Genomic DNA, 288,358 nt, shown 5'->3' on the forward strand with positions numbered 1-288,358 from the left:
TATATTGACTGATATTCATTATTTAAAAACAGAAAATGCCAAATGATGCCAAGGCATTAAACAACTTTCCTATGGAACATTTCATTATTGTAAATAACTAGACTATAAATTAGAAACATAGAACAACTTGCATAAAGAAAAAGGATCAAACATGCAAAAAATGCTGCCTATAAAGCTAAAAATTAAAAAGAGGAAATTGCATTATTTTCTGAAAAAGGGACTGATACATCTAATTAGCTCTAATAAATGTAAACACAGCTGCTTTCATCATAAACCATAATCTGCTCCTTCCAGGGACAGAACAAATAGCATATTTAAGCTCTTTGTAGTGCATGTAAGATAACAGGCAAGTGCCCCATTAAGAAATATTACTGAACATTTATTCATGTATAAACAAACGAAAAGATTCCTAGTGAGACACTATGCATTTTCATTGTAAATCAGTGTATCACTGGAGGCCACTATACGCCCTATTACAGGACAGATTTGGCCCACGGGCCGCAAGTTGAGTATCACTGACACAGATGTTCAATAAGTAACATTACCTTTTATGCTAGTGGTAAAAAGTTGCTGATGTTTTTATATGGTCCAGCTCAGTTCAGCTCGGCTACTTAGCCCCCTGTACTGAAAGAAGGGTTGTTCTATAGGGAGAGGGAGTTGCAAGGATGATGGATTTTCTCTCAATTAATCCTTATATCGTTACGTACACCGTTAATCTTCGTGGTTTGTGGCGGCCTCGGTGCCACTGACCATCAACTGGCGGGTGGCTAGTCCCTCACAAGTCACAGAAAGAGCTAGCGTTAAGGCTAACGTTAGCTAAGTTAGCTAACGGTAGCTAAGTAAGAGCTAACCTACCTGATACCTAGTTAGTTAGCTAAACGCAAGCAAATTCCTAACAAATAAAAACAGACCTGCGTACCGTTTGACAATATATTAAACGTAAATAAGTTTGAGGTTGAGAAATGAGCACCAGGCAGCTGTACTTACAACAGGGGTTGTTAAAAGTATCAGAAATATCCTTAATTGAGCATCGTCTTTGATCCAGCAGGCACCTGATGGCCCCGCAGTTACATAGATTGAGGGTGTGTTAGATTTTAGTCACAAGTGAGTTTGCCGGGCGGTGCTTTAAATCAGTCTAGTAATAGTTAAGAGCAGGAGTATAGCAATGCAAAATCTTACCATAACTCATCATTTACTCATCCTTACCTTTACTTCTTGCTCTTTTCGCTTATTGCTAATTGCTAATTATTGCCCACCCAATTGGTTCTATGGCCCCTCACATTTAACAGATGTTGTCAGGTTTATGTTATATTGTAAATAACTGCTGAATTTTTGTTTAGAAAAATCAGGGGCCCTTATGAGTGGGTGCTTGGAATAAATACGTGCCAAATGTCATATGGAAGTTACAAGTCATTATTTATGAGTCATTAGTTATTATTTATTTGGCTGTGAATCTATTTCAGTAATTCACTCAGTTGCTGTACAACAAAGACCAATTATTTGAGTGCATCTGTATAATATTTCTCTTAGATCATGGGAATAATTCCAAGCAATTCACTTTACTTTGCACAGTAGACTACAAAGACTTGCTCGAGACTCAATAATCTGTTTGCATTTATTTGCATTTAATTTATAAGCATTAAATAATAGTACATATGACAGATGGAATTTGAAGCAGAAGGTGGGAAGGAGAACGTGGGTGGACAGCAAAGTTTTATGTGGGGGAATGTGTTGAGCTGACAGTTGGTCTGGGTCAGGATCAACTCTAATCATCATTCAGAGGACAGTTTTTGCAGCAGATGGTTTTATGCATGTGTGAATTTGGTAGCAACCCTTTTCAGCTTTTCCTTCGCCCTGGCATCATGCAGTGCCTGATTGAGATTTGCAGACTTTGGTCTTTTTCTCGCGTTTCGCACTATATGATGAGAGGACTGGCAGCAATCTCATATTTTAGATATAGTTTTGGCATGCTAATGGATTAACATACATCATTTTAAGTAACTGTGGTTAATTTTGACATTAGTGAGCCTCGCAGCATGGAAAACATGCAATTTTTAGCTGAAAGAAGAGGAAGCAGAGACAAAGTAGATGACACTTTAATGGACTTTTGAACTTCAGTACTCTTTTTGGGTATCAAAACAGGCAAGAACCAAAAGTGGACAGAGATTTGGAGCCTTGTTTACTTAGTTATTGATCATATAATTTTACATTAGGACATTAAGAATAAAGGAATCATATGCATACACACACACACACACACAAACACACACACACACACACACATATGTATATATGTATACATATATATAGTAAATGGATGAAATTGAAGTTTGGGTTAAGTATTTATTGTGGCTGTTAAGCATTGTGGCAGTTAAGGATTTTTTGAATTAATGAGCTTGTCACTTTATGACTGATATGTCCTGGGAAAGGTTCTTGTCACTGAAAGGTCGGCACTTTTTAATAAATCAATGCAGAGGTGTGCGAGAACTGACGTTTTTTCTCTGAAATGAATTTTGTGGTTGCTTTGATTCCCTGCACCACACAAAGAGACCAAGCAAGTCGTGTGCAGTGGCCTTCTACTCATCTTCTATTTGTGTTATGACAAACCCCTTCTGGAGTAGTATAGTATAGTATAGTATACTATACTATAGTATAGTAGAGTTTAATATAGTAGAGTATGGTATGGTATGGTTTAGAAAAGTATAGAGTATAAGACTACAAGTATAGTACAGTATTTGACTTATTAAATAGACACTGTAAGCGTAGTGAAGTTTTAACAATGTGAAACAGAACTTTGAAAATAAGGCAAAAATGTAGTTTTTAGAAGAAAGGGGGAAATCATAGTATGATATACGTAACAATGATAATGACAGTTTCATGACTGAAACACAGTTCCTTGTGTTTCTTGATATTAATTAATACTGAAAGGTCAAATGAAATCATCGGTTTAGTCAGAAGGTCTTGTGGAAAGGAGTCCACTCCTTGGGGCCGGTGTGAATTATCATGGCCAGTAAAAGTGGCCATGCAAGGCTCATAATGCAACTATGACTTGGCAACATCTTTGTTACTAACTAAGATTATTAAAAAGATGTCCCTCGGCAACTCATTATACCATCAGCCCAGGCCATTTTCTCCTTAAGCCTTTAATTAAATTTGAATGATTACAAAAGTGCAGAACAGTCAACAGCTACATGACTGCCAGCTAGAACTGCATTATGCCAGCAGGCAGATGACTTATTATTATTACTTTTTAAAAATTTATTTATTTATTTCTAGATGCTCACAGCTCCCTGGCATGCTTTTTGGTCTTCACAATGTTGACATTTATTACTGTATTCCTCTTATTGTCCCATTCTTCTGTATCCTTTGGATAGGTTTATAAGTCAGATCACCAAAAACACTTTCTTTCATGACATTTATGAGGGTAAATGTCTTTTGAAAAATATAATGGTTTGGCAAACAGTGTAGATTAATAGTTGAACCAAGCTTGCTTTCATCTTAACATGTTCACTGTATACAATTATGTTGATTTATTAACATGTAAAACTGAACTACGACTCTAATTAGAAGAGAAATCAGTGCAAACTTCACAGCCCTGATAGGGAGAGGAATGTCACAAAGAACAGAGTTGGAAATTGTTCTTCTCTGTTCTTCCCTTTGATTTGCTCTTAGTGGATCTTTATACTGAAACATTCATGGTATTAGTTAGGTGGACAGACATGTTAAAGCAAGTAATGTCAAGGTAACATCTGAATGGTTGTTTTCATCCTTTGTGCATGTGAGAGCTGTAAATTAAAGGAACATAATACAAACAACACAGCAGAACAGAAGTTGCCAATGTTGAGCAAGTTACTCGGGAAGTTACTTTTTGCTTATTACTTCTTTAAAATGTAATAAAATTGCTTTACTGATTACTTGGTATCAAAAGTAATAAGTTACATTACTCATTATATTTCTATATCACTCACGTACCTTTTTGGTAGTCTTGTTGGACTTCAACCAAAGTTGAACTGCATGTACCTCTCTGGGTGTGGCCTTCAAATTAAGATTCCATCACCACATATTCTCTCTGGAGCAGTAAAACTCAGGATAATGACGATACTTTCACATGCGGAAAGTATACCTCTCTCTCTCACCACCCATTTTTTGACTAGCAGTTGACGTTTTTATATAGTAATAGTATAGTATATAGTATAGTAACTGTAATATGTAAATATTACTGTTTTTGAAATTGTAATCCCTCACACTACTTGTTACTGAAAGAAGTAATAATTACACTGAGTAATATATTACTGCCCAACACTGTCTATCCACAGTAACATTTCAAATAGATACACACACAAGCCTCATATTTCGGATGAGGTCAACCAAATAAATTGGGTTTAATTCAGTGTTTTTGGGAATTGAAGTCTTTTGAAAATCATATTGATTTGGCAGGCCTAGTCTAAATTAATGGATGATGATTTGGAAACAATAGAAACAAGCCATCTTTCATACTGCATTGACCATAATAAATAATGATTATTATGTATTAACATATAAAAGTTATCTCTGAATCTCAGTCTGAGTCAGTATGTCGACTCCGCTGCCCCGGCGAGGAGTGGAATGCCGTAAAGCACAGAGGTAGCTTTGTTCCCACCAACAACTTGTCTTAATGGGTCTTTACACTGAGGGATGTGGTTATTGTGGTGTTAGTTATGTGGATAGGCATAGAAAGAAAGCAATGTCAAGGTAACTTATCTGAATGGTTGATGTTTAATCCTCATGGTTTTGTGAGCTAGAAATTAAAGCATCGGGACATAAACATTACAGAAGTGCAGTGAGCAATGTGTGGCACAATCACAGGAAACGTAACAGAATTCAAATAGGGACACACAACTTTAATGGGGATAAAACCCAGTAAGAGCGGGCAACCCTATACTTTGATATGGAAAATCAAAGTAGCTGAAAGGATGTATGCACAAAGACAATTGCCTTGTAAAAGTGTGGAAAGACCTCAAAGACACAACTTGCTACAGGAACCTTCTCCCTGCACTGTGGAGGGGGCAGGTGGGGAACTAACAAACTGGCTATTGATCATCCTGCACCTAGAATCTGTTAGATGACATGCCGGATCTTTTAGAGACTAGAGACCAAGAAATTACCACACCAAGTTGCATCTCATTGTCCTGACTACAATCCTGTGGTGACCAAATGGTTCCTGTCACACACAGATCTGAAACAGAGCCAAGGAAGCAGCAGGTGAGGCTGGGAAAATTCCCATTCACACCCATACTGTCATACTGAAGCTCTTGCCCTGGATGTGTGCCACCCCTTGTCTCCCTCCACAACAACAACTGCCCCTCCAAGGACAGAGACGCTCAACTTGCTTTGCCCAGGGGCCACTTTTGCAAAATAACAGGAGGCCGGGGTCATTTAATAAACAAACACTAATTATAACATTTTTAAAGATAAAATGAATAAATATTAAAAAATCCATAACTCATCTTTCTTTGAAATTCTTTATTTACAAATTAACTGGCCTGTTAACTTATTGACTAAATGAACTTGGCACAAAGGTTGACAGATAATTCTGATATTTTATTGCTTTTAATAGCTGCAACTGCATTTTAGTTGGTAACATCTGAAAGCGTTTATACAACATTAAACATAGCTGGAACCTCTTCCATCATACAGACATTGAAATGGTGGAATGACTCATAAACATAACCATTAACGCAAACTGCTCCTGCCAGGGACAGAATAAATAGAAGCTCTTTTGGTACGAAATACACATTTATGGGACCAGAATTATCCTGCCTAACTTTTACTCCTCTTCATCTGATAGTTGTTTTCCCCCGCAGAGCTCACCATCTGATCTTACTGCACTTTACACAGCCTGGAAGACCATAACACAAAGCCTTCTCTGCTACTGACAGCCTTATTTATCCCATCTTACAAAGCTGGCATAACTGACCCTCCTTCCTGGGAAAAACTGTGTGAATCAATTTATTTTCATTGTGAATTAAAAAATGGTCAGAGGGCCACGCGGCACCCTATCGGGAGACGGGTTTGGCCCACGGTTTGCAAGTTGGGTATCACTGTCCTTGGACCTGCCTGTCCTTGGATTAGAAATATAAATGATGCTCACAAACAAGAAACATTTCCAACATGGACTTTTTAAAATTTCTGTTCACATGTGGTGAGTGTGTGTTCCTCATGCATACTTGAGATCATTAGCGCACACAGCTTGACATATAACAGATTTTACATGTTAACATACATGACCCCTGTGGTTTGCGAATGACACAATGGTCATCAACTTAATGTGAGACACAGAAAAATGTGCACGCTGACATGAGACTAAACAATAACAATAGTAATAACAAACACACTCAAAGCAGATGGTGTAATGCTGTTCAGCCCTGAAACATTAACCTCCCTTTTATTTTATTCAGCATTGTTGGTCATGGAAATTTCCTGTAATCTCAATCAGCTGAGACAGTAAATGTGACAACAATACAGACTTCACTATAAAAATGCCAAGCTGCAAATATCTTCCCATGGCAGCTGTGGAACGTTATCCCACCACAGAGGTATACAGTAGCAATTACAATCTGGCCAGGTTACAAGGGTGTGTGTTGCAAAGTGGTGGGGACATGAAGCTCGGATCGGAAACATTTTTCAAACAGTCTTCAGCATGTGATTTTTGGCTATTTAATGGAGGGATTGGTAGACAAAGAACCAAATATCAAATCAAAGAAGACAGTCCAGAAAAAAAATCATAACTGTGCATCGAAAGGGCATAGCCCAGGCTACTACAGAACTGACAATACAAGAACATTCAGCATAAAATGCAAAAAAACATCTATAGCACAAGTAACAGTCATCCATCACACCCACCATGTCAATTCATTGAACACTGCCAATATCACAGCAAAGCACCAGTGCATGCCAGTCAGTCAGCGATAACAATATCCAATATTAATCCCCTAAAATAGGACTAACTAGAAACAAAAGAAGGAATAACATTAACAATGTCAGACAAAGATAATAAACAAACCTTACCTTTAGATGCTAAGTAAAACTGCCTTGTTGATTTGATGTAACAACATTAGAGAAATGTACTAAGACTCATTGTATGTTTTCTTATTCTGCAAATAAAAAATTCTCAAAGCTTGTTTTTTGTTTACCATTAATTGGTGCAAAAACAATATAAAAAAGAAAAAGTAGCTGGGACAAAATCATCCATTTCAAAAAATGGTCCTCAGTGTCACCAGTGTAAATGGCATCTACAGGTTACATCAGCAAATTAGGACTGCCCATGTAACCTATAGGCCTTACACACATTTTGAATTACGAAATGGGCAGAGAAAATCATCGCAGGCACCCCATATCCGGGCCACAAATTGACTGACCTTCTCCCTCTGGCAGATGCTGCAGACCACTGTACAACAAAGCAAACGGTTTCTTCTCGCAGGCATTCAAAATTACGAGCAGCTGCCTCTGCAGTATAAAGTCTCAGCTTAGATACTGTTTTGAGAAACCCTGCTATTACTGTGCAAATACCACTGTCTTGTGTTTGTGCTATACTTATGGTAACTTGTACATAAACTGCATCTACCATTCAATTGTAAAATCACTTTAGCATACACTACAGGCTGTGAATCTCACTGTACACTTGTTCTGACACTGTGTGTGGTGCTAGAGTTAAGTTGTATGTATATGTAATAACTTGGCCATTAAACTTAATTCAGATTCAGATTTTTGTATTTATTAATCAATAATGCAGTGGGGGGTAAAACATCAAGGATTTGTATCATTGTTGATGGTGATGAGAAGATTTTTTTTTTATCTCTACCTGGTCGACAACAAATGAGATGGAAGGATAAGGCAGGTGACTTTGCGAGTCACGCTTGATTACAAGATGTGTGAAACCTAAGCTCTCGTTTTGTATCTAATTTGTTCACACAACTCATCACAGCCACAGTGTGTAAGTGCCCTCTGTTGGTGCCCTCTGCTGAAACACTGTTTTTCCACCACTTGCTTTGTTTACATGGTGATTTATTGGTTTGAAGATTGGTTCAAACATCTCTCTTCAGTCCACAATACTTTTAAAATACAGTTGTCTCCCATCCACCTGCCCGGTGTTAGGGGAGGTGGATAGTGTCAAGTGAAAAAAGCACACACAAATATATGGGTACCAGCATTTGTGTAGTTCTGGTTTAGTTTGTGCTTGCCACAGTGCAATTTTGAATAAGTGTATAGTAGCAATACAAGGCCTGAACTGTTGCCTGTCATATACCACACAATCATTTTGGCCATTCATTGTAGGCACAGAAAAAGGAAAGGGCGAAGGTTTAAATTTTTGTTTTGAAGAAACAACATCTGCTCTGCGCATAACTGTTGAGGCTGTGTGCTTGTTTGTATGTTATAGCAGGAGTGAATGTGGTTGTAACATTTCAGCATTAAAGGGGCAGTTTACCTCAAAATTTAAAATAGATATATTTCTTCTGGCCTGTATTTTTTGTTTAATTATCTGTTTATGCTATTTATCTGTTTTGGTGTGAGTTGCCTAGTTTTGGAGATATTGGCCATAGATATTTCTGCCTTTTCTCCAATATATTGGAACTAATTGGAACAAATCCTGTGGTGCACAAAGCATGAACAAAATACATTTGAAAAATTAAACAGCAATGTCTCTTTCCAGGAATCATGACCGGAATACTCGGGATACAGACCTTGCTGTGAGCAGTTTCATGTAGGAACTACTTTCTTTCTGCAGCACAATCTACTTTATAATCTAATCTTCCATTAGAAAGAAAATAATTCCTACATGAAATTGCTCACTATGAGTTCTGTGAATTATCTTGAGTAAATGGGTCAAGATTTCTGGAAAGAGACTTTTTTTTTCTGTGCTTTGAGCACCACATGACTTTTACCATTTTGTCACATTATATTGGAGAGAAGCAGACACCTCTACAGCTGATATCACCAAAACTTTGCAGCTCAAACCAAAACTATATGGATGGAAAATTATGTATTTTTGATCTTGGGGTGAACTGTCCCTTTAATATTTTAGTACGAGAAAATATGGATTCAAACATTGGTGACATCATCTATAGGTTTCTCAAGGCAGTTGTGGTGTTCAGATTGTCTATCTTGTCTGTTACCTTAAATGTAAAATTAGTCAGATTTTGGAAAAGGTGAAGCCTGAATCGAGGTAAGCAGTGGTGAAAGAAGTACTCAGATCTTTTACAAAAGTACAAGCATTAAAATATACTTAAAACTTATACTTTTTTAAATGGCTATGAAACAGTCTATATTAATTACTGATGCCTCTATATGATCTGCAATATTGTGATCTATTAATGTGACTTTCATGTTGCAAAGGTGGAGCAAATATCAGCATCAGCGTTTCTTTTCTTTTTCTTTCTTTCTTTCTTTCTTTCTTTCTTTCTTTCTTTCTTTCTTTCTTTCTTTCTTCATGGGTAAAAAAAATACTGATTGTCTTAGTAATAAAGAGAGAAGAGGTTTCAGAGAAAGCATCTAGCTGTCATCAGAGGAACTGCATCTTACTTACGCACTCAGCTGTGGTAGTTGCTGTTTGGGCTGTACATACAGCTGTAACAAGCTGGCTGCTCATAAGAAAGCAGCAGCTGTGGTGTCAGCTGTTACAAGTGTGAATGTGGCTGCAACTGTCATAGTCATAGTGGGTCTGAGTGTTTATGATTGTGCATTTTGTCGACAGTTTGATTTGAGAGAAAGCTGGTTTAGAAATGCATAATTTAATGCATAAATAAATTGATATTGTGCGGTCAGCAGTTCACTTTTTTAAATATAAAAATAATCTAATTTGTGAGCACCATTTCTTCTCTAACTGGTTAAACCTGGTCTCTACTTCCTAAATTTCCTCACTGGATATTCACAGTATTTCAGTTATTTGATACTAGTGATGCTAAATGAAGGCAAAGTCAGATGAGGATAAGGTAAAACTTTCTACTGACTTGTTTGGACTATCATCTCCATCTGTTTGGAGCAAGTTTGAGTTTACAGATTGTAGGACTGTGTGTATGTGTGTGAAAGAAAGGTGGATTATCAATCTGCTTTATATTTGAAAGTAATTAGAATTCTTCATTTCTCTTTGAAGCCCTGCAGAAAGACGCAGGGTGGTGGTGGCGGTGGTGGGGGTGACAGGTTAATTGAGGAATAATACCCTTCAGAATGATGGATTTTGGTGACTTGAGATGTCAGAATCCATTATAGGAAATTTAAATTTGCAATTAAAGCGGGAGGTTGGGTGCAGAATTCTTTCATTTTAATTCCCCCTTGCTTCCTCCCCTGTTATTATTAATGTTCTGCATTAAATGGCCAGGCCCTCTGTTCTCTGATTTGGCACTCACCCACCATCCAACACAGTTTGCCAAAATGAGGCTTAATTAATGAACTCATACATACAGTAAATCAAACAGTCTTTTTTTTTTCTTCTTTTTTCTTTTTTCAGAATAGAGATGCTGGACTGGAGGGACGTTTTGTGAGGTAATTGAAAATACACCTCATCATGTTGTGAACCGAAAAAAACAGTCAAACTTCACATTTCTGGCCCCGGGTTTGTGATTACTGCTTAATTTATTCTTTTTATTTCCTGTGCTGAGAACTTTCTGAAATGTGATATTTGATCTCTGTCAAGTCAAACCTTGTAATCTTTGGCTTGTGGGCCGCGTGAACTCACTTCCACAAGACAGATTTCCCTGCTAAAGGACAGAGACTGTAATGTGATGCCGATAAGCAGTTGACTACTGGTGATGATATTTCTGCAACACTTCACCTGCTTACAATATAGCTCCAAGGAATTCTGAGTGTTAGGTGGTGTATGTCAACACTTGTGTCAATAAATTTCTAATGTCAACCCTTTACCACCTGCCACACACTAAATAGTGTATACATGTCCTGTTGCGCATCTGATTCTTCTCCACAAATTACATTTCCAATTCAAATTGTTCAATGTACACTTCAAGGTGTTATTCCTTATGCGCGGCTTTATTTTTAGAGGCTGCTGAGAAATCATAGCGAGGTATGGTAATTTAAAAAAGTTAACTTAAGAAAACAAATGTTTTTTCAGTACTCCAGATGAAGGTTGTCTCTTTGTCTCAGTTTCCATGCACTCATTTAATTTATGAACATATATTTTCATAAAAGCAAAACATTATCATTTATTGATTTTCTTCTATAATCAGTGTTCTTGATGCTAAACCAACATCAGCATGCTGCTAACTGAGATCTGAATCCAGAGGCATAAAGTGATGTGTATAGTTGTCATGACTGTTTGATGTGTTTTGTACATTTGTGGAAAGTGTCTTGAATGGAATTCTCATTGCATCACATCACATCGCATCGCAATGCATCACATCTTGTCACAGTCAGGCAGGAGGAACATAAACAAGATGATGGACCCAAAATTGCAGAGGCTGGACTAAAAAATGATTTAATAAGCTCGACTTACAAAACAAAGTCAATGGAGGCTCAGGCAGACATGGGTAGAAACAGTCTAAATGGCAAGCTAAGACCAATAAATTCCAATAATAAATCCAGAAGGCAGAGAGGAAACACAGGGGCAAACACTTGGGCAGGGGGGAAAAAAATCAAGTAAGGTGAAAACAAACAGAAATCAAAAGAGCGGTAAAACCAACAATGAGAACAAAGACACTCAAGGGAAGATGCTATCAAAATAAAACAGGAAATTAATTAAAAAAACCCAAATCATGAATGTAACATGTCCTTTCGTACTTTATCGTACAATACCGTACCACACGCATCGCATCGTTCTTAACATTTTGTGACCCACTTCTTGAGGTATCACTTTCCCAAATACCTGGAAAGAAAACTAAAGATGAAGGCTTTCATGCTCAAGGTACCTTTATTCCTTTGGTTAACCAACACAACATGGGTGCTCTGTGTTCAAGTGTCTCTGGAACGCCTCATTCGACAGGATTTCCCCACTTTCAACACACTGTGCCTTTGGCTCAACATTGCTGCCATTATGAATCCAGATTTAGTTTATATGTACTTTTCCTGCCACAGGGTTGTCTCCCACATCACTTTTTAGTTTCCATTTTGTGTCACTGCATCATATCATATCGTATAGTATTGTTTTGTATTAGATTTTTAACAAAGTGAAACTACAACACCAAGTGGGAGAATACAAATGGGGATTATATAAGCATTAAGACGTATGTTGGACAAACAATGAGACATTGAATCTGTATTTTAAAATAACCATGATTATGCTATAAAGCGTATAGAAAATAATAAATAAATTTAGTGTTTTTTCCATGTTAACAACAAGGCACTAACTGGTGCAGAAGTGCTGCTTTTGTGCTTTAATAACCCTGAAAGAAAAAGGGCAGATGTACAATATTTGGTAACCATTGTCAAAATTGAGGCGGTGGGTGAATTAATTCAGCATCTCTTTTTCCCTGTGAGGACTATCTGCCGCAGCAGCACATTAATGCCACTATCAGCTACTATATCACCAGTCAAAGTGACAAATGGCAGACAAGCGCCTCTCAAATATTCAGGGAGGGTGGAGTAGTGCAGGGGTGGTAATGGGTGATAGTGTTTTTCTCTATTTGGCAGAAGGACTTGGTGTAAAATTTTAGAGAGAGATGGTGGGAGTAAAAGTGAAAAAAAGGCGCGTTTGGAGTCTGTATGTTTGCATGTCTACATGACACGCATCTACATGTTTTAAAACGGAGAACGAATTACTGTCTTATTGTCCTTTCTCTGCACTCCCCTCTGCCTCTCCCCCAGCACCCCCTCATCTCCCCCATCATTCGGACAGCTGGAAACAGAATTCATCCGATTCGTTCTGCTGCTTTTCTCTCTCCCAACTGCCCCATTCCCCCCACCGTTCCCCAGTCCCCCTCACTGTCGTAATAGGATCTGCAGGAATCATTCAAAGGCTAGATATAATTTACTGCTTGCCGTGCACAATACCCCCTCCCACTCTCACCCCCTTTCTCAATCGCACAAGGTGCCCTGCGGATGAACTAATCATACTTGAAATATTATTTCTGCTTCTTATTCCTCCATTTTATGAACAGCTCCTTTTTATGGTGCAATGGATTTAACCCCTGCCTGGTCACACTCACACCAGTCTGTGCAGGAAGAAAAAGGGTGGGTGGGTGGTGTGGGCGGGTGGAGAGAGAAAGACAGAAAAACCCTTTTGTTTTTATGCTTCTTTGTTTATGTTTCAGCCTTCTTGTTTGTTTTGATAAATTCATATTTTACCCAAACCTTGATTTCCCCAGGTGATGACTCCATCTTACAGAAAAAGCATTACTTAGGGAGCATGCAAGCCAGCCAGCAGCTTCACCAACAAAACCATAAAAAACTATTCCACAGGGCTCTTTTACCCATAATCCCCTTGCTCTCTTTATGCAATCCACATATTTGGACAAGTAACTCCTCTTCATTCATAATATATACACCACAGTAAATGCTCTCATGCATAACAGCTGGTATTAGCATATGGACTGTGCTGCTCTTAAAACAAGAAATGAAAAAAGAAAACAGTAACATAAATTTAAAACTATTAAAAAATATTCTTTTTCACATAAATTATAATGTACCTATTAGCTTTACTTTGAAAATGCCACAGGCTCAGTATGCAAATGTTGAGTTTAGCAGTTTTTATTTGAGTCATTTAGCAATATGATATGGTTGGATGCCAGACAACGAGAGACAAGAGTTTGGTGAACAGTGGAAAACTGATTGGGACTTTTATGAAGTTCTATTGATTTGGCAGTTTGTCCATTGATCTCTTGTGGGACAAGAGGTCTGGATTAAGATTAATGTCCTATCGTGAAAGAATTGACTAAGATAATTTTTCTTTCTTCAAACTTGGTTAATAGACTTGGAAAGAATCGATTGATGACAAGAACATAATTGTGCTAAACTAAACATCAACATGCAAATTTATTTTCTAGTGAGTTCAGAGAGTCAGGAGAGCATAATCTATGTCACAAGAGCTTTCAATATTAAAGGGTTATATAGTAAACAACAGTGAAAATAATTACTTGAACTACCCAAAACATATTTCCTGACAAAATTTTAGGATGTTATTCAGATAACATGCAGAGTCTGTAATTTGAAATTTTATGGATTTAAACGGACAGTTGAGATTTTTTTGAAGTGGGGTTATGGAGGTTATTTGTCCACTGTCAATGTTTCACATACTTTAGAAAATCAGTATCAGTTCAAATAAACGCTATTTTCAATACTGCTCTACCTCACCATCAGACAGTCTTTTCTGACAGGAGGTTTAATTTCTCTTTAAATTGCTCTCTTCCCACCTTCAAGAAACTCCTTTGGCAAAAACATAATTCCTCACCACCACAAACCAATCTGTCAAAAGCAAGCAGACTCCTTTGGAAAAAACAATAAGATGAGTGATGAGTTGCTGGTTCATCACTGCCTCCACTGGTTAATTTGTATGTGTTGTTGTGTGACTTCAGTGAATCCAAAGCAACCCTTTTAAACACAGAAGTCATACAATAGTAAACTTATTGTTTTCGCCAAGGAATCTGGTTGTTTTGGATTTAGTGGAGTTTGGCAGCAAGGTGAAAATAATGTACACGTTTTTAGTCAGCCTTTTTTAGGTGGCTAAAATATATTTTGCTGCTTACCCAGTCCACAGCATATATTGCTTAGCTACTAGTGCAAACTGGCGGGGCGCCGAGGTAATACACCATAGATGGACATACAGTCTCATGTTGGCAACATGACAAAATCAACAAAACAAAAACAAACAAAATTTACAAATATATTTTATGATTACCACCCTACAGCTACTGGAGCCTGACCAATTAAATTGATCAATATTAACTTATCACAGATATACTACCAGTATCAGTTTATTTGCCAGTTGATAATTAACAAGAAATTGCTGCACAGAAATACTGAAAACAAGTCTGAGGTAATTTAGACACAGTTTTGCCGCTATATTTCTTGTCCATCGGACAGCAATGACTAGTTTATTCGTAAATTGTAAATTGTAAGTAAAGAATATCAACCCACATATACAGTAACTGGAATATTGTAGTATCAGTATCTGGTACACTGAATTCTTGAACTGCTGACACCTATCTAGCTTACATACAGGGATATATAAGGCCTTTGTGTCTGTTGAATAACTGCTGAAAGTATTCAGTGTCTTTTGAATATAATGGCACCAGGTTTTTCATTGTAGCTTCAGTGATTCAGAAGTAACCAGTGTTGATTAAAGATATAAAATGGCAGCTGGACACCCAGAAGGAGTGATCAATTAGTGACTTTAAAGTGATAGTTCACCCCAAAATGAAAACTACTCACCCCTGTGCTGACGTGAGGATGGGTGAAGATCCCCAGTTCACAAAACACTCCTGGAGCCTCAGCGGAAAACAGCTTTGCAGTCAAATCCAGTACAATTGAAGTAAATGGTGACAAAGTTTTAAAATGTAAAAAAAAGAACACAAAAAAACCCCACAAAATGTCTCCATACTGCTCATGTGGTGTAATCCAAGTGTTCGTAAGCCGCAACATTAAAATTTGACCCAAAAAGACACCATTTACACCATGTTTTTAGCCTAAATGTCAACTGTAGCCTCTCAGACCTGATCCATGTGCACACACCTAAAGTGGATACAGAGGTGTGTCCGCGTGTTACTGACAATATCTCAGGCAAATCTAATAAACTTTTGACTTAACTGTGGCAAATGATTAATTACACCATTGTTTTTCCGAATTTCCCGTCATGTGTTCCAGCTGTCCAAACAAAAAATATGCAATTACAGGTCAAAATAATAATTGGAGGTGAGCATCAGTTGTTTTAATAGTGATCTGTTCTTAACAAATTAACTCGCTTGATTGTTAGTAATTAGCCTAACTGCACGTTTTCAGAGGGTGGCTTACACAACCTTTTCAGGGGGTTGTCATGAGGAAGAAAAGAGCAACAACCCTTTGAAATGTTCACTTGCGACTTTATCCGTATTTTTTAAACTAATGTGACGTTACCTCTAAGAACAGACAAAAGTAATACATTAGGATTGCAGGATAGTGTTCATGTATTCTTTGTTGAGTACATATTTGGCTCAGCAGATGTAGAAATGTAGACAATGTGATAGTGAAAGAAGAGACAGAAGGTGGAAAGGAAGAGAAAAAAGGAGCGATAGAAAGGCAAAGGGAGGGAGGTAGACAGAAGGCAGCTATCAGCTGTTCACTTGTACTTAGGGAGCACATTTACTTTCCATTGATTTCCAATGCTTTAGTCAATTTCCTGTCACTTTTCATTGCAAGTACATGTGATCTCAGTTTAGCTGCTTGCAGGAAAAAGGAGAAAGTCCAAAATGGATATTTTAGAGAGTCTGTAACACAACTGCTACAGGCTCTGTGTCTGTTGTCTGTAAAATCTAATATTACTCTTGGCAGGTGTATATTAAGAAAAACAGATCTTTACCAAGATGTAAACAACTAGTAAACATTGTTTAGTAGACAACAGCTTCTGTAACCAGAAAAATGTTGGATGCAGTAAAAATAAAACGTACTAAAAACGTCTTATAGAGGATCATACCAGATGAAACTCATATATCTCTGTACAAGACTGACCAGTCGACAGACAGCTCACTAACAGATGTGGTGTCCAGCAGTCCCCGTGAATCACTAAACCTACTGTAGCTTTAACACACAGAAAAACCTTTACTACTTTTTTCTTGGTTATTGCATCTGTTTTTTTGTTTTCAGAGCAGCAGTTTCTTTTGTGACTATTTTCTGTGCACACAGCATACAGGTTTGATCTGTATTCCATTAGTTTTTTTTTTTCAATCTCCCACATCTTTCACTGTTCCTCTTTAATGCAAATACTCATTCACCTAGTTTTTATTTTGGTCTTTTTTTTTTCTGCCGTCTGCCCTCAGAGAGCATTGCCAACTTAATATTCAGTTTGAAATAGCACAACTCCAAACAAAGGGCATTTTTTCCCCCAGCACATCTGCTTGCGAAGGAGACAGGCCTTAACACCTGGAAGTAATAAAAGACCAACACTGAGAGAGAAAATAAGGTAGGATTATTGTTCTGTGTGAGGAAGAGATTATGTTCAGAGAAAAGACAGTGAGGCATGCGGCTACACTTTCACCTCAAACAACGGGACTAGAAAGCAGCCGCTGATTAAAACTGAAATGAGGGGAGAAAGAACATCTGAAAATGAAGCGCACTTTCATGCCGAGACAACAAGCAGAAAGCTTTATCTTAAATGGAAATAAAATAGACTGGAATATTCCAAAGCTCCTGCAGTACTATTACTCAGTTACAATGTCATTATCTTACCACGGCTTAAAATGATACACGAGCTGAGAGAAAACTGCATAGCATTTTCCCAGTTTTGATGAGACTCATTTGTTGCATTTTCTTTTCTTTTTTGTGAATTTATCAAACCCAGTCAGGCTGTAATTTCATCAGATTTGTATGAGAGGCATATGATTTTATATTAAAACTATTATGATTAACTTCCTTTTAGACAAATATTTGCTATTAAAATAGGCTTCTTATGCATCCTGGAAAACTTGGAAAATTAAAGAAAATGTAAAATGATTTGGGCAGTCTTGCGTTGTCTTGGTAATTACTTTAACATTCTCCTTTTTAGCTGAGAATAATACATTATTTATCAGAGCTTCCAAAAATGATAACATTGTCATCTGAAAGGGAATTGGAATTAAGTTATATTCAAGATCATATTAATGTTAAAACAGCAGTTTATATATGAGAATAGGCTGATGTTATGTTATGGAAATGCTGTGAACCTCCCCAAGTCACATCACATGGTAGCACATGCAGGTTAGATAACATTATAACTTAAAGGTCCAGTGTGTTAAATTTAACCAGTATTTACTGGCTTAATGACAGAAATGGAATATAATATTCATAAGTATGTTCTTATTATTGTGTAATCATCTGAAAATAAGATGAGTTTTGATGTGTTTTTGTTACCTTAGAGTAAGCTGTTTCTATCTCACAACAGAAAAACTAAGCACTGGCTCTAGAGTCAGCCTTTGGCATTTTTGTGGAAGGGGAGGGTGAGGCATTGTCTTGCAATTGGCAAGCTCACCACTAGATGCCGCCAAATCCATATTAAGACCTTAACAAAAGACATGTTTGATGGCGAAGTGTGGGATCATGGATCTTCACAGTTAAACCATCACCATTTCTGATTAAAATCTATCTGACATGATTCAGGTACCAGTCATGTTCATGTTCATTAGGTAGGCCTGATATATTCACCCCAAAATCAAAAATACATATTTTTTCCCTGTCCCTGTTGTGCTATTTATCCATCTAGTTTTTTTGGTGTGAGTCGCAGGGATCTAATTTCTTTCTGATAGAAATTAAGTAGTTCCAGTAGATTCTAAAGTAGTTCTGGTAGATTTACTGCAGACAGACATTTTAATGCAGAAATGTTGCATATCATAACTTTAAAACAGCATTAAAACCTGGCAAGACATAAAACAAAATCAGACTTCCACAGAGAGGAATATATTAGTGTACGGTGTGATCCTTTCTGTCATACCAGTTGGATCATCAGTGAAAATGTCCAAGAAAAGTCTTGGAATTGCATCTCTAGAAAAGAATGGGAACCCTGTTAAACCTCACTAAAATGAACAACATTTCTCGTTTTGCATTCTAAAACACAGTCAAACTATAGAAAATGAATTTCTAATTATGTGAGAGCAAAGACATGGGACAGGACGAAACAAGTAGGAGGCATGCCTCAGACAGGTAATTATTCTGTGACATCCAGACACCTATTTCCATTTGCAGGCCAACATCAAAGCGCTGGGATGCGAGAAACACACAAAGACAACAGTAAATGTGCCTCTCCACAGGTATATGACCTAACAATGCCCATGCACAGAGCATGCTGGCCCATAACATCCAGTACAATCCAAATAATCCACACAAAAACCAATTCAAACTGTGGAAAGGGAGTCAGGGATCCAACACAGTCTCTCCCTTTCTCATCGCTCTCCCTCATGTTGACTGGAATGACATTAGATGCCAGTGCTTGTTTGTGCTCTAATGACAAGTAAGAGGGGACTGCTGTCTCCATGGCAACAGCCAAGGCTCAATACATCATACCTCGTTACAGTAGTCAAGCGGGGACGTTTGGTCAAAAATTAATATATCAAGGGAGGGGGGAGAGGGAGAGAGTGTGTTGTGGGAAGATTGCCCAGCATTTGTTATATGAGTTTGATAACTGTAGCATTTAAATGGTGGCCTTATTAATTTCAAGCTGCAGCAGTAGGCAACAATTTGAAATAGATGTTCAGTGACCTTGGCTTGATACGTTGAGAGTGTCATGCCTATATGAGGAAGACGGTGAGAAGGATAAAGAGGCACACCAAAGGATAGGGTGCGTGTGTGTGCGTATTAGTGCGAGTGAGTGTGTGTTGGGGGTAAGGCCGGGCCCGAGGCTGTGTGTTGCAGATTAATTGCGTATGATTCACAATTGTAGGAATTGTAGCACAACAGATACCAAGTCAAACTGCTCCAGTGTTGGTCTGACTCATATCACTGTGTAGGTTGTATTCTATGAACTTAACTGGATATTTTGGAGAATGAAGAGGAGAGAAAAGGAAGAGTGAATTTGATTCTCATTAGGCTACTTTTTTATTTGTCAGAATAAAGGTGGTAGGAAAGATAGACCCAGCTGAGACATATACCGGCTGTAATAGAGGGCAAAGATACACAAGGACACAGTTCAGGTGAGATACATGACCGCAGCCTTCCCTGCATCAACAATGTTTCATTTTTTAAACCTGATCAAATCATGGCTCAACTTTAAACTATGTAGCACCAAACTTTTTGCTTAAAATTAAAAAAGATTCAATTTAAACTTCTCTTTAAACCTCAGATTAGTCTGTACTCCAATTTAAAATGTGATACAGTAACTTTAAACTTACTCTTAAGAAGCTTTAGCTTTTAAAATAGCTGCCTTTTTGAGATGGACTGAAAAAAATAACCAAGTTCCTTCAGCAAAAGGGAAAGACTCAACCCGATTATGGCATGTCTCCTCTTTCTCTCACTGCAGTTAATAATTCAGCCTATAAGTCTTTCTTGAAGAGGGAGAAATTAGAGCTTTTCTCTGTCGGTGTAGGATAACTAGGCAAAATATCTTTTGGCTAGCTAGCAAACAATATAAAAATTTTATTGTTTGTTTAAGTAGCTAATGAACAATATAAAAAACTTGTTAGATAGCTAGCAAACTATGCAATGTGTTGTTAACTTTTTAAGCTAGCTGGTAAACAATATAAAGCGTAAAAAAACCCAAACTTTTTAGCTAACTAGCAAATAATTCAACATTTTGTTAACTTTTTAGCTTACAGTGCTGCAAAACCTTAGGTCCAGACAGCTCTCAAATATACTTTATTTATTTTAGTTAGTTAGTTTGTTTATTTATTTATTTAAATTTGGCAAGCATCTTCAAATAAATTAAACTCTGGTTGACATCACTAAACTTTAATAAACTGAGATTAGTTTTTAAATGTGCAACAAATATCTGCTTAATTTTAAATCTTTACTAAGTTATTAATCTTACACCTGGTTTAGAGCCTATTAGAACAAACTATATTCTGTCCAAACAGGTCAGGTGCAGTGACGGCTTGGTAGGAATAAACTCAAATGAAATATCAGTGGTTTAAGTGGCAAAGAGAACAGCTGAATTTTCATCTGAAAACAACATATTCACAAAGTAAAAGGTGTCAGTCTCTGAGATCCCAATTGACTGTGTTCAATGTGCCAGAAGAACTTGCATCTGCCAAAAAATGTTTTTGTTGTCTTTCACACACACTTCCATTGCCTTTTTATTTTGCATTTGAAGTTTTCAATCACTTTGAGCAGGCCTTTGTGCTTCCCCTAAAATTATCTGGTAAACATAATGACTGTTTGATTTACACAATATGAAAAGCTGCAATCCAAAATGTGCAACCACATTTTTGGCTCACGAGATAAGCCATCCTGAGTGACAGCCCTTTTAATAGCCAGACAGCGTAAATCAAATAGGAATCTGCCTTCCTGCAATATTCTCATATTCTTGTGGATTGACTACCTTGGCATGCTTGTTCGTATGGCAGGCGCTGTGATTGCCCCTTATTCATGTGGGAATAATTAGTAATTCACTCACTTGACAAAAAGGCCTGAGTAGGACCTTGTTAGATTTAATTATGCGATAATCTCAGGAAGACAATGGCCGATGATGATAAGAGAGTCATTCCTATTTGTATGTAATCAATGTTTAATATTTATCATTCAACAAGCTCTTATGGAGAAGGCTTTAATGAGGACTTATCTTCACTTGAGTCCCTCTTCACCGTTTTCAGCTCTCTCTCCAATTGACATTTCCTGACCTCCTGCAGAAGACAGAAGTGGGGCACTACTGTTTCTCCCACAGGATCTGGCAGAATCTTTGAAATATGTTCTTAGAGGGTTCTCGTAAAGGGTTAAATTGTTGATGTTAAATGGAATGTTGGATTCTGCTAGCTGCCTGCTAATTAGATTGTAATTACAGCAGTGCTTTGCAAGCCTGTCTGCTCCAATTAGAAACACTTTGGCGGCCAGTCTGCCTGACCTTTCTTTTAAAAACTTCTCTACTTTAAATTAACGACAGATACAAGGGATAAATGCTCTGAAAAAAATTGCTCTGAATGGTCAAATTATCATGTTTATGAATACCACGGTGAGACACAAGTGCACGTTATTCAAGTAAAATATTGATTTTCAGCCTACATTCGCACTTTTTTGAAAACAGGCTACAATGAGGTTTTTATGAGGGAAAAAAAGCACAAGTTTAAATACAGGTGCACCACTGGTAAGGTGTCCAGCTCCGCCAACATAAGCATATATACTGAAGTAATTACTATATTTTTCTATATATTATGCAGTATATACATATGTGTGCGTGATATCGAGTGAGGAATTGGACTGAGGCCCAGTCAGTTTTCAGCAGTGGTAGTGTGCCCTCCCTCTCACTGAGAGGAGCTCTCAGACTGACTGAAGAGTGTCTCAGGCATCCACAGCACACCTGGTCTCCATTATCTCTCCATTTCACAGGCTTGCACCCCCTAACAGGGCAGCCTGGGAATGGGCCTGGCTCTTTCATCTTCCCATCATTATAGCAGCCAGCCCAGGGTCAGGGCCCAGTCTGACAGGCATTCCAGCAGCAATATTCTACAACTGATTTTGGTTAAGGTTTAAAAAATACAAAAGCAAAGTCAGTGAAATATTAATAAGAACAAGTCTCAAAGCAATTATTGTATTAAGAATTCTTCTCAGAGCTGACATTCTCCCTAAAGCTATGTGAAATATGACGCTGCACCTCAAAGCTGCGCCTCCCGCTTCCTCAACAGCATCACCTTCCTGCACCCGTGTCTTAAACCCAAACCTCCTTTGTATACTCTGTTTCACAGGAACATACTTAGATAGACTACTGTTTCCTGACAAAAACACAGGAAATACTACAAGAAAACGTTATATTTTTTTAAGTACCTTCCAATATGAAAGTAGTGTTTACAAGTGTGTGGTGATATCATGCTGAGTGTTAGGTTTATTCTGTTGGTTTATCACTCTTAAATCTTGTCCGCAGAGGGACATTTGAAGACAGATCAAGGGGAAGCCAAATTCTTTCCCTTCAGCTTTTTAACTGTTAAAGGGATTTAACAGACCCCTTCAGACAATCTGCGAAACACATTTATGGAGGAAAGGATACACCACCTGATGGTTCAGGTCTGACATGGTCCACCCATTATCATTTTGCATATGAGAACAAAATGAGGTGTGATAATTGATCTCTCATGTACCTCAGCTCGCGGTCTCACGACACTATCAGCGCAGCTTTGTTTAAAGGCGAAAACACTCGCAGGCAGAGCTCACCCGAAGCCTTTTTAATGCATCATCACTTTGAGGTTACAGAAATGACACCATGAGAAGCACTTTGAAGTGAAGTAAAATTATCCCTTATTTCTGCCCCCACAAATGATTTATTAAGGGGTAAAAAGGGGAGAAAAGACGAAAGGAAAAGGGCAGACGAAGGATAGAGAAGGACAAACACATTCCCAGCACATATTCTCTTCATTACGAGTGAGGGGGGGAGCCGATCATTCAATTACTGACTGCCGTCACAGGCTAATATTCCTGCCTGTCAGGGCCCATTCTGACTCAGTTTTGGTCAGAGTCCTTCTGATGGACCTCATTTCCTGTTAAACAGAACCAGAAGGTGCTGTGAAAATGGCGACACCTGATCCTGTGTTCAGGAGACGGGAAATGCTTCGGCAAAGGCCTGGAGCCTGCCAAGACACCCTCCACACCTTCTCCAGCATAAATCCCATGTGGGTGGGAAGCCAGCAGAGGTGTGGACTCGAATCATGTGACTTAGATTTGAGTCAGACTTGTGTCACAAAGTTGATGACTTTAGACTTGACTTCACAAAATCAAAAAAGACCTGGAACTCAACTTGGACTTCAACATTAATGACTCGTGACTTCAATACTTGATATATTATGTTGCAGGAGAGACTGTTACGTTACAGAGTGCTGCATGACTGAAGTATTTTTAAAGACAAACCCGGAAGTTAACATTTCCCTGGTTCGCTTGACAAAAAGCCAGCGGGATTTTTCTTTCTTTCTACTTTGGAGTAGTGCAGAAAAACTGGCGAACAAAAGTTTGTGAGCAAGATAAGATGATCTTCACAAACAAACACCACTTTTATGATTTTTGAAGAATAAATGCAATTGCCAATTGTCTCTGACAACCTCTGTACTCTGATATAGCCATTTTTAGCAGCTGTCTTGCTAAAAAAAACCCAAAACATCACTATTGACGTATTTTATATTGCGTGTTAAGCACAAACCTTATTTCCTGCATCTAATCAAAAAACTCATTCAAAAGTCAATTATCTTCAAGACAAGGGAACCAAAAGTGATAATATGCTAACTCTTTTCTGGGTTCTAGGACTCAGTCCTGCAGCATTTTAGTGAGTGCCAGTTGGAAAAAATGACACCAATGATTACACTGGACAAAAACTATGTAGTGGTCAATAAAAAATTAATTGCAGTATGCAAAGCATGCAGATCAACATAAAGAACATCACAGATGGAGAATCAACTTCCAACTTCATTTGACATTTGAAGTTGCACAAAGAATGGTAAGTTGAGGCTACAATTAGCATAGTTAGTGCGCTAATGTTTAGCTAACAATTTTGTAAATTAATGAGGCTGGAAATTCACAGTTAAATGAAGGAGTTGCGCATTTTGACTTCAGAAATGCTTGTTACATCAAGTTACAAGAGTTATGTCACTGAGTACCAGCTTGACAAAATGATATCAGTGATAATTTGTACAATAACCACATGGTGGTCAATGAAAAACAAATTTCTACTTGCAAATCATGCGGGTGTAAAATTACAGACAAGTTGTACAAAGAATGTAAGTTGAGGCTGATATTAACATAGTTGATGATAGTTAGCGAGTTGATGCTAAGCTAATGTTAGCTCAACAGCTTTGTAAATAAATGAGGCTGGAAAAGCAGAGTGAAGTCGAGGCAGCAGGGTTTTATAGGTGGCTCACTTAACCAGCACAGGCGGGGGATAACCCTGATATATATAATGTGGAGGGGTTTTTTTCTGGGCATACAGCTTGAGAATGTGAAGATAGGTCAACCCATTTTAAATCGGGAAACTTTAGGCTATGATTCAAAAGAAACTGAGTTCTCCCTTTTAATTTGTTCATCCCATTCAATTTCTCTTTGATCCTCACTCACCCATCATTTTATCTGACAGATTAGATTGAATTAGTTTGACCTGTCCTCAAGGCTGTAGCGTAATTTGCCTTTGACATTGTGAAGACAATGTGTCGAGGCAAAGAGGTATATGTGGGGGTGGAAAACAGGGAGGAGTAGTAGGTATGTGATGTGAAAAGCAGAACTATGTTGCTTTCAGGCTTGGCATTAAAATTCCTGTTCTTCACAGTCATCTTCAGTATGTTGTTTCACTAGACTGTCTGTCAGGGGTTAACCCTTGACAGTGGCTGTGCAAGCTGTTCATGTGCAAAGCAGCCCAGCTTAGATAGGTCTTTCATTGGCTTAGCTGCAAATTTATCCAGTATGTCCACAGTATCTCGTGGTGACACACTCCAATTTGTTACTTCAATGCAATTCAGACCAGGTTGCACACATCTCTACATTCAACATTTTCCTATATCACTCAACAGGTTTGGTATTATAGTCACTGCTTGGCTTAAAGTCTACGTAATTTTGCGATTTCTTGTCAAATTCATCCTAACACTGTGCATTGCTCATAGAGAAATTCAAGGGATGGTTTAAAATTATTTGAAGTGGGGCTGTATGAGGTAATTATCCAGAATCAGTGTTTTATCTACATTAGATGGTGGTCCGCATGTTCCCAGTTTGGAGAAACAGCAGGTGCACTGGTATAAGAAACTAACCAATGTGCTGTAGTGGACAAGGTCAGCAGCAAGCCTTATTTTAGCCACCTTAAAAAAGGCCTGTCATAATATCACTTTAACTCTATACTATATTTAGAATATTTTCACTACTTCGTCTTGCTGTCAGAAAGACTTTTTCAGACAGAAAACTGGCTTCATGTAAACTCTCTCCAAAGCAATCAGCCTCCTTTGGAAAAATCAATAATTTTTACCTCACAGAACATTAGCAAATTGCTGGGCTAACACCACCTTGACCGGTTAGTCAGTAAGAGTTATTGTGCGACTTTTGTCTTTTAAAGGATACATTGACACAATAACACAAAGAAACTAAACAACCAAGGCAGTGGTATACCAGCAACTCCCGTGTTCTCCGAGGTAAAATAATGGAGTTTGGTTTTGAGAGAGCAATATTTGTATTATTCTATATGGTTAGAAAAGGCCGTCTAACACCAAGGTAAAGCAGTAAAAATATTGTAAATGGGGTATACACTTAAACAGGTATTGACTTTTTAGGTAGGTCTTTTCTTAGGTGGCTTAACATGTTTTTTCTGCTGACCCTGTCCACAGCAGTACGTTGCTTAGCTTCCTACACCAGTATTACATTTGCTTCAACAAACTGGAGACATGACCACCATCAGATACACTGACTATAAATAAATGCCTACAACTCCACTTCAAAAAATCTAAACTATCCCTTTAAGGTGGTTTCATTGCAAAACATTTGTAAGTTTTGTGAACACCATTGAACAGGACACACTGACGGGGGTGCCTCCCCTCTCTTGGCTAAGATGGAGGCTCTGACCATAGCGATGTGGAATTGGATGCTCGTATGTGTGGTGGCGTTCTTTCCCTTACAGCTTCTGGTCCTCATTTTATGCGTTTGTGGTGTCAAGTGGTAATACCAACCTTAAGCCAAGCAGCCATTAGAGAGCTATGTTTTTTATTTAAGACAAGGACCAGGATGACATAGCACAACCACGGCTTTTGTAGTCATTTTGACGAGAATCATCCAACATTTGTACCATTTATTCCCCTGCAAAGGTTGAAAGCTGATACTGAAGAACTTTGGAAACCCCAACAAGCCATTATTCCAACAAAGCAAGAGCTTAGACCTCAGCATGGTAACACCACCCAGCTCGGGTCAGAGTGTACAAACAGAGCCTGTGATATTCTATCCAACAGAGCTGAGCTTGTCTTCTGTGCTACATTCTGTGGTATGTTAGGGGCTATTTGGGATATGTAAAAGGTTGACTGGTGTAAAGAGACAAATGACTGGAGGAAGCTGTCAGCTCCACCTCTGACTGAAATGACTGAGTTAGTGAGGTGCATTGAGAATGATAATTAAATATGGGGCCAAAGATTGGCAAGGTGGGCCCTGTACCTTTAGGCCAGGGGAGAATGGGTTTGGGAGCGCTCATCGCCCAGGGCCTATGTTAGACTCAGGCACTAACCCAATTTCACACTGTGTGACTGGGCCTGGCCTGTTTCAATGCAGTATCTGAGTGTGAGTGCCATCTGGTCCAGGCCTGTGAAGGAAATGGCCTTGCTTTTCACACTGATCGGATTAGGGTGTTTTTAATTCATTCGGGATGTGCCCTTGCGTGTTAATTGGCTCAACATGGCCAATGAATCTCGCCTGTTGCTTGACACAGGATGGCCTCTTCCTTAAACTCTCTTCAGGGGTTTGATGCTCCTCAGATTTTTAGCTGTTTTCATATTTTCCTCACAAAGCAGCATCATTTTTACAAAGTTTATAAGAACGTGTGTAAAAAATATGAAGTAATTCAGCCACATCCTACAGCAGTTCAAGGATCACACTGGAATAGTGTCAGTTCACAAAATGGAAAAAAATGGATGTTCAGATAAGTGTATCTAAACAAAACATGTTCAGTTTTACAAAAAATTATATTTAAAAAAATATAGTCAATGTTTTGAATTTGTGTCAAAGCAAAACTAATGGTACACTGGTATAAAAGATGCTTGCCTTAAATTAACATTGACCATATCAATTTAATTTATTTGTTTCCCTGCCCTTTGACAAAAAAATGATATGGAAATTAACAATGTTTTTTTTTTTTTAACATTTTAATTTTAATGTCTCATTGTTGTAGCACAAAGTGATTCTTATATTCTCCAGCTGTAGAAATGAGTAGCCTGTACACCAAATTAAATCAATTAAAGTTTGTGTCAGAGCAGTACACCTCAGTGCCTTTTCCTCTAAATTTTGCTGGTGGCTAGTCCTGAGTCTCCCTTTTTAAGGATGATAAATCTAAAAAAAGAAAAGTCTCTCAGGAAAATAGAGAATTGCAGCCCCATACTGATTTTTTCCCTTTTTCTTTGGCTAAAAATGGTTCTTTTGATTGTAAAAGTTGTTGACTCTAAAATGCGCGTAAGAACTTGTAGGTGATAGCAATGTAGTTTTTCATTTTGCCAAAATGCTAAATCCAACGCATTCCAACACCCACAAGAATATAGCAAATTGCCATTATAGTCTTTCTGATACTTGGATGAAGTAAAGCACCAACAAGTGTGGTTATTTTAAGATCAAAGTTTTGATGAACTTTTAACAGAAATTATTTAAATATAATTTCTTCTCTTATTAAATTCTTACACCTAATAATGCCTCTAATTTTACATTTTTCCAAGCTTCATTGTCAGTGTCTCTGATTATAGAAGCTGCACAAAGCCACCTCTAATTAAGAAGTTTACAATTGTGTCTTAATATGTATAAATTACACTAAGGCACTTATAGTCCCTATCAGTGGTCTAAATATAACACACGGGCAGATAAAACTTCAGAGGCCGAAGGGATCTGACAAGACATGACTCTACATTTTAATTAAAACTGGGTTAAGCTATTATAATTTCAACAACACAGAAGATTTAAAGGTACAATTAGTTAATCTCACTGGCTCTTGATACTAATTAACAATAACTTATCAGTGGGGGCTCACAGGTGTTGCTGATCAGTGCCAGTACTTCTGTTACTGCAACTCAGTATCTGCTGAAAATTCAATTTTGCTTAACAGGCAGAACTGGACCGGCCCTGTTTTCATTGGGAATGGTCCAAACTCCCAGGCCCCCTGAACTACCCACTGCTTACTGTGCACTTTGTATTGTTTTTCCACAGTGAAGGTGGAGCCAGTTTCAGATGCTGTAAAACAGATTTGGAACAATTAAGAAAACAATTAAACAAATAAAAAGTCCTTATAATAGTCCTTATAAAAGTCCTTAAAATAATTTTAGAGGACTTTGTCTTAAGCCATGTTTTACATGCCAATATTTTACAACATGCAGCTGTGCTATATTTGGGCCTTGTCCTGCAAGCTGTTTGCTAGTTTATACTAAATAAACTTTGAATGTGAGACATGCTATTTTTTATCTTTTACTTTACTTTTACTTTTTCTATGCAGCCCGGGTCTTATTTCTGAAGTATTGTACCAGTTAACAAACAGGTTGCAAGCTTGAAAATTGTACATGAATTTTCTATAACACTGAAGATTAAGGAAGTGACACAATTCCTTCTTTCGTAGTTTCCTAAACCTACCACTAATTATTACTAGAGTGGATTTGTTTGTTTTGTTTAACTGCATTTTAAAGAGCAGCAGCAGATTGTGTTGATAGAAATTATTTTCCCAGTTCTGCTACTTATGTCACTAAAAATGTAGAATTACACAGTAATGTACTGTTCAACTGTTTTTTGTTGTATTTTATCTGTTCCCTGGTGTTTTCCTCACGAGGGCACAGTATTTTTTTAAAAACAGTTTTAAATAAACAAGCCATTATGGAATAAACAATAAAAAAAAAAAACTTTGCTTACTGTTGTAATTAAGTATAAAAACAAACTCATTATTTTAAATTGGACTGAGTGTTAACATATCTGTAAAATACAGTATATAAAAAATTATATTTAAAAAATTCTGGTTGTGCCTTTAAAATACCAGTGTGTTGGATGTAGAGCAAGTGTTTGGCTTGTTTATTCTGGGCTGCTGCTGAACCCACACCCTCTGTACTTTTTTACTCTGTACATACATATGAATATTATATTACATTATTGAAAATACCCCCTGAATCTCTCACACTGGACCTTTAAATGAGTAGTGGCAGATTGTGTTGATAGTTATAAACTGAACAATACCAATGGTGTCACTGAATCTAGAATTGCACCATAATGTCCACTGTTTATCAAAAAGAAAATGTGGTTTCTGTTGCTTTCCAAATAAAGACACAATCAGTGATCTTGGTGTAAACAAAATTATAATCACAGGGTTAGAATTTGTTCTTTTGTCATGCCATTCCAGTAAAAAAACACATAAAAGAAGCATTTATGGAATTATGTAAATAGAAGAATTACTTGTTTACTGTTGTAATTAAGTATAAAAATTAACTAATTTAAAAAATGTAAAATTTTCTTTATGATGTGTGTGAAATGTGGAAGAAAGATGGCGGGTCAACAGTCCATAGAAGAAGATCCACTCCCTATGTACATTACAAAGGCTCATTGTAAGGTACCAAAAACACAACTATTCTTATTTTTGGGTGATTACACACTAATAAAATCATACTTATGAATAATATGCTCAATTTCTGCCATATTCTGCCAATAAATCTCTGTAAATCCCATAAAGTGGGCCTTTAAGTACCAAATAAAACTTTTTCAGTAGCAGGAGAAAATAAATTGTGTTTCTTCACTTTGCTGATTTCTGCCAAGTAGTAGAGGTATGTTGACTGCAAGTGATAAAACCCCACAACATTCAAAAGAGGAGTCCCAACCAGTGCAATTTATGCTCATACTTTTTTAATGTATCACAATGAGCAAGAAACATACTTGATGAAATATTTTCAAAGGAGTATATTCAATTACCATCTACAATCAACTTAACTAGGACAACAAGGTTTTGTGACAAAAGTTTCTTTAAAAGTCTGAAGTTCCATGTGGTTGTATGTATGTTAGTTTCCATGTAATTTGGTACAGTTTGGAAATCTTCATCATATAATTACAGTAACAAAAAAGCTAACAAGACTACAGTATAGAAAAGACATCAAGAACAACATTTTTGGTTTAACTTGCTCTTTTTTGTACATTGCAAGGCTGTTTTTTTCTACCCTCGGATGGGCTGCCTGGAGCCACAGAGCCATGCTTATGAGGCTCGAAGGAGGAGTAATTCAAGGAAAACAAAAAGAAAAAACTAAAAGCATAAAAAAACATTGTGGCACCAGAAGTCACAAAAGGAACAGAGAGCTCCAAGTAACAGTTCATCTTTGAAGTTTGGAGCAAATGGTTGTTTGGTTGTTAGTTTGGTTGTTAATTTTGGTTAATACGCTTTTTTAGTGTAACTGCCTCTTTAAAAATGACAGCTTTGAGAACCCGTCCCCTCTCTCTGTTATTAATTTCTCTTTTTAGATTATGTAATCAACAGAGAGAGGGGTGAGCCGCCATTTGACTGGAGAGAGCTTTTACTTGTCAATCAGAGACAAGCACAAGGAAATGAAACGGGTAGCAACATGAACTGGGAGAAATGAAGCAAGCATCTCTGTCCATCCTGTCCTGAAATTTGGAAAATGTCCATCAAAGAGCAGAAGCAGAGGCAGAGCTGGAGAAAGAAAGAGACAGACAGAAAGGAGAAAGAGGCAGCTGGAGCCACTTAAGTTCAGTTTCATCTAAGGACTTTTCCTCTCTGTCTCACACATGTCCATTGGTTCCAGAGTCCATTCCCATTACAGAGTTGTCAGTAATCAAATAAGGAGGTGGTTTTAAAGCTGTTTCGAGCCTGCCTTTGGCTCCCATGCCCAGTTTTGGTGTGCCCACAGCCTCTCATGTCCTCCTAATGAGATCTCCAAAGCTTCCCAGAGTCCTTTTTTTTCTTTTCATTCCTTCTTCATCTCAAAAAAAAAAAAAAAGAAAAAAAAAGAGAAAAAGTTGATGTCTTGTTTTAAATATATCTATATCTGTATACAGGTACACGTTCGTTTTCACAGTGGGCAAAAAGATGACCTCTACAGCAAAACCTTATCTTTATCGCTCTCTTTGTAAATGTCCATTAAAATCAAGTATCCCAATGTAAGTCAGTGGACACAATTATCCACAATAGCGTTTTGTGCCACAATAAAATATACACTTATCTGGGGCACAACTTGTAATTTTTCTTCTTTTTTTTGTTTCAACTGCATAAAGCTTTGGCCACATTCATATATTCAATCAAAGTAAAAACTGCTCAGTGCTTCGGTTTCATCTCATTTCAGATCATTATTTTCAAAATTTGATTTTCTAAATTTCAGTTATATAATCCAGCTTTGTGGTTCAGTTTGTTTTGGTGTGTAACATATAAAAAAAAAAGGCAAACAAGAAAAAAAATTGAATTGATGCTGGCTCTTATGAAACACACATACACACACACACACACACACACACACGCACACATGCACGCACGCACACACGCACACACACACACACACACACACGCACACATGCACGCACGCACAAACAAACCCACTCTGACACATAGTCCATGCTGGCTGAATCTAATGTGGAGACCTCAACTTTGTCTTCCACAAAAGAGCCCAAAAGATTACACTTTGGAAATAAGAGCGCTAACAGTATCATTGAGACAATGAATATAAAGAACATCATCACACCATAAAGTGGCCAGGTCATATTTTTTGTTTTCGTTTCTCAATTTCAGCAATTCAAATTAAAGCTAGTGTTAATTTATGATAAAAAGTAATATACAGAAACTAAAATAAAATACAAATACTTATAAGAAAATAACAATACATGTCTGACATTGTCTGAAAATTAAAATAAAGCTGTACAACTTAAGAATTTTCCAAAATAAGAAAGTACATAACAGTATTTTAGGGAACTGGACTTTATAGAGAAATAGCAAGCTTGCAGACCAAATCTCACGACTTTCAACAGCATGCTGTGGTATTAACACCAGATCACATTGCTCTGCAAGATGAAGCACTTTAAACACACTTCTGGGATTGTGCCGTGTATTCATTGGGACGAATATATTGGCTATACAACAGTGGCCAAAAAGTAGTTCTTCACAAATTTAAATATGTCTTGGTTTTGGTTTTAAAAAATAAAAATTTTAGTTCATTGGATCATCAGTGAGAGGGTGGGGGTACCTATGCACAACCATTTCCATTGCAATAAAATGACGTGGGTGACTTCTTTGGGCATGAAAGCATCCTAGCTATCTGAAATCAAGGGACATCTTCAAAAAACCTCCTACTTTTTCCAGAAATAATGCTTTGGAATGAAGATGTCCCTCAAAAACCTGTAATCTACTCGTGGAAGTGGCACCCTGCAGACTCGAGGGACAAGTCACTGTGGATTTCCCAGGAACGGGGCAACGACACCTCAGCAAAACAGCCATCATTTCCCTCTGAGACTAGTTGTAAGTTGACTGGCATAAATGTTACTAAACCTATGAGACGCATCAGTACCAGATGTATTATATACATTTTTTGGTAACCACTATTACTTGCTTAACAAGTGAGCAACAACCTTGACTGGATGGAGGGATTTTCAGCAATGTTCCATGCCAGCACAAAATGACATATGGAGGTCACTTTGTTCAGCAACCAATGATGCAAAAATTTACACAACAGTTTACAGTCACTTTAAAAATGAGAGAAAAAAAATAGATTGTGACAATTAAAAGCAATTAAATGAAATATGATCAGTCCTTGCTTAAGAAAAATCCATTGTGATATTTGGAATGCACTGTTCTTTACAAACGTTATAGATCATTGGCTTTAAACATTGGTCTGTTCAAAAAGAAAATCGGCAAAATGTCCTTTGGAACATATATTCACAGTCTTCAAAGTTCCGTTTTTGCAACAAGAAAAAAAAAAGGTGTTGCAGAGGCAAGAAATTGGTTTATTGTTTGTTTTAGTTAAAGCTTAGCCAAAAGCAAAATGAGCATGCATCTAGGTACTCTTTTTTTTTCTTTCAAAATTCTACATTAGCAGCAAAACGTATGTCCTTGAAGACCAGACCTTATACATTTTCTTAAAAAAATGGACATTTGAATGTGACAAAAAAGTCAAACAAAGATTAATAACCTCTATCTTACAAACTGCAATGGCTCTGTAACGGTGCTACTCCACAATGCAAGGACAAGGGCCCTTTTTGGTTTTTGGTATTTACGTAAAAAAGCCACCTGTTTGCTTGCAAAGAAGCAAAAACGGCAACTCTGATGCGTACTCCTTTATCTTTTAAAACTTTGTTTTCTTTCCTCTAAAAACAGCAACAAATTCTCAAGTATAAAGAAGCCTCTTTTCTCATATTTATGCACCAATGGTGAAAGTGTTTAGTCTTTGGATTTTCTTTTTGTCTTAAAGCGTGAGAATTATTATTAGTATTCTTTTTTCATTTTCATTTATGACAACAAAAATGTCAAAATGAAATAAAGACTGTAGCCACACTACATGAAGAACAAAAGACCTGCTTTGTAGTGTACATATCTACAAACACAGGAGAGCAGAGAAAAATAAGTGCGAAGAGAGGAACAAGTAGAGTGAGAAAGAGGAGTCAGACAGTGATAAGTGCACAAAGGTAACACAAAAAATTAAATAAAATAAAACTTTCAATATTTCACCCAGGATCTTTTCTGCTTTGGTTAGCACAACACCAACCAAACCATAAAATTTAAATAATTCTAAAAGAGGATCCTGCCTTTTCAGGAGGGGCATTTGGGTGAATGTTTCCCAAGAAGTTAAGAATAAGACAGAAATAAAGTTGAGATAAATTACCTGTCCATAATCTAGTCTATCGGAATGACCAAGACAACATCAAATGAAGCGTCTTAAAGTTGGACAATACAAAAGCTAAATGTACACAAAGTTTTTTTTCAACCTACCATACTGTTTAAATTCATTTCCAATGCAACAATCTACTTAACACCAAAAATGTTCATATCTATCATAAATACAGAAGGTTGTTTTTTTTTTTTTTTAATCAAAACTCTTTTAATCGCCCGTTATTATGTCTGCAATGCTCTCCTTGTCTGGGTGTAATGGGACTGTGACCCCCCCCCTCCCCCCGCCCCCTTTAAAAAGGATTTCTAATGTTAAAATCAGCAAATCATTTACCCTTTTTGAATGCCCAGAAACAATGCCTTATTAAAATTTCAACTTAAATCTTTCTGTTATTAAATCAAAAGAGAAAAAATGTTCATCTCCTGTTGGAAACAAAAGGTGTAAAACATGGATTTCTGTAACAGAAAAACATCTGTGAGCTGTTGACCTGAGAATAAAATAGACATTACATTATTCTTTTACTTTTGCAAGCCATTGGTATCTGAATGCTTAAATAGCAAGAAAACTGATAGACTATTCTCCCATACAGTACATACTGGCTTTTTGTGACTGTGCTATTAAGTAGAAATTATTACAAAACAAAGGGACAGCTTGTTGACGTGTATTTCTTTAAAAGGGTTCTTGGGCCGTTTGTCAACTTTGAGGCAGTCCATTGCCATACAGTACAGCATTCCTCTACCATTACCCAAAACATAACTGCAGCGATCTTTTCTATTCTCATATATTAGTATGCATGTATTTCAGTTGAGTAAAAACAAAACAAAAAACAAAACAAAACAAAACAAAACAAACAAACAAACAAAAAAAAGAAAACCAGCATGTTGATATGGGAAAACAATCCACTAACATTTAAATTTTTGGTTACAAGCTTTGGAATTGCAGTTAGTCTTTACACATCTTTTTCTGAAATTGGTTTGTATACTTTTAATGTATTTTTAACATTGCTGCTTTTTATGTTTTTTCCATTTGTGATTTTTTTTTGTCTTTTTTTTAGTGTTTTTTAAATATTGTCCATCACTGAAAGCTCTTTTACAATCTGATGGAGTCTGTTCCTACACTAGCAAGATTACTACTACAACTACTACTGTCTTTGACAAAGCCAGGCTGCTGCGGCTCCTCTGCCGTCCTGCCCAGCCTGTCCGCTGACTTCTGACTGCTGTCAGAGTCAGACTCGTCGGTAAAGACGTCTGTTGGTATCGAGGTCTGAACTCCTGAGGTGCTCAATGAACTTGAGGTAACCGTTGAAGGTGAGGACATTGGAGGAAAAGAGGAGGAAGAAGAGGAGGGACTGGCATTGGGCTTCCCAGCTAAAGCTCTGGAGAAAGGGGCCTGGGGCCATGGTTTGCCGGCAGCTGTGGTGTTGAGTGGGGTGGTCGAGGAGGAGCACAGGGAGGAGGAGACAGCAGAGGATGGCATGGTGGCTGATGTTGTTGGCGGGGGAGGGGGGCTGCTGATGGGATGAGTGGCAGACTGCGAGGTAGATGCGGTGTTAGGATTGGGGAAGCAGGCTGAAGAGTGAGGTAATAAACTAGTAGCGTGCTCTTTGGCATTTCTGGCTGATCGCTTGATTGTTCTGTGTTTGTGCAATGCCGATTCCAGGTGTTGACTGAGTGCTTTCTCCCCATCCAACGTAGTGTCACAAGCCAGGCAGTCATAGAGACTTCCAGCCCCTGCACCTACGCCACTGGGGACACGCAGCAACATCTCTTGCAGATTTGCCACAGACTGACCGAAAAAACAGTTAGATTTAAGGTGGGTAATAGCCGCTTCTTCCTTGGTGAACACTGCTTGACACTTGCGGCATGCCAGTTTATACTGCACCTTGGGGACGATGTACTGGTCTAGATGGGGGTCCACAGCTTTGCCATCCATCTCGTTCTGCTCGGAGGGTACTTTATTATGAGAAGAGGAGGAGGAAGAGGAGGAAGTGGGGGGTTCACTATGGGGGTTGCCCTTTTGCTCCTCTGTTTTCACTGGATCTTTGGCAGATTCTTTGCGATCCCCCAAGGTTTGTGGGGGAACTGGAGTTTGGCTCGCCTTGGGTTGCTGGATCTGTTGAAGCTGCCGCTGCTGCTGCTGTAGTGCCTCCTGCAAGCTCTGCTGATATTGCTGGTAATGCTGCAGCAGGGACCCTGGAGACAGGCCCATCAGTGCTTGTGACAATGCTGGGTTGTAAGGGAAGAGACTTTCCATACCATACATTGGCTGCAGGTAGCCCCCTTGGAGAGCCCCAGGGATTTGCGGGGTGTAATATGGGGAAAAGCCAGGCATGAAGTAGGGCAGGAACTGGTTTGTGAGGAGAGCTGTGGGGTCTGATGCCAAAGCAGCCTGCAGAGCCTGAAGCTGGGCAGGGTCTACCACATACTCCATGCCAGGTGTGGGCATAGAGGTGGCAGGTACAGCTGTGTCGGGCTTCTCCTTCTTAGCACTGGCAGCAGAGGTGGAAGGGGCGGGGGTGCTTCCAGTTGACGAAGGGGTTGGGGGCTTCTCTGTCTTTTCCTTGGGCTTCTCCTTCTCTCTTACACTCTCAGTGTCACGTTCTTTTGTGAGTTCAGGCCGGGAGCTGGACTGGGTAGTTGAGGAGGTGGAGTTGGATGTGGAGGTGGGGCTTGAGTGGGAAGCAGACGTGTTGGTCTGGGCTGGGCTGGATGCGGCAAGAGACGATGAGGAGGGAGGCTTGTTGGGCAATCCAGATGTGGGGAGGCTAGGTGAGGGAACACTGGCACCAGGCATGTTCAGGAGGTTTGAAGGTTTTGGAGGAGTTAAAGCTGGAAATTTTTCAAACACAGACAGATAATGAAGAATTAATAGGTATATTTCTTTGATGGATTTGTTTGAAGTTTATTAAACTTAGAAAATAGAATATAACTTGCTTCATCATGTTAAATACACAGAAAAACTACATGAAAATTACTATGTGAATGATAAGCTCATTTTATCTTCAGAAAATAAAGTAAGTCAGAGTGAGCAATTTGTTCTCTCTATTGTGGAATTTGTGGCTCTAATAAATAACCCTTCCTAAATCCTGCCCCTTTTTGCTCTGTGGTCCAATAATAGTTGGGCAAGCTTGCAATGATGTTCCAAAAAGGGTAGGACTTAGGAAGGATCAATTAAGTGTTAGCAGACAAGGTTCTATATTTATTGGCACATGTCAATAATGGCAAAAAAAGACATATTACACATCCAATAGTATATATGTTGCGGTTTAAGTAAATACACATGACAGAATGACTGAGGGGAAGAGAAAGTATTTCAAGAAGAGTAGAAATATTGTGTTCTGGGTTTTACACTTAAGTACATTATGTGATTACTGAAGTTAGTAGCTGTTCAGTTGAAACCCCATTAGCAACTCTGCACCTCAAATTATAGCTGTATATCAGTGAGTGAATGCTGAATGTTGACGTACCTGAATTAGATGAGTTAAAGCTGGAGAGAGAGGGGCTGCCAACCCCTGGCAAAAGGACAGGTGGGATGCCTTGTAGATTTGGATAGGCTGACTGGAGATTCAGAGCCTGCATTGCAGGGTTATCGAACATTCCCTGCTGCTGCATGGCCTGCTGCTGTGCCAGTCCTAAAACTTCATTGGCCTTCTTAATGCGGTCCATCTCTTGCTGGGCCATAAGTTGGCGGACAGTGGCTGGGTCAAAGTATTCTTTTTCCTTATCGATCTGGCTGCCAATAGTATCCTTCACCTTAGAGATGTGTTGCTGGGAGAAAATGTGATCACGGACAGAGAGGCGAGCACTGTACTTGACACCACACAAAGTGCATTCAGTCTTCGGCCCCTCGTAGGATGTCTGATTTATTCCGAAGTGCTTGGCCATGTTGAGCTTTGCCTTTTTCTCCTTGGCACGGGCATTTTGAAACCATACCTGAACCACTCTCTTTGGAAGTCCAATGTCATTGCCAAGTACCTCACATTCCAGCATAGTGGGCGTCCTGTAGTCGTTAAAACAGGATTTCAGCACTTTCAACTGAAGGTTAGTCATCTGGGTTCGGAAGCGCTTTTGGCCAGGTCGATCGCCGCTGTCAATGCTCCTGCTACCTGAGGCTCCAGGACTTGGTGAGCAGGGGTCAGCGAGGCTGGATGTCTCACTGTGGTCAATCATGTGTTCATTTTCATAGTCCTTAGCATAATAGCTTGTTGCAGGGCTTACCAGCCCTGAGGACATGTGGTCATCATTTTCAAGCATGGGGACTGAGCCCCCAGACTTAGACATGTAATCACCACTGTTTTGGCTGTGCTTTGCATCAGCACTGTCATTATCAGCATTGGCCTCATCACCTGTGGTGGTGTCTGTGATGGCAGTATTCACAGAAGAACAGTCGTCATTATCCAGTTTGTTCTGATCGAAGCTGAGGTTCACAGAGGACATGCTTGCCATGGCACTCTCAAAATCTTCCATTCCCTCAACTTTAATTGATGAAGGGCTCAGCAGAGCCCTAGGAGACAAATCCATGCTTTTGTTCACTGGTGACATGGAGGAGCTTTGTCCATCACTGTTTGACGGGGCCAGTTGGGAGTAGCTTGCTGTCTCTAGAGCATCTATTTTTATTTGCATGCCCTCCTGTTCAGGTAACACACCAGTGAGAGCCAAATTATATCCAGCACGTTTGGCTTCGTGCCAGTGACGAGACCGAATGTGTGCCTCAAGAGCAGTTTTTGCTTTGAAAAGAGCCCGACAAAAAGGGCACCTACGATGAGCCTGAGCTGGCCCAACTGCTCTAAATTGGCCTTTTCTCTCTCTAGCTCTGGTATTTTGAAACCAGACCTGCACTACTCTCTTTTTTAATCCCACCTCATGAGCAATGTGGTCAAGCATTTTGCGTGTAGGATTTGAATCTAATAAATACTTCTGATAGAGGATCTCTAGCTGCTCAGGGGTGATGGTGGTTCTGAGCCGCTTGTCTCTCTGTGGCTCCTCTCCACTATTTGTGCTATCGTTCTCTCCTGGGCTGGTGCCAGCTTTCTCCTCTAACTTCCTCTTCAGGGAGTTCATGGTGGAGGTGGGGGTGGACGGAGAGGTGGCAGAGCTGCTGGGAATCTGTGGCATTGCCCCAGAGAGTAGCTGGCTCGCCAGCAGAGGATTGCTGGGATCAAATAGCATGAAAGGCATGTCAATTGGACGGTCGAGGAATTGAGGGTGGATGAATTGATTTTGCACAGAAAGGAAGTGTAATTGCTGGTGTTCCTGCCAGTGCTCAAAAGAGGGGAAGCCAATCTTACACTGCTCACACTGGTAAGGGATCATCTGCTGTGCCAGTTGTTGTGTGGCAGAGGTCAGGTGGGCATTGAGGCTCATGTGGGAGCTTTGCGATGAGGCCTGGCTTGTCTGAGAGGCTGAGGGACCACACTGCTGTTGTTGCTGAGAGAATGAAGGAGATGAATGTTTTATGGGCTTGGAAATAGTCTGAATCTTCTCTTCTCTTTGAGGTCTATGGTGTTGCGCCTCAGACTGGGGTTGATGAACAATTTCCTGCTTGATAGAGGTTTGGTTTTCTCGTGGATCAGCAGAAATTTCTGGCAACTGCTTAGGCTTCTCATCGTAGAGGTTTGAGCTGGTTGCTGGTGATGCCTCCTCTTTCTCAGTGGATGGGAGGTGTGAGAATGCTGAAGTGGAGGGTGGAAGCGGGCAGAGACTTGATGAGGAGGGCATTGGGGTGTGACAGGAAGACCCAGAGGGAGTATAACATTCATTTGAAAGATCCAGTGAATCCTCATTTTGGCTGTCATACTGTCCATCCTCATCTTCATCTTTGTAACACAGCTTCTTTTGGTGTTTTATTAGATCAAATATACGCTGGAAAACCAGACTGCATTTCTTGCACTGGTAGTTCAGATTTGAGGTGCGAATATAGCGGTCATTTGACAGTTCTCGTCTTTCACCGTCTTTTCCTCCATCACCCTGGTTTTCATAATTCTTCCTTGCCTTCTGCCGAGCATTTTGGAACCACACAACAATAACACGTGTGGGGAGGCTCAGAAGGTTGGAGAGCTGTTCAAATTCATCATCTTTAGGATAAGCGTTTGCATCAAAGAAGTCTTGAAGTACTCTTAGCTGGTAGTCAGTAAACCTCGTCCTGGATGATCTCTTACTTCCATATAAATCGTGTTTGGGAGGTTCAGGGGAAGGAGGTTTAGAGTCAACTTTTGTTTCTTCTAAGGTTGTTGTTGGTGGATTATTGAAGTTGTATGGTGAGTCTTTGTTGCGCTGCCGCTCTTTGAACAGGGTGTTTCTGAACCAGTGCTTTATGACTTTCTGTGGCAGCCCTGACTTGTCGGCCATCTCTTTGATCTGCTCCTCATTTGGTGAGTTGTTGATATCAAAGTACTGTCGCAGGACCCTCAGCTGGTCATCTGTGATGCGTGTCCGTGGCCTCTTGTTCTGCTGCTGCTGTAGCATGGCTGGTGTGAGCTGTTGTTGATAGAGCTGGGCCAGGTCTGAGGCCAGGCTTGGCTCCACAGATGGTAACTGGGGAGGCAACTGAGAGGGCAAGGACTGGAGAGACATGGGCTGCATCATGAGCGGAGAGAAGAGGGGCAAATCCATTGGCATGGGGATTTGTGCCATTGGAACTTGAGGCTGGGGGGTAGGTACAGTTGGAGGCGTGAGCGAGGCAGCAGAGACAGGAATATTTGGTGTGGGAGCTCTTTGGGGCGGAGGAGGAGGTGGAGGTGGAGGAGGAGGTGGTGGAGGAGCTGGAGCAGCCTCTGGTGTAGGGGGCCTCAGTGGATAGAGTTTATCATAATGCTCTCTGTATTCCTTGGCAAATCTCTCAAGGGATCGAAATGGAAAGAAAGCCTGGTGGATATGCTCCTGGTGACTCTTTAGAATCAGTATGTTTGAAAACAGCTTGCCACAGGCTTCACATTCCAGTTTCTCTAATCCCTCAATGGGGTCCACCACTCTTGTTATCCCACCTGGACCACTTGATCCTGTAGGTCCAGCTGTCTTTTTCTGAGCTTTCTGTTTATTTTCATTGTACTGAATTACTAACTCAAACCCAAAATTTTCCAGCAGGGCTTTAGTTGCATTTCCTCGAGCATCTGAAGCAATCCTTGGTGGAGGCAGGCCAGTATCGTGGTTTATGTTTATTGAAATATGCTGAATGTCCTTCTTTTCTTTCGACTTGCTGTCTGTAGAATCCTTGTTAACATATTCTTCATTTTTTTCAGCCGTGTCCTTCTCTCTTTGTATTTCTCTGTCTTTCTCATTCTGAGAGGAGGAATGTCTTTGCTTTTTTTCAGCATGTTGGAGAAGAGACGCATTCTGTTGCAGCAATGCCATCTGCCCCTGAGGCTGTGAGTGAGACTGCTGCTGTTGTTGTTGCTGCTGTTGCTGTTGTTGTTGCTGCTGCTGTTGCTGCTGTTGTTGTTGATGTTGCTGCTGAAGGTGGTGGTGCATCAACTGCTGCTGCAAGCAACTCTGCTGGGCCTGCTGGGCTGAGTTTTTCAGATCCTCCAGCAGCGAGGAGGTGGAGGATCCTGCTAGACCAAGTGAATTACTGATGCTGATCTCTGGGTTCAACTGAAACTCAGCTCCAGGGATGTAGAAGGGGAAGAGCAACTGCTGCTGTTGCAGGGGGAGAAGTGCATCAGTTGTCATTGGGAAGTGCTGCAGAAGTGCTGGGTTGAATAGCTGTGATTGTAACAGAGCAGCCTGCTGCTGGAGCTCTTGCTGAAGCTGGGCTTGAGCTTGGGCTTGAGCCTGGGCCAACTGCTGCTGTTGCTGAAGCTGCTGCTGTTGTTGTTGTTGTTGTTGTTGTTGCCCCCTAGCAGACAGCATGTCTGTAAATTTAGACTTTTTTACTTCGTGGTTCTCAGATGGTGAGGAATGGCAGCTCACCGAAGAATTTCCAAGGCTTTCAATGCTATGAGACTGGCTCATGTGGTTTCCTCCAAGAATATTTTGTTGAGCTGTCTGAGACCCAGAAGAACTGTGGTTGGTAGAGCTAGTAGCCGAGTTGCTGGCTGGGCTTGGACTAGATGTTGATGTGCTGATGCTGGACCCCCCGCCACTTAAGCCAGTAGCACTTGCAGAACTAGTGATCCCTCCTGCTGCTTCCAGTTTGGCTGCCCTGGCTTTGGTCTGGTGTAGAACAGAGCGCATGTGGATCTCCAGGGTAGAGCTCTGGCTATAAGCCACGTTACAAGTGCTGCACTTGAATGGCTTGTTGTCAGGGCTGCTGGTAGGCTCAGGCTGGCCAGTCGTGGACTCCTGAAGAGCCCTCTTCACCTTGTGCAGGTGGGACACAGAGTTATAGTGAACCAGAAGGATGTTCTTTTGTGTAAAAGACTCTTTGCACACAGTGCACTTGAAAGGACGAGATGGATCCAAGAACTTCTCCATAGTGAAGTTGGGGCCTTTTCTGAACGGTAAAGCACGTTTAGGTTCAGATCCAGAATCTTCCTGCAGGGAGCCAGAGTCGCTGCCTGTTGGGCTTTGCTTTTCCTCCGGGTCACTTTCATCTCCCTCTTTGTCATCTTCTCCCAAACTTGCAGGCTCCTCTCCGAGGGATGGGTCAGACATTACCATAATGTCACCATTCATCAATAAGCCCCCATAAAGCTGCTGGATATCAGCTTCACTCAGCTCCAGATGGCTGGTTTCTAGATGTTTCTTCAAGGCCTGTAGTGTTCTGAAGCTCCGTTGGCAGAGGCAGCACATGGTGGCTGCCCTGATCACATGGTACTGTGAATGAAGCTGCAGTTTCTCTACAGTCTTGAAGGCCAGGCTGCACTGGTTACAGCGGTACTTGTAGACATGCCGATCTGAAACAGGCAGCTGGGGCCTTTTGTTGTGAACTTCATTGAAGTGCATCTGGAGGGAGTTGGAGGACTTGAACACTTGATTACAGCCTTTCTTCCAGCACAGGAATCCTGTGGCATCATCCCTCTCTGACTGTTGGTCCTCCAGAGGTGACTTGCGAGCTTCAACTATTTCTGTAGGAAGTGACACTCCCCTCTCTGGATCAGCATCTGATGCATCTGTGAATAAATAAGCCACAAGAAGACAGCAATTAGTTAATCTGTTACTTATCTATTAATTAATTAGGTTAATTTTTCCACAGTAATGTCAATAAAGACATTAAAGCACTCAACGTGTTAGTACGCCTGGGAAGGTGGAAAAAGTGGTGACTAATTATAAAGCCTGTGAATACCAACCATCACTCATAGTGTCTTGTTGTGAATGAAGGTCTTAGCATGAAAAAGTGCATTGTCTTTCCTTACACTGTCTGTGAAAAATGTAATGAAACCATTACCGACACAGTTCTTTTGTAAGACACTAGTTTCTGAATAATTGTTCTTTATTTCCACTCCATGTAATAACAGCTACTGATTTAATATTGTACTTGTGAAGGTGATACATCTATGTTTAATCTCATTTATTGTATATTTGGCTGTGATTATACAGTGTGATTACATACACATTGCATAACATGTAGGTAATATTACTGTAACTGCTGTTTTTAGAAAAAAAATGCATGATTTTATATGTAAGAAAAGTGATATACTCTAAATTAAGCTCCAAATTTTCTTAATGGAGTCAGACACTAACCAGCTTGCTTCTTTGTATCTTCAGAGTTTGAGTTGGCTGTGGCATGAGGGGTGCTCTGGGACTCTCTGTCTGGACTTGGTACAGGTATGAACATGCTGGCTGGCAGTACTTCACTTGCTGTTACCTGGAAAACAAAGCACAAAGGAATTCTAGGGTGAATAACGCTGCTGAGTGATAATGTAATTTTAGATTTCAGTTTAAACAATTACAGGAAAAGACACACAAAAGAACACACAAAGCAGTAACCAAAAACAGGGTTAGACAGATTACATAATGTATACTATAACTATTTTACATAGCACTTATGATCACTGATGATAATCATAAAAATCATGTGAGTCAATGCTGAGATCTTCACACATTTCTGTTACTTTTCATATAAATCACTCAACAAGCACATATGTAAACATGCATTAACACAATCATAACTATACAGTTTACTTTGTCTGACATGCACAGAATGTGACATTTCACAGTCCTGTGTTGGTATGTGCTGATTTAAGTTCTGCTGCAGCCATTTAGGATGATGGACCTTGTGTCATACACTGCATACATTTAAATAGGCCTGCTGAAAAAAAGTAGGAAAACTACATCCAGAAATCTAAAACTTTTAAGGCTAACTTCAGAAATCTCAGCAGTACAGTTGTAAGTGCCAATTAAATAAAAAATTATACCATTGAGCTAAATTAGATTGTATGCTCCTTGATAAAACAGGGAAATCAAAAGAAAAACAATTTCATTGCTGACAAAAGGGAATGCATTTTAAATAAATAAAAAAAACATCTACTACTATTACTTTTCTAATTGGAACATTTCAAGGACGAATAAGTATTGATTTCAAATACAGATAGGAATTCAGGTTCTCCCTGCTCAAAAGGTTGGAGTCAATCATGTGTGAATGACAGAAAGCAACCTCTGTTTATTCTGCTGCTCTCCCCCAACTTTCTTCCTATTTCACAGCCTCTTTTCAGCCCCAAAACCTGATAATTCATCACAACCACTCATTAACAGTTCCCTATTTAACAAAAATCATCGGCTGAAACAGGCTGAGGCTGGAAGATGAGGCCCTGTCTTTTTCACCTTTCTTCAATTAATTTCACAAACAAAGCAATCAGCTTCGCTCTACGTGCTGCATTTCAATTCACACCACCTAGTCTTTTCTGTTTTGCTGCTGAATCTCAATTTTAAGACATTTTTCACCCATCACTCCAAGCCTAAAGACTTACTGGTTGTCCATTCAAGTGATATTAAATATCTAAATCACTTCCACTGTAACCACAATGACACTGATTCAGTTCTAGATGGAGACACTTTTTTTTAATTCTGCCTCTCCCTCGGCTGTCTCTTCATGTGTCAGTCTATACTGTAAATCAAAATCAGAGCTGCCCAATTTTGGGCCCACAGGCCATTGGCCTGTGCTTTATGCAAAGCCTGTGCTTTATGCAAAACAAAGCATGTCAAGGTTTTTGACAATCAACTCTGCAAATACATCCTTATTTTAATTTTTTTTTAAATTCTATTTTAGATTTAGAGTATACATTTTCTATACAATAAAATATATTTAAATTTAATGCAATTTTAAGTAACATCAACACTTATGGGAAAGAATTTGGGCATACAAATTCAAATCAAAGCTGGCCAGAACATTATAGTTATTATACATATAATATGTAAACATTATGCATTCATAAGGATTAATATCTCAGTTACTGAAATAGAGATCTGATGGAACTTGTGTTGAAGAGCAGCAGAGTGCAGTGTCACATCTGTGTGGTTCATGCTCTGGTTAATTTACCATATGTGCCATATGCTTTCTAATCACTCCTCTAATAGGCACAGTGAGAACACAGCATACTGCAGCATGTCATATAGCCTACAGGCCAGATTCAAATAGAGCAGAATCATCCTCAAGCAACAGGAGTTTCAAGGTTAAGAAGAACAGAAAACAATTTCCATCACAGAATACAGCACTATGGTTGGTGTGGTCACAAATTTAGCAAAAAAACATTCAGCCAGTTCCTTCTTTGTTTTTGTTACCTCTCTATCTCTTCAAATTGAAAAGTGAGAAATTAATGCAACCAGCATGGAAAGTCACCAAACAAAACAAAAAAAGCAATCATTTACATTACAAAGTGGACTGTTTCTAGACAACTGCTTCATTAGGCGATTAGTGGAAAGAGCAGAGTATCCCAAGGTCACTTTTAATTTGGACCGCCTAATTGGCAAACATAGTTCAAAATGGCTATCATCCAGCCAGACTCAGAATTAATGAAGCACAATTATTTTCATTACCCCTATCTTACACAGACAGAAAATTAGACATAGAAAAAGAGAGGGAGGATGGCAGGAGTGTGTGTATATTATAAATATATACTGTACTATATATATGTACTGTATATGAGACAGAGAGGCATGAGAGACATGGGCTGGAAAGAAGAAGAGGGAGGAGGGAGTGCAAAGAAGCTAGGTGGATGAAGGGACGAAGGGTGGGAGAGTGAACGCATCATTATGCATGCTTGGCAAGAAATAAAAGTCACCTATTTCAGAATTAATTAGGCTCCTCTCCTCAGACATGTGAAAAGGATAAAGTACCTTTCCATCTGCATTCACCAGTTATAAAAAGGTGCTAGCTTTAATGTGTGTTATATTACCTCTGTTCTATCACAGCCCTCTTGTAGTGCTTCAGTACATTACTACCTCTATAAAAGAAATAAATATTGCCGTCTACCATACTAATGTGCTTGCCATTTACTTTCTAGATGGGGGATGAAGATGGCGAGGCAGCAGACAGAGCAATGTTTTACTCGGTGATTGTCCGGCCAGCTATTTAGCTTCACAGGATAGAGCAGAACAAAGATTTGCTCAGTGATTTATAAGAAAACAGGGCAAATAAAATTTTATTTCCCCTTGATGAGCATTAAAGGAAGCAGAGGAAGTATTCTCTCGAGGTAGAGAAGGGTGCACCAGTGCATTGCAGCTGATATAAATCTAACTTCAGGAACTGAGAGTCAGAGATTGCATGACTGAAGTTACAAACACTGCAATTTTTGCATCTTATTTCCTGTAGGAGTGGACCTGAACATTGACACAAAACAGGGCTTTACAATGAGGATTGCCTGTAAGTAAAATGTCATGTTGGGCTCATAAATCTGGCAACTCATTTGCCCGACTGCAACAAACTGAGACATTTGTAGACATCACCTTGGACTTTGAATATGGATGGACATTTTTCACTGTTATACATTTTATAGGCATTGCACCTTTTACTTAAGCATGATGATTGATTTTAGTCTTTGTTGTTATTTTATACTTACTAATAAATAAAACAGTTTGAACAGGGGCAAGTAAAAATTGACTTTGGGCTAACAGACTTCTGATACAATTAAAGGATGTATAGACTCATAAAACCTATAATCCATCTCAGTCATTACTTGTGACCCATTAGAAGTGTGTGGTGGCGACTTTATCTGCAGAGAGACTGCCTGTATTTACTTATTTTCGCATTGTTTTGCTGTGCTTGGGATGCTTTAACAACCAAAAACAGTACCAGTATTTGACGTCCTGGTAATGAGACTCAACAGTCAACTATCTTTCTGATGCATTTACGAACAGCTCAGTCAAATCATACTGATTCTACCTTTAAAAAAAACATTAATGTTGATCCCAGCAAAATTTTAAAACGGTGTATTGTTTTTTTCACATTCCATACATATTTGCATTTTCTGTATGAGACTTGATTTTGGTCTGATTTGTAGTGAGTAATAACATTTCCTTTGCTTTTACTTGAATTTCATGAAGCGGGGAAACTGTTCATTAAATTCTGATTAATCTGTGTCACAATTATTTTAACATATTCATAATGAAAGGCTTTGTTTTGACTCGCTCACAGGTGATCATAGACATGGCGAGAATGTCAGTGTAGTAATAAATGAACTGGGGGAGCTAAGAGACCTGCTCATCTTGAAATCATTAAAAAAATACAAAAACAGATTATGGAGTTCCCCTCCCCAAATGACTGTGATTAGAAGAGAGCTGTAAAAAGGGGCTCTCTGATGATGGGCACATTAAGACAATGAAAAAGAGGAGAAAAAATATGCATCTTACAAAGCCCAATCATTCCAAATGAGCCAATGGGATTGCCTGCAGCCATTTCACAATTAACAGCATTCTTTGTGTTTGATAAAGGACTGAATGTTGGCAATTTGGTAGAAGGAAGACTGGAATGACAATTGTTCTCACAGCGAGACAGCCATTCCAGGGTGAAGGATTGATTAAAGAGCGAGTGACTCATCTCCTTAGCATTGCTGAATCCTTTCACTGGTCCTTGACCTGACCCATAGACTGGACATAATGTGTATAAGTAGCAAAACACTGGGCCTATACAACAGCACAGCTTCCACCTAGCTGTTGTTTCCTTGCCTCTAACACAAAGTATAAATGACTGTGGGGATAATGACAGACAAAATATGTGAAAGAGTGGATAGTGAAATTGGAATCAAAACTTAGATTGCTGCTATGTATACAATACAGCTTACACAGGCAGCAAGGCCACACAATTCATCCTTTGTGCTTTTCCTCCCCTGCAATTCCCTGGTTTATACAAACTTTGGATAATGCATTACCTAAAGTACTTACACATTCTAATTGCTATGGTGCTGGATGATCAGAATAAAGACTGTCAAGCTAATACATACCAATCTAACAAAAACAGGTCAGCTTCACCTTGAAATATGCAGTTTGGTGAAGAAAAGGATTCAAAAGCATTCCTGGAAATATAAAAATGTAAACCAACACACACACACACACAGGACTTACTGTGGCAATAAGCTTATCAACACAGTCAGGAGCCACACTGTGGAGGTGTGTGAGGTGGAACTGCAGGTGGATCTTGTTGTTGAGCATGTCCTGGCATAGCGGGCAGCGTAACATGGGCTGGACAGAGTGCTGCGTCATCACGTGCATTCTGAGTCGATTCAGGTCCGTGTTGGTGAACTTGCAGTAGGGGCACTGGTACATCTGGGCGAAGGTAGAGACAGGAACAGAGAAAAAACAGATCCACTGATGGTTAATGGGGTGAAATGGGTGTGGTGAGCGAGGTGGGCCTGCCTCAAGAGGAGCTGCAGATCAGGCGGAAGATTGGGGCCCCCTTCCCTCCAGCAGGCAGATCCCTCTGATCACAGACAACTGTGTAATACTGAGCATGACTGAGTCTTGGCATCCACTTCAAAGTGCTCTCATCTGTCAAATACTATATTGATTTTCCACCTTATACACAATTAGCAGTGCAACTGCAGCAGAAAGGTTAAAATAATTTTGAGTAGATTTGAAAAAGAAGCCTGCATGATATAAAAAGGGTCAGCGAGATAACTAACTGACTAAATAACTAAGAATTATCAGAAGTATATTTTACATTTCTTCTTTTAATTGATGTGCAAGTTTCAGGCTTATAATGAGGGCTTGGTAATTGAGGAAGAGATAACCTTTAGCATGAATCCACTAATTCAAAGAGTTTTATGAACATCTGAAGACATCAGTGGTTTGTAACTCTCACCTGCTCCGAAGCACTCTTCTCCGCTGTCCTGGGACGCTTCGAGGAGAGTGGGCTCTCGGAGGTCTCTGACCGCGATGAGGGCCTTTTGGAGGGGATCGGGGAATCTGACTGGTGCCGTTCCGAATGGCCGGACACTGCTGAACACATTCACACAGATGCACACACACAAACACGGAGGATAGAGAGGAGAGCACATGTGTCAAGACGAGGTGAGGACTTGGCAGCCTGGGAGCGGGTCAATCAATAACGCTGTGGATAAAGGGCTTTGGAATGTCTTTCTTAAATGTGATATAACTGCATTTAATGGGAATTGGGCAGAGAAAAGTGTTGTTATCCAACTCATGTCTCTCACATAAAAAATAACACACAGTTTTCACTTCACATGCTGCAGGAGGAAAACTTACAAAGTGCTCTAACAGACCGCCTGTTTCGATGTCTGCTTATCAGGATGTCATATGACACCACAAAGAGCTAATGAAAATATTGTGCAACAGGGTACAACTTTAGGTTTAACACCACCCATATATAAATATGAGACAAGATAAACAAACATACAGGAAGAAGGTTACAGAGATCCACATCAGTCTATGACTGAACTTCAAACAAAACTTGTTTCTGTGATGACCTTTCTCAGATACTTCATGCCTGTATAACAGTTTATGGCTATTCATGTTTTGGACATGTGATGCTCAAATGTCAGCTTATGTCCAGTATTTTCAAGCTACAGTCTTGCATACATTCTATAGTGACCCAATATCATAATATAAGCATATTTAAAGGGACTGTCCTCCACAAAATCAAAAATTGACATTTTCCTTTTATTTGTACTGCTTTCTATCCATCTAGATCATTTTTTGTATGAGTTGCTGATTTCTGGAGATATCAGCAATAGAGATGGCAGTCTTTTCTCGAAATATGATGGGACTAGATGGCACTGATGCTCAAAGCAACAAAAAATACATTTGAAAAATTCAACAGCAGTGTCTCTTTCCAGAAATAATGACCTGGTTACTCAAGATAATCCACAGGCCTTGCTGTGAGCAGTTTCTTATAGGACCTATTTTCTTTCTACTAGAAAGAAAGTAGATGCAGCAGATTCTACTACAGAAAGAAAGTAGTTCTGGTAGATTTGACCATAGAAAGAAAATAGTTTCTACATGACACAGCTCACAATAAAGTCTGCAAGTTATGTTTATTAACCTGGTCACTATTTCTGGAGTGCTATCTAGTACCGTTATATTGGAGAGAAAGCTGACATCACTGTGGCAGATATCCAAAACTCAGCAACTCACACCAAAACAAACTTGAAGGATGAACTGCACTACAAGCAAAAGAAAAAAAATTTACTTTTGGATTTTGGTGTGAACTGTCCCTTTAAAAACAAAGCTTAACAGATGTAGGAAAGGTCTTCAATCATGTATATTTAACTACATTTTGTCTTTGTTATCACAGAAAGGATCCACAAGGAAGGGCAGAGGAAGACGGTAAAATTCAGATGTCTTAACCAAAAGTCACAGTTGCCAAAATTTACATTCACTTTAAAAAAGCGCTGAGGCCATTTTAAGGGATCGAGAAAGAAATGTTTTACAGTGCCTACAGTTTGACTGTTCAGCTCTTTGTTTCCATAAGCAGGGAGATGCCAGTGAAATTCTCTGTTTCTCTGGCATTTCTGTACCCAGCTAAGCCTTCTACAGTGTGTTGTAGTTCTGTGCAAGTGGACTGTGACAAAGAGAAAAAAAGAGGACAGCCAGATTAAAAACCTCTTTTCAAACCCCTGAGCAAATCTCGATATTTTCTCAAAGCTAGGTTGAACACGACAACAAGCTTTCATTTAACTCCAAGATTTTCGAGACATAAATACATGCCACTGGGCTCAAAGATGGCATCAAACTGATGATTAGTCATACCCGAGCATATTTACAGGATGCAGCCATGCTTTAGTGCTCACTGTGAAAATGTTAAAAAAAAGGGCGACAGTCATCGTCAGGTGGCTGCCAATCTTTGAAAAGGTTTCTATTATAATCACCTATATTATTACCTCAAGTATTTCCCTAGCTCACAAACAGCTAATACATCCAATGCAAACAGCAGCAATATCAACAAATGATCAGATCTTTTTACTTCCAAGTCTGGAGAGCAAGGTCTCATACAGCAAACCACAGAAAAAAACACTTCATAAAGAGAAAGAGAAACTGTAGGTGGCACACTGAACGGCATCACACTTGAGCACTCAGTTAAGCCTGGGCTCGCCGAGTAGCTAAATCCACATGGAGCCAGCATGGGGAAGCTGCAGGAGCACCACGCTTTGTCACCAGCGGAAAGAGTTTACTGCGAAATTTAAGAAGGTATCTTACCAACCCCTAACAAACCCATAAAGAGTTAAATTTGGCCTGATTTGTACAGTCCTGGAAGGGCAAATTGAGAACAGAGGGCACTGGGAGGGGGTGGTTTGGCGGGGGGTCAGGTTAAGCGGGGCTGACCACGCTCCTGTTCCAGACATTAAAATGTCAGCTCCAATCAGGACGAGGGCAGTTGAGCTGATTACCCAGTGGGGGACCTGGCTTTGGACAGAGTAGCCTGCGAGATCTCCCAGAGACACCGGGATCAGCCAGGGAGGCCCTATTAGGGTCCAGTCACAGTCAATCCTATTAAACACATCCGCCAATAAACAAAGGGAATGTTAAACAAAAGGAACCTCCCATTCCCTGACATTAACCTCTCAGTCATGGTACTGTCCTCACCAATTCCTCCTCCTTCCTCCTCAACTCCACTTCAGTCTGCTTCTACTCCCCCTGAACTCATCTCTCAAGGAAAACAAGGACGGTTGTCTGTGGTCACCTTCACTTTTCAACAACCTGCTTGCTCACATTCAATAAGACAAACCTGCTAGTATATATAAAGTATAATCTAAGTTTGAGGGTCTTGATTCCGTTCAATAATAATACATTTCCCTTCAAACCTTATTTCTCTTCCTGTTTACCTTTTGAATTAATCAAGAAACAAATCTCTGGCTTTTTGTCTCTCCATCAGCAGCTCAGTAATACTGTAAGTAACTTTTGACTTTTCACCAAAAGTAGTCTCAAAGTAGAGAAGGAAGAAAGCAAAGGAGCCAAACAGTAGCCTAAACCCAGCAGTATCTGTTAAACACTATTAATAGAGATGGGTGTATTGATTTTGCAGGATCGATACATAGATTCTCACAAGCTACTCATTTGTTATTGATTCTTTTCAAAAACTATCAATAATAAAATTACATAAATACAAAAGGTGGGTAGCTAGATCACTTACAAAGGCTTTCAGTATTGCTGTATACTTTTTGTCCCATAAACAGCCCTGACACACTGTATTTTGCTGGCCTGTGTCACATGAGTGTGGAAACCTATGAGATGCATTTGCATCAAATGTTACATGGTGTTGTGCAACTTTTCAGGTGTAGATAAAAATACAGCAACAATGCACTATATGTGACAAGAAAGTATCTCACAGCAGCAACACATGGACCTATAACCTTGTCAAACAGTAGTAATAATTAGACTTTTATTACTGTTACTCTAGTTTAGTAACACATCAGTGGTAACGCGAAACATTTTCATTAAATTCATTAAGTGCTCATATTTGCTTTTGTATTGAATTTTGTTGTTAATGACCGGCGTATGACATATGATTTTCTCTTCTTCTTTCTTTTTTTTTTTTTTTTTTTAAATTCAAATTATTTTAAGATATGACATACTCATTTAAACACTAAGAAAAAGGATTGGTATCATACTGAATTAAAAAGCACTTCAACACTTGGTTTTTACTGTAAAAGACAAAAACCTCAGCTACATTTCAGTTGTGTATGTGACTGAAAGAGACAAGTATGGCAGCTAATACGGCTGAAATATGCGCTGCATTCACTGAGAGTGGCTTAAAGTGTAAAAAGAAATTCTAAGACTCCATTGTTTCATGTGAGTATAAGAGCAGGTAGCGCAGGGCTACAAAGTGCACATACAGTGCAGAAAGTACATGTGGATTAAGTAGACACAAGTATCCTCTCAGCCTCGTGATTAAGAGGATAAACATAATTGATTATAAGTATAGTCCACTTTCACAATTACTCAGTAAGCATCAGAGAGGTGAAACAAGTGGCTGTTTATGCTAAGGTGCTGGAGAGCTGCCGTAGAAGGGCCCAAACCGGCTTTCTAGCTCAGGGTGTTTAATGTTTATGTGTGTTTGAGAGAGAGAGGGGGACAGATGGAGGGCTGAGGAGGCTTACTCAGATGCAGTCTCTCTCGTCACGGCCAATTAGGACTCCATAAATCTGATCAATCGCCTTCTCTTAAGAATCTTACACCCTGACACCACCACCGGCACCATGACTAACATCCAACTACTGTATCCTGTTTTTCCTCGTCAAGAGTGATGACATAAATGACCGAAACATTGGAAAGCTTGGAATGAAATAGAGTTAACAGTTTTGGGGTTTTTTTTTGTCATTACGTACAGTCGAACATGACAGACTGGACACTGGTGTCTGAGCATAGATGGGTACTTGTGAGTCACACAGATCTACAATACAAGCAAGCGATTGAAACCAAAGACCAAAACTGATCCGGTCCTGATGGAGCAGGGTGGAGGACAACTACAGGAACATATCAAGAAAAAACAGGAGGATGCCACTGTATTGCTGCCACACCAGAAAAAGAAAACCAGATCGGTACCACATGAAAAGATGTCATGTTATATACTTAGTTATAGAACATATTATTCATGTTGTTATAACATGATGATATTAGTATACTGCAAGAACATGAAAATGTCTTGTTATAATGTGAAAAACATCGTTATAACCATAAACTTTTCACCTAATAACATAATACTGATTAATTTGTTTCTGTATCTCCTGGTGAGATATGCTAAGGACATCAAGAATAGCTGCCAAAAATAGAGCTGAGGTCTAGTTTGTTTGTTTTTTTTAACCTTTATTTATTCAGGTTAGGTTCACTGAGTCTGAGGCGCTCTTTTGCAGTAATGCCCTGATCACATTCACGCAGTTCGAGAACAGTAGAGCCCAGTAAGACCACAGTCTTATCTGCTGGCCAAAGAGCAGCTCCACTGGTCCACAGGTCTAGTTTTACTTAGACAGAAACACAGAGAAAATATTAAAAACTCATGAAAATAGGTTTAAAAAGAAGAATAATGCCTGCAAGACTGCAGTACCAGGCTGAATTACTCCTGAAGTTACAGTTCCAACATGATGCCCTGTGTGACTGTACTAGAACTTTTAAGAGGTCCTGAGTGATAACGCCTTAAAAAGAACTAAAACTACAATTTATTTCTGTATTTAAACCTCAGTGGCTGGTTTGATTAACAATGCTTGTCCCACTAACAAGTAGTGGTCCACAGAGACCACTGTCAGTGACCTTAATGTCTGTCAGGAGTCTGTCTGTTCCCCTGACCTCTTCTGACTGGTCATTAGACACAGAGCCCCCATCCACACCAAACCTCCTCTGACAGATACACAGGGTGGGCTTTTGTCTGAAAGCACAAAAGCCAGAGTAAGAGTGGAGAAAAAACCTAAGAGTCAATTAGGTGATTATTAATTCATGCCCCTTTTCCGTAAACCAGAGGCTTTTGTGCTGTCGAGTCCCGTAAGTGAATTGGACTTTGGCACCTTGTCTCACCTCCCATAGCTGGACTGTATTATTCAAGCAGCAAAGGGGCTGTCAGCACACTGCGCCGGTCTCTGGAGCAATCACAGCCTTGTTGTGCTTTTAAAGGGGAAAAAAAGATGGCTGTTGGACAGAGTGACTGACACAGCACAGACTGAATTAACCAGCACAGGTCATCTGCCATTGAAATGTTCCAGGAGTGCAATCACAGCTGCCATTAATCTGCTCCGTCCTTGGGAGAGGTTATCCATATTCTAAAAGTTACAGTAAACAATATGTAAGGATGGGAAAAAGATTCCTGGTGTTCTGGAAGGGGAATTCCCCTCCTACTGACTGACATGGGGTCCTCATCATCTCCGGAGCCTCTGCCCCCTCATTACCACAGTTCCTGTCTCGCCGTGGCAGCTTCAGGCCTCCGGTTGTAAAAAACATAACCTATCATCCAGTCCGTCCACGCCGCCGAGGCTGCATAACTTCACTGTCGCTTCGCCCAGACCGGCCACAGACTGCCAATCACTTTAAACTTAAGTTCAGCCCGCAATTCCTTTGCAACTTAAGGATCCTCAATAGCACACTTTCTGAAAAGTGTGTCCTCTGGTCCCCAACTCCCTGAAAACCCCTCACCTTCACACTGTAGAAGACCTCAGACTCCCTTCCTCTCCTTTCTATGTATAAAAATCATAACCTCTATTCCCTTTGCAAGCCGGCCATTAATATGGAGATGATTCAACTCCCCCAGTGCTACAATTCATTCTCTTTTAATGCTATGCTAACAATACCTGAATATTGTCTCTTCTTTTCTTCCCGTTTCTATACAGGTTTTTAATCTACAGCCTGTGTCACAGCCCAGAGCAATAAAGGGCACTGTTCCTTTTCATCCAATATTTCTCAGGTAATTATTCTGCATTAATTTATAAAAGAAAAAGAAATACAAGAAACCTGAACCTTGATCTGAAAACCTAATACTGGAGCTCCATATGAAATCATTTCATATTATTTCTGAAGGCCAGAAGTGCTGTATTATGACAGAGAGTTACGCAGACATGGTTGCAAGAAAGGTAAATCCAAGATGAAGAAACTGAGAGGAGATATTAATTGGCTGGAGCGTTATTAATCTTCAGGCCGCCGAACAACAGGATGACATGGCGTTCACCTTTACAGGACGCTCAGACACACAGCGCTGGTGCTCGGCCATTAGACACCCTGTGGTAAAACTCATAAACACTGAGCTTTCAGGGAGTTGGCTCACAAACAAGGACAATTTATGGCCTATTATCTTCAAAGACAAAAGGAATTACAATTTGAGGGATGACAAGCACTCACAGGACGTGATATGAATATGTAAACATTTTCGCAGCTCTGTCTACTGATTCCTCACACTACTTAGGGTTTAAAAGCAATAACAAATCACCACTGCACTGAATGTCGCCCAGTTTAGAGTAACAATAACATAAACTTGAATAATTTGATTGTAACTAACCATAAGCGTGCAATTTCAACTTCAACCACAGCTTATATTAAATCTACATATCTGCACTGTTAGGTGGAGGACAATCCATAATGTTTTCTGTGTCTGTTCCTGCATGAGCAACAGCACAAGACTAACAGCACAATGTAGAGCACAATAAAAAATGAGCAGGCTGCAATGCCACGCTGCTGGGTCTAGGGGATGCTAATCATCATGTTCATTATACAGACTGAATGCAGCATCTACAGAGTGCAACACGACATCTGCTTCTCCTGCACTCAACACACCTGAATGTGCACATGTGCATGCTGGAGCACATTTGTGCAAACACACAGGTGTCAAAAAACACACAGGCACACACACACATAGGATTGTGTAAGTGCAGCCAGCTGTTCAATCTTCATCTAAACAGTTTTTCAGGTATAATGTCAACAACTGATGACAATTTGGAGCTTTTTTTTAAGCTGGTGTGTGTAAAAAACCTGCTGCAGGAGCCTCATGAGAAAAAGAAACACAGCACAGGCATTGATGCAAACTAATCTGACAGATCATATTAAGACATCCTTTAGGAAATGTAGAGTTTTAACATATCATAATCTGTTACTACCTCATTATAAACAATTTACAATTTTTCGTATAAACCTACAGGACCTGCTTTAAACCTCATCACACGAATCAAAACAACACTTCTGCTGTAGGTGTTCAGTCTCGGTTTAATTATGTATAAATATAGATTTCACCCATTTTGATTTTATTCATCAAACCCATCGTGTGAGAGTTAAAAGCAAATGTTCAGGCATAATAATGAACTAGGAAAATATTATAATATGCACTATTTGTACACAGGCAGTGTGAAAACAGTGTGCAGCAGCTAATCGAATGCTAAATTGGAACCTGCATATCACCTTTAATTGGTGCTCCACAAAACTATTGTCAAAATACTCCTACACACTTGTACCTGAACAACACTAACATTCAAGCCCAAGCTACTGCACACAGACACACACACACACACACACACACACAAGTCCAGCATAAAAAGTGATGCTACAAAAGGATTTGCTCCATACAAACGTGCTGTGTGCACTAGATATATTATCCCATAAGTGAATAAGAAAGACTGTGATAATGATGTCAAAAAACAAAATAATTTACATTATAATTACAGAAATGGTTATTTGGATTTATCAAAATCTTAAACTTAAACTTGTTCTCTGTTATTCTGACTCACTTTACATATCTTGCATTGCTTGATAACTTTGGATTTTGCATATGGCAGATAAATAACACCAAAAATACACTACTTTAAGGACACTGTACATTAACATTTTTGAGTGAAATATAAAGAACATGAAATATTAAAAAGTGTTAGTATTTAGTAGTAGTTTCCAATTCTGCTACACTACATCTTAGAGGAAAACATTGTACTTTTTAACTTCACTACAAGTGTTTGACAGCTTTAGTTAGTAGTTGCTTTAGAAATTAAGATTTCAGCACACAAAACATATGAAGAGCTTTTAAAAAACAGATTATGTTTTGCAATAAATTAAGCTAACTACAATATATACAAGTGCAGCTGAAATTATTAAGTGATCACCAAATTCAATTGACAGAAAGTTAATGAGAAACTATTCTGATAATCATTTGTCACTTTTTTTCTATAAACATAAAATGGTTTCATGGTTCCAGCTTCAGAAATGTGCGGATTTGCTGCATTTCTTTTTTTTCTTTCTTTTTTTTGTTTTTTTTCCTTTTTTTATAATCTTAATTTATTTATTTTTTTAATTTTGAAGTTTGGACTGTTGTGAAAGTGTGCCTTAGCATTCTGTGATGGTATTAATATAGTAAATAATCAACATGAATCCATTATGAAAACAATGATTAGTCACAGTCCTGTATGATGAGCTCCAACTCAACTAACAACAGGAAAATCCTGCTTTTACATGAATGCATGAGTTATAATAATATAATAAATAATAATCAGGGGACATTTTTCTACATTAACTTTTATATGTTAATATCTACATTGAGTATTTTTTTTGTGTTAGTACATTTCCTGACTGTACTTATTCACTTCTAATTAAGTCACATTTCCGATGCAGATTTTTTACATGAAGCAGAGTATTTTCACAATGTAGTATTAGTACTTTTACTTAAGTAAAGGATCTAAGTAGCTGAGATTCAAATGGTTGGTTACAGAAACACTGAAGTTCAGAATATATATCATTGTATGTTACATATTCCCTGTGTTTTCAGTGAGTAGTGTAATTTGTTTTCGTCTACCTGTAAGTCTGTCTGATCTCCACAGGTTTTACTGGTCTCAAAATGTGGACAACCCAGACTGGAAAATTATTTTTCACCCCCCTTTTGCTCCAGCTCCCTCCCATAAATTGAATGTAAGGAAAGAGGTATGAAAAGAATTATTTATCAAGCTCAATTTCAGAGGACTACCATCCTCCCAGCCCCAGAATGAAGAGACTATTCCTCCCACCCTCCTCCCCATCTCCCACTCAAACATTCAATGCAACCTTCCCCATACATTTATGTTAAATATGTCAAATCGCATTGTGTCCGAGTCTGCAGGTGTATTAACAATTCCCCTCCTTCCTTCCTTTTTCTGCTCTCTTCACCTTCCTATCTTCCCTACACTCGCCACCCTGCCTTTCTCCTCGCTGCATCCCCATACATTCAGCTGCTGCATAAATACACCACCTGCTTTAATGAAGGTAAGGAGCTCGCTTCTATATGTAGAACGCTCTTCCTTTTCGCCAGTGCTGCCTCAGCTTGGTGAAGAAGGTGTAAGGAGAGGAAAAAGAGGCTCATGGCCATCCATTTTATACATATTTCATACCTAGCATTAAAAATGACCCTTAGAATTACTAATCATGCAGGATGATTAAAGTGCAGCTACTGCCAACATGAACATCATTGTCCAAATACATTAAGACATTAGTATTCCGCTTATAATTACTTTTAATTTGTAATTCATCTCTCAGGATATATACTTATGGTAATAACAAAAAGTTGCAGCACATATTACCTGCAGTGTTGGGAGTATATGACATTTACATAATGTCTGAATGCCTGTACATGTACATATATGTATTATCTTTGAGATAAATAAAAAACAACAGAATAATGAAGGCATCTTTCAAGAGATGACATGCTGAATACATATGCATTTTACAAAGGCTTCTGATGTACCTCTAAATGATTTTAATGAATACTGAGGAGCTGCGGAACAAGAAAGAGAAAATAAGATTGACAGTGGCTTTAAAAAGGAGGAAGCCTTTTTTCTGTGTTCGCTAATGCCGTCTGTCTGACAGTGACTGTCATTTGTAAAGGAACAATGTTGTGCTCTGTTCCAACAGCTACATGACAACGATGAGAAGACATACTTCAGTAGTTCTAATGATGGACCTTGGAAACAGCTCAGCCTCAGACGCTGGGAGACTGAGCACCTTTCAGATAAATAACAGGTTGGCCAAGATGCTCACACACCATATTCTCATCATACACACTATCTGTGTGCCCACATCTTCAGACGATCACCAGCCAAACAAGTGCTCCTATGTTTACCAAATGCATTGTGAGGTCTTCCTTGCTTTTTTTTACCCCCTACAAGGTAGGGTTTCTGCACTTGCTTTGAATGGGTATTGTATTCATCAATCACAAAAAGTTTGAAGTACAAAAAGGGACCCTTCCATTAAACTACAGCTGTCTACAGTTTGCTGACAACACAGCCTTGAACCCACCACCCCAACCTACCCACCCACCTTTTCACTGACATCAAACAGAACCTCAGACCTGGTTCCCTAATGCACATGCTATTTTTAACTAAGCGTTTCTAATAAGCTGCTGGGAAGCTGTAAATTTTTCATATGCAAGCACATATTTCCTTTGTGAAAACACAGAAACACACTTATTTGGTGATTAGCGACTGACAGAGGGGAGGAAAGGAACTGAATATGCTTGTATCAAATTGCATGCCTTTCAAAAAGGAGGAATCCTAATGCGAGGAGTCGTCTTCCTGTGCACCACAGGTATGAGTGAATTATTAATCGGCCAGCTCATTTTAATGCTTTTTAAAGTGCTTTATTTTGATGTGCTAAAACATACTTTTAGCCATATTCAGTCAGGCATGCATATCATTATTTCTTCCATCAAAGAAGAGTGTCGCCCTTTCAAAGAGCACAAACAACTCAGCCTCATTTAAAATAGAAGTTCGAATATCAAAGACATTTTACAAAGGCTGGGCTTCAAACACTGTGATGAAGTTTTTTTTTTTTGCTACACTTTATAAAAAACTTAGGTATGCAAAAGGTCTGAATTGTTTTCCAGCTTTTAACCTGACTAGTGTAAATCAAAACATCCTGCAGTAACACAAGAAGTTAGACAAGTGAGAAGCATCTATCCAGGCCTGTTACTGCTCAGTGTCATCATTATCAGAAATCTCTTCTATTGAATAAGACATGTCTTAACTGCCAACATTGTTTTTCTAACACAGGCGCACAAAGTAAATTGTGCATAAAAGGGAAAAATGAGACTATATTTCATTTACACTGACGTCTCAGAAATCTGAATACAATCAGTAAACAAAGGCTTTGTATATAATTAGACGCAGTGGAGCACATACACTGTGCAATATGGGGGACAAAAGTTTTAGACTCCTGCTTCAAAGTTGTGTTTGAGACCAAGTTTCATTCATGTTCAGAAGATGGATGGGCAAAGGTGATCATACAGTGTCTTTGACTTAAGAGCACTGCAAGTGTCAGCGTCTTTCACGTCTTACAATCTATAGAAAAACTGTCTCCACACAGAGTATCAGTGCTATTAAATTACAGCTGCACAGTTAATTGAAATATTATCAAAACTGCAATATTTCCAAGTGCAATATCCAAATCTGATATTTTTGATACAGGAAAAATGTGACAAAACAGTATTATAATGAAGTACTGTAGAATTGTGCAGCCCAAGTTAAAAGTACTGCAAGTGTCTACATCTTTGACACATCTGACAATCTATCGAAAAACTTTTAACTACTGGCTCCACAGATGATCAGCATTATTAAATTAGTGTTTATACTGACCCTACTTGTAATAATAGTACAAAACTGCCCTTGCTTAAGTACTTCTCCTGGCTACAGTTGCCATAAGAACTCAGCTGGTTGTGTACTTCTGCAACCCAGACTAAGTTGGGATTCTTTGTAACATGTAAATAAAAACAGAATGCAATAATTTGCAAATGATCTTCTACTGTCATTTAAATTAATTAAGTATAAAGACATTTTATTTAACAGCTTTTTTTTTTGTAAATATCACTCATTCTGAACTTGAAGCATTCTGTTTTTATTTATGTTTTACACACCATCCCAACTATTTTTTATCATCAGTGCTGTCATTTTTCATTTAAATCAGGGTGTCAAACTCACTTTAGAACCAATCTCTTTTCAAGCTGGATGAGTAAAACCATTGCATTATAACCTATAAACAGCAGCGCCTCCAAATGATCCCATTTTTAGTGCAAAGAAGTATGAGTTAATTCTGAAAACATTCACAAATAATTAACCAAACATTTACAAAACAGATGATGAACAGCCTCAAACATCTTAAGAAAAAATTCAGCATCTAAGTTTTTCACATTTAGTCAGTTTACTGTTATTGCATGTGCATTGCAATACAGATCACTGCGGATCTACAAATGCACGGATCAATTATATATTTTGGAAGTGAACATCAATATAGTATTTTGCTTCTTTATGATTTAAACAACTTGTCAAGATCTATAAATTCTTTCCAGGTATTTGCACTCCTGTGCAGTAATGCTGTGTCACCACACGGCACCAACTGAAGTGGAAGCTAATGAGGAAGAAGGTTATCCTCTGTCTTACAAAAAGCATTTACATCCAACAATATTTCTTTGAAATAGAAGCCTGATACAGATTCTTTTGTACTAAACCTGCTGATTGACAATATTTTGCACAGTATTCAATATCTTTAAATATATCACAGAAAGTATTCATTATTTTTCTCTGTAATTTGCAAAGTTGTCCAGTGGGCCAGACTGGAACCTTTGGCGGGCCAGATCTGGCCTGCAGCCTGTGTTTGACACCACTGATTTAATAGCCCCTCTGTTAGAACAATAACAAGTTTTTCAGACAAATTCCAATCATACCAAAACTCAAACATATGCTGTTTAGAACTGTTCATTTCTCACCATGTTTTTAAATCATAATTTGCCTAACAAGCATATAAAGAATATACACACATGCACATCCATTCATGTATCAATGCCAAACCATTCAAAGTGAAAACCCTGAATTAAAAACATTTAGAAGATTAGAACCTATAAAGCTTCCAAAAATTTCTCAAAACGCTTTTTTCTGAAATGCAGCCTTGTCTTGACCAGAGATTGTTGAGGCCTGAAGCTCCTCCCCTCACGCTAAACCCGACCCCTTTCTTAGGATTAACCACCTACACCTGTCAATCCAGAGACCCGCAGATAAAACCACCCTGATCTGATAACATTAAACACAGGTAAGTGCTGTCTGTGCTCCTGTGTGTGTGCGCAGCAAAGTTGAGGAGGGGGCAGCAGTGCTATCACATGTGTGTACACACACACATGGCTCTGCTGGATTTAGGCATACAGGCCCCTCTCTTCACATCACCCACTGAGCAAAGACAAAAACATGGGTCACATGTCCCCTGAACATATTACCTAAATTGACAGTTTATCCTAACTGTATTTGATGGGGTTTAATGCCTGGAAACCCGCAGCATTAAAGTGCAGCCTTTCAATACTAGGAGTGGATTTAGGGAGTTTTGAGAAGAGAGTGTTTAATAAAGGATTTTGATATTTTGTCAAAATGTTTAATTTAATTAGACAAAAGGCCTGTTGTTCAGCACCATTCAGGTGCAGGGCCACGTGTTTCCCTGTGAATAGTATCCCCTAAATGTGTGTGGTGTAAATATTGGCCTTACCTGTCCCTTTGGTGAGCTCCTTCTCCCCCCCACTTTCTCTGTCTTTGGTTTGGTCCTCCTGGTCTGTGGTGGTCTCACTAGCAGCCTCCACATCCTCACTCAGCTCTCCTGAAGGGGGAGGGAGGACGGGATATGTAAATTACCACGCCATCAGAATTGGTGGAAGCACTTAAAGGGACGGCAGCGTTTTTTTCTATAGGAGCTTGCAACAATTACATATGCTGACACACAGTTGCAAGGCTAGCAGACAAAGAGGGCAGAATCTGCTTTCTGCTTTCTGTCCTGTGCTGTCTGATCATCACTGGGATATTTATTTTGAAAATAATTTTTATTATTATTATTATTATTATTATTATTATTATTATTATTATTATTAGTATTATTAGTATTATTAGTATTATTATTATTATATCAAGAGCTAATTTATTATATTTTTCTCCATGTATTCTGGACAATGACAAAAATATGGTTTCCTGTGTTTAATGTGGACATAAACTGCAGAAAAAAAGGCATACATGTGGTCTGAACCTGGCAGATGGAAAAATAATTGTGCAAGCAGTATCCTTCAAAAGAAAGACTTCATACTAGACAAGCACTCATTCTCTTTCTCACACACACACGCACACACACACACACACACACACACACACACACACACCAACACAAAACAGACATACATTATTGTCCCCTGCTGCAATCTGCTAGGTTACTTACTATCACTATGCTACTATTGTAAAAAAAAAAAAAAAAAAAAATCATAAATATTTAAAACTTTCTGAGCCACAATTCATTTTATTTTTATGCCAAGTCAAAGGCAGAAATCCCCTGTAACCACCTTAAAAGCCTCAGCTCGATATATCAGGCCATTTAGGAGCATCGAAGTCCAAACAATGGATATCCGATAACGCCATTTGTAAGTAACACACAGAGGAAAAGATAGCGAAAACAGATAATAAAAAGGGCATCAATCTTGTTTATTTCCCTCCAGTGCCCCCTGAACATCCCCTCTGCCTGTTAAGTTTGTTTAAAAGTAGTGCGACTTGCATGCAATCGCATTGATTTGACAACAGTAAACTAGGCCACAGTCAATAGGCCCTATCAGTTATTACACAAGTCAGCTAATTCTCAGCAAATGTACTTAAATGCTCTTTTGAAAATGCTTTCATGCTCGGGTCTCTACTCTATGAGCTATTGATATATTGACAATGCTACAACAGCTACTGAAATATCCTGTTCAAGTATTCAGCCCTGCAGTCATCACACATCCAATCTTAGCTCACCACATGACTACCCACAGCCAAAACCACTTTTATGATGCTACATTATCCCCGACACTCACTGTTTATCCTGTCAGTTATTATGAAACATTGCATACACCGTACACAGAGTTGACATCGTGTTCTCAAACTCTGGTATGTGTCATTATCACAGATACACTCTGAACACATCTCTGAACCACGTGGCTATTTTCACAGTACTGATGACACGTCTTACTCATAGGTAGAATATTCAGAAACATCTCATTTTTTCTCCTGAAAGGGTAAATAGAGATGCAAAATAAGTCATGGTTATAAGTGAAAAATGCATTACGGAAAATTATTGTTATTTTGATTTGACATTTCATTCTCTGCTGTGTATGAGAAAGAAAATTCTTTTCCTCTGTAGGCTAAAAAAAAACCCCTGGGCATTTAAACACAGAATCAGTGGAATTTGTCTGAGCTTCTCAAAAATGCACCAGAAAGATGCTTAAATGTTGAGTCTCATTCCCAGGATGTCAAATACTGATGTTTTGTGTTGTTAAAATGTCCTGAGCACAGCGAAATAATGAAAAAATAAGGAAATACAGCCAACAACACATACTTTTAGTGAGTCATAAGTGGAAAGGGTTGTGTCTCTGAGGCTATGCATTGTTTTTAAGGAAAATATTGCATATTATGCCCTTAAGAGTATCTACAATATATTTAGTTATTTTTCAAAAAATATTTTATCTAGATTTCGCAGAATGTACAATATACACTTTCCACATCAACAAAACAAAGACTCACAATCATACAAAACAAGACATACAACAACACATATTTAGTCCACATAAACGCACAAGCTCGACATCTGTATTTTGTTAATCATAAGTAAACATGTATCATACATAACTCGAATATCATTCTTCTGCAGTGATGAATTGATAATTAATTGCTTATTTAAAAAAATGCCAACTATTTTTCTGAAGAAAAATATAATTGAATAATTTGTTTGAGGAATTTTTTAAGAAGAAAAAGTCCAAAGTCTCTGATTTCAGCCTCTAAAAAGTGAATATTTTCTGGTTTCTTTACTCCTATAAGAAAATATGCTGAGTATCTTTGGATTGTGGCCAAAATAAGACATTTGAGAACATATTCTTGGGCTTTGGGACACACTGATTGACATTTTTGACAATTTTCTGACATTTTATGGGCCAAAAATGAATTGATTAATCTAGAAAATAATCGTCAGATTTGTTGACAATGAAAACAATTGTTAGTTACAGCCCTTTTCCTCTGAGTAGTCCCATCTTTTATCGTACATCAACTCAAAACTTCTCCATAGATGCAATCCTTTAAATTGAGACCACTCAAGAATGAAACTCTTGTCCACCTCTCCTACATTATAACAACAAAAACAATAACATTTTTGCTATTTTTACAGCACATATAAAACTGTCTTGCTCACTAAAGGTTAACTAAATACACACTATAGTTAGAAAATCATAACAATAACCGTATTATTCTAGACACAGCTGCATGCTGATACATATGAGGTTATTCATTTAAAAAAAATCAGTCTGTGGAAAAACACCTTTGTATTCCTGGCAGGACAGAAGCAATATCTTCCATTTCCTGCTTGCTGATACAAAGGCTGTAGGAAAGGGCTTTCTGAGCAGAGTGATTGGTGTATGGATTGTGTTGTTACACATTATTGCTAAAAGCTGATCCAATGATCCTGTGTTCAAATAAATATATTTAAAAAAACGACGACTGGCTCCTAGTAGAAAAGCATATTTAAGTGTTCCCTGGTTCCCACACACATGAATACATTTTATTCTCTTATTTTTAACCATGTTTCTATTATGTTTCCAAGGCAACCCATGAATTCCATCCAGTGTGCGGCCCATCCTGCGCTGGTGAGGCGGATCTTAAACATTCCCAGAAAACCAAAGAACTCCTGCCGAGTCCCAAAATCCCATCTAACTCCTGCCTGCATAAATCTCCACAACTGCGCGAGAATTAGGATACCGTGCAGCTGCACAGGTGCTCAGATTACAAAATAATCCCCAGGTAAATTTTTTCACCTTTAAAAACGGGGCAAGGTGTCATTTCTTAGCTTTGTGACACTTGTAGTGAGACTAATTCCCCACCTACACATTAATACACACGTTGTGCTTGAATATTACTGTGATAGGCAGCAGCCAATGTTATAATGCTATTCAGCTTCCCTGAACCACCCCCAACTTCCTGTACATGCTCACATGTGCACTGATATTTCTTTCCTCCTTGTGTTTTCTTTATTTAGATGTTTAATCAACGTATATATGACACTTTTAGCACACGTAACACACAGCCCCGTCCATAATTTATGCAGAAATGCAGACATTTAATTCCAGGAGCAGCATCACATCTTTAAGTGGCAAATGGCTTTGCCTATTCCTCGTCTCATCTCCAACGGTATTACAGAATGATTAAAGCCAGGCCGAGCATAATTAATGAAAGGTCATGAGTGGCCTAAGAGTAGGATGCAAATGGAAAAGAGACACTAAAACTGTAGCCATAGATTAACTCTGGAAAATAGATGAGGAGAAACACTCAAAGCTATGGCAGCAGGCCATTTCTAACCCAAATCTGAGAGATGTAAAGGACAATAGCCTGAAGGTTGTCTTCTAATTAATTGTCTTCATTAACCATCCTAATACAATGATATGAAACAGTTCCATTAATCTAATCATGCAAGCTGAATAAGCCCATTGCCGACACAGAGATTACACTCATTTGTTCTGAGCATATAAATATCAGCTTTGCTCTGCCAGTCACTCAGTGGGGACAGTCCATGGGCTCTCTGCTCCAGCATCTCGCAGACAGACACACACACTCACACACGTAGACATACACACATACACCATATCAGCGCTCAGCAGCCTTCCCCTCTTGTGTTTTGCCAGTGAGTGCAGAGGCTTAATCAGGCCCATAGGTGTCACTCTATACAAGCTGGGAGAGAGCAACTTGCTCACACACATTAATGAGGTGCTTGGGGGAAGGGGGCCGAGCAAGCAACAGACAGAAACACACGAGGAAGGGGGGAAAAGGGAAAGAAATATGTGGAGATGACAAAAGCAGATGCTATGCAAGAGGCGTCCGGTGAAGATGAGACACTGAAAATGGCGAGATTACCTTCGGATGAGAGAGAGCAGCCTTCCTTTCCCCTGAAGAGCAGTGATTACACTAATGCTAATCAGACTGACAAGCACAAACGGCCTAATAAATAATTGATGGTAACCACTGCACTTTCCAGTATTCCTTCCCAGACTGTGGAGAAGAGCAGCAGCAAGTAATAATAGTCACTCTAGATATCTTTCACTAGGTCAGGCTCCTCCTCCATCCTCGGCCTCAGCAGAATACACTGCTATGATGATAACTGCCTGTCTTTAAGTACAGAATCCTAGTCCTACCTGAGAATGGCTCCAGTGTTCCTCAAACAGCAGTGACAGTCTGCTCTTTTTTGTTGCATATATCTCAACAACACTGTCTCTCTTGGCTTTTGTATAAGTCCTGGAGAACCGGCGCGGGGGCTGAGCTGAGCTTCTCCCTCTCCCCGGCTCTCGAGTGCTGGCTTGAGCTCTGCTTCTCTCCGGGCTCTTGTGTTGGAGCTGTGTGTCTAAGCTCTCATTACTCTCATTATGATTATTGAGGCTGTTGTTATCATTTTAACCAGGTGTCAGAGGATCTCTCACACTGTAAATCAGAGAGAGGTGTGCTCCCCCCTCCACACCCTCCTGCTTTATCCAGGGCCGGACAGCTTCCTTTTCTTTAACGCTGCACTGTCGGATAAAAAGCAATCTTATTTCACACTTCACAGACTCTATCTTTCTCCCCTACTTTTTCTTTTTAAAAATACCCCTCTTGCCCCCCCCCAACATCATCCCTTGCACCCCTTTCCTTATATCAAAGTTGGCCTGACTCTGGACTAGAGGGTGCAAAATGAAAGTGACAGGAGGGTACCATGGGACAATGAGACACAGGACCCATGCTGAGGGCTTTCATGCATTGTCCGCTCCTCATATCAGCACCTCTGCGCCCCGTACGCAAGACCCCCCCTTTTTAAAACACAACACACAGGAAAACACTCCCACCCCGGCTCGTAACCCCCCTCTGATACACTCACTCACAGAAGCTCCCTCCTCGCAAGCTACCTCTCATAAAACCACAACAGAGCAAAACATGCCCACAAACTAGCCAGAGACAAGAGGGGCTTTTGCTTATGAACGACCAATAAACCACAACATGGTGTTATCAGCAACCATTGACCACTGCACAATAAGGCTGAGTTAAAATGCAGACGCTTGTTAATGCTTTTAAAAGACTTGCAAAACATTCATAGTGATATGCATGTTATCAACTGTATTCCAGTCCATTTATATGGACTTAAACCTTAAATATGAGATACATTCAAAAATGCAAACTGTAATATTTCAAATGAATAAAAGTATAGAAAAATAAACAAATTTACACATCAGAATTCATTAAGGCTGCACAATTAATCAAAATATGATTAAAAAAAAAAGCAATATGGCCAAGTGCATTTTTTTTTTTGATTAAGGTGAAACATGTGACAAAACATAATTACACTGAAGTACTGTAGCACTGGAGAGATTCCCTGGCCTGCAAATCCTGTTATCCAAATGTACGAATGTTTCAGACCCCAACAAATGTCCAATCATGATGACTTTATCTTTTTTTCAGTAAAAATGAAAATTGTGATGCAAAAATCATCATTCTGACTAATCATGAATCATATTGCAATCTAATATCTGTCAAAAAACTCGCAATTTGATTTTTTTTACCATATCGTGCAGCCCTAGAATCAACATAGTAATATGTCAGAAAACACACTAGAATCACTAGACCTGCCACACGCACATACACACAAAATGAAAGTGTATCTGTCTCTGTGCTCTCCTTCTACTCACTCCCCCTCTCCCACACAAGTTCACATTCTGAAAGGAAAGAAGAAGAGCGAGCTACCTCAGCGCTGCTGCTGGTCGGAGTTACGTGTTAGATTCCTGACCTGTCTACGGGGGGATTCGCTGGCCTCTCCCTGCTGGCCCTGCTGTGACCTCAGGATCTAAATGTGAATGAATACTTTGTGTCTCCATGGGGCTGAGGGCAGGAGGGGAGTGGATATGAAGGGTGGTGGGGGGTATAGCAGAGGAGGAGGAGGAGGTGCAGGAGATGGAGGAGGGGTACCGGGGGTTAGGGCAGCTAATAACTAAAAAACTTTAAACGGCAAGTTAATCACAAACAGCAGTGATAGCTCACACTGCCTTAGAACAATATCGCAGCAACCCCCCTCCTCCTCCACCACTGCTCCGCTATTTTCCCTGTGGTGCCTGCTCATCAGACCAGCCCCATAGGTCTTCTACACAACACTTAATTTGATCCCCCTTTGCCTTTCAGTCATTGGCCATTTTAAAGAATACTCAGTGCATTCAGGTCAGAGTCACACACAGAGGTCATGCTTTTCTTTAAAGCCATAATATGTGAGATTTCTGCATTAAAATATTTAAAACTGCTAGACCTGTGTTATGGATTTTTTTGAGCTGTGTCTTTACATTATCCCAAATGTTTCCAACAATGGTCAAAGTCAGAGAAATCCGTCATTTATTCAAGGTAATGGTGTGTTTCCTGCTATAATTTCCAGAAAAACACAGAATACACTGGACACATCAGAGAGTGAGGAGCGAAGTCGACAAATATTACGAAACATAGTGTAAGATAGATTTTCATCTACAACGGTGGTTGCTTAACAATGAAAAAAAACCTCCCATGATCCCGCGCTACTTCAGATGTCATTAAACTACATGTTTTGTTGTTTTGTTTGAACTTACATGTGTGTTAAACAAAAACAAATACTTGATTTAAACTACAGCTTCAATGTTTAATCATTTAATCGACTACAAATCAATAATTAAATTAAATGCCAATGCCTATTTTGATAATCGATTGATTGGTTTCAGTAATTTTTTTAGAGGAAAAATAAATTACTTGATTCCAGTTTCTTAAATGTGAATATTTTCTAGTTTCTTTACTCTTTTATGACAGTAAACTGAGAATCTTTGGGTAATATAAGGCATTTGGGGACATCATCTTCACCCTTTTCTGACATTTTATAGAGCAAACAACTAATCGATTAATTGAAAAAATGACTGACAGATTAATTGACAATGAAAATATTCGCTAATTGCAGCCCTAATTTAAACCCACTAAATGTGGCTAATTTGACTGCTTTTTTCTGCTCTTGTTACTTAGGAACTGTTATTGAGCACCATGTAATGTATTAAATATTTTCCCTAAAGTGTTATCTCATGGGAAATTATACTAATTAGAAATACTCCTCGTGATAATGGCATGTTTAGATACATTACAAATAAAGTGGATAAAGTGAGTGCCGCTCCAGTTCTTTTCTCTTTGTGTTTTACTTGAGTGATGAAGGAGAGGAGGATCTAGGTTAATGTGGCTACACAGGGAGGGAGTGAGCATTCAGGGACTGCTCACTCTTCTGCCCCAGCTGACACACACACACACACACACACACACACACACCACCCTGTGACTTCCTTGAATGTCCAAGATGATGGCCGCTCACTAACACATATTATGTCCACAATGGAAGATGCAGGCTGTACTTTTCCCTGCTAGGATGGTGGACTAAAAGCCTGGATAGGGGGCAAAAACATCACTGGCCAGTGCTCTTCCATCTACTCTGCCTGAGGGACATTGTCCTGCACAAAGAGTCACTCTCTGCCTCCCTACCACCCCCCACCATGCATTTATGCTTGTCGTCTTCCACTGCTGCCTCCTCTTAAATCAACCTCCTTTTATTAATGCATCTTTTTCTTTTTCCTCTAGCACTGCACCACAATGCCTTCACCTATTTGCAGCTATTCAAAGGGACCAAACAGAATTGGGGTGGGCTGACTGACTGAGTGTGGGGGTGGCTGAAGGGGTGTCTGAAAAAAAAAAAAAAAAAAGAGCGAGAAAAAAAAGCATCACCACTGTCATGAAGGGCAATCACATCAACTCTGAAATATTCACCAGTGGGTTGGAAAATGCGATGGTACAGTTATGACAGACGAACAGGCGACTCCCCCCACTCCAGCCCACAGTCCCCCGCCCCTCTCTCCATCAGGGCGGAAGCACGGTGGACACTCTGAATATGTATAACCCGGAAAATGTATTGATTTTTCATTTGGCAAAAAAGGGACACAAAAATCACATAACCTGAAACTGTCACAGCTCTTTTGTTCATAGCTCATCTCTCCTGATGTTTGGCTTTTGCCACAAACTCTCTTTAATTACCAGGTACAGCGAGCTTCAGAGCCTTTCTCCACAGAGACACAGCCACATGCAGCCTGCTGGGCTTAACAAGACAGCCCACATCTATTATATATGACATACACCCAGCAGCTTTTGTTTCATATCTGACTAATAAGCGCACTGAATATGACTATACCCACAGTTTGTTTTGTTATTATACACACAAAATAGAGTGCAAAAAGCTTTCTTGAAGAAAACCTTGAAAATTAAAAATATAGTTTGCCACATTAAAAATAGCACTTTCATATTAAAAACTAATGCCGGACTTTATTTGATGTGCTTTTCTGAAGCGGTTCTGCTTAACATGAAATTCTATTATTGATCTAAGTTCTCCCAGGTAACAGTCAGGTGCTTGTATGTTTGTCTGAGTGTGCACACTTGTATATGTGTGTGTCCATTAACAGGTACTTATCTGTTTATCTCTCCTTTTAGGCACTGCAGACCAGTACAGTGGGCTGTCTGAAAAAGATCTCTGCCTGTCGATTTATCGAATGCACCATTTGCATATCTTTGTAGTGCATCCATCTGCCTGTGGACTGTTCTGTGGAGGTATTAGCTCAGAAAATCAATGTTGCCATGGTTGGATGTATGTAGCGCCTACTTCGGCGCGTGTTAGGAGTCCGGCTCGCAGCTCCCACATGGGTCCTATTTACATGAGTCCTGCCGGCAGAGGCTTTCCTGCCGGTCCTTCAATCTTTGTAAACTTAAAGTACACAAACACATTTCTCAGCATGCCCCTCCAGAGCGGGCCCGCTCGCCATTCCTCCTCGATGGTCATCCAGCCTCCCTGTCTCCGTCTTCAGCCCAGGGCCTGACTGGCTGTTTGTTTATGAAAGCGTACGCCCAGATAAAACAGAATCCGACAAGGTTATGAATACCAATTTTGCTAATCAATTTTATTTAAAATATAAAATATAGGGTATCATTGATGTGTGTTTGCTCTCAAAAGTTGTGTGGCCTGCTAAGTTCAGATGTTCCAGGATAGTTGAGAGGAGAGGTTGAGCATAGTGGGCTGGTGTTTTATTTATTACACTTATTTTTATTTATTACATCATACAGATGTACAGATATAGCATATGGGTACAGTGTGTGGGGACCTTTCTATGGATATACAGTATATTTTTCTTGCAGAACCTGCAGTAGATACACTGGGCAACTTTCCCTCTAACAACCACCCCGGCTGGTTGCTCATAGCTAATTGCTAAAGAAATCCAATGATTACACTGCACAGGCACTTTAAAACATCCATGAGAGTGCTACCACTTATTGAAAAAAAACTCTTGCTACCTCCATCCATTCAGTTTCTAATACAAATCAAACACGGGGAGCTTTCTTTCACCATTTGTCTTTCTTTCTGTTCCTCTTTGCATAGCCCATCCATTACTTTCACATGAAATATGAAAAGGCAATATCCTCTCTGTGTTTGTACTGAAGCGTAATGCAATTGTGTTGTCATTTATAGGAAATAATCGCAAACCTCTCTTTCATTTTCCAGTTCAAATAACCATGAAAAATTAGCCTTCAATGTCAGGGAGGACAACAAAGGGATGCACACAGACTATTGCTTCACCACCGCGCTTGACATTTCTCCTTAATAGGAAAACGGGTGGTTGTTTCTATCTTTCTTTTTCAATCTTTTTCTTTTTCTAACCCCGTTTTTTCCCTAATTAAAAAGTTCTGCACTCAGATCTTTGCAAATCTTTCTGTGCGTCTTCATTCAGTGTGGAGAGTCTATATACGAGGAAGGGTTGGAGGGTTAGAAAAACCCATGCACCTTGCTCATTAGCACCCCTGCCCCTGTCTGCTGATGGCTACTGTTGGAGGGAGATGTCGCCAGACAACCACTATGGGGCCTGGGTCGCCGTGACTACCGTCCAGCAGCCTGATAGATAAATAATTCAAGAGCTATCAGACTCCCTGGCAGCAGAGCAGTCCCAAAAACACACACTTAGGACACAGCTTGTGAGGGCCTTCCTAACTGATCAGCATTTAGCCCTTACAAATGATGTACAACCAGATGTCTGTACAAGACCCCACACAATTAGCCTTAGCAGTAGTCAGAGGATCCTTTTAATTTAGAGAAATCTTTATTTTCAGTGTGAGCAGCAAAGTAATGGTAATTGCTTTCTGTATTACTGCCATTAAAGTCTTAATAGGCAGGTTGTTTTCCACTGTAATTATGTACAAAATAATCAAGCAACTTTGCAGTGCAATTATTGGAGATGCATTTAACCAAGTTTATGTTTTGCTCGCAACAATAGACATAGAGAAAACGAACAAAACTCAATATCAATACTGCAAGATGTACTTTATGTATATGAAAAAGTTTGTGAGCCAGCACAGATCACCTTTATTGCTAGTTTACAAATATTTTATGCATCTATATATGATTATCACGAAAGATATGTGAATATTTTGAATGAGGTTATGTCTCAGTCCAAACCGAAAACTAAAAAAAAACATATATTTGTGTATTTTATTAGCCCTTTTCTCCCAAAATGGCTGGATTTACATGCCATTGAAAAGCTACAACCCCTCAAAGACAAAAAGACTAGCAGCACAGGTCAGCACCTTTCTCTGAGTTATGAAGCATTTCTCATTCTCTGCTCAGAGGCCAACTGAAACGTAACTCAAACAAGACAACAACATCACAACTAGATATCTAAGCACATGTGATATAATGACTCTTATGGTTCTCCTAACATAATACGTTATTCTTATTTGCATACGTGAAAAACTGGATTTCATCTAGCAGTATGGCTTGTGATGCATATAATGAAATTTCCTCTCAAAAGGCTAATGAAAAAGACTCATCTCATGCAATTAGCTGCTCCTTTATTCACTTCTTGTAATGTATTAATTTATTATCACATAATTCTGCCAGCGTCATTTATTTATTTATTTATTTGATTATGCACACACCTTACAGCCTTAATTACAAAACAGACTCGCAGCCAGATGATGGGATGCAATGGACCAACTCAACCATCATTTAAACTAGTTATCCTTCTAATCTCAGTGGTATATCCGAGCCTGTATTTATCTGAGCCTAATCAGTATATCAAATTGCTTTAGGCTTTCAATTTTACCTGAGATTCAAAAATGCATCAGTATAACGCATGACAGAGCAGACCTACACAGTTCAGCCTACATTAGGGACCCTTGTTTTTACTGTAAAGTTTATTGACCTTACCAGCTGAGCCTACCCTCTCAGAGAGGGTTGATTTTTTTTTTTCTTTGAGTATTGTTGATAATTAGAAGATAAATCTATCAAAATAAATAGGGTTGCAATTTACAGTTACTTTCAATATTTTCTCAATTAATTGATTATTGTCCATGAAAAGTCAGAAAATGGTGAAAAATGTAAATCACTATTTCCCAAAGTCCAAAGCAATGTCCTCAAATTACTTGTTTTTTTCCACAACCCAAAGATATTCAATTTACTGTCATAGAAGAGTAAAGAAATGAGAAAATATTCACATTTGAGAAACTGAAATCGGAGAATTTAGACACTTTTCTTAAATAAATGACTCAAAATGATTAATTGATTATCAAAATAGGCAAATAAGTTAACCATTGGCGAGTTAGCAATTAAGTGATTAATCGGTGCAGCTCAGAACAGAGTTATACAATTTCAAGGTGTGTGCTTGTGCATATACGTGTTAGCAAACTTGTCTGTGTCTGATTCTTCATGAACATGTCATAATACTGTGAAAGTGGGCTGAAAGCTCCTAGAGGGGTGGAACCGTGCTGCCCGCTGTGCTGCTCTCCAGAGAAAGAGACTTGGAGTGATTACAGTCAAACACTGCTACTCAGTTATCTTTGGCTCAGCCACAGGAGAGGGAGACGAAGAGACAGGCAACGAGAAAAAATGGAACTGATGATGTGGCTAAAGCATGGGCCAGCTGTTCTAAAATGACCAAAATGACTAGTATGTCTGATACTGTTCTTGTAACATTTACCCCACGCTAAGAAAAATGAGAAAGAAAAAAAAGAAAAGACAATCCGGTAGCAAACACCGAGGGCAAAAGATCTTTAGGATGATGATTCTGATGTCCATGGATGCAAAAAGTACATTCTGCCCAAACACCAGCAAGAACAGCTCTGTAGGAGTGGAGATATTATTAAAGAGACATTTCAAATGCCCTTGGATTTTGAAGTGGAGGCCAATTAAATGGCTTTGCAGCATCCATTTTGTGCCAAGTGAACAGGTATGAGCAGAAGGGGAGGGGAAAGATGTGATGGCAGCAGGGAAGAAGAGGGGAGAGAGCATATTAGCAGCTAGGTGTGGTACCTGATCAGTCCATCAGCAAACTCCATGAAACAGATTTTTCTATTTCAATGTCATTTTGTTTGACATTATGACACCTGAGAGAGAGAGATCCACACATAAAACAAGCTCCTGATCAAAGGACCCATGTGGACTAGCATGCATCGCTAGGACCAACAGACCTCTGAAAGCTTGAATCTCTGAACACTGCAGCACCATCAGAAATGATGTTACATCCAGTCCAGTGTCTCTAAAGCAAAGCATAACATATTTACTGTCAGATACGTTGGCACTGAAGCTTTAAAAAATCCACGCACACTGAGCACTTTGTCCCCAAAAGGCCTTAATGAGGACACCGATATTAGACTGTGTCTGTGAATATGCATTCTGTAATGTTATCTGTCTAAAAGCCATATTGTCTTCCTAGAGTGATACTGTCTTTATAATGTTCTGCCTTTGAATAAGGTGTTACAGCCTGATATTAAACATACGAGACAGACAGTATTATAAACCAGCACAAAAATGACAATTACTATCATAAACCACAATCTTCTGAAGAGACACATTACAAAAAAATTTTGTATTTTGTAACATGAAATAGCAAAATTAACAAACTACTCAGTCCAGCAGAGGGCATGATGGGAAATGAGGGCTCTATTTTAGACTGGGGAATGCTCTCTACCAAGGATATAATTTGTCCTATAAAAGCTTTTATTAAGTATGTTTGTGCAAGTCAGTTTTCAGGCATGAGTTCTGCTTAGATACACACACACACACAAAAATAATTTTGGCAATTTTGTATTATTATACGCACTTTTCCATAATATGTATTCAATATGGATTTTATTGTGTGTGTGTGTGTGGGGGGGGGGGGTCATGAACGCCAACTTGATTATTCTTGGAGGTCACGACTCCAAGAGGTTGAGAACCACTGCTCTACTCGGGTATCTTTTGTGATCCAGCAACCAGTCCCACTGGGTAGAGGGCTGTGCGCATCTTTTCCATTATCTTTACATTATGATGACACAACATCACATAATTTACCGCAACTTTCATTCTTTAAAGGAACCTGTAATATTAATGGTCTAAGGCTCACATTTGCAGCATTTGTAAAATGTTCTTCTACCCACCTCCTCCATGGTTTAGTGCTGACTGTGCATACATGGAAATGAGCAGGTCGGTCAGAGTTGTGGAGTCCCCAGCCTCTCAAAGGCACGGTCAGGGATTAACAACCCGTGCCCCATGGAGACCAAGTCTGCTGCTAATTTGGTGCTGCGCTATACCGCATATCTACGGTTTGTATTGTATGCATGGCTGTGGTTGTTAGTGTTGCTGTTGTTTTTATAATGGGTGCCGTTATTGTCCTTGCTGCAGAAGACTCTTCTCACTCATTAGCCAGAGGTTGGCGAGTTAGGGGTGAGAGCCCAATAAGGTACAAAATTAATTATTCATCTTGGTGGTTGGTGTTTGGGTGCTGCTGTGGGGCCTGAAGCAGGGACTCTAACTAGCAGAAGTCTGCCTCTGGAGGACTGCTGGAATAAACAATTGAAAAAAATGTTATGCCGTGGGTGTCAGTTACCAGGAGAAAGCAAACACTAATCACCAAACTAATCATTAAAACAAGCTGCCTACAATAATATGGCTCTCCGTGGATTCACTGGTCCTCCCCTGTGTACTGATCCAACATCCTAAAGCTCCATCATGTCCTCCATCTGGCTAGATCCTGCTTCTGGCTCATGAATGGGGCCCAGATACAGCCCCCTCCTTTCCACTCAGCCATGGCCTCTGTTGGCTCCAGCCAGGACCAGTGGCCTCCTGAGAAGGCTGTGATAAGAATTCATTTCTTCCTATTATGTGCTCTTGTCCACTGCCTCAGTTCATCAGTTCAGTGCAACCAAGTCAATGAAAGGGCCTGTAATGAAGCAATCAGATGCAGCCTGGTTCTCTGGGCCCGGCACTCCATTCTCCAGCTCCCAGACCCTAGCTCCCAGTGCAGGGTGTAGCGCTGGGGTGGGGAGAATGGACACAGTCTGCACACTACAGAGGCATTAATTCAAGACCTTGCCTTTCATAGACTGGAGGATAAGCTGCTCTCACACATGCTTCACACCAGGTCTGCTGTCTCCTGTGGGTTCAGAGAATCATTCAGTTTTAGAGAGACCCATTAGTTTAACCAGGCTTCAACACTGCCACTAAACTGGCCAGTCAGGCTTGTTCTGGTTACCAGATACGGTGGTGTGATGGAGCTCCCTTTCTATCTGCATCTAACCTTTTCACTCCATTGTCTCCCCACTGCCATCCCTTCTCTCCCGCCTCCACCTCTCACGTCTCTTCAACATGTGGAAACTATTACGGGAAGTTTGGGAGAGGAATGTATGTGTTGAATCTTAATCGGTGCTTTAAAGTAGAGGATTCTTGTTCCCCTTTGTCTCGTAATGCTGTGAAAGTTTCATTTCAAATTAAAAAGGCCCTTTTTGATCTACCTAATATTGTTTTCTCTCCCTTCAGGGGATGGAAATCGTTGGCCTTATCTTTGATCAGCCTCCCTTCCTTATCCTCTCTTATACACACACATACAGTAGGCTGACATACACATATGGTTGTAGTATTTTATGGTCCGTGTTATGGAGTGGTCAGAGTTCAACACCAGAGTGCCAAGGCCAAAATATATAAAAGAGAGGACTGATAAAGAGCAAAAATGATGCTTCAAATTGCTAAAAAAAAATAATGTAGAGAAAAATTTGGACTCTTATGTCATTTAAAGGGACAGCATCATAAGGTATCATAGCAACTTAAAAGAGGTCCACTTAAAAAATTTAAGTGTACATTATATTAAGAATATTTTCACAACTTTACCTTGCTATCAGACAGCCATTTCTGACAGGAAACCTCTGTTATACAAGCCAAATATCGCTATCTCCAAACCAGTCAAACTCCATAGACAAAATCCTGCTGATCGCTGGTCTACCGCTGCCTCGATCTGTTAGTTTTTTGTGTTATTGTTTAACTTCAGTGTTTTGAAAGTATAATTTGGATTCACCAAAGTCACACAAAAACACACACAAACAAACTGAGGTAGCAGTAGACCAGCCATTCTCATGTTCTGCAAGGTAAAAAGACAGATTTTTGACCTATGGAGTTTGGCTGGTTTGGAAAAAACAATGTTTGGTTTACATAAACACGGTTTCTCATCAGAAAAGGCTGTCCGACTGCAAAGCAAAGCAGAGAAAATATTCTAAATATAGTGTTCACTTAAACTGAACACCTTTCCTCACTGATGCCGACTGGCATCTACTGTAGCTTGCTTATACACCAAATATTGAAAGCACCTCATACAACCCCACAACATATAATCTGAACTGTCCCTTTAAAACATATATTTCCACTCCATCCGCTCCATCTGTACTTCTTTTCCACCCTCCACAGTTTCACCTGCTGCCAGCTTTGGCAGAAAGACCCTGCGGCTGGATTTTACCTGACAAGAGCTCCTTAACAAGCAGCAGTCATTAACCTCAGGAGCAGGCAGCTGCCATGTGATGTAGTGCACTCGGCCTGCTGCAGAAGGGCCCTATTGATCCAAGACATACTTGGTGCCTTCCTGGATGTTTATAATCAATATGCAAATGGCCCGCGGCATTGATTCAATATTAATTTTCAATTAGGGAATTCTCGGGGGGTCCTGAGGGGTCAATACAGAACTATTCAGAGCAAAGGCTTGAGCAAGTTGCAGGCATTGACGTTCCTCTACCCAAGACAACTTACTTACTGTTTATTTAGCCTGCCCTGCTGTAAGTCCCGATTAAGGCTCTGGATAATAGGCAGAGAGACAGATGGGCCTTTCTGCACTTCTGCAACACCCATTACATAAACTGGATTTTGTTCTAAAGGGCTTGTCCCAACTAATAAGTCATTATCTCACACTTAGTTCGGTTTCTTATTTTGTTAAATCTGTTCAGGTAGTGAAATTTGTAGCATGTAAGTACAAAATTTAACTTTTCTGTTATCTTAAATGTGTTCAATAGAGCTATTTTACAAACTAGAAAACAAGAGATAAATGTATGAATGCATGAATTATACATGTCTACATACAGACACAGTATTCCTCTAGGTATTACTCATTAATTATACAACAAGATCAACACATTTTAGTGATTCTTGTGCCTTACAAAGCTAAACAAACATATTTTTCAGACATGTTTCCATAATTAATTGAAACCAAGTGCAGCCGCCATGTAATTCTTAATGAGTGAAAAACATTCACTGTGAATGGGTAGAGGAAGGCTTGGAGGGGAGGGCCTGGCAAGCAGCATGTCATTCAATTAAGGGCAGACTATGTAAGATTTTCACAAAAAACAATGTATGGACTCAACAACAATCATCACTTATGATCCAATAGAAGTGTGTGGTGGTGTGTGTATCTGCAGAGATCCTGCTCTCTGCCTGTGTTTTCTTATTTTCTCATTATTTTGCTGAGCTTAGGACGCTTTACTGACCTGAAGTGTCGAATTTGATGTTGGAATGAGACTCAACAATCAACTATCATTCTGATACGTTTACAAACAGCAAATGACAAAATCTACTGACTCTACATTTAACAGTCTGTTGTTTCCAAAGTCAGACTTGAAATGAAGCACCAACTGTCATACTAAACTTTCTCTATTGTTCCTAAACAATAACTAATGACGCACTAAAATGCAGAAAACCCAGTTTTGTTTACATCATATGAATATGAGATGAATGGAAATGTTCATCAGTGAATGAGTGAATGAATTCCAGGTAAGACAAGTCTTACTTTAAAACATAAAAACAATAGTATTGATTTATAAGCTTGCTATTATTCATGTACAGACAGAGTGTCTATCAGAGACAGACTGTGGTTTGTTACTTGGCTCTGACTCTCTGGCTCGCTCTTTGTTGCAGCCGTAAAGACAATCGGGCTTTTGTGGCTATGGACAGACACTGAGGACATGTTCATCACCACATAAATGACTCAGCACACAACAAGTATAATTAGAGGTGTAATTGATTACATGGCGTTGGAGTCATTTGCAAACAAACCTGTTTGTTTACCATCATCGGTACTATTGCTTCATGCTTTTGTTTTAGAAGAGAAGAGGAAGGAGACAGAGAGAAAAAAGAAGGATCCTTACGAAAACAATAAAGTTTCAGCTCTAGCAGCTTGAATCCCCATATAAAAGAACAAGATGAATTGGATTAGGTTAGAATATGAAGCTTTGACTACTTTAGCTGGTTCTAGAACTTCAAGGCCGAGGCAACAAACAATGTACCATTGTTTAAGTGCAATATTAAATATGACTCTTTTCAAAATTTATTTTCAATTCATTCGATAACCTGCGCAATCACTTCACAATATTCTTTTTCTCTCTATGGGCTGTGAATAGACAGGGCCAGCCATGCAGCCATGTTAACTCACAGAGCAGTAAAGAGGCAGCATGAGAAAATTGCTAAGAGTATAAAAGAGATAACCTGGTTGGACTATTTGCTGCGCTTTCCTGTAGATGCACTGCCTGAGGTAATTGGTTTAGGGATAACATTAATTACCACATTGCTCATTAATGGATGAAGCCTTTATTGGTTCCATTGATCAGCAGGACCTGTTAGCCATCATCCTAAGCAATGGTGGATGTAACAAGCTTACATATTGGCATATCAATTAATGCAATCAATTCCTGTCTAGCAGTTGCCATTCCCCCGTCTACCCCGCCCCCTTCCGATCGCCCCTTCTTTCTCCTCTATCATGGATCTGGATGGCCAGGACAAAAAGCCCGTGTCAAAGCAAAGTTTATTAAAGGATTTCCTAATTGTTCCTTAAGTTAAGGTCTGCACAGTAGACTGATTAAACTGATATTGGGGTGCAGAAGCAAAACATTCCTTTGACTGGCCACTAGTAAGAGTAGTCTAATAGATCGCAGGGCCTGAAACTACACACAGGCAGTACAACATACAAACTATACACAGAGGTGGAAAGAGTACTGAAAATATGCACTTAAGTTACATTACTGAAATATTACTCAACTACAGAAAAAACTTTTTTCGGCCCATATGTGGTGATTTTCATTGGGCTGTTTGTGAACAGATGGTTTTATTGGTTACAGAAATGCAGATGAAAGGTTTGGATGTTAATTCAAACTGTAGGCCTGCTCAGTAGTGAATTATGAGTTTAAATGTAGTGAATTATAATCACAGTTACATAATGCCTGCATGTACAGAGAGGCTGCCTTCTGTCCATGCATTCTCATTTTCCCATTATTTTGCTGTGTGTCAGATGCTTTACCAACCTAAAACATCAGTATTTGACATCCTGGGAATAAAACTCAAAAATCAATCATCTTTTCTGGTACATTTTCAAAGAGCAACTAACAAATCCTACTTATACTACCATTAACTCAAAAATTATAGACTTGAAAAGATACTTAATACTTAAATTACTGAAATGAGATTACAAGTGACGCCCCCCAAAAAAGAAATACAGTAACAGGAGTACTTGTCATCCGTTACTTCCACCCCCGGCAATATACTAGTGGGAGAAAAAAAGTTCAACATATCTGACACACATGCACAACTGTAACTTGATATTTTAACTGCACTTTTGGGGCTTTTCCTTAGACGTTCAATAGTTCAACCAAAGAATGGTCTTAGATTTAGTTGTTTTGTAATGTAAGTCATTATATTGAAAGAGAATTTTAAAATGATAGCAGATATTTAGTAGTGGGTCTACCCTTTTGTTTATATCTGTACTGCAAATTGAGCCTTTAACTCTGTTCTACTCAGGAGAAAAGGCCTGCTTAGTTTCAAACTTCCCTCTTTATATAAGATCAATGTGCCTTTTAGGGAGTCATTGATTACAACTTGGAATCCTCCTCGTGTCACGCGTGCTCCGAGGGGGCGACTGACTTCAAATACAAGGCTGGTGTGCCCTGGTATAACATGGTGAAATGGGTAGAACATCAAGAATGAATGAGGGAACAGGGTGTGATAACTGAGAGCACACCATGACAAAGTGGAGGGATTTACCGTTGGGCCCGCAGCACTTCATTTGCTTAATAACAGATCATTCTATAAGAAAGTGGCTGCTCTGAGGGGGATATCACCCAACGAGGATGTCTCACTTGCAGAAATCCTATTTGAAGACAACACCTTTCGAGCGCTCATCCTCCTCCACGCCTAAGACGATCAACGCGCATGACAGGCCCCATTAATATGACGCCCCGTGTAACCTTGCTCTTTCTCCCTCTCTTCCAACAGGAACAAAACTGATAGCCAAGGAGGAGGGGCATTATGTTCTGACTGAGCATGTAACGGGAGGGGTGGTGTTCGTTTTGAAAAGATATTTTACATATCCTCATCTGAGCCACCTGGAGCCACTTTTTAGGAGGTGAGAAAAGAACACAGGACAAGGATGGGAGGTGGGTTTGTTTGTGTGGACGCATGTTGGAGCCAAATACTGCCCTCTGTGATGAACAGGTGGCCTCATGCCTCTCGAGTCTGTCATAAAAATGCCTGTTTTTCTGTTTGATTCACTCACTTCTGACTCCTGTCTCACACAGCATTCATTACATCTCATGCTCCATGACCATCACATGTCACATTTCAGAGAAAACAGACAATAACCTGACATAAGCTGTCATAATGACAACAGTACAACTGCATCCACTTGAAAAATAATCCTACAGACAACTATAAAAATGTACAAACAAAATATGTCATTCAGTCTTTTTTGCTACATTGACTGTTTACGTGGACAAAATATTCCAGTTTGGGCCCTTATTCCTAAAAAGAAAATATTTCTACTAAACTTTTGCAAACTGTGGTAAAACCCCAACTGATACACAAATTCTGAACACACTGTCCAAAGAATGCTCCTAAAACCTGAGTAATATCGGCATATCCCACATGTCTAATTAGGAATATATAATAATTAGGAATATCTAAAAGTAATATGCTATTTATATGGCCTGTATCAAATTGGGAATATTGTCATATTCAGAGGAATGCATTTTCAAATAGTCATGATGATCATGACTGCACAGAGATCCCTTGCTTCACATATTAAAGCCTAAATTCTTGTCATGCCTTTTATCAAATATAATTGTGAGAGTTTAAGTCTACAGTCTGCCCACTCCACTGTGAACAAAATTTGTTTAACAAGCACACAGCTACAATTAATTCTTAAATGCACTATATGGGACATCTCTCTGGTGGTTCCCTCTGCAATTCTGTGAAGGTCACTGAGAGTGCGAGGAGGACACAGCATGTTTGTTGGACAGTGTTACGTGTCGTGTGAGAAACCAGACGTGCAGGCAGTTAGTTGGACACCCCTTGCTCGCTCGATGCGGGACCTCCTGAAGGCCCCTGTCCCCTGAGCAACGCACAAGTGGGCTGAGCAATTAACAATTTCATGCTGATTGCCTGAAGCATGTTTTGCTATGCCATAAAGATAATAGCATGAAGGGTGCAGCGGCAGCAGCCCCCACTAACCCCCCCACCCTCCTCCTCCTCCTCCTCCTCCTCCTCCGGTGTTCCTCTATTGCTTCCATCTCTCAATTCTCTCCTGTGCAATTCACATGTTGGAATGGCGCACTGCCTGCTTGCTTTATTAAAGACACTCTCCCTGCTTAGAGGGCGCATTTACGAAAAAAAAAAATATATAAAGATGACTCCCTGAAGAGTAAACAGGGATGATTATTAAAGGGAAGGAGAAAACTAGAGTCTTGGTCTCCCACTGGCTTCTTGATTTGAAAGTCTAATTTGGCAACTGAACACAACAGGCGTGCAGGTAGACAAAACAAACAGGTTCCATTTCCCTAGACAAAGGGAGCATGCTCAGAGTGGCTGCTGGTGACAGCCCTCATCTTCCTCATTCTCTTCCCTGCCATGGCATGACAGCAATCCACTCTGACCATGGAGCTCACCGCTGTGCAACAGGAAAATCTGTGCACCACGAAGCCTGCTATCCGTCTTCAGAGCAGGGCGCATTTAAAGAGTGCAAAACACTGCACAAGCATGGCACAGAACACAAGACTTTTCCCCTCAATTCATTAGTGTGTGTGGCTCTGTGTGAGCTAAAATGGTGATGTCTGTGAATAGAAAATAAGATCTGAATCATCTTTAGAAAATAAAAATAGAAAATTACACGGCCTTGAAAAAAGCATGATAAACACAGACTGCAGCACACTGTCCTCAGCCTGCTGAGTTCACATTACCCATACAGTACAAAGAAGCCATGAATCGCCTCGTTTTTTTAGCTGAAGTGCTGCCTTGATACCACTAATGATGTTCCTAGGTTAATGAATGCAGATTTTATTAATGCAGTGTCTTTGTGGATCATATTGGCAATGTGAAAATGTATTAGTTGGGACTCTGTAATGGTATGAACAGCACAGAGAAACTCATATACTTCATTCGCTCTATTACTTCAGTTCACTTTGTCACTTGTTTCATTGTGGCGAATGCCCTCTGGACATAATGTGCATTTCCTTTTCTGAATATTGCCAGTGAAAAGTTAAGAGGAGAAATCATTTTTTGATTAAAATAAACTCATAATGACTGACTGCATAACTCTGACAGTCTCAGCACTCAGACGTCCACATTATTAACAATCTACCCCCATTTTCATTGTTTTTACTATGTGAAAACAAACCCTAAAGACATAAGGAGGAGCTGTGGACAAAGGGTTGCGGCACCAGCCCCCTCTGCCCCTCCGGCCCGCCCTCTCTGACCCCCCCACCTCCCGGGCTTCTGGTTGCCCTTCCACCCCCCTGGCTGTGTGTGAAAGTCCAGCTGGCGCACTGACAGCCTCGACACCTCGGCCGCACATGGCTGCATTACAGGCCCCATATTGTTTATGATATGGAACCTGTCATTAATTTGCATTCTTAAGTGGCAAACACACACACATACACACTTACCATGCGATAAGGAGAAACATGTTTTTACGTTAATTTATACGATACAATGTCACACCCCCAACCCCAGACACACCAACAACACACACACACACACACACACACTTATAAATTGCAGTCACATCCCCCTGCTAGAAGGGGATGATAATTGCGGACGGCCAATAAATTACTGCTGCCTCCACATCAATTATAAGCATCACGTCTGGCAATGAGGAAAATGAGATCTTGTGACAAATTTCATGAGGCTTGGCTGCCCAGCAGCCTTTCTTAACATGCTACAGATAGCAATCCCTTATCTAGCCTCTGTAATGGGGAGCTACGGATAGAGAGATGGAGCTGCAGCCATTTAATTAAAAAGCTGGGGGTAGGGGGTGGAGAGGTGTAATTCATTGAAAAGGCACAGGAAGGAGACAAAGCCTTTGTCTCCAATACATATTTTGCTCAATATTGTCACTCATCAGAGGCCAAGCTTGTATCTCCTCTGACAGCAATTCTGGAGATTTTTTCTCGTCTTTGTGCTCATCTCTCCACTATTTTCTTCTCTGTTTCTCTCCCTCTTCGTACCTCGTTTTTTATATTTCCCAGGAGTCCACTGTTTTCTCCACTGGGACAGCTCCAGCGTTTTTTACGAATGACTGCGGTGGACAGACAGTGGCACTGAATGAAATGGCCCCTGCACCTAATTGTATTCCCACCTGGGGAAGGCAGGCAAGGGCGGAGGCTTCAAGAGCACAGCAATGAGGATTTATGGCAGATGGGGAGACGGCAAAATAAAACACCAAAAGGGATGGCTCTTAAATCTCATTCCCAGCGCAATATTCATTGTAGTTGCAATCGGGTGTGCTGATAGAGCTTTGAAAAAACGACCGCTGTGTTCAAATTATGGCTGTACTCTCTACTAATATTTAACATCATTAGAAAATCATTAGAAAACCATCATAAAACCTGGGATTATGACCAGAGCATTAAACACAATGATTATTCAGTGTGTTCCTTCTCCGCTTTGCCTTGGAAATGAGATTTGCTCTGCTGCGGGTATGTAGGGGAAAAGTAAGAATATTTTTCATAATTACTGTAACATTTGAAAAACATTGGCTTGCATGAATTACTATACCATTATGCAGTTGTGTTTGTCTGCCCGAAAGCAAAGTTTTCAATGAGGCTTTGCACGGGATATCATTAATACATTTTCATGGGGGCATCAGCAGGAGAATGCCAATATTTTACTAAACCTTAATCTTACAAAACTTCCCCAGTCATGCGGGCAGCAGAGGCACACTGATTGATTAGCATGCATAAAAAAGGAAATGTAAAATATTTAAAAGTTAATCATTTTTCTTTTGGCTGCATCGTCAGCACCATGATTAGACTGCGGTGTCAAAGGTGGTGGGACAGCTTGGGTGGGGTGAGACCACAAACTACTAACTAAACTACTAATGAATATACATTTCTTAAAGATCCTGTGTGAGATTCACAGGGATTTATTGGCAGAGTACGGCAGAAATGGAATATAATATTCATAAGTACGTTTTCATTAGTGTATAATCACTTGAAAATAAGAATTGTTGTGTTTTTGTCACCGTATTCACATATTCATCGTGCAATCTTGGGCTGTCACAGATGAAAGATGACCAACATGAAAGAAATGTGCCAATATCTTTGATCGTGGCTCTAGAACTGTGGTCCTACGACATGCTGTGGGCCCTTTTCAAACAAATTAGCTCTAGTTCTTGAACAGCTTCCGTTCAAGATCTTCGAACTGTTGGTGCAATCTAGTGAACCAGCCTGCATTTCCATTTCCACCAGTTAGAACTTCTGCAATAAAGGATGTCATCACCAGAGGGTGTGGCACAGTGGCCGGTAGAATATGACATGCCCACTTTTGGTTTCCAAGAAAACCTCCTATTTCATGGATCCAGCTGGAAAGCTTTCAGGCTCTGAACTTGTTTATTGTTGGTGGAAATGTTCAGAACAGTTCAAATTTTAGGTGCTTGAACCAGAATGAGGTGTGAGAGGTTCGAAGACAGCCATTCTCACAGTTTGGGACCAAATTCTGATAGTGTAAGAAATTTAGGAATGCACAAACATACAGTTATTTATACTGTTTTAACATTCTTTTCATAATACTAATACTTAATGTTTGATAAAACTCTCTTTACATAATTGTCAGCTGGCCTCTGTGCCTCACCACGACTGGGACCAAGCTCTCTTCTTTGTTTTTTTTCCATACACATAAATACCACTATTGCAAGGGCTCGGTTCTTCCTTAGCTTCCTTGTTTACCATAGCAGTGCAGATGGATGATGCACGCTGATTATTCTTGTATATTGACTGGCATTGTAGCCTGTGATTCAGCTCTGTGATCATCCTACAGTCTACATACATTAAACTTGATGTCGGACCAAAGTTTATCAGATCCATGTAGCAGAGTGTGGCTTGCTATAAACTTAAAAGATTGTTGAAATCTCACAGTTTATAGGAGGCTTAAGAATGAGTCCTTTATACCTACAGAGGGTGCAGGTCATCGTCATGCTGCACTGCCACATTTCTACATTAGCCCAGAACAGACAAACCAAACAGTAGCTCTAAATATGGCCTTTCACGTTTGTCATGAGTTTGCTGGCTACTGTAGATTCTCCTTCAGGCTTGAAGGGGACAGTGACCTGACATGTTTGTAATCTGCAAGCACACAGCCAGACGCCACTAAATCATACTTACTGGTCGTTAAAGAAAATGTCTTAAAAAAAGGAGAGATCTAGAAAATCTTGTTTTAAGCCTGCAAATAGGAGTGTATATATCTCCTACTGTACTCTGATGTACTACTCCACTTGAAGAAAGGGAGGGCCAATAGTGTCAGAGTTGAGTCTTTACTTTTTGGGATTTCTCGGCAGCCCCATTATCAAGAGCAGCCATCAGCACAAAGATAAAAGATCCTAATGGAGCTGGCCCTGGTGGAGATGAAAGGTGCAGAGATGGCACACTGTTATGAATCTCTAATGCAGCCCATGTTTCTAAGGTAATGACTGACTCTCAGGCCCCTTTCACAGGCTTCCCTGCTTCGGGCCCAGGCGATAAAGGTCTCCTATTTCTTGTCACTAAATAGTCAGGCAGTAACCTCATGGCTTGTGATCTCATTGGTTCTGGAAACAATCCTAAGAAGGTACACAAAGTTTGGGGGAAAAAAAGCATATATCTGTCTACAGTGATTCAGTCAATGGACTGGTAAAATTAAAAACAGTGGTTAGCTTGAACATAATACTCCTTGTCATCACTGAATTTGAATTATCATCTATTGCTACTCTTCCAATGAATGGTCACTGTGATGACAATGAGAAGTGGCATCATTTTGCTTAAGCTACTGTATGTTCAAAATAAACATCTCACTTTATTTGTATTACACAGAAGACAGTAAATCTTTTTCGTGTTTTCAGATGCTGCTGAAGCATGCTTGTTGTTGTACAGTAGGCGAAGACTGTGAACAACATATTCTTTTGGGGTCAGGATGAGCAAAAGGCTAACGCAAGAGCAAATCCTTGTCAAGCTTTTCAGAGTAATTGAACTGACACTCATGAGGACCAATGCTCTTTTGAATGCATTACTTGGCACATATTCAGGCTTTTGTCCCTTAAACTTTGCCAGCAAAATATGATGTCCTTTGAACAACGGGGAGAGGTGAAAATACACAGTGAGAGAAAGAGCAAGTCTTCTCTCCAGTCCCTTTCACAGAACCTAATGGATTGTGAGCACTTAATGCATTAATCAATCAATATCTCTCACTGTACATCAACAACGCGACCAAGTTATGAACGACCTTTGGAACAAAAAAAGGACACTTTAATGCACACAAGATTGCTCCTAGGTTAGTAACTTGCGCCCGTTTTTTATCACGCATGATTACACCTTCACAAGGCATGGGGCCATTAACAGTGCACTAAATATACTGAGGACAGTTGTTATACAATTTGCACGTGGATTTGCTGGAGGTGAAACACTATTACCCAGGTCTTACGACCGAGAAGCATCATTTATTTATCTGCTACCAACTGCTGATTAAAGGTTAGAAAAATGTGAATTTAGAAATATTTTATAGACACTTTCCATATCATTCCAAGGCCACAAATGTTTTTTTACTTCTTGTGCATTATAATCCACCGTACGTAGCAGGTCACCAAGCCATGTATGAATTGCTCTGCAAAGACACCATGAAAGATAAGTGGTCTTCTCTGTAGTACATCTTAAGCATTAATTTTAAGACAGTTCCTATCTTAAGATAAAATAATATGGAAAAAAAAGAACAAACATTATAAGTACCAGGGTGTACTTCAGTGGTTGCCTATTGAAAATCATTTTCAGTGTTACACCACTGTAAAGTCTATTCAACAATCAGAGTGATCAGATTTGCAGCTGTTTTTCTTTATCTGTATCTGTTCGACAAACTAACTAACCAACTGTATCTTTGTAAGTATATATGTAAGTAATGGGAGGGTTTATTTTTTTATTACAAAACTGTTACGAATTGAGGATCAAATCAATGATTTTGATCACAAATGTATGAGAACTACTATCAAGTTGTTGTTTTTTTAAATACAAGGTGTTATATCTATTGTGGATTACAAAACTACAGACTCAGAAATGAACTTAAGAGCAATGTTTTTGCAAAGCAAAGTAAGAGAAAGAGTTGAAACAAATATCTGGTTCAGATAATGTAGTCTACTTTCTGTGAGTACAACTATCATTAGAGTAAAATATGTCAATATCTGCACTCGTGACGAAGAGAAATTCTCATTGAGTAGCTAAAACTGCAGAAGTTGCGTTCATTGATTCACTGAAGAGTTTTTATTCAAGTTTAAAAGAACTTGCTCTGTAATAGTTCTCTTATGCTTGTGATCAAAAACATTGATCTGAAGCTCAATTCTGAGTCTGTTCTGTAAATATTTTTCTGATAAATAATAAATATAGCAACTTTGGATGATCTGTATCAATTTAAGGCTTAAATAAACAACTTCCGACCAGCCCAGCCCACTTCCTGATTAAGACCTGCCCAGTCCAAGTATGGATATCAACACTTTTTACTTAGACGACACTCATACTGGTAAAAAGTACATTATCTATACCGGATACTTGTTTGAGCTGATTATTCGTTCAACCCTTTGAATTATTATTTTTTTTTATGCTAGAAAATACATTAATTTTCATGGCACATTTGGAAAACCTCATGGCAAAAGTGTCTGTGAACTCATGGAGCAATCAATTTAAATAAATTCTCATTAAATTACTGGATTCTTTAAAACTGATAGCAAGAATACAAGATTCTCTTCTTGGGGCAAAAGTGGACTAGAGACAAGGCACAAAAAACGATTCCTTTCCTTTTCTATCTTTATCTTTTTAATAGTGTGGATAAGAGAGCAGGACAGGAAGGATTGAGGACGGCGATGGTGATGGTGGGATAATACAAGACAGGAAGAGAGCCGGGCTGAGGCAATCATGATGGGGGGCATGTTTCGGAGTCCCTTCCTGAGCACTGGTGGAGCGTGGAAGTGAAGCGTGGAGACAGAGTGGAACGGACAGGAGCTGACTGCAGAGAGCCAGAGAAAAGAAGAGCCCAGAACAAGAGCACAAACTAATGCTATTGTGGTCAATGCACAATGGGTCCTGCAAAGTGACTGCAGAGGGCCCTTAAACAAAGACGGTATTGCCATTCGCTCTCCCCCACCCAATTAGATTCTTTTGCCCGGTTTAACATGACAAAAAACACAGCCCATTTTTCCTAATTCTGCCTGCCATACTGGCCCCCGTGCCACCTTAAATCGAGTAAGCCTCAGAGTGCTGGCCTGTCTGTTAGACTGACAACAGCTTGTGACATGGATTTAAACACATCCACTGTGTTCTCCATTCTACAGCTCACACACAAATATGTGCCCCATCTCAGTTTTCCCAAGTGCTTGAAATATTCACCATATACATGAGAGGACCTTTTCTCCAGAGAACACCCTGTCACCAGGCACTTCTTAAGGTAATCATTTTTTTAAGGTGCAATATGTAAGAGTTTTAGTTTCAAACACCGTCTAAAAATGCTAGGCATATGTTAAGATATTTTGTTGAGCTGTTGCCCACTAGTTGCTATAACTTTTTTTTTTTTTAAGTTATGTTTTGGGGCTTTTTTGCCTTCATTGGATAGGACAGCTGAAGAGCAGACAGGAAACAGGGTGAAGAGAGGGGGATTGACATGCAGCAAAGGGCCGCAGGCAGGAGTCGAACCAGCGGACTGCTGCAGAAGACTAACAGCCTCAGTACATGGGGCAGATGCTCTACCAACTCAAGTTGCTAGAACTAGAACAGATGCGCCACAGAAAGAAGAGGGAAATCAGCGATAACTAAACGTAACATGAATAAAACTTAAATATTACCTCCGTGAGTGTGATTTCTGCCTAAGTCATGTCAGACAGTGAAGATAACAACTCAACTATGATCTCAAACTACTTTACAATCTCAGGCTACTTCATAACATTAATAAACTATGACTTTTGTTGTTGTTTTAATGTGATAGGCCTATAGCAGTGGAGCTATCATATTGTCCATTTAACTAAAATTATCAACATTATGTGACGCAATGGAAGTTTTGACGTTTTAGACACCTATGTCCTTTGCTGCAGAGATACCCATTATGTTAGCATACTAACTGGCTAACCCCGCCAAACCTGTCTCATTATAACACTTTGTACCTGAAGAGGCATTGCTACAGCACAGTCCCCATGCTGGCTGCACAGCTAACTGCGCAAACTAACTAATGGCAGCTACAGTTAGCAGCAGTTTGCAGCCAGTTCTTACATATTTCACGTCTAAAGGAAAAGATTTTTATATCCACATGCAAACAAAGGTTGTTGTGTTCCCTGCTGCAAATAAGATATACAGTGTGAAGTGTGTTTCTGACATGAATACTCCTAATTAATTTCATACTTTGATGACAACAAATAACAGATGTCATACCATTATTGTTCTGCATCAGACACAATCATTGTCTAACTAGCCGCAGTATAACTAGAGGTGGTGGAAAATTAATATGTAACTGCTAAACATTTCACACATCTCTCCTCACATACTGTACACAGGTAAAGTCTTTAGTTGCTGCTCATAAGATTAATGATTCATCAACAACCACTAATTACCAGAAACAACCAAAAGCAGAGTGAAGCTTGTGGTCTTTTGAAATGTTTTTTGCTCTATCTCATAATGTCAGATTATAAACTCATGGATTCTGGACAAAAATCAACATACTGGCTATTCAAGTACTCACACAGTACATCATTACAATATCATAATTAAAAACACTAAACAAAAACATCTTCTTCCTGGCTGGAAAATCTTTTTATAGCACCACTTGGTCTAACATAGCCAACTAACATTAAAAAAAAAGGGCCAGAAATGGCATGTCCTTCCCTCTTGACTGTGCAGCGCAGCTGAATTGACTCGATATGCTCTCCTGTATGCTTACTGAGCAAGTAGCATGAAAATTGACCTTTGCTTGCTTTCTAAACAGCGGATTATTCACCTTAATGCTTCAAATTGGTCAGGGTTTTTCTGCTGTTTCCAACTTATTTGCCCTCTCTTTCACATAACTACATACAGTGTGTTTGCAAATTTGGTTTTATGAGAAAATAAGTCTTGAAAAGAATATTACAAATGAACATGCAAGTTAAAAGTATGAAACACTAAAAGGCATTAAATCCTTGTAAATTGCAACATGATTTAGCTATCATCACAAAATGAGTAATTATGCAATAACCATTTTTTATGTGTACAGCAACAGGAAATTCAGAAAACAGATGTGCTTCTCTTAAAACGGTTACCTGTGGTTTATTATGTAAACAAGAAGAAACTTATTTTGCCCTTACTTCAAGTAAAGAGCATGTTTTCCCATATTTTGCTGTGTCTTCAACGTAAAATAAGTACTGTGAACTCTGTCAACCAGGGATACACATGTGCAAACTTTTATTTCTTTATGACTGTGTCAGAGGATGCATGTCTTGCCAAATGCAGTTCTACAAGGAGTAAGTAATTAAACAGTATTGCTAGTAAATAAAAATATCCTGTTTGTATTTGAAAGGGACTGATTATGGAGCCAAATCTCTGATACTGCAAACAAAAATGTTTTGGTAACTGATTGAAATCATTTTGTTGCACTAAAGCTCTTTCCCTCTCCAGCGCCATTGTGGAACTTTATCTCCTCAGTGTGCATTTACAGTATAAATGCCTGGCTCCTCATTCATTTTCCCTTACTTAAATATCATCCATCACTATGCTCATCCAAGCTCCTTTGCTCCAAATGGACAGCGGGAAGAACCATATCCACAGCCAACTTCATAAAACAGCAGTGACAGCGCAGTGTTTCCAGCCAGACAAAGACAGACTGAGAGAGATAGGCCATCAGCTGGACCAGGAGGGACACCATAAATCTGTCAGACAGTAAGAATATCCAAGATTGTCACAAAACAAATACTATTTTGTCCCAGATTGTCACTAGGCAATCACATCTGGTTAAACAGAGTCAGGCTGTGGATATTGCTGCTTTCAAATGAGGTCGTGCGTACAGTGTTGATGAGTAGAGTTTATGTTAACGTCACCCTCTGGTGGTATTCATGACCTCCAACCAAAGTGGATGTTTTCTTAAAGCTCCAAAATCAAGGGTTGAGAAATGCTTGCTGACATTTTCAGAGATGGCAAAGGCCATGAACGTTCATTTTTCAATGGTTGGTAAGTTAACATATTATAATTTTAGTCATATTGAGTTTTTCTTTGTAATTTTGTAGTACACATCTCACAGAAATGTTGATATTCCCAAGGCTTGATCTTTTCATTATGCTTTGCGATTCCTACATTACACTATCAGCTCACTCGCTCGCTGAACTGTTAGCCTCAGTAACTTCTAGATGCTTAAAGTATGCGTCCATGTTGCCGCTGCCTTGCAGCAGTGTTCTCACTACTTACCCACTTGAATGCCAAGCTTATTAATCACACAACTTTCCATGTCATAAGCACAACCCCACGAGTTCCATTTGAAGGCAGCATATGACTCTTTAACAAACAGTGTTTTCCCAGTATCACTGTTGGTCAGTCAGTAGCAGCCACGCAACAGGAGACAGTGTACTGTATTGCTGCATTCATGTGGTGTCAGAGCAATCAGAAAAATGAGTTCCCGACAGGGAAAATTCACATGAAGGACCCCTTAAGTGGGAACAACAACTCAGAGTTGCCGAGTTGTGTGTTGACATCATATAGGCAGAAAAATGGTGGACAAGAGTAAATGTTAGTGGATTTTTTTTTTTATTGCTGTCCAGTTTTTTTCTCACATGTAATTTGCTAATATACAATTAGGCTGTAACCGTCCATGCTGTCCATGTAGAGTAATCTAGATCAGTAAGAAAAGTTATTTATTGGCATTAATCTTGATAACAAGTCAGGAAAAGCAATATATTAGTGGTTTTAGGGATTGTGCTGGTGCAGTGTCCATGCTGTTACCACATTACGACTATAAAGCTCATGAACACACCAAAATCAACAGAGATAAGCATTATCTAACTGCACATCAGGTTATGGGATAATTCTCTGGAAGTAAGCAGACAAAGACCCAAGACCTGACGGTGCTTTGTAATCAATGGCAGCCTGCTGAGGCCCCCACTAGTGGTATCACACCCGAAATGGTGTGACAATTTCTGTCTGTCACTGATAGCCAGCTACAATGGGGCAACCGGGAAAATACATGCAGAAGCTAGAGAAGACCAGAATAATTCCCAATATCCATCTGTGGAAAGTTCCCCTCTAATGTCACACACACACACCACCATCACCAACATACAGTAGAGCCTCCCTCCCACTCATACTATCCTTTAGTGTTTTTCACCAAACTCATCCATTTCTCTTCATCCACCCTCCTCTCACCCTCCTCAGGTGGTGTGTAGTGTACTGTCAAGCACAGCGTGAATCAATGACTGGTGCTCACGCCCACAGGTAAAGGTTAGAAAGGTTCACTATTGAATTATTTCTGCACTTCTCTCATTGCTGCCATCTGCCTGGCTGCTTTTAGTTGATGTGGTTGAGGCACTGGAGGGGACTCTTTTTGCTAATGCACTCAAAACGTGGACGAACGTGTGTGTGTTTCGTGTGTATCCTGCATGTGTCTATATGTTTTTTTTTGTCTGTAAGGATGTTTTCATCAAATGAAACCAACATAACACGGATTCACACATGAGGCAACATACACACACACCTACGTACACACACTCTCACTACTCATGCCTATCTATCAGAGAGTGGATAATGAATCAAAACATCTGTGCTTTCAGCCAGTCTTTGTTTCATCTGCCTTTATTCTAATGGAGCCTTCCGAGTGTGAGGGCAACATGCTGCTGCATAGGGCATCCTTCACTCTCTAGTTTTGTTTTGCTGTCAGCGAGGCCGATCGTCTCAGCTGGACCCAGGGTGAACTCATCCATAGCACAGATCATGCCCTTTGATCCACCAGCTCTCTCTGGGGGGCACAAACAGCCTTATTAAAAATGGCTAAATAAAACTTTCCTTGCCTCGATTCAATAGTTCCCAAACTTTACCCCTGCCTCTTCTCTGATGCCGCCTATGGTCAAATTGAGCTGCCTAATTCTGACAGCGAGAAGCACTGTTCACCCAATACCAAAAACATAGTAACAAATGAAGCAATCTAAGTGTTTAACAATTTATTGGTTCTAGTTCCTAGACTACCTGGCATATGCTTGCGCTACAATCAATATCATAGATGAGACCTTGCTGGATGTAAGATGATAATGTGCGCCTTAGGGGGAAGTTCAAGTAAGAGCGGGCAGAAAACTTATGAACAAATAAAATATTACAACTACATAATACCAATAAAGAAAAGTCAAACGAGAAACATGTATCTGTATTGTAGTGCAAACGAAAGTTAGCAACATGTACACTGTAGAAAATGTGCTGGTTATGCATTACTTTATATAGACAATCAACCTAATTGGAATTGAATCTGGAGGACAGACACAACTGGCTCTTTGTAATTGTTATCACTAGGGATGTGACATATATTGAATATTGCAATATCGTGCCAAAAAAAAAAAGTCAATATCGCACTGGAAAGTGATGATATCTACACGGGCAGAGAAAGCTGATATAAGTCTGCATCATACTCTCTAAGTCTGTCACGCATGCACTACACACACACATCTGCCTGAACTGCACTGAAAATATTTTGCACATTAAAACCACACCATACATTAATCCTATGCCCTATCCAAATTATAACACATAACAACACATTAATCAGTAATTGAAGGGTAGAAACTATCTCATGCCCCTCCATCTTAAATTGTCTTGTTTCTCCTTCATCTCATGTACCTGTATGGCAGTGACACGACTGCTGCTATAATTAAACCCATCACAACCATTATGTCTTTGTCACCTAATCTATTCTCTCCTCCACTGTCTGCGTCTGTCTGCAACCACAGACTTCCCGCCCTCGGCCCTGACTGACAGCCCCTGTGGAGGCTGTGGTCACTCCGTGTGAGTGACACGAGGGGCAGCAGGGCTACTGCATTACCTCCCTCCCCTCCCTCTGAGCTCGAGCTCGTCCTGATCCTGCACCTCACACCACCACCGATCGCCACCTCTGCTCCAATATCCAGCAGCAAAGCCTCCAGGCCTGAAAATAGAACTCATTAACACGTTTAGTAAGTACAAATGAGATGACTGTCTCCTGATGGACTGTCTATCTTTTGGATCAGCTTTCAAGGAGAGTGTCTGGTAATGACAGGAGAGAGGGAAACCAATATTATAATGTGCTGCCAGTCTCCTCTGAAAATGGGCTTGATGACAGGGAGAGCCTCTCGCACCCACACACGGTCTGGTTTTCAGTGCGGACACCTATGTGTGTTCTCATTTAGGGGTATGCGAGTTTGCAAAATAAAATTTGCCACATATTTGCACCCATGTGACATAACTGACAGTGAAATCACACATGGGGCATAAAACATACAGGGCACACAGCATGAGGAAATCTTCCCAAATACTGTCCTTTCTTGTTGTTTTAAGATGACTCAACTTAGCCTCATTAAATTTATCACTTTTCTTATTGTCTCTCTCCGTATATAAACACTCATCTTTGACATTTATGCTGCCTCTGTTCTCCTCTAAGACAGATCTATTGGACAAGCTGGCACTCCAGGACCCAGACTTTACCCACCCCCTAGCCTAGGGGCAACGCTCGCCAGTATTTATAGAAGGAGGGTTCAGTCAGGAGAGGTAGTAAAAACCTGGACACAAGACATTTTTATTCACAGCCTATCCCAGAATAGAGTGGTGGCTTTCTGGTCAATTTGCTATTACAGGATGAGCCAGCAGAGGAATTCATACCGAGTTAGTCCATAAAGCAGGGGGCAAAGGGAAAGAAAAGACTTGCTTGTGTTCGTTAGAGCAGCGGGGTCATATGAATGCTGATGCACAAGTGGAAAATCTATAAAGCCATCATTTTGGCTTTTTAATAAACGTCTAGTCTTTTGTAATATTTTCAAAATGAAAAGTAATGTATTTATGAATTTCCTGGCACGTTCTGTGGACAGCAAACAATTTCCTATGCTGCCTCGATGCCCTTCGGACAGGGATTAGAAGGCAGGCGACTGACGGAGGCCTGACTGAGCTGCGGGCCCTCTGGGGCCCTACTCATCCAGGCCTGCACAGTTCTCATCCTCATATCCACTCTGCATCACCAGGGCAATAACAGCCTTTATTAAAAGCGCATTGCAGCAGTGTCTGTCTATACAACTTACTTTCAGATTGGCCATAATGTGGCATGTAGAAAGGGTCTGGTGGTTAGGGGCTACAATATCCTGTTTCTGGAAAGGTTTACTTTGCATTTTAACAAGCATGAATAAAGGAGGACATTCCAGAAATGGCTACCGTCTGTTCTGCTCTTGCCCTTGGGGAGCAAAAGCTCAGACTATGGCTCTCGCATGCCATCAGAGCGTGGCCTGGCTCACCTCTGATTTTACCTGGCTTTAACAGATTTAGCATAGCCACTGGTCATGCAGATAGCAAGAGTATGAGTTAATATGTTGCAAGAAACTGGTTAAAAGCAAAAGAAGAGACAAAAAGATAAAGGAAAGGTTAGGAAAGGTTAAATCTAATGCATATCAGACATTTGGTATAGCAACTGGATGTCGACATATCCTGTCTGCCATCAGTGAATCTGAATGCGAGCTGCAAGGTGTTGTGCAAACCCTAAAATATGAGTGACTCTTCTATATTTGCTTTATTAGTGCATTTTTCCATGTCACAGCCCATTTTCCAGCTTTTTCAGAGCGTCTCAAGAATTATGCATGAGGCAGAGAGGGAGAGGGAGGGAAGAGAAATGCCTCTGTTGTCAGGACAGGCCTCACTATTAGGTGTGTGACCCTGAAAGCGCACCCCTTTTAGCGAAACAAGCAATGGATCTCATATTGGATACCACTATTATGCAGTCATTTGTATGCATCCTTTCATCTCATTTCCATTTAATAATGCACACAGCTTCCCTGCCCAGTTTCTCAAACTGGTCATTAAAAGTAACGCTGATCTTAACTGGAGGCTTAAGTTCCACTTACAAGCTCTCATGGTGTTGGTGGATGAAACAACTGCAGAGTCAAACTAAGATAACCCCTCCCCAAGCCGGTCTTTGCCCTTGAATACCCAGGCCTGTGTGTCTACACAGACGGAAGACAATGACTTGTGGCTGCCCAGGCGGCCCCAGCCTTCTCCTCCTTCCCAGCCTCCTAGACTCACAGACAGGGATTTCCTCCTGCGATGAGAGCCAAGCCGTCACAGCCCAGCGATCAAGGGCCTGCCATCTGTGACTGAGGCAGATTTACAGCAGGAGCTAATCCACACTGTCAGCCACGTTTGTTCTCCATCTCTGCCTCCGCCATACACATACATACAAACACACACACACACACACAAATGTACACCTCCGCTGAAAAATACTAATATTTTACTCTTACGAAATGTTCTCTCCTGCATCTTTCTCTTTCACACACAATGGAAGCAAACATTTCTTGCAGAAGGGCATCCACCCTTGAGTGCAATTTAACTTTGCCCTTTTAAAGGCATGAGCTCATTCTGTTCTACGCTCAAAAAATAACTTAAAGTCGATTAAATGTTAAGAAATGAGAAACCTCAATGTGTCATTGAGTTATATGCCCTGGTGAACATCATTCATACGAAATAGGGTCATCACACGCTCAAGTGTCATACACGCAAGCTCCCCAAACTCATTCCCCCCATTTCTTCTGCATCCATCCTCACTATTTTCTAGTACTCTCTACATATTGATCTCCGTCATGCACATGCATCCCCTGATGCTTTACGTTGTCAGCAGTCACCATTAACACCTATGCTTGACATCAACATAACACCAGGTTTTACCTTTTCTCTGTAACCACTAAACCTAAAATATATTTTGTCCTCATGCTGTCAAACTGACTGTCCTCACAAGTACATGCTTTATAACACTTCCCTCTCGCCTCCTCTGTCACATACATGTCTCCCTTTTTCTATTTTTCGTGTCTACCTGCCACCTGGTAATGAGCTGCTACCCTTAAAAAACTAGAGGCTAATGCAGGTGAAGACAGACAGTGCACCGGTTCAAGTCAGTGCTGAGCTTTATTCAGTGATCTCTGCACACTGGGCAGCTGTGTGGGGCTGGGGTCTCTCTGAGGACCCCTTTGTTTCCACACAGATAAAGGGTTAAGGAAGACAAATGGAGGCGGAGCCACAGAGCAACATGCCTAAGCAGCACATTTTCGGTATAAGTAAGAATTAAAACAATGCAAGCCTTTTATCCCCGTGTTAGTCTAATTGGAAAGAAACCTCATTTCTGCTGCCCTTGCTCTCTTTGGACATCCTGCCCAGAGGAGACATGTGGCATCGAATCCCCACAGTCCTCACAGGGAGTATTACTATGCAAAGTTGTTAAGTGTAAAACACACCAGACAACGCATGAACTTCATTCCATTGTTGTCGTAGAAGGGTATCAGTTGACTACATGTAAAGCGCATAATAAAATGTTGTGTTTTATGATAGTTGTGAACTTTTTCAGGAAAAAAGCAGGCCTCATATTGTTAGGGAGGAAAATTCCTAAGCATGCAGCACCAAACGCCAGTAGAGAACCACTCGCAGGATCACAGAACAGCAGCAGGCAGGGGAATTACTGTCTAGGTGACCCAGAAATCCAGGGGCAACTTTGTTTTAACAAGCCAGGGAACGTTCCACCACTTTAGCAACTATGCCTCGACCACAAAAAAGAGCCCTGTGCCACAGAAGAGCTTGCGAGGAGGAAATTAAATATTACACTGGGAGGGAATGGTTCAGTCCTTCAGTGAAGGGGTGGGGCTACGAGATGAACTGGTGCAGCTGATGCCGTTGGAACAAGGCATTCGGGGTGTGAAATGGTAGATGAATGAGAGGTGTGGAGTCAGCAGTTTTGGAGTTAATGATTACAGACAAAGAGGTATGATCATTATTGGGGTAATTTGATCAAGATGCTTTCTTTCTTACACACTTCATTTCATTTAACACACTTTAAAAAGGCCCAAACGGAGGTAGTGTTGGATCGAAAGCAAAGACTAAGATCAAAATAATATTGGGTCATAATCACTGATCTTGTGTTTATATGGTTCTCTGTCTGCAGCTCATCATGAAAGAGCAAAACACATTTTTCCTAAGAATTAGTAAAATAAAAATATATTGTTCTGCAGTAAAGCAGTCCCCAAAATGCAAGGGAAACAAGAAAGGGATAGTTTGCATTATTTGATGTGGGTTTGTATGTGACACTTATCAAAAGTCAGTGTAATTAGCTATAGTAGATGCTGATCTGCATGCCTCTAGTTTGGAGAAGCAGAGAAGCAATGAACTGTATTTTGGCCACTTAAAAAAGGTCCACCTAAAAAAGTCCATATAATCTTTAGTGTACACTATATTTAGAATATTTTCACTGCTTTACTTTGCCATCCGACAACATTTTTTGATGGGAAACCACTGTTATATGAGCCAAATATTGCTCTCTCCAAGCCAACCAAACTCTGTTGATTAAATCAGAAATTTTACCTCACAGGACACAGGAGTTGCTGGTTTACTACTGCCTGAATCTGTTTCGTACTTTGTTTGTGTAATTGTGTGATTTCTGTGAAATCAAACTAACCTTTTAAAACACAGAGGTCACACAACAACACAAACAAACTTAACAGATCATGAGCAGCGATAGACCAGCAACTCCCATGTTCTGTGAATTAAAGTAACTGATTTCACCCATTGAGTTTCACTGGTTGGGAGAGAGTGATATTTGGCTTATATATAACAGTGGGTTCTCATCAGAAAAGGCTTTCTGCTGACAAAGTAAAGCAGGGAGAACTTATAAATATAGTAGAACACTAAGTGTACACATCATTCTCTTCAAATAACCCAAACTCAATAGGCAAAATCAGTCATTTTACCTTATTGTGTGACATCCTAAAAGGATAGTTTGGATACACACTGACTATCGAATAATCTGAACTCTCCCTTTAACACAAATCTCAACAATCATCATCAAAAAACATAATCTGACCATAAATATGTTAAATCTAAAACAAACTGACAACCTAAGTTAAAATTCAGTTCCTATGTAGTTTGTTAGTCTGTTCAAGTAAGTGAGGGTTATTATAATTTGATGAAGCTCTGCAGGGGAGTAACTGCTGTCTATGTTTGTGTGTGTAATAAAACTGCCCACACAGCCCCACTGCAGGGGCCCATTACAAAACCTAAGGCTCAGATCCCTCACCCTGGCACAAACATGGGCATCCAACACATCAAATGTTAAAAAGAGAAAGAAAAAGATTGCTAAACACAACATCCGTTAAAAAAAAATCAGTACAAATGGCACAACAACTCCTCCTGTCTGAACACAAAAAAGTAAATTCCCAACCCCCAACCCTTTTAACCTAAATGGCCCTTCCTCTTGCCTTTGCATGTTCGCTTGTCCACTGTACTGTAGTCATTAACATATTTGGAGTGCAGCGAGCAGAAAGCTTAATTGTCCCTAATTGCTCAGCTAAATATGTTCTCTAATGATTTGCTTCAGATCTGTGACTGCCTTTTGCGCAATTTCCCGGCCGCTGGCTTCATTATCCCTGCCTCCTTGGAACAAAGCGTCTTCACAGGCTGGCCTTTTTTTTTCTCCCTGCATAACACAGACAGCAAGTATGTGTGCGAGGGAAGTAATGGTTCCCTCTTGGAGGGACACACAATAGAGCCCCTTTGTCAGGGCACAGGAGTTAAAGTGATTGGAAAACCAAATCTCTGCTGAGAAAGAGTGTTAATTGACCACAGCTCACTCTTCCTAATCAGTCCATAATAAATGAGCAGTCGAGGCACTTTGTTTCAGTCATGCTACTGTTGTTGGAGCCGTGTCTGTTTTTGGTGTTCTTGTTGTTGTTGCAGCTGCTGCTGTTGTTCAGCTCCTCCTTCTCTGGCTTTAATGCTCTGTCTCAAAATGTCTTTAAAGGCTGAAAGGGACAGCTACCATTAACGGAGACCTCTGGTTTTAATGTTGGACGCTTAGTAAGAATATTTACTGTGAATGATATGACATAATGACATAAAATCATATCAATATCTAAAATATGCTTGAAAAATAAAGTTACATTATTCAAATCAAATTAAGAGTCCTAACTCCCGGTAGAGCTGTAACAACGAGTTGATTAATCGATTAGTTGTGAACCAATAAATTAAACTGCCAACTATTTTGATAGTTGATTACTCTTTTATTATTTTGTTAAAGAAAAAGTATCTAAATTAAATACGAGATAATTTTCTGGTTTCTTTTCCACTTAATGAAAGTAAACTGAATATTTTGGGGTTGTGGTCAAGAAAGTGGTTGCCAGATTAATCAATAATGAAAATAATTGTTAGTTGCAGCCCAGTAATGCTGCTTTCATTTCATTTATCTTCTCTCTTTTGGTTAGAATATCGACTAAAAATAGTAATGTACATTTTAGTTTATTAGTTATGTATTTCAATTATGGCTAAACCACCTAATTTACAATTTTTTACTGAAACCAACAAAACCAATCAGATGTTATCCATTCATGTTAACGCTAATTCTATCGAGAATTAAATGCAAAGGAGAAAAAGTGGCATAGCAAGTGTCTTAATGGGGCTGACAGATGCGCGTTTATGTGTCAGGCAAATGACTGGCAAAGTCAAAAGAGTAAAACAAAGACAGACACATAAAAAGAGAGACTAAAACGTGGCCACAGGGGCAGGTTCTGACCTGTATCTGAAGAGGGGCATTTGCGGATGGTGAAGATAGAGCTGAGGTCCTCCTCCTCCTCCGGCAGGCCCTTCTGCAGGCGCTGAAGCTTCCTGAGGCTCTCGCTGCGCTGGTGCTTCATGGAGCGCACATGCTGGATCAGGTTGAGCTTGGCCTTGGTCGAGTAGTTACACAGCACACAGTGGTAGTAGCAGGCATCACCCTCCACCGCGTTCTCGTGCTGCTGCAGGTGCTGTGGGAGGGGATGGAGAGAGAAAGAGAGATGGAGAAAGAAAGAAGCAGAGAGGAGAGAGGGAAAGAGAGAGAAAGAGGTTATTGTAGATGGCAGATAGCTGGCTAGGCACCACCGACTCACTTTCGCTCAAACAGTTGGCAAATGAACAAATCAATTCCCAATCACAGCCCTGTTGTTTAACATCCAGACCTCTTCCACTTCAGGACAACTGTTTGGACTGCGCACTTTGTCTGCGTGAGTGTCTGTATCAGTGGGCTAACAGGACAGGAGAGGCCTGGGAGGCACGCAAATCTCAGGGGCCCAAGGGCGGGTAGGAATCGCATCAGCCACCCTTCAGAAGCCGTGGGTCTACAGCCTCACAGACGGAAGGGAGCATTGATCCCCTTCACTCAACAGAAGCCTCCCGTCTCTGAAAAGGAAACTCCAAACATCTGCTTGTTTCACGCATGGGATACTAAATATTGATCATGGCGAGTTAAATCCTCGCTCCCTCATAGAGGAAGAGAGGCAAAGGCGGCCGGTGGTGAGGCAGGAGGGGGATTTTAGTACATTCAGAGAGAAACATTCCACAACAGGAGGACAACCTTCAGAGGACAGGAAATCAGCACCACTATTGACCTGTCAACCACAGAACTTCCTGCAAGACTCAACAGCAGGCCTAGTCGAGCCTTCAAGCCCACCCTCCGTGGCATCACAACATGCCTAACACCCTGTAGTGACACCATACTACCACGACCTCTTGTCACACCACAGAGCTCCAGTCTAATTACCTCCTGCATGGCTCAATCAATGATGCAAGGCCAACACAATATGGCTGGTCCTGGTGTGAGCAACACAGTTATTGACCACTATCCTAAAGCATCACACGGATTGTTTCTGCATGTTTACAATGAAAGCCCCAGACTCGGTATGGCCACTTGTGTCATGCCTGTCATGTGCCGCTCCCAATATCAAACTCTGGAGGCTCACTGTGGATTTCTGAGGCTGCGATCAATGTCAATCACCAAAAGTTTTCCTCTTTTTGCTCTGATCTTCTTGAGCCTGTGAGGCGTGCTGAGAGAACAAAAATGTATTGTGTATTGTAATATGTTGCTCATAAAATTATTATTTATTAATATATTTTTAAAATATGATTATTTTTTAATATTATTATTTAACCAAGGAGAATGCACTGATGGATATTAACCTGCAGTAAGACAAAGCTAATTACTCAAATCATTAACAGTGCCTAAAGCTTATGACTATAATTAAAGTGGGTCTACTCAGTATTTGATCAGGTTTTATTACCAATTCTGTATTTAAAGGGAGAGTTCGGATTATTTGATGTGGGGTTACATGAGGTACTTACTGATAGTCAGTCTAGGAGAAGCTGAGAGGAGTACCAGCATGGAAGCTAAGCAATGAACTGCTTTAAGATGTATGTAATATTTATAATATTCTTACCACTTAACTTTGCTGCCAGACAGCTTTTTCTGATGGGAAACCATGATTATATAAAACAGATATTACCCTCTTCAAACCAGCCAAACTCAACTGTTAGTTCATTTGTGTTACTGCGTAAGATTGATGTTTTAAAATGTTAGTTCAGATGCACAGAGGTCACACAATAACATAAACTAACTAACTAACTAACAGATCAAGGCAGTGGTAGACCAGCAACTCCAGTGTTCTACAAGGTAAAATTACTGATTTTGTTCACAGAGTTTGGTTGGTTTAGAGAGAGCAATACTTGGCTTTTATAACAGTTTCCATAACAAAAGGCTGTGTGACAGCAAAATAAAGCATTGAAAGTATTCTAAAGATAGCATACACTTAAACTAATGTTGATTTTTTGAGGTGGACCTTTTTTTAAGAGGCTAAAATATGTTTTGTTGGTGACCCTGTCCACATCAGTACATTGCTTAGTTTCTGTGCTGGTGCCCCTTTCTGCTTCTCCAAACGGGGGCAGAGCCGACCGGCATCTACTGTAGCTGATGTACCGACTATTGATAAGTACCTCATAAAACCCCACATTGAATGATCTGAATTATCATTTTAAAAAGTATAAACCTTCCTGTGTTAATTTACCTCATACCTCAGGTTAACACTTATATAAACGTTCAGAAAAGTGAACCATTCATCAGGAGGAAACTGTCCTGTCCTGCACTGGATGGCCTGTTTGACCGTCTGGAAAACGTAAAAGCAATGGAAACATTAGACATTTAACCGCATTACATCTAAATCAGGTGTTGACAGGCTGGTGAAAAAAAGTCATAACAATATTATGCCTCCCTAAAATGCTCTTGTCCCTTTCTCCTAATGTTTAATTTTCTGGCAATATTGTAATATTGCTATGGGGTTTTCTGAGCTATTGTGTTTCATTCTCTTTGGTTTCATATTTCTCACTTCTACACCTAAAATGTGCATTAAGACACCGCTTCCAGGAAAAGGAATAGGAGTTTTTTTTCCCTCCTTTTTGTGAGCCCCACAGCTCGGTGTAATAGAGTTATTAGGTGATTGTAAAAGGCTCTGTGTCTCTGTGTGCTCTCCTTTCTCGCCTCGTTTTAAGCCATCCATGATGTCATGAATAGGTGTTGCTGGATATTGTGGGAGCCCTCCTCCTTCCCCTCCTTTTTCCTCTGTGCACAAATATTGCATCAGAACCAAGGTAGAGAGAAACCTGAGAGACAGATTCAGTTATAGATAACACCAAATCCATCATGCAAACTGCTTTTAGTCAGAGCAGATGTCTTGAATTAAAAAAAAGTGAGCTCTTGCCACAAATGACTCAAGGCTCCAAAAATCTACAAGAAGACAAGTTTTAAAAAAATGACAGCACCTGACCGAAACTTCAAAGCTAGTCTCAGGAGGTAGAAAAAAACCCTGGGAGTTTTATAGTTTCCCATAAAAAGCACAGGGTTTATATAGGAGTGAACTTGAGACCGCCTGCCCCAGAATCGGCCGTAATTCACTATAAACCTGACTGGCCAGGAAGATGGCCTCAACAGGGCCAAAACTGGCCTGCCCCGGTGCTTGTAGCTCTGTCTACAATGTCAAACGGTTACACCTGTAAACCACCACTTTCACCATCTCTGCACTAGCCATGACCTAAGGCAGTCTGGGGCATTTTGGAGTGAGTGAACGAGGTAAGAGACCAAACCAATGAGTGATCTGTGAGGCGGCCCCTGCTGATTCAGTATTCCAGCAAGGACTGAGGCAAAATGATACCATAGCACTGAGGAGAACAGCACAGCGTGGCCCATGAGAACAAAAACCCTCTGATCTGATCATTGCATGCGGTAACTTTCTCGAACATGGATTCTCACTGGATTCCGACGCAATTATCCACGTGAGAGACTCTTAGGATCATATCTAAGAGCCCAAACACAGTATGGACTCAGTGCGCTCGCAGTCCATCATCCACACACATGCATGCATACACACTTTGAATGTGAAACATAATAATGCATGAGACAGGGCCTATGTCTGTTTCCTATGAACCTGCAATGAAGCCCCTAGTTGATAAATCACCTCCAACTGGAGTGCAGGAATTTGGCGGCTTAATGAAAAAGTCATGTTGAGCTGGGAGGAGTTGGTCGGCACAGCTCTGGGGTTTCTAAGCGCCCTGTCGAGGCCCCAACAGGAGGGGAGCTGTGGAGCATAATGGGGGTGGGGGGGGAGCTGGCTGGGTCAGTGGCATGGATTCAATACCGCTGAACTGTCTGGGAATTTACAGCAGTCATATAGGAGATTCAGCTGAGCAAGTACAAATGTGCGACCTGCCTAGAATGCAGTGATGTTCTCAATAGGGCATGGGAGACATGCTGCGTGCATGTGAATGTACTTTACGTGTGGTCTGATTTAACGGATAAGATTACAAAGATACATACACTGGAGGCGCCTTCAAGGACTCTTAAAATACTTCAGTTATATTGCAGTTATAAGACAGTGTTTTAAAAGACAGATGCAAGTCATTTGCTATCTGCTACTATAAGTTTCATTATTATTTATTCTGCTGATTATTTTCACATTGAATGATTAATTGTTTAGTCCATAATTCAGGGCTCAACAATAAGGATTGCCAGCTTACACAGGGCTAGTAAAATGCCATGTCAAACAAGTAAATCAGGCAACTCACTTGTTTTCAGCCTCTCAATTATGAAGATTTCTTGCTTTTTTTCATTTATTATGATATCAAACTGAATAACTTTTGGTTTTTGACTCACAAACGAGACATTTGAAAACATCACCTGGACTTTGAAAAACTGGGATGGATGTTTTTCACTAATTTCTGATGCTGCAGCCCCAGCTTAAACATGACAATTAACTTAAGTCTTTGTTGTTCTTTAATAAGTGCTTATAAAATAATGTGTACAGGGGCAAGTAAAAATTGATTTTGGGAAAGTAATTTTCTGACCCACTTGCTCAGTTGGGCAAGGCAAAAAAACATTAACGGTGAACCCGGTAAAAATGTCAAAAAATTGTGAAAAATGCTCATCAAAATTTTCCAGAAACCAAAGTGACGTCGTCAAATTGCTTCTGCTGTCCAACCACAAGTACAACACCTAAAGACTCTTCATTTATTATCGTAAATGACAAAGAAAAGCAGCAAAAGCTTACATTTAAGAAGCTGGAACCAGCAAATGTTTGTTATTTTCGCATAAAACTCACGGAAACGATTAACTGATTATCAAAATAGTTTTGATCACATTGCAGCTGTATTTTATACATTTTAAAATATGTTCTAAATTATATTTAGCAGAATGGATCGTATTTGGTTTCATGCCTGAAAGGTCCAGTTCTAAACATTTTTATACTGTGCTGGTTTTCATAGTTTAAAAATGCAATCATGGTTTTTCAAGCCTCTCTCTTCCATGGAGCACCTTATCTCTTTCTGTGGAGGCTGAAGCAGTGCTCTGTGCTTTTTCAGGTAAAGAGGGACAGGGGCGGTGTGGGCACCACCCCATCCTCTCTCTCATAACTCTACAGTGCACCTTGCCCTCTGAGTGGGCAATACGTGCCTGTATCAGTTTCACCACCCACCCAGAGCACTGCATACATCTGCATTTCCATCCACTTAAATGCAAAGTAAAAGTGCACCTTTAACACAAAACAGTGTGGTTGCTGAGAGAGCCCAACTAACACAAGATAGAGGTGGGTATTACTGGAAGGGTGGAAGGGAGACAGAGAGCCGGTAATTCCAAAGAATGGCTCCCAATGGAGCCGTATAATACAGCATGTACACGCAACAAACACATACAAAAGTATAGACAAAGAGAACATCAGAAATGTACACACACAAACATGCACACGTACACACACACACGTATACACACAGCCACATACCATTATGATCGGACCCTAATTTCCACCATTAAATTTGGCAGTGCTGTTAATACAAAATTAATGCATTAAAACAGATGACTATCTGTGAGCTAAATAGCTATCAATTCTAAGAGAGCTGCCAAATTCCCTCTGTGAGAGAGCCACTGAGTATCTGCCTGGATATTGCTTTGTAACTGGCTCTCTGATTCTCGGCACTAAAAGCTGGTGTCTGCGTGTGTGTAAGTGCATGCGCATACATGGATTTCATGGGAGGCTTACACAGGTTAGATGGCTGCAATTCACACCTGATGCCATGCAATGCACTGCAATAGAGCAGATTGGTCGGTTGCCGTATTTGAGTGGAAAGACTTTTATTCTGGCATCACAGAGGCAGTTTTCTCTACCACCTGAGAAGAAATGTACAAACTAGTTTCTGGCTTGAGTTGTGTCAGAATAAGTCATCCGGCACCTTTGTTATTCAAACAGTGATGTCATAGCTGCAACTATAACCAGTGAGGTAACTGTATTTTACTCTGAAGGGAGACAATGTAACCTGGCTGTTAGGCTGAAAAACACACTGTGGCCAAAGGGAGAAAACAACACCCTGATGTGGTTTAAGTCTCACCTTGTGACAACTGCGGCCACTGGATGAATGTAGAGCTGCAACAATTAGTTGACTAATCTGATAGTTGTTGTTATTAAATTAAGAGACCCCAGCGATCAAAAATAACAACGACAGTCCAAATAGTGAATTAGCTGCCATAAATGTTATTAAATATAGTTGCTGGTTGACTCTCTATTTAACATATGATATATGGTTGACATATCACGGTCATTCTATTATTCAGTGTAGTACATATAAAACACAGATTTGTACTTTAAGAAAAAAAATGAAATTCTCTGATGTCAACTCCTCAAATGTGAATATTTCTGATTTATTTACTCCTGTATTACAGTAGACTGAATATGTTTGGTTTGTGGACAAAATAAGACATTTGAGGACCTTGGGCTTTGAGAAACAGTGATTTTCTGCCATTTCCTGACATTTTATGGACCAAAGGACTATTTGATTAAACAAGAAAATGACTGACATGTATCCCCTGTATGTATGTACAGCACAGTATATGTTATTATCCTGTTGTATCCAAACAAAAACATCTGAAAATTTAGCTGCCCAATTGCTGCCTAATTCTGAAGGTAATAAATCAAAATTACGTTAAATTTAAAAACACTATTTTTATGATCAGGATTAAGTTTGGAGTTAGGGTCTCGAGAATTAAAATAATTTAATGTAATGACCCCTTTCTTCCCGGCAGCAGCGGTGGATTTGTGTATGTGCAGAGAGATTTGTTGGGGACTTGATTCTCATAAATCTGCACTCTGGGATTCCCCTGGAACGTAAGCAGGTTATTTAGGAAAGCAAAGCGGAGTGACTGGAGTCAGTGAGTGCTTGCAGTTTTGGCCTGTGATTCCCTGCCTGCCAGCAAGCAGCACGAACAACAGCTCCAACCACAGAGGCCCCACTGGGTGCCAAATGCGGTGGCTGCTTTGAATTAGCCACTGCAAGCTGCAACATGCCTAAAAGTTAGGTTGCGGCTTAGGGGGGACTGTGTGTTCCAGACCCAAACTGCCTACCTACTGCTTCCTGAACCTCATCTCCACCCTTGTCCTTTCTTCTCCTTTACTCTTCCTAATCCCCGCCACCACTCTGCCGCATCCTGTCCCTCTGTTTAATAATGTGCTAAGTTGCTTCCTCTACTGCCTTTGCTGTAGCAATGATCCATCACTACCGGTGAATAAAAACAGGCTGCATATTTGTCTCTGGGAGGGAAGAGAGAAACAAAACGGACCTCTGTGTCGTAAGGGAGGGCAACGAGGTAAAGATGGATCGCTGTAGGTGTCCTTGGAGAGGATGACTTAACACAGGCCCATGAAACAAAGTAGCTGGGGAGGGGGGTCATAGAGACACTTAAAGACAATACAGCTACTGGTGCTCCACACCCACCACTCTTACTTACTTTAACATTAAATAAAGCAATAATTATTGAATTCCGTTTGAATGAGTAAGATGCTAGAAAGTAAACAATGGGAACATAATTGCAGAGGGAAGGCAATCAATGCAGGCAGTCATTTGGGCCATGTTGATTGTGTAGGCTGCTGTATGTGCTCTGTGTGTAAGTGCGTGAACAGTTGTGTAGCCGTTGCAAATCTAAGGTGAGCTAAGGGGAGTATGTGTGCTGTGACAAGGAGCTGAGTAATACACTCTCCCATACGCACGCACAGAACAAGAGTTGGGTAATCCCTCCTTCAATAATGACCCAGGGCTCTAAACAATAGCTCTCAATCAGCTGATCAATGCGTCCACATAATTCATGTGCGAGTCACCGTCTTTGAGAGGGGAGGAGGAGGAGGATAAGCAAGCGGGCGGTGGAGAGATCAATGCCCTGTGTGGTGATAACGAGCCTGGGCCTATGCCCACAGGAGCCCCACGCTGGCGTCCAGGGTCTCTCTCATTAAGAACATTTGGATAAGCATGGCTATACATACATAATGTGCACTTCTAATCGTAGCCAGAAAAACACATTTCCCCCCTTCTTAATGAGCTCGCTCCTGCTTTTGTGACACACTGTGATGACTCCAAAACAGGCAGGAAATGATGTCAATCCCCAAATAAGAAAAGAAAAAACAGTAAAGCAAATTAACAGCAAGCTGTTGGCCTCCTCTTTCAGTAGCTAATTAACAGCTTAACCTCCTGGTGCTTTTATGAAAGCCATGCTGGGAGGAGCTTGCCAAAATTGCAGTACAATAAGTCTGCCTGCAGGAGGCGAGAGCAGGGTGGAGCCGTGGGGGTACCCAAACAACTGTTACAGCCACTTGATGACATGTGTACTGGCAAGGTACCATCTGGAAGCTGAATGGGGCAAATCAGGACCTGCCCTGGCCCTTCTCTCCATTACCCACACAGCACTGTGTCAACATCACAACCCTCCATTTTGGACAGCGGTGACAATAATTACTTGTACAGGGCTGGGGAAGAACATTTTTTGATTTTCATTTTAGCAAAACAGGAGGCACACAGCAGGCTGAGACATTCAGATTTGGATTGTGAATATTAGTTCATTACATCAGTGTTTTGCTAACATTTCTTACAATAACAGCTCATGACATTAGAGAGGAAAAAGAACAGGTTGTGTGTTGTAACAAGTCCTTTGGCTGTGATAGTGTTGTTAAGAAAACAGGAAGATCTCTATCTCTGGAACTGTAAATGCTACAGTAAGAATTTCATAATAGGGATACAAAACAAGCAAATCTGTGAAACTTCTCAGTACTCCAGTATCTGAATATCACTCACAAGCAGACAAAAATGACTGCATCCAGAGGCCACTAATATTACGCTAAGAACCACTCCCTGTCTTCTGGCTAAGAAATTCGGCCGACATCACATCCAACATGACGAGTCTTGTATTGACTGTGTAATTAAGTTTACAGCTTTTTTTTTTTTTTTTTTTAAACGCTACCTTTGAGGGATTATTGTTAGCAATGCAAACCACGGCAATTCTTGATGATGTCAGGCTACGGACACCTAAAACTATGAATCATTTTGTACATCAATGACTTCCATGTGATATTGAGCAAAATCTCAGGAATGTAAGAGAGTTACTGGACTAGCTGTCTGAAAAGAGTTATAGAGGATATATTAAAGGACCAGTGTGGAGTATTTAGTGACATCTAGTGTTGAGCCTGCAGTATGCAGACACGTCGTCTCACCCTCCCCTTTCAAATGTGTGGAAAACCTAAAGAAGCTGAGAAAACGCCCACAAAATATTAAAGTCTATAACTAGAGCCAGTGTTTGATTTGTCTGCTGTGAGCTACTGTGGATATACTTGGGGCCTCTGTAGAAGAGGACCTGCACCCTCTGTAGATATAAACATCTTACTCTAAGGTAACAAAAACACAACGATTCTTATTTTCAGGTGATTATACACTAATGCAAACATATTTACGAACTTTATTTTCCATTTGTAAATTCCAAGTGGCTAAATGAAACTACAGAGGTTGTCAGGGACATTAAACATCTTCACCACAAACACTTAGTGGTGATGACATTGAGGTCACGTGACAGTGATGTAGTTCATTTATAGTATAATGTTAGCTTGTTACTTACTTTAAAAGATAAAGTACGATAAGGTTTTGTTTGCCGCTGAACTTATTTTCTGCACTAACCCAAAATCCAGTGGAAAAATCCTGTTGGCTATTTCTGGAGGGACACAGAGCAACACTAACATCTGGGTTTGCCTACAAACTGTCATCCCTGCAGCACTCAATGTAAGTGTGAGTGTATACTTGATAAGAACAAGATGACTGACTGCCTCGATCTGGTCCGGCTGTAGTGTAGGTCACTGATGTGTTAGTAGGGTAAAGGCAGAGGCAGCCTTGTGCCAACACAGCTGACAAGAGCCTCCAACACCTCACTGCCTCTCATTTGTCACTTGCCAGCCAGACAATGGCAGCACGGCCTTGTGGAGCCATGATTGCAAATGTGGGCAGCAAAAAAATTCTTGTTAGATGGAGGAACGAAAGATGGGAAAGAGTTTGGAGAGGGTGGAGGTGAACCAGCCCCTATAAGTGCAAGGAGAGGCGGTGAGTCGGGGGATGGGGGGGTGTTGGATTAAGATACAGGCAAACAGCACTTGTAATGATTAATGCAGTCAGTGAGAATTAAATTCAGAGCAGGAACATTACCCAAACACAATTAGTCCTCGAGAACAAACATCACACTATGCTGTGAATGCAGATTCATTGCCATATCATTGTGAGGGAGTAGCCATCGGAAGTCAAAAGAACTCCAGAGGTAAAACTTAACATGTGTGACATGTCCTTCTGGAGAGTAAGTGTTACGATTATGTGTCCTCTTCCCACCTTGTCAGCTACTATGACCTAGAAAAAGCCCTCAAATGTGCCCACAGCAATAAGGGTGACCAGGAGCCATGCTTACTGAACTGCAGGTCTGCCCACGCTCTTGCTCCTATAAGCCTATTGTCATTAGCTGATCTCCTGTTCCACCTTTTCGCTGACGTAACGGCAGAGAGGAGACACAGAATACAGCCTCCTCGGGCTTGTATTATCTAGCTTTCACCTCTGGCGTTCTCAGTTTGGTAGTGTAAATATTTCATTACCACATAATTGGTTGCTGCTTCAGGCTACGCAATAAGGCTGCGATAGCTGTAACACTGTATGTTTTCTGACTATCCTGTATCCTTTTTTATGTAAAATTCATAGAAATGTGTTTTGGGGAGAGGGCTTTTGAGATTCTGCAAGGGGAAATGTTTAGTTGTTCATGCACTGCCCTCACACAAGCTCACTAGAGACGCCAGCTAATTAAAAACAGTGATGATGTGCTCAGCCAGTGTCAATATTTAACCCAGTCTTACGCAGCTATCTTTATTAGCAGCATTGCACTGACAAAAGGAGCAACATGGCCTTTGAGAGGTCCTCTTCTTAAAATGAAAATTAATGGGGTGGAGTGGGGTTGAGTGGAGGTGAATACACAGAGTGGGCCTATATGTGGGCTTATTTCCATGGAACATGAAGTACCTTGTTGGAGTGAAACTGCTGTTGAGGGTTCTTCAAGCAATTCATACACCAAACACCCACCAGTTTCACCTGCCGACTCTTCCATACCGAGCAACTAAAAAGCTGCAACTTTAATGAGTGAAACCTTGACATTACACTTTTGCTGTAGAGAATAAACTACAGATAAAAAGTTAAACAGTTAAAGGAGCACTATGTAGAATTTGTGCATCTAAAAATGAGAACTGCAGTCAAAATAACAATTGGAGGCACAGGATGTATATGAATTAGATTGAATTCCTATTTCATAATCTATGGTTGAAATGAGTTGTGCTCCTCTCCAGATGTGAAGACATTCAGGCAGGCTGCAGGAACCCTGCAAGAGCGCCAGTCAAGTGCAACGCTGTCTACTGACAATAACAAGTCATCCACTGTAAGTTGCTCAGCTGTTTGTAAGTGTCAGTTGTCTGTCAATGTAAAGCTAAGCCCATTATTCTGAAAAAAAAGTGCACTGCTTTGAAAATACACACTCTGGAGTTTGAGTTCAGTGCCTGTCTTACTGCCTGCCAGACTCCATTAACATATTGCTCTATTTAACCATTATAAACATCTACTCCTTCTAAAAGATCATTAATAATAATGATGAGTGATTCTTATGACTCATACACAGACACTAACTTGTTTGGTGAACATTCAGCATCAATTTGAACTCTAATTGACATGAAACAGGCAAATAAAAACTATTATTCCAACCCAGAATAGAAATATCAAAGGAAGACACCACGGCTGTTGTGGTGTTGTCAAGAGAAACCAATATTTCAATTTAGCATGTTTCCCTGATATCTGATAGCATATCATGGTCATTTTATTATGAATTACAGTCAGTATATTACAGATATCTCCTGTAAGCGGAACAAAAATTACCGTTGTGCTCTTAATTTGGATTATTTAGAGTGTCAGGATCTTTGTACAATTAAAAATCATGACACACATTGTCTGCTCATTCTTCAGTAAGAAGCCTTTAAGCCATTACTTTTTTGAATTAGAACACTTTAATTAAAATGCAGAAAAGACACAGCTGTTCTGGCAAAATTGTATTTCCTCTTTTTCATAAGACCAATGGTAGCCTTTGACCTATGCCTACAGGGAGGTAGAGTGCACTTGTGTTGAAAAATGGTGCTCTGTGCAGCTTCCCGTGAGTATAGACAACTCTATCACTGATACATATGAGCTGCGCTAACACAGATTTCTTAACAGGGTCATTCTGTTGGGCCTGCTCATTAGCCAAAGAAAAAAAAACATAACTGCACTTTCCATAAAAAGAGAAACAAAAGTGCTCATTGATCAGGATGATCAATCGAGGATCAATAACCTAAACCCTCATCATTCCCAGTGCAGCATAATTGCGGCTGAGATATAGTTGTCATCACTAAAAATCAAACACAGGCCAGACTAATTGGAAGAGGAGTACTGCTTTGGTCATGCTGGCAAAAAGCTTTACAACGCCCCAGAAAGACTTGTGATGGCCAGTCGTTGGAGCTTCCCAAAATAACTGCTCATGCCATTAGCAAGTGTCATCATGGAGGTCATTGTACTCGCTGCCCATTTGGGGACATTTAATACAGGGCAAAGCAAGCTACCACACAAGAGTGCTTTGTCTCTTCTCATGTAACTTGTGCACGTAAGTTATAAGATCATATTAAGCCCAAATTTTATAGGACAACTTGTGATTTTAATCCAATGTGTTGGAGGAATGTCCTTATTAGACAATTTGTTGCTGACCTCAGAATTAAGCAATGGTCAGAAAAAAAGATGTCATTTTCCACTCCAGTAGCTGAGCACTGTAAAGAGGCTTAGAGAGCTGGTAAAGCAAAGAGGCGTGCCTGATATAATAGATATTTCACAGGCTGGCATCACAGCCAGGCTGCCCTTACTGGCTACACCATATACACTGCTCAATCGTGCAAAAAATCTAAAACTATACTTCAAAGCCTACCACTTTTCCCCTTCCTGTTTATTGATTACATAGAGCTCTTGTTCAGTAATTGTGCAGTAAATCAAGCATGGTGAGCACTAATCTCAACCCCGGGAGGAAAGTGTTAAAGGTAAAACCTGCTGAAAAGTGCATAATTACGGAGCTGTGTTCAGCCAGGAGAGAGGATATACTCCTCCCTCTCACATTTCTCTCACACACTGCCTGCCTGCCTGCCTGCCTGCCTGCCTGCCTGCCTGCCTGCCTGCCTGCCTGCCTGCGCAACCAGAGGCAGCAGGGAGAGGGGTTGGCAGAAGAGCAACGGGAAGTGTATACAGTTTCTAACCACCTCTCACTCCCTCCCTTACTCCTCCAATCCTTCTCCCTCTCAATGCATTCCCAACCAAAGCGCCGGGGGCGCCATGCTTGTAAAGAAACCACAGCCTTTTGAGTGCCTCTTGTATTTACAAACGGAGGCATGTTGGAATCAAAGGCATTACCACATGACATAACACATTAAACAGTTGGCAGATTGGAAATTTATAGACTGGATAGATAGTGAGTGGGGTAAACAGGAATCGTGCCATTGTTGGATCAGTTTAGCTAGCTATACTTGGTATGAGAGCCAAACTTACCTAAACCAGAGTACAGGATAGGAGTCAATTGCAGCGGCTCCCTCCTTTCTCTTGCTTTGCCTTCCCTCCTAACACACAGCTCAGGCTATACTCCAGGTGGAGACAGCTATCACTTTCCCATCAACTTCCTGTTCCTCTTGTCTCTCCGCCCCCCTTTTCTCTCAGCTCACTCACTCCCAGCTGCACAACTTGGGTTTCTGTGCCATGTTTGAAGAAATACAAAGCTGTATCTTTTCTCCCATCTTCTGAAGTACTAAAATCTGCAGTTAAGAGATTTTTTTTCCTCCCTCCTCAACCCTGCTTCTCTCATCCTCCTCCCCCAACACTTTCCCCATGTTGCTGTTCTGCCTAATCTCACCTCAGTTTTTATTTCACCCTCATCAGCAGGGACCTAAAAATAAATGATAAATGGAATATGATATTTTAAAGCCTTATCTCTTATCTGTTCTTACAGGGGAATAATAGGGTAGTTAATCCTGCAGATCCTACTCAAATTGATTAATCAGCACATGCGGACAATCAAATAAATGATTAATATTCCCCAGTCCTGTGGTCGGACAGTTACCCCTGAAACCATCAGTAATAATTCAGTAACCCTTCCCAGACCACAGGCTGCAGCTAGTCAGCCTCACTCAGCATCAGCTCTCTGATGTTCAGCAGGACTTTGAACTCCCTGCACAGAAACTCAGACACACCAGGGGTAAGACAATCTGCAGTAGACTTTCCTCAAACCCTCCTACAATGCCTGTCTACCTGATCAAACTCAAATGCAGTATAGAATATATACAGCAGAATAATATATATACAGCAGAATTTATGGAGGACAGCAACATATTAGACTGTTCAAGATAGCAGAAGTACTCAGATCCTTAACTTAAGTATAAAAATATCCAATTTCTGGATTGAAATTGTGACTTACTGAGTGGATTAGAGTACTACATCACATCCACACCTACAAACTCATAATCATCACTCAGATAAAATGACAGGTTATTGCGCATGTATATAATAGTCTATATGACACTGACATTTGCACAGACTATATTTATATACACTTTACAGTCTGTATGACATTGTCCTTTTGCATATTACACTTGGATATGCACACAGTCCCAGTTATTTCAAATATCATTTCTATTTTATTTAATTTGGATTATATTTTTATATTTTATTTTTTTATATATATATATTTTTCCCCTGCACTGCTACTTTTTGTACTGCTGTGTCAAATTGAATTTCCCTTATAGGGGATCAATAAGGTACATCTTATCTTATATGATATGTATAATAATTAAGTATATTATGTGTCGTTATTTGTGAAAAGTAAGTAAAACTGTGTGATAAATGTATGTAGTGGAGTAAAACATACAATATTTCTCTCTGAAATGTAGTTAAGTAGAAAGTGGCATACAGTGTAAACAACCAAATAAAGTACCTTGAATTTGTACTTTAGTACAGTACCTGTGTAAATGTACTTAGTCAGAAAGAAAATCCAGATCTGTTTTCTAGTCTCCCTTAGCAGTGATGGAAAGTAGCTAACTGTTCAGATATGCTATACATACAGTAAAACATAATCAAATAATTGCTTTGTAATACAAGGACAAACTAGAAAACTTTACAATGCAGTCATACAACAACCTGAACACGTGTTATGTAAGCGCCAGGTGTCTAAAAAAATACTGCCACCGTGTTCCCACAGCTGGAAGAACCATATGACTCCAGGCACTCACACACAGACAGACTGACAGAGAGACAAGCTGTTTAGCAGCGACTCTCCCAGGCCTCACCACACTGAGCACACCCTGTCCTGCTGGTGGACAAAAGGGGGGAATCTGCTTTGGAAAAGGTCTTCTTTTCTCTCCCATTACTCGTGCTATTCCCCCTCCCACAGAGGTCAGGAGCAGCCATCTTCATGGCGCTCGGCTGCATCTGTCAGCTATAACTGTTCTTAATCAGGGACAGGGCCGGAGGCAGGGGAGAGCACCTCTTGCATTTGCACCCAGGCTGGAAATGAAAGAAGAAGGTGGGGGTGGGAGATATATGTGTGTATGATTGGGTGGAAGGGGGGGGACGCACGAGGTAAACACAGCTTGTAGGTGTGGAATGTCTGCACTACTCCTAGTATGGCTGTGCGCATGTGTGTGTGTGTGTGTGTCTTTGCCAGTGATTGGACACATGAAGTTATGCAAAGGCAGCACTCTACTCCAACAAACACACACATTGATACAGTATACACAGAGTGTCTCACCCCACCCTAATCGCTCCTCTCTGCCGTACAGGAGGCTTGGCCTTTGTGTTACGTCTGGCCAGCTGGTTGCCTGAATCAGCATGTGCAGCTGTCTACTGTGACAAACACTACTCTACCACCAGGACAGGGTGACTCCTCACTGCGTTGCTATGTTTTAATATGACTGTCTGGCATTACTACAGCCATTTAAAATCCACCTAAGAAGCCGCTGACCTCAGGGAGAGTTTACACAGGCTGAGAGCAGGTTGAGTTTTAGCTGTAACACTCATTGATGGCCTTTAACTAGTGTTTGAGAACCTCAGAGGGTACAAGAACTCGACTCACAACTGGGGGAAGACTGAGCTCTAAAGTGCGAGTGGCCATTCAGCACTCTTGCCAATATGCCCGGTGATATATAGCCGTGTCTTTAATAGGTACGAGTGTGGTGTGTAGGGCAGTGTCGTGAAAAAGCCCCGGTTTTATATAAGCGTTACAGTTCACTTTGATCTCTTCTCTTGCTCCACTGTTTATAAATCAGCCACACAAATATTTATGAGCGGAACGAGGAAAATGGCTGGTCTGGTTTGTATCTCTGCCCTCCTTCCCTCCCTCCCGCCCTACCGTGTTCCCTCCCCTCTCCCTGTGGCTGATGTGTGGATGAGGCCACCGCAGACGCAGAGCGAGTGCATAGGCCCCAGGCCACATCCATCATATCTCTTCTGTCTCTGGCTATTGTGTGGCCCCAGAGAAGGCTGACCCAACCCAAGCAAGTAACAAAAAAGACAGCAAATAAAAGAAAAATCTATAATGGCTAGGGATGTAACAATATATTGAACATTGTGATATTACAATAAAAACTGTCTTAATACCATACTGGACTGTGACCATGTTTATGTAATATTAAGTTGATCATAATATTATTAATATAATGGTTTTATTTTATTATTTATTTTATAATTATTCTTTACATACATAATTCTAAAATTCATTGCCAAAGACAACGTATGACAATTTTTTGCACATGCTTAAGTTATGGCTGAGTACTCTTATTTTACTAAAGAAGATAAGCAGAAGCACTTTAAAGATAAAATACGTAACATTTTGTTGAGTTGTGTACTTCATTATGCCAAATGTTTCATCAAAGCTTTTTATACAGTGTGTGTCTGAAGATCATTATCATCATTATATCACACTGTTTTGTTTGTAGAATGATTCTGCACTGTGACATTTGTCCACTCAAAGCAGTTTCACAACATAAAAAAATAGACCACAGCTTGGATTTACTCCTAAGGTATCAAATTTGGTACTGAAGGACAAGACATTTTTTGATAGTTGTATTGAATCAATTCAATTGGCGCCATGAAAGTATCAAAGTTTGGTACCCAGCCCTAATCACACTAGAAGCACACCATATACATCATCTTTTTAAAATAAGAATTTGAAAATGTAAATGAATATGAAGAAGTTGTCAGAGGATAAAACCAATTATCTGTTGATCTTTACAAATTGTGACTTTATAGTCTAACAATGGCAAAGCTGTCAATGTTACAAATGTAAAAAATGAATCAACAGAAAAATCAAATTCAGTCGTGACCTCAAAATCAAGAATCAGGACACCTCTAGAAATGATGTACAATAGCTGAACTAATGCGATGTGAGTGCATTGTATGTGCAAAATCAAGAACAAAACCATTCACATCAATGCAAGTGTATGCCTGTGTGCATTCATGCCCCTGACTAATGCATCACTAGTTCATCAGTAACAAAGATCAATTCATTAATACAGCCATATTCAATACATATTGCCTCTGCCTCCCTTTTAGCTCACCTATCTGTTTCTGCCTACAACACACACAATAGGACAGGCCCGGAGCTTCTGGATCCATACGCTTTAATTGCTCCCCCCAGCCCTGACCTCTGATCCAGATCACTCTGATATACAGCGTCTCTATTAAATTGGGAAGTAGGTAAATATTCTTCTAATGACCCTCAGTTCTAGCGACACCATTGAAAATGGAGGAAAAAAGAAAATCAATCTTGTGTTTTTCCTTTTTGCCCTTCACTGACTCTATTAGTTCCTTTTTTTATCTGAGGGTTGACTCCAAAAAATGTGGCGGGAGACCAAGCAGAATGGAGTGTGTGCTCTCATTTTGACAGGGCAATGGACTTTACTGAGATGCATTTCGGTAATGAGGAGATTACAAACCTATGCTCAGAAGGAAATATCTTTTGAACGGCATCTTGACTGTCCTTCAAGTAACACATTGGGTTTACTGAGCCAGTATAAAAAAAAAAGTCAGACAACCTTTATCTGAACTGAGCAGAATGTTGATCCTGCAATCTAGACTCGAGATAATTTAAAAGATAACGTGGTTCAAGCGGGAAAGAGACAAACTCCACCAAATGTTGCCCATCACGTAGCGCAGCCGGGTGCACATAAAGATAGTGGTTTATGCAAGGCTATGTGCATGTGTATGTGCGTGCATGTGTGTACAGTAAAAACTGATGAACTGTATGTGTGTGTCTGTGGGCAGGGGCGGGTGGGGGTAGAGAGGGGGTGGTAGTGGTGGACTGGCTTGTCGATCGATGCAGTGATTGGCAGTTAATGGCTTTTCCTGTTCTGCCTTGGTAACCCTGGCCTGATGGCTGTTGCTTCTGATCAGAGATGGCAGATGGTGTTTGATTTTCGTATATAAACCCCTGACTTTGTGGAGATGGCTTCATCATGTTTAATGATTTAAAAGTTAAGTTGAATACTGGGAATACTGCAATGCTGGAGCTCTCATCTAAAGAGCCCTAACCTCCCTTCCAGATGTAAGGGCTGATCCCTCTTAACCACATGCACACAACATGGTTAGCATTCTGCTGTAGGACACTCAATCCTTCAGTGATGAATTATGAGAATGAAACTAACAACACATATGTTTTTCTATATTTTATGTTATCCAGACATTTCAACCTCATTTTATTCTGTCACAACTTAGCTCCTGATCTGATATGACCACTCAAAGAATCAAAAATCCCCTGAGATCAAAGATAATCCTAAACACCAAAAGGCCTATCACCAAATTGATCCATCCTTTTCACCCAACCAGTCTGGAGCGAAAGCGCAGACTAAAAACTGCACCCAAGAAAAAGGGAGAAGTTGTAGATTGAGGAAAATTGAATGATAAGCTCCATTTGAAGTGTAAGAGAAGATGGTAGGAAATCAGAGTACAAACAGCAGGTCCTGAAATCTCAGATTTTTTTTTGAGTAATTTCATGTTCTGAAGGGTTTGCCTTTATTTGGCTCCTCACTCAACCAGTTTCAACTGCTTAAGGCTTAAGTCTATGGTTTAAGTCTATTTAATATCCCATAACTCCAGACATTTTGACATTTCATCTCTCCAGGAGCTAAAAGGAGCCGATTGCAAAAAAAAACCTTGGAGTTGAAACTATCTGCGTTAGAAGAATAAAAAGGCTTTATATTACTGATAAATACAGTAAAGAGAAAGTATATTAGAAAAGAGTGTGAATTAAAAAATAGAGGCTATATAATCTCCCTCTAAAAGAAACATCATCACAAAAGCTTCAGTAATCTTCACATCATATATAAGTAATTTGTGAAATAGTGCTGTGTATTGGCATGAAACTACTGATACAATACAAATCACGATACACGGGCAGATCTAGAGAAATATTCATGGGGTGGCAAGAGGGTGGCACGGAGACTTTAAGGGGTGGCAAAAATATATGCCGATTTAATTCTAACTCAAAACATTTTTCCAAATGCATCTTTTTTCATAAGCCCCTCAAAATAAAATGTGTCCAGAGCAGGTCACTAAATTTTTGCATTAGACCGGGATCTCCAGCTGCATTCACTTGCACTCTGACTTCAGAGTTTTAGACTTGTAGAGTTCTGTCCAGCCAAAACTTTTCATGTGTATGTTTTGAACTAGAACCGTCTTAAACTGGGGTGGCAGCTGAGGTGGCGAGGCATCTTTTAGAGATGGCAGCTGCCACCCACTCTAGAGCTGGCCCTGTAATATTCTGTGATACATCGCTATACTGTATGATATATTCCTTTTTAAATCTAATTTCAGGAAAACTGTCAGTATAAAGAATACACCTCCATGTGCATAAAATTTGAGTTTTAAAATTTACTTACAATAACAACAATTAAGATTACATCACTGCTATCCAAGAGATTGGGGATTTAAAGACAACACAAAATGAACCACTGCCATGAAGCTTTGCATGTTTGACAATATCAGGATACAATAATTTATTACACACCTACTGTGAAATGGTGCTTGCTGAGAAACAGGAAGGCGTTTCTAAACATTGGTGAGCACAAAAGTACAAGTTTTTGATGGTGTATGTGTGCGAAATAGAGAGATTTAGGTCACACTGGGACTCACAACTGCAAAATTAATACACCCTCACTCCTGGAACATCAACAAATAATAAAATACTTTGCTTTACAGAACTTATTAAGATGCTCTCTCCCTCTCCCTCACGCCTCTCAGCATGCAAATTAATACATTGATCATTTGAATAATAATTTGCATTCCAGATCTCACAATTTCGTGTTCAAACTTTAACGGCTCCCAGAGTTCACATTTAAACAGTAGCTGCACAGACAGCCCTTATGGTTCAAATTATTTCAACACGACTATTCCAACCTAACAAGCATAAATTAAGGAAATTCCTATCTAGTGACAGAGATGGGCCATCTGTAGGAAGGATCCGAGTTTGAATTATTCAGCAGTCCTTAATTTTAGGGCTAGTGTTGATTGAATGTGGTGACATTATAAAAAAGGAGTTTGTGGGGCTGGCGAGGAAGGCAGTGAGGGATGATAGCATATGATCTGGGAGTGAGCCGAGGAGCTCAGTGGCTGTGGAGACTTCCTCTGCCGTCTGAAGAGATCTCAGAGGAAAGAGGCCTCTGTAAATCAACATGAGATTGAAAAGGACTTTATAAAACACAAATGTGTGAAACTGCTTATGCCGAACAAAAGCCTGTACTTCTGTGCCTTTTGTGTGCCAGCCTTTTGGCTAGTAAAAGAACAGTGTCAGACAGTGTGACCCCAAGGTTTGCCACATAAACGGAGCAGACTGAGGTGAAGGTGAGAACGGAGCAGAGATGATATGTTAGGGTGGGGCTTAAAGGCAGGGTAGTTAAACTTTTTCCCCCTCAACACCACTCAGTCTATTCTGGGCATCAGTTTGTCATGAAGGAATGTGAAGGCCATAAAGTATCGGTGCCCTTGAGAAGCTGAAGAGCATTCTTGTCCCCAACTCTTAAAGCTGTCTCTCTCTGTTTCACTCACTATCACTTTTCCTCAACTCACTCCCCCTCTCCTTTACTCCAGCAGTGAGTTTAAAGTAGAACACAGGTGTAGAAGACAGCACCCGTGGGAAAGATAACATTTGGGAACATTCCTAGGGTTAAAAAAGAAGTGTTTTTTCTGATATTCTTCATCTGGGGAACTATGTAATTGCCTTGGTTCCGTGACTACGCCTTTGTCCCCTTTGTGCCTCCCTCCACCCCATGCTCCCCATCGCTACCTCTTACATCACTAGCTAGTAATTTCCATATTACAATTTAAACAAGAGATTCTATTCTCTGCTACTTTTTCATTTTCATCTTTCCATTGTATCCATCTTTTGTGTAGAAGAATAAAAGGCATGATGAGAAAACAAGGTGCAAAATGATCTTTTCCAGGGCCCCCTATAAAAACCGCATGACACCCTGGGCTGCACCGCTTAATTACAAAAGGATGAAATCTTTTCTTCTACATCTGGAGAAAACATTGTCTGCATAACACTGATAGATTTACAGCTCCCAGTTCTAACGCTGAACTCCAGCACACAGCAATTAGGCAAAACATGGATGGACAAGCAGCACCATGAAGTTCAGGAAGGCTATTCTCTCCTGGCACTATAGAAAAAGGCCTCTGAGGCCCCACTGTTTCAAATAAAAACTCTACCCAGAAAATGGTCCTCAGGAAACTGGTGGATGATTAATTTTTACTCAAGCCTTGATGGTGGTCACAGAGAGGTGAGGTGGACTTTTCACCGCACAGAGTACTTCACATCAGATTTTGCGCTACATAACCCATCCAAAATAGACTTCTTTGAGGAGAGCGTGCTCGCAGGCATCAGCATCTCTCTGACCCATCACTAACAACAAACAGCCAATGAAATCCAGGCGAGAAATTGCTGAAGTTCTGCAATCCAACAGTAATCGATGCACCACAAAATGGAAAGACCTTAGGGGCAGATTTGTTAAAACAAAGAAAAACCTGAGTAAAACAAAGGCAGTACATGCTCTGTGCACTTAGGAGCAATTTAAATGGCTGCAGTACTGTAAATCAGGCATGGTTTTGAATCCGGCTGCTGTCCAACAAACAACAAAGCCAGCTGGTTTTGCAATCACATAAAGAGCTGTCAAATGCACTATATGTTGTGATTAGAAACTAAATTATAAATACATGTATATAACATAGTGTAACACTATTTATAATATTGTGTTTAGTTAATCAAAGTGGAAGATTACAAGGCAAGTGGTATGAAACAACAGCCAGAGCCACATATCCATCATTCTGTAAAATCTATCTGTCCCATGACTCTACTCTGTAGGCCAAACCCAAACAGAATAGAGGTCCCTCTGTGCTCATCCTGGTACCTAAGACCTCCTCCCCTCTCCTCATCTGTCTCTCCACCCTACCTTGCTTTCATGTATAGCTCCACTGAACACAGACCTCAGAGCTGAGTAGTTTTGTGGCCCTGACCACTCGGAGGCCATTAATCTGGTGGCTTAGCCACTGATGTATTGATGGCACAGAGCCGGTAAGCCTGCCTGCCTCACTCTCTCCATCCCCTCAGCTTAGCAGCTACAGAGATTCACAGGAGCCTACATCTGGCCCCATCAAAGCAGTGTTTACCTGCCTATTGCCACTGTTAGTCTTTCAGGTGTGGTGGCTAAAGGTCGTCAGATGTATTGATGACCAGGTGGGCAAGAAAGACCTGTGAGATACCTAATTCAACACATGATAGCCACACAGTGTGTTTGCATGCACTCAAAATACATCCATTACATCAAAATATATGAGCAGCTCAGTCTGATGTCTATCAGTCCTTCAAATCTCATGCAGCAACTTTCATCTTTCAGCTAGGACAGCAATAAGCAGTAGTTGTTTTTGTATAAGTTCTATTATATTGATACTTATATTTTTATGCATTTAATTTTACAGGACAGCTGAAGATATGACAGGATGAGGGCAGAGAACGACACACTGCCAGAGGCAGGTGTCGAACCCACAGCTGCTGCAGACGACGTTAGTTTGTTTGTGTTATTGTGTGAGTTTGGTGAATCCCATGTACTCTATCCTGTGTGATAACCGGCATCCACTGTAGCTAATACACCAACTATTTACAAGTATCTCATACAGCCCAACTTAAACTCATCCAAACTATCCCTTTAACTTGACTATCAAACAAAACGTGTAAACCTGGTTACTGGAGATGTTTGGTTATTGCAAAGCATGGGAAGACTTTCATCAATCACGTTATTGTGGGCATTCGTAGTAATTTAGTTATTTGTGTACATGTAAATATAATGACTTTCAGCTGACACGGCAGCTCATTTTACTGCAGTTTGACTACCAAATACATAATATGTTCATAGGAAATTGTAGATGCCGCTGATTACATGAAATCCTAAACAGGCAAAAGAGATACTATCCCTCTGACATCTTTGCAGTGGGGGTGGTAAAAAGACAGGACTATGACTGATGTGTCTGTAATATCATCTTGACAAGATAGAGGGATAATACAGATTAGATACAGAGACCCTCCGGTTGGTGTAGGAAGAAGTTTCTCCAAGATGTAATTGTCCTCTCAATAATACCCCCATCTCCTACAATCACTTCAAAAGCAAGAACGTTATTTTACCATCTGTCATAATTACAAGATTTAAGGACAAATTTAAGCCTGGGAAGCTTTATGTGTCCTTTGTTTTTATGGCAGCTACATCTGTTGATTTAATAAGTCAATCAGTGTGTTGACAATAACATTAACATAACGGTACTTTGTGTGGAGTGGGGTGGTGGAAGCAGACAGAGGATTTAGCTGAGGAGAATGTTTAGTTTTTCAGCATGATTGGATTAAAGATATTTAACCTTAAGCAGAGCCCTATTCTAGACCACCCACTGGTTCACTATCCATGCTGGTTTCTTTTGTGTTTGTTGCGTTTGTTGATTTTGAGGAGACAAGGAAGAAGGGTGAAAAGGTATAAGAAGGAAGGAAAAATATTTCAGAAATTGTGTCCTGTCTGTAAAAAGAGGGAACCTGGTAGGAGGTATAATCTGTATATCATATATACTATGGCTGCACGAGATGGTAAAAGAATCATATTGCCATTATTTTGATTAGTGGGAATGATCAATTTTGCATCACATTTTTCATTTTCACTGAAAAAGCTATTAAAATCATGATGACGTGACATTTGTTGGGGTCTGTACCAAACAAATGTGTTTTCTTACATCTGGAGAAAAATATTTCTAGGCCAGGGCATCTCTGCAGCACTACAATACTTTATTATGGCTACACGTTTTTCCTTTATCAAAAAAATTGCAGCTTCTGTGAATTTGGATGTTGCATTTTAATTTTGATAATATTTTAATTAATTATGCAGCCCTAATCAACACCATAAGCCACTGCCTTTAATGACAAAACCACCTACACAAAATGTAACGTTGCTCTGCTCTGAACTGTGATGAGCCTCATAAAGGATTCCTTTCCTTCCTCAAACACCAATCTGCCATTTCTGCTGATCGGGCTGCAGATAACAGAAACAGCAGCTTCCTTGCACATTAGCAGGAGCGTGCTCTGCTGCTCTTGTCCAAAAACAAACTATTATAAACACAATGACCATGGATCTCCAACTCCCAACTGATAAAGTAACACATCATCTCTATACTTTTCCTAATCCACCTACTGTCTAGCTCTGGATGATGGAACACACCTCTCTCCACTCTCTGTCTCCACCACAGAACCTGCTCTGTAAAGCACCTGGCCCATTTAACTCTGGCGATTGTGGTAAACAACCACTAAAAAAAAATGAAAATAAAAAAATAAAAAATAGGAAAAGACCAGCTTCCCCTGTCTAAGCAGCTTTCTGCTCCCCCTCTTTCGCTTTCTTTCACTGTCACTTTGTAAATCCCAGCAACACCCACAGTAGGCCAGTTGCACATACAAACAGCACCAGCGGCAGCAGCAGCAGCAGCAGCAGCAGCGGCAGCAGCTGTGCCACGGGTCAAAGCCCGACCCTTTCCCCGGCCTTCTCAAGGGGTGGGAGCTAGAAGAGTTGTGAAATTCTTGTACACTGCCAAACACTAAGCCCTGCGAGCCCCCCTTACTTGCCTGACAGCCCCTCTCTCCAGTCAGTCTACCCTTATTTTCTGTTGTATGCCACTCCTTCCTTGTTCCACTCAGAGTAACTGAGATCTGTTTGAGGTAGGATACAAGAGTTCAACACCCTGCAGGCAACTACTGACACAAAGAGGATAACCGGGCTTCAGGATCATGACTGTGTTGACTGAGGAGGTGTTACAGGGACCAATACAGAATTTAAATACTTCCTCTGTGTGATGTTATGCCATTTGAGCACATGTGCATCACTTGTACCGAATCATATTATGAGAACTTCAATTAAAATGATACATTTCATGAGCCCCTATGTTGTCATCTGCTGGCACTTTAGATTACTAGATTGCTGTGTGTGTGTGTGTGTGTGTGTGTGTGTGTGTGTGTGTGTGTGTGTGTGTGTGTGTGTGTGTGTGTGTGTTTGTGTGTGCATTCACACGCTTGTGCATGTGAAAGGAGAGAATGGGCTGTCTCCCAGGATGTGCAGCGAGCGCTTTATTAGAGCGGTAGTACCAGTAAATCAGAGCTCAGCTCTTCCTGGAACTGCTGCAACCTTTCCCACTGAGCACTATTACTGAACAATCATAGGCTAGCCATGATAATTAGCAGAGTATCTATCCTTCCAACCCTCCTGTCGCCCCCCCATCCCCACTCTCTCCTGTCTGTTTCTCCATCCTACTCCTACCCCTCCTCTTCTTAGAAATGTCTGGTGGGTGAGTGGGTAAGGCCAGGCGCCCGCTAGACGTCATTTTGCTGGAGGACATCTCACAATACCTGCTGCAATTCCTGTCTTGATGTTGTCAAGCACAACTGGGAAATCCTTGAAAAGTTTAAAAGCTCGGGAGAGGAATTATAAACAGGGTAGTGCCTACCCTGTCCTAGCAGTGAGGGGCACCAAGATTCCATAAATTATGCTGTTGGTGTGAAAAAATGTGAAAATTCATATGGGATGCACAAGTCAGCCATCCTGTCATTTAGTGGGAACTCAGCCTCAGTCCAAATCAGTAAAACTGAATTCCTCCACAAGTCCAAAATACACCTTATAGCTTTATTTGATTGCAAAATTGTTAATTAAGTTGGGATACAGCTAGGGTGACCACACATCCTGAAAAATTCAGGACAGTCCCAAATTACAAGCAGTTGTCCCAAATCCTGTCTGCTTTGTCACAAAACTTAATAATTTTAGTAATACATAATAAGAACAACATATAAATTTGTTAAATTATTATGATCAAATCAGTTATGTGGGCTACAATTCCTGCTTTCTGTTATTAAAAGATGTCATTTTATTTTGTTAATTTTTGTAAACTTGTCACTTGTCGTAAATAGTCTGGAAATTTGGGACAATTTTTGGTGGTTTACCAAGAAAACCACTTAAAATTCTGCAAACTAACAATTTCTATGAAGAAAACGAGTTGCCAAGTAAAGTACTTTACAATCTTTGGCCCTTAAAACAATACAAGAAGCCCAACCTCACTGTGATGACATGTTCAGGTAAAATGGGACAGTCGCTGGAAAATGGACACCAAACAACACAACTTACTGTCAATCTTAGCTGCTGAAAAATTAAAAATGCCTGTAACACACCTGTCACCTCTGCTAACCATCCAGAGAATCTGTCACTGATCTTTATATTAATAACAAATAATGTTACTCTAATTTAATCTTTCTTATATAACATACCCACCCCTAACCCCCTATCCTGAATTTCACCCATACTCATCTGGATACCGTAAATACAACTATGACTTATTTGTGGTTGTAGCCCCACTACAAACTATCGTACACTCCAAGAGGATTGGAGTCAATCCCAGCAATTATGATCATTAATGGGGAGAGGTCATCACGACTTGCATTCCTGTGTCTGAACAACCAGAGCGTCTGCTGAGTAGGATCATCAGTGAAACACCTTAATGCCTTTTCATGTAACCACTAATCCCTTCATTTACATTACTGCCTCTTTTCCTCTCTTATGTTTCATTGTGATTATTTGCTCTCTGCAGAGTGTAGACATTTTCTTGCCTCAGTGTTCACTGATTCTTTTGGATTGCACTGAAGGGTAAAATAAGAGCAGTAACTCCATCCAAGATACAGATGTATTGTGTTCGTTAATGGGCCAGCCGCTGGGCTCCACTTAACACTATGTTAGCACAGTTAAAAGTGCAGAACATGTGATCAAAAGCTCTGTTTCTCATCGGTGGGGAGCAGACAGTGGGTGTGACTGTGCGTGTCAGGCAGAGAGACAGATAGGTGAAAAGTTTGTACAGTTATGTGTGTGCTCAATAGAGCGGGACAAGGACAGAGGGAGGGGTGTCAGGACTTTCTTGGTTAAAGATTCCCCGTCTGATAGTGACGGCACTTTCTCCCTTTCTTTCCGTGGCCAAGCGGCATCTGGAGTGGATTTTGTGCTAGCAGACACCGAGGAACATGATTACATTCGGCTAACTGCGCTCTAAACTGATTATGCATGTGCCAAGCTAATGGACTACATTTGCAAGAGGAAAAATAACATCCAATCAATCTCAATTACCGCCGATTGCACCGGCCCCCGAGACAAGGAAGGTAGCCAGCTATCCCCCCCATGCTCCTCCCCTTTCCCCCAACCTCTGACTGGAAGCTGAGGCCTGTGGCTGGGCCTGGTTAGGCCCCACCCATTCTGTCTGGCCAGGGCAGCCAGGGCCTGGGAGCTGGATTAGTTCCACTCATCTCACCTCCACACTAACACATAGCCAAGCCCTGAGGCCTACTGCTGCTGGTAGAAGGGCTATCATATTCACTTATTATGTATGTGGCTAACTGTAAAATGAGAATGAAAGCTGGGTTTTTTCAGCATGAGCAGAGAACTACATATTCTAAAAACATACAGTACACAAACTTTTGGGTTATCTGTATACTGCAACAGAACAGAACATCTGTTTGTGTTTAGGAGTGACCATTCTGCAGATGGGTGACCATCATGTTGTCATCAGAGCCACTAAAAACCCTATGATCCATGGGAAAAAGAGAAGGTGAAAGTTGGAGTGTGTTGGCAGCACACACAGCACTCAGACTGGGTATCTTTCAACTGAAAACACAGTACCCAGGGGGAAGACAGCATCACCCCCCGCTGTGTGGTGGTCCATGCGGTCAGGATGACTCGCTGGATCTTTCTGTGGTCTTTTGGAACATTCCAATACATGGGGTGGTGGGGGTGATATTTTTAGAAAGCCCTAATATGGGCCGCATACCACAGACTCTCAAATTATCCCATCCAGTTTAGCCCTCAGTTTAAACCTTCCTTTTTAATTCCAGTAATTACAGGCTCCAATTTATATGGAGCTGTGCACACAAAGGGCCTGTTTAATGCAAACCAGTTTGATTTGGGTGAAGTGTCCCAAGCATCTCCCACATCTTACAGTCTGTTTATGCTGACTTGATGATTTATTTTCTCCCCAAAAAGGTTAAAAATGGTGCTATTTGCATCAGATTTCTTCGGGGAGGAATAAATAAATGGTGATTTTCGTTTTTTCATCCTTGCATAACATACCGAGTTGGGTTTACAGGCTTGTGGCCCACTGTGGGTTTCTGCCCGTCAGTATCTCGACCAGGACAGTAAATCGAACACTGTACGAAGACTGTGACATTGTCAAGTGGGGAGCCAGAGCTGCCGAGAAGCCTCACAACCATGTACTTGTTGTCTGCTAATCACATTTGTGAGTCATAAAATGCTGTAATAATTCATGTCAGCTCATGTTCATCTCTGTTTTTGAGTCGTGTCTAACATGCGGATGGTTCATGAGGACTGCAGTGGTCTCGGGTTGAAAGAGCAGGTAATTTCTGGACAAATGCACACACTCTTACTCAGAAGATCAATTGGTCTTAAGAAATATGGAGCCATCTTAAGAGGCTTAAGTCATAAAAAATGATCATGCCTGGATGTGTTGTACATATTTAATCCCCCACAGCCTGAGCAGCAGTATGACATATGTCTCTTCTCTCTTAAAAATCATGCACAGAAAAAGACACTGGGGAGAAAAGAAACTGTTTCTCTTTTGCCTTTTGTGCTCACAGCAAAGTGGAAAGCACAAAGATAATGTAACATAAATTGTACCCTATCCTGCCAGACAAAACAAGTCTCTCCCTGCAAAGGTGTGAGTGTGTGCCAGGGCCTGTCTATTTTGGTCTAATATGAAACTGTCATTGGAATGTGGGCCAGTAAGTCCAGCAGCTAAGGTCAGGAGAGGATGACCGTGGATATCTTGCAATGCTTTTTCTGCTGCCTCACAACTGACTCAACACATTTGCAGATTGTGTTGCATATTTGCATGTGTATGTATCTATAAATATTCTGTGCACAAGGAAAAAAAATCCCGTGGCCTTCTCGTTTGTCCTGGACTGACAAGCCGAGCTATATATTCTCCCCTTAAAGGGATAGTTTGGAGTATTTCATTGATAGTCAGTGTAGCCACTTAAATATGTAAACCTAAAAAAGCATCAGTATTGGTTTAAGTGTATACTATAAAAAACTTTTTCACCACTTTACCCTGACTTCAGACAGCCTTTTTTGACAGGAATATATAGGCCAAAATTCACTCTCTAACCAAACTTCAGAGGCAAAATTAATAATTTTACCTTGCAGAACACAAGAGATGTTCGTCTATCACTGCCTTGATCTGTTAGGTTGTTTGTGTTATTGTGTGACTTTGGTGATTCCAAACGATCCCTTTAAAACACAGAAGGGACACAACAGCACAAACAAACTAACAGTTTGAGGCAGAGGTAGACTGGAAACTGTATTTTGTGAGGTAAAATGATTAATACACCTATAGAGATTGGTTGGTTTGGAGAGAACAATATTTGGATTTGGCAGTTTCCTATCAGAAAAAGCTGTCTGACAGCAAGGTTAAAATACTGTAAATTTAGATATAAATTTAGATATTGTTGCTGACCCTGTCCACAGCAGTGCATTATTTAGTTTCTGTGCCGGTACTGCTTTTTGCTTCTCCAAACTGGGGGCTTGCCAACCACAATCGGTAGCTAATACACTGACTATCAATAAGTACCTCATACAACCCTACATCAAATAATCTGAACCATAACTTTAATACCTCTTGTGTCCCCTGGCCCCTTCAAGGGCTGCATTACACCTTTTCTTCTCACAAAACACTGAAAATTGATTTCTCTGTTTTACTGTTATTTCAGCACAAAAGGCTTTGTGGACAGGAAAGAAGACTGTCATACCAGTGGTTGTGAGGAACCATTGATAACGCTGAATTATTTTCAAAAGATAGCCTTTTTTGCTTTTTTGAGAGGGTTTAAATGGACCACTTTTCCTTAGTTTTTAATGTGATTAAAACAACATGCTTGAAGCAGCACATTTTTCTCATGCCTTTCCAAAAGAGGTCAGACTATAATACACTAAGATACCAATACAAAAGTGTCAAGCAATAGAATTGTTTAAATAGTTTTTTCCTGTTTACTTTTTAAGAGTCAAACACTTGACAATGGAGAGGACTTATTATAAATAAAGGCAACATCTACGAGGAGACTGAACATTACCATGTTATATGTTAGATTCTGTGAGTGTGTATGTGGTGCAGGCTTTCAGGGCGTATGTGGTGACAGTGTTTGTATGTGTTCTGTTGTCTGTGTGTGTGCGTGTGCAGCTATGCCAGTTTGGGTTAAGCGCGGAGTGGCCGAAGCCGCAGACACACAGGATAGGTACCTAAGTGGAATCAGGCCTGTTAGATTTATGGCCATTTGTTCGGAGAGTGTTCATCCATTGGCTATTATGGAATGATTAGAGGAGAAGGTGAAGCTCCAAGTCCAGCAAAAATCAATACGGCTGTCGAGAACGATTCAGCCTTTCCCGCTCCGAGGAGTATTAGCACCAAACCTCTGTCTCCTCACACTTCTTCATTCGTCTCCAAGTGATTCACCCCTAAGCCTCCAAACCACCTTCACCTGCCATGTTCTTCTCATGGCAGCACTGTGGCCCTGCTTCTGTATGACTACTGGGAAGGCAAGAGTTAGACTACAAAGCTATCATTCATGCCTTGGGAGAGCTGCTAGTTCAGTACTGTGGGCAACAGCAGAACATTTACGGTGTCTGGCAGGGAGAGGATCAAGCACACATTTTGCCATTTGTGTAACTAACACATACTCCAAACATATTACTTACTGGTCTCATTATAACACCTAAATGGTGCAATAGTATTATTTGAAGTGGGGTTGTATGAGATGCTTATCAATAGCCAATGTATTAGCTACAGCAGCTTCTGTTTGACACACCATCAGTTTGGAGAAGCAGAGAGGAGTACCAGCATGGAAACTAAGCAATGATTTGATGCAAGCAGGGTCAACAACAAAAAGTAATCTTAGCCACTTAAAAAGGTCCACCTAAAAAGTTAACATCAGTTTAAGTGTACACTATATTTGGAATATTTTCACTGCTTTACTTTGCCTTCAACTACCTTTTTTGATGAGAAACTGTTAGATGAGCCACATATCACGCTCTTCAAGCCAACCAAACTCCATGGGTGAAATCAGTAGTTTTATCTCGCGGAACACGTGAGTTACCACTGCCTCAATCTGTTATTTTGTGTTATTGTGTGACTTCTGTGATGACAGTCCAGATTGACTTAAGTCACAAAATAACACAAAAACTAACCGACTGAGGAAGCGACGAACCAGCAACAGGTTTGGTTTATTTGGATGTTTTAGGTGGATCTTTTTTGAGTGGCTAAAACACCTTTTGTTGCTGAGCTTCTGTGCTGGTGCTGCTATTTTCCTTGATCTTTCCCCTAACTGAGGGTGTGCTGACCGCCACCTACTGTAGGTAATACAGTCCCGCCTACAACCCCACAGCAAATAATTAAATTAAACTATCCCTTTAATATATTGAATGTTGGCTTGAAAGTGTCTGATTTTCGGTTATAAACATCTCTGACAGCCAACCTATGTACACAGTCTTTCCACCAGTTATTTATATATAGAGATTCAGTAATGATGTAAAAATTGTGAACACTGCCATGACAAAGTTGGGTAGTGGGTGTGATAAAGAGGCTTGAGAACTACTAACCTTGTAGAGTTTGAGGCTAGCCTCATGGCGGGAATTGACCGTGTGCATCCTCAGCTTCTCCAGGCTGTTGGTGTAGTAGTCGCAGGCATTGCACTTGAGGTGCACCGGATTGCCTATGGCCACACATTTCAGGCGCCACTCATTCCCTTTGCCTCCTTCTTTGATGTGGGCCACAAGCTGGTACTTTTGCACGTGCTTGTCTGTCTTGCAGTGCAGCTGGAAGTTGGCCTTGAGCTGAGTGGTGTAGTGGCACAATTTGCACTGGTGAGAGTCGCCCACCACAGCGCGCCACTCCTCCTCCGGTAGGCTGCGTTCAGCTCCCATATGCATGCCGAGCACATCCAGGTTGTCAGTGGTGAAGCGGTTGCACACAGCGCACTGAAAGAGCTTGAGGGAGGGGTCGCTGGTTTGTGATAGACTTTCTCCCAGGGTCATCAGTTCTTCAGACACCAACTGCCCACCACCCAGCCGCACGTCCATAGGGATGTCACCACCTACTAGAATGTGCAGGGAACACAAAAACAGACAAAAAGAAAGAGGAAAGGGGAAAAAAGTATTGAGATGGTTGCATATACTTATCATTATGGTAGACATATTCAAAGCTTATGGTCTAAATCATAATTTTCAAAGATCACTTTATCTCTTAGTAATTGGTATTATTTTGAATTATTGAGTGCAGAGTTTTCCAAAGGAAGTCAGAGTTTGTGCAACTGTCATCTTGAATAAAATCTCTGGTAGAGTAAGGCTGTTCAACTTTGAAAAACCATGGTCTGTCTGTCAGTATGATACTTCATGGAAGATAATTTGCATGTATGCATTCATGGGCCTATTGCTATCCTTGCTTTGAGCTGAGAAAGACAGCCTCGACTTTTCCGTGGAGATCAAAACCTCCTGTTACACATTCCCCTGTTTGGGCTAGTGCACTTTCATGGCCTGTCTGTAAATAAACTCCAGAGGCCATGAGCTCCACAGAAAAAGCAAGTTATTTTATCATTACTGAAGAACTAAGGAGTTCCCAAGCCGACATTACTGTAAATCAAATCCCTCGCCCTTGTTCGCTGAATAATAATATAAAAAATCCACTTCTCTGCTTGGTTTCTTCTGCTTCTTTCTCCCCAGATTGCCTCTAAATCAATATGGACACCTAACAGATTAATTCTGCTTGGTACTGAGTCTAAACGATGGAGAGGGGGAAAAAACACAGAGTGAGCACATATCCTATGACACCTACCAGAGAACTGATGTCTATACAGTCTGGAAAGCCCGACTTTAAAAATGAATACTAAAAAAATGAGGTAAGAGCAGCCGCAGTTTTTGCCTTTGCTTGCTGATCTTTAATCTTTCACTGCCCAGACTGAGCATGCAGGCTTGACCCTGCCTGGCTTTACACTAAATTAATTCCAGCAGCTCCTTTTTATTTATTGCTGCAGTATGCGGCCCGCTCTTGGACTTTTCTCCATTACCTGAGTTTTTATAGCCAGGAGAGGGAGACCTTTGAGAAGCCCTCTGAAATCACTCACAGACCCAGCTCCCCAGTCATGGCTCTTTACCCTCTCTGTCTCTTACAAACACACAGATGCTCATGCATGCCCAATCGCTATCCCAGTCCTGTATTTCCCCTCACCTTACATCTCTCATAGCTGCCTGGCTCTCATGGTCCATTACAATGCAGATTCAGAGATTTAGCACAGAGCAGGATCTTGTTCCTCGCTAAATTCTGACTGTGGTTAGAGCAAGACTCTAACTTGTGGCTTTGCATCTATTTTCATATAGGTTCTTCGTCTATATGTCAACCCAGATCCATGTTTGTACAAAAATACTGTAGAGTGCAGAGGTGGGAAGCAACTACATACAAATACTTTGTTACTACTCTTCAGTGGAGTTCTCAGGTATCTGTTCTTGAGTATTTATTTTTCTGACCTTTTACTTTTAGTCCCTACATTTTAACACATATATATGTACTCTCTACTCCTTACATTTTTAAAACATTAGTTTCTTTAGTTATAATGCATCTGAGGGGAATTATTGATTATTTTTACTTTGCATCATTGTGCACTGCCTTCCCAAAGTCAGGACCAATTTCAACCTAAATGGACAGGACAATTACATACAGAAAAGATGACTTATCAATGCAGGCACAACAGATGTAAAAACACAAAAATGACATGAAAAAAGTCTTGACTAGATAGAAAAGACAGAACAAAATGAAAAATTACGTAACAAGAAGAAAAAAGATGAAATGACATAAGATGAAAGATGACAACAATGTAAATGATGTAACAAGACAAAACAGACAGAGAGGGACACTCGACCACAGGGAAAAGCTGCAGTTCAGTTAGCTTTGCACAGAAACAGCTGGTAGAAATGTCCTTCAGTTGTATAATTATTACTTTTATGCTTTGAGGACATTTCACAGTCTGTGCTTTTTCACTTTTACTTAAGTAGAAAAGTTGAATCAGTACTGTATGTACTTTTGCCACCTCTGGTAGAATGCTAATACTAGGTTTGACACAAAAAGTCTGACTTTCTACACCATTTTTGCTTATTCACAATAAGGAAATAGCTGTCTGACTTGTCTTTTGTGCTGTTTCACAGTGGATAATAGGCAACAAATTCCAGCACAAACAGCTAAAAGTCACATCCCCCTCCCCTCTTTCTTACTCTCTTGCACTCCATCTCATATCTTCCTTTCACTACAGTAGCTGAGTCTTGGGAACAAGGATTACCAGGAGGCTGAGATCATGTGAGGTCAACATTTGTTATCTATCTCTTTGGAAATATACTCAAAAGTCAAAAATCCACAGTGAGGGCATGAAAGAGCACCTCTCACTTTAGCTGCTTGGTCTGAGATCTCCTTGTGATGGCAGATTCTCTTGAGAGATTTACTGAGCCCTATGTATCACACTGTAGACTTAATATCAGAGTGTTTGTGTATGATGGCTTTAAGAGTTCCTTAAAGTGTGACAGAGGATGACACCACTGTAGTTTATGAGGCCCAGACTGTGTCATCACGGCCTCCTTCCTTGTAACATGCTTATTACAACTCACCTCACAGGAAAATGAACCAGATGGCAGAAGAGGGAAAAAAGAATTAGTCACAGCAATCAATTCTTGTTTGTGTCTTTGAACTGGCGACAGTTGGAGACAAGTCTGTACAAACTGCGGGGTTGTAACTGGCACGCCAAACACTCTGCTATGCTGCTGAATTACCCATGCTGAGCCCTCTAACCTCCCTTCTTTGACCAAGATAAAATTTATAGCTGCAATTACAATGTTGGAAAAAAAATGTAGAACTCCAGTGGTGAAGTTCAGCAGCAGTTTGGGAATAATGACATAAAAAGGTTACGGCTGGCTGCCTGAGGGGGAGGGGAGGGAGAAAAGAACAGAGACGTTCCTTTAACTCACCTTTTGTGAAACTGCGTATCAGAAAGTGACCTTCAGAATTCAGTAAAAACTATATCAACACAGTGTCACTAAGAGCAGTGGCTCCCGGCCAACTTTTGTCAAGTAAACTGACGACCCCTGACTAAGTGACATATTATGGATATTATTATATTATATTATGGATATTTCATATTATATACAATGTTTAAGATTAAGATTAAGATTAAGATTAACAGTACAGGACAACTGATAAACTATTATTAACCCAAATAGCAAATACAATAACTGCATAAAATTGTGTAAAACCAAATGATTTGGATTAATTTTGAGCAGATTATTTCTTGTGAATATTGCAGAGATGAACTTTGCTCTTATTCTTTAGGAACTTTTTATACAATTCTATGTCTTTTTTTTCTTTTTAAGAAACATACATATTTAATAACAATCTTTTTTGACAAAAATCAGTATATTCTTCTCCCTGAAGGTTGGCTATTTTTCTATTAGCTCTTTGGTTGTAACTGCATGCTTTTATAATGCAGGACAAGGCTGTTTACCAGAGAGTGAAGACTCTACGATATACAGTTTGTGTTTAGGTCGTCACTGTTATCCTGTGACACTTGTTTTTAAGTTTATATCTTAAATAATTACCAGAACTTTAAAAAATAACAATTCCATTTAGTTTTATTCACATAAATGAATGAAATACTGAGATATAGGCCTATATATTTTTTAAAAAGTTTTCTTACACCGCTTGGTTGGGAACCAGTGACTTAGATGACTGTATGAGAGGAGAAACAAATTACTTCTGAGCTCCTGAATGCAACTTGGCACATTTATAGCTCTACATTTGTAGATTAAAGTAATTGTCAGACTGGTCTTGTGAGCTAGAAGGTTTTACTATGGATGTGACATAAAGTATGGAGAGGGTCTAGAGTAAGCCCCCCAGTAAACTTGTCTCAGATCGATCATCTTTCTTTTAGCTCTCCCTCTTTACATTTCAGTGACACTCTGCTTGTAAAATAACAGAATCATGTTAAGTTCACTAGGACAGGCATACCTTAGGACATGAAAAAGAAAGGCAGCTGCCAAAACTTTTAAGTGGTGAAGTACCTACAACATAGATGGCAGTCGAGAGGGGCAATATGTGGATTACTATCTTTTACATCTCTGCAACTATCTTGCACATTTTAAATAAGAGCTCAACTGATACTGGATGTTTGGGACTGATGCTGATTCGGTTATTAGGTCAAAAAGTCCCATATTGATATATCAGCTGTTATTGTTTATCTCTATATATAAACTCCAACATGACATCAACACACTGTAAACTAAACTTATCCTGCCAATAAAACTAAAAAATAAAAGAAAACAATTTCTAGAAAAAGATATCAGCCAACACATATGCCGACACCAATATAGTTCAGTATAGCTGTGCTAGGCTAGTATTGGGCAGATAATATTGGCCAACCAATATATCTGTCTGCCTCCATTCCATATTCTTAATTAATAGTGTGAATTTTTGTACCTTCTCTGGTTAATACATTCCTGCACAAAACCTATGAAACTCTTTTATTTACATAACATATTATTATTATTATGACGAACTAGGATTAAAGATCAAGTCAAAATCAAACAGACACCACATGAAAGAAATAGCTCTAAACTGTACTTGGTAACTTTGGGCATTTCTGATGGTACAGCAGGCAAAACTGAGCTCACCAAGTGTAGGGGCCAGGGCTGCCATGTTGGGGTCCAGGTGAAAGCTCCCCATCAGGAACTGGGCCTCAGCTCCAGCTGGGTCTATCTTGAGGCCTGGTGGAAGGCTCATGTTCTGGGTCAGGTAATACTGGTAGAGCTCAGCCTCCGAGGGCGAGGGCATGGCTCCCAATCCAAGTCGTCCATGCTGCATCTGAGTCACGTTCTGCTGGAGGAGCATCATGTTGTGCATGTGCTTCTCGCTGGTCATGTGGATACGCAGGTTCCGCGCCACATTGGTCTCGTAGTCACACACCTCACACCGCCAAGTAGGTTTGCTTTTTGGCTTGGTCGGGGAGGGAGCCCCACACGGTCCAGCCATATGGGTGGAGGACTGTGTAGGATGGTGGTGGGGAGGATGATGGCTACTGGCCTGGGTCACTGAGGGGACAGCCACCACTCCTCCTGGGGTATGTCCAAACACCTGCTCCTGCGCAGAGGCAATGGAGCCTCCATTCTGCAGTGTCTGCATGTTGTTCAGGTGTTTATCCGACTGCATGTGGATGCTTAGGTTGCCCTTTGTGGTGGTGGAGTAGTTACACACCTACAAAACATAGGACATTTTCTTTTTAACTGCAATACAGCGATACATACAGTACATACTTTTAAGTAGCAGTTTACATCTTACAAAAGTCTCAACGGCTCAACAAATCAACAGCACAAAAGTAACTTAATTGATCCTTAGTGAGTCTCAATAACAGCTGAGCAAACATGGTACCTCTTTCTTTCTCCTTTTCTTTTAAAAGCGACATATAGACATATTGATGGATAAGAGCAGCCCACCCAGGTACTTAACTCATACATCATGTGCTGCCCCTTTGTGGGTGAAAACAACCACTTTAATTTGACTGGCAGTAGATACAAATTGTGGGATCTTTGCCAGTTCAAACACATAAAATAAGAAAACTGTATCGCTTTTTAGCCAAATTCTATGGACAGACAGGTGAACAATTATACTGTCTTTGATGATAAACGACTGGCGTCAATACATTAAAAAAAATTGAGAAATACATTTTTTCAGTCTGCATACATCAAAGTGGACATACGTAACATGTACAACTACTTTACTGAATCTTCAGGTAAGTATTTCAGGCATCTATCAAACCACACTCTATTCCTAAAGCTGGTGTTTTATGGTAGGATCATATTTTTATCAGTGAAAACTTAAGTCACACCATCACTGAATGTCTTTTTTCAGGTCCCCCAGCACCATCTTTTGACTATCATCTTCAAAATTTGATCTTCCTTTCAACTGAGAAAAGTCAAGCACATAGCATTTTTAAGTACAGAACACAAGAAGTTAAATGAGGTACTGCTGGATGCCAAGCTTACTCAACTGTTATTTGAGCACATAATACAATGGGGTGGGACTTAGGAAAGGTAAATTGCAGCCCTTGGAAGCCCCCTGCTACATACCTCACACCGGAAGGGCTTGTATCCACAGGTATAGCTTTCTCCACGAGCCAGACGAGGGTGGGTTTGACCACTGCTGCAGTACATACAGGAGCCTCCAGAGTCTGGGTGCTTCTCTTTCATGTGGGCCTCCAACGTCTGCTGGTACTTGTAATGCCAGTTGCATTTGGGACACTTGAGTGTCTTGCATGAGTTGCGTGAATGCATCATGGTCATGTGACCACCCAAGGAGCGTGAGGAACCCAGAACGGTGTCACATTTTGGGCATTCTACCCCACTCCCTCCGCTGCCACCAGGCCCATGGTTCTGTGAACACTCACCCATTCCTGTGATGTCACAGGAGACCCCTGGCAGGGGGTGGGAGTGGCCGTGAGATGAAGGGTGGAGGTGATGATGATGGTGGTGCATGTGGTGATGGTGCAGAAGGGCTCCATTTTCCTCCTCTCCCTCTGCCGGGCAATCATTTGGTTCTGGAGCTGTGGCACTATCTCGATTGGCACTTTCATCAGCAGCAGCATTGGAGGACAGAGGTGAGGAGGAAGTGCCAGCAGTGTCATCCTCGCTCCTTCTGACGGCAGCTGCCGCCATTGCCATGGGAACAGTGGGCCCCTGGCAGTTAAAGCTCAGAGGGAGCTCTGAGGTCCTCCCCCCACCATCTGAAGCTGAACCCTCTTTCTTGACAGAGGAGGAAGTGGAAGCAGGGGCGTTGCTGTTGAGTGTGGAACTGACTGCAGAGGTGCAGGCAGAAGGCTGGAGAGCGCTACTAGGCATTAATAAAGGAGATTTGGAAATGCTTTGGTTTGAGACAGCTGGTTCCCCCGCTTCACCCCCGCCGCTGCTACTGTTACCACCACAGGCCACTGCAGTGCTTTCTGCCTCCACCTCGTCTTCCTCCTCCCCTAATAACAGTTCCTCTTCTCCTTCCGAGCCCCCCATCTGGCTCGATAGGTGCGCTTTGCTTTCATGTCCATCACTGTCCCCATCCTCTCCTTTGCATGCCAACTCTTTCCCTGCAGGCTCCTCTGTTCTCCCTCCCTGTTTGGGCAGGGCACTGGAGTCTTTGGCAGAGCCTGGGGATGAGGTAAGAGTGGATGCTTTGGGAATGCTCAGCCCTCCAAGAGAGAGGACTGAGCTGAGCGGGGTTTGTTGCTGCTGCTGCTGTTGCTGGAGGCCAGAGTCAGAGTCTTTGTTCAGGAGGGTCTCGCTGCCCCCGCTGCTGCTTCCAGGCTCCAGATGGACACCACTGAATGTGCCATAGAAGCTCTGGCCAGAGTTAATGGGGAGCAGGGTAGGTGGCAGAGGAGTGCTCTTAGTTTTTGGTTCCAGGAAACTGATGAGGGGCTCTTTGTCCTTCCCAATGCCCTGGATGATGGCAGATGCATGCTTGTCCCCGAGCAGCTGCCGCTCGTCCTCACACAGTGTCATGCGGTGATCATGGACGGCATGAGTGGCAAAGGAACGTGCGTAGCCAAAGGACAGCTTGCAGAGAAAACACATGAGAATGGGCTTACCCTTGCCATATAGGGCTAGCCCATCGAATTTGGAGAAATCCACGTTGTTGGGAACATCTTTGGATACACAGGACTTCTTGGCAGACCCATCGCTGTTCAGGTAATCCTTGTTGCTTTTGTGCCGCACATCGAAGACACGGAAACTGTGCAGGACAGGGCTGAGGCCTGCCATGGTTGAGGTATTGGGGAAACCTTGGTCTGAATTGCCAAACCACTTCCCGAAGGAGGAGGCTATGTGGAACGTGTTGATGATCTGAGGGTAGACCGAGGATGAAGTCCCAGCAGGTTCCCCCGGTTTTCCCCCACTGGTGAGAGAGTTTGTGGGAAGCAGGCTGGGTACCATGCCCCCACCACTTTGGATCAACTGACTGAGGCTCTCTACAATGTAGGCCGAGCCGTCTGGCTGGTAGACTATCTCTCCAGCCAGGTTCTCCACATCACTGCTCTCCTCCTCCTCTTCCTCCTCTCCTTCCTCACTCCCACTCTCAGGTGCTCCCTGCTGTCGTGTGGGCTGATGTCGCAGAAGAGTGGGCATGCCCCCTCCTCCTGAAGCCATCGGCACCCCAGGAAAGGGTTGAAGACTTGGGAAACAGCTGTCAATCTCCATTTCATCTAAGTCCTCAGATTCTTCCTCTTCTCCACAGCTCACTCCCTCTTCTTCCTCAAGACCCTCTCTTCTAGAATGCAGCTGGCCTGTGGCAGAGCTGTCACGCTGGGCCTGGGGTGATGTCTGTTTCGGCTGCTGCTGCTGGGACTGTAGATCTCTCACCCCGTCATGAGGCGCACTGGGGTTTTGGGGTTGAGAGGAGTAAGGAGTAGAGAGAGACAGGGGGTCCAGGGAAGGGGCCTGGTTGGTGCAAGGGACCTGTGAGCTAGAGTGATCGTTCCAGGGCTGTGGTGGTTGCTGCTGCTGGGAGGAGCCGAGCCCATCGTCTGTCCCAGAAACCACAGGAGACTCACAGCTGTCCATGCTGATGCCTACATGAGGCGTTCATCGCATCCAGGCCTGCAGAGACACAATTGGGAGAATAAAAGGTTATTGTTTTATTTACGTTTACATAACCACACACAACGCATTATTTACCATGCCAAGTGTTGAGAACATAGATATATGTATATTCCTAAATAATACTATGATTATTAAAGGAATAGTGTAGATTATTTAATTTGAGGTTAATTTTAGGTTCTTATCACTTTTTGATAGTCAGTGCGTTACCTACAGAAGATACCAGTCAGTCAGTTGGAAAAGCAGAGAGGAGCACCAGCACAGAAGCTAAGCAACGAACTGCTGTTGACAGGGTCAGCAACAAAACTTGTTTTCTTTTAGCCACTTATGAAAAAGGTCCACATAAAAAAAATATTTTAAGCAGTTTTAGTATCAGCTTAAGTTTTCACTATGCTATATACTATTTCTAGAATATTTTCACTGCTTTATTTTACCGTCGGGCAACCCCCATTATATAGGTCAAATTTTGCTCCTTCCAAACCAACCAAACTCCGAGGATGAAATCAGTCATCTCACAGAACGTGGGAATTGCTGGTCTACAACTGATTCAATCTGTTCATTTGTTTCTGTTATTGTGTGACATCTTTGTTTTAAAAAGAGATTTTGGATTCACCTAAGTCACACAATAACACACAAAAAAACAAACCGATTGAGGCAGTTGCAACTCCTGTGTTCTGGAGGTGAAATAACTGATTTCACCAATGGAGTTTAGTTGTTTGGAGAGAGGAACATTTGGCTCATATAACAGCAGCTTATTGTCAGAAAATGCAGTCTGATAACAAAGTAAAGCACTGAACATATTCTAAATATATATGTGTATACTACTTTAAGGTAGACCTTTTTAAAGTGGCTAAAATATCTTTTGTAACTGACACTTTCCATTGCTTAGATTCCATGCTGGTGCTCCTCTCTACTTATCCAAACCGGCACCTCACACAACTCCACATTAAATAATCTGAACTATCCCTTTAAGAAAGGATCAGATAGAGAAGAATATGAAAGAGACACTATGTATAGGAACCTGAAAAGGAGAAAATCAAATGTATGGCGCATTGGGTGAGAGACAAAAGTCTGAGATATAATTGGAAAAATGACACCATGCTCATTACGCTAGATTAGGTACTTAAACACAATACCTGAGACAAGCACTAATAAGCCGTCCATGATTCATCTTCCTGCCATATCAGGAAGGTACCATCTTTTATCTTCACCTTCCAAACAACACCCCTAATCTTATATTCTGCAAATCCTACATCCGTTTTTAATTAACTTGCAGTCAGAAAAAAGGAGAAACAGGCTAACTTAATGGATCAAATAGATTCCCTGTGAGATAATTAGACACTGAGAAGCCACCCATCAGCACATTGTACATTTACATAACTAGAGGAAAAAGAGAAAACTGCATCTAAAAAAAGCAATTCTTAACAGTATTGCCATTATCACTCCATCTTCAAGTTTTGTACATATAAAAAGAATATATTATAGCATATGTGTATAATGTATATAGATGTGTATGAACTCTAACAAGAGCAATAAAAGGCAGTATTTTCTATGAGCCCAAAATACATAAGCTGGGTTGGGACTTCACTGCAGCTGTGTTTAGATCTTGCATCCAATAACCTCCACGCTCAGCCTGGTTTCAAACACTCCAGCCATCCTCCGCCTCTGAAATAATAAATGGGAGCTGAGCTTTCGGGAGCTGGCCATGCCCCGAGCATCTGAGAGGCCCAACACAGGCTGCAATTTAGAGCGCAGAAGAGATAAAATGATAGCGCAAGATACTGCTGAGCTAATAATTTTATTAAAGGGATGCAGCCAACATTGATTAAAGGGGGCAATCGGGCTGAAACCAATAACTCTGGGCTGCCCTTTAACCCACCAGTACTGAATATTACATGAGCAAAGTTTCCCGGCACCAAGCTCACTGCCATGTCCCGGTTGATTAGCACATTCACTGCTTGCACTTGATTTATTTACTTATTTACTTAGGGATGCAAATTTCAGCTGTGATCAGAATGGAGTCTACCCCCACACCCTAACATATTAACCACTGAGGGAGAGGAGAGATTGATAATGTCTGTCTGCCTCTTCATGAATGTCTGATGAAGCTCGCCTCTCACACACAACATACCTGACACCTCTCAAGCCTATATGCACTCAAACTACAAAAATAATGGACTCAGATTTTAAGGATGTGCTTTTGTATTTGGACTTCATTATGAAAAGAAGCATGTTGTGGCTGTACTAATAAAGACAGCACTATAATGCTAAAGCAGTGACTCTGACTAAGGAAATTTAAAATATGGCTGCTCCCCAAATGCCCTTCTTTTGTTTAAATTTGTGTAATATATTTGTATATACACATTTTTTGCATTATCTCAAAAAGAAAACAAAACTTATGTTCTATTTTTGTGTTCCATAATTACACTGTAAAGTGCTGGAAAGCTGGATTACTTGATAAATAAAGATGACTGTGTAAACTTCTTCTGTGAGTGAATGATTCTAAATAAAGATAAAAAACCCCAACATATATCAATTTAAGAAAAAAGCAAAGAAATTAATAAAAAATATGGGCTCGAAGATGATGTACATGTTACCGTCATAAATACCCGTAGACAGACATTTTGTGTTTGTATGGTCTACCTGTTTTGTTTACACACAACTGAAGCTAACCCCGATGACCCTTTCCTTGCTTTGCATATAAGATGAAAGATATTAGACTGGTTGGCTTATTAACAAGATTGCTTTATACAGCCAGACATGATTTAGAGATGGCTGCCATATTGAGTGAGGGGATACTAGCCCTACTGGTCTGTATTTATTATCTGCTCCATTAATAAGAGGCTATGAGCTCAACAGCCATTTCACACAAATGGACTGAGGGCAGTGAGAGTAATGCAAGAAAAAAAAATATGCCACATGTCAAACAGACAGTGATTCTTCAAACTAACAGCACGTGGATAAACTGCACAAAATGGAATGAAAAAAAAGAGAAAATGTGTGTCTAAAAGGACTGGCTCATAGGAAAAAGTCTCCATGTGTCCTGTCTGAGCATGGTGAGTTTCACACCTTGTTCCTGTAATCTATCCCATCAGCCCCTCCTCCAGATTCCACTGCCTGTCTCGACCAGGCCTGGGAACAGAGGGCCCACATGCACAACTAGTAGTTAAGGTTGTTGGTTAAAATGACCTCTAAAGTTCTCCAGTCTCATCTTTGCATGGGCTTGAGCCTGAACAGAGAGGCTACAGTGGCGTACTGTAGTGAGGACATGTACCCATCCATTCCCATTACTGCTGTAAGATACCTGAAGCAATTAGCAGCAGACAGGATAACACGATGACTCTTGATCAGTGCTCGAGCTCTGAGCCAGCTTGGTGTGTCCACTGCTTACAGAAAACAGGATTGTCCTTTAAAATCAAGATGGTGTAATTCAATAACCTGCAGTGGTTACTGATGAGCAATGGGATTGTCTGGAGTCGGCAAGTCGCAGATGGGCCAACTGATATAACGCTGTTTGTCTCTCGGAGGTCTGCCTGGCTCAGTGACACCTGTTTAAAGCAGGAAAAGCTTTAATCTCTGGGAGGCACTAAACAAGTCCGGGAGACAGACAAAGAGACGCGGTCGAAGACGAGGGGAAGTGGAGGAGGCCGGTGTCTCTGTGTGCTGACTGTGTTAATAACCACAAATCAAAATGATGGAGTAGCCCACTAAAGGTGACTACTGCTGAGTGGTATATACTGTAATATGTGGAAAAGTTGTAATTTTCTTTTGCATACTGATTGCACAAAACAAGTGATCCCGCCATGGTCTCTGCCCTTGTGCTGTATTGTAATTTTGAATGTGGGCCCACTGAGTTGACATTAAACAGGCTGTATGCAGCCAAAACAAGCCTTAGCTGACAATAAGAGATAATCAGAGCGAAGAAAAGGCTGGATTCCTGAGCTGATCTAAGGGAGAGCATGCCGATGCACAGATCCTGACTGTAGAGCTCACACTCCTGCTGCCACCTGCCTTCAAAGACTTTATGTCCCTGCTCTCTTTGTCTTTCCTTGAACAAAAAAAAAGTCGTAGTCCATCTCCTCTCACCATCCATAACAAAGCAGATAAGGTTGGAACCTTGTGAAAAGGCCTTGGTCCTAATGAACACTGTCAGAGAGTGGGTCTGGATGTCATTTGGTAGGGACGGAAAATGAGATAAGTTTTAAGTTATGGGTCCTTTCATTAGGTGGGATTTACCGGCCAACTGAGGGAGGAATTAAAGGCTAAGAAACCATCTGATTATAAGCATGCCTGATCACCTGCCTGAAGACCTGACCTTGCCTCCAGACGACCCTGTTCTCCAGGGTTTCCTGGGGGAATTAGCTCTGACTCAGCCCTAACTGTGAAAACTGCTGGGCTTTGGGTGGGATGCAGCCCTGACCCTTCCTCCTATCCGCAAATATGTCAGCAGCGAGGGAACACCTGTTTAAATGGAATAACACTGTTTCTTAATACGCCTAGAGGACCCCCAACATTACACCAGATCTGATTTTCAATTGTCCCGATGTTGCCTGTCTGTGTCTGGTCTCTGAGCCATCACAGAGCCTGGCCAGCCACCGCAGGGTAAGGGGCGCTTATTGGAAAATCAATGGCGTGAACGCTAAGCAAGTTACAGGAAGATGTGGGAAGGAAGGGTTCTTATTGATAAAGCAGGGGAAGGCCTTTGATGTTGCACTAGGGACATGCTCATTGATGGGGGAACCATTGTAGTCCTCAGGCAGAGTGAGGCACGGGTTTATCTCCTAGGTTTGTTCCAATTAATCACCAATAAAGGCATGCATGCATTGCACTCTTAAACATAAGTCCATTTTAATGCCTGACACGGATTAGTAAATTCTGGTTTTAACACTGTGCTCTTACAGTGAGGGAATTTACATTTCCAACACTGCACTGCAAGTGTCTGTTTCTGTCTTTCTCTGCTGTCTATTCTCTGTCAAAACTAACTGTGACCTATCCCTAATACAGAATCCTAATACTCAGCTAAGGAATAATCATGCTATGTGTGAGTGTGCAAGTGTAGTCGTAAAATTTTCAGACTGGTGTCAAAAAAAAAATACTGATTTACTGTGGGGGGCTTCAATATTTATCAGGCCAGGATCCCTTACTGATAGAGAGATAGAGCAGGGATCCCCTTCTATATAGAACGCAAAGAATATTTTCTTGCTTTTCTTTGTTTGTTCTAGCTGGTAAGTCAGCAGCAGTTGAAGCATGGCTAATGTAAAGTGTGTTAGCCTCACTCTCTACGCTTGCACTGGTGGTTTCAGAGGTGGAGGGTATGTCAGAGCCTCTCGCTTCTGAAGGTACAAAACAATCCATTGTGATCAGTGCACTTGGGATAATAATGCAGCTAATTGGCAGATGTGTTTCAATAATACATAGCTAACTAGTTTGACATTACAGATAGGTGCCACACAGTAATTTAGCAGGTTAGCTAGCTCACATGATTGCATGAGGATTCAAGGGTGGCCATATTCCAGTGTTGTATAAATTAAATGTTTTGTTTTTGTTTTCTTAAATAACCTGATTTATCTTTGCTAATAATATGTTGGATTCATGTTAATATGTATTTTCAGACCCCCCACCAGTAACTCTGAAGACCTCCTAGGGGTCATAGACCTCCTGTGGGCCCCCTGTTGAAGACCCATGCCTTACTGCACAGAATCAAAATAAATAAATGCATGGCATTATAAATAATATGCTCTTACTTTCATTAAAACATTATACCAATTAATTATTTTACTTTATCAATACTTTAATGAAATAATGAACAGTGACAATGATTCACATAGTCTGAAAGGGAAAAATGCAATTCATCTTTCAGTGTCTAGGAATGCTATTACAGATTCACTTTCTCATGGAGTTGTGAGCCAAAAAAAGTCTGTCAACCACTGCTATAGACAATACACGGCTATAATTATATTAGGTACATGGAGTTCTTGTTCTCTTTGATCCAGAACACTGTAAATCAGACAATTAAGCATGCACAGCATTGTTGTTTATTGTGTGCTGCAAATATTCTGTCTACTATTCTGCTAATGCAGACATAAGGGTGCTCCAGTATTGCTCCGACTGCAGGAGGCAAAAAGTCACCTCAGGTCGATGGCACTCAGCCTGTAAACAGGGCTTCCCGTAAAATCAATGATCTTCAGTAGGAGCTATCAGTCTGTGGAACAGAAATAGCCGTGGCTGTGTTGAGTCTGAGGCGGGGAAGAACAGTGCTGTGTGTTTACATGAGTGTGTGTGAGTAGAGGGGGCCGGTCACTGGCATGTCTGGGAGTATTTCTCAGAGATAGCAGAACTGAGGCATGCAGCTTCTGTCATGTTACAGCCAGTGGAATCCTAGAAGCATTAGGTGCTATAGAGATGAGACAACAGCTAACAGTTTTCACTAAAGGGACGGTTGGGATTATTTAATGTAGAGTTGAATGAGTTACTTATCAATAGTCAGTGTAACACCTACCCATAGTAGATGCCAGTCGGCAAGACCCGAGTTTAGAGAACTAGAGAGGAGTATCAGCATGGAAGATAAACATTGTACTGCTGTGAGCAGGGTCAGCAGGAAAGGTTATTTTAGGCACATAAAAAAAGATCACAGAAAACAAATCAATACTTTTTAAGTGTACACTCAATTCAGAATATTTTCACCACTTAAATTTGCTATCAGACAGCATTTTACAACAGGACACCACCGTCATACAAGCCAAATATAGTTCTCTCCAAACCAACCAAGCTCCATTTGAGAAATCAGTCCTATTACCTTGCAGAGGAGGAGTTGATGGTCTACCACTGCCTTGATCAGTTTGTTTGTGTTACTGTGGGACTTTGGTGTTTTAAAAGGATGGTCAGATTCACTGAATTCACACAATAACACAAACTAACTAACAGACCAAGGCAGCGGCAGTCAAGCGAATCCTGTGTTCTTTGAGTTGAAATTACTGATTTCACCCATGGAGGGATATTTGGTTTATTTAACAGTGGTGTCCTGACATAAAAGGCTGCAAGGGAAAGCTGTGAAAATATTCTAAATATAGCGTACACTTAAACTGATATTGATTTTTTTTAGGTGGACCTTTTTAAGGTGGCTAAAACACTTCTTGTTACTGATCCTGTCAACAGCAGTACATTGCTTGCTTGTGTGCTGGTACTCCTCTGCTTCTCCAAACTAGGGGTGTGCCAGTGGGTACAGTCTACTGCAGATAAGTAGCTCATACAACTCCACATTAAACAACCCAAACTATCCCTTTAATGTTGTTTTGTACATATCATCAAACTAATACTCGAGCAGATATATCACTTATAGCTAAAATAATCCTTGCTGATTACAATATGAGCAAACACCCAGGAGGCAATGTGCTGATTGTTTTAGTTTCACAGCGCTCAATTTTAGTAACCATTTTGCACTAGTAATACTGGCCAGAAGAGGCAAAATTGATTTGTTTGTAGTATCAATTGCCTCCTTTGTTAATAGACTTGAAATAGAACCTTGAAAATGATTTTACCCTTTACGCAACACCATCAAATTCTGCTAATCCATTCCACATTGCAGAACGGAAGAAAAGTGATTTAAGACAAAGCAGCAGCAGTGAAATCACAGTGCAGAACTGTATGTTGCTCATACGCAGGGCAGTCTGATTAAATGCCGATCGGAGCTCAGTGAACTTCCAAAACCCTCCAGAGGGGATTTACACATGGCACTAGAGTGTTTCCTCAGTTTTGGAGGGTGTGATAGAAACAGCGTGCTGGTGTAATTAGAAGTAGTTAATTAGCTGTGGGTTAATTACTGGGTTCTGCAGAGTGTTGGTGAAAGACCTGGTGGGGTGGCAAAGCAAAGGGAAGCAGCGAACACACAGCAGGAAGCTCCCAGTCTCCCGCCAATTAGCAACCAGCATGGGGGGGCTTCTGTGGTATACGAGGAGTACAAATGCGAGAAGGCTCATATCATTTCACTCAAACCTCGGTACAGGGGAAGAGATAAAGGCAGAGCAGACAAAATACAGTGTATTTGAATATGCATGCTGCGACTGTTTTTACAACTGTTTTTGTAAAGAACACATTTGCCAGAAAAGTTGCAGTGAAATTTAAAGAGTGACACTAAAAAGAAAACCACAACCAGATTTCAGAAGAATGCTAGATTAAGACGAAACAGATCAGGGACTTTTTTTAATTACTACAAAAGTAACTTCTCATTACAGCAGCCAGAAGCCATCTTTCTTCATTTACAAACCATATGGAAAGACTGCACTGTATTATTTTCCTGTTGTGTCCCGTGTGGTTTGTTTAGAAAGCTTTGTAATTTATAAGAGCATTAATTATCCTTGGAATTAAGGTATTGATGTATAATCAGAGGAGGGCTATCGGGCACAAGCTAACGTTCACCCCCAGGCAACCCATTGCACAGAGCACACAGTATATACACTCGCTCACAGTAGGGCGTCTATAAAACTGCAAGACAGACAGACAGACAGACAGAGAGATAACTTCAAGCTGTGTCTTTCAAATACTTATCAGATTAGTTAGATACACATCCCCCATTTCTACTCAATTTTAGACCAACAGACATGGATATTGAATGATTTGCAACAGTCTGACATGGAACTTCACATCCTTTAGCATGCACTGCTGACTTTCCCATAGCGTGGAATGCAGAAAAGGCTGAGAGAACACAGATACTTTGTACCCTGCTCTGTCTGGCACTAATCAATCAGAAAACAACACACTGATCATGATCCTTGGGAAGATTTCTAAACGTAAAACATTTAGAAATCCCATAAAGATATTTGTAGATATACAGTCTGTAACTGAGTTTCTGTGGTGTTTGCAGATCAGTAGGAAAGATAGGGAGGAAGATGGAGAGATACAGAAAGTGAGCTTGAGATACAGAGCTAGAGAGAAAACCAGAGAGCTGAAGACACATGTCCAATGAAAGGTCAGGGACAAGGGGGAAATGTGCTGATCAAAGTCTTTGAGCCCTAGGACCTTCATTTCTACTAATTATCAAATCTGCCCCTATTTATATCTGCGGGAAGCAGACGTTCTCTCAAGAGAGGATGGAAGTGAAATCTGCTAACTACAGTGCTTTCAGAGCTTCTGTTTGCACTCACTCCATTTCATTTGCTCTACAGTAACAGGAGGAGGGTAGAGCAGAGTTAAGGGAACTGATGACCTCGGGCTGGGTGATATGGCATGTAAATAGCATCTCGCTTTTATATAAATATATATCTCGAGTCGATATACACATTTTTTGTACAATAGCATACTGTAAATTCACAAATAGTTATGATCTGAGATTAAACTAGCTAATGGCGCAGTCCTCATGACTATTACGGTAGGGACAGTGCTCATTACGTGAACTTTTATTTTGAGCCATGAGAGGCAGAAAACAGGTCAGTTTTAGCCCCACTTCCTACGTTAATTTCAAATTTCATTATTAGAAGGATGAGAAGGTAGGTCAGTTTAATTTATGGGAATTATTCACATTAAAGTACCCTCTACTCCTGGCAGCATTTCAAGTGGGCAAACTGTCAAACCAAACTCCAATCTAAAAATAAGTGTTTTATAGTGGCAACATATATTTTCACAGTAAAAACTTTAGTTACAACATCACTTACACTCTTTTCTGATTCACTTCGATCTACTGGAATAATCGCCACACACGTCAATACTCCGTAACAAGAGTATGCCACAGACGTGCATGAGACTGCTGACTGGTCTGGCACTACAGTGCTGCAAACGCTGGTGGCATGTGCAGTTCATACCACTTAGCAGGACAGATAAATGAGTACATAAACAAACCCTTCAAAAAAAAAAAAAGTGTTATGCTTATGTGGGAAATATTTCAAAAGAGGAGTCGACTTTTATCTAATGTATATTTGTCGACTCCCCCATTATATTTTTGACCATGTACTTCTATTGATATTGTGTCACTGTAGGCGTTTTCACAAAATATTAACAAAATGAGATTTTTGTCAAATAATGGACCATAAGTAGTAGTTCATAAAATTACATCACTTTACTGTACTGCAGTCTATAAATCCAGGAAAAGACAACACTTATGCCATATCATTATATACAAAAACTATGATGATATTTAAATGATGATAGATGATATTTAGTCTCATATTACGATACTGATGTAATATTTCCACCCTAGGATGACCACAGCTTATTTGTGAATGTTGTTGTTCTGAAAGTAACGCACAGACTGTACACTATGTACAGAAGTCTGCAAAGCTGTTTAAAAAAACGTTGCCTAAAAGACAAGATCACATGCGGCCATACACACATATACATACACACCTTCCCCGCAGCGCTGCAGTTAAGGCAAGCCAACCACAAACACAGCTGTTAAAATGATCAATATCATTGAAATATTAAACCTTAAGAAGCCGCATTATTGATTGGGAGCCCAATGATAAAACGGTTTATTATCACAACTGTGGGGCTTTATGTAAATGTTTTGGAGAGACCATCAGCTGTCCAGTGACCATGGGCCATAGCTAAATTTGACCCCCCCCCAACCTGCCATCCAAAACCTGAGGAATTGCAGGGATTGGGGCAAACAGGGAGATGTCATTACCACTACTTCTACTTCCATTAAGGATAGCTGACACTGATCAGCATACCAAGCTTGTGTTGACAGAGAGATGGGTGAAGGGGGATCTGGCCCCCCAGAACAACATGGTAGCTCTGGGATGTGGTCTAAAGGGATCTCCAGCAGGCATGACAGCAAACAGGAGCATACTGTGGAGCAGGATTCAGGCTCCATGCAGGGATCATGGCCTGACAGACAGATAGGGGACATGGATAACATGTCTATAATCCTGGGCCTTTCTGTGTAATCTGGAAAACAAATACCTTAGTAATGACCCAGTCCTGCACCTGGTAAAACACAGGGTTCACTGGCACCTGGAATTAGACAAGTATCCACTGCAGAGCATTCTTAAAGGGGCACATTCTTTTAACAAAACGCTAAAGGGAGTTTTAGAAGACACCGATGTATGAATCAATGAAGAAAACTGGATAGAGCAAGCAGAAAACAGCAAATCTATAATGTGGTTAAGTGGTTAAGCTGGGACACCCTTTGAGGTGCATGCAGTGGTATAATGGGATGAGTTAAGTCACACAGAGGCTCAGCAGTGCAACAGTGAGGCAGTGCCACAGGCCTGAGGGTTAGGCCCAGTGTTCGGTTAAGTGTCTAAACCTGAGTAGAGTGATAAGATCCCTTTTAGAAGGCATGTGAAGGCCAAATGAGCAGGAAACCTGAGTAATGTGGGTGAAAGCTGTCCAGGGTGGGAGCAGAGATGTGGAAAGTCATGCAGTGTTATGTGTGGAAAATGGAAACTTACTATCTCTGTTACGCACCTCAGACTGAGGATAGGTGCAGTCCCATACACATGTGCTTGTGTGAACACATATCCAGACACACAACATGCACACATGCACAGAGAGCAGGGATTAGATGGTGTCCCAGTGAAACCATTCTGTGGAAATTATTTCTTTAGAGAAAAAAAAAGGCATGAAAGCCAATGGTGACCTGGCCTCTAATTCTAGAGTAGGATATCCTGGATAAATAATTAGAGGGTTCCTTTGAAGACCCTGCACAGCTGAACCATTCACTCCCCACTTCACATTTGCTAAAGTCATTAATGACAAAGATTTAGAAAGAAAAAGCGAAAATCTTTCTGGTACACAAATACTTTTTTTATGAGGCCTGGCCCAAATTCCTCTCTGCTTAGCCGAAGCCCTTATCCTGGGAAAGAACTGCACCCGTTTTAAACAATAAACCTCAAGGGAAAAAGTGTTTTCTATTGCCCCCTTCCCTCGCTGAATTATGAGAGTTAATAAAGTTAAAAGAATAATGTGCCCTGTGTTTTAAAAGAGGAAGCGAACAAGAAATGTTGAGACACTGGATGTCAAAAGACACAGGAAAAACAAAGCAAAGGGAAACAATAGGTTCAAACTCTTAAAAACAAAAGACTGTTCTATATCTTAGACAGACAAAGGAGTGTGAGAGCAAGCCTGCTGTGACTATTAAAAGGATTCCCACCTTAATGGACATTACTGACATCTTATACATGGCTATTCTTGTGCCACAGTGGCACACTGTACATCTTCAGTTAGTGCTCACAGCATGTGCCACTTCTGCAATGAGCAGTGCGGCTAACCAGAATCATTCATTGGGAACAAGCATGAGGGAATCTGACAGGTGGAATTACGTTTATCACACTCAGATTACTCTCATTCCCAAAGAAGGAAAACACAATCACCAAAATGTCTTTAAAATTCCTCTGCATACTGCTGGAACATCTTAGTGTATTTCATTGAGACGAAAAAAGAAGCGTTAATGTGTCTTCAGGAAGACGAGCCCACTGAGCGCTAGTTTACATGCCAATGGGATGCCTAATCTTTATACTGGCAGTTTATAAACAGAACACTCATAAATCAGATCTTGATGCAATCGTCATCTTAAAAGGAGAGCAGAGCTTGCCCTACAGTTTACAAGGACAGATTCCAAGGCAAACCTTGGAAGGTGATGTGCATTCCTTCTGAGTAGAGCAGTGATGAGGAACTGTCAACAGAGGAAAAGGGAAGAAAAACAAAAAGAAAACAACTTGTTAAGTGTATAACAAGGTGGCCTGGAGGGCAATGCTGAAAGACACCTCAGCATTTGACTCTGAAGTGTGCAGGGAACTTCAAACAGCATTTCTGTAGCGATGTTGAGCACTGACAGAGCCGACCACGGCGTTCAGAGACCCTTGTGTGAAGAAACACACAGCAGTTTTTCAGGAAAATATGACTAAAAGACAACAGCTCCTCCTGCAGTAGTAATCATAAGCATTCATATGCGCTAAATCTGAGTTCTGTTCTGAGCCACAGACCTCCAGGGAGAACTGTCTGACATGAGGGAAAGCTGCTGCCATCAAATTACAAAATAGGCACAGAAAAAGTGCAGAATGCAGATTGCCATTGCAAACAATGAATTAGTTTCCATTACATAATGTCTACCCCTACATCGTACAGTTCAAAGGTGCAAGTATGGTACACAGAGACAGAGATTAAGTTTAAGTGGCAAGGAGGGCTTCAGTACTTCATTCCACAGGTTGTCTTTTCCTTTTGTTGGAAAATCTCTGAATGCTGAACTGCCAAGTCCGTCAAATACACCGTGGTTGACTTCACCCCACCACATACATGTTGTAGCTGATGCAGTAGTGGGCCAATCACATGTAACATTAAACTGGAGAATGCTTGCTGTAATTGGCTGTGAGCATAACCATACAGTCATGTCTAGAAGGGAACCCCAGACCTATGAAAGATCTCACAAGGGTGATCATTTAACCCAACCGGGTGTCCTTTTTCCTAAACTGACCCAGACCATGTGACAGAGCATTGTCACATCATAAAACATAACTAGCTTGTATAACATGCACAATGAAGAGACAGTGTTTGCAAATCTCATGAGAGTTTTGCAGATCTTAGTCTCCCTTCTTGGCACAACCAAACCATACAAACAGTCATTTTTTTCAAGATCGAACGAAGAATTGATTGCAGGTGTTGTTTGACTGGAGAAGTTTCGGTACGACTTGGTACTGGGTTATTTCAGGGGATACCGTACAGGTAACAAGTACGGATAACCAGCCCTTGTGGCAAGCTTGGCCCTGTTCGAGAGGCCTCACAGAGGGACAGCAAGGGGCAGAGTCAAAGCGTCTTTACTGCACAGCAGTTGAAAGAAAATCAACAAATATGACCATTAAAGCAGTTGGCAGCTCAGTGCTTGCACCAAAACTTGGCAGGGTGGTGTCTACAAGCGTCCAGGCACTTTGATCTGGGGGGGCAGATGCCAATGAGTTTGAAACGCATTAAAAAATCCTCTCTCTAAGGATAGAGGGGAAAAAAGACAGAGGAAACAGACACATGAGAGGTAGGGAAGGGAAAAAACTGGTGTGATATTTTAAGAAATGCGGAGCGCGTTAATAAGTTCCTCCTCTTCCTCTTCTCTCCTGGCCTGGCCTGAGTGTTGTGACAGCTACAGTGCTGTGGAGCTATATTTGAGAAAGACCAGCCTCCTGCCCCTCATCTCCACACACACACTGCAGCCCTTGTTCATCTGCCTTAATGAAATGGCCACATGCCTCCTCTCATCCTAGAGCTGCTTGCACACTGTAGCACCTGGTAGATATAAATCAGCCCCACTGAGCTGTATTTGGGAAGTGAGGCATTAAGCATGACATGGGCTGTCAAAGTTCAGATCGCACCGACCGCAACATCTAGTTGAACCGCTGCAGAACAGACCCGAGACCAAGGAGCAGGCCTACCATCGGCCTCTTATCTTCTGCCTCCCAGCTCTGCATGACATGGCTGCCACATCTGGGCCCCAGCTGGGCAGCCTGCTGAGCACAGCGTAGCACTACTGAGGCTAGGTAGGGGAACACTGGTGCACCCACGCTACATGAATTCATGGTAAGACTCACTTTTACGGGGATTAACAACCTCAGAACAGTCAAGTTTTAAATGGGTGTTGTTTGCTGCCATTTATCTTTGGGCTTTCTTATCTGTGAGCTGTGGGGGCTTGTGGGTATTATTACAGTTTTTAAGTGGTGTAGGTTCTATTTCTGAGCAAGGAGATAAAAGTAGCTGAGTGCATGTGTGTTGCGTGAGTGTACTGTATGTGTGTGTGTGTGTGTGTGTCTGTGTGTGTGTGTGTGTGTGTGTGTGTGTGTGGAATTTCAGTCACGTGAGCCCCGGGTCTGAAGGTCAAACACTGCAAGAGAACCCACACATTCCTCAAAGGACAGGCACACATCTTTAGTGCATGAGCATGTGTAAGCATGTGCACTGACATGGATGCATGCATGTGCAAGCATATTAAACTGGCCAAACAAAGCTCCAGTTCTCTGCCACTCCACCAATCTACTCCAGAACTTGAATATTAAATATATTCATGCTCTGAGTTTTAAATGTATGGGATGAGTCCTCTGACAGATACACATGACACAAGGGCAGGAAGACAGAGCTCTCAAAGATGAAAAACAGAGTGAAAAGGGACAAAGGGAGCTAAAGGGTGAGGATAAAGAATTATCATCTGGTAGGGATTTGGTCGTGGGCTTTCACAGATGGTATGATGGCTCACTCACAATGGAGAGCTGAGGTGAGAGCGGAGTGTTGAGTACAAGAGAAAAAAGTACAGAGAAGAGAATGAAGGAAAAAGGAGCTGAGGATGGGACAGTGCAAGAAGGCCAGGTTCAACTCAGCCCTACTATAATTTACATTGCTGCGTAATTAGCTTCAGGATCAGGGGCTCAAGCCAATGACAGATGCCTCTTGCAGGGAAAAAACAAGCATGTGAGGCAGACCACAGCATTACTTTTATGACACATAACATCCATTGATTCAGTCTGTCAGAAGGAGCATGTGTCAAGGGCATAAAAACTGCTATATGTACTGTACAGAGTACAGGAAAATCAATTTATCCATTTCAGGTTATCTTTGACAGAGGTGAGTAAAGGAAGACCTGATTCTAAATGTGGGAAAGGGGATGAGACCCTGTAACATCTGCTGTGTGGTTTTGTTAAGTGAACATTTTATTTGGAATTTGATTACATTTTGTACATTGTTTACCATTTGTCTGTGCACCCATGTACACACATGCGTGTGCACGCACACACAAAAACTCGCACTCTTAGAAATAAAGGTTCCAAGAGGGTTTTTCCCAAAGAGCTGAGGTTCCACCCAGAACCATTTGTTTTTGAAGAAAGGTTCATCAAGGATTCTTCTATGGGGACAATCTTAAGAACCCTTTCTATTTAGCACCTTTATTTTTATGAGAGCAGGACTGACCACAAGAAGAATATTATGAAACATGAAAACATATCGCCACATACAAACATTGGTAAAACACCTTTGCACAATATTCACATAATATTAATGCACTGACAAAAATAAAACTAAAAGGATTTTTTTTCACAGGGAAATAAACCTCACTCTGTGGCAGAAGACTCAGCAGTGCCTAGTGGTCCTTGGGAACTGCACATTTAATACACATTTAATTAATGATGTCATTGTTTTGACATTGAAAGAGCATGCCAGCAAACAAGATAAACAAGATCTAGCTCTGGGAAGAGAGCTATCAGAATACTAAAGGAAACAGAAAGCTGGGAGATCACAGCCAAAGCACTTTGATTCTTAACCCTGGCCCCTTAGGCAGCTCCATTCAATCCCCCATACGATGAGGGAATATTTCACACACAGCACCAAACTGCTGGCTCTGCACCATGCTGTGTGTGTGGTCATACGGTCATATATATGCATGTGAGATTAAATACTGTGGCAGCCAGATACAGTGCCATATTGTGAATGAATTCTCGCTATGGAGCAGTGAGTTTCCACTCAGGCTGCTATGCCAGTGTGCTGGGCATAGCAAAGAGTCTTAACACATGCCAACTAGAACTGGGAATGAAGCCATAAGCCTGGGAGGATAGACGTATACACTGCAAAACACACACACAGACAGACACACACCATCACATACCACAGACAGAAACAAAGCATAACAAAACATAAGACAACAATAAAAAAAAACTACCCACTCATTCATGTGTGCATGCATAAACTTGCTTATCCACATTTGTGCTCACCTCCTTGCACATACACACAGAAAAAACATGTTAGTGAGGAGGTGAGAATTAGAGCAGGGCCAACTGGCTCACCCTGAAAGTTCAAGTTGAGTGCCACTACAAATTACAAGCTGACAGCTTAAATGATCCCCAGTATGTGTTTCTTACAATGTATGTGCATGTTGGAGTTTGCTAAGGCAACTGCCTCCAGACAGCTGTTCTGGATGAGGTATGTACATGTCAACCATTATCTCTTCCAACGTAAAAAGAAAAGAACAACAGTATATAATCTCCCTTGAGATGCACTGACCAGCAAATGCCCCTGATCAGCAACCTCCCTCATGTTGTCAATGATAGGACCCTCTGCCCCATCTCTAACAGATGCCCCCAAATTTGAGCTGCGAGGAGGAGGGAGAGTGATAGGGGCAGTGTAAAATGAGAGGGTGACTAATTGGTTCATAACCTGTAATTGGGGAGATGTAATTGGAGTGGACTCGCAGATGCCAGGTGCACCTTCAGGAGGTGGGGCAGCGGTTTGCCCTTTGACTGGCAATAAGGGAGTTCGTGCGTGTGTTTATGTGTGTATATGTGGCTGGGGACACACTTGTATAGCGAGGGCCCCCAAAGAATATAGTTTAGGTGTGGCGTGTGCCTGTTAGGGCCTTCAAACCACATGAAAGCCTATGCGCTGAACCTGTCACAACACAGCACAGCCACACCCAATGCAAATAGGCACACATATATATATATATATACACACACACACACAGTCAAACAATATACGCTCACAACAGCTTCATGTCCAGCGGCAATTTTTTCAATCCGTGTTTGTGTGTATGAAATCTGCTGCTCAACATTTTCTCATGGTTCACATGGTGGGTCAATGTGATCAATGTGCTCATGGACCACCTCGCCAATACTACACCTCTCCCAATCAATGTAATGGGGGCTGAGTGTTAATTGGGACAGAGTGAGAGGAGGGTGGGTGATGGAGTGCAGTGCGTTTTTTGCAGAAGCATCAGAAATGCTATACAGGGTCTTAATGAAAGCTGCTTAATGTTGACAGCGTGCTTGTTTAATCGCTCGGTTAAGAAATGTTTTTGTGCAACCAAAAGAAGTGGATGGTGTGTGTTGAGGCGGTAGTACAGAGAGGAGGGGTGGGGGGTATTTGCAGGAACATCTGTTTGTCCTGCCCATCAACATATGATTATTGGTAATTAGCCACGACGCCTGCACTTGCATGGGTGTGGCCATGCATTCCCCTCTTTGGGCAGGTATGTAAGGGAGCACCCATAAAACACACTTCCTACCTCTTGTCTCAGCCCCCTGCCTCCCTCATGAGTCACACACTAGCCTGTTAAGAGGCCTCTTTGACATGTACCAACATAGAGACTCGCATTGCTAAAGAATCACTTTACTTTAATCACACTGAACCTTAAGCTGCATTATTCTATATAGATAAGAATGATACACGAAAGCATCAAGTGTGGTCCAGGTGTGGGAATGAAATGAGTAAAGGTTGACTATGGCTGGTGTTGGGGGCATTCCTCCCAAGTGGTGTTATTTGCATGTTGTAAATTTTCAAAACTAAACGTAATTCTTTATCCTCTTTCAGCAGTGTGTCTAATTACACATATGTTGAACTATTCACAAATGGCAATCAATGCGTGCAGCGTTAAAAAGTGGGGATGGGCTAAAATTCTATTTTTTCAGTTTTTTGGGTAGTTTTTATTAAGGTTTTACATCATGTCTCTTCCAGTTGCAAATCAGACAAAAGTCCGGACACTATTCTTGATAATATGATGCATTATACAGATACTTTCCATGCATATTTATGCACGTAATGTCCTGGGGATGGAAAAGGCATCAATTCAGTGGAATATAAACAGCTTATTGACTGTTCACTTGTATGAACATTTCCTTTGCAAAAAATTAATGCAACAAGAGGGTTTCCTAGAGACTGAGCTCAGTCGTGAGGAGATACTTGCTCTTATGAAAAGTGGCCTTCACATCCCGCTTTGAACAGGCCTACAGTATATCCACTTCAAACAGAAAGCAAATTAACTCCTCTCCACTCAACAGCCATGCCTCCCATTTATTGGGGAGGGAAACAAGAACTAAAGATGGCGATGGAAAATAAATCTGCATTGTAAAGTCGGAAGATGTTTTTGCTGCTCATAGGTGCTGGACTAGTTCAGACATGATGTAGCATACATTGTTAAAACATTTAAGCACCCTTTCCACATTTTTGATGGACTTCCACTGAAATGAACAAATTAAACAAAGACAATGAAAGAAGAGAGACAGTGTGGGGTAGAAGGAGAGGCATATCAACTATTTACCCAGCGTGCTTAGTGCATGGGTTGTTTTTTCTGATGAGAAGCTGCAGCTGACAACTAAAAAAGTATGTAGAGCACAGGAAAAACCTGCCTGACAGATATTCTATCTGTCAGCTAAGTGGAAGTAGGAAGTGATGGTAGGGGAAACAGCCTCTACCAGAGTAAAGGCTGTTTCCCTTGTGTTGCCTGTTGTCTCACCCTGTTTATACAGGGCACAAGGTTAGTCAACGTGGCATCCAGCCCAGAATACTGCTGCGCCACACATAGCACCAGGAGGTTCCACTTGCTATGTGAAAGTCCTACATGCAGACAAGTAAACTATGTTTTATCTTTCATGAAATACTTGAAAAACCCTTAACCACGATCCATCTCAAGCATTAGCTGGAAGTGGTAACATCTGATAGAGATGTATTGATTTCCCACCATTCCAAAGTAATTTGGTGAAGATTAATTAACATTTTCCCTAGATCTGCCCACCCTGCTGACACCATGAACACTGATGGGTCAGATTAAGGTCTAAAGTCAGGACACAGTCAGGCCAAAAACAAGGTGGCCCCCCAAGACCCTGGCCTACCCCCAGCCTCTAAATTACCTAGGCTGACACCAGAGAGGCAGAGGCGTAGGCCCACTTCAGCTCTGTACTCAGGCCAGTGGCTGAGCAGGTCAAGACCTCCCCATTAGGGAGCAGGTCAAAGCCACATAACTCTTTAGCTAAGGTGAGGGTCACTGCGATGCCCTGTCCAGCCAGGGTCAACCAGATGTCTCTGGCCACTGAGGTTCATGGCAATACAATAAAGTAATCAATCTGGCCGCTGGACCCTGGTCAATAATATACTCCCAGGCTGCATAGGGTCACCACCTGTTCCCTGGCCTCTCCTTGGACTGTCCTGGCCTCCTGAAATGCTTAGGTCTTAGATTTCACTGTCATGAAGAGAAACTGGAAGACCATGGGGGACTGTAATCAAAGCCTAGGTCCAGTCAGACACTATGGCAATAAACCATGACAGACATGTACAGGTTATCATTAGAAAGCAATGGGAAGAGCTGAACTTTTATTACTATAATGTGGTCTAATACAGTTTTCTTTGCTGTCAGTTAAAGGGATACTTCAGATTTTTTAATGAAGGGCGTTATACAAGCCAACCAAACTCCAAAGGCGAAATAAGTAATTTGCCTCAATGTGTTATTTTGTTTGGATTATTGTGTGTCTTCTGTATTTTAAACCGATAGATCAGATTCACTGAAGTCACACAATAACACAAACAAACTAGCAGATTGAAGCAGTGGTAGCAACTCATTCTCTGGAAGGTAAAATGACTGATTTTGCCTATGTAGTTTGATTGGTGATATCTGGCATATATCATACAGGTTTCCCATCAGAAATTCTGTCTGATGAAAAAAGTAAAGTGGTGAAAATATTCTAAATATAGCATGCGCTTAAAACGACATTGGTTTTCTTTTCGATGGACCTTTTTATCTGGCTAAAATACCCTTTGTTGATGACCTTGTCCACAACAGTTCATTGCTTGGCTTCCATGCTGGTACTGCTCTATGCTTCTTCAAAGTGTGGAGTGCCGACCAGCATCTTTCATACAATGTACACTGATTATCGATAAGTACCTCATACAACCTTGCTTCAAATAATAAGAAATAATCCTTTTATTATCCATTTTGTAATAAATCTGGACTGTTTGCTTTATAGATGACACCTCCATTTACAACAACTAATACATAATATTTGTGTGTTAAGACTTTTCAAAGTGGATAAAATATCCTTCATAAGAGTACACTCTAAACAAAGAGAAATAGCTGGGCCATGAAATCAACACTACTCACCAACATGAGCTGTATTCTCTTTGAGGAAGTGCAGACATGCATGTTTCTATTGTACCGACAAAATCTCCACATATGCTGTACAGAGCCCGAGCAGGATACAGTTCTCTTGATATGGCTAATTCCTCTTTTTTCCTAATTTCTTTCAGGTTTTTGTGACACACATTGCCAGCACTGTTTCTTTCCCCTCCCTTTTCTGTTCTTCCCTCTTTGCCCTCTCACGCTCGCCATGAATGGAGGCAGACAGCATCCTTGGCGGCTGCCAGGATGAGGCAGCAGTTAATTCTTGGCTGCCCTCCCTCTCTGCTTAAAGGCAGGTATAGAGTTTCCAACAGCTCCAGCTGGCTGGATACAATGGAGATCTCAGTGCAGGGGCAGAGATCCAAGCAGGTGAACTAACCTCTCCTCCTTTCCCTTATAGCCCTTATCAGCAGCGCCACTAACACCCCAACAGCTCAGACTCCACCAGAGTTTACCCTATCTTGCTCAAATTCCAGCTGACCCAACCCTTAAGCCTCACACCATTTCCTGGCTGACAGTCACTGCACCCTGTCTTACAGAGAAACATAAAACTACAGTGATAAGATCTGAAATAGAATCTAACGAGCTAATGAAACAGTGCAGGTTCAGAGCCCAAAACACTGCTAAAATCCACTGCTACAAGAAATGTCGTAAAATAATTTACAATGTTTATGTTTATGTCTGTACATGCACATGTTTTCAACATGAGACAAGACTGGTATTTTGACTCATTTTGTATCTCCATCTCCTTCCTTCCTTTTCTCCCCTCAGCTCTCTCTCTTGCCAACGACGTGACATGTCATTAGGCAGTATAATCAGCATGCTATTTGCATACATCTGCTTTATTTTATTGATTGCTCCTCATTCGTTAAGATTCAGGGTATATAATTAATGACCAACCCCCTGGTGCCACACCCTGGGGACAGCTAATTCCACTGCATACTAAGGGGATTTCAGCAGAGGGCACAAGTGGGCTTGTCACAACGGGCACTGGGCCAGTATCAGTCCCGGTCCCCTCCCTGCCTCCGGCTGTCCTTGGTCCCAGCCAGCTCCTCTAACAAGGAGAGCCTTTCCCGGGCCGCGTTAACTAAAAGGACAATTATCTTGAGAACAATGATGCTTTTCACAGGGGCTGTGTTGTCATTAATGCAGTGGATCTGGTTACAGCAGCCAGCTTAAGCTAATTAAGGAATGCTATCTGTGGACTCTCATTGCTTCTTAATTAAGTAAGACTCATTTCAAAATGGGGACAAACAGTCACTTTTTTGGAAGGGGAGTGAGGTTGTTTTACCTTTGAATGGCATTTGAATTTGCTAATTTGCTTTTTTTCATATGACCACAAAAGAAGAACTAGAACATAGCTGCACTGAACTAACATTTACATTGGGTGACCAGACGTCCTAGTTTTCTGGGGACAATCCCCACTTTTGGTGGCCTGTCCCGGGCTGCTGCTGTTCCTGGAGAGGATGCAGGAGGAATGTTAAAGATATGACTGCAGAGTCTGTCAATTTATTATTGCACACAATGTTTTTGAGATAATATTTAAAAATGAAACAAGACATGGAAATCTAACCAAATAGTGTACTGTTTATTACTGAAGGCTGAAAAGGAAGGAGAAGACTGAGGAAAGCTATGATTTTCTGACATGATTTACAAGATTAGTTAGTACCCAATTTTATAGTTGTGCCCCGCTATGGTGCATGCTTCACCATTGCTTATTACAATTTAACAGTTACTGTGGTAGAAATACATGGAACTGGAATTTTGCCCCATTTATTCCTTTTATTTTACAGATAATAACGTTGGATATTTTTGTGATATATTGACTGCCAAACTGAAAATGTCCTCGGTCTTCATTTTGGAAATCTGGTCACCTTACATTTACTTCATAGTCACATAAAAAGACTGTGCTTTATACCCTTTGTCACACAGCCAATCAAACAGAGGGACCAATAACAATTAAACCTAAGTATGAATGTAATTTGACATATTAAGTCCTTGGAAGAAGCCCTGTTAAACAGCAGCTTGCAGCAATGCCATGAACACGGTTGAGGATCAGTAGACCTTCATAAAACAGTGTCATTCTGTGAAACCACAGTCAATACAAGCCTAGAGTTTCTCCTGTCACAAACTCTGTCTAGACCCTATTGTCCTGCCATCGTTCTCCATCATTAACAGTGTATTGTGATTAGAAATGGCTGACTGACTGACGGACTGACAGACAAACTGAACGCTCTGAGAACAGTTGCTGTCCGAAAAGACAGCTGACTCTTTCTTTCCAAGGAGCCTGCTGACCTTTTACACAGGAGAGGGCTCTTAGTCACCAGTCACTCAGCACTGACTGACAAACTGGGGAAAACTGAATGAGAGCGGGAATGTCTGTGTGTGTGTGTGTGTGTGTGTCTGTGTGGCAGAAAGAGAGAAGTCAGAGAGTCTGTAAGATCCTGCAGAATTCTTCACATCCTTGGCTGCTCTCTAAAGATGGACTGACACATGTGCAGAGGTTAAGATGACACATAAGCCCATTCAAAGCCAATGCATATCCTATCTAATGACACATACTTACTGCTGTCTCAGGCCCCAAGACAATAGCTCTGGCTCACAGATGACAAGCGAACAGTCAACCAATCACATGCAACCTAGTATTATAAAACACAAGCTTCTAAGGTGTATTTTCAGTACATAAGGGGTGTGTGGCAGTGGTTCACGCGGGGAGAGAGCAAATGTGTAAACACAGACACACATGAATGCAGGGATCTGGTTTGGCAAGTATATATGTCCTTACTTGCTGGGTATTGTGAAGGAGGTTACAGCTGTTGATTGTGATTAAAATGTAAACAAAAGCCGAGTTCAGAGAAAGGGCGAGTACGTGAGTTTGAGCGTTGATCAACTCTCACAGTCCTCCACACCCAAAACTCTTGTTCTTCACACAGCCTACATGGCTGGGCAACATCAGAAACACATACGTATTTAGTAAATTTAGTTTAGTGTTTATTGTTTGAAGATAAAATATGCCATGTTCAGGAAGAGCAGGATTAAAACTTAGCTTCTACTTGTACGTCTACTTGAGTTATTTTTGTCTGTTTCACGTTAACTAGAGTTAAAATTAATTTAGAATGTAAGCCAAATAAGTAAGTGTCTGTTTAGGAGTCATAAGAAATCATAAATAATCTTTTAGAAAGTGTAGATGTTTCTTACAGTTACACTGAGCAATATGTAATGGAGTCTGACAGGCAGAAGGCAGGCAGTCACAGATATGAAACTCCAGTGTGTGCATTTTTTTTTAACTTTACATTGACAGACAATTGACAACTTACAATCAACTTAACTGTATATTAAAAAGGATTTCAAGTTATTTAATATAAAGTCTATAGATCCAACTTGCTATTTGGACTGCAGTACTAATTTTGGATAATTGCATAACTGTTAAATATTGATCTTTTAAGTAGAAAAAAGTGATGAGATTAAGTACTCTATTGCTATCAGTGTCTTTACTTTAAGGGTACTTGTATTGGTGCTGGTATTGTATTTTTTTTTTTAGACAATTCCCAGCCCTAGCTTCTATCAAACCTTGAAGAACACTTACAAAAAATCAGGGGATCCTTTAATTCATCAGCTAAAAATGAGGATTTATCTCCTCTCTGTGGCACCCATGTCCAGGGTCATCATGACCCCATCGTGACTGCTCTTCGCATCAACAGCCGCGCTACTTCTTCCATTTACCCTGCTTTTAGCCTCTCAACAAGAAAAATGTACTGTTTTAAGTAATCCTTGTTTGCACTGACCGTAATTGATTGGGTAATCCTGGTTTAACATGCACTAAAACCAGTGCTTAAGAATCTATTAGAAGGGCGAGCAGCTTAAAGAGGCAGGATCTATCTAATGTTGACTTCTAGATCTGCATTTCTGTGCCTAGAGGTTAGAGGCGTTTGCTGACCTCTTCAATGTTGGCCCACTTTAAGCTCCATCTAAGAGTCACAGGGCCATTTTGGTCTTCATTTCTCTCTCTCTGTTCTTTCTTTCACTCAGTTTCTGTGTTTCTCTGCCTGGTGGTACAACAGTACTTTCATGTGCCAAGGTATTGCCAAGGTTTATCCTCTGACCTCCACCAGTAAATCTCCTGGCATTCCTCCATCAACCCAGTGACACAGTTCTGGCGGTGTTTAGGCCAGACTCACCTAGAGCCACAACCTATCTCCACAGACGCCATGCCAAAAGATGCTGCCAACTCGACATGACACACGCCATGCCGCACACTCATCACTGTGACAACCCTGTCATAATCAACACAAATCTCTCAGCGTCAGCATGAGGAGCAAAGGTATTATGGAGCCAGGATGCGGGGGGAGGGAAAAGGAGAGGCAGACACACTAAGTACTGGTCGTGGTACTGTCATCTCTGGCTCTGAGATCAGGCAGCAAGTGTGAATGTGACTGTGCACACACACAGGACAGTCAGACAAGAGAAAGGCTAATTCCTGCTCCTCCTCCTGCCCTGACTGACTGCTGTGGTTTCTACATGACGCAGGAGGAGGTGGGGAGGTCTCACACACACATACAGTGGAAAGAAGAGAAGGAGAATAATCCCCACCAAGACCTCTGCCCTAATGGGGCCCACTACTGTAATTACAAGGCACAGATTTCAGATCAGGCACTTAAGTAGCCAGCTAAGAGTGCCCAGAAAACAAAAAGCTCTGTAATTATCGTCTGCCTCCTCTCTCCCCAGTGCAACTTCAGTTACCTGTCATGCTGCTGTTTTGTCAGGAGTCCGTTGTTTCCTGGATTCTCCCTAATCCATGGCTGGAAGCAGCCCTGGCAGTGCGCCTGCCTGTGCAAGATGCACATTTCAGCTCGCGGGGGCGAGTGACGACATGGCACACAAAGATAGCAGAAACCTGAGTCCTCACAGCCCCACAAGCACATGAATGCATTTTTTTACAAGAGAAGGGAGGAAAAGAAGGAGGGGGAGCGTTCAGTTTGCTCTAGACAAAAGATCCATTGTGCAGTGAAACTTTATATACATATTAGAAACTCGAAACCCATAGCCTCTGCGAGCAGGATTCTTGTAACTGTGAACAAGATAACATTACCTACCATTCTTTCCTTCTGTCCACAGAGAAAGAGAAAAGCCTTCAATCCTACTTTTCTGCAAGGGTCTTATTCTTCATGATGGATTCCTGGCTTTTTTTTGCAGGGTCATCTAATATCAGCGATAAGAGAGCTGTGGTCTCCAGGCAGTTTTGTGGCCCATTAGGTAACACATTCCCCAGGTGGAGCAAAGCAGGAGGCGCAGCTTGTCGACAGAGATTTGCACTCAGCATTCTCTTAGCTTGCAGTCACCATCCACCTAACCTCTCAGGTGTTCTAGCAGGAATGTTATGTCCATTCCTAGACTTGCTCATTCACCCACTTCAGCCCGGAATGCATTCTACGTGTACTTCAATAATACTGAGTTCCAAACAAAGGCAACTTATTTGTTTTTATACTCCCTTATACTTTTAAAAACTCTGACCTGTATTACCTGTAACCATTCAAAAAAGGTCAAGTGGGATATTTTGAGAATAATATGAGTCACACAAACATTTTCTGTGCTATATCTTTTTTGGCACAAGTCCATTCTTGTTAGATTAGTAGAACTCCTTATCTATTTTTCAACAGGCAAGTTAAATAACCACGTGCACAGTACTAATAAATCTGAGACATCAAGAGGAAGAGGGCTTTATGCAGAGATGATTCTCTGGGAAAGATGACTCGGACAGTCCTGAAATAATGTGAATGAAGTTTTTAAAAGAAGAATGACATACCAAAAAAGGGGGAAAAACCTAAACCAGCTATCACAACTTACAGGGATCGTCAAGAAGACCCGTTCCAGGTCAGCTTAAGTATGTCTGTGTCCACAAGCCTGGTAAAAGTTGCCAACATGGTGACATCATCAACATCAGACATGTAATTAACCTATTGCAGCCATGCAGTCAGGGGGAAGGACGGACAGCCAGGCTCATAATGACAACCCGTACAACTTGTAATTATTTTTCTCAGGGGAAAAACACAAACACAGACACGGGCACACATACGCACAAAACATACACACACACACACACACACACACACACACACAGAAAGGAGGACCAACAGAAAATAATGTCGACAAACACAAGTGCTAGCATTTAAGAAAAAGATGTGTAGCAACTAATATACAACAAGGGTGACATACAAATGCCATAACAACTAGCTCGCAACATCTAATTTGGGTTTAAAGGCAGTGAGTGTGGTCTGCTACAGTGAAACATTTGAGCATAATCAAATCAAGTGCTGGACAGTATTTTGGTTTTCTGAAGATAGATTAATGCTCACTACAAAGAATACAACATGGTCATTTCATTATTGAATTACACTTCAAGCAAGGTTTTAAACAAATTGCATAATAGTATTTTACACAAATTCACTGAACAGCAGTGTGATGTTTCATTACTTATTTTTATATACTGCCTGTGATCTCAGTAAATAATGGGCTGTGGCAGACAATAGCATCCATTGAAAATATGTTAATACAGAAAAGGGCAGCTGGCCTGATAGTAAGGTTGTCAAAAGTATCGTTATGCCAATGCTTCTTTGATATTTTGATACCATACCTTAAAAATGACAAAATATTCATTAATTACCGTATCAAGAGTACTGATGGTAAAAAAAAAAAAAATCAGGGGTCTCTAAACAAACTGGCTTGGGGCCACTGACGGTATTGTCATTTCAGAGAGGGGCCACATCACTCGTTCAAGTACTGCAAGAAAGCTTTCTAAAAATCTCTAAAAAAAATTTATTTTTGTCATAAAAACACAAATAGCAGTGTCTCTGTATTTTTTCATACACATTAGTTATCTGTCTCTTTCTCACAAACTCAGCAGCTCCTCTGTCACTTCAAATTTGTCATTAATTACCCTGATGAAAATGGCTATCTGAGCACTGTTTTTTGTGCTTTCATCAAATGCCATCGATTGTTCAGTTAAAACTCAAGCTTTGTCACATAACTGATCACTGATATCAAGTGATAAATGTCACTTGATAACTCACTAATCCGCGTTTGCTGATAGAGAAATGCAGTTAAACAAGCTTCTTTTCTGGACACAGAATATCAGCAAACTGCAACATGCAAACTTTCAGAAACTGACAATACATTTTTTAAAATAAAATTGTGTTTTTAATTCCAGTGTATTGAACACCTAGAAAAAATATTAAATAAAATAATTTCGCAGCCAGGAGTATATTATATTTTTGTCATCATATGGCTGGTTGGAAGGAGGGGGAGAGGGGGTCAGAAATTGGCTCCTGGGTCACCTGTTTGAGACTCCTGATGTAAGACCTCATTTCAGTTCTGTCTTTCTTGTCCTGCCTGGAATTTAGTAAAACCAGACAGTATTCAGTGACTTTAGTTGTTAAATTGTTGAATTTTTTTTTTTAAGAAAGAATTATCCTATTTCCTGGACCTTGTTTTTTTTTTTTTTACTGTGGTATCAAAAAAGGTATTGAGGATGTTTTTTTTTAATACTGGCATTGTACTAGTATTGTATCCAAGTTTAAAATTCTGGCATTATGACAACTCAACCTTGTAGGGCAACTCAGCTCTCTTAAGAAACAAGATCAGCGCTGAGAATCTAAATTTAAAAGTTCAGTTTGGGGAACAGGTCAAGGTATGAAAATCATTTGTATAGATAATAAATCATGGAACACTTCCCTTTATAACAAGACACAACAAACATGGGAGTGGGGTGACTAATCCTGATTTTTCCATTTTGGTTCTGGCTCAGTCTTTCTATCATAAAGACATTCTGTCAGTGTTTGGATAAAAGACAGCTTCCATTTTTTACAAGTTCTATTAATATGAGCTTGAGGTGGATGATTCAGACCTGGGTTTTGTCAGTCTAACTTGTTCCATGAATACAGAGGTTAACTTTTTCCACTGATCTAGATCTAACTAATAACAACAATGACCGGCACACATCTCATTTGTTTAAAAAATTTACTGTGCCCCGGTGAACTTACTGTTCTTTATTTCTTTTTGCTTTTACCTGCTGTGTGTGCCAGGAAAAAGAAATATAAAAACACAGTGTTGAACAGAGAACTAACCACAAGTGTTTTGGGGGCCTTAACAGTTTTGCATGAGGCTGTATTAGGTGACATCCAGTCAAATGATGTAACTGGCGCCTCATGTGAGGAAATGTAGGTGACCCTTTGTTACTGCCCTCCACTGTGGAAAGATCATATCAAAGAGTGGAAATCATACAGATACTGTGGATTGAAAATGAACAGCGTCTTTGTCTTAGCTCATTCTTTATCTCACAGTGGCCTGGGTTAGGACCGGCTGCACTGTGATCATCTTGCCTGAGCTGCAGTGAGTATCAAGCCTGGTTTGGTGTGGTCAACTCAGACCCAGGGAGCCTTGAGAGTAAAGAGGGCTCTAAGTTAGTTTTAAGAGGCACATTATTTCTACCCCGAACACTCGCGCAGGCTCCACTCTGAGCCATTGGCTGTTTGAAGTTGGTAACAGCTGTAGTGTTCCAGCCTTTATTTAGAGGTCAGCACACTGACTTCACTTAAAAGGAGAGTGGGACTAAAGGAGAGGGAGAGAGAAAGAAAGAAGAGAAGGCAGTGGGAGGAGAAATAAAGAACAGAGCGAGAGTGAGAGGTGAAAGAATGAGTTAAAAAAAGAAAGAGTTACTAGTGTGGCGAGGGATTAGCTGAGGGAGAGGTTAAAAGTTTGTGGAGTTGCATCTGGCCTCCTGCCTGCTCTGTTGTTTATTGCCGCGGGCCTGAAGATCTGGTGCCAACATTAACCGCACCTGAACCACTCTACAGCGCGCACACACACACACATACACACACACAGGGACAAAACAGGAAGAGGCATACGCACAGCCTGCACTTCTCTCCAATGCTTTGGCGAGATGTTACAGTGTGCCAACCTTTTCTCCTCGCTGCACCAGAGTGTGTGTGCATGCGTTTGTGTGTGAACTATACTCACAGATGCCAAGTCATGACTTCTCATTTGTTAATACCCCGTTGCTCCTATTACCCTCAGCTTTCCCTTTCCATCTTTGTGCTCTGTCACTCTGGATGACTGCCTGGCTGCAAAGCCCCAGCCCGCCTCAGCCAAATCTCTCCAACTTAGTCTCCCGAAGCCTGGCTTGACAACAGTTCCAAGTCTTCACAAGACTTCCACAATAAGTTCAGTGAACCCAAGGCAGATGGGAGTTCTCATGCTCCATATAGGAGTCCTATGAGCCATCAGGCAGTAATATAACACTGACAGGACCAGAGCAATACACAGGGTCACTGTGGGCAGAAATCACACACAAAGAAGAATGCTGGGATGCCACCCACAGCAGATCCATGGGACAGACCCTCCTCTGTTCGATGTCTCTCTTTCACTGGAATTCCCCTTAATAATGTGCCAGCTTACAAAGTATAGCACGTACATGCACGTGCGTACACAAGCATGCACATCCACACACACACACACACGCACACACACTAAACTGCGGGGACACAGAAGAAGAGAAAGGGTGTTTGGAAGAGGACAGTTGGAAGACATTGGGGGCAGTGAGGCTGAGGGCAGGGTATTCCTTTTGCCCAAGGCAGTATAGACAAGCCTGGCAGCCAATTAGTGCAAGCTGAAGCCACCCCCACCCACCACCAGCACCCAACTCCCCTCACCTCCTCCCCTCTGCTCAGCCTTGCCCTGGTCTTCTGAACTTGGTATGGTCAGGGCTGGAATGTTGAAGCAGGTCATGTTCACATGCACATCAAAAGCGATTAAGTACAAGCCTCCTGGATTAAGATGAGTCTGTAGACCTTCACATCTCAGGCTAACCTCTCGAAAGCACTTGGCTTCCTCCTGCCATAACAGTATCCAAGTTCACTTTGGCCTGACACAGGCCCCTCCTTTGCTTGTGGAAGTAATACCAGATTACAGAGCAACTGTTGTTAAATGTTGATATAATGTGTTTTTCTTGTTCTTTTTCCCTTCTCTTTGTTTGCACAGCTGTTCTTTAACAGCAGGACATCTCGCTGTGCTGCTCTTGTATGGCTTACTCAGTGAAAAAAAAATTGACGTCTCATTTCAGTGTAATATACATGAAATACATACACAATTTGGCAGAGGAAGGGAACTTCTTTAGGTGATAATGCCTGCTGGATTGAATTGGAGTGTGTGTCAAATGTTGAAATGTAGGGACACACTTTTTTTTCTTACTTTTCCTTGTACCTTTTCTAGTAGTGGCAAAAGTACACAGATTTCTTATTCAAGCACAAGTATGGATACTTAAAAGCAAAAGTTAAAAGTACAAATATGACTTCCTCAAGCCTTTTTACCTAAGACTCTGCAACAACACAGAGGGGTTACAGACAGCTTGCAGTGGTGATGCTGCATTGTATCTGACTACTGTGGCCTCTGCCAGCACAAAAATTACTATAGAGATCAACATTGTGCATAACAGTTCTACAGCTATGTCCTTTTATGTGATAACAATTAGTTGATTATTGAAATTGTTGCCTATTATTTTAATAGTTGCAGAGGTGACAAAACTGTGCAATTCTTTACTTAAGTAGAAGTACAGATACTTGTTTTTAAACAACTCTGGTAAAACCAGGGGTACTACCTCTTCACTCAAGTAAAAGTACAAGCGCTGAAATGTATTAAAGTATAAAAGTAAAAAGTAGCCCTCTAAAGAATATTTCTACCAGCTGTTTCTGTACAAAGCTAACTGAACCTCACCTTTCTCTGCAGTGGAGTTTTCCTCTGTTGTCTATCCTCTCTTGTTATGTCTATGGTGTGTGATATGAACTGATGGATACACAGAGGGATCGTCTTATCTGTGTTATTGTCTTATCCATTTAGGTTCCAATCAGTCTTGATGTTGGGGTGGTGGCATGATGATACAATAATTGCTGTATAAAAAATAATCAATAATCCCCCCCCCCCAGATGCATTGAAACTAAACTAACAAGCCTGCTTTGAAAATGTAAGGGGCAGAATGTATAGATATATGTGGTAAAATGTAGGGATTAAAAGTAAAAAGTTGTCTACTTAAGTACAGTAACAAAGTATTCATACTTCGTTACTTTCCCCCTCTGGCCCCATCTGCCTCTTAGCTAAGCCCCAGCTGTGTATGGTTTGGCAGACTCTCCCTCAATAGTGCTGTGAGGGTTAACTAATCCTTCTGTGACTCAGGTATATGGGACATGTCCTGACAGGCGACCCACAACTCCAACACACAGTGCAGTGATCTGCACAGCCCACAAAAAAGGGGGATTTTCACCAGAGCAAGAAGGTCTAAGAAAACAAAGGGAGAAGAGGAAAGATGAACACCTCCTTGACAACATTCTTTTCTTTGTTGAATCAAAGTAGGCTCGGATAAAAGAAACACCCATCAAAACACCCATTCATAAAACATACCACCTTTGGATGCTTGTGGTGAAAGGAGGTGGGGAACAGACTGAGAGATAGGTCCATGGGCAGGTCAACGTGCGCAGCAAAGTTAGAAAAGACGGTGTACAGTGAATTAAACGAAAGCTGCGCTCTACCTCTCTTACTCTGCCCTCACCCTCCCTCCGTGTGTGTACATGTGAGGACCCAGCAGGCTGGAAGCTCTCCCAGGGCCCAGATGCTCTCTGTCAACACCGAGATTCCAGAGAGGAAGCAGGGCTTTACAGCAGCAAGCTGCACACACAGCCAGTACCGGCAAAGACCAGGAGCCAGGAGAGGACAACCTGCTCCACATAAACACAGACCTCCCTGTCTCCTGTCTGAGCCACTGGTTCTGCTTCCTGGCTCAGGATGGGCTTGGTTCAGAGCGAGTTAGTAGCAGCAGTGAAGGTCTGCGAGTGGGGACTGAGCCACAGAGTTCCTCACGCCGGGCTGGGCCCCCTCTCCGCTTGCCACCGTCAAGAGGTAAATAGCTATTGGCTGCTCAATAAGTGGCTTCAGTGCGTTGGAGTGAGGGGCCTTTTTCCCCCACACTCTCCCAGCCCTGACAAGCATGTATTGACAGAGCAGTTACACACTAACCCATTGGGGGAAATCCTCCACATTGTGCCCCAGGCAGCTGATAAATGGAACTCATACAGTACCTGTAAGCATGATCTCCTACGCACTGACACGCAAAGATGCATTTGCGCGTACACACAGCTCAATACTGCCATACTAATGCAGACATAAGTGAAGAGAGAAGGGGTTTTATGATATACAATGCCTTAGACCAATACGGCTGTGGAAAGGTAAAGAAAAGAGGAAAGGGGAGCTTCAAATAACTGTACAGTGTGTTTCTGTCTTAAAAATAACATTAAATGTGTTTACACTTAAAGTACTTGGAACTTTCAGTCCTAGGAAATACTTTTCAAGGCACGAAAAGGTTCCTTAAGCCCATTGTTATCTGCATTTCTATTGCAGCCTAAAGATCTGTGAGGATTAGGCATTTTTTTTCACTGACATGAAAAAGTGATGGCTGCTTTTACACATAATTTTTGTGGCACAACAACAATGATATCATATAAAGAAACAGTGTGGTATCATTAATTGTTTCGCTGACTGTCCATCTGTCCATCTTTCTTTTATGACTCCGTGTTGATGTGTCAAAGCACAATCAACAAAAAACAAATTCATTTACATCTGCATACTTGTAAAATATTGGCTGAAATAAAATGCTTTGAGTAATCTACCAATCAAAAGCTTTCAGGGCTACAAGCCCCACCACCAAAGTTCCTGTACTTTTGAAAAGTACCACCCCACGAGCAGAGACATTTTGGGACTAAAACAATGTCACTAGAAATTAATCAGAACCCTGGTTTTTACAGTGGAAACACACCTCCAAAGGTTCCTAGTCCCTGAGGAAGGTTCCTGCAGTGGAAATGCAGCTATTGTTTCTAATCAATCATAAAACAACTAAAATCCATGGGCTTTTGATGCCTCGGGTGGCTGCAGATTGCAGGGTTAAAGTAAAAGAGTAGAAATCAAGGTAATAAAAAAAGTTTAAAATGTAAATGTCTGAATTCAATTGGTCACCAAGGACCCTGGCCTAACTTTTACAAATGCAAATATTAAGAAATAAAGAGTGAGGAAGTGAAAGAGACACAAAAAAACATACAGCCCATGCTGAGAAAGTTGGCAATCTTCCTGACCTCAGCCTCATTGAGTCTTAGCAGTCCTCTGCCTCTGTATTCCCTCCTATCCTCCTTCACTGATGTCATAAGGGAGCCACCACACTCAGGGGAGGAGTCAGCAACAGGGTATGAGAGGAGGAGTCAGGGCTCGAGCCCCCAACACGGGGGAAAAGTGCTGTCCTGTCTTGTCCTCTCTCCCCCTCCACCCCTTTCATGTCCGATCCAGTGCTGATAAATAGCTAGGGGTGCAGCACTCGCTTTCACTTTGTGATATGATGTCAGTAACCTTCATTGATCTGCGGGCGGGCAGGCAGGCCTTATCGCTGCCTCTCCCTTGTGATATACTGTGATCCAGGGCCCTGACTGCTTTTTAATACACTGCACTTTAGGTAACGGTGTCGCAGGCTAACCACCCTGCCTACTAACACCTGAGGCTGTATTTTACAGCAGCACTGTGATGGCCAGAGAGATTACACAGAAACTAACTCTGGGAGTGCCTGCCAGCAAAATGATAACATTGGCAAAAGCAGGACAGTGCAGTTGTGATATGGGGGGAAATCTGTATTCTTTACCATGCCTGATCAGGCATTTTGGTGCAACTTCTACTCCCAGCAAGGTGCACAGAGAATATCATTTAAAAAAAATATTATACCAGTAACATAGGTATAGTACTTTTTTTTTTCTTAACTTGACACTTTCAAATGTTTTGGTGGCATCTTGGCACACTGAACTGCCACTACCATCAGATACACTGTGCTCGACTTTGAATTAAGGCGACATGATATGGTTAAAAAAACATAATTTGATCATTTTGAAAATTGTTGTGACTGCAGTATGATTCACGCTTAGTGGGACTGATCACTTTTTGTATCACAATTTTCATTCTCACTGAAAAAGTAATGAAATCATAAAGATGTGACATTTGTTGGGGACTGTACCAAACAAACATGTTTTTTTTTTTTACATGTGCAGAACAAGATTTATAGGCCACGACATCTCTGCAGCACTACAGTACTTCATTATAATGTTGTCTTGTCACAGATTGCTCCTTTCCTAAAAAGTTTCTGAGGTCTTGCATTGCATTTGGCCATATTTTGATTTTGACAATATTTCTGTTACCTTTGCAGCCCTAGGTTGAATGCAGATATTGTTTGACTGAAGAAGTTTGGATACTACTTGGCACTGGTTCATTTCAGTTGATACCTTAAAGTCACCAAGTACCAATACCCAGCCCTACAGAGAAGGGAGGTAATCTTGGTGATGAAAATTCAGACAAGGGAAAAAAACGTTTTGGCTGTAAGCCCACATCAGGGTCATCAAACTCATGCACCTCCCATCCTAAATCTATGAGGGACCTCTTTTGTCTCTTGTCGGAACCTTTTAATCCCGTGGCTGTGTCAGAGGCACTACCTGTGCTGTATTTTTAAGCCTAATCAAGCACCTGTGTCAGAACATAGAGCTTGTGTTGACAGAGCACAGGGCTCTTAGCAGCTCTGAATTAGTGCTGACAGCCACTTCCTCCCACCAGATTTATACGTGCACTCACTCGGAGACAACACCTGAGCTGACTGCCTGGACTGGGAGTTGGACACATATCATGAGCACCCTGAATTCTGAGAAAATGACCATGAGTGTGCCCTCCCATGATCTCTGTGCCAACACCGGCACTCAATTGAAAAATACCAGCAGTTTAAGGCAAGCATATGGCAGTAGTGGTCCTATCTCTTCTGTGGTGGTTTTGAGAAGGCCATTTAAGACAAATACAACATTCACAAAAAGAAAAGTTATCTACAAGTGTAACTATATAACCTATGATATACACAGGGGCATACTCCAGCTAACCACCACCCCCATGTACATGGGTTGAGGAAGGCTGCAGATAAAGGAGACTGGACGACTAGCGGGAGAATTATCCCAACTATTGATTTTAGCTGTTGGGTATTACAGACGGAAACAGCGGGTTTATCAGGCCAGGATCCCTCTGCACTTTCACTAACTAAACGAGTATTTTCCGGGCTTATCAGGCAAAAAGCCTATTACTGATAGTCTCAGCCTCCCCCACAACTAGACAAAGAGAAAGGTTGGCCATTATTATGTAGCCACTGGATGGGTTAGGTTGCATGGCTCTTTTGGGGACCTCTAACACTTTAGCCAGTACTTCACAAACCCAAAATGATGTCCATATCCTCACCACCAATATAATAGTCCTCAGGGGTGTTGCACATTTTATTATATTTATGTATATTTACGGTTATCTGCTAATGGACTTATGACCTCCTCAACTGTCTGCTCTCCATCTTCCTCTCTCGCTGTCTGTCTCTCTCTCTCTCTCTCGGGGTCAATGTCATTTCTATGGCTTCTGTATACGAGGACTATAACCAGAGATAATGGGAAGTACTATAATCCCTGAGAGGAGCCTAATACTGGCCTTAATCACAAGAAAAAAAAGTATGTTTTAATTACCGACTAAAAGATCCAGGCGGATACCTGTGAGGTACCCATCCCAGGATCCTTAGCGAGTGTCTTTTTCTTATCTGTGAAACCTGAGGAAAGCCCAGTCCTCTCTATGCATGCCATTCTGTATTAGCTGGCATGAATTAAACGTGCTCTCGTTATTTTAAGATGAAATTATATTCAGAGACATTTTGAATGTATACCCATTTCCCAATATTAATAATGAAGAAGAGTAGAGACAGAGAAAATTTCCCTCAGCAATTACTGTGGAAATCCATATACTGATCAATGTGCAATCCCAAGGATTGTCTTAATACATATAAAATATAGACAACACTGCATGTGCGTATGAATGTGCATAAATTTATTGTGGCGTAAAATGACCTCAACAAGATGAGAATATTATTGAAGAAATAAAAGCGGGGTGTAATGATTTACATATTTCATCGCAGGCAGCAATGAAAGTAAGTGATTAAACACACAGTGAGAAACAGAGAGGGAGAAAGAGGAGGGGAGAGAGGGAATATTGACAAGACTGAACAAGACAAACTGCTAAACAGAACAAAATGATAAAGAAATAAAACTACTTCCCACTTGGGTCAGCCATACTAAAAGTGCATCATGGAACAATAAGACATATTGGATAAATATGTCCACCAGATGCTTTAAACAGTGTGAGTCTAAGCCAGTCTTGTTCTAACTAAAGACTACAAGAAAAGCATTCATCCATTATGTCAACAACACTAAAAGTCTTAGCAGTCTATTCCACAAGAGGGTAGTGAGCCTCAAAGCGGTGAGGAGAGCGGAACAGCAGCGAAACAGGAACAGGACACAGAATCGTGGCCAGACTTGGCACCCATGAAGGGGCAGTGCTCATCTGCCCACCGGCATGCCTTTATGTCTCCAAGTCAGCCCTGTAATTTGCTTGGGGCGGAGATAAATCTTATCTCAGAGACCTGATTAAGTTTTTAATTTACACTCCAATCAATAGCCCAGGTCTATTGGCAATGTGTCTAAAACTCTATTTACCAAAGGATTCCCTGCTATCAATTGATCAAGGACCCGGCAGCCATAAATTATGGGAACATGTGTGCGTGTGAGAGGGAGTGGGAAACAGAGAGAAAGGGTGAGAAAGTAGTGTGAGAGTGAGAAAGTGATTGGACAGGTCGTATGTGACTGATTTTAGGATAGAAAAGAGATATGAGCTGTAGCCTGCTTATAGACGGCCACTCCAGACTGGTGCACATGACCTGAGAGCAACAAAAACACACTTTTTAAGCTCTGCTTCAAATGCTTCAACAGCTGATAGGCCAACAGTTGGTATTATCCACACAGCCAAGTCCACCTACACTGACCTAAACAGAGACAAGTGGAATGTAAATAAGCGGCAACAATGACTACGTTCACATGCACAACATATTCTGGCTTTTGCAAATGGAGCAGTAGTACTGCTCCATTTGTGGGGGCAGTGTAACCAATAGTTCCAGTGAGACACAACCACAGGGCACAATGAAGTTTTAAAAATCCTGAAGTATTGGTAATGACATTCATAGTCAATTAGTTAGTGAAAATAATCCTCTATCCATATGTTGTAATGTATTTAATGACCACACAGACCACCTTCATGAACAATGCTGTAGGATATCTTTGACTCTTCCTCTTCTTCAGGAGTAACTTTTGACCCTGAGCAGCACCCTTCAGCAGATGCATTGCTTAACATCCATGCCAATGTAAAGGATGCATGGAAGTTTGTGAGCAGTGGTGTTACATTGTTTGAAATAGAAATATCTCTTTTCAAACGTAAAGGAGGCATAAATGAGCTGCTGTTTACATGGCTGATGAAAATGAATATTCCACTACTACACCCATTTATATGCAGCCAAATTACAGATAAGTGGATTAGCTGGAACTGCTTGAGCAAATTTGATTCTTTGAGTCAAAATAGTATTTTTTCACAGTTTTCCACTAGTGGTGGACTTGTTCGACTGTGCAAACATATCCAAGTCTTACACACTGTTTAGAAGTATCTGTGTTTCTCCTTCAGACCAAGAACTTGGCCTTTTTCTTTAGTGCATACATCTCTGCCCCAGCTGTATACATGTCCAAAGATGCTCCTAGACCCTGAATAATACCAGCGTATCCAACATGTCTCCTTTGAAAAATGTTCAGAATAAGGATATTGTTATATTATGAATAATGGTGGAAAATTAGTGCATGTAAATGTAGTCACTGATGCAAAATTCCCAGCTCACTCATTCCCATATGACTATCTAAAGATTCACACCCAAAGTGCCCATTCTAACTGTCTGGACAAGTGAGACCTCCCACTTCCGCCCCCTTTCTGCATGAGCGCCATTATCTGTTTACAGTGCCTACTTTCCCAACGGAACTGTTAAAAAGGACTCTGCTGGGGTTTGGGTTCCCTTCCCCACACAGAACTCCTACGTGCAGTTCCTACGCCATGCTCCATGGCATCCTGCATGGGAAACTGAAGGGAAGGATTGTTCAGACACCCGTTTACACCACTGTGACATCCAGGAAACAGCTATTTTCTGTTGGCTATTTTCAGCATTTCACATGTTTGTTTAGGATTAAAGAAGATGGAAAGATTAGCCATGCCGCTCTGGATCGTCAGAACTGTAAAGATCCAATTAATCGCCAGAGAGACCATCTTCACCTGATTTCTGAGCCTGGTTCTGCGAGAAAACAAAGGCAGAACCATCTTGTTCCAAAGTGAAAAAGGGCACAGACACTGTTCAGACTCCTCTCTGCTGTTCCCATGCAAAGGAAGTAGAGGGGAGGGAAAGGAGGGCAGCGTTATCACCGTGGAGAAAGTGTCGTCATGGCGGTTCTGCTCTGACCCTGCTGACTCGCCAATTCCTTAACATGAGATCATTTTGGACAGCTGACCTCAATATCACTGCGCTCTGAGGACGAAACAGATCCAATGGAGCTTCTTATTCCCCCCACCCTGCCTACAAAACATAAGCAGGAGACACATTTAACAGCCAAGTCTCATGTTTAATCCTGCAGCACCGAGAACAGGAATTACAGGAATTAAAAGAAATAAAATAAACATTAGTCAGTTTTGACCCTTCTCACTGTTTCCAGTGTGACATAAATAAACTAGAGGAAAGACAAGCAGTGCTTCACAGCATCAGGATAATCTTAAAGGGACAGTTTGGATTAATTGATGTGGGTTGTATGACAACAAAAGGAATTTCAGCCACTTAACTGATGTGGATATTTATATGTGGACCTTTTGTTTGTTTATGTTGCATTTAGAAAATTGTCACCACTTTACTTTGCCATCTGACAGTCTTTTCTGAAGGGAATCCACTGTTATTCAAGCCAAATATCGCTCTTTCTTCAAAACCAACCAAACTCTATAGACAAAATCAGTAATCTGGTCTACTACCGCCGCCATCTGTTAGTTTGTCTGTTATTGTGTAACAACAAATCACACAAACTAACAAGTTTCATTTCGTCACATGTTCTGTGACGAAATGAAATCACTAATTTCACCTATGGGGTTTGGCTGTTTCAAAGACATTTATATATGATATATTTATATATGATATTTGGCAGTTTTCCATCAGAAAAGACTCTCTAACAGCAAAGTAAACCTGTGAAAATATTCTAAATATGCATTGTATTGATTTCTTTTAACTTTCTCCATGCTCCTGATATTTGACAAAGCAGATAATAAAACATTTGTTGTAAAAGGGAAGAAACTATTCTCTCAGTTTTACAAAAGGTCAGCCAAACTAGTACAGCATGTTTCTCACCTACTACTTAAAATTACGACATGCAATAATAAGGTAGAAAAATATTGTTGTAACAAATGTTTGGGAGGATGTTATGTACTACTTTGTCATTAGTGGAGAAGCTGTCTGGTAAAATCAGGCATAAACATGTGTCAGAATTACATGTAATTATAGTTGGAAAAACTTCCGCATGGGAGTATGAATCACCTCTGCAGCTGGCTGGCGTGGCAGGAGAGAATACAGTACCCTGCTATCCTCACCTTCATAACTGCATGGGGGGAGGGGAGCAAAGCACAGGAGACATGTTGACTAAAAGAAGATAGACAAGCTCATGCTATGTCAGAAAGCCCAAGTTGCTGGTCCTCTGCTGGATTATCTGAAGAGCCACCGACGGATATGTGTAATCAGCCCCATCCCCATGTTTCTCCTCTCACTCTCTGCCTCTCTGGCTAATGTCTCCGCCTGATTCGATTGAGGCAATTAGGCAGTAATCTATAGAGCTAGGGAGTGATGGAAACATTTCCCACTGTCCTCCTCATGTTTCTCAGAGCTGCTATAATTAGCTAACTTTGCTTCTCATTAAACATCAGAGCAGTATTTACATACCCAGATCCAATTTGGCTCTGTAGAGCCCATTCCTTTTAAACTGTCTTGAAACCCTGAAACAAGTCTGTAAACAAAGGAATGGGAGAGCTGTAATCTGCAGTTTTTTCAATCAAACATTTATATCTTATATTGATAAAACAATGAATCTAGAATGTACAGATTAAAAACAAGGCCAGAGTGTGTGTAAATAACACAGAAGATGATCATTCCAGAACAGTGTGTTTCTGAAGAGGTAAATGAAGCATAGGAAGGCCTGCAATGGCATGAAGTTTGATCTTAAAAATGGAGGACATCCTTCCATCCCTGGTTTCAATGAGCTGTCATGGGAACTGGAATGGTGGGCCCACTTCTATTCCCTGACGGCTCATATTCAGTTTAAATCGTTTTTGCAGAGAACAAGCAAAATCGTTATCACACAAAACCGTGGAGAACATTAAATGAAAATGCAGATGGGCAGATCTTGACTAACTCTACTTTGAGAAACTATGAATCTAACGTTAACATTCTGTCACTCTGTTTTGAACAACATGTAAAAGAAAATATAAGATATATGATTTTATCTAATCTGTTGAATTGTAAGTGTTAAAAGTTTGTTGTCGTCGTGATGAAGGACAATGCCAGTGTGGTATTAGTTTTTGCTTATTTTAAGAGCTGCCACAATTAATCAATCAGTTGTCTGTCAGCTAAATTAATCATCATCTATTTTAATAATCTATTTACTGGTTTGAGTAATTGTTAAGAAACAAACACTCAAATTACTAGATCCAAGCTTCTTAAGTGTGCCTAAATGACAGTAACCTGAATATCTTTGAGTTTTGGACAAAACAAGACATTTGTGAACATCATTCTGGGCTCTGGGAGACACTGGCTGACAGTTTTATCTATTTTCTGACATTTTATACACCAAACAACTGATTAATTGTAGCCCTACTTATTTTTCACATATAGTAATCGTGACAGTTTTACATGGTGGGGCCACTTCATACTTCATACTAACATACCTCTCTGGATTATTCATTTCCATTAGCTTTTAAATGACAGAAAATGGTAATTATCAGGTATTAAAACATTTTCTTTTTACATTTCTAAAGAGGTTTAGCACATTCACATTCAATAAATTCTGAGATAAGGACATTTCATTTTTTTGCTGCTATTATTGGCTCTTTTTTCCTCTAAAATAACTTCTAACCAGTAGATAATATTCTGTTATATTAGACTTTGCAAAGCAAGACAGATGCAAAAGTCAACAAAATTACACAGAAAATAAGACTCAATTTTACACAGTTATGGTTTCAAAAGTAAGATCTCAAAATTAATTGCCCAATAATCTGTTTCAGTGCTAAACAAACAGCCTGTTGAGCTGAACATCAGAGGTCAGAGGAAGAGACAGAAGATCTCACAAAAGTGGATCTCTCTTTGAAGCTGCTCTGGCCTGCAGCAGCTCTGGATGCCACCCAGAGTCGTAGTACAATTGTAAACTTTTCTGTTGATATGCAAAGCAGCGTGGATCACTTTATGTCCCCATGGTAACATGGCCCCTGCTTTGCAAAAATGTAATGATTAATCATGGTTTTGGACAAAATCATTGTTCCAACATTAACGGCGCATGTGTGTGTGTATTTTCCATGGGCAGAGATGGACACATGGTCACTGAATGTGGATCCCTAGTGGTTGCCACAGACATTGCATCTAGGCACAAAGCTGACTGTCTGTCTGTGTAGCTGTTCATTTTTCTAACTAGTTGTGTTGAATTTTGTTTAACACACTGAAAACAGTTTGGAGGAACATATCTACCTTTGAGGCAGCAAACTCAATTACCTGACACTTAGACAATTAGACCCCCTCATTTTGTGTGGGCTGCTGCACATGTTAAAATTTATTGACTACTACTACTGTGGCTATGGGCTTATTTTTAGGTAAAATGAGAGAAAACCTGTGGTTTATATTCAGACTTCCTACTGCCAAAGGTTAGTTGCTTCTTTGCTGCTAAGACATACAAACTTTGACACCTAATCATTAGTGAATGTGTACTATAACTGACACTTGATGTATATGTTTCGTGCAAATTTAAAATGTTACTTTTGTTTGGATTTTATCCTCTAAGAGCTCCTTATGATGGCCTGAAACTACAATGTGCATGGGAATATATACACTTTTTTATTGGAATCCAGCAAAAGCAGATTACACAGTCCGGATTCTGACAGGCCTAACAATGCTAAAGATTTAATAGTTTAATGTTCGGATGTGAATGAAGCACACAGAAATCCAATCTACTCCTGTGCTTGTCTATAGCTTGAATACATATGCAGGAGTACAGGCAGGACTGAGAGGAGAGGGGTAATTCAATCAGCAGCACTCCAGCCTGACACAGATTCACTCTGACAGTTGTGCTTTACCAGTAATTCATCTTTCTGAAAACAGACACTATCCCAACAATAATTTCTTTCAACTCCAATACCTGGCAGAGGGGTGGGTGAAAATTTAATAACAGGTTTTCATTGGCTAACACCACCATCCCTTCAGATCTCATCCTATCAAGAGTTTCCTTTTTCCTGATGTCCCTGAGAAAACTACTCATGTTGAAATGTCAAACGGCAGATAGTAATTCCTGCAATTATGCTTCAACTCACAAGTGACCACACTTTTAAACAGACACATGCACACTGACTAGTAGTGGAATGCATAAGTAAACAGAGAGAGGGGTAGGGCTGTGTGTAGGGGTCCAGATGGGCAGGCAGGGAGGCCTGTCCTGGGAAAGGGCTGTCCCAAACTCACACATACCCCTCCCTCGGTACCCCTCTGGCCATGTCTGTGCACAGGCAGGACTGCACCTCGCCTGGCCTGAGCAGCAGAGGGTTAACTGCACTGCCCAGTCACAGGCGTGAAGTGAAACAATGAAATAATGGCAGCGAGTGAACGCTCAAAGGCAGGGGGCAGGGTGGGTGTGGGAGGGCTGGGGGCTCGCCATAGGCTCCTGCAGATGTTGCCGGGCTTCGGCGGGTCACACAATCACACGTATTAGCATTCCTGATGGAGGGAGCCCGGATTAGGGAGCTGAATGCCTTTCTCGACTCTGTCAGGGTTTGAACACACCGGAGAAGCAGAGCAGAGGGAGAGAAATCCCAGACATGTGGCGAGGAAAGGTGGAGACGAGAGTATAGGAGAAGAAAAGCACCCTCAGACGGTGTTAGGGAAGGCCCAGCTCACAGAAAGAGCGGGCACAATGTTGAGGGCAGAGAGAAAGGCAAAATGCAGAGTAAGATTGACAGACAAATTGCACCAAATTGACTAAAACAGCTAATGAAAGAGTTTAACAAACAGACAATAAAGAGAAATCAAGCATGTGATAATTTAATGGTTTTGTGAGGCTGGCAGAGGGAGTGTATATGTGAAACGAAGATTTCTATTTGTGGCTGAATGAGTGAATGAGCATAGACAAACGGCTTTCTTTCTTCTTTGTATGTCAGGGGGAGTGAGGCAGAGTGAGAGGGAGTAGAGACAAAAGCGTTTCTGAGTGTATGTGTGCCGTCCTGTCCTTTTTTCCCAGGACAGAGGTCTGGAGAGGCCTCATATTTCTGGCTGCTGTCAGGCTGGGGTGAGAAGCAGAGACAGCAAGGGGCAGCTGTTTTCTACGAGGTGCCTTGGCTCCCTCACACATGGCCTTTGATCCAGCCTTGGCTTCCTCGGCCAGCCAAGTCTCCCCCCTCTGCGTATGTATGTACGGGTGTGTGTCAGGGCATGTGTATGTCAGAGGGAGAACACATGAAAGTGGGGGAGTAATTGGCGTAGGAAGGGGCACAAGTGGTGGCAAAGCTTGGAACAAATAGTGAAACTGAAGTGGCAAAATGAAGTGAGAAGCAACACTAAAGCAGGGCTTTTGCTTCTCTTCCTCTCTCTTTGTTTTAGCACAAGGCAAATAATTTCACAGGAATGCAGCAGGGCCAGTTGGATATGCTTTTGTATACAGCAGAGATTTTAGAATATATAGGGGACAAGCTGAGGACATACTGATGAACACATGTTGAACTACACTAACTGCTCATAGTAGTTCTAGAAATGCGAGATTTGAAGTTATGCATTTATTGCACAAAAGATATTTAAAGATACTCAGAGTTCTAAATACAAACTTTCTGCGGTCATATATTTGCCAAGGCTTAAAATAGGGAGCTTCCCCCTGTCCTAGTTTATTTTAATTTAATTCAACAGAGCTTTATTGGCATGGGAAACAGATGTTTACATTGCCAAAGCACGTGTGAAAAAAACAACAACAAAATATGTTACCAAAGTAAATGTTAAATAAAAAACACAAAAATATGCATAAACAGAAGATGCATGGCTTTGTTATTAGAAATATATGTTTATATAGACAAATAAGTACAAAAAAAAACTTTAAACAAGATGTAACATAATGCATTTGGTGTGCAAACAGGTAAGATGTTTGGCTGGTCCCAGTTTGTTCTCACATACTGGATGTGCAGATGTGCAGACGGAGCAAGATCATGAATTGCTTGATAGTGCAAAAAAGTTTCTAAGACAGTGCAAAGTTGAATACTGTTGAAAATAGTTAAGTTGCTGTATTCACTATTACAGTGTAACATTCACTACATTACAGAGGAGGAAGAGCAATATACTAGTTATAAGCTGTATGTGTATACACTAAGTGTGTATATGTATGTACAGAGGTCAGCACAGTGCAGATGGTCAGTGCAGGAGTACACAGAGTTCATAGCAGCTGTATTCTGTCCCTCTAACTGCACTATTTGTGGTGGTTGAGCCAGGTGGAGTGAAGGGCAGGTATGAAGCCCACGTCATCTCTCCGTTCACATTGCAGAAAACCTGCTGCTACAACTTTGGACATCTGAGAAGACTCCAACATTTGGCTTGTGGCTGGAAGGACTTGGGCAATCTGTTACACCAAGAGAAAATTTGATTCACTATGTCAAACAGAAGGAGACTTTCAGAAAACCTGGAAACCTGTGGTTAGTCTGATAGAAAAATGTAAGTGAGTGGTTAATGGTCTACGTGATTAACTGTGTCAGAGTTATAAATCAACAACATGTAACTTATGTGATAAATGGGCAACTTCTCCTTTTTTGTGTCACGCCTAATGTTTTGTTTTTCCTTTCTTTTGTTGTTGCTGTTTGTTGTCATGCACTCATTGACTGTGTGTCTGCTCTGCAGTATTTCTGTACGATATTTCAAAATCACTAAACAGATGTTAAAAAAGAAGAAGGCGATGTTCCAGCTGATTTTTGATGGACATGGTATAAAAGCTGAATTAGACCAAATCATCTGCAGATGCAAAAAAACTTCATAAAAATTACAACTTATCCAGGTGCTCAGATTTTTAATTGGGAGGAATCTAGTCTGTCACGGTCCAAACCACTTGGCACGGCCAGATGATACCTCGAGGTCACAAACACTAAGCATTTCTAAAGTGCATGTACATGCAATGCACTAGGGCTGGATATCAGTACTCGATACCTTCATTGCATGACCCAGTATCAAGTAGTATGGAAACTCCGTAAAATGATAACCTGTATTTCACTCTTTTTTTTATTAGATGTATAAAAAACAACTATTTGTATGGGTTGTTTGTAGTGAATCACCACAAGCATTCTTTGATTGGAGTTAGCAGTTCAGTGTGCCAGGATGCCACCAAAATCATAGAAAGTATGGGAATGTATGGCATCTGATAAAAGGCATACAATGCCGAAGGAAATAGAAAAGAGTGTCTATTGGCACCGGTATCAGTTTAAGGGTACTGGTATTAAAATCTTTAGAATGATACCTTGTCCTAGTGCTCTCTCTCGCTCGCAAACACACACACACACACACACACACACACACAAAATATTTTTACTTATTTACTGGAGTTTTCTCACGTGCATTACTCATAATATGCTTTGTAATTCTGAAACTCTGTGAACATACCTTTTAACATGAAGGCTTGGTTGTGGTTTCATCACTACAGATAATACCAGTCAATTCTGGCAACAACAGGAAGAGGAAAAGGAACTGATAAATTCATATTCTAGATTCTAGTTCTATACAGTAATAAAAATAGAGCTACCGTAGTATGTGGGCTTTACTGCACTATGATTTTGTCTCTGTACAGGTTTTTTATAGGAGCCTATAAGGTTAGAAAATTATTATTGCATCCTGCTGTCGTTGTGCTTAGATCCCCGACAACAAAGAAAAAAAAAAGGCAGCGACACAGAAAGCACATAAAAACCATCATATTTGACAGTTAAGGGAGGTGTACCTTTGTCCCCAGCCAATGACTATCAGTGACTCTACAAGTTAATATTTGCTTCTGCCTGCTCATAAATTTGCATTGCATTAGAACCTGACCTAAATGCATTTTTATCACCCAAAGTAATTAGCTGAGCATTAGTTGTAGGAGAGTGAGGGAGAGTACTATGAGGCTGAATCCTTCCTGAATGGGTGGAGGCTTGACGAAAAGCTGCAACAGAACAGGAGGGATGGCTTCAGAGTAAAACAGAGCTGGGCCACCAGATGAAAGAGGAAGTAAACAGGGCCAGAGTGCTGCCTCTTTAATCTACTACATTAACTCCGGCACCATGAGGGGAGGAGCCAGCGTGCAGGCAAACGGCAGAGCCACACAAAAGGGGAGTGTCAATGAGGGGGTAATAAGGAAAGACAATGAGTAAACAAGCAGGGGAAGTCCAGGCCTGGCGTGCTAGAAACTCCCCGCTTCTCACTGCCTGGCACACACAAAGGCCCTGCTGTAATTAGCCACCCCAATAGGTTGTTTAGCATTTGCATATAAATGCCCTCAGAGGCAAACACTAAACACGCTGACACAAGCCATGCCCAAAACAGACGTTCGCCACACCTCTACCCCTCCAGGAGGTCTCAGGGGTCCACTTATGCCGGGGTACCCCCTCCCTTCGCCTTGTGCTTGTACCCACTACAGGCAAGCTGGCATCCATTACAAAAAATGCGGACAGCAGCACACCAAAGCGCGGGTACTCAGTTCTTGTTTCTAGAAGGATTGTGAAACAGTGTAGCCAGGCTTCCTGTTGAAGGCCCGCACAGCCATCTGTCATGTGAAAGTACATTTTGCCCTGACCACAGAGACTCAGGGTGCAGGTGTCAGTCTGTTTTGCTATAGAAAAATTTTACGTTCTATGTCAGGAAAGAAATATATCCATATATACATTCACATGTGCGCGTGTACATGAACACACACAGCTATCCTGAGGAAGCCAGGGGTCTGCAGAGTGTGAGAAATGTGCTTTCTGTGTTGATCGGGGTCAAAACATACAGGCTTGTTTAATGTACCCTGTCTGCCAAGAAAAAAAGAGAAGTGTTGTGGTTTTAGCAGGGCAGAACAAGCTGGGAGATTAGATATAGAGGCAGACTACATTCACACATGGTTTAACATCATTCAGCAGCGAAAACTGCTCTCACTTTTATATTTTCTACAGGTTCAAACTTTCATATAGCACAGTATTTTCATTATTGGTTCATCTGTCCCAACATGATGTTCTCAAATGTCATGTTTTGTCAACAGCCAAAAGATTATCAGTTCACTGTCATAGAGGACTAAAGAAATCAGGAAATATTCACTTCTGAGAAGTTGAAATATGAGAATGTGGACATTTTGCCATAAAAAAAAAAGACTCATGGATTATCAAAATATTTGTCGATTAATTTAATAGTTGCTTAGGTGGCAAAAGTACATACATTCAGGTAGAAGTACTGACACTTGTGTAAAAATGACTGATTCAACTTTTTTACTCAAATAAAAGAAAAAGTATAGGCTCTGAAAAGTACTAGTACTAGTAGTATAAAAGAGAAAAGTAGCGTCTGAAAGACATTTATACCTGCTGTTTCCCTGTATAGCTAACTGAACCTCATCAATTCTTCCTTTTTCTGCTCTTGGTTCGTCTTTTACATTGTTTTCATCTTGTTATGTCCGTCATGTATGATATGTGTCGATGCATGCACCAAGGAATCACATTTTCTATGTTATTGTCTCATCCATTTAGGCTAAAATTGGTCTTGATGTTGCAGAGTGGCACACAATAAATCAATATAAAAATAATGAATAATTCCCCTAAAATGCCTTAAAAATAAAGTGACAAGCTTGTTGAAAATATACATATGTATGAAAATATAAGGAGTAGGAAGTGCAGATATTTGTGTTAAAATTTAGGGATCAAAATTAAAAAGTTGTCAGAAAAATAAACGCTCAAGCAAAGTAAAGATACCTAACTCTAGGTAACTCTAAGTATTTGTACTTCATTACTTAATATCCCTGGAGATTAGAGGTAGAGGCAGACTACAACAATATTCAATAGCTAAGTTTTTATGCATTATTGTCATAGAAAATGTTTTTCATGAGACCTATGCCTCAGTTCTGCACTTCCTCTTCTGTCTACTGTTGTTTTGACAATGGCGATTCATGAAAAAAAACAAACTATAGAAAGGAAGGAAGTGATGAGACTGGTGTCTGTGCCCTCCCTCCATCCCTCCCTCCCCCCCCCACCCCCCCCTTGCCCTGACCATCGCCTCTCTCTTTTTCTATCCTTCCTCTAAACCCATATTCTCTCTAGTGTAAACAAAGGCTGTGTCATCTACACACTCGTGCTGCTCCTGGTGCCGCTAGGAGGGAACGAGTGCATCCACGGAGCTCCTGCACCATACAAGGGCTACTTCCTGTGTTAATCCTCAGCCCAGAGTGTGATTCTACCAGTCTGCTCTGCTCGCAAGAGTTTTCTGAGTATTGCTCGTGGCAAAGAAGACCACTGAGTGAAAAGCTATCTGCTAGCATTAGTACCTTGGTTCTCACCTGCCATGTGGCCTGTTGTTCCCCATCAGGGCATGATCCAACATGAGGAAACACCTGGCTCCAACAAAAAGCAGGCAATAAGAGGAGCATAGTTTACAGCCATCCTCCTCCTGATACAGATACACAGAGACAACACTAGATCTACACAGGAGATACAGCCCAAATTATATGTAATCTATGAGGGAATTTCTTTTATTTCTATCAAATGTATGATTTAGAATGGCTCTGGGGGAAAAGCGCTTAAGCATTGCTGTGAGGGAGAGTAAAAGAGTAGTAGAGAAGAGGAAAAGCAGAGCATTTCTGTCAAAGAATTGGCACTTGGTATGAAAGAGAAGAAAAAAAAAACTGTTGTAACAGTCAGTATCCGTTTTGAGCTGAGCTCTTACCTCAGGCTGACTTCCTATATGTGGTCAGGGTGTGTTTTTGTTTTACTGCTTCACACAACAATGCTTGCTTGCTATTTGTTACCACCTGAGTAAAACAGAAAAGTAAAATGTTCCGTGCTGCTAGAAAAAGAGAAGAAAATGTCACCTTTAATTAAAGCTAAACTGAGGTGTGACAGACTTGCAGGCGCACAGCAGACGATCAGGTGATAGAGGAGAGGTTTTAAACTCGAGCCACTCTTAGAAGGTGGCATAATGCTCTCCTCTGTTTGTATTTGGGCCGGAGCATCACCAATAGCTGCATATACTAGCCTGGGCCCCCATCTTCATTCATTAAACAGCAGGAAAAATGAACGCCACGGTGACCAGACGAGGCAAATGACGTCACAAAGCCGAGGTCACCAGTCTGTCACGGCCGTCTAGCCCCGTGTCATCCCCATGGGACCTGCCCCACCCCCTCCAGCCTAGACCAAAATCTCTGCTCTGTGGCGCTGAACGTCAGAATGAAAACCAAACAGTCGCACAGGGCTCCACGTCGAATATGCAAACGCCACGGCGCTGTCTCTGTCATGAGGCATCAGCCACTGGGCACAAAACGGCGGTTAGAGCATATAGCCTGCCAGAGAGGTGGGAGCGTGAGGACCAGCAGACGAGAACTGCCATTAAACTGGATAAATATACATTTTTAGTCGCTGAATTGGTGTATGTGTGTGTTAGGGAGAAGAAGAGAGTATGTCTCCTCCTCCTCAGGCTATACACACACACACACACACACACACACACACACACACACTGTACATCTCTAGTTTTCGGTGTTGCTGTGTGGGAGTCTGCTTCTCTCTAATCAATTTATTATGAGGCACTGGGGTCCTTATGTTTGTTCATTTAACACAGGGAAAATGAGAAAGAGCATTTGTTTTAGGTACAGTGAGACCCAAAGAGAAGCCCACACATGTTTCCGAAGGAGGGGAGAGGAGAGGAGGAGAGGGGTGAAGTGAAGGCACACAGAATAACGCAGAGGTGCAATATTGTGGCTTTGAGGAAATGTTGCCTTAATTGCAGTTTGCTGTAACATTTAATGCAGTCTGTACGACACCTGGCATAAATGGTTTACACTCGGGACAGTGCCAATTATAATCCAGCCAATCAGAAATCTTTCATAAATCCACTGACATGCTCACCGCCACTGCAAGATGCTTATTTGACGAGATGAAATGGGATGGCGACAGACGCGCATGCAGTATATCTTCTTTTTAATTACAACGTCTGCAGAGGTGGGACTCTGCTATAAACAATCATCTGTGCAATCAAACACAATACCACCAACACTATGCATTATAATAATGCATTCTCAAACTGAAAAATAAAATCATCATGCACAGCATTTGTATCATTATTACTAGTAATACAACTGAAAAAAGTAAAAATAAAAAATAAATCAGCGCAGAGCTTAAGAACTGAGATATCATTCATTCAGCATCTATGACAACAGAACCGCTTCTTTCGATTTGATAATGACAATCAGGTGGTGGCAGTGGTCATATCAGCCTAGATATTTACTGGCATTCACAGAGGCAGACACACGCTCACAGAGTATAAAAATAAAGAATACTATTACCATTCTGCTGAGTGCAAAGCTCTAATAAATATACAGTTAAAAAATTATTTTTATTTATCATTAAAAATATAAACTGTGCATCTTTAAAGGCATGACATGCAACATTTTTCTAAAGAGACAAAAATGTATAGACTACAAACAAGTAGATATAAACAATATCCCTTTGAATCATTATTGTATTTCCTTATTTTCTCATTATTTTGCTGTGCTTGGGATGCTTTACCAACCCAAAATGTATGTATTTGACATCCTGGGAATTAGATTCAACAATCAACTGTCTTTCTGGTGTGTTTACAAACAGCTCAGACAAATATTAATGATTCTGCCTTTAAAATGTGCTTTTTGAGAACCATTTTTAAGAATTAGCTCTTTTTAAGAAGTCCTAATAGTGCTAATAAGTCTTCGCTTCCTTAATATTATATAATCTGATCATATGCATTTTCTGTCATGTAAAAATAAATCAATGAACTAAAATACTCTGCAGAAGTTTATTATGTGATTTACATTCACATTCCATCAAAAAAGAAAAAAAAGATATGTGAATTATAAAATGGCTGGTGATGCATGAGTAATAAAAATGTGTGATAATCAGAATATAACAGTGTACAGTATATGTGTGCACACACAGTACACTGCACACACAGACGTGCCCGTGTGTGTGTAGAAAAAAGGAAAATATAGCGGCAGAAGCTGGAAGAGAGCTGACATCAGAGGACTACGGAGGCTATAGCACTTAGAGGCCATTTTATTGCTTTGCTGTGGTCAAGTGAGGTGCACCGAGCTCAATTCCACCACAACAATGGCAAAGAGGGCCGCAGAGACAAAAGAGGGCTATCCCTGCTTCTTAACCCCTTCACTACTGGCAGATCAGTCGCCTGAGGCACTGAGTGAGCAGCACCGGGCCACCTCAGGAGAAACTAGGGGAATGACAAATAGCTGCTTGCAACTTATACACCTACTGTACGACAACTGCTCAAACACACATTTTGATAAAAAACTATACATGTGCACAAACCACATAAGACTCCATCAATGGGCAGATTGAGTCGGCTGCTTTCCCTGACCAGGAAGAAGAAGGAGCAGTCGGTAGCTTCACCTCAGCCCTGAATCCCACTGCAGCCTGCTCTCCTCTCCTCTCTATGTCTCTCCATCTCTGCCCCTCCCTCTCTGTCTCCGTCTCTCTCTCCTCTACTGGGAACACGGACAGGCTACTACACATTTGCAAGTGAATTACACTTTTTTGTTGAGATTTTTTGTGTGTGTGTGAATTGTAAAAAAATGGGGACGAGGGTATGAGAGGGAAAGGGTGCTCCTGCCACCGCTCTTTTCTTTTCTTCTCTCTATAATCCTGAGGAGGATAAGCTGTGAGGTACACAGAGAGGAAGTGCCACAGACCTGCCGGGGTCCAGCGCCAGCAACATCCTAGCTGTGCATTCCTGCAGCCACAGACGCAGGTATAGACAGATACAGAGACATATCTATTGTTATAGAGTGGTGTGGACGCTGTGCACACGCAGAAAGGAAATTAACATTAGTATGACCTAAATCTGAAACCCAAACCAAGCTTTAACACAGATATGAAAACAGAAATAAAATATCATCATACTTGGAAAAACCTGAGATACAAAGCAAAAAAAAAGTACCGTCAAAGGCTATCCATCTGCCCCCATTGTTATTACTGAGCACGTTTTGGGAGTATCAGAGCAGAATGAGTGGCGTGGAGAAGGAATTATGGAGTCTATAGGAGTATAATATTCATATCACTTTCACATAACTCTTTATCTGGCCCTTGAAACCAGCCCCAGCCCACTGACCGACAGAAAAACTGAGCAGCTGATAGCTTGAAAACAAACACTCGCACTGTATTTGGTTTTGATACAAAGCGGGATGTTGCATCATCGGCTGAACAGGCTGTAAATTAGTGACAGGGAAAACTGACATGCATGTATCACCTGACTGCACTGAAACATGTCCTCTTTTATTATACAAAATATTCTTCATATGAATAAAATGATGTTAATTGTTTATATTTAATCATTGTATTGACTGGTGAGAAAACATTGATTTTAAATTTGAATTATATTAAATTCTATGTTAAAAATATGAAACAATAAATAACATGGAATATGAAGGCAGGAGCTATGAAACTGATGCACTGTCAATATTTTAAACCTGCCACTCTCTTCCACACACACCCACACGCATACACACACACACACCCACACACACTTACATTTCAGTTACACAATGCAGATTTCACAGACACAGATAAACAATGCCAGGGCAGTTATCACTCCATGGAGCACAGTAACATAGAGGAAGAGGAAGAGGATGACAAAGAAATAGGGGAGGATAAAAAGACGGCGTGTGTGTCGTCAGAGTCACAGGCCAGAGGGGCCCATGTATTGTTCCAGTGGCTCAGTGTGGGGAGAGAAAGGCGACCTGGGCCGCCTCTGTCTAAGCGTCCTCCATGTTTTATGCATTCTGTCCTTTGTGATGATAAGCGCCAGTGCGGAGGGTGGAATGCTGGCCTCCAGGGTCCAAGAGAGGGGTGGGCTTATGGTTGGGGGGGGGGGGGGGGGGTGCTGGGGTGCAGCTCGGTTCAATTTTTGCAGCCCTTGGAGTGGTCCCTGTCATCCCTGCCTTGCCCGCGTGTAGGCATACGTAGCCTATACAGACTCGAAAGCGCTGTTCCTCCCATCCCTGAACACTAGAGCTAGCTGCTGCTGCTGCCCCAAATATACACATATACACACAGTCAGTCATAGCCGCTATGCTACACACACACACACACACACACACACACACACACACACACACACACACACTATGCTACTGCCAGCCCTGGACAGGCATGCATCACACAGGTCCATGACTCGCAGTCGATGCAGCAAGCCAGAAATACAACAGTGTTTATCACTGTTACAACACTGCTATCTAACAAACAGCCTTGTTTGCTACAAAACTGATATTGTACATTTATTACAGAAGCAACATTGAAATTCTAGTCAAGGACGCAGAACCACACACACATTATAACCCCCACTTCCACAACTACAACAGCATTTATTGTTAGAAATGGAAGACAAATTTGTATCACATATTATTGTGCTCTATTCTATGACAGCCTGTGAATTTCCTCCACTGGAGGAGAGAAAGTCAAAATAGAAGCTGTACTTTGCTTTTAAACATATTACTGAATGGGAAATAATTTTTTCCTTCTCCCCGTATCTCTATTCTCTGTATGACGCTGGATAATCAGAGCAGTGTTGCGTTATCACAACACAGGGCTGATATGATTTGTCTGAATTTAAGCACTGGGTTAGATTTTTGGAAACAGTTCAAAATTAATAAAAATAATGACAATAAAAACAAAAGTGTATCAGAACAAGGCCTTGATGTGGCGCATTCTGAAGAAATTAGATTTTCATAATGCCAGTACACACACAAATCAGAACACAGCTGTGCACATACACACTTGCTGAGACACATGCGCATCTTCTCAGTCATAAATCTAGTCTACCACAATGATTTAACCAAGATTGTTAACACGATAACATATTGTGAAAGAGCAAACCACAAAAATCCCCGCCAACTTCACTTCAAAAAGATAAAAGGCCGACATTGAAGAAAAAGAAAAGCTCCAAAGAAGACAGGGAGGGGAATTTTTAGAGAAAAGGGGGTGCTTTCTGTGGATAAAGACGAGTCCTTTTGGACATTCAGGGCTGCTGGGATTAAGGATCAGGTACAGCATTCATGCACACACACACACACACGCACATACACACATACACCTGAGCATGACAGTCTTCCCATCTCCCTACCCACTTTCTCGCTCCCCCCGTGCTGAGCCGAGACCCCCCCCCCCACTCCCCCTACCCCCCCGCCTGCCTGCTCCTTTACGGTAGCATGACAAGTACACTGGCCTCGACTGCAGGACAACTGGAAGAACTGGTCCTCACCGCACGACCTTGCATATTCAAAACCACACACACGTCAGATTCAGAGCCATCATCTGTGTCGACTGGCCTCATCTACACATGTCCACAAAGCTAATGGCTGAGACGAACACTTTACATTTTTCTCTGATTTCAAGGAAGATGCAGCCACACAAAGGTAGACCTATTTGTATTTAAAATGCTCTGTTCTTATACAATTAAAATGAATTAATTTAAATGGCTGATAACCATTTAGTAAAATACAAAATAATAAAGATAATTATTTTAAAAATTCCATTCACATAAAACACAAAAATCATTCTATATTTTTCTTATCAGAACTAAATTAGGTGGATTTTTGTAGTCTAAAGTGTGTTACAATTCCCATGTATGGCCTCAGCCTGCTGGTAACCCAAAGGGGGCTCTCTCCAACCGAGGACATGGTAGCGAGCTCTCCCACGATGCCAGTGCCCAAGCACGGAAAGGTGGGAGTTAAGGAGGGAGATATGCAGAGACACACTGAGAATGAGATGGAGAGAAAGAGAGAGGGAGGAGGAGGAAGAGAAGGGGTTATGACAGCCAGAGGCGCTGTCTCCCATTTCTCTGTGTTACCCCCCAAACCATGAAACGAGCCTATCCATGACGACTGCTGCTGCTCCCTTTATCTCCTCTATCCAACTGGAAGTGCTATTCCTGTCCATAACGTCTGAATATACCTGTCAGCCAATATAGTAATAGAGGGGGACCGAGTATAAACAGTGGACAAGCGTTTTGTTGCTGTGCAGGATCAGTAGCAACTGTCATCACATCATAGCGTTATAACACCAAATATTTTCTTCATGACTTGAATAACAATCAAAACAGAAACAACACACAGGTAGTAATTCTACCATATTCACTTGAATCATGTTCAAACTCTAAATGTAAACCACCACCAGAACAAATATACAAACCTGGATTTTTGAAACAATTTTGATCTTACCAGACAAAGAATTTTCTTATGTCTGAAACAATCAAATAATAATATATATATTTTTATTACCATGTATGTAATGGTTTAAAACAACTGCCTGATGTCACAAAGATATATGAAGAAATTCCAAATAATTACAGCAAATTCTAATGAAATAAAATAATCAGATGTGTGTTTATCATTTATTCTGAGCACAACTTTCTATTTTTTCCTTCAATTATGGTGAATAACCCAATTGCACCTAAATGTTTGTATTCATATAAATCTGGAAATATTCCTTAAAAATCAGTTTAGAAAATTAAAATCTATTGTTGATAAACATGTTGACAAAAAAGGAAGGAATAACTCTGACCACAAGTAATTAGTTTAAAATGAAAATGGGCCATTTTCAATTATTTTTCAGAAACGGTGTCTGTGCTAAAACCATCACTCTGGTGGCACTTGAACATGAACGCAATACTTCCAGTCTCACACTCAGTGATGAGCATGAGATAATACATTTAGCTACACCAAAAACACAACATCTGACAAACACATATTTGAAATAGAATACGCAGGAAAAAAAAATGAAGCCAATGACATTCCTATACCTTTTAGCAGGAAGTGTTATAATTAAACATAAATATGACAATGAGACAAGACAGGAAAATCAGACAGGTGAAATGACAGTAAACATTTCTGCTGTCTTTGTTTTGTAACAGAAGACGGAGGGAGCGAGAAGGGAGGAGGAGGAGGAGGAGGAGGAGGAAGAGGAGAGGAGTGTTACTGTCAGACAGGGGAGGAAGGGAGATCACTCGAGTTTTGGCACAGCAGCCTACCTGCCTTATAGCTACATTATAACATCTTTGAGTGGAATCTAAACACACACAATTTACTGCTGTAGCCACACAAAAATACAAGGGTGGAGAACTATGTAACAACGCAAAAAATAAAAAGAAAAAGGAACAAAATCTGAATATTATTACTGATTTTAAATAATCAGCATGCCGGTTCCCCCTCATAATCTCTTTCCGTCTGCTCCTCTCCAGTCTGAAAGGTAGGGATCTGTTTATCTGACCTCTTCCCCTGATTCCTCCTCTATGGCCCATGGCTATCTGACCCCTCCACCCAACCCCCCTCAACACTCCCACCCTCAGCTTCCCCTCCTTTAAAAAATATATATATATATTTTTGTCTTCCTCTCACTAGCTTTTCCTTTGTTTTATATTAAACCTGTACACAGTCTATTTTTGTTTCTCTCCCATCCTAAAAACTAAAGCCAAAGTCTTAATCCTGCAGATGCTGACAACCACAAGTGCTTTGTGTTGCTCCCAAAACATTACCAACAACTACCATCACCCCAGCCAGAGACCCCACTCCTCTCCTCTCTCCCCCATCATCCATCCCTCGGCTGTTTGCGCGGGGGTTTCCTCTCTTTCTTTTTTATCTCTGCACTCTCTCCGTGACCCCTGTTCCCCCTGTTTCTTGCTGTCTGACCTACCCCTCCACCCACACACACACACACACACACACACACACACACACACACACACACACACACACACACAGCTTCTCACCCCCCTTTCTGTTTCCCCCCAACGGTACACACATATCCTATCCTATCCTTGCCTCTCTGCTCGCTCGCAAAACCTCATTTTTCCTCTTTCTTTCCCGTCTCTTATGTCGCGAAAAATATCCAAGACTGACTTAAAATTCTCGCAGCTTTTTCCTCACTATATATAGCTCCATGTCATCCGAAAAGTAGTCGCTATTTTTGGGCATATTTGTGGAGATTTTACGGCTTGCAATTACACCTAAAACGTCAAGATAACAGTTGTGTTTTCTTTATTTTTACGCACAGATGTATTTTTGGACGAGACTGGTAATAATGTAGTTACAGGCTGTAATAAATAAGCTATATTTTTGGGAAAAGGCCCATTCAGCTCTTGTGTTTTCCTCCGAGAGTGCAGCCTATTCTATTTTGGGTATGTGGAAGATAGTTCAACTTTTTAAAAATCCTGCAAATGTTAACTGGCTAAGCGGCTCCTAAATGCATGCAGTGACCTATAGGTTTAGCCTGGACCATACTAAAAGTTCCCGGCAGTAACTTTGGAATGATTATGCCTGCTTAAGGTCAGACTAATAGGGCGATGTTTTGTTTTCATTCCGGTCAGCATTTCTCGGGGAAAGAAAAAAAAAATGTTCTCTTGAAAGTCAGATACGGTAGCCAAGTAGTTGGAGGCAGCAGCAGCAGATAGATCCAGCCTGCCTATGTCTTCTTCTTCTCCTTCTTTCCTAAACCACATGTCTGTTCTGTCTGAAACGCAGCTCACACTCTCAGGCTGTCCGTGTACAAGGTCCTGCTGATCCGCTTCTTGTCATGAAGGAGACCCGGGGCTGCTTCGTTTTTCCTCCAACACACCACCACATCCACATCCACATCCACATAACACACACACACGCTTTTTGCAAAACGCGCGCACACATACACACACATGTCGATCGATTTGCATGTGACTTCGTCAGGGAATGAAGCGAGAATCGACTCAAAAAACAACGCTTCAAAAGAGGCAATGAAAAATAAAAAAGCAAAGATGGACAAAGTAGAGGAAAAGTGGTAGCTATAGAGGAACTGAGGCAGGGCGGAGGGATTGCACATTTCAAACACAGAGAGACGTGTCGGAGAAGAGCAAAAATTTATCCAGAAGAGGATTTTATAAGCATACGACGGTGCTGAACCCCCCTTTGGATGTGGCAAGTGTCAAATCTGTCAAAATGTAGAAAGCGAGAGATGTCTCCCTTTCGCCGGGACGCACACGGACCCACAGGCTGGACTTGGAGCTCCTTTTCTGGGCTGCGCTCGCTTGGAGCTGCCGCTGCCCTCCGTCCGCTCCACACAGCCCCCTTTCTTACTGCATCTGTGCCTCAAAACACGTCTCTCGACACCCATAAACCCTCCATACCTGTTCCCGACCCCACCGAAATGCACATATTTGCTTTAAAACCGTGTTTTTCTACGTTCAACTGCTGTGGAGAGGATCGCTGTCTTGCCCATTTCTTATCTTCCATTCATGAGGAGGAGAGGACGAACCCGCTGATGTAAACACAGGTAAACGATACAAATAAAATCGAGAATAAAGCAAACTACTTGCATGAAATGAACTTGTGGTCGCTAGTCATGTCTCACAATGTGAGAATAGCCAGCTCCGCTACACGTAAACTCGGAACAGATAGGGAAAGAGATTCAGATAAGTGTACAGCGAAAAGAATAGGATCGTGGAAACACAGAGGAGAGGAAAAAGAGACAAACGCAAAGTTGAAACTTACAATTTCTCGCTGCCGCTTTGTGATCCTCGCTTTTTAATCCAGTTTTGAGATGATTTAGCTAAAGATCCCATCAAGGCAGTCCCCTTTTGGTCAGTTTGCGCTTAGGGTGGCAAAAGAAAGATCATTGTTGTTGCGGAGTGTAAAAAACGAAGTAGGTACTATTAGTTGTTAAAGGCAATATAAAAATAATTTGGATGCAAAGCAGGCGATGAGTCTTGTGTTAGAGGGAGCGAGGAAGAGGTGAAAGTGAGATCTGATGATTGAAAAGAAAAAACTCTTTGGATCTTTATTCCTGCTAATTAGTTTCCTGCAAAAAATGGCTGTGATTAATTCAGTGCGCATGTGCTTCATTACACAGGCACGAAGGGAAGGGCTAATTAGCCGCCTTCTGGATCAATAAGATTCAGCAAAGGAGAGAGCTCGGGAGAGAGAGGGAGGGAGGGAGGGAGAAAGAGGAGGGAGGGAGGGATGGATGGATAGATACAAGTAGAAAAAAGAGGAAAGTAATGATCAGGAATTGAAAATATGGAATTAAGAACAGCGGAAAGTAAGAGTTTGATTAGACGGAAGACAGTGAAAGTTAATACTGGAGCAGGCAGCCGCAGCAGACACAGCCCCGACGCTACAGGCACTGCTTTTCCTCCGCTCTTTTTCACTTTTTCACACGTTTTTGTCCTGCTTTTTGCGTTTTAAAATGAAATATATGAGCATACTTCGGCCACTTTGAGTACATAAGCGATCCTGTTTTATTTTATTCTGTCGCTTTCGACCTAAAAGTCTGTCATTTTAGTCGTGTGAGAGCTGCACACAGTGCTGTTAGTTACTTTATAGTTACGTTTGAACAACTTATTGAAATACATAACTGCGTTACGGCGGCTGTAGTGACTAAAATGTAAATATGATATTCTTAAGCATAGTTTACTTGTAAATATAGAAACAATCGGCGTGGTTTTTAAAGAGCTAAAACAAACTCTTGCCTAAAATTAAAGCACGTTTAAAGCGATTTCTACACGTATGTAAAACTGTACAGTGACAGCAACATATAGACACGGTGCACAATTATAATCTGAACTGAACAGAGTTTATCGCAAGTACAGTGGCACCTGGACATTATCAGAGCTTACAAGATTTTAGTTTTGGTAAATATATATTTTAATCATTCAGAGAAAAAGAACTTGCTCAGAGACAGAAGTTGACATTAAATAGTCCCTGATGCGGAGCTTCAAAATTTTAACTTGGGTAAACTTTACGTGATTCAACCTGGGAAATCCCTGGATATTTTAATGTTTAGATCGTATGAAAATATTAATTTAACGATGATAATCTTCATGATAAGAGGAGACTAATCACCAGTTTAATAATAATAATAAAAAAACTTAAAGAGCAATATGTGTTCCTCACCTCACACATTAGTGTGGATGCATGGGTTCATTTGAATGAAACAATAAAATAAAGCCTAATAACTAAATTTAAAAAAGTGAAATTTTATAAAAAAAACATATGAGATGAAAGTATGACGGGGATGATATGAAAGACGTGTCGTTTTTACACCCACTGTCAGCTCTAAATATCAGTGTACGTTAATATTCAGGATAATACATTATAACACTACTGTAATATAAAAGAAACTAATTCTTTTAATAATGTGAGGGCATTCAAAGCACAAAGGTTCAAATATTTTTTTTGTATTTTCAAACTTCAGAAAGCTGCTTTGTATTTGTACAGTATGCAAAGTAAGTTCAGCTCTTTTTTTAAAAAAAAAATACTTGTTGAAGCTTCCTTGTATGCTATAATACAGGTGTGACATTTTATTTAAATTTTACAGTATGCGTCGCGGGAGTTTAGAAAATATAAATAGGTTTGTTATTCCTACCCAGCACACCAGTGGAACACTTGGAAGTGTAGCACAGAGGGATGATAGGGAAACAGGTTATCGTGACATCTATTACGAAAGTGGTGGGAACACGTTGTCAATACGTGTAGGTTCTCCTAAATAATAATAACACTATACATGTGTGACAATGTGGAAGAGTTGTGTGAAGGCGTTTGGTCAGCTCCGGCCTGTTATATGTATTAAATTTACTATATTCTGATAGATATTGTGATATTATGACAAGAAGCCCATGGCCAGCAGTGTCTCAACTCATTTTGAGATGTTTCGTGACTGGAAATTTCTAAATGCCGTCGTGATCAATACTGACCATAAATTCGTGTGAAGTTCTCTCGTTTGTTTTTCTTAATGATCTTTCCGTATTAAAGCACTGATATCCTCTCTTTTTCTCCGAATGAAAAGACTGTGTTGCAAAAATCAACCTTTGAGTCTCTCACTGCTCTTTGTTATGATAATTTTATTGTTGATTCTCGGAGGAAATGGACAATCCCTCACTCTCAGTATGCGCACTTTTTCTGTGCAAACAGCTCCATATAGAGTCCTGGTCCACTGAATACAAGTAGCAGCTCTCACTGATCATATAACGTGCACTGTTTATTGAAACAATACCGATCTGATAGCCTGCGCCTATATACTGAATTCCGATACAGAGCTAATAGTTAAATGGCACATATACTCAAATCCAAACAATACCCTAACATGTTATAGAACTTAAAGTAGCCATTACACAGTATTGTATAAGAGACAAACCATAAGTGGGATAATAAACCGGCCTGAGATATTTATTTTTTCAGACGTGTGTTGGGTAGAAATGCATGGCACACACAAATCTAATGCATGTTTTTATTTTTCTAAGATTGCACACAACTGATATGTTAAACAGCTTCCTGTGATGTTGATGGCTGATGAAATATATGGGCTATATTTTATATTTTCCAAAGGCCTTTGACATAAAGGTTAGAAGGGTTATGAAACCCCCATGGGACGAGGCGTTTCAAACAGATCCAATAGCATATATCCCTCAGAAGAGGCTATGAAAATCAAACTTCTTATATTGTAGCCTATATGACCAAGACCCAACTCCCCCCTCTCCGTATCTCCCTCTCTCTCTCTCTCCCTGCTGCTAAAATATATGGTGTGCTGCCTGTAACACGGCATTTCCTCAGCACTTGCCTTCCACAAGCCGAGGCAGCCACTGATACCTGTTTTTAAGCAATGTAGCATCTGCTGTGTAGCATTCCTCTCTCTGAGAAAAACAAGAAAACTGCATCTTGCCGTCGAGCAGCTCGCATTTTTGCAGTGTGAGAGGCAGCAGAGTGCAGGAATCTCGAGGATTTGTGCGTGTCTGCTCTCTCGGGAAGGAGAGATTGTAAAAATGAATAGGTTGAAAATAGCGTGCGAGAGGAGTTAAAGGGGCTACGAGATAATAAAAGAGTCTGGTGTAATTTGAGGCTTGTAGGAGGCAGCTTTGAGCCAGTCAGTCGCCTAAAGCCTAACAATGCAAACTTCAGTTTACAAATTTATGCAAAGGCCTGATTGACATTACTCCATCAGTGGCCATATTGAGTGTGGTGGAGGCTAAATCAAAAGAGGAGCAGCCAGACGGAGGCCTTGATGCTTTTAGGGCCTGTGCATCAGTGAAAAGGGAAAAAAGGGGGAAGTGACAGGGTCTGAAGCTTTTGTGTTAGCTGCGTTCAATTGCGCCTCTCTGTGGGAAGGATAACTGTCCACGTGCCAGCCTCAATAGGCATACATCGATGAGTGGCATTGCAAATTCAACACAACCTGTGGCTATGACAGCCCGTGGATATGACAAAGAAAGGCAGAGGAGCTTAAAATGCAAACTGCTCCGTAGATGTGGGCCACATGAAAGCCCTTGACCATCACCACAACTGCAAGGAACAAAACAGAGCATTCAAACTGAGGCCAAAGCCCCATAATCGCTTCAGTCGCTCTGTGATGGCGACTCTGCACACCCACTTGTCAACTTTTAGAAATATTCATTTTAATGTATTCAAATTAAATTAAATTCAACTTTATGATATTTTATTTAACATCAGCCGGCGTGTGTGCGCGTACATGCGCACGCACGCACGGACGCGCAATCCCAGACAAAGCACAAAGGGAAACAGAGGAAATGAGCAGGGGTGAAAGTATTTAAAGATAAAAGCTACCATCGAGAAAAGTCATATAACTTTATAAAGAGATAACAAGCATTATATTCCGAAGGATTTGGGGATTTAAGATGCCGATAGGCTGCAATATTAACAAGGAGGGTGTCAGTCATATGTTCAGGCTCAGGTAAACAGAGATGAAAAGGGCATCAGACATTCTTTAGGAAACAGTCTGAGGGAGATTATGCTAGAAAAATATTTCTACATAAAAACCTTGTGTAGGTGGACTGGGAGCTCAAGGTGGGATACAAAACAAAAAGAAAAAAAAAACACTGGACTGATTTTTTAAAATGAAAATTAAATTGATATTTTACTTTAGTGATGAGGTCAACGGAAAGACACCGTAAAGATAGTGTAGCTGTGACATGCAGGTTGGATTGTCCACTCAGTGACCAACATGTACAACAAGTGTCCTATGGAGGGCAAACCCTTCAACTCATTTAAGTCGACTCGCTTTTTTGTTTGAGAAATAGTGATAATCTACCCTGAAAAACTTTATGACATGACTTTAATTAACAGCATGGCAGAATCACAGTCATTCTTTGACGCAGGCTAAAGTTGCTGGGAGGAAAAACAATTTGAATTTTAAGAAAATAGGCCCGCGTAAGTATTTATTTTTCATATGAGTCGTTCTTTGTCTTTTTATGCTTCTCGCCTGAATGAAAGCGTCAGTGCTGCGCTGTTTACCACTCCATCGCTGCACATATGAGAGGTTGCTGCTGTCCGGCTCTCCATGTGTCTAGGGTGGATAGGGCAGCGCAGCCAGGTGCAATGGGAGCGCCCTCTTATGTTCAGCCTGACCACTGGGATCAAGCAGCGCATCAACTCTTTTACAGGAGCCAAGCGCCTGCGGACCAGCTGGTCTTTGCAGAAGCGCACCTTTGCCTTTCAGTCTAACATTATTTAGGCCTGTTACACTGACTCCGTGCGAATGATGGAAATTAACATGGTCGGATGTTGCATGGTCAAAAGAGATGCAGACTGTCGGCGGCGGAAATCACGAAACATTTCAGATAAACATTCCAGCAATACTGGCAGTGTTTTTATGACAGTGCACACAATGTCCGAAACTGCCATATTTTTTAAAGAGCCAGTGGACAGTCAGGGAGAGACAAGGAGCAAAAGCTCAGCTCAGATCAAACTTGAACTTGAGCCTAATTAGCGGAGCCTCCTGCAGAAATCAGCATAGTTGATATTCATGGAAAAAACATAATTTAACTAAAACGTGTATATTTAATTTAAAAAAAGAATGTTTTATATTAGTTTTCATTTGTCTGTGACTGTAAATGCAGCATCTTTTACACTCTAGATGATTTTCAACAACATCCTTAAAGCACAAAGCCTTATAAGTCCCTCGTGGACAAGAAACACATCTTGCAAACATTTACTTATATGTATTTTATTTCTTCGACTTTACTTTCTAAAGTAATATTTTCAAATATTCCACTGTTGCCTTGTAGTTTAATTTCTTTATTCTTGTGTCATATTTGGCTCACGGAGAATGTTCTTGAAGTGGAGACAACTAAGTGTGGTGATTTTTTTTTTTTTTTTTTTTTTTTTTTGTGTGTGTGTAGCCTTATGTATCAAAATGAAATGCAACGTTTGTAATAGTCATTGCTGCTGTTTTACTTACAGTCTTGTCTCCTATATTGCATGAATTATTATTACAGATCATTTATTCATCTGGTTTTCCCTTATTTGGAGATGTAGAAATCTGCCCTCAGTGTTTTACATGACTCTTTATTATTGATGGACATGTTGTTCAAACATGTTTAAAATGTATGTCAAACGTATATGTCTTAAGTTTGCCAATTATTTATTTATTTATTGTTTGTTTGTTTGTCATTTTTTCCCAGGTGTTCTGTATGTCTTATTATGGGAATGTTTTGGCTTCTGTTTCTCTATTTGTTGACTCAATTACCGTCAGTTTATAGTAATATGTTTGAATTTATTTTCGATTGAGATTTTATTTTTGTTTGGTGAATTAAGAAAATAATATTAAAATACTCCTGGATAAAATTAATGTGCTCGTTTGTTTGTTTGTTTGTTTTTCTTTTCTTTTCTTTTTTTTTTTTTTTTTTTTTTTTTACATATTACAACGTTGCATCCTGAGATTCAAATATTTCCAATGAAAATGCCAAGTGGTTTTATACATGTTTTAATATCAGATTATATGCAACACAGGAGCACAGCTGGCATCTTAGAATTTGTTTATGCAGTTTGAGGTGAAAAACAGGACCTGTTTTGTGCTGCTGCTGCTGTGATTTTTAGAGTTTGGAATAGAAAAAAAAACCTGACGAGTGGCCGTCTGGTCAGTCTGCTTCATTTACATGAGAAACAAGAAGGCATATCAATTCCTCTCTCTCTGCCATCCATTTACTCGTCCTGCCACTACTACCTTATTAATGATCCTATGCATTATTCAAAAACAGTTTGGACGTTTGCGTTTTAGAAAAATAGTCCGTGTTAACACATAATCAATCCACATCTGATGTCTGTCAATATTTGAAAAATGTCGTAAAACAGCCAAAAATGTCCGACGTTTGCTGACTTCACTCAGTTGTTCAGAATATTTCAGCCTGACAACTGCGATAAAAATCGAATAAAAGAACACACACGGATGCATGTGCACACACACACACGCACAGGACCCCTCCACCCCCCCAAAAAAGAAAAGAAAAAAAAAAAATCACTGAGCGTGACTCTTTCTGTCTCACTCTTCCTGTCTCTCTCTCCCTCCTTCCTCCGTGTGTGTGTGTGCATGTAGGGTAGTGAGTGTGTTTGTGTATATGTTTGTATGTGTGTGTGCGTGTGTGTGTATGTGTGTGTGGAGGGGAGTATCATGGTATCGCAAAATATTTTAAAAAAGGAATAAAATTAAGAGGAGTTCATTTTGACTTATTATCATTATTGTTATTGTTATTTTATTATTATTATTATTATTATTATTATTAGTAGTAGTAGTAGTATTGTGTGCACAGATAAAAATGTCTCCCTCAAACCAATGTTAAAAAAAAAAAACTGTCACACACAACCACAAAGCAAAACTGTATGTGAGCTGCCAAGCCTCAGTGCAGCCTCATCACACCTCAGCACCTTCAAGTTCATCAGACATTTTTGTGTAAAAAAAAATATTTTTTACAGAGGTTTTCCCCAAAGTAATTAGTGATATTATAATTTGCTGTGCAATCAATTAAAAAAGAAACAAAAATGAAATTTAAAGGTTCTGTTTGTGTCATTTTCGTTTTGTGTTTCAAAAAGAGGATGCCTCAATGTATAAATGCAGCCAGATAAGAATGCAGGCAAATGCAAGCAAAAACACTCTGCAATCAAATCCGCGAGAACACAAAATAAATAGTGATTGAAAAAATAATATATATATAAAGGGAAGGCGTACAAAGTTTTGAATTTAACCACAAAATCACAAATTCACAGCAAATTGTCAAATGAATATGACATTTCTAAATTGTTTTAAGGCACATACACCCTTGACTGAAGATCAGTGTATAAAGAAAGAAATAAGCACACAACAGGCCTTCTAACAATACATATTTCAGGTTGGGGGATACACTGAATCATGGAGAAATTCTGAGAGCTGCTGTCACAGACTGTGGGTGAGAGACAGGCGGGACTCGTGGGGTTTTATGCGCTTTGGAGAGGCACACTGAAACAGAGGGATCCCAAATCAGAGCCATATGACCACTCCAGGCAACAGCAACACTAGCTGGCGGTAAACCGACCCAAACAGAATCACGGTGGATCCTTACAACGCCAAAATCTTATTTTTAAATGCCACTGCGCGCAGCTCGCTGCATCTGCTGCTCTCGAATCTACCAAACTTAAAGAGAGTAATTTTCCTTGATGTCGAGAAGAGCCCCCAAACAACACGACGAGATGAAAGATGACAGGTGGAAGCGACACAGAAGGCAAATACACATCTAGGATTATCGCCAGGGGTCAAATCCAAATCCATGCGTCACACACACACACACACACATACACACACACAGCCTCCGGATGCCTCAACATCATCCATCTACAGTGTATGGCCAGGGTCAAACAAGACAGCAGTAATTCAAAGTTTGTCCTCTGATTATTCATAACGGAAAATAAATCACGCATAATATAGTTAAAACCAGAAAACATTTCGTACACAGTTTGAAATAAATGGTAGTTAAGTTTATGAGGCTAAACGCCAAATTACGCACCCAACTGCTGATTATTGGAGAACCAATCAGACGTAATGAGTTGTACAATTCAAATCAATGACGTTAATATGATGCAAATGAACGAATAATGATGAATAGCCTATATAATGGGCAACAATAACCCAGCTACAATGAATAAATAACAGCCTTTAGGGTTTTTTTGCATACCCAGTGGCTTTTGAGTGTTTGACACTGACGTGGACCATATTCACGCCCTAACAACCATGCACACAGTGGGCCGCTGTTCAAACAAGTGAGAGAAGTGCAATGCAGAATTTTACAGATGTGGAAATTCATATCTCACTATTCCATACAGCGCCTTGCTGATGCAGAGACAGACCCAGCAAGCTCATCTGAACTTCATGTGATCAAACCTACAGAGTGGGGCTGAGTTATATTGTTTGTACATACTATCTCGATATTTTAGGCTATTCCATGATTTATGATATACATCTCATTATATACATTTTCTGTAAAATAACACAATAAATTCTCAAATTGTGCAAACAAAACAAAATTATTACAATATTTTTGAGCAAACACCTTGATATCAACATTGCAAGTATATGGATGACTACTGGTCCTTTTTTTTAAGACCACAACATTTTTGATAAATAATCATCAGTAATGTGGTTATTATGACTAAGTGGGTACAGATAAATGATAGAACAGCTAGAACAGTCTGGTAAGTTCAGAAAATTGCATCACTTTACTGTAATGCAGCCTTTAAAACCAGAAAAGGATAAAACTTATACCATATCATGACACAATATCCAAAATCTAAGACAAAATCTAGTCTAATATCACCATATCAATATGATATCGACACATTACCCAGCCCTACTTCAGAGCTGTATAGAGGAGCCCCCCGGACCAAACAAAAGCCACCTGGAGTTGTGTGGAAGTCATTTTAGATAGTAAAGCAACTGAGGCAGAATTATGGATGTTTAACCTCTATCAGCTGCTCTAAACTTTACCTCTGTGGCAGCAGGTGATCCTACCCATATTTGTTGCTGTGGGTGGTGAGTTGGGAGGAGGGTAGGGGTCAAGAAACATTGCCTGTCCATCAACTCCTTTGGCCCCTGTGCTCTAAATACCTCAGTGGAGGTGAGCCCCCCACCCGTATAGCCTCAAGTGTTCCTAGAGCCAATAAAACCAAGCGATTAGTGGAGCTGTTCCCTTTTTAGGTGTTAGCTCGTTAAGGGAGTTAATAGTGGAGGTGTTTACTTTTGCATGACAGACAGGAGGGGTGGGTTAAGACCTTAAACCAGGAGGCCTGCACCAGTTCATTTACCAAAGCAATCCTCACCAGTGACATGTTACTTATACATGTGGCCTGTGCATATATAAGTATGAAATACTGGAGTCAAAGATTTCTGTCGTAGAAACTAGGGCTGGAAAATATATGGATATTATATCAATATAGGGATATGAGACTACGTATCATCTTACATTTTGGATATTGTTACACTGTGATATGACGCAAATGTTGTCTTTATCTCGTTTTAATGGCTGCATTATGGTTAAGTGATGTAGGGGAGGTCAGGGGCAGTTGTAACCATGGGCAATTGTAACACACTCAATCCCACCAATCACAAACAAGCTACAGTGATGACACTTATTTTGCACATGCTCAGTAGGATTCTCTCTATGCCTGTGGAAAAGGACTAAATTTAAAAGTAAAATTAATTTTAACTCAATTCAAATGATTAAAACCAAGTTACCACTAAAATAGTTGCCAAGTGCAAAAATAGAAACAGACTTTTGCTTTGAATATATATGATGTCTGACGTCTAAATTAATTTGAATCACATAGGGCCAACAAAAAAATCTTATATTACAGCAGTAATGTGATTACTTTGAGATGTGCTTTTATGTGTTTTCAGTGTTACAATTGCCCCTTTTACAACTGCCACCACCAAGGGAGCAATTACAATACTCTGATTTCTTACTTTAAATTTAATATTTGTCCTTATTATTTAAAATATGTCAAGGGTATTATTAATTACTATACATACTGTTTATATGTTTTTTTAATATCAAATGATGACTAGTGTGTTTCAAGTAGTTCGTGAGATATGAATAAAAATGTTACAATTACTCTGGTCTCCACTTTTTTCCTAGCTCTTCTATTATTTGTCTTTACCTACTTAGACATTATATCCACATGACTGATGATTACTCATAAAAAATATCATTGTGTTAATATTTTGTAAAAACACTAACAGTCATCTTGACAATATTGTTGCAATATTGATTGATGTATTTGGTCAAAAATATTGTAATTTCAGATCTTGTCCATATTGCCCAGCCCTATCTGTCTATTTTACTATTATATATTATGTTTTTGCATTGATGCATATGTTGCATTTTACTGCTGTAGATATTTAAGATTGTGCTAATTTTAACTACTTCATATATTGTTGGGTAGCTTAATCTACAGCAATGCATCATATTCTACAACATCAATATATGTTTGCATTATTTGAGAATTTATAGTGTGTTATTTAGAGAAAATGTCTATATCGAGGTATATATAGTATAATCACAGAATAGCCTTAAAATCGAAATATTATTTATAAGCCATATCGGCCATCTCTGCTGTATGTATACATCCATAAATATGCAATGCTTGTGTCAAAAATGTCTCTTGTGGAAACACATCACCTGTCTAATTCACAAGCTTTTCAACTTTGACTAAGTGCCATGACGCTGGCAGTCGGAGAGCTTGCATACGAGGCACTGGGAAGACACTCCCGAGTGACACCTGTATCCCTGCTACCTGCATACCCAGCTCACATGGCCCTGCTTTCTTGCCAAGATCACCTTTGTTTTATGAATTTGAGCACGTGTGTAACAGTCGGCTGACCTCATTCCTGTGGCAGAAATACTACCCTTCACCTAATTCACACAGCACAGCACATACTGTACTTTTTGTTTAGCTCAATCGTTACTCTGGCTGTCTGTCTGCTGTGTGTGAGAGAGACAGGAGGTTTGTTACTGTAGCAGAGAGGGAATCATGGAGGCATATAGTGGATATGGTCCTCCTCTTCTGTAACTGTGTTAACATACATGTAAGCATTCACATGAGTGTGACTGACATGATGTTAGAAGAAATTAGGAACAGTGTAACACCGCTTCTGATTCTGTCAGATATGTGCTCACTGAATAATTTGTAATGTTGTGCATCTCTACTGTATCTGCTGAATCTAAACCAGTTAAACAAGTTGTTTTTTGCGGCTTATAAGGACAAAAAGATATCAACATGGAAAAACTGTCTTTGAATTCCAAAAGGTCATACCCTCCCTGTGGTCAAATGACATGACAGAGATGTGATACTCTCGCTCATAGCTTAGAGGTTAAAATGCGTGCGTTGGATCACAGACGCACATTAATTCAGCTTGTGAATTAATCTGGAATCATCAAGTTGGTCTTTTGCTCATCTTGAACTTGAATTACAAGTGATATCTGCAATAATTTTATTCACAAATTTGCTATTTTTCCGGGCCTGTTTTTCCATAAAAGAATCTTTTAAAATACCCCACTGTGTCTTTGTTACAGTGAGCTAATAGACTGAGGCTTCCTCAAATCCAACCAATAACACACAACAGATTTCTGCACAAATGTGATTGTGTTATACAAATATAACTTCTCAGTCTGGAAGTGAGGGAAAACAGATTGTTTTCTCAGTATGAAATGTTTAATTCAAACGTAATGCAATTCTAGATTTTTCCTTTGTTTGTGGTGTCTGACGAGTCTGGTTTCATTTCAGAATGTAAACCAAACATACAACCAGCATTATCCACACGTTGAATACATCTGTAGGCCCAATCATCAAATTTTGTTTTGTATTTTCATAGATTACTGCACTCTCTGCTTTCGATTTATACATTAAAACTGTCCCTGTGATGCATGTTAGTCAACTATTTTTATCTATTTTTTCTGTACTGAATTTAACAAGACACACAGCGAGTACAGATGAGGATTACACTTTTAATTTTAAAATAAACCATCAGCTGTGGACATGAGTAATATAAAGAACTTGATATTTTCCCTAACCCCACCCAAAAGAGTGAAACATTAATCGCGGTGGTAGTTTCAAATTTATTCTTCTGAGGATTTCAATATACGTGTATTTACAAGTATATATACTGCAGTGCATGCCAGAATCTACTGTATTTCTGTGTATGCCACAACACAACTGCCAGAGCCACACGCTGATAAAGTGCAATTCTGAGATATATTGGCAGTGCTTGTGCATTTTGAACATTCACATGAGATATAAAGCATGTAACAAGAATGATAACCTGTGTTTTGTCTATTTTTTGATCTTATGTTTTTGAATATGTGCAAATACATTTCCTCAGGAAGAAAAAGGGGGCGAGACAGAGGAAACTGTTTTTTAACGTATTCTGTTTAGAATTGTAAATGTATTGCATAGGCCCTGCTGTCCAATTACATATATCTTTCATGTATGAAATCATGCATGTCTTTTTCTCTAAAGGGGGGAGGGCTGGCACAAAGGGAGCAACCCCGACTGCAGCAGAACAGTGTGCAGCCCACATGAAAAATAAGGTCTAGTGTCGGAGCCCTGGAGCCCTGGGCAAGGAATGCAGCTCCATCAGCAGCACACAGGCCAGGGAGGGGAGCTGCTTTCCTCCACACTGGAGCCTTCTCCTCTCCGCTCCTGACTCCTGCTGTATTATCGTTGTCCTATTGTGAAGCAGCTGACCCTTTGGGTCCTAAATCAGACGTTAGAGAAAATACATTTCAGATCACGTCCTTAATTAGCTCCATGACAATAAATATTGTTTCTTGCAATTTCAAGTGTTTTATTTTTCCCCACACTAAAAATAATCTTTAAAGATGCAGGAGTAAGAAAAAAAAGATGCTTATTTATTTATTTTCTCTTCTTTCATTCTCATTTTCAAAACAATGACTTGCTGCTGGGTACTAAATTTCAGTGACCCAAATTTTGTAAAATTACTTTGAACTTTTCAAACAAAGCTCTTTAGATGCATCTCATTCAGTATGTCCTACTGCTGTCACTGTCACTTTTTATTACAGTATATTCACTTAATTGTATAAACACTTTTTATTTTTAATTAGGCCTATTTTCAGAGCAAACAACAATGATTTTTTTCTGTAGCTGGGGAGCTAAAGTTAGCAGCTTTACCTTTTGTGTGACGGAGGAGAAATGCTTTGCCACACAAGTACAAACCTTAATCTCAGTATCCTTATATCAGGCACTATTTGATTCCAAGTCACTGCCTGAGAAAAAATAAAATCATCCAGATTCCCTTATCAAGCAGAATAACTTAATATAGTCCAGATAACCTGGGATCAAGTCTTAATCACTGACTGAAAACGTGTTGTCAGTCTTCTGCAAAACAACTGGGAAACCAGACCCTAATAAAACTAGAGTGACACTGAGCGAAATCAATTTCAAAGTCACTCTGAATGGAAATATTCATTTTACAACCATGTGCTATGAAGCCCAAAACTGCATGTAGAAATGCATCAGAAATGTGCCATTTTTGCACATTTCTGATACAAAATTCAAACGCATACTCTATCTCTATTCTTATACACACCAGACACACACAAACAGTGTACAAAACATAACATACACCCATCTGTGAACAAACACACACAAACAGCAGTGACATTTTATCAGCTAGAAAATCACTTTTGTCCCCATAGAAGACTAAAAAACACCCACGTCTTGGAACAGTCACACATTCCATTACTGACAGCATTACTGATAACTGTTATAGAAATTGTACAGTAGAGTGTATACTGTAGAAGTGTCACTGAAACCAGAAATAAAATGCATTTCATATCCATGCGAAAGGATGAGGGATTTTTTTTGGCACATTTTATATGTTGGTCTGCAGGATTATGTGTATGTAGTAGGGGTGTAACGGCTGTATTGGAAAATTGATTTCAATGTTAAAGGTATGACTACTACTACATCAATATGCAGATCCCCAAATCGATTTAAATGTATCATGAATTGGTCGACGGTCTATGGCGATGATCTAAATATACAAATCAGTTGACAGAAGCTTCTAACTCTGCACAGCATATCCACTCCAAAAGGTTTTACGAGAGTAATGTTAGTGTAGCATTTCTTGCAAGGAATTACCTTGCAAGGTTAAAAACAAGAACAACATGTACCACAATGTCGACGCGGTTTACGGTGCACCCTCAAATCTAAATATAAAGTTTGGAAAACATTTGGATTTTATAAGAAGGAAAATAATTGGAAAGGTTGGCCATTTGCAGGGTTCACTGTTATGCTTTTTTTCACTCACTTGGTTGGGCAAGTAGGGCAATAATCCAGAGTCAATTTTTACTTACCCCTGTACAAATCTTTTAATTTTTTATTGGTTATCAAATGACAACAAAGAGTAAAGTTGATTGTCGTGTTAAACCTGAAATGATGCATTTGCCTTATTTTTTTTTCTCCTGTGCAATAATGTAATAAAATTAATTGTGATCTCCTCGTCTGTTATAAAATAATGTATAAATAAATGTATCTATTTGATGGTATTGGCCTTTTTAAAATTTATAATGGAAAATGATTGTTTACATTAAACAAATGTTAAGAGCTATATCAGATTGCATCCCATGGATTCAGAGAGAATTGTTCTGTATTAAAACGTATTGTCCCCTCAATTGTATCTCATGTATCCAGGTATGTATCAGATTGTCTTATAAAAGAAAAATGTACACCCTAGCATGTATGTGTATGTATTTGCATGTCCACATGCGACATATATAAGAGGCAAAGGAAAGGTGCTCATGTATGTATATCCACCAAGTCATGTCACATTTCTAGCATGTTTGCTCCAGCTCTGGCCAAATCTGCAAGGACCCAGTGAAGAACCCAGAGCGAGCATCTACCAACCAAACAACGTCAACATATTCAGAGCCTCTAATCCGAGAGGAACAAACAGGTGAGCAGACCATGAAAGCGGGGCATTTATCAGCCAGCCTTTCCTTTTACACAAACTGAAGCCGAGCAAACCGTGTGGGGGGACACAGACTAGGGGACAAGTTAGCTTCAAAGCCTGGGAGAAGTTAAAGGGCTTAGGGGCTTGGACAGCAGGAGCATGGGGGGACTTCACAGCCTTACCTGATGGGGTTTTTGGTCTGTGTTGCCACCACGCGGAAGCCTCTCTGACTGCGTTTTCTTTTCAAGTGTCTGTTTGAAGTCGGCAGGCAGAAAGGTCACGCCCTCTTGGTCACAGCAGGTTCGTCGGAACAACGGTGGATGGCCAGTGGCTATTGCTAACGTTCAGACTTTTTGTCTTTGTCTTTGTATACGCCAAAAAAAAATTATAAAGGAGAATGTAAAGCTATTGATCTGGCGCCTGGGCACCTTAAGAAGTTTTGGTGATGTACTCCTAGAATTCCAGGTATTTCCAGGGTTTTCCAAAGCTATATGGTTTGGGATTTAGGGACTCCCAGGTCACAAGAAGAACAAATCAGGATGACACCATCACCTGGAACAAGAAACAAAGAAAGAAAAACACAGTCAGAAACATGTTTTGAACACAGCTGGAGAACATGACAGCCAAAGAAAGAGTTCCATTGCAGTCCTGCACCTCATCCCTGCAATCTGAGCACATAATAAATGTCTTTCAGGAGAAGCAAACCAGAGCAGTTATGATACCATCAAGACTTCAAAATTAATCAGCTGTTTTTAGAGCCAACAAAATTAATCTATAATTATTTGTATGCTACTCCTGCAGGAAAACCTCTTACGATTTCAAGATTACATTTAGGAGTAAATGAACTGCTGTGAGTAATTTCTCCTCTCATACCACCGAAGACTTTTAAAAATGAGAAATGAAAAAAAGATTTCCGGAGAAACTTAATTTTGCTGTAACCAGAACAAGACATATTCCTGTAATAGCATATATAATTGCCTGTTCTGCAGAGGATCTCCCGTATATGACAACAAAGTCTCATAGACAATACATATTTATTCAACTGTCAATTCCAGCGACGTTAGAATAAAAAAAACATGTTAAAAAAAGACTTTGAATTCCACATGGGCCTGGTTTGTGAAGCTGGGTAAATATGCTTGTCATATGTTCCAATAGTTCCACAGCGACTGAGATTTAGTTAGGGAATACAGGCAGGAGAGGCACAGACAGTTTGTGATAACTGAATAGCTCTTTTGAAGCCACCTCTATTTGGAAACCTTGTGCGATTATTTTTACCTCTGTGGTTAGACTTGAGTTAAAGCCCATGTTTAATTGTTCCCAAGAGTTCTTATTGTGGTGCTGATAAGGAGCTCGGGGAGCAACATTTAAAACTGCAACAAAAATAGCTAGACTCTTGCTCATTGGCCACAGGTCTGAAAGAGTGACAACAGAGGATCCACGCAGCAAAGCGCAAGAGAGAGAGGTGAAAAAAATAAAAGAAGAGAGACAGACGGGGGCAGAGGTCTTGTGTGGTTGGTATCTGAATGGTTTTTTTTTTATCAGTTTCTCTTGATTCGAATGTGTGCTCAGCTTTTCAGAATCACATCACTTCTGCTTGAAATATCAATTCAAATAATGATCTTTTTAAGCTATCTTAAATATAGAGCATACAGCGCATTGCTAATCAATAAATAAATAATTTTTATGACAGCGTTTTTTCAGTGGTTACAGCAGACAGAAAGCAGCCGTTGTTAATTTGTCGTCTCTCTTCCTCACTCCGTCCAAGGCCATGACTTCCCGGTTTGTCAGAGCGACCTGTGGGAGTGTGTGTCTCGGATCAATAGCCCACCCACAGCAGAGCCGCGGGCCATCCCTGACCTGGGCTATTGATTAGGCCTGGCTCAGCTGCCAATAGCAATGTGCTGGATGTGACACCAGGCTAAGACAGGAGCTGAGGAAGGGGGATTCTGAATTGCCAGTGGCAGCCCCACAGCACACCGCAGATAAAAGTCAATTCCACTTAACCAAATCACTGACAACTAAATAGTTAGCAGACAGAAGAATGCCGAGAGTCTCTGATGGCAGCAGCTGGATGGCTTCGGGGATTTCCTAGCCCCCTGACCTGTGTCGGGGAGCACAACAGGCCATGAGAGCAACAGTGTGACATACGCAGGCCTCTGTTTGTGGAGGCAGCGTGACCTCTGTCTGCATGTCAGTCTGTTTGTCTTTTAATCTGGTCACTTCTCTCTCTGCAAGTCACACCTGTGGCATAATTACACGAGGGACACTTTCTATCAGTGGCTCCCTCCAGGTTGATTATGTAGGATCGTCTCCCCAGTACACTGTAAAAATAAACTCTCCGTTTTAACTTAAAAAGTTAGGGTCCAGGCTGCCTTAAGATTTTAGGTTGACTGAATTTGAAAAGACAAGTTGAAGTAATTTTGTAATGATTCAAAACAAACTTCCCTAGACAAATAAACTTGATTAATTTGGTTGTGCTTGAGATCGTTTTAGATATTAAGTTGAACTAAGAATTCTTCAGTCACACTGACAAACTTACAAATAAATTTGATTTCCTTTTACATAAAACTCATTATTTCCTGAGATTTCAGAAGTTCTGAAAATAAACAATATACATTTTAAGTTTAATTAACTTAAATAAATAAAACTTATATATTAACTTAAGTTCATGAAAAAAGATCATTTGATTCCGCTTAAGTGTTGTATGATTTTTTTTTTTTTACAGTGTGCACTCAGGTCTTTAATGAGGAGAGATGTTCACTAGATTTTTTTTCTTACAGTATATACACATGAACATACAAGTTGAATAATTAAATCATTTGAAAGATATCTGATGTATGACTTTCAGTAAATTTAAAGAATGCTGAGTAAAGGAGACACAGAATCATGTTTATATTGCTGTGATATACCAGTATTGATGATAACTATGATATTTTAAACCATGAAATATTGATATGTTCATAAAACATGATAATACTAACAAAGTTAAAGATGAGTTTGACTGATAGCATTATGTTAGGTATTGCCCTGATATTGTGAATTCTTTTGGCCATGATAATCGTGTAATGAAAATCTGATATCATGACAATCCTATGCATAACTGTTCATAACTTATTCTTGCAGTAAATTATCAGATTTTTAAAAGTAGCTATTAACCATAATCTTTACAGCAGTGTTTCCTGTGGCTGTGTGCACAGATATAATGCAGTCCCACTGAAGTTGTCAGACTCCTTTCAATCCATCTTGCTCACAGTCATTACCAGTCCATATTAGAGTAGTTTACATGTCACTTTACCGGTACTTTGCCTCGTGAATGTAATTCTGTGGCCACAGCCTCCTTGTGCATTCAGCACCTATCTATGGCTCCATATCTCTCCCAGTAATTGCTGAGTGACAGAAAGGCAATACTGCCCACTTCATTATAGGACAGCCAGACTGACTGGACACTGGCCTCTTGGCTCGAGGTCACTCTGGCCAGACTGACCTTATCTGCCCAGGTCGTCAGGGGTCAGTCACCCAGAATTTATAAGGACTTTACTAGAGTTGCCGTGGGTGCCATACAGCAAGGTCGCCTGACCCCGGCGGACTGCTTATATCAGGTATTGATTGCAGTTTGTCTACTTCAGTTGAGGCTGGACTAATCTCCCAACACTAGGGTCTCAGGGGCAAAGGCTTCAGTGTAAAGTTAAGTATTGGAAGTAACAAGAGTGATGGTGGGGCGAGTGGATACTAGTGACCATAAGAGGGACACAACAAGAGTTGTGGGGCTTTGGGGTTTAAAAAAACAATATGTGTAAGAGCAGTGAGATGTAGTACCAGGACTGGAACTACAACTGCTGCTCAAACCTGGAAAAAGGTTCTATTCTTAGGGTGCACTTGGGGGATGAAGCTCTGTGCATGACAATTTTATTAAGTAATGAAATAAAGGATCCTGTACCAAGATATATTGAACAAGTGCAGTACTGCACTTTGACTGAATGAGGGTCTGCAGTCTGAGAATCTGTTCCGTCTTGCTGTCTTCTAAACAAACAGACACAGAAAGGATACTAATCATCTGTGCATGTAAATTCAACATGTATTATTATTCACATTGCTTTGAATTGTTTGGTTTCCTGTTGTCAGCTCCCAAGATGGTTAAATTAAAGGGATCGTTTAAATTATTTGATGTAATGAACTTATCGACAGTAAGGGCATTAGCCACAGGAGATGACAATCAGACCAGCAACTCCAATGTTCTGCAAGGTAAAATTACTGATTTCTCCTACAAGGTTCAGAGAGAGAGATATTCAGCTGGTTCAAGGGCAGTTTCCCATCAAAAAAGGCTGTGCAATGGCAAAGTAAAGCAGTGAAAACATTCCTAATATAGCGTACACATAAAGTGATTTAATTTTTTTTTAGGTGGACCTTTGTTAAGAGGCTAAAATACATTTTGTTGTTGACCTTGTCCATAGCAGTTCATTGCTTAGCTTCCATGCTGGTGCCCTCTCTGCTTCTTCAAGCCGGGGCCATGTCAACCAGTCGGCAACTACCTACAATAAATTTATGACTACCTCACACAGCCCCACACCAAATAATCTGAACTATTACCATTCCTTTAAACAAAGAAGGAATTGATCAGTATTTATTCAAATCATTGCTACTTATGCCCAGTAAAATTCATTTATCCAACTGCAAAAACATTTTGGTGTGAGTCTTTCTATCAACCATCTTTAGCTTCAACATATGGATAAATATATGTGTGATTGCTAGCCTGCAACTAAATGTATATTTGTGTGTGTGTGTGTGTGTGTGTGTGTGTGTGTGTGTGTGTGTGTGTGTGTGTGTGTGCGTCTGTGCCAGCTTGTGTCTGTGTGAGACCCTTTATGTACATACTAAAGCATCCCTGATGCTCGTTAGATCTCGTCTCTCGGCAGCTGCTTGGCACCGTTCATATTAAATCACAATAATGGCAGATGAGCTCTCGCGCGAGAGAGACAAGCATCTGTTTGAAACTGCACTTTATTACACTTTGTTCCTTTAATCAAAAAAACTACGCCAAAAGATAACCCGGTTTTAAAAATCCCAGATAAACAGCAACGATTGCATCTTTAAATAATAAATGATCCCCTGCCTCTTACAGACGGGAATATAACTGAAAATAATTGAAGACAACAATGTCCTATAAGAGCACCACTCGAGCAGTGCTGATTCAGAATCCCTCATAACTTCAAACATTCAGTCATAAAGTATGGATAATCCGTAAAAGAGAGGCATGCGTCTGTTTACAATTTCCTTCTAATTAAGGCTACAGGATGGGGTCTACCTTTGTTAAAGTTGATGTGTGTTTGTTAGACTTCCTGCAAAAACTGTACCACTGGCAAATTAGGGGAGGAATACAAAACGAAACAAACAATAACACTCTAATATGATCTGCAGTCAAGGAATAAATATTTCACAATCTGTCTACATTTGACACACTTTCAGTTGAGAACAAAGGATTGCTAAACAACAAATTGCCCAAACTTGGTCTTGAGACAATAACCTTTTTTGACCTGCATTAATTCACAAAATATGGTAGCGACTTCCACTTCACAACTGTCTTTGTAATCTGTCCGCAATTTGTTTGCAATTTAACGACACGTTGTTACTTTTATTTTTAAGCAGACAAGAAATTTCTCTTGGCAGTCATGGAAGGGAACAGATTGAAACAGATCAAGACGTTAAGCAAGAAAAACCCAGGGTAAGCCAAATCAGGATAGTAAGGCATGTTTAAAGACGTACACAAAAACAAATGGTGTGCTACTTTATAACTGGTACCCAACACTGATTAGCTTCTACATGAAGGCTGAGCGAACGACTGATCTTAAAACCATGTTCACATCCTTGAGATGATGATACACAACAGCATTTAACTGTATAAGGCCGATGGCGAGGGTGAACTAAAGAGTATGAAAAATCAGGTAAGCACCGTGCTGATGAAGGTGATGTTTTCCATTCTCCCTCTGTGAAGCACGCCAGCAGTGTGCTGTGTGTCTAAGAGGGATAAGGCAGTGCTTGATGATTAATCACTGGACATAATAAAGCTTCACACCATGAGCACACAGTCCAGCTGATTCTATGATATGATTGGGGCCGATTAGAAAAGAGAAATAATCATTCCTTACAGTGCATTCATAGTACACTCTAATGATATCTTCTGATTGGACCTTGTGGAGAAGATAATAAGGGTCCGTCTTCAGAATGGACTCCAAGATTATTTCTTTAACTTCATGAAATGGGGCCACGGGCCTGGATGCTGCAGATTTGAGGATTAAGATAAGATGACCTTTCACATTATGTTGCCATGTATAAAAGATGAAGTTTACAGTCCCTCATCACATTAGACCTTATCAATGGGTAGAGCCTCTGTGAAGCCCCTTTGAACATCACAATGGTTTTTCAGACTGGTATACAACAGGCCTCTACCCCCCAGTGTGGGATTACTGTGCTTGTGTGTGCATGTGTGCTAAAAAGGGGTGTGTTGTGGACGTACACGCTCGCTTGTTTGGACAATACGAAAGTACTAATCCAGTGTAAAAACTTTATTCTACGTCTTTTCTTTTTCATGGTCATGTGGAACAAAAATACATTTAAAAACTTGAGTGTGGTATTTAACGCCTCACTTCAAATGATGTGGCCTGTTACATTAAAGGGACAATTGACCCCCAAATCAAAAATCCGTAGTTTTTCTCTGCTGTAGTAGCTGTAATGTAATTTATCCATCTAGATAGTTTTGGTGTGAATTGCAGAGTGTTTGAGATATCAGCCATAGAGATATCTTTCTTCTCTGTAGTTGATTTAACTAGATGGCACTTGGCTTGTGGTGCTGAAAGTGCCAAAAAAATACATTTGAAAAACTCAACAGTAATGTCTCTTTCCAGAAAAATGACCCTGTAAGTTAAGATAATCCACAGACCTTGTTGTGAGCAGTTTCATCTCAGAACTATTTTCTTTTTACCAAACTACACCCGCCAACTGTATCACTGAACCACCAGGAAACGTGCATCTACTCATAGATAAGAGGCTCATGTTTGTGGCAAAAAGGAAAAAAAGGGACAATTCTACACCTTCCATGTGCATGTCCAATCAGTGTTGATAGTAAATGTAGTCAATTGAAGCAATACATTCCTCAGTGTGTGTCATATTGACCAAAACATCCCTGTTCACAGAGCCATGCAGCAGTGTCTGTATGCACCAGGATGCATTGTGGGTGAGTTTGTGACTTCGACGCCCATGTTGCCATGTATCACCATTAGCCTATAGCTATTACTTTGGTGGGCAAAACATAGCGTCACATGGCAAAAAATACTGATCTAACATGCCCCATGGCTACCCAGAGGCAGGGACTAGAAATTCAAGACGAAATAGCCTGTGGTTTTTCCTTAATCCAATGGCACCACTGTGGATACAGAAAAAATAATTTTGCGAATGGAAAAGTCTCTTTTCTCGGCCAATATGGCACACACTCAGGAATTTATTGCTCAAATTCACATGACAAAATACATTTAGATTACCCATCAACACTGATTGGACATCCACATGAAGACTGTAGAATTTGCTCTTTAACAACGTCCTCCTTGGCTGAGCTGTAACGTTAGCACCACTGAGTCAGCCATGGCAGTGATCTGGTTGGCAGGCGTAGTTTGGTTGAGAGAAAATAGTCTCGACATAAACTGCTCAAAACAAGTTCTGTGGATTAGCTTCAGTAACCAGGTCATGATTTCTTGAAAGAGACACTACTGCTGAGTTTTTAATTTTTTTGTTGTTGTTTTTTTGGCGCATTGAGCACCACAAACTGAGTGCCATCAAGTTCCATAATATTTGAGAGAAGGCAGACGGCCAAAAACTGGGCAACTCACACCAAAACAGTCTAGATTGATGAATAGCACCACAGGTAGGACAGAGAATGTGTATTTTTCATTTGAGGTGAACTATTCTTTTAAACAAATTTGACAGCAGTGGACTACCAGTACAGTATTATAAGCATAAAATCAGTGTACATCAAACATTTTATCTTTCACACAACAGTGTGAGGCTCTGCCCCGGGACGCTCATGTTAACTCCTCATGTTGTTAGGACAGGTCGCTCTGCCCTGCCAGTCAGAAACTCAAGAGGAGAACAACAGAGACCATTTCCTTTCCACAGCTCTCCAAAATATCATTGTCACGAGTCTGGTATTGAATCTTAACATCTAAGTTTTCTATAAAAAAAAGGGGGAAAAAAACTGTCAAGTGGAAGGCAAAGTGTCACTTGTTTCAAATGCAAACGAGCATGTTTAAAACATTTTCTTGGGTCAAGTGATATTATGTTGAAACTAGAGGAGTGATCCACCTGTCAGTTACAAATACTGTCACTCGTTTCAATCTAAAAACAACTGAAACTATATTTGAAACAAGTCAAACGATCTCACCCCGATGGCACAACTGTTTTCTTTTGTTTTGAGATAGAAAAAAACTAAATTGAACTAAAAAACTTAAATTTTACTAAATTTTGGGGCGCGAGCACTCTGAAAGTGAGTGACACTTTTGGATCATACATGTTCAGCAGAACCACTCTCTCCTGGGCTGGGCTGAGGAGCTATAGGCATTTACAGGCATCAGACTACTGGCCAACATCTTCAGGCTTCTTTGATGTGGGAGGCATTGCTTACCCCTATAACTTACAGCCCAGCTCTGCAGGGACTTATTTTTATAACCTCTATTATTTTCTATCATAAATATTCAAATCCAGATCTTAAATCCAGAGCTTAGTGAGGAGAATAGCCAAAAACAACATGCAGCTCTTCAGCTTCCCCCAGCTCTCGCTCTTCTATAGAAAATCATTATGAAGATTAATACAGAAATCAAACAGAATGCTGAGACGAGACTGTAGGACCCAGTAAAAATAATGCACTCATATGAAAGACTTGGGATGGAATTTTTGGTCAAGGATCTCAGGCTTTTTTGTTCTTTATTTGTTTGAGCATTTTGACACATTCTGCATTTCCTCCTTTTGGCTGTGAATTAATATTTGCAGCTTGAATATTAATCCTGATTCAGTAGTGGATTAGTTTGCTATTGTCCCCTCTGTGCTGAGCCCTAAATAAAGGCGCTGACATGGAGAGGAAATCTATACCTCTCTGCCCTGCAAACAAAGACCTCTGCACCCAGAGATAACACATGTCCCTGCAACACAGACCCCCCTACTCTACCCACATGCTGGATCCTCCATCTCCCTCTCCTCTCTCTTTTCTTTCTCCCTCAACCCACAATTCCACATTTCTCCTTCTCTTCACCACTCTCTCTTTCTCTCCCTCTCTCAGAAAAACTTTGCCATGGTAGATTTGCAAGGCAATTGTGCCCTTAAACCGCGCCTCTTCCTCAGCTTATACCATGCATTTTCCAGAGTTTATCAAAGAATACAATGGGGTTATGCTTTCACCATTATTCTCCAGGCAAGAACAGTAATTTAAATGCACCAGTACTACTGAGGCAGGGCGCAGCCCTGCTGTCTCACTATGGAACAGAGAGAGATGAAAATGCGTTACAAAAAACGCACTGCATTACTTTGTTGACCTTTCCTGTTCTCATAGTTTACAAACAGCTGTGAAGCTCCTTCCTCTGGGCTCTTTGTACATCAGAGACTAGGACTGATGGAGGCACGCCATGCTTAAATGAAGGGCTTTTTCTAACTTGCCTCCGTTGTGGCTCACAAACACAACCTAACAAACACACATTTACTTTATCTCTGCCGCCAAAGCAGTTGCCAAAGTGAGGGAGGAAATGCATAGTGAAACAGATATGATGGCATCCTTTCATGTAAGTATATATTTTAACACACAGTCTGTTCAACAACAAAAGAAAAAAAAATCTAAACATATGCACACATCAATGCAGCCACCCACACACAGACACAAGTTTAATTTTCTCTTACATTGTAATAGCTTTGGCAAGTATTTTATAAAAGTTGGTCTGTTTTCAGAGTAATTGAAGCTAAAGTTGCACTGCTAGTTTGATGCAACTAAATGTGAAGACCGCAGTTCATCTCAGACTCCTGTCTCAATGAATTTGCAAGCTGCTGTCCTCAATGACACTAATAAGCACATACCTGCAAGCACATATAGTGAGGTATCTGTGCGCACACAGTCATGTTTTTATCACAGCATTGTGAAAGCAAACAGGAACATTGAGTACTGCGCCTCAGTCCTACATATGTGACCTGCGGCTGAATGCCAGGTGAATATTAACAGGGAGCTGAGAGGAGGAGGAGGAAGATGCAGAGGACAGAGGATGATGAGGACAAGAAGTAAGAAGGAAATTAAGAAGGGAAAGAGGAAGGAGGAAGGAAACAAAGGAAAAATAAAGTGACGGAAGAGAGAAAGTGAAAAGAAATGAAAATACAGTGGTGAAGTGCAGCAGACATTTGGAGATGGGCTGGACCGACCTGGTCGGCCTGATGAGAATGGGCAGCCATAGTGATGCCATTATGTTGGTAATCAATCCATTGGTGTCTGTGCGTCTGGGTGGGCAGATACTCGCAGTCTAGAAGGGGTTAATGGGAAATCAATGAGAGGGATGTGCTTATGAGCGGGACATGGGGAAAGAGGGACAAGGGGGGAGAGAGTGAAGAGAGATAGAGGGGTGGGGAGGGGGAGATAGGAACATTGTTTCCTGTGATAGCAGCAGACTTCCCAGATGTTATCTGTCATTCAAAGGAGCACTCTGGTGACCAGATGTTTAGGCTCAATGTGGTGGAGTGGGTATACACCCTACTGAGGGATCAATATAGGTCAAGTGCATGGTAATATTTATCACTACTCTGCACACACAAGACATTGACGTCTTGCAACACAGAGACTTGTGCTGAGCAGGATGAAAATTATATATATATTAAAAAATCACACCCTGGTTAAATGCTCATTTATTTCAGGAGAATATATATCTGGCATGATGGTGTTTTCTCATGAATATGGATCATATGTCTGGCCTGCACCAGCAATATCTCTGTCTTACGTCCATTATGGGAAACAAAGGGGAGCGCTGATTTGGAAAGAAAGGTAAAATAAATACAGCGAAAATCAGCCAGAGTAGTTTTCTGAAGGCCTGGGGGCATTTGGGGAGGTGGGTGGGGGGTTGGAAAGGGGGAACCAAGAGCAGGTCCCAGTGCAGTAAGGCTCTTTGTAGTTTGAGCAGTCTGAACTAGCCAGAGGCTTACTGCTCTAACCCTTAGCACTCAGAGAGACTGTTTGGGGAAATTACACCACAGAGTAATAATTAATCAAGTAAACGCTGAACTGCTTTGATTTGGATTACATTAACATATTATCAATAATGTATTAATCAAATACAAATAAACACCTCTGCATAATAGCATACTTAACTAACTACAATTTCACACTTAGTGTAAAAGTTAGTCTTCTTTGAGGAATGAGAAAACCCACAGCAAACTATGCAGGAAACAGATGAGTTTTTCACCTCTTGGCACTTTACTGTCTCTGCTCATCAACACCCTTCTTCATCACTGCATCACCCATTTCAAGTCCTTCTACCAAGAGGCAAAAAAAATTATGAATTCATTTATTTATGCTTAACAATGGGAGAATGCATCATGCGGAATAAATAAACACACCACTGATGAAGCACTGCAAACACAATGCACGTAATTTGTGCAAAGCTACTCCAGGTTTGATTCCAAAAGTAGCTAAGTGGATTGAGGAAAAGAGTTAGTCACTTTTATCATTTGCAGAGGAGTCGAATCAGCTCTGCTTTTGTATTTTCACTTAAATGCATGTTCTGTTTTTCTCAGATAAGTTGTGTTGTTTAAAAGCATCCGTTCTCGCCTAACGCTTTGTTCATTGGGGGAACTTCATGCCCAGGGATTTTCTAAACACAATTCATCAAAGTGGAACGGCAGTCTTTTTTTTCTGCATTCCTAATCCTTTTTGCTGCAGATGAGAGATTTGCTGTTCAGACTCATTAAGATTAAAGCGTTTTGCCAGAGTTATTTAAGAATGCAAAGTTCCATGTGAGACCTCTCAGAGTTCAGAACAGAAGAAAATCCTATCGACACGCTCTGTGCACTGGGGGCTGATCTTAGCCTATATTTCTATATTTGGTGTCAGTGATTGAGTGATAGCATGTGAAATGGTTTTTCCTGCTGCATTATAGTTTAAAGTTACAATCACTTTTCCATTCTTACCATCAGTAGGAGGTCATGGGTGTGATTGCTCTTAGTGTCTTCACTTGTAAGATTAAATTGATTACCTGTAAACATATTTGGTCACACTTTATTTTACAGCACACTAATATTACATAACAAGGTGCACTTTCTATTAAATTAGACAAAAACTACAAAAGAATATGTTCTTTATTAGTCAATAAACAAACAAAACTATTCCATAATTAGACATTATACAACTATTGGTACATTAATAAGACATGATAAGCTGTACTTTGTATCAAATAATCCAAAAACTAGAGATAATATGTAGCAGAATAGATATGGCTGATGCTCTTAAAATGGGAAAGTAGCAGATAAGTGATTCCACTTTAGTTTACAGTACAATTCTGTTGTATTGCATCCTTAATTAGACCTCCAGGAAAGTTTAATAAGGGTCTAGGAATGGGATAAAATACACCTTTGTCTACAGTACAGTTCTATAGTAATGTGTCTCTAATTACTCTATTAAAGGCTACTAAGGGTCTAACAGTGGCGGAAAAATCACTTTAGTTAACAGTACAGCTCCGCTGAATGAGTCCAGAACCACCCTCTAATAAAGTCCAGTAGGTGTCTAATAAAGTATCTGATACTGTCTAATACAGAACATACTATTTGTTTATTTTTGTCTAATTCAAATTGCAGCTTGTGAAATCTTATTAGTGTGCTGAAAAATAAAATGCAAGCACATTTTTTAAACTGTGCTTTCTACTTCTGATGTGTAGTTAGTGGCTTGATTTTAATCAAAATCTTTTGTTCATTGGGTTTGAGTATAAACAGACAGACAAATTAGGAATTAATACAGTATGCTCATATATTGTAAATGTGCGGCTAACTAGGCTTGCTTTCTAGTATTATTTTGGCTGCATAGATTTTGGCTGGGTTAAGGTGATCAGTCATCTGGCTGGACAGACAATAGTTAATGTTTAGCTGGAGGAGATCTTTTAGCTGAGAGAGAAATTATCATTGGATTGGACTGAGTGTTAGTCTTCTGCCTAAGGATTTTTTAATATTAGCTTTTTTGGCCGGCGACTCAGTAGTCTTTTGGCTGCTCTAAAGCTGGAGAAAGACTCCAATCCCGTTGTTGGTAGAACACAGCTCAGTCTCGGCACCTTTCCCAAACTTTCCAACTTCCAAGTGTCGCAATCTGGTTCCATTTTACAGCTGGCCTTGAGATTGTAACAGAGCTCCTTTCTCTCCCTCCTCAACCGCATATTTAATCCCTGTGCTTATGTCAAACTTAATTACAGGACCTTGTACGAAAAAATAACAAGTGAGCCTTGTAGGGGTGGGAGAGAGGAAAGGAGAGTATTAAGAGAGGGAGAGAAAAAGAGACATAGGGAGAATGCTAAGAGGTGTGAGGGGGGGGGGGGAACAACAGAGACATTTAATCTGTAGACTCAGTATCTTAAAAGACCAAACAAAAAGCTTTGATCTAGCGTAGCTCTTTTTTTTTAGCAAGAGACCAGAACAGATGCAATCTACTGGCAAAAGTCAACAATTATACTTACTTGATAAATTAATCTAAGATCAATATTATTGGCCTAGAACATCAAAAATATCTCCTGTGGATCTATCTTGCATCTACCTTACAAAACATTTTCAAAAGAGGAGAGGCTAAATGACCAGATGTTCTGAAAAAATCAGAACAGATCTGAATTACAAGCAGTTGTCCTAAATCCTGAATCCTGTTCTTTTTGTCCCGAAAATGAACCATTACAGTAATAGATAATACATACAAGATTTGAATTCATTAAAATACTCAGAACACATCAGATATGTTGACTGTAATTTCTGCTTTTATTTATTAAAAATTGTCCTCTATGTTTTTGTAAATGACGTAAGAGTATTATTGATGCGTTTTCACTTGTCCATTGCACTGATTAGGCATCATAAATAAAGGACTCTTGATGTCATTCGACCTGCTTAAACCACATGACGGATAGTGCAGCTGCCACTGTGGGAGGAATTTGAACCAAAAATATCTAAAAACAATGTGCTTGTAAGCTCCTAAAGCTTAATGACAATCTTAGCTGCTGAAAAGACATTTAAAATAACTGCAACACATCTGTCACCCGTGACAGAACATTGTGCTTCTTATGATCCTCAGGATCTCTAACTGATCGTCATAATATTAATAACAACTGATGTTACTCTCAATTATTCTGTTTTAATCTTTGTGACCCCAACACCCAACTCCCTGTTCTGATTTTCACCGATTCTCATTTGGTCACCAAGGGCAGGGAATGTAAGAAAGTGTCCTGAGAGCCCTTTCACCCATATCTTTTGACTTTACAACCCAGCAAATTCTCCTGAGCCCTCGCACACCAAAAAGAAATAATCATTAGACTAGGTCAGTCACACAGTTTGTGTGTGTGCATGTGTGTTAGTGCGCATAAAACTATTTACTCTGTAGAAGTGGAACAGCCGGGGAGAGAGATGTTTAGTCTGTCAGTTTAAAACTATTACCTCAAACTCTGAAAATATGAGCTGAGCCTGTCGTGCATCGACACAGGGAGACAGCACTGTGAAGAACAAACCTTTGAAAAGTCTAAATCAATTTTTGGGGGAGTAACATAACAAACGCTTCACCACAGTGAAGAAAAGGGGATCTCTTTTTTAACAGTTTGAAAAGCACATATTCATACAATCTTCATAAGGCAAAACAGCATAAATGCAGTATACATGAAGCCTTTTGAAAAGGGAGATGACAGCAAGGGAGAAAGGGAGAAGACGCTGGGATACTCCTCAGAGAAGGAGACAAAACACACAGGAGGACCACCACAGCCCTCCTACACCGCCCACACTGCATACACCTACCCACACACCCAGCCTTTAGGCCAGCCTTCCCAGACTGGACACAAGTGGCCGAGCAGTGGACCAGAGGAGGGAGGAGAGGTTCCCATGCCACTGGTGCTGGAACTGGCGCGCCACCCGGAGGTATTTATAGCAGACCAGCACTAAAGGGCCGGGAGAGAGGGCATGCTTGTTTTCCTTTCCATTCCCCAGGCACTTTCACCAGGCCTCACATGTGGGTGTTAAATATATACCCAAATACTGGGAGCAACATTGTGGGGGCAGAGAATAGGAGGCAGAAGGCTTGCTTGGAATAGGAGTGGAGGGGGTGGGGTGGGAGATGGAGAGTTGAGAGAGCAAGAGCAACAAGAGAGTGTTCTCTGGAGCAGGAAAGTAACGCATTAAAACTACTCAAATTAAGGCAGTCTATAACTTTACTCTTACTTACAGCTACTGCGAGGAACTTTCAAATTTTCTTGAGAGGTTCGGAGAGGTGACTGTGACCACTGATCAGAACAGCGCAGGAGTAATTTTGACTGAAGATTTGGAGAAACAGAAACCCCTCTCAAGTGAATACTGGCGCTGATAATGCATTGAATGTCAGTGGTTAAAAAGTAAGTAATAGAGGGTATGCACTGGTGTCACTTTCTAACCAGAACATGGCCCTCCAGTCAGACTGAGTGGCAAAACATCCTGCAACATGGCTGCCTCTACTTGTTGAAACCAGGAGTACCAGGAGTAAAACAATCAATAATCTGCGTAAATTAAAGGCAGTGGACTAAACAGTGATCCTCACAAGTTACAATTAAATAAACCATGGTCCACAGACATCGACCTTTGCTAGGAATCAGGCTTCCTGTTCCTGTTTTTTTTTTTTCTGGGAATTGCAGTAACCAATTTGCTTCTCTTTCTTTCACTTCTGCCAGTTTGTAAAAAGATCGCTCCAACTTCTTGTGGAATCTATTTGTATAGTCAATCACACAACAGCTCTTTCTCATTTTATTTGTGTATTTGTGCTTTTGTGGCATTCAAGCTGAAAGCTAACACTACCAGTCAGTAGTCTTTTAGCCACTCAGTGGGTGTAAATGCAGTAGTACCACCAGCTGTGACATTATGTGCATACCCTCTATACTCTCAGTAGTTTCTTGAGAAGAATACTTTGTACTCTTACTTGTGTTTTAAGACCGGTTGTTCTACTTGCAGCTGAGTAATATTTCAGTAATGTAACAGTACTTGAATACAGATTTTTAGTGGTGTTTCTGCCAAGGGTCTGGAGCAAGCTGGATGTAGACAGTTGCAGAAAAAAAGAAAGAAAGAAAGAAAGACTGTTAATGCAGTAAAAAGCAAAAGAAAGAAAGGAAGATGAATGAATTTCTGTACGCTTCCTGAGCTCCAAGGGGCCTAAGACAGTGAGTCAGGCTCGGTGCCAGCTCCAGGACCCAGACGAGGATGAGAGTTTAGGGCCGAGCTGAACCCAGTTCATCTGGAGACTTGACAGTGAAGAGGCAGGGAAAAGTCCAGACAAAACAAGGGGCATTCGCAGGGAGGTAGCGGAGCAGTCTTGTTGTTGTGGCCTCCTTAACATCAAATGCTATCTGGATCCAAGAAGCAGCCCTCCCTATCTCCAGCTGCTTCCTCTATATACTCTGTGATGTATGTCTCGCTTGCGCTCTCTGCATGGGAATTCCAGAGTGACATTATTACTATGATGAAAACAGACCCTATAAATACTGAGCACTATGATGAATATAACAGCGATTATGGGGGCAGCGATAATTAGATCAGGAAAGAAAGAGAGCAACTCATTGAAGTTTGCTCTGTTTTTGTGTTTGGGAATTCCTTTCAACTGTGTGTCTTAATGTATGAAGAATTACAGAGGCATCGGTGGTGTGGTAATCATCTGGGTCTCTAGGAGGGCCTCCTGGGACCTTTTCAGTGATCCTCTCTCCTGTTTCAGCTCTCGGCTCCCTCTTACATCTCTGTAAAAGCCACCCTGCTGTCTGTTTTTTTAATGATGATTTGGCCAACAAACAATTAATAAGCTGCCCCACAGATGCCTGTTAAAAATGAAATAGCAGGAACTATGGAGTGCTCCTGAATGGGACCATCCGGCAGCACCGCCTGCTATCTTTCCATCCAGTTTTGCTCGACAGGTTTTTACCCTCGTCAGCAGCCCTCTAACCCACCCAGGCCCAGCTTAGATCTTTAAGTCCTAAGACTACAGCTTTAACAACACCCTGACCTGAGCCCCTGTCCAAATCCCAACTGTACAGCAGCCATCCCACTAGCTGATTGCGTCAGAAAGATTCCACAGCCATGGCCTCTGTTTTTTCATACTTGTGGGAAAATAGCAGTTCATGTTTCCTTGGATGCTTCACACATTCCTCACCCTGTCTTCACATTGCGGGGCCCCAGAGACTGGGTAGGGCCAGAGCCACTCAAGAGGAGGTGCTTGGCAGATAAGAGGTGTGGCTAAATGAAAAAGGAAGGCAATTTTTTATTGTTTATTTAGGAGGGAGTTGCTAGGCGATGTGAACTCAAAAAGGCACTAATTGCATTTCCCTGAGTTTGATGAGTATAACAGAACTTGGACAGAAACTTTCCAGCTCATTTAACCTCTCAGAACACAGCTGGGAATTATAGATAACAGAACATCTGGAAGTCACAAAAATACTTCTCTAGCGTCTAATCCAGACTAATTCAAAAGTCACCACATCCTGCAATGAACGACATCCCAAAGCTAACTCGGTGACAGCTCCAATATTTCAAATATTGTTGTAAAAAAAAAAAAAAAAAAAAAAAAAAAAAAGGTAGCCATGTCTGAATGGCATTCCAGTTATTTGGGCAAAAGTTCAAGCATACTAGCTCATGCAACATCTTTTGCTCAAATTTCATCATTTAACTGAAATGGGAAAGTCATGGAAAAGTACCTAAAACCCCTCCAGGCCTTACACAAACTAATATGCGTTTCCACTGTAGATTATGACTTTGTGCCACATATGTTCACATATTCCATTATTGTTCAACATACAGTACATGATGGATGTTCCCAGTGGTAGAGGAAGTATTCAATCCTTTTACTTTAGTAAAAGTAAGTAAAAGCTTGTAGTATCATCAGCAAAATGTACTTAAAGTATAAAAAGTAAAAGTACTCAAGACAGAAAAATGCCTTGAGAGTGTATAAAGTATATTCAATGATATACCATCTGTGGTGGAGGAAGTGTTCATATACAGTATATCCAATGATACACTATATAATATTATCTCTTATAACTCATGCATGAATGTTTCAGTAGAATTTTGTTGAGTTGGACCTAATTTTTGTCTTTTTTATGTAGAGCGGCAACAAGAGGCAAATCATCAAATTTGACAAAGTGAAAATGTGAAATGTTTGTCATTTTTGCATAATGAATCTATTATCATAAGAGTCACTGATTAATTTTTGGATAACTGACCAAAAAACTAACTGATTACCATCTAATCATGTAAGCTATATCATTTGGTAGGTACTTCTTTTACACCGTATTTTAAGTTCCTCATGTTTTGTGTATGTAAAATCCTAAATGCACAATATGTACATTTTGCTGCTAGGGGTTTCTCACATTAAAACAATAACAAAATACCCAGTTTTATGACACTGTTGCTGAACATTTGGGATAACGTAAGTACACAACTCAACAAATAGTATGACATATGTCTAGCATTTTATTTATTTTAGTGTGGAAAAGTTATATAGAGTATTATGGCTGTAAGTACAGTACTTGAGTAAGTGTATTTAGTTACATTCCACCACTGGATGTTCCGACATATAAACAAAACAAGTATTTCAAACACTACATCCACTAGATTCATCATGTAATGCAACTCACAGCATACAGAGAGACGGATACACAAACAGAGCTTCCTCCATTTGGCCACATTCAAGTTTGGTCTCATCCCAAATTCCTGACCTCAAAATTTCAAGACAAAGGTAGTTAGTCGTGATTTATGCATGCTTCAGCTTAGGATGAAGAGAGCAGGACACAGTAGCAAAGCAATTAATTTTGATGCTGAAAACATTATTAATGGTAATGTTTAAAACATCAAAGCCTCGGCTGACAGAGACACAGCATCTCCACTCTGACAAGATGGAACAGATGAGCTCACTTGAGTCAGTCAAGGTGAGGCATGGGGGAAAATGTAATTTGTCTCTCCATTGATTTTCATTGAGATTTCCTGTAGAAGCTGTGGTTCAGAGCAGGTTAAAGTCATGTACCTATAGTGTACCTACAGTGGTAGGACAGGCCACCATATTTCTATTCTCTGTCACTGGCTTGTGCATCTGTGTACATGCATCATGCTTTGGTTAGATGAGCATTTTAGTTTGCTGCCTTTGTGAGGTGAAATTGCACACTTATGTTGCATGAAAAGTAGGGGGAAAGTAGGACCAGCAGGTAGGGAGATAACAAATAGATGTAGGATGGCCTGGGTTGCAGTAGTGGGGCACAGAAACCTCACTTTCACCAGGACATCTCCATGTTCATGTGATCTTGGCACTGTCATAATAAAAATTAAGAATTTGCTGTTTAAGTAATGTTACATGCTGTACGTGCTGGTTTCCTGTCTTTTAAAGTAGCTAGCATGGCTGAGAGTAAACTATATATATATTTTCTGATCAACTGTAATCAATCAAGGTGGATAAACACCTCATGTACTATGAATTCTTCACAATAAAAGTCCCTTTGTTATTTTGTTATCTAAAAGGTTTTATTATGTAGCGGCAAAATCAGGAAATGTTGAAGCTGAGAGCGGACATGAAACAGTAAAATAAAGCAGATAGCTGAAAGTACAAACAGCAACACAGTACAGAAACTTAACCTTAACCCACAGAGATTCATTTAGAAGCTACAAAAGTACTGAGAGCTGACCAGAGACTTTGAAAAACTTCTCTCTCTGCTCTCCTGCAGACACAAGAGCTGAGTCTCAGGTTTCCAGCATACATCTGAATAAAAAACTCATCTATTGGCAATAGGAAAAGAGTCTACTGCCTATTTTTAGCAGGTTTACACACTTAATATACTCACTAATTTTGGTGTAAATACAGTGAAAGAGATTTCAGATGGCATGGGTTACAGCGTTGAGATGCAAAACCATCTTTGTTTGTGTTTGTTTGCGCTTGGCATTGTCATGAAGGTAAGTAAGGCAGTTGTTGTTTCAGTAACTTTACTCAACGTGCTGGTATTCTGCCTTCTGAAGTAGCAAGCATGAACATTATATCCATGGATGTAGTAGGGACTAAACCCAGGTGAAACTGAAGTTTATTTAGCTCTTTGAATTGAGGCTGAGAGTTCATGTATTTTCAGATCTGTATCAATCAGTCGGGCAAGTTTACCCACAGGTTATCCACCTCTGTATCTACCGCTAAACCCCTGATTATAATGTTATCAATATGTTATTCTGGATTAGTCACGCAAGCAAATAACAGACTGGGAGAACAGCAGAGACAGGTTAATCTGGTTTTGCAGGAGCCAGTAGTTGCTCTTTAGACCAGATGACTAAATTCAGCCATTAGAACTTTGAGATGAGATGTAGGGGACAACAGAGGACACAGCATCATTTGGAATGTGTGAAACTCAAGTTCATAACGACTGAGTGGGCCAGTAAAGAACCCCCTCCTCTATCTGTGTGGACTCCTCACTGTAGCTTTGGGCAAAGGGATAAAGCTTCTCTCACTCCCACATATTCATTTACCCCCCACCATCACACCAATTGAACCAGGGAGTCTGGGGGGAGCCACATTGATATTCACTACACATCTCCATCCCCCAGCCACAGCCATCCCCACTGGAAACATTATTTCATTACATATATTATGCATTCAGCATAAGGGAGTTGGTGAATGTGCAGTGTGCAGATGTGTGTGTGTGTGTGTGTGTGTGTGTGTGTGTGGGTGTGGGCGAGCTCAGATGTTTCCTTCTATGTATACATGGCTGTGACAAGCCTGTTGTAAAAAGAGTTTTAAAGAGGGTGTAAAAAGATATAACACCTCAGGGGTCCAGTGTTAATGGTACTAAGTTTACTTTGCGAGAGAGAAGAAAAAATATTTATTTCGTACTGCTTTGTGTCAACATTAGAAAAGAGATTTTGCAATTTTTACAATGTAGAGGGACAAAGTTTCCTGCAGAGTTTTGCATGAATTTTCTCAGTTCATTTGAGTGTGTGTGCATCCACATGTGAATGTGCACGGACTGTCATGCAGAGCAGCAGATAAAGAGATACACAGAGAAACAGAGAAAAGAGACCAAAAAAGAGATGTAGATAGAGACAAACAGACAGACAGATCTTTCATATGGCCTGCCGCTCTTTGGGCCCTGGTCCAGATGTCACCAGAACAGTTTTTATTTGTTAATGTCTTGTTTTAAAAGCCCTCTTAAAAGCGCCTGCTGCCTTTCCCTTAAGTCTTTAAGTGGCTCCACACACAAGACACTCTTGTCTGATCCGAACTGGAATCAATTTGGAAAAGAAACCATTTCACCTCTGATTAAGCACTGCTCTGTCTCTGCTGTGGCATGCTGACCTTTCCAGAGGTCTGTCTTGTGCTGCTAGGAGGGGCCAGCCAGATGATATGCTGGGCTAATTAGATTGATTGACGTCAGAAGGCTGGGCCTGCGAGTGGCTTGTATTTGAACCCTCAGCCATTTGTCAGAACTCACAACCCTGTCTCTGTCAGGGGCCTTTAAAGTCTCACAACTCGAACTAGATGCCTAATTTTGTTTTTATAACTGTACCACCGCTTTCATCACGCTTTTCTCTATCTTTCTTTTGACATGCTTACATTTCCAGTCATATGAGCTTTATCTATATTTACACTATTAAAGCCTGTGTGACATACAAACAAATAAGAATAATATATATTAACAATATCATTTAAAGGAAACATATGTAAGATATTTGCTGTAGTAAATCATAAAGTGACCCTGATATGTCATCAGAGTTTAAGGAAACACATGAAGTTGAAAAAGTAGCTTCTCCAGCAACAATGCTACAGCCAGTGTGTTCTTCTTTGAAATGTCCATTCCAGTGCAGAGCATCTATTTCTGTTTTGGCTTCTGTGATTCCTCACACATTTATTCACTTTATACGCAGCTAAAATTAATACAGAATTCTGTTAAATGTTTGCTGAATGGGTTACTGCAATCCTGTCTCTAGAAATTAGGTTTGTATATTATTAAATTGGTTTCATAATTACATTGTGGTGACAAATGTAATTCTTATCTGGATTATGTTCACAGAACGTTTCTTTGGAACAATACCTCTACATAACGCACTGATTTTGCAAATAGGTGGTTGGTAGGTGTACAAAGTGCAGGACTTAAACACTAGAGTCATGGGTTCAAGTCCAGATGCCTGCAGCAAAAGTGTTTTGGTTAAGGTAAGGAAATACTATTGTTTTTGTAATTTTTAGGTAGTTTAGGCAATAAAAGCACTTTGGGTGGGGTTAGGGAAAGATCTTGATTTTGAATAGGTTTTGGCTGCAAAAACACTTCTGTCTGACTTGAATTCACTTGCAGCTGTGACTTGAGGTGAGTGCTCGCTCCCGTCAGCTGCTTGCTCGTCCACTGTGTGCTCGCATGTGCTGACACAGAGAACAGACATTTCTGCCAAACCCATCATCATTTTGGTTAAATTCTAATTTCAAAAAAGAAAAAATCACTCACACTAACATTTGAATAATGCCGTTGTCAATATGAGTGGATAGTGTATTGCAAGATTGCCTATACTGGAGGAAAACAAGATAAATACATTGTCAGTGACTTGTATGGTGTGTTAATTAACAACATGTCATCGCAATCTTAATATGCATTATGGTCAGCAGTATATTTCCTTAAAAAACATATTTGCTGGTGCAAATTAGTTGTATATAAACATAATTTCTAGGTGACAGGACTGTTTAGTGTCTGTTTATGAGTCATCATAAACCACTGATAATCTTTTTGATAGTGTAAATGTTTATAACGGTTAAATTGAGAAATATTTTACGAGAATCTGGAAAGTAGTAAGGTGACCAGTAACCAAACTCCAGGCTTAGTTTTGCATCCACAGACAATTAACTGAGATAATCAACTCAGTGTAAGATTCATCGTTGTTTGTCATTGTGAAAGTATAATATTGAACTCGTGTGGGTTCAGTGTCCCTACAACCTGCAGGATGTGTGCCTGAGCTCCAAGTCTGGGGAGGAGCAGGCAGTGGGAAACAACTCGCTCCAGTATTTTGAATTTAGATTGCAGTACTCATTTTTTAACAGTAGGATGTTCAGATATTTCACCTTTAACTTCACAGTCTGCCTTCAAGGGCAATCAAAAATGTGACACCTACCCAAAGTCTTATGATACAGTGAGGTATCAGTGAGATACTGATGTGCACGCCGCTCTTCCACCAAATTTTCCTTTGCTTCTGCATTTGCAATCACACATAAAACTTCAAATATTCAGAATTTCTGGGCATCACACCATTCATATATGTCCGGCCAGTCAGCCTCCAGTCAGCCATTTTGCCAAATTCTGTCGGCCTCGGCTCCGTTGAAATGGCTGCATCTGTGTGATCGCCACATTCAGGCTCTGTATTCCTCATCAATTTCTTCATCTCTCACCCTTTGCTATAGTTACAGCAGCGTAGTGCCTGTTCAACATCTGTATGTACCATGGGCTTGTGTAACATATAAAACATGGAAGTCCCTAGAGCTATAAAATGTTGCAAACCCAGACTGCTTTGAGCCGAGACTTCAGAGGGAAGGAGTCCACCAGAGATCAGCCCTCTGTCCAAATTCCGAGCACTTTGCCTTATACACCCAGAGAAACGTTGCCTAAAGAGAGGCCTGGTAGAGAGAAACCTCACCTCCAGTTCAAGCGGATTCCTCTGCCCTTTTATTTGCTCTCGTTTGGCTGCAGGGGGAACGTGCTCCACTCTGACCTGGGGGCACTCATCCAATCAGCTCGCTATCTGCTGCAAGAGCCTCCATAATAGTGACATTTTTCCACCTCGTCAATAAAGTGGTGAAAGCCACCCTCCACCCGCTACTTGACCATTTAACTTCTTCCTGAAAAGGCCCTTTCTTTCTGTCTGTCTCTGTGTCTGGCTGAAATCAATAAAAGCAGAGCAAGGAAAGAGGCCAATCCAGCGGCTGCATTAACTGGTGGTCTCAACTGCTGTACAAAGAGGATGGCTGGCAGAGAAAAGGATACTGGAGAGCTGGCAGCTCATTCATACGGCTGTGGGAGAAATCTACTTCTTGTCTATACATTCTACAGTATGTTGTCATCAAGTGAGGACAAGGAGATCCTGAAAATGCTGAATGAAAAAAATCTTGTGCATCTTAAGCCATAAAACAGAGTAAAAATGAAAAAAAAAATGGCAGTGTTTTCACTCAGACTGAGAGATGACAATCATATGTAAGAAAACTGACATATACATTAACAGATGTAAACTCTCTGGTCTCTAATGATCATTGCTTGCCATGACTCATTTAGCAGCTGCATTCACACATCACCACATGTCTGCAGTGATTGACATAATGGCATCAGAGTGAGAACAAAATGTCTTCCAATAAAGGAGCAGGAGGGAGAAAATGAGAGAGATGGGTTACATCTATGCCCGTGCTGAAATGAGTGCAGTGCTTTGTTTGGTTATGCTGTCTGAGCTGAAATTGATTACTGTGAGAAGCATGCACCAAAGAGCCTCTGCATTCAGATGAAATAAATAACACACTCTCTTAGAGATGGCAGGGTATGTGGGAGAAAGAACGGGAGGTGAAAAATGGGAAAGGGGAGGAGGGAAGAAACAAAGATGGATGAGGTCACAATGAATTTACAAGGGAAAAAAGCAGAGATGAAAAAGAAGGAAATGGCTAAAGGTGGGATGGGATACTGAATGACATGTCTTCAGTGTAGCGCAGCGCTGAAGAGAGACAGTCTGGAAGACATCTGGAGTAGTGGAGGATAACAGCCACACACACCACTCCCCGACCACAGACAACATGATGAGGGATTAAACTTCATTACAACATGTTATGGTAATGAATGGGCTGTGGCCAGTTCTGGATGTGTTAGAGTAATTACCACTCTCCAGCGTATGTGTGAGTGACACTTCCTACACATGTTTACAAAGCCATGTGTCTGTCTGTCTGTGCGTGCATGTGTGTGTGTGTGCATGTGTGCTGATTATTTTCCTGGGACTCCAGGTTTACTGAACTGGATGAGGCCTCAGAAAATCCAGGAGGTCCTCTCCAGAGAAGCAACTGCTGCAGCTAATTAAAAGAACGCACCATTTAAACAGCTACTGTCATATATATCATCTCCCATAATTAGCTCAGCAGCATTCTTTAATGGGAGATGGGCTGAGGCAGGCCCAGACTTTGTGGTCTGGGCCAGTGTCTGGGCATCTGGGTCTAGGGTAGGTGCCAGAAAGGGAGGGGGACAGACAAAGCCACACACCCAAGAGGGGTGAGGTTGACTCTGGGTCACAGAGGCTGCCTGGCCTTATGGCTGACAGATGTTAGTCTGGTTCAACGAGAGTTGTCATTCTGGAAAAAGTCACACCACACTGCGCTCCACGCTGCAATTATCTTCTCTGTGTACAGAAACATCTCAAACATCATCACTCAGCAAGACATAAGCAAAGGCCCCTCCCCAGATTACAGTGCCTTTGATAAACTGTGCAAGTTGCATCTGCTATCTAGTTGTACGGCACTAAAGCGTTCCAGTGTTTGAGTTAGCTGGCCTGTCAGTAGCATTCCCAAGTGGAGCAACAGTGTGTTTTAGCTGTAGACAGAGCACAGCAGCCTGCTGTGTTTGGTGTGCTGCTGCTAATGTTGCTAATGATCCCCACAATGGAGGAACACAGACTGGAGCGGAGTCCTTTCATTTATGGTAAGCTTCAAAGTGTGAGTCAAGAGGGAGGCAAGGATGAGAGCCAAGGGGAAGTCCTGTCCCCAGATGACACTACAACAGGGACATGCTGTGGCTAGGTGTTCCTCTGCACGCTGCCAGCCTATGAGCTTCTCTATATCCTGAGATCCGTTGTGTGTGTATTTATGTGTTGGTCCATGTTTGTGAAACGGAGGCAGGGTTTCTGAGGTGACGTATTCCTCACAGCGGGCATGTGGACAGGCAAGCACCAGGGTGGCGTTAAAGAGAAAGAGTGTTTTCCTGCTGAGATTGGGGAGGAAGGGGACATGAAATGACAGCGGATCATTAGACTGGGATCGCCTGCAGCTCACTAATTTATGCAAATTAATTTCTTGGCTGATGTGAAAGGAGAGGGAGCGGGTACCACCACTTGGCAAGCCGTCAACATCGAGCAGCGAAAAGGTTAAACTGCAGCACTCTGCTTTGGTGGTCTGGAAAGTTTAGCAGTGTTTAAGCCAGGGAGGGCTGTGGTGGTATACCAAGCAACAATGACAAAGAAACGCAGACTGTGCCAGCCCTCTTCCTGGCAAGGCGGGTAGATGGACGGCCAATCAGGTTCGTGCTGGCTCTCTCGTAGGCGAATGGCATGGCATGCTGGCCCTCTCGTCGCCCCGCCTCTCCTCCCCGCTGCACTGCAGCTGCCCAGAATGATTTTATAAACATTTTGCCAGTGGATCAATACCTGTATTGATCAACCATTGTGAGAGTGATCCGTCTAAAACCCAGAGCAGCCTAGAGCTCAGAGATGGGAGGAGCGAAAGAGAGAGGCTGCAGAGAGGATGGAGAAAGAGAGAGAGTCTGCAGCCACAGTGAAAGGGAGAAGAGGTACAAGGGAAGAGAAGCGAATCTGAGAGAGAGGCAGACGCAGAGCTGAAGGCAGGTGGGGAGGCAGGTTTTCGGACAACGCTGCCAGGCCACTGGGATTGGGGAGAGACCTATGGTAATTGCTTTCTCATTAAGGGAGGGAGGGTGAGGGCGACTAATGACTACTGCTTTAAGTATGCGGGTAAGTGACAGATGGAGAAATAGTGCGAAGAAATGTTTATGTGTGCAACAAAGGGGGAGATTCCCACACCTAAGGTTGCTAATGCCTGTACTAGTGTGGCCTGCTACGTAACACTGTCAGGTACATTGTTGCATGTGCATAAGTGTGCATGATTGCATGAGGTTCAAAGGGTGTGTAGTGTGAGGGGAGGTGGGGGGATGCGGATGATGACCGATTAAGATGTCCTGCACGGAAAAAAAACAATTACCCTGCTTTATTTATTACTGACTGTAATTTCTTTTTTTTTTTTTTACATGTTTTATTTAGGAAAGACTGAACGGAAGTCAAAGATGTGTAGGTTGCCTTGGTGACAACATGGGACAGAGAAGGCCCAGCACATACTGCGCTCATGAGTTCAGCTGCTACAGTAAAATCCAAAGTGGAAATTCCTGGGAAAATCTACGACCGAAAGGAATAGCTTGCATCCTGGATACAAACATCCATGGAGGAAGTAACAGGAACCTTTCTGAGTTAATCCAAGACTGATTTCAAACTGACAGATGAAAATGGCTGCAAGACAGTGGTGTCAACTGTGTGTTGCTGTTTTGAACTGGTGTGGATAAAGCTGGCTTTTGGATTTTTAACATTTTGGCAATTCATCGGATTGGATTTAATCTTATCTTACCATATTTCGAATTTTGTTGGAATCTTACTGACTGACTGGACCAATCAACAGCAGCAATGAATGTTCGATTCAAGGCCTGAAGCCAGACTGCACTGGAGGAGGAGTCAAGAGGCATTTGGGACCATCCCCCAAATGCTAAAGGGAAATCAAGTTTCCATTGATTGATTTTAAATGTGGCCTCCTCGTGCATAATTGTGGATTTAAGGGAGGATATATTCCTCCAAACTGTGGGGGAAACCTTGATGCTCATATCATGACTCTATAGTGGAGCTCTGGTGTGGGGACACTCAGAGGCCTACCCTCTACAGGTTCACTCCTCTGTGGACATTCAGCTGAGTTAAAAGAATGGACATTCTGTAACAAGGACACAAAGCATATACATACAGTTTTGTTACAAAACAACAACTGTAAAACAAATTAAACATTATTGTGCAGTAAATAATGGTGTATAAAATGTATGGCAATACATATCCTTGGCTGTGTCCGACTTCCACACTGCATTCTAATACAATAAGAATGCACACTGTAGATTTAGTACACTGTTTGGACAGTAAGTATACATGAAATCTACTACAGGAAATGATACAAGATGGTTGCCAACACACAATTGAACTGTGATTTTGGAACTGTCATTTTCAAATTAGGAGAATAACAACAAGAATAGAACATCTTTTTCTGCTTTAATTTAAATATGTAATAACTTCACTTTTTTGTGTTGTTTTGTGTTCTGAGATTTTCCTAAAACTGTCTCACCCCATCCACACACCACACTCAAACAAGACTTCTTCTGTGCACTCAAAAAGGTTTATTTCTCTTAAATTTTCCTCACAAATCTGTTAATATCTGTGTTAGTGAGCACTTATTCTTTGCCAAGATAATCCAGCCACCTGACAGGTGTGGCATATAGAGATTAAACAGCATGATCATTGAATAGATGTGCCCTGTACTGGTCACAATAAAAGGGCACTCTAAAATTTGCAGTTTAATCTTGAAAAAGACATCTAGTAAGCTTTAAACTACAAGTGTTTTTTTTTACATAGGGCTACAGATACTATTTTTTTGTTGTCAGGTGGGCAAAGTCATGACATGCTCTACTCTGCCTCTGATTGGCTCACACTCGTTAGCTTCGTTTGTTGGGTTGGTTAGGTTTAGGCAGGAGGAGTGATTGGTGAGGATTAGGGTAAGAATATCAGGGTAAACCAATCAGAGGCAAAGTAGGATAAGTCATGCAAAATGGGAGCAAAAATAAAAGTCTTGAATTTATATTTTTAGTCAGTGTATACAAGTTTGCTCTTTAAGTATATTTGGCTCTGATTCTAATGTAAGCAGACAATATTTGTTCAAAACTTGACATACTGGAAATTAATATTGTGGAATTGGAACTCATAGTCATGTACTTAAACTTCACTCAAGATAAACTTGTTAGATGAACGAAGCTCAGGTACAGTGCAAGTAATGGTAACAACAGAGACTCGGCTGGTGTTTAAGTGGGGACAGGAGGGTAAACATCACAGTGGAAGCATGATTGCATCAAAGCTGTTCAATGTACACAATGCACAGATTACGGTGCAGCAGCAGCAAACATTAATTTTTCTCATTATCATTGACTGGTGAACTACACTGAGTTTATCAGTTGCAGAAGGCTCTTTTCCAGTTCAAGGTTGAATACAGAGAAACATGAGAAAAGCCAGTTGTCTCACATCTGATCCAGATTCATGAAACCCTGATCAGATATGGAACAACAAATTTACTCAATATGTGATCATCATAGGATCCAAATATAGATAAAGTGCAGTGTTATTCAGGAAAATACTAACAAAATATTACATTAATTAAAGAAAAACTTCATAGTTTATTGCTAAAAATCTCTCTAAACTGTGAATCAAAGGGCTAAAAAAAAGGTAATCTCTTTGCCTGTCTATGTCACTGTAATCTAACATAGAGTCCTGCACTGGGTCTGGTGCCCACAGGTACCCTCCAGGTAGCCCGTAAAAAGTTGTGTAACAGGTTAAAAACATAATACAAAAACAATAATATAACATGTACAATACAATGACATGTTTTTTTACCTGCAGAAATCAGAAATGAAAATGATTGTGCGATGCTTTTAACATTAAAATCAGCCGGGAGGATTTTACAGTGAAAACCTATGACACAACCTTTTGACCCAACATCCTGCCAAACAGTGTGACGGCACTGTTTGATCTGACAGCAATGTAGGCTGTCTGATATCTAAAATGACAAAAAAAAAATAAAAAAATAAAAAATAGCCAACAGAAAATTGTGGACAACACATCATCAAAGGTCAAGCCAGACATTTGGAAGAAATATGGTGTGATCAGAGACTGTGAGAATAAAGTTGTTAGTGGCTTTACAGCTTGTAAAAAGTGCCAAAAAGTATTAGCTTTTGATAGTCGCAAGCTACGCATGTTGTCGTTGAGAAAACACATTGACAGCCGTGCTCATCTTTGCAGATGCGGGCGAGTCTGGGTTTGCAAAATTGGACCTGCGCATGACTCCTTAACTAGCATTAATCAAAGAAAAACATTCACAGTATAAGTAATGCTTATAAACTGTGCACTACCTGCAATGCCTACTCTGTGCCCTAAATCAGTTTGTGCCATAAACAAACCAAGCGGAAGTCTTGCAAAATTCAAGCCAATGGCTCATATGATAAAATAGCCGGTTGGGCTTTACAAAACAATGTTTTTATTTTTTATTTTTTTATGTTATGTGTGTGTGTGTGCATGTGTGTATTATTTACAGTAAGTATATGCGGTCAATATGGTATAGAGAAATAGACCCATTATTTTTTATTATTATGACAAATAACTAAAAGGCTACATAGTATTAAACACTAATAATACACTTCCTTTCCTTTTTTTTAACAAATATCAATGCCTCACTATTGTCTATATCAGTGTAATTTCACTGTTAAGTGTTATCACCTCACACAAAGACTTAATTCATGTGCTATCAAAGCCACAGTGAGACACTGAATCATTTTCTTGTTTCCTTTCATCCTTTTTGTTTGATTCCTACTCTCAAAAACAAACCCTTGGATGAGTGCCAAGTCATAAATTAGGATCTTCATTAGACACATCAAATCTAAATTACTTTTCAATTAACAGGCCAGTCAACCTGAACTAATCAACCAATTAGGCCGTGTGTGTTCACAGAAAAGCTAACAAAAGCACATGAGTCCCCTGGGAAAGCAGCAAAACACTGCAGAAGAAGAGTGACAGTGCAAATGAGAAGCTACTGGTTTAGGAGAGAAAGGGAGGATCAGAAAGTGGCAGAGGATGCATGTGACACAGAGATCACATCACCATTCACCCCTGTCACTTTTTTGGAAAATGAAACTTAGAAATAAGAATTAATTACAGCTGAACAAAGTGTGAAAGAACAGATTTTCAGGAGAAAGTGAGAGACAAAAGAATTTGTACAAGCTTTGATCAGTTTACATTGTTTAATGGGTATCAGGTTACTATTTGTGTGTAATATCTTTATGCTAATTGAAACGCATAGTATTCTTCTGATCCTACCTTATTAATTGCTCCAAAACTTACATTACAACATTACATTTCTACAAATCATGATGTGGAACAAAATAAAAGTTTTATATTTACATTATATTATTCTGCAGATGGAATACGAAGGTACTGTTCTGACTCTCGTTGTGCAGAACACAATGTCACACTTACCAATCCTGAATGAAAACTAGCTAGAAATGCTGTCACATAATATTTGTGACCAATATCTTGATACTAGTGAGTTTTGATTGAAAGGCATATTATTCTTCTGATGATACCTTATATTGTGTTATAGCATCAGTTGGCACTGCTGCAAACTAAATAAATGATCAGAAACTCTAAACCTTAATTTGATTGGGGAAAATGTAAAAAACAGGTACTTCATAATTTTCATGATATGGAGCGACATAAAAGTTTTATATTTATATGTATTATACAGAATATGATGGCGTGCAGTGACTGTGCTGCCTGGGTCTCATTGTGCTGAACACAATTTCACATTTACCAACTCTGAATGAAAACTAGTTGGAAACGCCATCACATAATGTTTGAAAAGTAATATTCAGAAAGTAGAAAGAATTTGTTGTATTCTCCCTGTCACTCATCTGCAGTTCATGGCACTCATCTTTGGCGAGTGCTGTGGCAGAGTGAAAGGCTTTGTGATGTCCCATTCAGTGTGGTGCAGCAGGGGCTGCTGGGACGTCTGTGTTGAACATACCTTTGGGCCACAGGAGATCTGATAGGCAGCACGGGCTGTTCAAAACGCCTTCTTCACACACAGACAGAATGCAACCTAAGAAGGAAACAAACACACACATGATATACACACACTTATATCCATACGTACAGAGTAATGGATAAAATGAATTTTTATTCAGGATAACTGAATAAATATGAAAATGAAAATTCCTTAATAAATGGTTTACAAAGCATATACAAACATTATCTGAATGTTAACAGTAAAATAATTATTAAGTAAAGGTTAAATAACTATCCATTTATCATTTATTAATGATGGTTAATATGAAGTGTTACCACAAAAAAAGATACAGAGTTCTTAGATGTGTGTGTGTGTTTTTTTAATTATGACCAAAGACATATGGAGAGGGACATTTATACCCCTTGCAGCCCTCACATCTGAAGGTCTGAGATCTGATGGTGCTCCAGTACAGGCCAAAGGGGGTTGTAAAGAGGAGAACACCATTATTGTACCAGTAAATGTCAGAACAACCCCATCTAATTGTGCCATTACTAATTCATGTTTATTAATGCAGTGATGTATGATGGCTCTACACACAGACGGAGCTTGTCTGTGCCTGTCATGTACGGCTTATTCTTCGCTGGTGAGGGCTGCAGGGACTTTGTTCGGGCTGTGGTGGGTGTGGGGCATATGGCGCATGTAGTGACAGTGCCAAGTGGTGTGTGACTTTAACATGAAGGCAGAGAGGGGGCGAGGGAGTTGACTGATGGTGCCGGTGTCTTCTGCTGGCCCTGTGCCAGGGCCCCTGGTCCCCAGTGCCCCAGCCCCTCACTACCCCAGAGCCTCTGGGCAAGTACCACAGTTATTGTTTTCACTGCCAAGCAATTAGCGGCACTTAAGATTTATTTAGTCATGCTCTAATGTGTGGTAATTAGCTTGGGGCCCAAACAAGCCCCTCCATCCCATCACCTTGTCGTTCACATCAGAGCAATGCATCAGCAGGAGACAGTGAGGGAATGTGAGGTACAGTGGGTGGGATCGTGGGTGGAGGGGGAGGTGGAGCACAGCTAGAAGGATTACAAGAGCACCAGCCCAGCTCTCTGGATCAGCACTTTTTAAGAGATCTTCAGGGGCCTGTTGGCTGAACGCAGAGCAGGAGGAAAGGGCAAATACAGCCCAGTTACACTTTTATAGAATGCTTTGTGGAAAAACACCCCTGACACACACCTCGGCCTGGCAGCTCGGTTTGTCATACGGCCCAGGGGGCTCCGCTGGCCTATCACATGACCACTGTAATGACCTTAAAGGGCAGCCTCCTCAACAAGCTCAGGCCACTCCCACTGGCTGGACTGCTCTTTGGGAAATGCAGTTTGGGTCACTGCATAATGTGTGATGCATTTGGCCCTCAGGCTGGAATAATAATAATAAAAAAAACAATGTAGAAACCAGGCCAAAGAGATTATGCAAAAGCTGCCAAGCAAGGTAAAACAAAACAAAAAAGTCACAGATGAATAGAATCTCCACTGCTACAGAATATAATCACACAACATGTGAATGTGCACGTTATGTCATAAATGTGTTGTAGGTGTCAGGGACAGAGTTTGTGTGATTAGAGTTTCATTCATTATTTGTTGCAGAGTTGTTACAATATCAGAATTTTAAACTTGGACACAATACTAGTCTAAAAAAACTATACTTAATAGCTTTTTTGATAAGGCAAAAACAAAAAAGTTCTAAGGCACACAAAATAGGGTAATTTCTGTTTTTTAATTAAAAAGCTGCACACTGAACACTGTCTGGTCTTGCTATGCTATAAGCCAAATATCAGGCAAGCCGATGTCTAAAATAGAGGTGCACAGAGGATGAGCTGAATATTGAATGAATTGTGTCTCTTGTCTCTTAGTATTTTATTGTTTTTGAACACAAAGCATTGAAAAAGTGATAAAACATGAAGTGCTGCAGAGATCAAGATTTCACAAGTCACATTAAATGAGGCAAATGTTTTAAAATCCATTGGCAATACAATCATTGTGCCCAACAAGCACTGAAATTATGTAATATTGTTTTATAATCAATTTGGAAATACAGTAGACTTTCACACCTGCAGACTGTACTTTTCATTTGTCTTTCTCTCTATTTTAAACTAAACTAAGTTTTATGAACTGTCTGAAGCCCCCCACCACCAAAGGATGTAGAAAAATCAGGAACTTAACAACAATGTTTTATAATTCAAAAGATTCTGTTCTGCATTGCAAATAGAAACTCTATAGATACACATTTAACAACAGTACAAACAAATACCATTCAGATAATTGTTCTTAGTGCCTTAAATCAGTGACTGATTAAAGCTGATACAAACTTTTTTAACTTTACTGGAGTAATCATGGAGCCGACTTTTTCCTAATAATAATGAGCTATTTTAAATAGAAGAAACATCTGTTTTCAATGGGTTATTTGTATATGTATTTGGTTGTGAGTGCATCCCTACATCATAGGTTCATCCATTCCACTTTTGCCACATCCCCCCACATCTCAATTGAAGCACACGGAGAATAAAGCACAACCACACTTTGCGTATGATGATATATGTAGACTTGAAAATTGAGGAAAATCGATGTGTTTTAACTTAGAGTATCTACTTGAACACAAAATATTTTTCTTTTTTAATCTTTTTAAAACACCACAATGCGGAGTGCACAGCAGCAGCAGCTCATTTAATACATGTGAGCAGATGAAGGTCAAAGGCAGGTTCAACTGCATATGTACATCTTATACATATGCATAAAAAAAACCCATCAATCTTTGCTGGTTTGAGGGGGTGGGCGAAAATTTGAATCACTAAATATTAAAAACAGCATGTGGACAACTATACAGCACATGACTTTGATCATAAAAAAACAGCAAGAAACTGCTGATGCTAGACATCAGAGCAGCCATTCTTGTGTTTAGTGTTTGACTGGTAGATGCATTCTAATCATTGCAGAACCGGGCCTCCTCATGGAGCTATCACCTAAAATTGCTATGCAGTCTGGATGGGTGGTGCTATAAATGAAATATCACTTTCCATTTTATCTCCAGGGGCAGCATGATGCTCCGAACCAATCAGAACCTCAGAAGCCAACCCTTGACCTTTTTCATCTCAATATGACTACCATTATCTTGCAGAAAATTAGAAGCGTCTCGCTATTGTTCAGTAGCGACAAGGGGTGGAGGTTATTCAAAGATAAATGCTCTGGTGTTCATGATCCATGCGGCAATCACACCCCACCAACACAGAGCAGAGGAGGAACATGTCTGCTGAAGCCGTGTGGCTGCATGAGTGCACATGCGCACATGTGAGGCGTTGTGTAAATGGATTCATGTTGATTGTTTGGTGCTGATGTAGCTCTGCGTTTGCCTAGTAAACCTGTCTGTCGGTGTTGGCCGAGCAGGTTTCAATGGATGCTTTTGTATTATTATGTGAGCACTAAAATGAACAGCTTTAATGCACAATTTACAGCACAAATTTGGGAAGGAAACCAAGATGATTATACAGCTTTGACTTCAGTGGTCTCCATAGGCAACTGGATCACTACTGGCTGTCTTATAAACAAGAGTAGTGAGAGGGATAATATCCTCCTGGTAACAAAGCCATTAGGTGACGAATGTGAATAGAGCTGATGTAGGACTTAAATTACATGACAACATGATGCTGTGGGTGTGAAATCCAGCTGAGCATCCGTTAGCCTTTTTACACATTCTTGCACACAGGTAGACACACAGTACAGGTATGAATCACAAATACACACACTTAAAAAAGATATACTGCATATTATTTTCTCTCATAATCTGTTATTATACTTCTGTGCACACTTGAGCTGGACGTCATCTCATATCTTGTGTCTGTGCAGCTGTATTTTAATAGGTAGCTCTACTACAAAGATTAATAACTGTATCTGAAATGCATCCATTTCAAAAGAGCATCTTTGTACTGAGCCGCAAATTTCACTCCTTTAAAAAAAAAAATCAAAGACTGTACTTTTTATCCTCTTAACCTTTAATGTTTGCTAACCCTGATATATACACTTAGATGTTAGTTGTCTTTGTTTCATTTTGATAGACCTATTTCCACACAGCATTATTAATGCACAGATTTTTTTTCAGATAGCAAATTTTTCAAATTTATATTATAAGAATATGCATAAAAATAACATAAAATCCTGTCTTATAAGCTTGTTGTAGTGGGTGAATCCTCAGTCAACTGCCATGCAATTAAAACCAAACTTATTTCATTATACATTACTAATATGTAGACCTTGCACTGCTAGAAATAACCTCTACTCCTCTGCTTTCTGATGTCTTTCAATGTGTGTGACTGTTCAGTATAAAATGAGAAATCTAAATTTGATTTCAGAAAACTGAATTGGAACATTTGGTGAAAATGTACCCATTATAATCACAGTCGAGTTCAAACTATTGAATTCAGTTTTTATTATGTCTATTCCATTCTATTGCTGTAAAAATTCATTTACTCACTGGTTGAATATGAGCATGAAATATTAAAATTATATGAATCTAAAAATAAGCTTTGCTGACAGTCACATACATTCTGTGGCAGACACCTTGTCCATGTTTGCAGTCCTAATTAACCTGAACATTAGTAAGGATGACAACAGCGACAGAGTATTTTATCTTGCTCTTGGCTCCTCTTCAAAGTATTAGATAACTAGAAGTTTACATAAATGTTCATGAAAAAGGATAGATATTTAAATAGATACTTATCTTTGCACTGGCCTACTTTATGGTTTTATTTCAAAATCACCATCCAAATTAAAAAATATATCACTTTGGACGTTGAAATCATGAGAAGGAGCCTTTATTCTCATAATCAGTAAACAAACCAAATGGTATCAATAAGGTTGTCTCATATTTTTCTGGTTTTAGCTGCCTTAATAATGGCAAAACAGCTAATAACAAATATGTTAAATATGCACTGTTTGGGAAAAGAATGAAACTAACCATGAATTTTCAGCAGTGAAGGACTTGCAAATGTTCTCCTGAATGTCATAAAACAGCAGGAACTCGGCTGTTCTATCCAACATATGTCAATATCAGGATATGCTTCCTAAATAAATTAATATATTAATATTTTTGTTCTTTTTTTCACTTCCAACATTAGTTATTATCTATTATGATGCATGCATAATGTTACAGAGGGTCACAGGATAGTTCTGCTTTAAATGTTATATTTCCATGATTGGTTCATTCTCTCCATTTCCTGTTCATTGTGTGCGAGCAAACTCCATTGTCTGTGGGTAGATTCTGCTCGGCCCTCAGAGGGGCCATCCCCAGGGAGCACTGCATCTTTTATTAATCAGGGGCGCTGCGCCACAGCCCCGCTTATCTAATTTAGCAGCCCGCCTCAGATACAACTATGTTGGGTTTGGTGTGGAAAGAAGGGACAGGGGTGTGGGGGTGCAGTTGGGTGCAGATAGGATGGGGGTTGGGGTGTTTCCTTCGTTTTCTCCATATTGTGGGTGATGCAGGGGGGCGGTGAAGGAGCGGGGGAGACAGGGGAGGCAGCGACTTATCAGACACCTCGTCACCAAGTTTTAGGACTGAATCACAATACAGCAAATTACCTTCTGCTGACAAGAAAAAATGAGCATGGCCCCCATATGAAAAAAATAGGATTGTCAGGGAGAGGTGACACATTGATTGCTTAGTATGCGCATCCAGAAGGCTGGGGTTCAGAGGCGTCCTCCCTATATATATGTAGAAGAGGTGCAGCAGTGCACAGCACAGCCATGAGGGGGAATGAGAAATTGAAATGCCATGTTAGATTGGAGTCCCTTCCTCAAGCCAATCTCTCTGGTCTTGCCTGGTATAGCCCATAGTAGACCACCATATCATACAACAGCCACACGTCTTATAATGGCGATAATCTAAGTTCCAACCACCACTAAAGAGAAGACAATCTGGCATCAGCAACATTAGAACGTGCAGGTATATACTCAGATATACAGCATACGCATGATACTCATTTAAACACAAAACACGAGGATCTGCTAATTCAAACAAAACACACAAGCATAACCTGCTCTCTAGGTGTTTCATCCTCCTTTCCTGGTCGTCCCTCCTCCCCCTTCTCTCTCATCTGTGTCATAGCTCAGATGAATCAGTGTCACCGGTGTTGAGAGCACTTACTGTCAACCCTGGCGCCCTGGGCTACGGCACTGATGGACACAAACTATAAAATATCAGCCCCCTGGGGAGACATCGCTCAAGCACTGCCCCACAGCCCTGAGGGGGTGTGATCTGGTCAGTGTGTATGTGTTTGTTTGAGAGAGCAATAGGGCAGTGGGTTTGTCTGTGTATCAGTTGTGATCCAGTAAGTATGGTGTAGCAGTGTGTGCAATCATGTGGACAGTTTCCACACCATTTGCATTAAGAAAGAGGTAAAAGGGAATCTCATGGTACAGAAGAATATATAACTACATTCTTTATATATTTTCTGTTTAATAGTCTGCTTTAGAAGTATAGAAAATATAATAAATGTAATATTATTCCCCTGAAGGTTTCTGTTTCTTCACCGCCATCCCAACAACCCAGTCCCTCAACCAAATGCCATAACTCTGTGTGCAAGCTCAGCCCCTGACAAAAACTACAAGTAAGCAACTGTATAGGAAAACCGCAAATGAATCAATCAATAAAATCAATGGCTCTGTCTGAGGACATGTCCCGCATCAGCTGATAAGTGGTGTAACCTCCCCCCTCATGCTTTTGTCAGGCACAGGGAGGGTATGAACAGTCTGCATGGTTAGATTTAGAAGAGGGACAGGAGGCAAATCAGAAGAAGAGGGACAGAAGACGGTTTTCAGTCCTCTGATGAAACCTCCCCACCACCCTCCATTGGTCAAAGGCTACAACTCCCTTCTTTCAATTCTGCAAGGTCAGGGTTTCTGTGTCTTGGTGTGTATGTATGTTATGTTACATATAAGGAGCACACCATAGTTGTGCACTTTTATATATTTATAGATTGAATATTGTAAGAAAAAAACACCAATTTACACAGATACACTTGTCTCCTAACATGCCTTTACCATATTTCCAAATATTGACTATCCATTTACAGTGTCTGCAGTGTGTTGCTGCTTGATTCGCCTAATACAAGTGTATTAACAAGGCTCCTTTGAGATTCAAGGACAAAGGCATTAAGAGGAGGAGGAGGAATCAAGGTGCAGAACAGTCTATTGTTGCCCTATGGCAATGGGACACATGGTGAAGCTTATGTTCTGTATATACTTTTACATTACTGTGTTAGTGGTGGAGCTAAAGGACTTCTTGAGTGTCTTGGAGGAACACATGAATGCAAATAGGTAAAATCAAAGGAAAATCACAGATTGCTGTTTGTCTGTATTTTTCTGTTTCTCAGCTCAATGCCATAATGGAAGAGTCATGAGGCCCAACATAAGAATTGCATGATCAAAAACAGTTATTCTTAGTGCCTGGCAGGTAAATGACAGAAGACAACAAAGTCTTCTCTGTTTGATCAAATGCATTCAAAGATAGATATAGGTATTCAACAACCAATCAATTACAACTGTCATTGGTTTTGTTTAAGGACTTTGACTGGCTCGAGCCTGACCGATACTCACTAGACTGCATTTTAATGCAATGCAATATCCATGTTTAATGAGTAGAAAGTGCCCTATTCTTGATCCAGTATGGATAGAACAACACCTCATCTTGTACAAATAAGTCTTAATGCAAAACTCTACTGCTGTCTTCTGATCCAACTAAGCCTCTGTGAGGTAAAGCAGGTGGGCCAGTTTCAAGAAAAGAAAAAGAAGGGAATTTTCAGTAATGGGAGATATAATACATATGTTGATATAGACGGTAGTTGGGTACAGAAACCCGGTGCCAACATATATATGGCACATCATTTCAGTGCCACATGCCTGAGCTGTTAGTTGAAATAGTTGCCATGTGGTGCGACGTTACGGACACATCACCAAACATGCCTAGTTAATATTACTGCAGCACTATTTCTACAAGACTCTGGCAGCAGGTGACCAAATCCATACATCCAAATTTCTCAGTTGAAAGGCAGAAAAAAAAGTGTTTGCAACACACAGGTCTTGGTCCTCAGTGGTCGGGATGAAAGTCCTGTGCCTAACCATCTGAACTACCATGTCTTCCTTTTAAATGATGTGTCTTTGTTGTTCTTTATACTATGTCCCAGGCATGTGGAATAGTTGAAGATGTAACCAATACACCTAAGTATCGGTGACTGTGTGTTAGGCTACAACAAGAAGCACAATTTCTTTATTTTACATGAAAAACTTGCATGCATTTAAGTATGTATTACATCCTCATGTAGACCAGATCTCACATACCAGTGAAATATGACTTTGGAGAAATACCTTCAACTAATTAATATCATCTCTCTATCAGTCTACAACTGAACAAATTAACAGAATGATTAAACAAATGTGTTTTTTGTGAAGTCCTGACCACATTTTATCCAGAAATCAAGGTTGAAATCCCAGTTGCTGCTCACCAGGGTGGCTGTATTTCACTTGAAAGCGGGTGGTACGAGACACCCAGCAAATGTTTCAAAATAATTGCGAGTAAAGGGGGAAGCATCTGGAGATGCACAGGTTACACATAAAAACAGAAGGATGCACTATGCTCAACTGCTTCTGTGACCTCATGCCAAGCACATCAGCTGGCAATGAGGAGCACAGATATAAAACACTACAAGCCATGTGTTATAATGACTTGTCATGTGTATCTATGATGGGGGAATCACTAATGATGACGATAGCAGCCTTTTCTCAGGTTAGCAAATATGATCATATTTCTACAAAAGCATTTTTGAAAAAGTATCGGTTCAGGCACTGTTTAGGTACTGGATACCCAACTGGACAGTCTCCATAAATGCAACTTCCAACTGGAGGGATGGACAGGGGACTGTTTGAGAAGAGAAGAGGGGGACTGCAGACCCTTGTAACAGTCACTTAAGTTAAGCACTAGTCTGCCAGGCCTGCCGCCACACAGTAAAACTCATCTATAATTTGTGATGAGTGTAATGCCATCTCCACTTCATGATTATGTGATATTCTTCACCTCTGCCATAGCCAATGAGGCCAAGAGCTGGCAGTCTTAATGAGGTGCCTCAGAGTTCAGCTTAGGGGAAGGAGAGGTGGGAAGACGGGGGTATGGACAGAAAAGAAGGACGAGGGGATGGAGAGGCCTTACGCAGGCTGGATAAACTGATAATCACAATATTAAGAAATACATAAAATCTTGGGCACGTTTTCCGAATTATTATCTCAATAAAGTGTGATTGAGTAGGGTGTGCTAAGAGCCAAAGAGTCATGGTGACAATAAAAACAGTGAGAGAAAGTCATTAAGTCCTTCCTCAGTGATACAGACCCCAAAAAACACTTGTTAAGGGAAGCGTGGCATCCTGGGTTTGTAGAGGATTATGTCCACCGAGGAGATCTCATGAGAGAGCCCCTTAGACTCATTTTCAGTGAAGTGCATTGCTATGCTCTTATGGCTGGTCTAGATGTTATGAATAAGTAAATAACAACATTTTTCCAGTCGTTTAATCTCTGAGCACTGCAATTAGTAAGTCTGTAGTTTGTGCTGCCTTTTTTTTCTGCCCTTATTATTGTTATTGAAATGTCACGCTCTTATTTAGCTCAAGGATGAATAATAAATAAGCTATAATTACTGTCTTGAATGAGCCGACGGCTTGGCTGGGTCAATGGTAAAGGGAGACCTGCCCCCCCCCCTCCCCTCCCCATCTACTTTCTCCCTTTTCCCCTTCTTCTCCCTCTCTCTCTTTAATTGGATCTTGTAATTAGTTTCTCTGATGGATCTGGGAGGTCTGAGGCATCCTCTACAGCGTTCATTAGTGTTCTTGGAGGAGGGTGAAGCTTTTTAAAAGCTCTGCCTGCTCCGTCCCTCACATGTCATAACACTAGATATGATCCTGCCCAAATACAATAAGAGCATCGTTTCTAGTCTGGCTCAGGTTTGACTATATAACACCAAAACAAAGTAAGTCGGCACCGTGGGCCTTCAGGGAAACATTAAGGCAGTCCCAGTATAAAACAAATGGAAATGCACTCTTTTTCATCATTTATCTATTTAGGGGAATTTTCCAATCCAATACTGTGGGAAAAAGCCAATGTAACGATGGTTAGCACAGTGAGAGATGAAGAGATTCTTATTTCCTTTAAAGAAAGCAAAAAGACTATCAGACACATCCAGATATCAGGTAGCAGTGTGATCTGGAATCTGAAGTAAAATGTCCTTTGGCTTACTATTAGAGAACTGACCAGCCTCTACAAATTCTTTTTTTTAGATGCACACACACTCACACACACAATGTTCAGACCTATAATATACAACCCCCCTGTAGCACCCCAACACCATTTCCCCCTTTTCCTCTCCACCCTCCGCTGGCCAGGCTACACTAGACATCTCTCCCTAATCAGCAGCCTCGTCTCGCTCAGACTGGTTGCCATAGTAATATGCCGGCTGGTCGACATGGCAACCACTCTGAGGTCCACTATTAAATGAAGAAGAGTGGAGGGAGGGATAGGGAGAATGGAGTTGGGATGAGAGGGAGAGGAGGAACGGGAGAGACAGCGAGAGACAGAGAGAGATTGTCCAAGATGGGGGAAGGGGGTATCGGGGGGTGGGGTGAGGTGGTGGTGGGGGGCACAGAAAAATGAAAAAGGGGAAAAAAAGCATAGAAAAATGAGCACAAGGAGCGGGAGAAGAAAAAGGAGGGGCAGCAGGAGGAGATAGGGAGCATCAGTAGTGCTGTTTGAGCTACCTACTGAATTGTACGGTATTAAAAGCTTCTGATACGTGTCGCAACAATGCCATTAACCTAATGCATGACGTCAGTTACTTAATGCCTTACACTTATAAATTTATACACATGAAAAATGCATGTGCAGTCTGTCCCAATCTAGATAAAGGATCGTAAACTAAAATCACGTTTTAAGAGCTACTTACAATATTATTGTCAATCCACATCAGACATACCTCAAAAATTATATAAAGGAATTAATATTTATAAAGTATGAAGGTTTTATGGACCGCAGCCCATAATAATGATCAGTGAAGGCATGTGAAAAGTTTATGTTAGAATAAGACAAAGGGGCTACATTACTTCTCCTTTGATTTAACTTCCTATGGAGCCAAACAAGGAAGCAGTTACGGCTTAATCAACATCAAGACACCGCCCTTCAAAATAAGGCAGATGCTATTGGTACCCAGGCTGGACTAACCAATGTGGCTATTTACACTTGTGTGCTATTAGCACCTGAGGCGTAAATGGTTAACGTGGCCATTTACATCCCCCATGGCACACACAAACAATGATCTTTCCCTAAACTTAGTTTTGTTTCATAACTTAACCAAGTAGTTTTGTGACTGAAAACTGAAAATAATCATTAAACTGTAACTAACAGGTACCACTAACTTCACACATCTGTCAAATAATGGTTAATAGTGGTGGGTCGCAAATCCCAGTCTCCCGCAAGAAAGCCCTGTGCTTAACCCACTCATCCATCAAAGCCTCTCATTAAAAATGAATTTGTTGCTATTTATAACTAAAATACAGGGGTCGGTGTGAATAGCCAAATTGTTTCCATGTGCCTATTTGTATCCAGGCACAAACAGACACTGTTAAAATAATGTTTCTTTTAGGGACCATCCTGAATTTGATTCACCTCCTATGCTTTTAGAACATTTGTCACCTCCCTCTCATCCCGCTCAATATGCCACACTGGCTGAAATATGTAAAAAGTGTCTATAATTTCAAACTACAGTGCAAGCGTGGCTTTTTCTGGAGCCATCTCTGACATTTTGCCATCACTGGTGAACCCTCTCCAAACTGGGGTGAAAATTCACCAGGGCACACATGCCTCCATGTGTCTTCACTGCAATCTACCTCAATCACTCTGTTCTCAACCCATCTCCTATCTCACTTACTCTCAGTTTTTCTTTTCTCATTTTTTATTTGCACCTCACCTATATCTTGGTGTCTCCTGCTACCACTGTGCACAGCCCCTCTTTGACTGGATCTCTGTCTTGCTTCCCCAGAATGTCTGATTCTCTAATAAATGAAATGCCATTCCATCAAGATGCCACCACAGCAGTGACACAAAATAGCATTTGTTGCCTTGTGTGTGAAATTCCTTCATGAATTGGAGCCCTCTCTTTTTCCCTGGAGCGTCTTATGAAAGATAGCTAATTGCATGTCCGCATTGTGCCGTCAGTCCCTGCTTCCCTAGCGCACCATTCAGAGGCAATTAAAGTGAGCTTAAACAGAGTAAGAAAGTGCGTCATCCTCTTAATGCAATTAAGGAAGTGTGCACACAAACATACAGTAATACTCTGAAACACAAAAACAGGAACGCATAGAAAGAACACAGAAAAAAAAAAGGCAAGCGGAAAAGGTTCATTTATCAGGCAATGTAAGCTCTTGGCTTCATCATAGGTGACAGTATCTTTCATAGTCTGAGTTTCATTGCTAAACTAGGTTGAAAAAGAAAAACATAAGAGCCCCAGCTGCTGTCTATATAGATAGATTTTAAACATCTTATTTTTTTAACACTGCAAAATGCTCTCTATAAAGATAAAAAGTACAGCTCCAAAATCATTGCTCGATCTTGAGTATGTATATTTCTGTGCATGCTTTGACTTCTGAATGTCAGTCAAGCACTATGATATTAGCAATTGTTACATTTATACTGACTGGGGAGGGTTAACATCTGAAATTAAAGTTAAATGACAGACTCAGCCTGACTGAGTTTTACAATGCGTCTCTTCTTTCCTTCATTCCAGTTGATAATGCAGATTTTTAGCTAGCTGGCAACCGATGAAAGATTTTGTTAACTTTGTAACTAGTTACCAAACCACATAATATTTTAGATAAAGTTTTAGCTGGCTAGCAAACAATATTATGTTCAATTAAGTTAATCAAATAGTTAGCTAATAAACAATGAAATGTTTTCTTAAGGAATACAGAGCAGCCGAAAGTTAGTGATTTTCTCCCGTCTTTTATGCTTGCTAGGTTCTGACAGCACTCAAAATTAGTCATCTATTTATATCTGTATTTATTTAATTTATTTATCCATTTATTTTAATCGGGGTAAGCAAACATCTCCATATTGATGAATCTCTATTTCATTTTGGTTTGCATCACAGAGCCCTGCTTAACTTTAAATCTGGATTTACTCATTTTGAACCTAGTTTTTTCCTAAATTCTGAACTAATCTTCAATTACATTCATCTCTGTCAGTGCAACCCAGTCATAGTCTTATGTTTGTCTGGTTTTAATAGTCCTACTGAGGCCAATTTCTAACAACTCTGGAATCACAGCAATGTTTCAAATCTTGACTTATTATTCTGAGATACCTAACATGCTAGTCACTGGCCATGCCTCTCGCCGATGTTGAGAAATGTTTTCCAAGCTCCTGAATACAGCACGAAGAATGAAAGAATTACAAGTATGTACTGTAGGTAGTGGCAGGATCACGTTTACTAAATAAGTCTGCATTTTTCTCTGTTATTGCATTTGGAGAGAAATAGTTTGATACAATAAACAACACCTTGAAGCATACATGCAAACAGACACGGGGTGCCTCTGACTCACAAGGTGAAATGACAGGGCTCTGGACAGACAGGTTATTTTCATGGTAACAGTCATGCTCCAGCACTTAAGCCAAAGACATGATATACAGTGTGTGATTACAAGCACTAAATGATCAGCTAAAATCAAGCAAGGCTTCATTACAACACTGCACACCAATTTGAGAAGCAAACAGCTGCTAGTTATAGTGTAATTTTGTATGTGCAGATGCCTTGTTATTTGTGGGTGAGCCTACCTTACACTTGTCCCTTCTTATTTTGCTGGTAGAGAAATTGAATTTGAGTTTAAGTCATTTCATAATTCCTATTCAGGCAGGCTGGAGATTGGTTTGAGAAATATTACTAGTTGTTACTCTATTTAGCACTTTGTGTGGTAACCTAATCTCCTCAGTATTTTCATTAAAGGGATAGTTCACCCCAAATGAAAATTCAGTCCTTATCTATTCACCCTCATGATGAAGGTTGGGTTTGTTTGTTTTTTTGTCGACAAAACACTGCTGAAATTTCAGGAACAGCATTGCAGATTCTCCCAAAAATGGGAGTAAATGGTGACCAGTTTTCAAACATAAAAAAACAGAATAAAAAAGTAAAATGCCTCCGTACCGCTTGCCTGGTGTAATCAAAGTCTCCTAAAGCCCCAACATGCCAGGTTGACTAAAAAATATTATTTACACCATGTTTTTAGCCTGAATCATTACTGTAGATGCTTGGCTTGGAGCTACATCGACATGCACATGCACACTGTCTGAATTCTGTGTGTGTGGTGTGACGGTGTGCCAACGGCATGTTGGGACTTTAGGAGACTTGGGTTATGCCAAACAAGCAGTAGTTTTTTTTTTTTTTTTTTTTTTTTTTTTTTTTTTTTTTTGTGTGTGTGTGTGTGTGTGTGTGTGTGTGTGTGTGTGTGTGTGTGTGTGTATTCACCTACATTGTTTGGGAGAGTGTGTTCCTGTTATGTTTTTGTTTTCCAGTGTTTTGCTGACTAAAAAAAACAAACTCAGCCCTCACTCAGCATGAGGGTAAGTACATAATCACTAAATTTTCATATTTGGGTGAACCATCCCTTTAATATTTGGTGGCACAGCCAACCACAGCCACCCAGGGCCAGAGTGGAAGCTGCCCAGTCTGTGGGGGTGAAACAATTGAATAGTATGGTAACTAGAATTTTTCAGTATGGTTATACTGAGAATGAAACCACAGTCCAGACATTTTACCCAAAAGTGTGGGTCAACCTCACACAAATTGCAGCGTAAAAAAAAATAAACAGATTTTGTGTCCTCAGTGTGTTTTGAATGAGCAAAAAAGGTCTCAAAGAATCATCACCATGAAAATGCTAGAGTGTGCTCATACCAAAAATACCTTTTTTTAAAACCTACTTTTGCATCTAAAGGTTAAGAATGTCCTTTTACATATTCACTATACTGCATCTAAACACGTCTCGTGGAAAACAGTTTCTGGTCCATTGTGGACAGCGCTGAATCCTTTGTGTGGATGTCAGACGAGGAGACATGCATAAATAATTTTTTAAACATGGATGGCAATGGGAAATTGTGCTGTATACTCTCAATTTCTAAATACTTTTGATATGTTATAAATGACATATTTCTGAGATAAGAACAGTTGAAAGAGTCTCCATTGAAATTTGTGAGGGGTATCATCAGGTTTAACACTACATGGACTACTGCAACACTCAGTTGGCTACTCTCCTCTAGGCCTACACACAAACATGTACGCAGAAGCACATTCATGGAAACAACTGTGCTTACACAGGCCACAAGCTGCAGCATGGCATACACACAGACAGTGTATCTTTTGTTAGACATGAAGGCTCCATAATTATCATTGATCGGCTCATTATGGTGTATTACTCACCAATTGGATTTTCCTAAGATTCAAGTCAAGTTCATTGCCTTTCAAGTGACCGGACCTAAACTGAGCCGTCTAACAACACATCTGTCTCATCTGACCTAATCTGCCTATGAGTCACCATTAGACAGAGTACACAGTACACAGATGACAATGCAAGCATTCACACTTATATTCCAACACGCAAACACAGACACACACAGACACACACACACACACACACATACACACACACACACACACACACACACACACACACACACACAAATAGCACACAAAGCTTATGCTTTATATTTTTAATTCACAGTCTCCCAATCAATTTTGGTATTTTTTGTCTTTCCTTGACCTTTTCAATTTTGTCTTTTGCCACCAATACTGTTTCTGTAAAGTTCACACACGCACACACACACACACACACACACACACAACATATATATATATAAATACAACTGTGGGTATTAAGAGCAGCAAGTATACTGTATTTCAGTGGCATTTTGATGCTGTGAAGCCAATTAAGAGATTTTTACCTTTTCAAGATTTAATAAAATCACTCTTGTGCACCATAATTTCATGATCTTGTTCAACAAAATAAAAGCTCTAAGGGTATTCTTTTGTTCTATGCAGTCAATATAAGACACGCCTTAAAAGTGGGGACACTTCTCTTACAGCCCTAAACTACAGTACACCTCACACTCTACTGTAACTGTAACAAAAATTACTTCGAGATGTTCAGGTTGCTGTTTGTAAACATACCAGAAACATAGCTGGTTGTTCAGTCTCATTCCCAGCATGTCAAATACCAATATTTTGGGTTGGAAAAGTTTACCAAGTTAAGCAAAACAATAAGAAAACAAGAAGGCACGGATGGAGCGATGCAGATGTAGCCACACACTTCTGGTGGCTCATGATGATCAAGACAGATTTTTTAAAGACTCTGTATTAGGAGAAATCCTGCATATTCTTCCTTTAAACTGAGATAAATATATTATTACATTATTGAAAGCCCAGTTATACTGATTCACAAAATTTTAGCAAGGTCTGTGACAGTATGCCCTGTCTTAATGCTTGAAAATATCCTTTACTCTGATGCTAAAACATCAGAAAGACACAGGGATAAAGAAAGAGCAGCATTACCATCCCACATTGAGAATATATGTCCACTCAGAGCTGTGCATTGTGGAACCAAGTATGTCTGTTCAGTTGGACTACAGATATTTGTTTGTACTGTCAGAGAGCAGAGCTAGGCTGTGGCCTATGTACCCTGGGGGCCAGTAGCTCTGTGTGGCAGAGGGGGGCATGTTGTCTGTATCTGTCTGTGCAGTGCATGGAGGGACCCAAAGGCAGAAACTGTGACCCTAAGAGTGCTTGGGGTCTCTTCAATTAGCACACTGCAGTTCCTCCCCAAGCACGTCTTTTCATGCAATTAAAAACTGGCCAATTTATTAGACCACAGAGTTTGTTCAGTGAGTACGACCCAACCCAATATTTCTGTCCCAAATCCCAGCCTGTCCACCTCCCCCACACACACTGACCTTTTCTCTTTTCTGGGATACGTTTCTTTTAAGTAACTGCTGCAAATATAGAGAAATCTAAGATATATTTTGATCAAATCATTAATTGCTGCTGGGTTGTTGATTGATCTGCAGAGAAGAGCTTGTATATTGATACTAACTACCTATTTCCTCCCCATTTAAGACAGACAGTGAAGAAGAGGAAGAAGAGGAAATAAAAAAAAAACACAAAGTGGGACTTTAAGTTGGGTAAAATATAATACTATATAAATATAAATAAAATATGTGATGTGATTAGTTAGAATCAAGCAATGTCATGTATGTCTTTCTAAATATAGTAGATGAAAACCTTTATTGGTTAGCAGTTAATTTGGATAAACTAGACCATAATTATCCTGAGACAGATGGAGAATCATACAGCTACATTTCTTTTCTCTCTGCACTTTGCTTTGGGCTACACTCTAGACCTTTTGTAGTCATGGACAAGCTGGGCTCTAAGCCCCAGGGCATCCTGAACAGAGCTGAATCTGAATTCACCTCAGTCCCACTGTTATCCCAGAGCTAGCTAACACTGCTGGGTGTGCCAAATTATTCTATAATTTAACCACGATATAGCCGAGTCGCTACTTAAACACATGAGTGGTTGACAACATGCTAAGAAAAACCGAAGATTGCCAGTTACAAAAGCAAATTTCTTTGGTTTTCTGATGATAATATATGTGTTTACCCTCTACGGTGGTACATGCTATTAGAGATTATTCACTGGTTTGAAGGTTTTCTACACGCCTTCTTTCAAAGCCATTGTAATGCAGAAAATTATATTAAATGACAAAATATCACAGACAAGGGAAACATGCTCAATTCTGTATTATGTATAAAGACCGTAGTATATTTTGTAAGAGATACAGAGCTGCATCTAAAACATTGTTCATTACAATCTGCTATATAAACAGAGACTCCAAACAACCATGAATCACTGCAACAAATTATTATACAAATAAAAACAAGTGTTTTTTTTTATTCTATGAAATGGTAGACTCTCAAATTGATGTGTTGGAATTCTTAAGTATTGCCATTCGATATTATGATTTATTGGGATTTTTGTTAGCTTTTTTAGCACTAGACTATGAGACAAACCTGAATCAGACATTTCTAGAGACTGTATTATGACTGATATTTGCAAGAACAAAGCACATCACACATGTTCTGTTTCATCTATACTGCATAAAAAGTGGTAAATAGAATGTACTAAAGAATGAATTTTAAAAAAGTGTATTTTTAAATCAGGATGACCAGATGAGAATGGGTGAAATTCAGGACGGGGAACTGGGGATGTCATGTCAGAAGGATTAAAACAGAATAATTTAGAGTAATGACATTTGCTATAAATATTTTGAAGATGAGTTACAGATTCTGAGGATGATGCGAAGCATAGTGTCCTGGCACAGGTGACAGGTGTATTAGACATTTTAAATGTCTGTTCAGAAAATAAGATTGTCATTAAGCTGTAGGTATTTGCAAACTCATTTTTTCTTTTCAGATTTTTTTTTTAAATCACAAATTCCTCTTGCAGTGGTGGCTGCAATCGCTGTCATCTAGTTTAAACCGGTCAAATGACATCAACAGCCTAATCAGAGCATTAGATAAAAAAAAACACATCAATAATACTCTTACATATTGTACACAAACAAAGAGGACAGTTTTTTAATTACTAAAAGCAGGAATTATGGCCAACATAAAGGATTTTATCCAGATATTTCTGTCGAATTCATGTGTTGTTTATGTTGTCTTTTACTACAACGGTTAATTTTTTGGGACAGAAAGGACAGGATTCAGGATTTGTGACAACTGCTTGTAGGGTGAGTCTGGTCACCCTACATTAAACCCACTGGGAATTTTGATTTTTGACCCTTTGATTTTGCTGTAGGTTTTCAGTGTGGGGTGTTAAAGCCAGAGGAGCAGAGTGAGCTCACAGTGTGAGGTCAGCAGCTAATAGTTTGTTTACACAGAGCAAAGGAACGATATGTCTGTAAGTACGAGCACACATGTAGTTAAATGTCATGCCGTAAAATTGATTTTTCATTAAAATAATTTGATCATGATCTTGATGCTAATTTTAATTCATGTATCAATCTTAATATATCTATATCATTCAAGCACAGGCTAAAGTGTGTGTAAATACTTCCTGGAAATCCCTTTTCAAAAGTGTGGTAGAGAACCTGATTTAGCTGGTTTCCAAAATTATTTGTCCCAAAGACAAATGTACAGCAGCACAACAAACATACATGCAGACGATTCATAGTTGCCTCACAATGAACTACTTGACTGCAATGGGGGTTTTGTCACCTCTGTTATTCAGCCAGGGCAGTCACCATCACAACCTATTCTGACACCAAATGTAAAGCCCAACTGCCCTCCAAATCCCTCCCAATTATAAAAGGTCCTTGAGTTGCTGTTTTGCCCCCTCTCCAGCTCCTGTCTGATTACTAAGTGTGGGGCGAGCTGCGCAGGCAATCAGCCACAAAGCGCAGAGGACCAGGAGGACTAGGGAAAAAAATCAAATCCAAAACACTGCAAAAAATAAACTAAAGGAGGACTTCTGGACCGCAATTACAGGCCATCCAGCCAGGCCTCTGCTCCAGCACTCAAGACCTGCCGTGATTTCCGACAGAAAAGGTTATTAGTTTTTATTGGAGGAAATAGATGCTGGGTGGCTTTAAATGGCACAGTAATGTGGGGGGGCTGCAGGGAGGCCTCCTGACCCAGGTCTCCCAAGGGTCCCATTGCACTGCCGGAGGGACGCACAGAAGCCATCACACACCCTCTCCCGTTCCCCCAGCCCTGCATGCCCTACAGCTCCTGCTTGAACTCGAAGGCGGAGCCCTGGTTGTCGGCCTTGAACTCGACCTGGAGAGCCACTTCTTCTTTTTGCCTGACATCCCTTTAAACATACGCATCATTACTGATGAGGTTTCTGTAGTTGCACATTTTCCCTCTGTCCTAACATCACAGGTGAGAATATCTGATAAATATTATCACCTTCTCTGTTGTAATTTTTTTTCTAACTTAGGTTGGTGGCTATTTCAGGACATTTTCTTTTAAATTTATGATTTTTATTACAATTATTGTTTGGGGTGTTATGATTTTCGAAACTAGGGATGTTGATCATTAATTGATTAATCGCCTAAAAGAATTTAACCCCTTAAAAAATTTATTGATCAATAATTAATCAATGGTCAAGAAATGGCAGGAGCTGTGCCTCATTTGACATGTTTGTCTGGGAGAGGTATTTGTTGAATAAAGAAACTTAAACTTAAAATGAAAAAAAAAGTATCTTCTTTATTATTACTGATTAATCGATTGATAGTATTTGTGATGGCAGTGCTCCCACTGCTGTCTTTGTGATATGCAGGTACTTTCCAGGTAGAGATAGGTGGAGCCAACTAACCTGATGTCTTGCCCTGGGCAGGTTATTTAGGTTGGTTCCTCATTTCCTTCTCTCTCTCTCTCTCTCTGCATCACCATCTGCCTTTTCAGTTTGGTTTTCTTCTTTGTTTCGCCTCCACACACCACACATACATTCAGCACTGCAATCATTTTGCCTTAGTTTCAAATAAAATATCATTTAAATGCATTTAAATCTTGTGTGATCTCCCTCTTTGTCTAGGTCACTGAGCCTGGGATGTGACAAAGTGGGTGCTCGTCATGCCTTTGGACTTGAATTAGGTTCAATATTTGGTAGTTTTAAGTCAAATTAGATTTGTGCCAGTTTTGTGATACTTTGTCCTGGGCTTTTGTCTGTTCAGAGTGATAAGTACCTAGACTGCCTCTCTGACTTGTTAGTTGCTGGCTCAGCTATTGGATAAGAAAAATGCACAAAATTTGCAACCCTACTTCAAACATTTCTTTTAACACGGACTGTTATGCCATTGTTAAATTATTGAGTCTTGATTTATAAAGATTTAAGATCATCAGGTCATTGGTTTTATGTCCTAACAACCATCATGTACATTTTCAAATTCTTTTTTGTAAAAAGGTAGTCTTCATTAAAGTGTTTTTTCTTTGGACACATGCCAGATGCCTGCAAATGGGTGAGGATGTAAAGAAAAAAATACTGAGAGAATTGTTGATTTTCCCTTTGATTGAGATGACTGAAATTGAAAACTCAATCAATTTTCCGATTTCATACTGAAATTGTGACACCCATAATTACTATATATGCAGTTTTTAAAATATTAATTAACGTAAACAATATATATATATTTTAATGTCTTTCTGCAAAAGTGACTAAAGTACATTTAAATTAAAAGTGTTTCTTCAAAAATAGAGTGCATAAAACCCTGGAGTTTTATTTCAAACAGTCCATTTACACTGATATTCTGCTACATAAATTTTACCTCTACATTTTCAAGCTGTGTTTGCGTGTCTGTACACACACACACACACACACACACACACACGCATATGCCTCTAACACAGCAGTGGCACATGTGAAAACATTATCAGCAAGCGTGGCGGCTGCGTGTTTGCTCGACTTGGTGTAATGACTGCCTGCAGATTTCCTGTCACGAGCACGTGAGTCTGCGGCTCCAGAAGGAGACGAGAAGTATGCGACCATATTTGCCTTTGTGCTGGGCTGCCAGTGTGTGTGTACTCTACTGTGTGTGACGTTATTTCAAAATGTGTAAGCTATGATCTGCCTGCACCAGATGAAGTGCTCTCCACGGGGGTCGGTGTGTCAGTGTCCAGTGATAGGCAGTAATCAGACATGTATGCTTTTATCAGCCAGAGGAAATACACAGAAATGTTTTTAATGATTTTACTATTACTGTATTCCATGCATATATGATGCAACATCTCAGTCACTTAGGTGTGTAAAATGCAATTACTTTGATTATGACTGTGTGTCAAAATATGTCACTGTATGTCCAAGTAGATAATATGTTAATGCCATCTTTTGTGAGTGTGTGCGTGCATGTGTGTTTGTCTTCATTGTGCTTGCTGCCCATACTCTCCTTTCCTAATCTGTATTCAGGACAGGTAAGCTCCAGCACGGACCCACAGCTCAGTAACTAATGGAGGGGCTGATGGGAGCCTGATGACGACCACAGGGCCATTTGTACACACACACACACACACATACATGCACACACACACACACACACACACACACACACACACACACACACACACACATACATGCACACACACAGTGCACATATACAAACACAAACACTGGTCATTTCCAGCCACATCTGCACCCTGCATCATGGAGGTAGTAGCCAGGTAAGTTAATTACATGACCATTTAATATTGGTGATTTTTTGCAATTTGATCAATTTTATCATCTTTCTGAGTAAGTGAGTAACAATTATAGCGTAGGGCATCATCCTCTCCTGCCTCCGTTGATTTTGCTGCTGCTGTTGTTGCTGCTGCTGCTTAGATTCCTGCCTTTAATTGCCTCCACTGCAAACTTTTCCAGCGAACCACTGCCCCTCTAAGTTGATTGCCAGGAAGTGCAGGGAATTAGAAAATTAATGTCACAGCAGGGTCAGTGCATTAGAGTGGTGCACACGTAAACTACTACAATGGGTTTGTTCTGCTACCTGCGATTAGACGTTTACACAGGTGTTAAAATGTGTTTTGTTTTGCACAACTTTCTGCCTTAGAATTAATTCACTGCATATTAGTCCCGCTGTCTGACACGGATGGTTATAACAGGTCATCTCTGTTTTACAAAAAGAAATCTGTAAAACAGAAACCAAGACCTCTCCCCAAAATATCTTTAAAATAAGAGGCATGTGTAAGGTCATTCAAGTCGAACATGTAGACCTGACTGGCCTCTAAAACTTCACAGCTCTCTTTCATGTAGAAGCATCCTGTTTCCATCCACTTCTCTCCTGTCCTCTCGTGTTTTGTCTTGACAATTTCTCTCATAGGGATGCACCTGAACTCCAACATGTTATTCGGGGAAGCACAAATAATAGCAATGGACAGAAATATTTCGTGAAAAAAATATTTCCTAAATGAACAGCAGTAACATTAAGGGTAGAGATGTTCCAATACCATTTTTTCCCTCCCAATACTTATTTCAACACCTGAACTTTGAGTATCTGCTGCTTCCAAGTACCAATCAGAACCAGTACAGTGAAAAATATTCTTAAAATTCTTAAAATGAACAAATACATAGGGAGAATGAATGCCACAGACCATGACTTTGCCATCCTGGGGGAAATCAAGGCATACAGGACACTGGTGGTAGTAAGTAACAGGATCCCATTTCAAGGTTAAACATATACGTGGCATCGGATCATGCATAGACTTGTGCATTTGCCGATACCAATACTAGCATTTTAGGCTGTATCTGAAACATTTTCTCATACTGTTATCAGTATTGGAACAACCCTAGTTAAGAGCACTACTTTTTACTTTTCTCAAGTGCTCATTTTTAATGTTCTAATGATATTATAATATGAATTATATGTATAATAGTCTAGTATTGTGAAATGCAGTATCATATCAAGAAATGCAGTGTCATTGCAATTTAATATTAATCTATTTTGTGCCTTTACTGTGAAGAGTTCCTATTTCCAATGCAAAACAGAATATCTTCTATTTTTTATTTTTAACTTAATGTCCCCCATTTAAGGGAGGGGAGTGTGGGGAGTACAGTCTGGGGATTATATGCCAATATTAAATCAACTTGATGCTTTATAAGTGCAACAATTGCATTGTTATTTAATATTAGGTTAGAAAATATGTATTTGTCCAACAAGACTATAAACCACACCCACCACCTCTGATCTTCTATATGAATACAGTTACAGTGACAGACAGTTTTGTTTGTTGAACAGATACAGATACAGATAATGATGCCTCTGTTCACCTCTATTCTCTCATACAGTATCTGTTGATCTCGTCTAGTCAACTTTTCTTTTCCCTTCCTGTCGTTTCCTTTCCTATCTTTTCTTTTCCTTTCCTTTCCTTTTTCCTCCTCCTCCTCTGCTGAGCCTGGGCCAAAGAGCTGACAGCCAGTGACCTAGGGGCCTCCAAGGCTCCCAGGGAGAAAGGTAATGGGCCCAACCCCGGAACGCACTCTCACTCTCGGCACACATGGGGCTGCCGGCAGCTTTGATCCAGTAGCCCCTGCTCGGGTCTCCTGACGCCTGGTGAGGAAATTCATAGGAACAACTGGAAGAGGCCTGTGTTTATTCAGCTCCTTTAATGAGGAGGGAGACGGATTATCGGGGCCCTAGATCTCCCCAAAAAAACACAAGGAAAGAAAACTGCTGCTCCTTCCAGATGTTGCTCTCTCACCGGTCACTCCAAAAGAATCCGAGACAGAGAGGGAGAGAGCGAAGGTTTCAGTATGCAGGAGGGAAAACTAGTGGTCGGCAGGAGTATTTCCTCGTGTTTTCTCTGTTCTTCTGTCTGGCCAGATGTGGGAGCTGGCCAGCCCTCTCTGGGTGAGCCCAGAGGAGAGCAGCCGCCCAGGCGCAGTGGGGAAAGCTGGGGGCTCTGAGAGGGAGCTCACAGACATGTGTTATTTTTTTGGGAGGGGGGGGTTAGATGGTGTAGGTTACCAAAGCTCTCAGGCATAAGCTTTACTTTAAGCAATTTGTGCTGTCTTAAAGAGAAAAAGAAGCCATTTCCTGAGCCTGTCATACAACCTCTAATGTGTTATTTTTTCAATTTTTTACACATAGCCTCATTGTAATCCTAATTAACATAGCGAAGCAAGTGACGTGCGAACAGACGTATAAAGCCCGTCTGTCCCAGGAATTGAAACTGAAGCCTGATCCACACATATTGTAGCCTACAGGTGGTGGAAAGGTGGAGCCCCAGTCATGCTAACACCACTCTACCTGTAGACATGAAGCAGACCCAGGCTGTGTGTCAGGCTCTTGACCCTTTTGCCAGCAGACTGACCAGATCAATACATCTCTCTATCGTCAAACCATTTAGGAGAGGATTACGGGTCAGCCACTGGTCACAGACCCTCACACACAGAGGGCAAAGGTCAGTCTGCGGTGCAGATCTACATGTTATTTCCACACATCAGATCTTGTTCAGTATCACCTATAGCAAAAAACAGCTTTGTAGTGCAGTCTGGACCCTCATTCTTTCTCTTTACTTGAAAATCATCCCTGTTATAATCCACAACAACAACAGATCTTCCTCACCTTCATCGTCTGAACAGTTCACCCCTCTGGGTTCAAGGTCGGGGCAGTGGCAGCTCAAAGAAGAGGTGCGCGTTTGTGTGTGAGGAGGCTTGTGAGAGGTCAAGTTCACTTAAGAACAGTAAGCAAGCATGAAGATGTTGACAGTCAAATTGCTCTCTAATGGTTATCCAGATTCATGCACATGTACATATCCATAAAGAACCACTATGCCTGTGTGTGTGTGTGCAATCAAACAAATGATCATGTACGTGCAATAATATAAGTGCACTTCACAGCTATAAAATTACACTTGAGTAGATTATTAAATTAAACAAAATAAAACACCATTTCCCTGGTGTTGATGAGTAAATCTGCTCAATACACACAGCTAATTTGAAAGGATTGCTTGAATTGTCTGTTATATTAAACCATCATAAAATTATCCCATAAGAACGACTCGCGTTAATATAATTATCGGCTGCCTTAAAATCAATCCAGCTCTGACAGAAGAAATTTAAAATGCTGAATGCGTATCTATGATATCAATAAACAAGTCAATTTAATCAACCATCATTGCACATAAAATGCTTCATGTGATTTCGTACTTTCTTAAGATTTAGTTCTTTGTACACTTCAGTGATAATACATCATCATCTGATTTTTTTTTTTTTTTCTAATAATAATTTGTAAAGTGAGATCTGAGAACTAAATACAGTTTGTTGAAATATAACATTAGAGTTATAAATGTCGTAAAAAGCATTACATGTCTATAACAATATTAGATATACACAATAAAAAGCTATATAGTATTAATTAAGTCTTTGAACTGCTACTACCTTATTTCATGTCTTTTATCATGTTGGAGTGATTTTCCACTATTCTTTCTTTTCACTTGTTCATTTATTGGTTTATTTGTTTAAAACAGGTAAAGTACAGAACAATAAAAGTATTGCAACAGATACAGCACAATGCTGATTTCCACGTGTTGTCCCTGGTTGTGTACATACTGTATAATTTTTTTTTTAAAAAAGTTCAATTATGCGATCTTATAAGAGAAACATAAGAGAAACTATGCTAATATAAACAGTGACTATATTCATACATATAGAAAAATAATTTAGCATATGTATTCTACGTATTGTGTTTCAGTTGTTTATTTTATCTTGTTTTGTTTTTAGTCAGGAACTATCAAACTAACCATTTGATTATCTATGTAACGCACCTCGTGACAAATGATACAATCATGTTTTGGTTTGGTTATGCACAGTAGTTTGTTAGCCATCTCAATTTTCAGGATTAGTTCTAATAAATCAGTTATTTTTTAATTGAATTATTGATTTTTTTTTATGGTTTTACAATTCACTCACCAGTGGCAGCTTGAGAAACAACGTAGTTAAAGAAAAAAAGAAAGAAAATCATACCCCTGATTACTTTCAATCATCATCAAATTTATCTGCTCTACCCAATCACACGTTATTCAGAGCAAGGACATGGTTCATTCCCAAAATGTCATCCAAAAGAACCTTGACATGTTCTTTTTTGACAATAATAGGCTATGGTTAAGAAGTAATGTAATATGTGCATGTAATGGATATATCAGTGAGGACTCTCTCCACACTCTCTCTTATAATTTTAACTCTAATCCTCTATCTGTTTTTTTTCCTCCAGCCAAGTTCTCAAGAGTTCGAGTTTTAAGAGATTAAATCTTTACAATATAAACTTTCCTCAAAGAAAGTCTTTTTCCTGAAGTCTCATACATGTGGTGAAACTACAATGGGGAAAAGAAACACTTACCAACTATGAAGCAGAGGAAACCTTCCTTCACAGTCCTGCAAAACATAAGAGAAGTGCGTCATTGTCTACAGTCTTCAAACATACTTCAAATTATTGTCTCAAAGAAAACAAAAAGTGAACCGCAGGTCTGACTGGCCATGTTGGTTTATTACAATTACAATTCTAAATCTTTTGCAAACATCCATCTTACTGACCAATAATATCTGCCCCACGGCTATACTAAGCTTGCAACAAGATTTTATGTATGAATGGATAAAACCTGAATAATCTGGCAAATCACAGACAGCCATTATCACCATATTGTTATTTTGCGCTCATTTCTGTCTGCAGGCTCTGCGCTGTTTGTTATGAAGTTATATTATAACCTGAGGATAAGAAAAAGACACTGCACAGACATATTATGCATAAAATACATAAAAGACACCAGACAGACTTCTCTCTCTCAGAAAACAAAAAATGTCTATAGGGCTGGGAAATATGGACATAATCAAATATAACAATATTTCTTGCCTACCTGTTCTTTATGTTGTAATGTATGTACTGTTACATGTATGTATTGTATATCTAAGAAAAGCAGCAGCATTTTGCTGCAGCTGATGAGGATCCTAATAAACTAAACTAAACCTGAACATTGATAATGTGACAATATTGTAGGGACTCTTGATTCATTCACAATTATCTGATACAATCCTATCCAGTCCCAAACACTCTGTTGTCACTGTAGGATAATTTGTCCTGGACCTGGACTTAAATAGTCTGACAAGTTCAGAAAGATACACACATAGTTTTACTGTAATGCAAATATAATGTAAGGAAAAATACAACAATTAATCAATTTGTTAATAGGTATATAGCCCAGCCCTAAATGTATATGTGAAAAATCAAAAATACACTTATCTTTTACACACCCATTGCATTCTCAAGTCATTCTAAAAACTTTTTGTACAGCAGCTCAGATCAAAGAAAACAAAACAAAAACACACTGCTGCACAGTGTTCCTCAGTCATCCAAAATCTTCACTTCCTTCACCAATCATTAGACGCCTTGGACCCAAAGCAAACCAAATCACTGCCCACTCAAATAAAACTGCTTCAAAAACAGCTTTTTTGGCACTGCTACTATGGACAATACATCTGTAATGTGTATTGAAGTTTCTTGCTCTGTCTTTCTTATTGTCTGTTTAAGTCACAAACCCACAACACATACAGCACATACAGTACCGAGCTAATCACCATGACGTACCACAAGCAAACCCCGCTAGTTGTGGCTGCATGGTGATAAAATTCAAAATTAATCGTCAAACAGACAATTTTCGAGAGGGAAAATCTCAGGCTTGAAAATAATTTCCTTTCTCATTTCATTTATTGTGAAATAATTTCTGACAGCACTGCAAACAACGCACTCTGGTTTAATTTTGGTGAGCTTAGAGAGCACAATCGCTAGTAGCTTCACACTGGCAGAAGAAAAAAGTTGTGCCTCAAGATACTATGAATAAAAGACAAACAGACAAATTAATTCATTAATAAATAGAGTATAAAAACCTACACACAACATACTGGGTTTACTATAACAGAAACAGAAATTAATCTGCAGTATTCCCTGCAGTGCTGACATTCAGACTTCATTTTAAATTATATTAGTGTTATTAATGCTGAGCTAAAGCCAACACTTCCCTGTTTCTCTGTGCAGTATGGTGTGATGATGCTCCAGCCTCAATCAGCCTTTAACCCCTGCCCTGAGACAAGGTAAAGGCATCCATTCCCGTGACTGCAGGTCAGTAAGTAAGCTTGTATTTTTGGATGGCTGCTGCCGATTGCGTATGCACTTTAATAAGCGGGCTGCAGGTCAGGCAGATTTATAGGTCCGTGGTGGGGTGGAGGGACCGGACTCCCTTGGCCTTCAGCTTCCCTCTGCGCCATTACGCCAGAGTGAGATATAGTGGGATATTGATCCCAATGCCACTTCATTTCGCAATAACTATTACACGATATTCTCCCGGGCTGCGCGTGGCTCCTGATTTATGCTGCCTTGCTATTTACATTAGCAGTAAGTGTTTTTCTATACCAACTGCAGAGGGGCTCACAGCCACACAAATGGACATGTGAACATTCACATTCTATACCATACCTGTCTTTTTGCTGCCTTTGATGCCTTTTCACAGTAGCAGGGATGCTTAACACGCTGCTGCCTGCCTGCTAGGTGAGTAATGGAGGATACAGACATAAGCATATTGAAGAATACATCCCAGCCTTCATTACAGTTGCACGATTGACCTTGAGGCAATGTTATTCTCCTGTATTATATCTTATTTAAAATACCTGCTTGATCACATCCACTCTTTAGACCATGGTTATATTCAGGGAGATGTTTTTTAAATTATTTCATATTATTTCATTTCCACTTCAGTGCATAGAAGGCAATCAAAATAGAGATGATCACTGCATCTGTATAGAAAAACAAAATCCTAACTCGTTTTTAACAGTGCGGTGTTTTTGCATTTAGATGTTATATTTATTTATCACATCAAATACAGTATCGTTACAGTACAGTACAGTACTATATGTAGTAGGGGTGCAAAGAGATTTCAGCATTTGTATCTGTATCCAACCAACACAATTATCTGTTTCCGCATCTGTATTCAGACAGTAGGCCAGAAGTGGGTGTGGTTTATACTGGAAGTCACATTAAATAGGGCAAAAGGTTTGTCTTTTTGTAACCCAATATTCATTGGCAATGTAATTTTTGTGCCTACAAATCACCAAAATTATTTAATATAGGAATATAATTAATTACGAAATTTATTTTCAAATCCTCATAATGTATTTTTTATATGTCTAATATTTTGAGCTATTTAGTTTTATGAACTGTGTGAAGGCCACCACTACCCCCTTAACTAGGGGATACTGAATCAATTAGAAACTGACAGAATTTTATTATAAATTGTAAAATTCTGTTTTGCATTGGAAAAAGAAACTTTGCAGTAAAGATATAGAAGTATAAAAAATGTACTTTAGTCGAAGTGATTAAATTAGATGCACATTTTAACCTATGCCAAGGTAATCATGGAGCTGACTATTTCCCAAGTAATGTATTCAGATTGTAATCCATCAGCTAGTAAACCTAAAATAAGAGCGAAAATTGAAATGGAGACATTATCATTTACACTGTGCCACTGTGAAAATATGTCTTCAGCAGAAGCAAATTTAATTGACTGCCGCCAATTTGCAAATTACATCATATGAAAGAAATTGTTGTCATGATCAGGATAATTAGGATAAGCAGCCTGTGCCTCCTGAACCAGCTGCATACTCCAGAGCTGGGTCTTTGCCAAAGTGGCTTCCCTTGCAGTGCCAGGCTGGTGCTGAGTGTTTGTTTACACACAGAGGAAAGCTGTGTCAATGGCAGAGCAGGAGACATGAATGGGGAGGAAGGGTGGGAGACAGACCCTGTTAGTGCTGACATTCCCACAGGCAGCCCCCACAGGGGGCACTGTGCCCCAGATGCCGTCACTGCTGCATTGTGCCACAACAGAAAACAAAAGGACTAATGACCCTTAATTGCTTTGGAGCCGTTTAAAATCAGATGAGTGTCGCCTAAACTGCAGTATGTAAATCAAATCCCCCTCCTCACCCCTCTTCCCGGTTTACCCCCTAAGCTCTCTCCCCTGGCACAATCAAGTCTTTTTCTCATAAGGGGGCGGGCAGCTTAGCAGGCTCGCTGCCAAGTGAGGGGAGCTGGCAAGCGTGGTAATGTGCAGACACTTGTTGCTACAATGCCTGCCTGTTACGCCAGCACATGGCAGAAACGGGGTGGCTGAGGGGCGTGTGTGAGGAGCAGATGGGCATACTATAGCCTCCACGTGCTTCCATATTAAACATGGTAATAGAAAGGAAGCGTGCTCCGCTCTTGGCTTTCAAAGCTGGCAGACACTGCGTGCATGTCCCATTCATTAATAGGCCCATTCATATGCAACACCAAGTTTGATTGTACACAAATGCCCCATTAGAGGGGAAGGGGTTGCTTAGTGAATGCAAGTCAGTGTGTGTGTGTGTGTGTGTGTGTGTGTGTGTGTGTGTGTGTGTGTGTGTGTGTGTGTGTGTGTGTGTAGTGCAGTTGCTTGTGCTTGTTTGCATGCATGTTTGCATATCTTTGAAAGTGACAGAGTTTGCTTTGTGAATGCTTAAAAGGATTGTATAAGATTAAGTTGAGTTTGGTTTGGAAGCTGCATACTTTAGATTGAATGGTAGAGGACATTTTAATCATACAATTCTATATAATTTTACTGAGATAATTCCAATGTTGGTTATAATATTAATGACTGTCAGTATAAAAAATAAAAGTAATTAAATAAAGAAACTTTTAAAGCTACAATATGCAACATTTCTGCATTAAACTGTCTAAAAAAGCTGGTCCTGTTATATATTTTGTTGAGTGTGTGCTGGTGTTATTCCACTTCTTTCCAACAATGGTCGAACCCCAAAAAAATTCATAATCCATAATCCAAGTCGCTAGCTGCTTTAACTTCTGGAAAAATACTGGATACATCAGATATGTCAAAGAGAGAAGACTGAATTTAGCAAACGTGACTGAACGTATGTGAAAAAAAACTCTAATACATTACCTCAGCCATATCAATCAGATTTTCATCAACAGAGGTGGTTGTAACAATGAAGACAACAACTTCCATGATCCCATGCTACTTTACACCATCATCAAACTACATTTTCTGCTTGTGTCAGAAACTGTCAGTGGCAGAACTTACATATTGTGTGTTTACAGGCTTGTGATGCAAGTGCTTGAGATTTGTAATCATGGCACATATGATACCACAATAAAACTTTATATTGTTATACAATATAATTCATTTTTAAATTCTGAGTTGAAAACACATTTGAGCAGTAAATCTTTATCAAAACACAACTGGCCTATCCTATAATATCAGCTGATGAATTTAACCAGTAGATATTGTGTCTAGAACTGAGCCGCAGACCAAGCAGGTGTCTCAAGCCCATAACCCAGTGAGAGGTGAGCAATGTCCTCCTGCGCCCCTGGGTGTCCCACTGCTCCCACCACAACCATTAACATCCAGCCTTAATGCATTTCCTATATCTGCATCCTTTTCTGCTATACGGAGTGTCCGCGTCCCTGGTGATTTAAAGACAGCAACAAACCTGTCCTATTTTCAGAGTGACATTATTGATAGACTGTCACTTCAGATTGTAGGTAACTGCTAATGGTTGTTTTATGGTGCATATGTCAAATCTGATGTGTACATTTTTTTCTCCCCCGTCCTGTCTCCTACACTATCTTTCTCTGTTTTATTTGAGTCTAATGATAGCCTCAAGATCATTGCCACACTTTTATTAGAACAGAACAGAACAGAACACAACTCCCTGACTATGTAATAACATTAACAAAATTGACCTTTTCCAGAAAATGACTTGCAAAGTATGACTGCAAAAATAATCTTTTTGTCTTTGAATGATATGTCACTGATTGTAAAACTCTATCATATTATGACTTATCTGTTTTTCCTCTTTAAAAGGCTGAGTCCTCTTGTCTTTTCAAGGTTTCTGCAGGTCTCAGCAAGTTAAATGTGAGACTTTTGACCATTTAGAACACAGCTGAGACACAGTTCATGTCCACACTAGCAAAAGAGTCTATGTTAATTAAGCTCTTATTAAATGATTACTATTAATTCATCTCAGAATGAAATCTGCCAATCTGAATTGCATAATGCAAGATTTCTTATCCTTTCCATGCTTGAAGGTAGAGCATGAAGCTAGCTGAGTGTACTCTATATAAATTCCAACTGGGCTGCACAATTTGCATTTGTTAATAGTCAAGGGTTCAGTAGTTATTGGTTCAATAAATGTTTGGGTAGGAGTGCCGCCTCCTCCTCCTTTGTTTGAGATGTTCTTCAGATAAAGACACTCAAAAATTTAAGGCACTTTAAAATAATTAAAAAGTCTTTATTGTCAGGGTATGGTTATGTTAGGCCTTAAAACAGTTTGGTTATGGGCTCAATGTTGGTTTCATTTTGTAGTTGTTACAGTGTGATTGATGCAATTTTTCCCAAAAATGAGACTGAAGTTAATGCAGCTCTGTAAAAGTAACATGAACTTCACAATTATTTAAATACCTGTTAAAGACCTGTCAAAAACACATTTATTACATTTTAAGGCCTAAAATACTGATAATGGATTTAAGACTTAAAAAAAACAACAACACGGAAACCCTGCTATTGTGTACAAAGTAGGGCTGTACAGTATGTTTGTTTTTTTTTTACTTTATTTTATCACATATGGCTAACTTTCATTTTTACTGAAAAATTACTTACACCTGGAGAACAACACTGTCAGCTATAATATACATGCAGCACTACAGTACTTCATTATAATGCTATAATGCTGTTTTGTCATAGATTGTTCCTCCATTTTTCTTGCAGGGCTGTGTGATTACTGCACTGGGTCGTACTGCGATTTTGATAATATTGCAATAAACTGTACATCCCTACAGCTAAAAAAAAATGTGCAAATGAAAATACTTTGCAGCTGAATCAGGGTAATCAAACATTGATAAAGCTTATATTTAGTTTCCATGTCCTTCATGCTGTTTTGAAAGGCCAGCTCTGAAACAGACCTCCACCTCCTCTTCACCCTCCACTCTTTATCCACTCCAGCATTTTCTCCATGTGAACCTGTATCCCCTCTTGTCATGGATTAGCCTCCATACTTGCATGAACAAAGACTCAGTCAGCGTGTGTTTATGTGTTGGTCCATGTGTTATATGAAGAGGGGACGTGTCTCCCACTTATGTCCGGATCTTAGAGGACCCCAATTTGTTAGGCATTAATCAGAACACCTGCTCAGAGAGCACCGTGTGTCAGCGGCTCACTTTGTGTCCCAATGGTTTCCTGGCTGCTGGGCTTTTTGTTTCACCACTTGAGTCATCAGTGTTGTTTGAAATCAATTTAACGATTGTGCCTGAGACTGATTTGAGTATGCAAATGCTGCATGGGGAGAAAAGTAGCGAGATACAAACAGAGAAAGAAGACAAGAGAGGGGCAAAAAATGTCATGGAAAGGGGAGCTGTGCATTACTCTGGCATTAAAGAGCAATAAGTCATCAAGTGGTGCTCCAGCAGGTGGGTGTAAACAAAAGACAAAGCAAAAAAAAAGCTGATTTTGGCACTACACTATAACAATAAAACTATCCTGCTCCTTGCTAAAGTATAAGGCATGCAAAGGAACAATGTGTGCGGAAAAAAAAAAGAGTAAAACACTACGACAGGACAAGGTAGGCTAGGTCAGAGAGAGGCCAGGAAAGAAAGGGAGTACAAGAAAGAGATAGCGGAGGAAACAAATGAATAAATTCATGGGGCACAAAATGAAAAGAAAGATGGAGGGGAGTGGAGTAAAGGAAGGGGGTTGGAGTCATCAGTGGAAGATTTTTATTGTCCGGACACAGGAGATGCACACAAAAGCACTGGGAAGATTCAATTAAGTATCATATGCAGTGACCTTATTGCCATGGTTACGGAACAGTGGAAAATATTAATCAAGCCTGCACTTGCAACAGGGAGAAAGATGGTGGAAGGAGAGATAGGAGGAAGACAGCAATGAAGAGAGACAGAGGGAGAGAGGGGATAATGGCACAATCTATATGTGTGCGTTTGATTTTATGTGGGTTTTAATGAGTACGTCCATGACTGTCCTCGCCAAGCTTTGGACATCTGTATGCTGACACTGAACATGCCATTTTTGACAACGGATTTTCGACTCCTTCGACTCCAAAAATATATTTTTAAATGGGAAAAAAAAAATGCTACCGTGCTGCCATCAAAACTCGTCTGGCTCACATTTGCACAAAGAGGAGTCACAAATGTGGAATGAGCTCAATTCAGAACTCATTTCATACAGGGGTGAACTCACTTTTCTGCTCACAAAGATTTGTTTTAGCTCGCTCTCTGTGTTTCAGGTTGAATTTCATGTGCCCAAATGTCTGTTGATGCTTTCTTAGTGAGGGGAGAGGAAAAAAAAAAGTCTAGAATCCATCACACGAGTGAATTCATTAATAACAAAACTCGCAAATGTTTGCCACATGAAAATGAAATGTTTTCATCCATCAGTGTGTTTTTTTCTGTGTAATGGTAAACTTACACATGGTTCTAAATAAATCCTCTAAAAACCAGTGCTTGCATATTGTTACAGTCTCAGACAGGAAAATTAT

The 288,358-nt window shown here is 40.4% G+C and overlaps 1 protein-coding gene and 2 long non-coding RNA genes across 4 annotated transcripts; 1 reads left to right on the forward strand and 2 right to left on the reverse strand.

Moving 5' to 3' along the window:
* Positions 1–32,399: 32,399 nt before the first annotated feature.
* On the reverse strand, positions 32,400–206,461 carry zfhx3b (zinc finger homeobox 3b). Of its 2 annotated transcripts, none has more exons than XM_084717403.1 (11): positions 206,043–206,461; positions 143,670–146,183; positions 142,218–142,797; positions 137,115–137,611; positions 104,699–104,930; positions 63,545–63,652; positions 49,446–49,579; positions 48,710–48,910; positions 43,895–44,018; positions 37,741–43,323; positions 32,400–37,102 (listed from the first exon to the last, which is right to left on the reverse strand). In XM_084717403.1, exons 2-11 carry the CDS (start codon positions 146,145–146,147, stop codon positions 35,364–35,366), a joined length of 11,676 nt encoding a protein of 3,891 aa, XP_084573529.1. In that variant the 5' UTR covers positions 146,148–146,183; positions 206,043–206,461; the 3' UTR covers positions 32,400–35,363. The 2 variants fall into 2 exon arrangements, with proteins under 2 accessions (XP_084573529.1, XP_084573520.1); XM_084717394.1 differs by having other exon boundaries at positions 49,446–49,582.
* A 15,255-nt stretch (positions 206,462–221,716) lies between these two features.
* Positions 221,717–280,164, reverse strand: LOC146332925 (uncharacterized). Its single transcript, XR_014771291.1, has 3 exons — positions 280,128–280,164; positions 253,148–253,222; positions 221,717–221,826 (listed from the first exon to the last, which is right to left on the reverse strand). It is a non-coding gene; the product is annotated as an uncharacterized LOC146332925 (long non-coding RNA).
* LOC146332926 (uncharacterized) lies at positions 247,775–250,159 on the forward strand. The gene is made up of 2 exons (XR_014771290.1): positions 247,775–248,166; positions 248,539–250,159. It is a non-coding gene; the product is annotated as an uncharacterized LOC146332926 (long non-coding RNA).
* Positions 280,165–288,358: the final 8,194 nt, after the last annotated feature.

Source organism: Lutjanus erythropterus, chromosome 1, assembly GCF_056507025.1.
Source record: "Lutjanus erythropterus isolate fLutEry1 chromosome 1, fLutEry1.hap2, whole genome shotgun sequence".
Lineage (NCBI taxonomy): Eukaryota > Metazoa > Chordata > Actinopteri > Lutjaniformes > Lutjanidae > Lutjanus > Lutjanus erythropterus.

What these genes read in the sequence shown, in the direction of transcription:
- zfhx3b (XM_084717394.1), bottom strand. Translation starts at nt 146,147, where the DNA reads ATGGACAGCTGTGAGTCTCCTGTGGTTTCTGGGACAGACGATGGGCTC. An exon ending in AGCCCTGGCCCCTACACTTG is followed by an intron (nt 137,612 to 142,217) that starts GTGAGCTCAGTT and finishes TGCACATTCTAG; the next exon opens with TAGGTGGTGACATCCCTATG. An exon ending in CTAGCCTCAAACTCTACAAG is followed by an intron (nt 104,931 to 137,114) that starts GTTAGTAGTTCT and finishes CCCCTCCCACAG; the next exon opens with CACCTGCAGCAGCACGAGAA.